The sequence below is a fragment of the Archocentrus centrarchus genome, chromosome 21, assembly GCF_007364275.1.
Source record: "Archocentrus centrarchus isolate MPI-CPG fArcCen1 chromosome 21, fArcCen1, whole genome shotgun sequence".
Classification (NCBI taxonomy): domain Eukaryota; kingdom Metazoa; phylum Chordata; class Actinopteri; order Cichliformes; family Cichlidae; genus Archocentrus; species Archocentrus centrarchus.
This window is the reverse complement of record NC_044366.1, coordinates 33,671,893-33,960,250: the sequence shown is the minus strand read 5'-3', so window position 1 is coordinate 33,960,250 and position 288,358 is coordinate 33,671,893. Positions and strand designations below refer to the sequence as shown.

The window sequence follows — 288,358 nt, the reverse complement described above, 5'->3', positions numbered from 1 at the left end:
GAAATGTGTATGGTGCCTCATCTGTGTATCTGGAACTGACTGAAAGAAACTGAAAGAAAACAGTAAGTGAAAATGTGTTGTGCCCATAAAAAGGGGAAAAGTCTGGGGAGATGTTCCAAGAAAACCAGTACACTGCTTTCCCGTCAGCTTGTCTTTATAAAGTCTTTTTAACAGTGCCCTGTAGGTAATTTCAGTAATGAAATAAGTACCTTATTCAGCTAATGCATCTGAGACTTTAATTTGCTTCAGTACAAACAGTAAGAAGATGGCAGTGGGTTCAAAGCATGATGACTAGCTTAGCATACCTATCAATAAGTATTCTATAGCTGTAAATGGTGGTACATCTTAGGTTTTGCAACAAAAAATTATTAACATGATCAATCAATCAATCTGTCAGTAATTTTTACACCTACATACATGATGAAGTGTTCAGTCTCTGAATGGTGTAAAAAAATGTCTGTTAGAATTATCTGGAGCCCAGGAAGACATCTTAGCATCCCATGTTTTGTCAGGATACAAAGAAATACAACTTATAATGGCTTGAAAGTAGAGTTACATGTTGGTGTTCCTTGAAAGTTACTTAAACAACAACAACTAGAGGTTATCAAGCCATTCGGTCTCTGTACAACCAGAGCAAGAGTGTTACCACTCGACCGGGACTTCCCTTTATTAGCAATTCTGTCCACAAAGGTTTTTGCTTCAAAAATCATCAACTGAAGACACAGAACAAATCAGTGGGTCAACAAGTCAGCCAACCAAAGAGCAAATTCATCATAGACGTGGGATGGAAAAAAATATGAGAGGATGGGAGAGGGATCAAATGAGGACCATATGAATGACATTCCAACTAGTCTTGATTCTGGGTGTGTTGCTTGTTGTTGCTGGTGGTTTGGGAAGTCTGAGAGCCTCCACAGATTTAGGTTTTGTTGACAGTGTGTTTGTCTGACTCATCGCCCTGTCATTACTACATTATAGATCAGACTCACTGACTGATTGACTGACTGACAGAAAGGACACAATCAAACACATGTTCTAAAGAATAGTATCTAAAGAATAGCCCATTTTCATAGCATGTTTATACTTCTAATACTTTGAGCTGATTTCATCAAGGGAGCTAAATCGCACTTGTCCTCATGAGGATTAGTGTGTTAGTCTGTGTTATTTATGACTGCCCAGGTGTCACCACATCTTAATGGAATCTAACTGAACCATCTGAGACATTTTATCCAGGGATTATTCCTGAGCATTGTTGATCCATGACTGGGATGGGGAGTCCCTTTGCGTGTGCATGTGTGTGTGTGTGTGTGTGTGTGTGTGTGTGTGTGTGTGTGTGTGAGTTATTGAGTGTGGTTGCATGGGTGCATGTATCTGTGAGCGTCTGGCCATGCCTGCATTGTCTGTGTGTATTAGTGTAAGTTCAACCACAGTCTTTCCTGTTTTTAACTTCACTGACATTCCCTCTTCCTCTGGGTGTATTTTGAAGTGCAGTGCTTAAATCTGTGGGATAACCAGCCATCAGAATCCTGAGTACTGCAGGGTTTTACTCCGAGCATTGGGAATTTGTGGGTCCACAATAAAAAATCGAAAAGAAAACACTGCATTAGGTAAAACTTCAATGATACCCATAAGGAAGGTTAAGAGAGGGAAAATAAGTAGATTTAGAAACTCTTGAGGGCTTGGGGGTACATTTAAGAAACTACGAAAATTATGTTAGAGGCAAGTTTAAAGCTCTTCTTCCTGGCAATATTAAAGTGGAAATGACCTGGTGTATATCACATTGTTTTTTCCCAGTCAATGCGAACTAAACAATAGTTCTGAATTATTGTATTGTATGAACAGATGACAGATATGTATAAAATAACTGCTTGCACACACTTGAAACAGGCTCCCTACCTTGTGGCACTCTTTTACTTTTCGTTGTGGTTTTTGTGACTTTAACCTTAGAACACTAACGTGAGGTTTACAACACTGTCACTTTCACATGGGTGAAAATGATCCGACAGAGGTGTTGGCATTTTATCAAAGTCGTTCTGCATTTCTTTGGGTCCCTTGGGGTCCAATGGTAAGCTTGCTGTAAAACTGAGGACAGTCCCACAGTAACGTAACCATTACTGCCATTCAAAACCAACATTACAAATCATATCAGCAATAGTTTCATGTCTTAATAACAAGCTTGTAATAAGCAAAATCCAATAGGCAGCCCACAAGACTACAGAACTAAGACATTCCCCCTAGACTCACATGTTAAAGTGCCCATCACTGTCTTCTAGGCCTCACAGCTGCTACATGAAATCACTGACATAGGCTGCTGTGATTGTGGTGCTGGACTCTTTCAAAGCACTTTTTAGAGCATTATCTGATAAATAAAGTGGCTTCCTGTGTGGTGCAGGCTGTCCAAGAAAGTTGTGTTTCAGTCTTCAGTCTCAGTGAGTGAAATCCTCATATTAGTCTGTTACTTGGTACTAATTAGCGAAAATGTGAGTCGGTTACAGTCATATGGTGCATCACTGTACAGTTTATGAATGTAACAGCATTGCCCAGAAATCAGTGAGCACTCACCGACACAGTGGCTGCATCCATGTTTGATAAAGGAAAAGGGATAAGACATGTTTTTCCTGTTAGTGTTTACAGCCAAATATTCACCATGATCAGTTTAGGTTCCCATGATAACCTGCTTGGCATTTTTCTTTGTATTCTATTTATTTAGTAATTCATTATTCATACTGTAATTTGATATTTTTATAACTCCTTTGTGTCATTTTGCATTTCCTTGCAGCTTGTGTTAATTTGTGATTACTTGTGAGTGTCTGCCTGTTAAGATTAAGGTTGCTTTGTGTTTCTTTGTAGTAATTAACAGAATTTCTAATACAACAAGATCATTTTTAGTGCGGTTGGGTTTCTTTGCAGCTCTTTGAGCTCAATGCTTTGGTTGGCAACAACAAACGTGAGTATTTTTCTCCAAAGGGTAACATAATCAAAAATGTTTCAGAGCCCCTAACTGAAAGCAAATTACAATATGATTAGTGAAATCTGTTCTATATAAATTCATCACAATCTTATTACAGTGGTGATATATTGGTGTATTTTATTAGTTCATTTTAACAAGGGAATGGATAGTATAAATGTCCTTCAAATATTCCCAAAAGCCTCCTGAAATCAGAGCTCAGATTGAGACATATTTGTTTTGGTTTCAGCACCAATGGTCAGCTGCTGGCTCAAGGCTTTTCAGGCTCAGCTTGCTTGCTGGCCTGTCAAGTGTGCCAACAGTAAAGCAACTGACTACTGGGTATTTCTTAACACAATGATGAGTTTGTTTATGACAAGCAATATAATAATAGGCCTTTTTTTCTCTACTTGGAGTTGATTAATGTTGGCTGCAAACTATGGCTCATATGGAAACTCATTATTTTGACTGACCCTTCCGGCCACAAATGTGCATATTCTAGGCACAAATACACACACACACACTGATACCTGGAAGCTGCCCAGTATAACCACAGTCTGGTCTCCTGGTCAGCTGGAGGTTAAGTTCTGTGCTATAAGAAGAACCTAAGTAGTAGTAACATGCACCTTTCAGTCAACATGCCAGTTGTTGCCAGTTATGTTGACAACTCCGACAATTTTGTTGGGAAAAAGCAACAAATATAGCTTTCTAAAGACATCTCTGGTCACATGCAGTAGTGTGCAAAAGTCTTGAGCCATCCCTCATCTCTTTATATCGTGCTAGGAAAAAGGAAATAAGTGTAGTGTTTTATAGCAATGTGCAAACATCCATAGAAATACAAAATATAAGGCAAAAAAAAAAAAGTCAATATTTGGTGTGACCACCTTTATTCTTCTACACAGCCTGAACTCTGAGGCAGCTTTCTTGTCATCGCTTTAAGCGGTCTTCAGGAACAGCTCTCCTGGCTTCTTGAAGGACATTCAAAGCTCTTCTTTGGATGTTTCTGCCTTTTGTTCTGTTCTCTGTCAAGATGATCCCACACTGCTTCAGTAATATTGAGGTCCAGGCTCTGGGAAGGCCAATCATTGACTGATAGGGTTTCATTTGTGTGCTACCCAGGTATGTGTTCACTGTAGTGGCAGTGTGTTTGGTATCATTGTCAAGCTGAAAAATGAAGTCAAAGCAAATTAGATGCTTTCTAGATAGTATTGCATGGTGGATCAAAACCCCTGAGACCTGTTGCCACTAATTTTAAATAATGGAATATAACTGATGTTCATGTTGAGAAAGGGAGAGAAAGAGATTTTTATTTGTCACATACATATAGATGCAGTGAGATTCATTCTCTGCATTTAACCCATCACACACATGGAGTATGTAGTACACACAGCACAGCATGGAGCAGGGGGCAGCCAAAGGGCGCCCGGGGAGCAACCTGGGGGGGTGGGCTTGCTCAGGGACCCACAGTGATGCCAGCCCAAGGATTTTGAACCAGGGTCCTCTCAGTGATGAACCCTCTTCTTCTCCCCTAGGCCACCACTCCAGGTTGTCACTCTGGACTTAATGAAGTTAATGAAGACGTAATGTTGTGAATCTATGTACATGCACTGTAGAACTATGACCAGCAGAGAATTGAATTATGTTGGAAAAAGCAAAACTTTCTCATGTTTTTTAAAATTTTTAACAGCTAATCTTTTACATGCAGCCTTGATGTCCCCATAGAACTGTAGGAATTAATAAGGCGCTCTCTCCTTTCATTTAGTTAGGGACTTTGAATATAACTGCCCAGATAATGAAACCAATGAGGCTGCCATGTGGCATGACCTGGTTCTTAACTTGACTTTGGCTGTATTACACATTTCCCTTATTCTGAGCTCATTAAGGCATTAAAGACTAGTTGTGGGGTTCAAATTTTGCTCTCCATGGTACTGAAACCAGGTCAAAATGGACATTAGCAAGGTCAGTGGGGTCACTGTGATAGCCAAAGTGGGATTACACCATATAAAATTACTTTATTCAGCATTTGGTACAGAGGAGAAAATAAGAGAAGGCCAGAGAAGAATTATGGCGTTCATCTCTTTGGTCTGACATCTTACCTGGACCAGCTGAGCCATTACAATGTCCTTTAGATCCCTTTTTAATTTATTATGGGGTGTTTCCTTTGATTGAATACCTCTCAATGGTCTGCTGACCTACGCACTTTCACAGAGACACACGCAGTCTGACACACACACATTGCCGACAGCTCAAGCAGGAGATGACAGGGCCTGGTTACAGTAATAACCCCTCCTGCTATCTCACGCCCATGCGTCTGCAGCATAGCCTGTAAATCTCACTCTGTTATTGTTTTAATAACACTAATGTTAGCATTAGCCAAGCGGTAAAAACGTCAGACATCAAAAGCCAGAAACATCTGAGCTATATTGGGGTGAAGACAAAGGGCGAGGGCCCAGCTTGTGAAAATAGTTGGCTGTGCTGACTCAGCAGAGGAGTGTGTGTGTGTGTGTGTGTGTGTGTGTGTGTGTGTGTGTGTGTGTGTGTGTGTGTGTGTGCGCGTGCGCATCAGGAAGGGGTGGGCAGGGGGGGGGCACAAATTTGTATATTGATAGTGCAATATGTAAGTGGGTGTATATTTCAATGCGTGTAAGAGTGCCAAGCGACCTGCACAGAACAAAGCCCTGCAGCTGCTCGGTAAAAACTGACTTCTCAGAGCTCCATTTCCTCCAAACCACAAAGCCTCATAAAGCTAAGCACCCATACTTAGCTAATGGCATTAACTTCAGTGCTGATGCCTCTGGTGCTGCTTATTGGGGGAAAACACCCTGATATATTTTCCAGCACACGATTTTGTTTTTCTGAATCAACAGCTCCACCTCTTCGCTGAGCCACAGGGAAATAATAACTCTGAAATCATGTCTGATGGAGATGCAGCATCATAAAATTGTAGAAGACGGAAATAACCTGTTAACAGTAGGGGTGTGGCTAAAGTGAGGGCCTGTACTGGCACCGCCACTGTCTGACCCCAGGAACCTCCACAAAATTTTGTTCACATCACTGCCAAAAATAACAGCGGGGTCAACGGGACCTGGATGCCCTTTTTCTGGGAAAAAGTGTTGTCATCTTCAGTGCATCATTGCAAATATAACTATATAATATTAAATGATATAACAGTTTGTATGTATGCTCTTGTAACTAATTATAAATGCAAGACAATACAATTTTAAGTCATCAAGTTGAAAAATTTACTCACCCTTATTTGACTCACAGTGGTTTGGTCCACTGTTTATCATTCCTTAAGCCTTTTACTGAAGTGAATTCAAAGGATGTGTAAGACATAGTTTTTTCACCTATTTACAGTTGGACCACACTGTATTTTGTTAGCTCCATGGAGCTTTTTGAGGCCGGAGGTCTAACATCTATGAAAATCATTGCAACGTGATGAATTTTCAACCAACACCCCCACCCTTATAATGGTTCTTGGCCCAGTGCTTCCCCATTTAAAAACATTGTGAAAATAGAACCCAGCAACGCAGCTCATGCCCTATAGTGTAAGTTAAAACCTATGGGACATTAAACGAGGTTTTAGGCCATTGTTTATCAATGCCAAGGCCCCTTGTGTTTTAAAATATACAAGTAATAAAATTAGTTGGCAAGCTCTCCACGTGTACCAAAAAGGAGCTATTTTATGAACTACTGAGTGAGACCTCTTTGTCATATATGGATGATGTGTGTGTGTGTGTGTGTGTGTGTGTGTGTGTGTGTGTGTGTGTGTGTGTGTGTGTGTGTGTGTGTGTGTGTGTGTGTGTGTGTGTGTTCAGGGTGGGGGTCCAGTGGATGCCAGGCTATCCATAATGTTTACTGACACAACACATTTTAATGGTTTTAGCTGAGCGCCAAGAATTGAGAAATCAAGTCACATCAAAAGGGTGGCACACAGCGGAAGTCCATTGTTTACACTTATGGCTTCAGCTATTTAAATCTGAGTAGTCCTATGGACACCACAGATGAATTGCTTTGTTGTTGCAAAACTCTGCACAAGTATTGTTTATTTGCATAAAACAGTGTTCTAAAAAAAAATCTATTTTTTTCCCTTTAAGATGTATTATTGTTTTTTTTAGTTTTTCTGAAGAAGTTTCATGAAGGGCAATTCTATATTATAACTTCTGCAGTTATCAAGTCAAAACTAAAAAAAACTAATTAGTTCCTCACCCACCTCTGCCAAGTATTTTCCACCCCCAGATTTCATTTCAAACTCGCCGTAATGTTTGAACAATGAGCTGAAAGTCGTGTGAGGTCCCGGCATGCAGAACAAATGTGTGAACCCCAGCCATTCTCTGGCCATATGCTGGTGAACACCCAAGATCAGACAATAGAGGAATTGTTTGGCTTTGGGTTTAACATTAAAAGTTTCTCTTTCTCGCACATGCCGCAGGGCTTCATGGGAGACCCATTACAGCAACGATCAAAACGGCTCACACATATGCAGTAACGACATTCTGGCTATCACTCCCACCCCATAGAGCCTGTTTCTTGTTTATTTTGCAGGTTGCACTGTGAGTTAGCAGCAGCAGTTGGTGCTTTCTCTATACAACCTATCTGTCCAGTGAGCTGGTAGGCTATTGTGACCTTGTCTGCAAAGGGGTAAAGGGATGGTGCGACATCACTCTTTGGAAACCATGGTGTTGAATTTTCTAAAGATTGTGCAGATTATCAAATTTCACATCCCAATCAGATCACAGGCAGGGTGGCCTGTTCATCATATTACAGCGTGAGACAGCTTATCCTGTGAAGTTCAGCCACCCCGAACAACAGCCTGAATCAGGTCATTTCCATACACTTGAAACGCTTTTACAAAAGTAGCTTTTCTTTATTAAAACATACACAGACATAAATTAAAAAAAAAAAAAAGAACACTGAATGGAAAAATCTAGCAGATAAAAATCAGATGAAGATCTTACAGGTATGCTACAATCTTGAAGAAGAAACAATATAACCATATTGCTTTTGGTTAGGCAAGTACACAGAATTGTCAAAATTTAAGATACATAAATATAGAATTTAAAATGAAGCCCCTGTGTTTTAATAACAATAAGCGTGCCTACTATTTCCTCTAAGTGCTGCTTAATGAATGTCATACAGAAATAAAATATAAATGATTTTTTTTTACAGCTGAAAGGTCACTTTAACAGTGGCCTGTCTCTGTACTTCTCTAGCTAATAAATAAATATTTAGTGCATATTCCCATTTACCTCACTGAAGAGCCAAATGAAAAAAAAAATGTTAAGTTAAAGACGAACCAAACTCAATTTGGTTCCTCTAGTAGAAGAAGACAAGAGTCTATTCCTGTCATTTATGGTCAGACAGTCCTGCTATCTGCTTCGCTTGCTGATCGTCATAAATGAAACACATCGTTTATGACGTTGTCATGTGATTGCCTTCAAATGACCACTTAGGGCAGAAAAACAAATAAATGTGTTTTAGGAGGCCAAATGTCAGACTCATGGGGAATCTAAATTTCAATTGTGCCTTTTGGGTGAAATAACCTCTCACTATCTGCTCAAGCTGCTGAGCTACTTACTCCGAGGACACCTCATTGCCTACCTTATTCAGACTTCCAAAACCTCCGAAAACACTTAAGCATCCACTGCTCCGGATCAGACCCAGGCCGAGGAGTCTTGTTGTTTTTATCCTGTGATAATCTGCTGAGTACAAGCAGATGCTCCATCAACTCCAACTCTCCCTTTGGACATTTTTCTCCAACAATCAGCACTGATAAATCTTTCCTTGCTGCACCTCCTGCCAACAAACTTACTTCCTTAGTTGCTCCCTTGTGGATTGTTTAATTAGTGCATAAACACATGTCAATCCTTAAGTCTAAATGTTGTAATCTGAACTGAATGTATTTAAATTTCCCAACACGAACCGCAAAAAAAGCCCAATAAAACTCAAGTGCTATTTTGGGTGAAGCGGAGAGGTCTGGTTCTGCTTTTTGGGAAAGGAAGAACGGAAAGTGGAAAGACAAGTTGTTTTTTGGGGTTTTTTTAAAGGTGTTTACCTTTTGCATAAGTTTTTCCTCATAAAATACTCAAAAAAAAAAAAAAAGGCTATTTGGTGAAGAACAATGTGACACAAAACAAAACACACATGTACAATTTTTAAAAAAAAAAAACAAACTTTTTTGACAAATCAACATTATAAATCACTAACAGTGGTTTTTTTTTTTGGCATATCAAATGTTCAGTAGCATGTCCGCTCCCCATGTATTTAAGTTTCAGTTGCCCAACTTTATGGCCCCAAAATACGTCCCTTCTCCCGCCTGGTCCAGCATGAAAGCGTTGGACACATTAACAAACAAAGTATCTCCCGCGTCCAGCTGAACCCCCCGGCCCTGCTGGGCACAGTACATGTTAAAGCTCGTCTCATTCCAGCGCATGGTGCTGCCCGTCTTGCTCAGTGTCACAGCCTTGCTGTTCTGTTTGATGCTCTCATAGCAGATGTACTGGAAGAGCTGGGTGTTTTTAACATCCACTTGGGGGGTCCTGGTCTGAGCCACGTCCTCCGTCTCGCTGATTCTGTAATAGCGAAAGCAGGTTTTGGCGTAAACATAGTAGAAACCAGATTCCGTCACCAGCAGTTTCCCCTTCTGGTAGCTCATTTTGTGGAGGTACCCATGCGCATCATCCCACTCAATGACGATGGTCGTCTGCTCACTCTCTGTGTGAAAACGAGAAAACGACAGAACATTTGATTTATTAATTTACTGCTGTTTTTTGGTTTGTAAAAAAAATATTTAAAATCCTTGTGGTACTGACCCTGTTTTGAGCTTAAGCTTTAATAAATCAGGTTGTAACATTAAAACTTCACTTGTCTATTAGAAACTATCAAAGGGCTATCAAAAGACTCAGCACCTAATGCAGGAAGTTATTTTTGCATCCCAATATAGAATATAATTTCCAAATAATGTGCTTTAACAAGGGCAAAAAAAAATTATTTCAGCCTTAGCTGCAGCGGCTGAGTAGGAAACCTGTCCACCTGAGATTTACACAATTTAACCTCATCAGCCATCTTGGTACCACCTCCGGACAGTTCACTGGGAAGCCTGCATCTAAATGATGGGGAAGCTAATATATAGTTATATATTAACAAGCTAATGTTAGTTTTAGTTTTGTTAATGGGTTCATTTGGCCACATGAGGATTAAAAAATGACCTAATCTCTATAAAAATTTTTATTTGGTTACACATAGAATCTGTTATATACAAACCTAATTCACAAGGAAGGGGTTCTGCCACCAACTTCGATATATCAGATATAATATCAAACGATGCTATAAGTTCCAAATTTATACTTTTACATGGGCAAATAATATATTCAAATTATTCATTCTTTGTAGCGATATTAAATTGTTGTTTTGTTTAGAAGTATGAACAGAAACTGCACAAAAGCCTGCAAAAATGACATTTACAGCTAGACTCACTCTTGGGGAACTCTTGATGCCTTCTCATTGGTAGGTGGGCTGAAGGCATGCCCTCTTTATTCTTGCACCGTCTGTTTTTCCTCGTATCTTTCAGTGCGTTCAGCACCGGCTCTGTCTGCAACTCCTGCAGAAAAAGTGGAAAAGCTCACGTAACAAACTCTCAGATTACAGATCAAATATAAAACATGTGCCTGTTCTTATTATTGGGCGGTTTTGAACAATTAAATTGCACCCAAAAATGTTTAATTCCAGCACAGTTTGAATTAAGGGGGACCTATTAGTTCATTCACAGCTCTACATGTTTAACTCTAACTGTAACTAAAATAGCTTTGCATGTTTTAAAGTGTGCAATAATCCTTTTTCATTATAGTTAACACAGCTTGTTTAAGACAGCTTAAACAAGCTGTGTTAACTCCCCCTCCCCAGCCCTCCCCCTTTCTTAGTCAATTTTCTTCTGATTTGCTGCCTCTTGCAAACAGAAGGTCTGTTAAAGTAGGTGGGGATTTGTGCCTGCGATGACCATATTAAGGACATCCCTTCTTGATGACATCACACAAAGCCAATAGCAGAAAAAGATTACCTAAGCATTGAGAGCAGTCTGAGCCTGAACTTTTGGCTAAGAGAGATTATTTGTACATACACTGTCTTCATTATATGAAACTTTAGCAAAGTTTACTATGAACATTCACCACTGGAACATTATACAGTATGTATATGACATATAATACAGATAGGATTATAGGCCCCTTATAAAGCTGAAATATTTTCAATACGATTTTGACATTTTTACCGCAGCTTTATTCTGCCGTCTGTTTGAATAACTGCTTCTTTCCATGGAGCTGAGCATGTGTGTACATATGAAGAAGTGTGTGACAGCGAGGCCTCCTGGTGAGTGTAAACTTTCAGAAAGATTGTTCTTCTCAGGGATTTGGCACCAGCGGCGTCTGGACTGTATTCAGTCGCTGACTGCTGATTCTATTCAAGGCTGCGATGACGCCGCCATCCACAGTCTGAGCTGGCCTGTCCTCAGGCAAGACAGAGCATATACACTCAAGGAAAACATGGTTTCCAAGCAAGTAAACAGTTACTGCAGAGAAGCTGCCAACTCTCCTACACATCTGGCATGAGATTAAAATATCAGGTGTGAGTGTTTTCTGCCTCTGCTTCTACCTCCATGACTGCTCTTACTCAAGACATCCCAGGGATAAGGGGGAATTACACTTTTTAAAGTTGTGCCACTATCAGTTGTTTATAAATTGTGTGTTTGTATATGAATGCTTGGGGAAAATGATGTTTAAAGAAGTTGTTAAAACTAATTTTTTTTTTTATAGTTTTTGAGCCATTTCCTGTGATTGGATGATCTCAGGTATATGCAGGTATAAGCAACAATAATGAAATGGAAAGAGTAGAAATTTTTTAACATACTTGTACCAATTGCAAAACCACACATGAACATTGTTGCGTATTCCAAATAAGCTCAGCTGCACAGCTGGTCTGGCAGCTCTGCACCTGTACTGCTCTAATATTACTTTTAAGTGTTTATTCACAGCCCGAGTCTAGACAAATTTGCGCGGATCTCGTGCTAAGACTGGCAGTGTCTGTCCCCCAAAAACAATTTGCTGCACAAACATGTTTATAGTGCAGCGCCTTGGAATGAGACGGGGTAAACAAGGCCTTGCCAAGGCTACAAAGCAATTGTGAATGCGCTCCCAATTGGCCCTGCACTGTGGGATCTATCTTGATTTGTGGTGAGACCGAGTCATACCTCTTTAACCATAGTCAAGATATTATTTAAACAAAGTTAGCAGCAGCTTGGCAGCTACCTGATCTACATGATGTAGTAAAGAAGTGTGCAGGATGGTAGCCACTCTGCACCAGGCTGAGCTGCTACAAGATGAAGAAATGTCAGCTTAGAAAATATGCATGCAGCTACGGCTGACTTGACTGCGCATGCTTGGTCCTGTAACACCACAGTGCATACAGGCTTCAGTTCAGCCTTTTAACTACACACCACATCCATCATTCAACATGTCTATTATGTTGATGAGTGGTTTCTATGATGCTACACTAGAACAAAAGTGCTCTCACTCAGAGCTTGGCCACCAAAGCAGATTGTCTCTTTGTATTTCATACTGCATGTGACTCCGTACACAGATCTCTAAACATTAAGATCATGAGCTCTGTCTGATTCATGGCACTGTGTTCTTACCACTCCCGAAATCTCACCACAGGCCCAGGCCTAGTGCAGGCCAGGCTTGCACATCCTGTCTCACATCAAAGAAGCCGAAAAAAATGAGCTGACAGCTGTCCACTGGGGCCCGAGACTAGCAAATCTCCCCTACAGTCTGCAGGGATCACTGACAGTCTCGGTGCTGACCCTGACACGCCATAGCATGGGCCGTGAGGACCTGTCACCCTGACACTCCATAAAAACTCCCAGCATGTCTCCCTGCGCTATGTGGGAAAAAGCCGCGGGCTAACGACACAATAAGCTCCTACAAAACAGGCTGGGTGGTTTGTGTAAGTAATCCACCCAGGGGTACGAAACACAAATGCATAATTTCAAAGGAAATTAAAACATTATGGGAACTACTTCCTTGATGGTTTTTTGTTTTTGCTCTATCAAAAAAAAAAAAAAAAAAAATGGGCGGCAACTTCTATAAAGGGATTAGAAAATATGACTTCAGTGATTAAGAATTTCTATTTTACAACTCCCTCATGCTTCTCCCGATCATCGAACAAACACTCTGCGACCACTGACGCCAATGGGTGACTCAGTAATAGCCAATGCTGTAAACTACATTCTGCATAGAAGATTAATCAAACTTGTGGGGGGAAAAAAAAAACCCAAGAAGCTATTCAACCCTATATCAAAGGCAGAGAGGTGTTTTTCCTGCTGTGGTCTGACCTCTCTCCAGCCCGTGTGACCACCTAGGGTTTTTGTGCTTGCTTTACAGAAGCTGTGGTGTGCACTGAAAAACATACCCATGGGAAAATCATAACTCCCGTCACTGCAAAAATTGCTGATGATTATCCTATTTGTTTTCCAAGTGCTTCCAGTTCTTCTCTGTTTAAAAAAACAAAACATGTACTTCCCCCTTTGCAGTGACAGTAGGAAACACCTGGTAACTTTCAAAGTTTTCTTAAAGCGGTTTACTTTTTGCCTCTGGGGCATTACTACTAGTTAGTAGCACTGTAACTACTTCTTCGCCAGCTTTTCTTTAATGGCATTTCAAACACTGATTGGAGAAAATGAAAGTGTACAGACACCAGGTATGATGATGTAAGTGCATGTGTGTAGGATGTGTATAATGTTGCAGCAGGAACGAGGCATATTAAAATGCAATATAGCCAAATGGGATGTGTCAGAGGGTGTGCTGCCTGGGGTCACCCAGGGGTCAGACTCACCTCCATGGGCCGATGTGGAGTTGTGGACAAATCTACCTGGAGAGAGAAACAAAGGCGGTTACAGAGATTGAAAGATGCGGTAGGAATGTCACCTTTAATGAGCCCTGTTTGTCTCACAAACGATTGTCTGACAGGTCAAGATAGATCGGAGGAGGAGGAGGAATACTCTTTCAGGATGTCTATCAACGCTTCAGTGTGTGTGTGTGTGTGTGTGTGTGTGAGAGAGAGAGAGAGAGTGGGAGGCTTTTTTCCGTGTGTCACTCTGCATTCCACCACAACAGGGGAAAAATGTCTGTTTTGTAACTCGAGCTTTGGTTCTCAGTTGCAGCTACTGTTATCTGCGTATAATATAAATGACAAAAAGTGGTCTTGCACACACAAAAACACACTTTAGCCTTCATACTCCACTCATAACAGTTTTTTAATAAAAAAAATAAAAAAAAAAAAACATTGTCGGATCAGCACATTCCTATCACTACATGGCGGTGTGCCAATCCCAGCTCTCCTCACCATCTCCAGGAAGTTCTACAGGTGTTGTGGTCAGATGATGGCCCAGCACCAAACTCCTGACTCACACTTAGACTGCTGCCATATGCATCCGTCATCGGAAAAAAGCTCTGACCAACCGCAGGGCCTCTTGTGCTGCTGGGTATTCGAGACAATCTCTGCCTCTTGTCACCTTCTCAGATAATCCCACACACTTTTATTATTACAGCAGTGGAACTGAACCCAGCCTCTCTTTAGTGCTTGTTCAGTGAGAAGCCAAAGAAAATTAACCAGCGACATCTCTGCAGAGTGGAGGCATGGGATGGCACCGGTCCACCCCTACCCCACACACATACACCCAACCCTACATCCCCCAGTATCAATGGATTTCATTAGATTTAAGCTTTACAGTGCCCTATGCTATAAAGTGGTGTTATGTAAATTAGTGCACTTACTCAAGTACTTGTACTTATATGCTACTTTATACTCCACTACAGTATATTCTGGATGTAAATATTGTACTTAGCATGCCACCTTATTTATTTTAAAGCTTTAATTATTTCTTATTTTACAGAATTTCAAATATAAAGTGTATTATTAGAGCTGAAGCTACCCATCAGTGCAGGTCATTTAAATCATCTCCAGCTGCAACCTTGAAGTGATATGCACATTGATGAATCATATGATTCTGCATAATGAGTACCTGCTAAAATGTTTGTACTATAACTTTGGTAGGATTATGATTTTATGACCCTCGAATTTCACATACAAACACGAGAGAGACGCAAAGAGAGAGAGAGAGAGAGAGAGAGATGCTCGCCAGGTGAACTTTGCGCATCCCGACAGAGCGCAGATGCGGTCTGCTCTCTTGGCTTGTTCGAACATGACAATTATTCAACTGTAAAACCGCCGTAAAGTAACAAAAACAATCCCGGAACAACGCAAATGTTATTTTACACCATCACATACACGCAGCTACAAGATGGCACACACGATGGAAAGCCACGCTGCTTCAAAGAACGCGAGCGATTTGATCATATCTCACCACGCTGTCACATGTTTGTACATCCACAGATTTCTGCTTGAACTTCGCCAGACTCCTCTGCCTCCAAAACGTCTCTGCTTACGCTCAAAGGTTTACAGCTTGTGACACATAAATTATAAATACAGCCCACGGATGGCATGTAAACACGCTCCTGAAAAACTGCAGCAGCAGCAGCCTCAAGTGAAAACATCTGTTGCAAACAAGACATCACGCACGACTGACATTTGGGTTTGCAGCGGAGCCTCTGATGCTGAGATGTTATCTCAAAAACAAGTAATCTCCGTGGAAAAAAAAAAATCATCAGGAGGTTCGTGAGATGCTATCTGTCAATCGTGGTGTTTCTGCAGCGCGGCAGCATTTTAACTGCCTACTGCCGACGCGCGCCACCTTCAAAGCAACGCCTAGAGTGCACCAAACCTTTGCGCGCAGAGCAGCAGAACAGGCTCGATGTTCACGCTTCTTTCTCCGTCTCTTTATCTTTGAAGGCTGCTATATTTCTAGGAGCACAAACCGCCCTAATCTAGAAAACGTATCTGTCATTTTATGGTATTATAAAATTGCGCAAATATCCCTGGATATTTGCGTCCTGCCTCGCTCGCAGCCGGAAACTGTAGACAAGAGTTTGTAGGTAAATATTTACCCACGGAACCAAAGTTTGAGTGAAGCTACATACACAATGAAAGCTGTACAGAACCGTGTTGTGCACCGGAGATAAAAATCCCAAATCACTGTCATGTCTAATCACTGTTAATCTGAGTTTCTTACCTCTTGCAGGTAACCTGTCAGGTGTAATAAGATCGCCACACTGGAGGCCACCTGAAGCAATCCCATAACAGCGAGGGTCCCGAATAGGAGCGGCCGGTAAGTGGGTTCCGAGTTCTGCACCGGGTGGAAACGGTGCTGCTGTCCCGCCTCGATGTCGACGGTGTTCCGCAGGTAGCCTCTGTACTCGTTGTGGGTAGCTGCCATGCTGTGCGCTTTGTGTGTGCCGTTCAGCCCCGGGGCCAGGTCCTAGACTCAATGCAAGAAAGGAAACCGAGTTTGCAAGAGTCCCTATAATCAGCAGTGGGTGGGCTGAAAGAGCGCGTTTCCTACTGTAGCCAATCAGAGGGCTCCTCCGCCAGCCGCAGAGAAAAGACCCAAACAGCACTGTCAACCGGATCGACCTGAGCGTATGACAGGTAAAGCGAGCCCTTTATGTCTGTCCCTTTGCACATGCGATCCTCCCCTTTCCCGATGACACACTATGATTTAGGAGCGCAGCAAGGATGCGAAAGAGGATGGGTTTAAAAAAATCCAACCCATCAATAATCACGCCTGCTTTTAAAGAAAACCAAGAAAAGAGCAAATTAAAATAAAATAATTACTTATGTTTTCATTAATTTTGACATAAATGAAAATGCTTAGAAAAATAAGCTGTCTAATATGAAATTCGCCGCAAAGTGATTTTTAAAAGTATTCTGTGGAAGTTGCGTAATTAAAAGCAAGCGCGTGGACACTTAAGCAGCTGGGCGTGAAAACAAACTGCACCCTTAAGCTCCAACATATCAGTGAAGTAAAACATGCAGACAACACATTCTGCTTTCATTTAGTCAGAAGTGAGATTCACACATTGTTATGGAGCAGCCATGTCCTCTAATGCACCTTTATGGAGGCAGCAGGACTGACCACTATTAAAATTATTATAACTTACTGAATTATCAGCAAACTTTAAAGAGGTTTGGTTTTTGTTTCCCATGGGCACACCGACTGATTTTCCTTGGTCCCCCCCATGCCATGAATGAACATGAATAAAATCCTGTAAATGCACCTGTCGGTGTATCCAATAAATCCTCGTGCTTGCAGGAACCGAGGGGCTGTTTGCACAGAGGCCTCAGGCTGTGTCAGCATAACTGATAAAATGATGTGGTTTTGTTTCTTGTAACAGGAAGGAGGTTGAATTTTAAAACTTTCCTATGTGCAACATACCTGGAAACTCTTAATCATGCATTTATCACACCTCGGGAATTTTGTTTGGTTTTTTTTTAAGTTCCATCTGGACAGCACACTTATGAAATCAGCAAACACATCCCATCGCTTCTTGAAAAAGAGCAGCTTAGTTTTTTTTTATACCTTTAGTCATGCATATTTCTTGCAATATTTCTTGGAAATGGATATTTGAAAAGTAATATATGATTTTATATGTTTTGTGAGACAGGAAAGGCTGAACTTCAGATGAAAGAGTGCACTTGAAGCAGGGCTCTTAGGCTTGTTTTCCAACATACATCATATTACATCACACTAGGGAGTTGTCTCAGCCCTCTGTCTCACTCCTTGTGCAGTAGGAGGTGGTAGTAAGTCTGGGCAGTAGTAATTTGGTGAGGCAGTGAGTTGGTATTTTTTATTGTAAGTTTCATCATGATGAATTGTGTGTGTGTGTGTGTGTGTGTGCAGGTTGGACAAACTCAAGCCTTGTAGGACACTGACTCCACAGCTTTCTTGACAATGGTCAGTCAGCCATTTTAATAATAATGGGAATTTGCCATAGTTCTCTCTCTCCTAACACCATAAATGCAGGTCACGCTTTATCACATGATGTCATATGAACAACAGCAGCTGAGCCTCACATTAGTTGGGGCTGCGCTTCTAGAGATGTATTACAAGACCTTTTTACAAAGCAGCTCTGATATGTCAACACACACACACACACACACACACACACACACACACACACACACACACACACACACACACACACACACCACAGGACATCCTATGGTGTCTGGAAGCAGAACACTGTCAGCAGCTTTCTTTGGGCCCCGTGGGTTTGAGCGGTGCAGACTTTGTGGATCAGGCTTGTTCCAGCGCATCCTGCTGATGCTCGGTCAGATTCATGTTCCTCCGGAAAAAACGTTCCTGTCCTGTCCTGTGCATTTTCCTGCTGGGGGAAGCTGTTGCCATTAGGGACTGGTCTGCAGTGATGGAATGTCTCAAAATAGCATCCACATGAATGTCCAGACTCAAGGTTTCCCTGCAGGATTTTGGCATGTGAGAATATAATCACCTCACCTGTCTGTGGTTGTGACATTCTGGCTGATTACTTGATGAATATATTAGTAAGTATTCACATTAATACACAATTTCTACTTTTTGTTATGCATTTTAAAGAGATGGTTTCATAGTAGCCCACTTTATTTCTTACACTATGCAATACAATATAATAAAGTATTTTGTGGGGCCTCTCTGCTGTTTTTCTTTCACAGGTGTGGAGTTATGCCTAAAAACATCCAACGCATGAAGGATAAAGGGGAATTTGACATAGTTCCGCAGCACTTAATCTGACTGCAAAATGGAATTTTTGATGCCAAAAAAGATGTCGCTGAGATAGATGGATAGGGGCAATTTGAATGCAAGCGTGACATCAGCTAAATTTATCAGCTTGATGGCAAATCGACTGAAACGTAATGGCGTAGGTGTGTATTTGCAAGTTTCTCAGTCAGTTGAGTTTGTGTGTATTAATCAGCATGGAGGAGACATGAAAGGACCTGCAAAAAAAACTTTTTCACATTTTTATTTGTTTCCTTGGGAACTGGGAGAACAGTTGTGTCTCTCTTAACCCTCCCTCTGTGGTCTAACTCAGCATTGGTAACCCCAGCCTTAGCCCGAACTCTAACCCTAGGTTTTGGAGACAAGCAGAAAGTATTTTTTTTTGGTAACATAAAGAGATTCCTGTCCTATTCCATTCTGATTCCTATGACTTTGGAGAGCATTTTTAAAAAGAAAATTACAATATTACATACTCTGATAGCATAGGGTTATAGTTAGGGTTAGGATCATCAGTGATAATGGCTTAGGCCTCAAAGGTTTAATAACAGAATCTAAGTTAATACATACAAATGACTTATGCAATTGCATAATAACACCTGAAATGAGCCAAAAAATGTAGGCTCATTGTGATACACCGGTTCATTTGCCATTGCATGAACACTGAATGGCATAAAAGGGAATTTACAAAATACTCCAAAAAGTTTTTGGATCCATTTGGATTCACCTTCTGCGCTCTGGGCTGAGGTGGAAGTCATGGCAGACTGATTTCGGATGTGCTTTGCTGCAAGCGCTGCATATCTGGAGGAAACTGCTGCAAACATTTTGGTTAAAATTGTTGCAGGTGCGTCTGTTGTTAAATACGAGTACCTGCTGCTCACTGCAATCAGCTTGAGCAGTTTAAGGGGAAAGCAGCAAAGGATCAGCCCGAGCGAGAGTTACTCGAATATTTGAAAGGCAATCTTGTTCTGGGTGCAGTGTGCAGACAATGTCCTGCTGAGGCAACCAAAGGCAACCAAAACCTCGACAATAAAAATGTCTTTGAACAGCCCAGGCTGAGAAGGTTGTAGAACTGCTGCTAGACTGGCATTAAATGTCACGTTGTCGTCATATTCTGTGGATGGCAGCAAGCAATGGGAATGAGTGGGAGGGATGGAGGCCAGAGAATGCTGAGGCAAGGACGTGAAGAGTGAAGCAGCAGCCGGAGGGACCAGGGTGGAGCAGGAACGGGGGATATCAGCGTTGCAGTTGGGTGCCCAGCGACTTGCAGGGATGCCATAGCGTTGCTGATGGGCAGGCAGGGAGAACCAGCATTGCAGGAAGCTGTCTGCTTTTTCTGAGGAGTTTCCACTGCAACAGACTTTTTTCTTCAACACTGAATAACGCTCTTTTCACGATGTCTAAATGTGGCTGAAAACTAGTTCCAAAGTGAAAGTTGAACCGCAGCATCAGCATCACTGAGATATATCATGAGTGGTCAAGAATTATTTTCTACTATCACAATATTGATTAAAATAATCAATCTAGTTTCTTGATAGGGATAATCAGAAGAAAAGCAACACTTTACTTCAAGTATGACACAAACCCAAAATCTCTTGCTTTTAAGGTCCCTTCTTATTGTCCTGAGCTAATCGGCTTCTGAGTCTATCATACTGACATGGGAGGGGATAGTTGAGGCTGAAGCGTTAAGTTCACCATGTCACAAATGAAACCCTAAATAGCTTAAAAGTGTTGTTTATGTTTTAAAAATGCCCTGATAATACTAGTCTGTCTACACGGAGAGGCTATTCTGTGGACGTCTGTTCGGTCTGCTAACCATATCAGTCGTCGTCTCTGAAATAATCTCACCTACATTTCTCACTTTCTAAGAGACTGTCTGACACAAGCTTTGTTCTGTGTGGAAGCAGCATCAACATGTGCCTGCCTGCAGTTCAGTTTTTGCAGTTTTGACCAGAGATGACGTCAGGGCTTCAACCATTTTTGCTGGGAAGTGACATAAAGAAATTAGTCACTACAGATCCCACTGACTGAACTTAAAGAAAAGCTTCATTAAATTACTGTTACAGATGAACACCCCCCACCTCCAAAAAAAAAAAAAAATAACCCAAAAAAGTTGGGACACTGTAAAATATAAATAAAAACAGATCTCATAAACACAAAATTTATTCACAACAGAACATAGAATACATATCAAATGTTTAGAAAGAGAAATTTTTATTTTCCATAAAAAATATTGGCTCATTTTAAAATTGTTTGCTGCAACATTCTCAAGAAAGTTGGAACAGCGCCACGTTTACCACATTTAACAGTCTGTAAACATCTGGGAACTGAGGAGAGCGGTATCTGGAATTTTGGAAGAGGAATGTTGTCCCATTCTTGTCTGATAGATGATTCCAGCTGCACAACCGTCCTGGGTCTTGTTTGTCGTATGTTTCATTTCATGATGCATCAGATGTTTTCAGATGATGAAGGCTCTGGATTCCTGCAGACCAGTTCAGGCAGTTCTTCTACTATGAAGCCATGATGTTGTAATAGATGCAGTATTTAGTTTAGCATCGTTTTGCTGAAATATGTAAGACCTTCCCTGTGAAAGATGTCATCTGCATGAAAGCATATTCCGCTAAACCCCGAAGATACCTTTCAGGACTAATGGTGCCTTTCCAGATGTGCAAGCTGCCAATTCCATTTATACTGATGCACCTCCAAACCATCAGAGATGCAGGCTTTTGAACTGACCTCTGGAGGCTCCCTCTTCTTTGGAGTCCAGAGGGTGTGAGGCATGTTTTCCAAAAGGAATTTCGCGTCTTGATTTGGCTGATCACAGAACAGTTTTCTACTTCACCTCAGTCCATTTTAGTTCCTCTAACTGTTTTATACCATTTACTTTTCTGCTTACTTTTCCAGCCTTTAGTTGTGCCTGTCCTCCTGTAGAACAGGTCATCTACTGATCAGAAGGTTGGTGGTTCGATCCCTGGCTTCTCCAGTCTGTATGCCAAAGCATCCTTGGGCGAGATGCTGAACCCCAAGTTGCTTTCCAATGCAACTGTCAGTGTGTGAATGTTAGAAACACTTTAGCCATAGCAAGAAGTGCTTGTGTGAATGAGGCATGTTATGTAAAGTTCTTTGAGTGTTTACCATTTAAAATTAGCTTAAACATTTGGTATGTTTTCTGTGTTCTATTGTGATTTGCAAATCATTACATTCTGTTTTTATTTACATTTTACACAGAATCTCAACTTTTTCAGAATCTGGGTCGTTTTAATGTTCTCATCAAACTGTCAGCCAGAAAAATGGCATATTTCCAAATGTTGAACTACTCTAGTTCTTTAATATCTTAAACAGCTTTTAAATTCATAAACATTTTTCTGTCACAGTAACCCATTAAGTCTTTATTCTCTATTTTTAATATTTACACTGAACTCAGCTTTGACTCATTCAGAGATTCAGAATAGACATTCTTCCTGGTTTTACCAAAACAGTAATTCCCCCCTTTTTTTCCAGATAAAACTTAGCAGACACCAACTCACTTCTGATTCAAATGGTTAGTCTTAACTAGAAAGCCTGAGAAAAATATTTTTTATTAATAAGACACAGATGACAGCAAGCCAGGATTTCCACTATTACAGCAGTGAGTAACTAATACAAAAACACAGCGTCACAGTCTGTGGCCACAAATATCCATAAATAGGCTTTCCTGCATGAACAAACAGACTTCAGATTTCCTCTCACCTTCATCCAGGTACTCTGAAGCTAACCACAGTTGTATGAAAGGAGTCTGTGTTCAGCCTTTTAGTTACTCCTACCACCCAAAACAATCCAGAGTTTTGAACAATAAACAAAAACTTATGCTATCAAGATGATAATGTGGCAATTTTGTTGCAACAAATTTGTCAAGTTTGTGAAATTACTTAAATGAGGCAACTGTTCTTAAGTTAGTAGTTGATGAGTGTGTATCTGTCATGAGTTCTGCCAAATTTCTGCTTCCTGATGGTGAAGCTCAACTTGAGCCCACCCACAGTGGTATACTGTATGTGTAATTTTTCTCCTCTTTTGTGTACCTATCTTGTTGAATCTGTAATAGATTTCCTTCCTTGGGGTCAGAGGATTGTTAGCACTCCTGTGTCTGTACCAAGCTGCAAAATGGAAGTTCCAGAAGAGTCCAGAGAAGTTCAAGGATACTCGGGTTATGCAGCAGGACAATGACCTGAAACACACCAGCATATCCACCTCTGGAATGACCTAGTCAAAGTCTGGACTTAATTCCAATTGGGACGCTCCAAAAACCTCCAGTGTGGCTGAATTAAAACAATTCTACAAAGAAGAGCGGAACAAAATTCCTCCACAGCGATATGAAAGACTCACTGCCAGTTATCACAAACCCTTGATTACAGTTCTTGCTGCCAAGGGTGTCACAACCAGTTATCAGGTTTAGGGGGCAATTACTTTTTCACTCAGAGCCAGGTAGGTTTGAAAGCCTTAATAATTTTTTCCCCTTGTGTCCTGCTCCTGTAGATGAAACAGGTAGCAAGCTGATATGTCATATGTTGCACCAGCTACAGGTTGAGACATCTGTCACCTGAGATTCCTCTGGCACAGCATTAGGACCCTTTTCTTTTTCTTTTTTTTTTGTGCGCATTTGTGAAGACATGCATGTGATGGTAAATGGACTAGTTCTTATATAGCGCTTTTCTACTCAGATATGAGCACTCAAAGCGCTTACACAACACGTTCACATTTACCCCATGCACACGCATTCATACAAGCACTTCCATTATTAATTAATTAAGCTAAGTGCTTTAATTATCTAACATTCACTCACATTCATACTCCGACGGAACGGTCGGAGAGCAACTTGGGGTTAAGTATCTTGCCCAAGGATACATTGGCATGCAGCCTGCAGTAGCCAGGAATTGAACCACTGACCTTCCGATCAGTAGGTGACCTGCTCTACCTACTGAGCTACAGCCACCCCGACTCAGCATTGGTAGCATTGGTATCTTCCCAAAGATCCCAATCCCTGATGCCAGAGATTGTACAGAGTGAAACCCAGCAATCAAACATTTAAATAAGGATAAAGAAACAAGCAGAAACAAACCCAGGCGATGTGGTGATTTATGTTGAGAGGACAACCCCCACTCTCATCAAAGTCTCCAGAATCACCAGGGGCCAAACATCACAAGACAGAGCGGTGATTAGAACCCACATAAGCCCAGAAACCTCAAGGGGCTGCAACCAACAGCAAAGACCAAGAAGCAGTGGACACCTGTATGTCAAGCCAGTAACATGCAGGAAGTTCTCCACCAGTGCCCGGGGGCCCTCACCAAGACCCAACAGAGGCCAGGCAGCACAGACAGAAGAGCTAACAGCGGCACATGAGCTGAGGGACAGCAAACAGAATGACCAGACCCACAGGATGCCCAGGATGCTCAGGGGCATCGGGCCCGCAAAGAGGACCCTGGGCTCGCACCACACAGGCCACCACAGCTCGGGGGGGGGGGCAGATTGAAAAAGAAGGGAAGGTGAAAGGGAGCACCACAAAGCCAAGTTGTCAGGACTTATCAGCCCCCACCCATCCTCCGGTCACACCAACCCCAACATTCAGCCCCAACAACACCAGCCCAGAGCCAGGAGACAACAGACACAAAAATGGAGCCCCCACATACCCCTCACCCATTCATATGAATCAATGGGTGAGGGGTTTGTGGGTGAGTGTGTCCAAACTTTTGATTGGTACTGTAGTTATTTGATATACTTCTAATGCTCGGTGTTGATTAATGCAGCTATTAGTGACTGAGGGAAGTGTGCAGTGATTCTCCAGTTTGTGCAACTATGGCGAATGTCTAACTGTAGAAATGGCAAGCAATGTCACTTCAGCTATGTATCTAAAAAAACACAAGGATACTATTAATTCCTTCTCGTGCTCTATTATAATCTGCTTACACCTACGTTCTCTAAAAACATGCACAATCAGATATGGTTGTATGGTACGGTTGGACCACCTCATTAAGGCTGTGTGTCCACAGACAGTCCAGTGGTCATACATCGTGGCTGTTGCAGCATCTAAACACGGCAGTGGCTCCTGTTAGCCCAGAGAGTGACCTCCCTAACCTCTCCTGTTTTCCCAGTGCCAGCACAACAACATTGTAGTATTTGAAAACCCAGCAGAAAAACAAGCCTCCTTTAAGAACACGAGTTATTTTAGGCACCAGTAGTGACAATGGAAGGGAAGGGTTGGTTGTAGTAGGTTGGGTGCGTTTGCGAAATCCAAGTGAATTTCTGGGTGCCAGAGGAGTTCATGGGAGAAAGCTGGCTTTTTCATATGTGCCCACACACCCCCGTGTTCCCTCCACCCCCCCCCCCCCCCCCCCCACCCCCCACCCCCCAATGCTGAAACCATCAAACCATGGTGCTACAATCATTTAATACTCCATCATTATAGGCTGTCTAACTTCATAAAACCACACACATGATTTTGGTTATGTTTTAGTGTAACCACATTCCCCCCTCTCTTACTATTACCCTTGATTTTACGACGCTTGTATAGAACTGCCTCTGTTGATGTTTTGCTTCTGAAACGCAGCACAAGAACTGTAGTTTCTCCTGACACTGTCAGAACAAACCCAGCAATAATTTAGACTTCACCTTGGAGACCTTTTTGAACCTATGTTAAGGCTCCGGTGACCTCCTGCACTTGGCTGGCCGTAAACTGCTCTTGGCATCGGTTCTGGATGCGGCGGTATAAAGTGCTCGTCTCTCAGTCAGGGGGTCATTAATGCACCGTGAGAACCTGTGTTTAACTGTGGGTTTCCTGTGCCCTCAGCAATTTCCTGCAGGAGTCAGGAGCTCACCGCTACTGCAGAGAAACAGCAGTGCTCAGGTTAATGTGTGTTTGTGTGGATTGTATATTCATGTTGGGCTGGTTCTCGAGTGCGCGTGTACATGCCTAGATGTGTGTTCAAATGTGTTTGGGTGGTATCCATACCCCTGTGTTTTTGCTATGGAGGCCTACAGCCACAGAGTGAATTTGGATGCTCTTTCAGATGATGACAGACAGCCAAAAGCCCCGTAGCTGCTAAGAGGTGAAGAAGAAGAAAAATGAGATGAAGCATGAATGAGAGAGAGAAAAGGAAGAATAGAGAGAAACACACAAGTTCCCAGATAGCTGCATGCAAACATCAAACTTGAGACAGGGTGTTTACCTTTGCCACTGGCCAACTCTTGCATTGTTATGAGTAACTCATTATCTCTGGTTTTTAACTGCATTCCTAGTAAGCCATGCCCTTACACTCACCGCGGCGGTGAACTCCCCAACCTCACACTTTCCTGTGAAATTGTGACGTCAGCAACTTTTCCCATCTGAGATGTGTGTGTGTGTGTGTGTGTGTGTGTGTGTGGGGGGGGGGGGGGGGGGGGGGGGGTCAAGGGTTAAGGTGCAGGGTTCAAAGACAGACTGTGGAGTCACTGTGAGCAGGGTCCGGTCAATATGGTTCTGCCCATGGCTATTTCAGCTTCAAAGCAACCAGCATGATTCCACTGGATTCAGCCTGTTTTTCAAACCAGAAGGGTAGAGATGCATAAACTAGAGAAGCCAAATATGAGGAAATGGTCGAGCTGCTGCCTGGCATAAATATTTGATGGCACGCGTCCTGAGCACAGCTGTTGTATTAGGATTTGATTAACAAAAACATCTTTTGTCGAGGTCATTCACACGCGAGAAAGACCCTGAACACCAAGGATATAACAAGCCTGGATTTTTCCACTGTTTATTTTTTTGACCTCTTTTATCTGATCGCGAGACGGCTGTGAAGACGCATGAAGAGCAAAGAATTGTCTCTTTCCCCTCACTCCCACATCCTCTGTGGTAACAAGGTCACTCCAAGTCTGCAATGAAACACACACACATGCACACACACAAACACAGACATGCACACACACTCAAACAAACACACACTGCCTTTCTGATTGCCTTGCTCCTAGCTCAAAAACTTCTTGGGCTGCCGCCTCCATAGCAACCCCAGTGTTTACACCCCACCCTCCCCTTCCCCCTCGCCCCTCACATCACACCAGGCTGCGGTTTTATCAAAACTACACATTTGAAAAGAAAATTGGAGTGATGATCAGCCCAAACAGGGATATTCCAGACCATTAGGCAGATCCTGTTTCAGCTGATGTGAGTGGGCTGGAGAGTGTGGGAGAGTTGGGGTAAAGACTATCAGAACAGGCACTTCTGGACTGTGCAGAGGGAAATGCATTTAAATGACAAGTGACACAAGCAGAGTTTGTAGCAGAGCTGAACACACAGCAAAGCATTATCTTACCATAAGTATATGCACATATGTCCTCTTTAACAGGTAGGCCAGTCTCTTTGCACGAATATCGTCACACATACAACCATTCCAGATCCAGTTCAGGAACTCCAAAAAGGAGCTGCAGCCTTAGGCACATTCATGTTGGCTTCATTTTTCAGTCCTCAATGTTTCCATATGCTTAATATTATAAATAAACACTGAGGAGCCATTAGTTCTTTAGATATGAGGCAGTGGTTGAAGATATAACATATTCAGAATTCATCCCGAGGAGAACATAAATGTCTTTATCAAATTTCATGCCAGTTGTGGAGGCATTGCACAGAAAATATGACAGTCTTTAGGGGTTATCCTCTGGGAACCACGAATATCTGGACAGAATTTAGTGTGGGTTCATGTTTTACATGCAGTGTTAACAGATCACTGTAATCATGTTACATTTTTCAGTAACACAGTAACGGGTTACTGTACTAAATTCAGTAATCAAATTACAGTTATAATTATGTCGTGACTTGCATTACAAAGGTTCTTCGGTCATGTTCAGGTTGGGCAGATGATAAGGAGTGGTGATATGGACTTTACATTTATTTTATTACATGAAAGGACAAAGGTGCAATGGTAAAGTGCAAACTGCATCCAGGACAGAAACAACTGCATTATAGCGCCAACGCAACATCGGCTGTTTGCAAATATCACTATTAACAAGTAGTGTTACAAATTACTTTCTCCAGGGAGTAATTAAGTAATGTACTGCATTACTTTTAAGAAGAGTTATGAACAATGAGTAACACATTACTTTTTTTGAGTAACGACCCCAACACTGCATATATGTGCAAATGTGTAACATCCATCCATCCATCCATCCATTCTCCTCCGCTTATCCGGGGCCGGGTTGCAGGGGCAGGAGCCTAACTGGCAGGAGTTCCGTGACCAGGACGAAAACCACATTGTTCCTCCTGAATCCGAGGTTCAACTAACAGACGGACCCTCCTTTCCAGCACCCTGGCATAGACCTTACCAGGGAGGCTGAGGAGTGTGATCCCCCAAAAGTTGGAGCACACCCTCCGGTCTCCCTTCTTAAAGATGGGGACCACCACCCCGGTCTGCCAATCCAATGGCACTGCCCCAGATCTCCACGCGATGTTGCAGAGGCATGTCAACCAGGACAGCCCTACAACATCCAGAGCCTTCAGGAACTCAGGGCAAATCTCGTCCACCCCAGGGGCCCTGCCACCAAGGAGTTGTTTAACTACCTCAGTGACCTCACCCCCAGTGATGTTCAAGTCATCTCCCTCGTCCCCAGACTCTGCTTCCACTACAGAAGGCGTGTCAGTGGGATTCAGGAGGTCCTCGAAGTATTCCTTCCACTGTCCGACTATAGCCTCAGTTGAAGTCAGCAGCACCCCACCCGCACTATAAACCGTGTGAGTGAAGCACTGCTTTCCCCTCCTGAGTCGCCTGACAGTTTGCCAGAATCGCTTCGATGCCGTCCGAAAGTCTTTTTCCATAGCCTCACCGAACTCCTCCCACACCCGAGTTTTTGCTTCGGCCACTGCCCGAGCTGCATTCCGCTTGGCCTGTCGATACCTGTCAGCTGCCTCCGGAGTCCCACAGGCTAACCAAGCCCGATAGGACTCTTTCTTCAGCTTGATGGCTCCCTTCACCTCCGGTGACCACCATCTGGTTCGGGGGTTACCACCACGACAGGCACCAACCACCTTGCAGCCACAGCTCTGAGCAGCAGCCTCAACAATAGAGGTGCGGAACATGTCCATTCAGACTCAATGTCCTCAGCCTCCCTCGGAATGCTGTCGAAGTTCTGCCGGAGGTGGGAGTTGAAGATCTCCCGGACTGGGGCTTCTGCCAGACGTTCCCAGCGCACCCTCACAATACGTTTAGGTGCACCAGGTCTGTCCAGCATCTTCCCCCGCCACCTGATCCAACTCACCACCAGGTGGTGATCAGTTCACAGCTCAGCTCCTCTCTTCACCCGAGTGTCCAGAACATACGGCCGCAGATCTGATGATACGATTACAAAATCGATCATCGACCTGCAACCTAAGGTGTCCTGGTGCCATGTGCACTTATGGACATCCTTATGTTCAAACATGGTGTTCGTTATGGACAAACTGTGGTTTGCACAGAAGTCCAACAACAAAACACCATTCGGGTTCAGATTGGGCAGGCCGTTCCTCCCAATCACGCCCCTCCAGGTCTCACTGTCATTGCCCACATGAGCGTTGAAGTCTCCCAGCAAGACTATGGAGTCACCAGATGGCGCACTCTCCAGCACCCCACCCAGCGACTCCAAAAAGGGTGGGTACTCTGAACTGTCATTCGGCGCATAAGCGCAAACAACAGTCAGGACCCGTTCCCCAGCCCGAAGGTGCAGGGTAACTACCCTCTCGTCCACCGGTGAAAACTCCAACGTACAGGCAGCAAGCCGGGGGGATACAAGAATACCCACCCCAGCTCGCCGCCTCTCACCGAGGGCAATTCCAGACTGGAACAGAGTCCAGCCCTTCTCCAGGAGACTGGTTCCAGAGCCCAGGCCATGCGTTGAGGTGAGCCCAACTATATCTAGCTGGTATCTCTCAACCTCATGCACTAGCTCAGGCTCCTTCCCCACCAGAGAGGTGACATTCCATGTCCCAATAGCCAGTCTCGATAGCCGGGGATCGGTCCGCCAGGGCCTCCGCCCTTGGCCACCGCCTGACACACATTGCACCCGACCCCTGCGACGCCTCCTGCGGGTGGTGGGCCTACAGGAGGGCGGGCCCATGTAACCTCTTCGGGCTGCACCCAGCCAAGCACCACGGGCTAATGCCCAGTCACCAGATGCTCTCCCTCGAGCTCCCTCCCCAGGCCTGGCTCCAGGGTGGGGCCCCGGTAACCCTATCCCAGGCAGGGTAAACTGTTCCCTTGCTGTTACAATCATATGGGTCTTCTGAACCGCTCTTTGTCTGGACCCTCACTCAGAACCAGTTTGCCATGGGAGACCCTACCAGGCGGACAAGCCCCCAGGCAACATAGCTCCTGGGATCACTGGGACACACAAACCCCTCCACCACGATAAGGTGGTGATTCACGGAGGAGCAAATGTGTAACAAAAGAGAAAAAAGTTAAACCTTTTTCTTGTATCTAAAAATTCATTATTAAAACAATTATTTAGAAAAATTTGAATTTCTGATTGAATGATCAATTTTACTGATAGAAACAAACTTTCTGTAGTATCCAAAAAGATTAATAACTAAGAAAACCAGAAAGAGGTCAAGCCAGATGGAGCCATTGTGATTTCTCTGAGGTGTTGTCTATTATGAAATAAAGCAGTCTTGTTGTACACTGTTAAGAAAAATCTGTGAAAAAAACTGAAATATTCTGGTAGCTGTGGCACCAGAAAAATACCATAAAAAAAGGGAAATTTTGTGTTCCATAAAAAAAATCCTGGTAGACTGAAGAATCCCAAGATCAAAGTAGTACCCTTCCAATTAGTAAGCAATTAACTCTGTCTCCCAAGGTATCGCCAGCCCAAGCAACACCTGATATTTGCAGGTGGTCCCCCATCCAAGAACTAACCAGGCCTGATCCAGCTTAGCTTCTGAGATCAAATGAGGTCAGGCATATTAATACAGATGTTATATCCACCTAAAAAATAATAACAATAAAAATAAAAAATTGCTGCCCCAAGTGGACGAGTATCTCGGGGTCTTTTTCACAAGTGAGTGGGAGATTGACAGATGGATTGGGGCTGCAGCTTCATGTTGATGCTGCTCCAGTTCATCATGGTAAAGAGAGATCTGAGCCTGAAAGCAAAGCTGTCGATTTACCACTCGATCTACTGTCGCCTATGGTCACAAGCTCTGGGTATTGACTGAAAGAACAAGATCATGGATACAAGCAACAGAAATGAGCTTCTCCCGAAAGTTGGCTGTTCCCTCCCTTAAAGATTGGGTGAAGAGTGCAGTCATTCAAGAAGGGCTCAGAATAGAGTCGCTACTCCTCCACACTGAAAAGAGACAGTTGAAGTGCTTCAGACATCTGACTAGGATGCCTCCTGGGCGCCTCTTGGTCAAGTGTTCCAGGCATAGTGGGAATGCCTCGATGTTCCCCCATATAAGCTGGAGGATGTGGCTGGGGAGGGGAGGTCTGGGTTTCATTGTTTGTGCTGCTGCTCCTACGATCCAGGCCTGGATAAGCGGAAGAAAACGATGGATGGATGGATGGATGGATATTTCACATATTTAAAAAAAAAAAAAAAAACTGGAAAATTCTGTAAAATTTATGGGAAAGATTCTTCTTACAGTGTAGATCACACAGTTACCAAATGAGGCTAAAATATGCAAGATTTCAGAGTGTCCAGACTTTACTAAATGTATCATCTACAATATATCCCTGATAAGTAATATACATTTGTCATTATACTTGGTGAACTAATGATATACATGGGTGTGATTTATTGAAAGTGTAAACATCAGTGTTTATTACAGGAATAGTTAGAAGATGATCAAAGTCATTAGGAGTCTTCCTTTAAGGACAAAAAAAATTGGAAGGAAGGAAGGAAGGAAGGAAGGAAGGAAGAGATTGATTGAACAATCAATCTTGGGGCCATCCTGCTGGCTGCAAAATCAGTGCAAAAAGACTCACACAAACACAAGCAGGCCAAAGTGTACACACCCATGAAGGCACACACAGCTTTTCTTGTTTAAAAAGTTTGTGAACACACATGTAGCGTGACCCCAACACACTCGCCAAAAGTTAAACAGTCTATTAGCACTCCCTCAGTGCTCCTACATGCTCTCATCCTGAGCTAGATCCCTTTTGCTGCCCTGCCCCCATCTTTCCTCCCAGCTCTCAATCTTACATCAACAAAGATACCCTAACACCAGGATATTTTCCAGTGAAAATATGAAAGTAACAACACTGAATACAATTTTTGATTGGCAAACACATCAGGCTGTACTCAGGTGTGGTCCCCTGGAGTGGGGTTTAGTGCACTCTTCAGTGAGGTGAAATTATATATGTCAACTCTCTGTCAAACCTCTGTGTTTGTCATGTGAATTTCATTAAACAATATATCCAGATTCTAATTAACAAAATGCAACAAGTTAGTAATAATTAAATATATATGTCAGATAAATGGATGGAACAATTAGTTAAAATTAATAAAAAACCCTCCACATCCACAGTGTGTGTCTCCTGTTTCTCCATGTCCCAACGTTGCTCTATTGGATTGAGATCTGGTGACTGTGGAGGCCATTTGAGTGCAGTGCACTCACTGTAATGTTCAAGAAACCAGTTTGAGATGATTTGAGTTTTGTGACATGGCACATAGGCATCAGAAGATGAGTACACTGTGGTCATAAAGGAATGGACATAGTCAGCAACAATACTCAGTTCATTTCAATTCAATTTTATTTATGTAGCAACAAATCACAACAGTCACCTCAAGACACTTTATAAGGTAAAGTCTCTACAATAGTTACAGAGAAAACCCAGCAATCAAAGCAGCCCCTCTATAAGCACACACTTGGTGACAGTGGGAAGGAAAAACTCCCTTTTAACAGGACAAAGCCTGAAACCAGAATCATCCTCAGGGAGGGGCAGTCATCTGCAGTGACTGATTGGGGGTAAGGTGAGGGAGATTGCTGTGGAAGAGAGCCAGAGATTAATAATAAATAATGATTAAATGCAGAGTGGGGTATAAGCAGAGTGAAAAGAGGTGAATGAAAAGAAACACTCAGTGCATCATGGGAACCCCCCCCCCTCCAGGACTCCAGGATTTCTCACAGTGTTACTGGAGGCCAAAGTAATGCCATCCAGAGTAAGTATCTGGTTAGTTTTATCTGAATTTAGAAGCAGGAATTTAGAGGTCATCCAGGCTTTTATGTCTTTAAGACATTCCTGCAGTTTAACTAATTGATGTGTGTCATCTGGCTTCATGGACAGATCATCATCATCTGCATAACAATGAAAATGTATGCAATGTTTTCTAATAATACTGCCCACTTGGGTAGGCTGTGGCATTTAAAAGATGCTCAATTAGTACTAAGGGAACAAAAGTGCTCCAAGAAAAATCTCCCACACCATCAGCCACCATCAGCCTGAACCAGTGACCTGAGATGATTATGTGGGACAATCCCAGTAAATTGTAAATGGGCTGGTACTTAGATAGTGATTTTCTACTCTGAGCACCAAAAGTGCTTTCTACTACAAGCCTCATTCACCCAATCACACACACATTCATACAAGTGCTTTTTTTTCAACATGCTCACACTCTAGTGGATACTTTGACATGCAGACTGGAGCAGCTGGGAAATCAGTCTTCCACCTTTCCTACTGGTAGATGACCCACTCTACCTCCTGAGCCACAGCTGGCCTGATCAGTAGATCAGCAGTTTTTGAAATACTCAGACCACCCTGTCAGATGGGCACATCACTTTTCTTCCCCATTCTGAAGCTCAGTTTGAGCTTCAGCAGTTCATCTTGACCATGTCTACATGCCTAAATGCACTGAGCTGCTGAACTGGTGTATCTAACAATGTGGCTGGTGACTGTACAACTTTGAAGGAAGGAGAACAGCTATATAATCCACTAATTAACATCAGGTAATGATAATACCATTATTCAAGTTTGCTCATAAGCTCAAGCTTTATCTCCATTGTTGCATAATCCTATAATTTTTAATTCTCTACATTAACCAGTGTTTTGGTAATGCCTTAAGGTGGCATCTTTGGTTAAATAGTGTTATTTTTATACCTAACTAATGCTAGCTAGAGAACTATCTAAAGTTAGGTGCTAAGCATTAGTATTACATGTACTATGTGTTGAGGTGATTAATGTAGGCTGATAAAATGCAATTTGGGGACCAGGAGGGACCCATCGGATCTGGTGCAGTCGTGCAGCAGGGAAAAATGTCTCAGTTCTAAATATCTCCCTTGATGGACAGGCCATATGAGGTTTTCTCTTTGAGGACTTGGGCCAGCTTAATCCTAAAACATGTAGCAGATGTTACATTAGTTATTATACTGCCATGGCTGCTTTCCAACCAAACCCAGCCATTTAGGAATTTGGCCAATGATGCTAAAGAATCTAAATGGATAACTGCTATCTTTGACCTAAACTGACAGTGAGCATGGACACCAGCCCACCCTGGACCAAGTCAAATGAGTCAATTACTGGAAACTTTTCCACAATACTGGAAACTTTACAGTTCAATAGCGTGCACTTGTTTATACTGTCCAATATTTTCACACAGCCTTTAAATCATCATCACCATTTGGTATGTAATTATCTCATAAATTAGTAACTTCAACAAGATATCATGCACATATCCACAGTCTGATTAAGGACATTACTCATTTTAAGCTTACTTCTACTTTATAAAATGTTGTTTGCTGCGCTGCCCTTAAACTTGAAAGTAGAGGGCAGGTTCTTCTTCTGCCCTTTATTTCTTCCATCTTTCTCCAGCTTTAGGTGTGGTCATGTGATTACACTTTAATGTTAAAATTGTACTTTCTAATTTGAAATTACAGCTACAATACTGCCAAGATCCACACTGGAAACAGCTTCTGTGTGCTCCGTCACACAAGTAAAAATAAGACGGCAACCTGTGGAAGCATCCGTGGCTGTCTCGGTGTTTGAAATTTTGTTTTTGCTGTTGGTGATCAATTGCTGCAGCAACCACTTTCAGTTTCAATTTAAAGATCTCCGCACAAACCAGACTCATACTGACTGCAATCACTCTCATGCAGATTTGCATAGACTTGTAAATAATTGCTGTCATGTTGGCAGATTGCCAACATGTTGCAATCAGTCTGAGCCAGTCTGTGCTGATTAGCGCAACTTGTCTGCAACACATCCCTTTGCAGTACGGGACAGAACTCACCTGGTTGCCAGCTTGTTGTATTCTGATTATACTGCTTAATAAAAGCAACGTTGCTGAGCATCTATGTCATTTTGCAAATAAATCACAATCCTGCAGAAATTACGTCACTCTTTGTGGAGGAATTTCTAAATGTGTGTTTCAGACCCATGTGGTTGTAGCTGGACTCTGAATATAAGTTGCTCACATGAATTTACTACATCTCATTGCCATTTTATCACTGCAATTGATTGCTAGTGGTTGCAGAACTGCAGAACTTTCTTCAAAGCAACCATTTCAAAGACAACAAGATCACAAGTTTATTGCATATGTTTGCAATAATTTTGGTCATGCCTCAATCTGTAACCACTGGTTTCACTGGTTGAAATGCTGCACTTGACATTACCCTCCACTTCTTAAAAAAGTAACTATTTAGCCTAGACCTCCCTCCATAACTAAAGGCAACCACAGATTTATTGATACAAAACTTTTTGATCCATTGAGTACTTTGGAATACCAGGCATGCAGAAAGACCTGCCAGTCAGATGTATGTGCTAATTAATTCCAGCCCACTTTGACTAATGAGTAACAGATATAATGCTAACAAGACTTGTAGGCTGACTGATTTTTCTAAGGATGTAATTTGAGTGAACATGGTTGAAACAGTGAGCTAAATGTAAAAAAAAAAATAAAAAATAGAAGGTTGAAGCAGTTACCATTGCTTGTAGCCAAGCTGCTGGCAGCTTTAAACAGTGAGTAAACAGCTGAAGGTGGCAAAAAGTAATGCATGAAGGACTGAAACAGTAAGTCCACTGGATGAAATGCACAAATAAATCAATAAAGCCTGCAGTAAATCTGGCATCTTGGATGATCTCTAGAGCTTTGTTAATCTCCAAACCACATGTCTCTTGCAAAGCAATCAATCCAGCACAATAGAAGATCCACTGCCAGTCTGGCTGCAGTCAAATTAAGTTCAGGAGAGGTGGAGGAAAACAATGGGAGACAAGGAAAAAGCATCAAGAGGCACCGACCATGACATCAGCGTGAGACAACTTTTATTCATTTGGCTGTTTTGTCGGGGTCTCCCAGACTTGGCCTTCACTTCATCTTTCTGGTGACATCAAAGTGGCTCCGCCTTGTTCAGAAGACCCAGACCGCACTGTTATCGCCAGGGTAGGTGTGTATGCAGAACTCCCTGAGGCCATCCAGAAGGAAGATATGATTTGTAATGATTCACGTGTTGCCTTTCAAAACTGAATTATGCTGATTGCTGAGTCAATACAGCAGTGGGTGTAAACTGACAGAAGATGAGGAGAGACACAACACTAGATGAAGCAACCCCTCTTAGATTAAACAACAAAAATCTGCCCCTGCTGTTTTCTTTTCCTCCTGGGTGGGAACAATGATGTGCAGTGTGCACCAGTTGTGGAGTATTTGTTGTTTTTGTGAGTCAGACAGACTTACTACTCGTGTTCAGAGATAATACCTTATACTATTTACCACGTTACCAGGTCCACACAGAGCTCCAACTGCTGTTTTCAATCTTCAAAGAGTCAAAACAGAGCTATTGGTTTGGGAAACACCAGCAGCCCCTCTTGACTATGATATTTCCTCTCCACCCAAGGCCTGCTCATTTTCAGATAAACACTCAATTTCAACATGATTCAGCTGTTCCCTCTGACATAAACGCTTATCTCTTGCTGTTCCCCCTTCTCGCTTTCATAATTGTCTCCGTCCTCTCGCTCCCACGCTGATTGTTTTCATTGTGCCAGGGTTTGAGGTGCTCTGGGAGTTGAAGCGCCTGAGTTATTGTCCAGCTTATATACACACACTCGTAGTTACAGCATCGCTGTGTGGTCAATCCTGGAAATAAGCAGACAATAGCAGGGAAATGTCACGGGTATTGTTGTACTCACGTTTTGAAAAATGACCGTTTCCAGCTCCCTGGCAATGACTGCATGAGCGCTTTCATTAGCTGTGACCTGCCACAATTCCTGTTACCATGACATCAGCAAAAACATCACAGGAGGATATCCAATATGTTTATGTATATGAGGGTTGCCAAGTTTCATTCATCAATAGGAGTCAGAGGGTGGGGGCTGGGAGTGGCGGGTGTTAAACCAGTTATCTCTGCTGCAAAAAAGTTTCTTTGAACATTTTATTTTATTTTAAACAGATCAAACAATAAGATTAAAATGTTCCAGCAGCTGTGATAACATGACATGACGTGTCTTAGCGTGATTTAGCTGTAAAACTGTGAGTCTGTCTGAGGTGCCAAAAATTAAAGACTGATTCACCAGTAGGATGCTGTCTCCGTGTTAGGAATAATTAACAGTAATGAATCGTTCAAAAGCTACCACGTGTCATGTTGTGTTGGTAATGGGTGTAACTCTGTTGCACAGGATCCTTTAGATCACCCTGTGAAGATGTAGGTATTTAATAAACTTAGACAGAGAATTGCCCCAACAGTTAGCTCCTATTTACATTTAGTAAAAAACTGGATGATCCTACATATTAATGGAGAGTCTTAATAATAACCTCTTTCCTAAGGGGTCACCACAGAACACAGATCCCTATGTTTGATTGTGTACAAATGTTATGCCTCAGCACATCTACAAAAACCCCCAGAACAATAGTTACAGGTCTCAGTTAGCATGGTAAGCATTAAATTTCATGACATTACAATTAGAAAAAGACTGAATAAGTATAGTACGGCTTGTCTGGAAGGGTTGCCAGGAGAAAGCCTCTTCTCTCTAAAAAGAACAGCTTCGGTTTGCTAAGTTGCATCTGAACAAATCACTAGACCTCTGGAACAGTGTCCTTTGGACAGATGACACCAAAGTGGAGATGTTTGACCATAATTTACAGCACCGCAGAAAGCCAAACACAGCATATCAGCACAAATACTTCATAACAACAGTGAAGCACAGTGGAGGAGGGGTCCAGATTTTGGCTTTTTTTGCAGCCACAGGGCCTGGGCACCTAGCAGTCACTGAGTCCACCATGAACTCCTCTGTATACTAAAGTATTCTACAGTCAAATGTGAATCCATCTGTCCCACAGCTAAAGCTGTCATGATCCTTGTAGGTTACCGTGGCTCTTTTCCTGAGTCCGGGTGGTTCTTGGCCACTCCACCTCCCAGGTAGAGTCTGGGTTCCCATGTGCGATGAAGCTCACCTGCTTTCCATCAGGTCTTATCAGCCTGCAGGATTTAAGGAGCCACTAAGCACCCAGTTTCCCACCACCCAGATTATCGGTTCTTATACTGTGGTAAGCAGAGATTCTGCTTTTCTTCCCTCTGAATTACACTTTTCTTTACCTGCTTCTCCATTTCCAGTGACCTCTACGAGCAGCTGCCACCCAACTTCAGCATCCACAGTAGCTGTTTCCTCCTCCTTGTGGTTCTTCTTCCACTTACCAATCCCTCCTTGGACCTACCTCTACCCCATGGAATCCTTAACCCACCCAGGTAAGCCTGTCTCAAAACCCACCACCTCAGTGTAATTTCAGATCTCACCGTCTCTGACCTCCCATGTCCAGCCGACTAATTCTTTCTCTTTCTTTTCCCCTAGCAGACCCTTCTTGAGCGCAGCTACCTGTTTCTCCAGGGGAAAAAACCAAGATAAATCAATTAGTTTTTCCTCTTGTGAATAAAGAATTCTAAGTTGTATTTGTTCTCGGGTGGTATCTGCATCAGAGTCCATTCTCAGCACAGTAGTCTAGGCTGCATTAACAAAAGCTTGGGCAAAACTGGGACATCCAACAGGACAGCGGTCCTAAGCACACCAGCAAATCTACAACCAAATGCCTGAAAAAAAAAATAATAATCAAGGTGTTGCAGAGGCACAGTCACAGTCCAGACCTCAACCTGATTGAAATGCTGTGATGGGACATTAAGATAACTGTGCATAAACAAATCCCCACAAACTTCAATGAACTGAAGCAACATTGTAAAAAGAGGCCAAAATTCCACCACAATGATGTGAGTGACTGATAAAGTCATTCAAGTTATTGCTGCTAAAAGTGGTTCTACAAGCCACTGAATCACGGGGTTGACCTTAGTTTTTCATCAGATTACACAAAGTCCTGTAAAAACTTCCTTTTTGATAGTTTGTTAGGGGTCATTCACAATTATCAACATTTTCCAAAGCGTACAAAGCGTACTCTTTTTCAGACCACCTTCGCAAAAGTGTACAAAGAAAATGTTGATCTTTTTTCATGACATTTAATTTAACCTGGTTCTTTGGTATTTTAATGTAGTAAGAAGTATTAAAAACACATCCTGGTGTTGAAAAATTCTGTAAATCTTGGTATCAAATATACTCTTTGCTATCTATTTGCTATCTATTAAAACATTGTATTGTTGCACTAATATATAATAAAATCCATACTTCCATTCTCTTTCGCTTATCCTTTTCAGGGTCGTGGGAGGGCTGGAGCCTATCCCAGCTGTCATAGGGCGAGAGGCAGGGTACACCCTGTAATTAACAGATAGGATTTGAATTTGAATTTGAATGTGAATGTGAATGTGAATGTGTTCTGCACTGCATATATGCAAAATGTACATGCCGCCACACTGTATACAGTGGCAGTGGAGCAATTTGTCATCTGTATAGCCAATCTTGTGCCAAAAAGTGATTTCTGGTATGTGCCAAAAAAATAATTACTGGTATTTATGTTGTTGTAAATGACTTGTGGATCTATAATCTGTCAAGCATATCTCAAACATTATCTCTTATGAATGATATCAATTTATTTTGAGTCATAAAGAACATTTCTGTCACATGGTGTATGCTACAATCAGTTTTTGGCAACACCAGCTGCCAGTGTTGCCAACTTAGTGACTTTGTCACTAGGTCTCTTCAGCCCCCCCCCCCCCCCCCCCCCCCCCAGCGCATTTTTTTTTTTTTTTTCCAAAGAGCGACTAGCAACCAATTTAATTTTTTATTAATTAATTTGTTTTCTGGTGACATCAGCAACTTTTGGAGAGTTTTGGAGATATGCCGGTGTTCTGCCTAAAAGTGATTTCTGGTATTTGAAGAGTTTCAGTCAAGTTTCAGAATTCATCACAGTACAGAAACAGCATTAGTGAAAGTTACAAATGATCTTCTCATGGCCTCTGACAGTGGACTCATCTCTGTGCTTGTCCTGTTGGACCTCAGTGCAGCTTTTAATACAGTTGACCATAACATTTTATTACAGAGATTAGAGCATGCCATAGGTATAAATGTACTGCATTGCACTGATTTGAATCATATTTATCTAATTTATCCAAATTGTTCATGTTAATGGGGAGTCTTCGTCACACACTAAGTTCCACAGGGTTCTGTGCTAGGACCAATTTTATTTACACCATACATGCTTCCCTTTTAGGTAGTACAGTAATCCCTTGCTGTTTCACCGGTTTTCAATCAATTTTAGTGTAAAATATTTATTGCGGTGTTTTCACTGTTTTGCAGATTTTTGCGGTACTCATTCTTCACATGCGTAGTACATGTTGTACAATAATGTATATATTTGGCGTATAAGCATGTGGGGGAGGGTTTATAAAGACTTAAAATAGTGTATAACTACTAAAATAATGTATAAGTATTAAAATAAATATAGCATCCCTACTTCACAGATTTTCACTTATCGCGGGTGGTCCTGGAATGTAACACCCGTAAGTGAGGGATTACTGTATTATTAGAAAACACTGCATCAATTTTCATTGTTATGCAGATGATACCCAGCTTTATGTATCCATGAAACCAGATGAAACACATCAATTAGTTAACCTGCAGGAATGTCTTAAAGACATAAAAGCCTTGATGACCTCTAATTTCCTGGTTCTTAATTCAGATAAAACTGAAGTTCTTGTGCTCAGCCCCATAGATCAAACCCAATACTTACTCTGGATGGCATTACTTTGGCCTCCAGTAACAGTGTGAGAAACCTTGGAATCACCAGGATATGTCCTTCAATGCACATATTATAAAAAATATGTAGAACTGCTTTCTTGCATTTGTGCAATATTTCTAACATCAGAAACATCCTGTCTCAGCATGATCATGAAAAGTTAATTCATGCATTTATTACTTCTAGGCTGGACTATTGTAATTCATTATTATCAGGTTGTCCTAAATGCTCCAAAATGCTGCAGCTAGAGTACTGGCAGGGACTAGAAAGAGAGAACAGATTTCTCCCATATTGGCTTCTCTTCATTGGCTCCCTGTTAAATCTAGAATATCTTAAAGACCTCATAGTACCCTGAGCCTGGTTCTGCCGGAGGTTTCTTCCTGTTAAAAGGGAGTTTTTCCATCCTTCTATCATTGACATTAAAAAATGTCTTTTTTCCTGAGAGATCTGGCCAAGTGGGCTGCAGAAATTGCAACAAATATAACATTACAGTTCTATACAGAGCAGCCAAAAAGGACTGGATTGATTATAATATACAAGATACAATAATCCAGAGTAAATATATTTGCAAAACAAGTCATTTCTTCTTTTTATATATAAGCCCTTCATAAATCCTGTGCACCGCAGTCATCTTACCGATATAAGCAAAAATAATGCATTAAAAAAATCGGAATCACTTTTTGGAACAACACCGGAAACCTTAAAAACTCCGTAGTCGCCATGTTTTGTGTACATACAGCACTCGTACTGCGTCCCTTCCTATGTTATGGCATTGCCCGGACCTCTCCTCAGCACACAGATGGACACCCCACCACCCTGGACCTTGATGGTAAATGGTAAATGGATTAGTTCTTATATAGTGCTTTTCTACTCTGTCTGAGCACTCAAAGCACTTATACAACGTGTTTACATTTACCCCATTCACACCCATTCATACAAGCACTTCCATGATTAACTAAGCTAAGTGCTTTTATTATCTAACATTCACTCACATTCACACTCCAACACTTGCATCAGAGAGCAACTTGGGGTAAGGTATCTTGCCCAAGGATACATTGGCATGCAGCCTGGAGCAAGCAGGAATTGAACCGCTGACCTTTCGACCTGCTCTACCTCCTGAGCTACAGCCACCCCATCCTTCAGCATCCTTAAGCAACTTGTAGTGACTTTTGAGACAGCCAACCGCGAGTTTTCTTACACAAAAGTTGGCAACAGTGCCAGCCACCAATCACCAGATTACACACAGATATACGGGCCAGCATAGATGAAAACACATCAGGAACATATAGAATTAATGCACATACCATCTAAATAAAATACATCATCGTTTTCTAAAGTACGTTTTCTACGGTACGGTTTCCATTTTTGATTCGGCTTTTTGGAACAATGCTTCCACTTCCTTGTTGAATTTATCGCCGGCGGCTTTGGCTGCTTTCCACACAAGCTGTGCCATACTCACAGCTTGTTCCTGTCTAATATCGTCAGTAGAGTCATTTAATGATCAATGATGGTCCATTATAGAGAATTCAAAGAGGCATTTGAACCGATCCACCAGACTGGAGGCCATATTGCTGCAGACCACACAATGGTGCAGTGGTGTACAACTGAGCGAAAGTAGATGCCTCGGGCCACGTTTACATGACGTTTCCAGTGGAAACAGTGTCATTTTGATGTGTTTCGGCCTCCCGTTTACATAAGAAGGGAGTGAAAACAATACTTTTTGGAAACAGGAGCACTTGCACACGTGCACTATGGTTGTGATCGCGACAGTTTTCCGTGCATGCGCTAATAGATCAATAATCTCAATGGCGAATTCACGAGTGCTTCTTGTGCTGCTCAGTCTTTTGAACTTAAACTTTAACTTAAATATCTGTATACTTTCAGTGGCACGATTCCCAGTCAATATGTTCCTGTGTTTTTGCAGTTTTATAATTTAGTGTTGTGTACAGCAGCAATCCAACCTCATCATCAGTTCACACAAAGGTTCTCACATTGGCCACTTTGTAAATAATGAACAGATCTTTGCTGCACATCCCACTGAGTTCCTCCATGTATGTTGCGTAAACAAGCTTTGCAAAAAAAAAAAAAAACAGCCTACTTGTGGCCTGGCAGTGGGAACTACATTGTTTTCACCGTTTCTAGTGTTTCCATGTAAACGGAGATCGTTTCTGGAATGTCTCCGTGTAAACAGGAGGCCAAAACGCATCAAAACCACACCGCTTCCACCAGAAACGTTGTCGTGTAAACGGGGCCTCGGGCATTGGCAGTCAGGCGGCAGTGCTCAAATAACATAGTTCCAACCAACATTTTCTAACTATTTGAAAAGCGTACGTTGGATGTTAACCCCTTCCCCCCGTCGTACGCTTTAGAAAATGTTGATAATTGTGAATGATCCCTTACAAACTTGAAGTCTGAGAGCTGGCAGCCCTGTTTTAGATGCAGGTGTACAACCCCAAGATTGAGAAGATTGAAATAATTAAAGAATTTGCCACTGTGTGTCAAAGTGAGAACTGAGAAGAAGCTCATAGCCGAGGACAAAGAAGGTTTAAAACTATAGGAAAATATTTTAAATCCCATACAGGTGCAAGAGGCCAGATGCAGGTGGTGGAACTGTGCGATGTAAATAGCTTGAACAACTCTCTTTCATACATCCAGTGGAAAAGCTGGAGTTTTCTCATTTGCAATAAGATCCACATGATTAAATTTTCCGATCCATAAACATTTTCAGTATTACATTTGGATTCTGAGGTTTTTGGATGGCAAGAGTGCAGCCTCCACCTAAAAACAATTGATCTGAGAAAATTAATTTCTGAATTATGACAGAAACTGCTAAAGTGCCTCATTGCTCTGCACGCTACAGCAGAATAGGTTAGCCAGCATGACCTCAGACCCACCTCAGTGATTCAGCCTCTCAGCCCATTAGGCCCTCACACCTATAAGTCCTTGGTGATGAAAGAAAGAGCAGATGCATCAATAAGAAAAAAGACCCGAGTAAACAAAAGACTAGATGATGTAGCTGGTTTTCCCCTTTCCAGCACAAAGCCTAGTACAGTATATCATGGATTCCATGCGTCTGAGTCAAACATACCCCCTCCTCCCCCCTCGTCCAGTGGACTCTCCCAACAACCCTGCCGTTTGTTGCTGTTGGGAGGGAAGTGATGTCAGTGAATTACATGTCGACACAGTGGGGGGAGGCCGAGAGGATGCACCCAGCCAGAACCCAGCCTATATGATGTCAGAGACTGTGTGTGTGTGTGTGTGTGTGTGTGTGTGTGTGTGTGTGTGTGTGTGTGTGTGTGTGTGTGTGTGTGTGTGTGTGTGAGTATGTGTGTGTGTCAGACATCAGACCACATTACTGTGGAACAGACTAAGGGTATTATGGTACTGGGCTCCTGTCTGTCTCCCTATATTGCTGAGTGATTATTTTCTGCACAATAACTGCTATACATACTGCAATGTTGATGACGTGTGCATGCGTGCGTGCATGTGTGTGTGTGTGTGTGTGTGTGGTGTGTGTGTGTGTGTGTGTGTGTGGTGAGTGTGTGTGTGTGTGGTGAGTGTGTGTGCATGCTTCTCAGAACTGATTAATAAACATGTCTGATTTCCACATCAACTGCTGTTGTGTTGGAGTGAAATTCCTGTGGCTTCACCTCTGTTGCAATCTTTTATTGGGGTTTCTGTGGTCATGTTTTGGCATGAGTCTTATCCCTAACCAGGTTTCATCCTGGCTGCATGTGGCCTAAAACTGACGCACTGTACGTAAGAATAGTGTGTGTCACTTAACCACTTAATTGTGGTGTTGCCTTCTCACATATCCAGTACATAAACTGATAACGTATCTACAGCTTCCACTGTCGAGAAGAGGAGAAAAGGGTTTGAAGTGTTGCAACTATAATAGTAGTATAACTGCTTCTGACTCGGACTCTGAAACCAAATTGGTGGTTTAGTACTGTTAAATTCATTCAAAAAAATGTAATGGATTCATTCATGTGGATTTATTCATAAAGAAAAATTATGAAGGAATTTACACCCATACTGATGGCATTAAAAACATGCTGCGTGGATCAATGGATAAATGACTGAAAGTGTTAATATAAAAATAGATTGCTAAAACTAGGCTAATGGTGAAATGATTAGAGTAGTTAGCAAGGTCACGATAAACAGCTGAAAGGTCTAATTAAATGTAATGAATGAACAGATCCTTAGATAGCTAAGGAGTAAGATAATGGCTACAAGATTAAAATATATAGTTAAATGTAATTATACTAGTACACTTGTGCATGAGGAATGGAGAAGTTTACAGGGGTTGATTTTCAAGAAGGATTATGATGTGCAGAGCTGCAGTAACTACAGAGGGATGAAGCTGGTGGGAAAGAGTTGCTGATGCTAGGCTGACAAGAGAGGTGACGATGAGTGAGCAGCAGCATGGCTTCATGCTGAGAGAGAGCTTTGAGAGTGTTGAACTATAGAGAAGGTCAGAAGCAGTTGCACTGTGTGTTTGTGGATTTAGAGAAAGTATCTGACTGAGTGCAAAGAGAGGAACTTCAGCACTGTATGAGAAAGTCAGGAGTGGCAGAGAAGAATGTGAGACTGGTGTAGGACATGTATGAGGACAACAAGACAGTGGTGAGGTGTGTAGTTGGAGTGACAGATGGGTTTAAGGTTGAGGTGGGATTACATCAGGGATCTGCTCTGGGCCCCTTCTTGTTTGCAATCGTGATGAACAGGCTGACAGATCAGGTCAGACAGGAGTCTCTGATGTTTGCAGATGACACTGTGATCTGTAGTGAGAGTAGAGAGCATGTGGAAAAGAATCTGGTGATGTGGATGAGAGAAAGGAGGAATAAATAAAAAATGTGGCTGAATGTGAGGGAGGCAGGTATAACAACATAAAGCACCTTGAGGTGATTTGGTGAATAAAATTGAATTGAATTGATCTAAATTAAGGTCTTGGCCGTAGGTGAGTTTAAATACTTGGGGACAATGGACAGTGCACGAGAGAGATGAAGAAAAGAGTGCAGGCAGGGTGGAGTGGGTGGACAGAAGGAGAGCAGCAAGAGTGAAAGGGAAGGTTTATAAGATGGTAGTGAGACCTGCTATGATGTATGATGTGGAGACTGTTGGCACTGACAGGTGGCAGAGCTGAAGAAGCTAGATTTTCATTGGGAGTAACCAGGACGGACATGATTAGAAATGAGTGTATCAGAGGGACGGCTCAGGCTGGGCGGTTTGGCTGAGGTGGTTTTAGTGCATGTAGTGAAGGAGGTCATGCAGGCAAGGGTGGCACAGCCAGTTATTAGGTTTAGGGGGCAATTACTTTCCCACACAGGACTGGCTAGGTTTGGATGCCTTTTTTCACCTTTAATAAATGGAATTATCATTCAAAAACTGCATTTACTCGTGTCATCTTTGTCTAGTATTATAATTTGTTTGTAGATCTGAAACATGCAAGTGTGACAAATACGCAAATAAATAAGAAATCAGGAAGGGAGCAAATACTTATTCACAGCACTGTATACATCATTAAGTCTGTTCTATTTTAGGTGATGTTTAACTTTGTGCCAATTTAGTTTGGCTATAGGACTACAACTCTGAATTCAGGAGAAAATACTACCAGTTTCCGTATGGGGGAAAAAGGATTTGTCATGCTGTTGAGGAACAGGAAGCATACTGTCTTTCTCAGTACGCCTACTCTTCTTTCTTTCCCTCCATACAGTTATCCCCTAATTCCAGGCCTCCTGGAAATGATATCACTCAGTCAGGTCACCCACAAGCTAAGCAGACCATGTCCTTGTATGGTTGGTCTAAGAGCCTCTTGTTGTCTGTCAGTAGGCTTTCCAACACTCAAGAGATCAAAGATGTGCTTGTCTGACACATTCCTCTCCTTCTCTATCATGATAAAGCCTGCAATTAGGTATTCCCACCTTCCCTCCTCCCTCTCCCTTTCGTCTTGTCTCTCCCTCTGTGTCAGACAGACACCTCCATTCATCCGCTGCTAAGAGAGCTGTATCCTGACAGGTTCTGGCCATTGTAGCAAACATTACCCAATTATTCATTTGTGTGTGGTACGATCTAATCACACAGCAACAATGGCTGTTTTGTGCTGCCGTATCCAGGCATCACCAAGAGCTGTAACACTGTTATTGAAGCCATCGTTCTATAGATACACAGCCCCTCTGTTTCCTCTGAGACCTGCAGCACAGATAAGTGAAGAGGAGAGCCGCCTCACTTAGTAAAGTGACACCATTTTATACGTCTGGAGGAATCTGCAATTTAACAGTATATCATTTAACAGCATCCAGTAATATGTGTCATCTAAGTGCTTGAAACAAATTGGTAAGGTAGGAGTGGCGGTAGGAGTGTTATTATATCTATTTTTTATATATGATTAGTGGTTAACGCATTCAGCGTACATGTAAACAATCCCTGGTTTGACACCAGGAGGAGACACAAACCCAGCCTCAGAGAGTCACACGTGGACTCCTGCTTGTACTCCTAGTGCTGGTCCTAGTGCTGGTCCTAGTGCTGGTCCTAGTGCTGGTCCCAAGCCTGGATAAATGAGAGGGTTGCATCATGAAGGGTATCTGGTCAACTTGTGTGTCCATGTGTTGTGGTGATGGGGAAGCAGCTGAAAGTATCTAGTTGCAGTAAATTGTGATTATAGGGCAATATTATATCAAAGTGGGCTTTCTTTTATTGCACCGGTGGTTTGTGAAGTTAACAAATGGACAGTGTGGAAATTACAGAGGAGACACCCCTCCAGATAGCATAAAATACAACAATACAGTATGTTTTTTACATTATTTCTCATAGATTTTTATGCAGCAGATGAAATTCACAAGCATCATGCCAAAAACATAAAACATCAGTTTAGACTTGAGAAAAAGGTTTGATGTTCACAAACCAGAACATGGATATACAAAGTTTCACAATGTTTCCAAGTGAAATTCAGCCACACAGTACAGAACAAGCCTGGCAGAGGCAGGGAGAGAACGATTTCAAAGACTCTGGAAAGAAAATGAGTGAGAGAACCGCTGCCAAGACACCAGAGAATGACTTGGCCAAGTTGGGGATTGTAGTATCAAAGAAGACAATCACTAGAACCCCACACAGGAATGTACGGAGCCTTGCTAGGGATACTGGAGGAAAAAAAGAGGAGAAAAAATTAGCTTTTGCAAGATCCTGCAAAAGTTTTAAATTTAAGGCCGTGCGCTTCCATGTCAATATTGATAAAGTCTGTCAGGACATTTAAAGACAGTCGTCTTTAACTGCTAAGTCAGCCGTTATTGTTGGCTGTAACCACGCCAAAACAGTACAGGCACGAAGGAACGAACCTGGCTCCTGTCTCACTGTCACACCCTCACTCCTTCACTCAATCGCCACACACACACACACACACACACACGCACACGCACACACACACACACACACACACCCTGCCTAGTTCAGCACACATTCAGGTAACAGTGGAAACACACCCGAGATTCATAGATTTTTATTTTGAGCTTGGTCTAAACTATAAACTCAAAATAAAAGCTGCTCTACTGTCACCCGAGAGATGTACAATCCAAAGAACACTGTCCCCACAGTGAAGCATGGTGGTGGGAGTATTATGCTGTAGAGATGCTTCAGTGTGTCTGGAACTGGGAATCTCATCGGAATCATAAGGAAAACCTCAAGCTGTCAGCAGTGGTGTCTTCCAACACAATGACCCATTTGTAGTGAAGAACTACATCCAGAAGACCAAAGTGAAGGTTACTGACTGGCCTGCACAAAGCCCGGACTTGAATCCCACTGAAAATCTGTGGGGTGAACTGGAGACCAAGGTCCATGCTGGAAGATCATCAAATCTGGAGGAGCTTGAGAGATTAGGCAAAGAAGAATGGTCAGGAGACGTGTGTGAGACTTGTTAAAAACTACAACAAACAACTGCAGGCTGTTATCCAGCAAGAAGGACACACAATTATTAGCACCAGGGGAGGTAATCATTTTGACCCTGGTAGTTTTTGGTGTTTGTGAAATAATTTCATTTCTCTATGCCAAGTAAAATAATGTAAGCATCCAAAGTAAAACTAGGATGTTTGGAAAAGCTGTTAAAATTCCCATTAGGGGATAATAACTGCATCCTCATCAAAGCAGAAAATGACAGGTAACTAGTCATAGGGGTGTCACAGTAATCATGTACTGACAACAGTTATATTTTTTTATTACGCACATTATATATATATATATATATATATATATATATATATATATATATATATATATATATATATATATATATATATATATATAATGTGCGTAATATATATATATATATATATATATATCTGTGCAAATGTTTTTGCATGCATTTGTATTTTGAGCTAATTTGCCGAGTTATGCACTTGACTGATTGCAGCCTTTCTTACAATTTTCACACTGTTAACACCGTGCATAAGCACAGCACTGTCGACCAACCCAAAGCCTGATGTGATGACTTTAAATCATGCAATCAGCAAAACTATTCAACTGCAACATGAGCAAATCTTCTCATTTTAATGACTAATTTCTCCATGATTCTTGATTTTGTTCCAAAAAATGTCAAATATGACAGATTCAAAAAAAAAAAAAAAAAAAAATCTTGCATTTCCTCTTTGGAAAACTGGCAGACTACCCATAACACAACGCCTCAGAAATGTGAAACGATACTCTACGTGTTGATACAAGGATGTGTTCTCTCCATTAAAAGATTAATAAAAACAAAAACAAAACTAGAGCACATGAAAAAGCTTTATTGTCACGCCAAGCTTTGACAAACAAATTTATAGTTTCTGACTTCAAGCTTAGAATTGTGCAAACTATTTAACAATGCCACTGGGAGAACAAATAGTGAACTCACTGTTATAACTTATTATAATTTATTAAATATCTTTATTTGGCAGGATTTTACAAGAAAGCGGGAAAATACGGGAGTGAGAGGAGGTGAAGTACATCTTTTTTCTTTTTTTTTTTTTAATGCTCCCAACTGAGGCTGGAGAGAGAGAGAGAGAGAGAGAGAGAGAGAGAGAGAGAGAGAGAGAAAGTAACACAACAGTAACAAAAACAGATTTTACAGCATCTGCTTCTAAATGGAGTCTTGTCGGGTTCACATTCAGCTTTCACAAACACAATGTAGCGCTACTGTAGGTCATCTGGGGTGAGCAGGAATGTAAAATAGATCAAGAATGAAAATAGAAGAGGGGCTGGGTGCTGGGAAAAACCTGGGAAAGTCCTACAGCTAGGCAGCCACACAGGGAGAGGATTCGAACACGGTGAAGCGCTCTCAAGTGTCCGTGACTCTTAATACATTCCTTTAATGTAAACCGGTATAGAAACACTCTCTCGCCTCTCAGGTTAATACTTCACTGTGTCATTTCTACTCCTATTTTTTTACAGATATCTTGGGTGTCACCTTCATCTTTTTTTTATATTAATATTTTAATGTGTAAACAATTCATACAGAACAAACACCTTTAAGATTATATTTCCATATGGCAGCCTAGAGATTGAAGCAGGAACAAACAAGGCATCTGCAGAGGCCTGTAGCATACTGTGAGGCAGTGTGGACACGTTTGAATCACTGCAGCTCTGCGTTAGTGTAGGCCAGCACGAGAAGAAGAGTAACAATGTTAAGCTGTAAAAGGTAGACTGAGCCATGCAGGCGAACGCCACCAACAACACGTAGTTTTATAATAATACATGTGAGATCATGGTATATTACAGTGTTTCAAACTCAAATGTGATAACCTTGCAGCATCACGTCATCCTTCAGTCCCTCATTAGGAAAAAGAAAACGACAATAAATAAATACAAACATCCAAATGTATCCCAAAGATTTGCTAATGGATTTTAGGTCCACAGAGGAGGCCGGGGGGAGGAAATGCCCAGTCTGTCCTCAGGCCGAATCAAAAATGTAAAAAAACAAAACAAAAAAAAGTGCTTCTCAGCAAGTAGCTGGGGTAGTGCTCTGTGTGTGTGTGTGTGTGTGTGTGTGCAGGGGGGTGGTGGTGAGTAATGAGTTTGTGTGTGTGTGCGTGTGAAACACACTGAGGTGGTGGTGGTGGGGGGGGTCACTGTACGGAAGTTGTGGTATTCATACTCGACGACTCTTCGAGGTGACTGTGTAGCGTGGGTGACAGAATGTGTGAGTCGAGGCCTGAGCTACGCAGATGTTGCTAGCCTGTGGTTTCAGGGTCGGCAGACAGAGCCGGTGTCTTTAATTACCAGAGGATCGGCTATCTGCGTCACTGGATCTTCCCCGAGACTGGACGAGGGCCACTGACATAGATGACCGGTGTATGCAATTACTACTGACTTGGAGAGGGTGAACAGTCACCTTATGAGCCAATGTGATGGTTTCTATCACAAGTAAGAGCAGCATTTCATGCTCGATTTGGTACTCTACTTTCCAAAATAGAAAAAAACCCAAAATATATTTAAAAAAAATAATCCTTGTATATACACAAGGATTATTTTTTTATTTCTTTATACATTCTCACTCTACTACTCATCATCCACTAATATTTTACTAAGTTTGATAACCAAGGAGACTGTTACTAGAAAAAGCAGGGTTACAGTATTAGATAAATCAGGAATACTCTCAATAAGTGGTTTTAATCATTCTGTGACCAAATGTATTGGCTCATGATCATCAGTGCAAAAATGACAGCACAGTTTACTGAAAGTACAGAGATGGGTTTAACAGGGTCTGGTCTCTCTCTGTACGGCAGCATAGTGAGTCATTCAGAGGAAAACTAAATACAACTCACTGTAACACAAGAGCGGATCGATACAATAAAGGAATTGTGTTCATGTATCTTGAATTGGTTCTGATAAAAAAAAGTGTGTGCTGTGTATATGTGCGTGTGCACAGTTGGTCTCTCGTTATGTGGAAACACCACCAGAGGTGAGCTGTGGGTGTGATGACATCATCCGCCTAGCAGCTGTGGGGATTCCCTAACAAAAAACACATTCTCCCTCTTCTCTCAACATACTGCAGCTCCATCTGGAAACACACCGGGTGGGTCCCTCGCTCTCACCCCGAAGCTTAAGCACAGCAAGGTGTGAGGCCTTCAATTCAGGACTGGAGGCAGCTCACTAAATCAACATGAGTTACATATGCAGCCCTGAAAAACAATAAAACTGCAGCAACAAAACCGAAGGTGAAAAAAGGGGAAAACGCGGCACAAGTACTCGTCGGTCTGAGCGTGCGATGGGACATGCCGCCACATTCATGAGAGGGATTTAGATCAGCTGATTCATGCGGTAGCCTCTACGGGCCTGTGAAGTTTGCAAAGCCCTGTCTTTGCAAACTTCACTGAGCTGGAATTGAGAACAGAAGAGCTGAGGGGGTGGGGGGGGCAGAGGCTCTAGGCGTGCTCCAGAAGCCACTGGAAGAGAGGGATGCAGTGAGGTTCTGTGCCCGCCTCAAGTGCCTCCTCTCTGGCCTCGGGCTGACTGTGGCTCTCATCATAGTAGCGCAGCAGCATGTGCAGCAGGTCTCCCACCTTCCACTTCCTCTCTCGAAGTTTTTGGACCACTGCCGGGAGCTGAAAGGAGACAGAGCCATCATTCAATGAATTCAGTTTTATTTCATAGCACCAGCACACAGCAGTCACCTCAAAGCACTTTATCTTGCAAGGAAAAGACCGCAGTATGAGAGAGAGCAAGCACTTGGCGACGGCAGGGAGGAAGAACTCCTTTTTACTGTGGCATGAGAGAAAGCCTTAAGAGAAAAGATGGAGAACAACAAACTGAACAAAACAACTTCCAGGAGAGAGTAGACTGCAGTTAATGACATGGAACAGTGGCATAAAACCAACAGAAAGTGAAATGTGGGGACTTAGTGCTGAGCACATGATGGGAAGTCCCCCATCAGTCTGAGCCAATACCAGCATAACTAAGGGGAGGGTTCAGTGTCACCTGAATTACTATAAGCCCCAACTACTATGAGCTTTATCAAAAAAGCAAAGTTTGATAGAGGGTGTCGGTCTCCTGAATCTAAACTGGGAGCTGGAGAGGGGCCTGAGAGCTGAAGGCTCTGCCTCCCATTCTACTTTTAGAAACTTCTTTAAAACATGGTGTGAAAAAGAGATCTGGGTAAATATTAATGGTTTCTAAGCAGCCATAAAAGGGTGTTAGGTAATACTGTTTCCTGGGGAAAAGAAAATCAATTAATCAATTCTCTGAGTTTAACATATAAGCAGATAGAAAATAATAAGACTGTTAAATTAAAATAGCTGAAAGTAAAGATTGTTAGAGCAGATACCTAAAAATATTGGTTAAAAAATGATTGTAAAAGGACAAACTGCTCAAAGACCAAGATTATGCATGCCAGTGCACCGGCTAAGGTGAAACACACTAAACACTGGAAGGTAAATGGTAGAGTAGCACTAATATTGTGTTCACAGATCCATATAATGGCTTATTTGGGCTGTATCAGCCAACAATTTTATTTGCTGTGCATGGCTTGTAAACTGTATAAAAGCATTTACTAGAAAGTTTTCTCAGTTAACAGTGATGACCATGATTTACGTTGAAATGGACACAACAGGAACAAACTAAATGGTGGCAACCCCCCCCCCCCCAAAAAAAAATAAAAAAATTCGACAGCTCAATCATCACAGTAGCTGGTGCTTCTCAGCTGTTTGTCTCCACAACAAAGCACAGGATGGTGGAAACCAGGACAGAACTTTACAGGATTACTAACCTTCAAAACCAAACATGGAAAGAATGACTTCTTTGACTGAAGTAACATGACGTGGTTTAAAAAGGGTTTTAGTGCTGACTGTACAAAGACCGCAGAGGAAACCCATTTGTGATAGTAACAATCACCTGCTGTAGCTCTCTGTCGGGGCTCAGCTGGATCTGAGGGACGTCAGCCACGGAGGCTGCCAGCCACTGCAGCATGCTCCTGAGCTGGGGGTCGAGGGTCACGTGCTGAGGGCCGCTTCCAGGTTCCCTGACATCTGAGTTCATTATGACCAGCGCAGTCCTGGGAATATGCATTTGAGTCCTGTCCACACAGAGTGTCCCTGCAGCACAGAGAAAAGTCAGGAGTCACCAGCTGTCACTCACATCGGTTCGTGACTGAGAATCTCAGTTTTCTAGCTCTGCTTCTTTAGAAGGTAGAGATAACTGTCCTGTTCTGCTCAGAGCTAGGTTCCTATGGTTTCCATAGAACAACAAACACAATAAGGAACCTCCTCTTAACTGGGGGCAATTGTAGCCTGAGACATACAGTACAGAGTGAGTGACTGTGGAGGGAGTGGAGTGCATGAATGAGCATTAGTGTGGCTGAATATGGGGGTGGGTAAATAACATACTCAGACAGGCGAACGCAGTAAGTTGGAATCCAACTGTTCAGAGTCGCTTGGAGAGCAAAGAGCTCAAAACATTTTCATCAGTTTCCCAAAGAGTGCCATGATGTGTTTTTAACCCTTCCCAAAGTATTAAAATAGCATTCCCACTGTGCTTAAAAAGGGAAAAAAAAAAAAAAGATGTTGCACACAATAAAACATGCTTACCACTGGATTCCTCTTTGACCTCAGCTTCCTTGTCCTCTGTATTGTCACTGTTGGATGAGAAATGCCACACAGGTTAGTAAGAAGGGAGAAATGGCCAGACAGGCAACGATGCATGCAAAGATATAGAAATGGCAATAAGCACACTTAAGCTAAGAGCCTTTGACAAAAAAAGCAAAGCAAACACGCACTGCAATCAAAGCAATTGTGATCAAAAGGCGTCTTAGACACAGTGATGCTGCATATCTTCCCTGTATTCCTGTAAATTGTCTTTGCTGCTCAGGCGTCTTTTGTCAGTTAATACGCAGTGACGAAGAGCACATCTTGATCAGTGTGAAAGTTGATTTTACCCTTCTGAAAAGCCACTTGATATCCATTCTGTCAATTGTGCAAATATTTGCTGTGTGACATGCCAGCAGGTAAACAGTCATTTCTCCACTTTATAAGGTTGTTAATCACAGGCCTGTTGACACAGCCCACGGCTACAGACACTCAGGCTCTGCTCGTTGGGATATAAGGATATCATTTTCTTTACAGAAAGGAAAAACGTCTAAGAAGCTGTTTCACTGTTTGAAGGAACGATGGCACTGTAAAAGCAGGCGAGACGAGGAGAACTAAGAAGCAGGAAGTGCCGGCGGTTAAAGCCATGCAGTCAAAGCACATGGGCGTCAATGGAGGTGCCTGAAGAGGACAAACCTAGCGCTACACTTAGAAAAGCTTTTTGTGTGTGTCCGACTACTTCAGCTCGCACTGGCACAATGCATGAGTCAACCCCCCCACCCCCACCCCACCCCACCCACTTTTAACATCTCTTGAATTCTTTAAAAAGAACTAAACCACAAACGTAAATCTGTGAGAAATCTGCCATCTGTTGGTGGCCGCTTCACTGCCAGTCACCAAACTCAACATCAAGAAGCTCCAGGAGTGAGCAGCATGGATAAAAATGGCTTATAATTTTTTTTTAAATGTATAATAACCAATGCTAATAAATTGCAAATTAAAAAAATACCCTTTTTAGTTATTTTATTATCAACAAGCCTTTAAATATTAATTTGATCAGTTAAAAAGAAATTATTAACCAATCAATCATCATCTTGGGATTTATCACCACTTCACTGTTAACAGTAAAAAAAATAAATAAATTAAAAAAAAGCTTATTTAACATTTTACTAATACTAGTTTTTATAGTGTTTCTGAAACATCTATATACATTGTTATTTTATAACTCACAATATATTCAAAATTTTCTGTTTATGGATTAAATAACTAGCCACAAAGGTCCCTTATTCCTTGATGGAAGAAAAATAAACATTTAGCATTGCCCAAATATTTTGTGTTTTTACAGCAATATAAAAACAGCAGAAGCAGTAGAAATGTGCCAAAAATATCTGACTGCTTGCAATTCATAATATTGTACTCTTGTATCTTGTATCTTATACATAATCTTGTAATTGTACTCTCCATCCTGCTGGGTTTCACTGGTTTTGGGTGAGACCGAAGAACAGAGCGAGGTTATTACAGGTAACGGAATGACAGGAAAACTGAACATAGATGAAAGTAGAAAAGTAAAAACAAGAACTAACAAACAATACTGTGTACTTTTACTAGGCCTTTAACTGCTTTTCCTGATGTATGCTGTTTGTACTGTGAGTTCTATTCTGAATTTGTCCACACTGAAATGATAAAAACTTTTAAACTACCATTTTAAACTAATAAAAACTACACTAACTAAAAACCAAAGTGGAATTACAATAAAAATTCAAAACTGAATAAAACTAAAAACTAAACACAAACCTATAAGTCTGGACTCCAGTCATCTGCTTTTAATCAGCAGATGTTACACAGATGTGGGCTCAGGTTAGGCTTAAGTCATCCTTTCTTCTGTTTTCTGTCCAGTAACGTTTTGTTTAAATAAAAAGACGACAGCAGTTTTGACTGCATTCACTTTGGGAAATCTGTTGCAGTTTCACTATAATCTTGGAACTGTCAGCTTCAGTTGATGTTGTGTGACTATCAACATGCACAAACCTGCCTGAAAAATTCATTACTGCGAATTTGTTTTGCCTGCACTGATCATGCACTAGTAAAGCGATGTTAAGCTTCAGGGAAGCTCTGACCTCTGAGTACAGGGTGTCACCTGCAAACAGAAAGAAAGAAGTCCCTGCAAGCATTAACCTCTGAACATCCACCATGTCTGCTGCCTGTTTAGGGTTAGCTTTACGCTCACATCCACACCTTTGTATGGAATTTCCAACAGTTTTTTATACCCATATGAAACTATAAGGGAGAAGGGGAAAAAAAAAAAAAGAAAGAAAAAAAGATTGCTACCTGAAGGCTGGGGCAGAGATCCTGCCCCACACTGAGGTTTGATATCTTGGGATTTTGTTCACCAGAGAAAAGAAGGTGGGGTATGAGACGAACAGGTACACTGGTACACCACCAACAAACCCTATGATCTACATTTCAGCCGTCACTTATAATCATAAGAATAAGGTCAGGATAGAAGCAGGAAAAATGAGTTTTCTCATAAGATGTGTGGGCTCAGCTAAGAGACAGGCTGAGGAGCCTGAACATCCACAGGGAGCTCAGAGTAGGGGCTCCGCTTGAGCCAGGTGTGGTGTTTCAGATATATGAGCAGGTTGCCTCGTGGAGGTCTACCTCAAAGGCTTTCCAGACACACAAATAGAAGGAAACCACAGGGTAGGTCCTGAACTCACTGGCTTGGGTCTGCCTCAGCATTTCCTCAAAGGAAGACTGCTGAGGAACAGGACATCTGGAAAACCCTGTTAGCACCGTGACCAGACGTCAGATAACTGAGGGGAAAGAATGGACAGATTGAACGCCACAATGCACGCAAGATTATAGTTTCTAAAACTATGCTTGTTTGGCATGTGGCTGTAATGAATTCTAACCCCCAAGTTGTTGTTTTAGTGGGTTTTTTTTTTTTTTAAATGAACTTGGATGTTAAGAGGTTAATACAAAAAAGGACAAAATAATAACACTACAGATTTCTCACAAAGACAAAAGATTGCATGCAAGCAAAACCAGCAGAACCAAAAAATACTTAGGCAACACATGGCATGCTGACAGTAGCATCAAAATCAAGCCTATCTATGTTTAGAACTTAAATATGGGCATGCAAGAGGACTGGTGGCTCCTTGTATGAGACAAAGTATAAATCAAAATGCCATTGTACAATGTTCTAAGTCATCTTCATCTGATGAAGAAACCCTCTGGTCCCAATATTGTGCTGAGAGATTTGTCTACTTGTGGACCTGCCACACACTTCCTCACCTAGTGTTGCTTTCTAGTAAATTCAGTTCATGCTTTGTCCCATTCTAGGTAAACTCCATGGTCTTGTGTGCATTTTCTTTTTTAAAGATTAGCCATGTCAACCGGGTGCCAACCAACCTGTCAGAGGGAGAGAAGGACAAGTGCTCCTCACACGCCTCCCCCTCCAGGCCCAGACTGCTCCAGCTACTGCTGTTCCCATTGCTGCTGGACAGAGAAGGCAGGTAAGACATCACTGGAACAATGACACAGTACGTGGCTACCACATGGGAGCTACAAATGCAACAAAAGATCAGGATGTAATAAGCGGTTTCATCGCATTTGCTAGAAGAGCTTAGTATCATGTACTGTCAATAAACAACAAGGAGGTGGATGACCATTTCTGGCATTTGCAATAATCCTTTAAATGTCAGGTGAGGTTGAAAAACAGAGGAGGATTCTCTAAATGATGCAGGTTTTTTTCCACTGTACATCCCCCTGAATCACCTTCAATGTTGATTGAGGCAATTTGTTGCTAAAGGCCTAAGATGTGAGATCATTACATTTTTGTTCTCGCATAATCTCGTTAATCATGTGGCTTCCAGCGGGACAACCAGCTGGCAACAGCAGCGCAACAACATGCACACTCGCTATAATTAGTCAATGATTAGTCTTGCTAGCTGGAACCTGCATACCGTGGCACGCCAAATCCTCAGTAAAAGGGAGAGACATTTCTGATATCTAAAAATACCTCTAATAATCTGCATTACCTCAGCTGCAGCTTTCTCCCTGTGGTCTGTATGACAGGCTGAGGTGTGCTTCATCTAGTCAGTCAGCCTGATCTGTCCCAGTAAGCTCATAAAGGTTTTTGTTTTGTTTTTTTTTTCCCCTGTTATTTCACCTGCTGAGCGGAAATAGTTGCAGCAGGCTTTTGAAGAGAGTCATGAATTACACATGCTGGACTTTGTTCCTGTAGAAACAGCACTTGAGGAGAGGAGAGCACTTAAAGACACACCTTTAGAAAATATTATGATACATTAACTTTGCCCCGATGGCCAAAATAACTTAATGCTAATACATTGTGCTCTTTCAGAACGTTGGGAAGAATCTCAGCGTTGCCAGGTTTGCTTCCATAGAGATATCAACCCTCGCCGAAACTATCAACAAGCTAATTTCCAGAGTCTTTATCACACCCGGTCCCTGGAAGGGCTGATGCTTGTTCCCTCACACCCTCCCTCTTTTTTAAATTCACACACACAAAACAGGGGTCATTGTCCTGCAGCATGTGCACAAATCAGAGAAAAGTGCGTTTTGGCAGCGAAGTCCAAATGATGTTCGAAAAACATACACTGTGGCCTTGGAAAAACCTTACATCAAGACTCAACCACAGAAGACTCCTTCTAAAACAGGTCCAACGCTAACAATGAAAAAAGGACAAACTGACGCAGCAAGACCAAAGTGATAACCTCAGTCTTTAGGTCCTGAATCTAAACCAATTCAAACAATGTCTGCAGATCCTTAACAGATTGTTCATTTTGACAAGTCTAAACACAGAAACATATACCAACCAGTTTATTGCATACCATCTGGGAAGGACCAAGAGAATAAAAATTATACGAAGTTCACAGCAGCATTTTCCAAACTCCTACTTCAAAATCTGCCCAAAACAGCTCCTAACATATCTGTAAATACATTTCCCCCTCAGTACTCCTGGATCAAATCACATTACGGCCTTTTGTACCAGAGAAACATTTTCATAATTCTAGTAACTCTTAGGGGAGGTCCTCTGTTTTTGGTGCATCTGCACTGAGCGTTTTGTAGCACCTACTTTAGAGTAGGTACCCTTCGGCAAAAGAGGAACCTTTGAGTGACTGAAGTGTGAAGTATCTGGGGACAGACACCCTCAGCTTTGGAAATTAGGCTTAAAAATTTCCTTTTAAATAAAATCAAGTGACCCTGAGCCATCCCTTAGTTATGCTGCTATAGGCTCAGGCTACCAAGGGACTTCCCACAATGCTATGAGCACACCCTATATGTTTATAAAGCACTACTACTACACTACTACAACAACTTTTGTCTACTCTCTACTATAGTTTGGTCTCTATGCTCTTCTTTTCTGTTTCTCTTTTCTTGCTTGGTTCTGCTGGCAGTCTCTTCCTGTTAAAAGGATCCACTGACACCGAGTGCTTTTGGTGCAAAAAAAATTCACCTTCTGCCTACATAACAGAGAGTGATGTACACAAACGTGTACACAGTAAATGGAGGGATGTATCATCTGTTGGTTGGGGTTCTCCCTCTAATATTCTAACATAAAGCATCTTGAGATGACTGAACCGGTGCTATGCACACAAAATTTAATTGAATTATTTGGTGCAATATCACCAGCTATCAGAGAAAAAAATACCTAAGGCTCATATGGCTAAGACTGGCATGTGGTGGCGATCATCAGTGTTACTGGGAGCTGCAGCGGTTTCTGTGCTGTTCCACACTGAATGTGTAACAGCATGCAAAGATAGTTACTGGTAATGTGACCTAAAAGAGCACAAACTGGGTGATTTCAAACGCACAGTCAAAATCTGCACGTCTGTATTACAACTAAGTTAATGAAACCCACAGCGCGAACACACACACACACACACACACACACACACACACACACACACACACGGAGCTACGATCACATTGTTCTGAAACTTGTTGTGGTTGCTGTAGTTGCGAGGCCAACCACCAGCTGGTTCTTATGTGACATTAGCCATTCTATTGTGGGTGTAAATGCAAACAGAAATAAAGCCCCGAAAGATAGTTTTCAAGGGGAGCGCCCCAGTGGGTAGTCTTTTTCCACTCAAGGATTCCTCAGAAGTTTTTGGTCCAAAAACACCTTATGTAAACTTTTTGAGTGCTTTGAGTGTTTAAGCACTTTAGAAAAAGCGCTGTTTAAGAACCAGTCCATCTGAGACGAATGCAATTGTTCTCAGACCCATACTAATAGAGGTCTTTAAGCGCTAAGCAAAATTCACATAGATATTTAATCTATTATTTATCACCGCAGCAAAATACTGACATTGAGGGAGATAAAAGCACTGTTCTCTACAGGTAATGGATATAATAAAGGTGTTTTTACCTGTCACTGAGGTGAAGGAAGCTGCTGTTATCATCTGGGTGCTCATCTTCAAAACTCAGGTTGGACCAGCTGCCCAGGCTGTCATCCCCGACACTCAGCTGCTGGGACACAGTGGACTCAGTGGTTTCCCTACCTGAAGCACTAAACACAGAAAGAAAAAAAGAAAAGCCTAAAAAATAATGCAAATATTCTTATTTAGAAATTCAAGAGAACAGATAAGTCAGTGCAGTAAAATAGGGCAAGAAGCAAAACATTTAAATATTTGATTTGTCAAAAGATGAGAAGTTCAACCTGTTCATTGCCCCCAGCCACTGAGTGTGTGTGTGTGTGTGTGTGTGTGTGTGTGTGTGTGTGTGTGTGTGTGTGTGTGTGTAATGACCATCAGAGCAAACACAAGCTCTTCTTGATGTGAACTGGGATGTGTGTACCTGGTATGGGCACCCTGGCATATGTTGGACAGGGCTGACGTCATGATCTCAGCGGTGAGGCTCTCGGCGTAGCTGGTGCCATCGTGGCCGATCCCGCTGTCGGCATTAAGGCTGGTGTTACTCAGCTCGCGCTTAGCTGTCTCCATTGCCATGGATACCATCTCCTCTGCAAATGCCACCCTATGGTCCAGGTCGATGTGGATTTTGGGAATCTCCAGACTAGAGAGTGCTCTTGGTTGACAGTCTCCCCCCCTTTTCCTCCTCTGTAACATAGGTTGGTAGTGGTGCCTGCTGTGTTTGGTGCAGTGCGGACACTCCTGGACCTGACAGTAACGGCACGCCCTCTCCCCCATTGCCCGGGCCAGTGCTGGGCCCTCAGACAACCTCTGTGTGTGAGTGTGTCTGTCGTGGCCTTGGTGCTCCCGGGATGAATGTCCAACCGAAGCCAGGCTCATCTTCAGCGTGTCATCCACTATTTTCCGGGCATAATGCTCAATGACCTGCATCACCTTGCTACTGTAGCCTCTGTCATACAGGCTCCCTGTGCTGTGGTAGTGTTTACTTTTACTCTCCTTGGATAACAGGGGGCAGGAGAAGGAGTTCCTAATGAGATTCTCTGCCATGTCTTCCAGTTTGGATTTTTTATAAAGACAGGAGTCAGTGAGAGACTTAGGCAGCCGTACAGAGGAGAGATGTAGCTTGCGTGTGACATCACAGGTGATGTTGTAAGCTAAAGATTCAGCAAAGTGGACTAGATCCATGTACTCCCTCTTACTCTGCCTTTCAGAGTCCCTGCAACAACACTGAGCATTTCCATCCATCTCTGTGCTATCCTTGGCTGATGAGGCTTCACTACCAGTAGCTTTCCACTCATCTGGCAGAGACTTAGAGGAGTGAAGACGTGCACTGGAAGATCTCTGCTTTATCTTGCGACTGGCGTGAGCCAAGCCTAGTTTTATAGAACGGTAAGCCAAACGAGTGGCATACTGGTCCAGGACTAACTCCCTACTGCCCCCTTCTTTTTTCAGTACTCTAATGAGGTAGCCAGCATACTCATCTGTCACGCTCTCACAGCTGGGATACTCAGAGGACAGACCAGAGCTGGAGCTAGACATGGTGCTTGAAGCAGAAGTGGAAGACTGGGAGGTCGAGGCTATCGCTTCATTGGACCACTGCTCAGCCAGCCTCCCTAACCTCCAGTCTCTGTTCTGGTCTGTGCTGGGTTGAGAGTGGTGTCTATGGGGGTAATGCAAACATTCAGAGCTAGATCTGTCCAAGCTTCTTCTTCTGACAGCTCTGTGATACGAACATTGCTGTCCAGAGCTCACCATCCTCTTCACGTCACTGATCACCTCTCCCGCCACCTCCCCTGCATACACCCACAACGAGTTAAGGGTCTGCTCTGAAAACTGAGCCACACTGTCTCTCCTCTTCTCACTGCCCTGGTTCATCTCTCCCTCCTCCTCCTCTGCACCTCCCAGGGTGTCCATCTCTGTTGCCATGGAGACTATGTGACACGCCAACCGCTCAGCATAGTGGAGAGCTTCTTTGTTGGACATCATGCGAGCAGACATCGGGTTGTGTGCCTGTCGGCCAACCCCCGTCTCTAAACATCTGTTACCGCCACCAACGCCGGCTTCTTCTGCTGCTTCTTCCTCTTCTTCCTCCTCATTTCCATCAGCCTCCTCAGAAAGAGATCTCATCAGTTTGAGCATAAACTCTGCCTTGTCCACCTCTGGGATGGTGTATTTTGGCCCTGGGCCCAGCTCAGGCTGATAGTGAGGGGTCGGAGGTGGCGTTGCAGGGGAAAATTCTTTAGCCAGCTTGCTCTTCAGCTTCTTGGAGAACTGCTTTATCTGTCTCTCCTTGGAGACCTCACTGGGCTGCTGAGGGGTGGAAGGAGGAGTACCAGGAGTCCCACCTGATTTCTGTCCAGAGTTTGGTGCTGAATCATCCACAGAAGCGGATATCCTCCTTTGTCCACCCATCTCAGTAACCGGCACTTCCAAAGTATTCATCATCACAGGATGTGTTTCAGACACACCTCTGGTCCTGGGGCCTCGCTCACATCGGTAACTCCCCTGGTTTAGAGCGCCTGTCTGAAAGGAAATGGGAGGATTGTTTGCTTGTTCAACAGGGCCACCCTGCCTAACATTCCCAGAATCTCTACAGTCATATCTAAAACTTTCCCTGACAGCTCCTTGCTTTGAAGGGGAATCCGAAGCATCATCAGAGTCCCTACGGCTTCTGATTGTCTTTGTGAGGAAGTCAGCACAGTCACCGAAACCTTTCTTCATTTTAGAGGCAGTTATTAGCTCACAAGCCTCAGTTACTATCATATCCACCATGTTGCCAGAGAAGTTTTGGAATGGAGACTTTTTTTGGGAAGGTTCTCCTGCTGGTACAGAGGTCTGAGTTCCATGACTGTAAAGATGCGTCTGTACAGATGTGGCATCGTCAGAGGATGACACGGTTAATCTTTTGGGGCTGGTCTGTGGGGTATGTGACAAGCTAGACCTTTGCTGAGCAGTCTCCTCAGAATCTTGGAGGTTGGAGAGGGCGTGCCCCGCCTGGGGTACAGGAATACAGCTGGCCATGCCTGATACAGTGAACAGGGCTTTCTTCACAGTGCACGAAGCATCCTCTGCTGGGACAGCCGAACTTAAAACCTGCTGGTTAGCAAAGGTGCTGCAGGTATGAGTGCTGGTGTTCTCTGCACTGACATAACAGATGTTGCCCACAGACACACTTATAGCTGCTTGGCTTGTGAAGGCAACATCTGCCTGAGAGAGCTCTATGAAGGCCTCCTGGATTACAGACTCAGACAGGTCTGACGCATAGGAGGACACCACCTCCTCTTCTTCTTCTTCTTCCTCCTCCTCTTGCCCGTGGCCAAAAGACCAATCACTTGGCGTGAGAGGGGTAGAGGGGTGAGAGAACTGACATACTTCCATTATACCTTCAAACACCAGCTCCTCAGCCAGATCAGCAGCAAAACGTGTCACCGTGCTGTGGAAAATCTGCTTTTTCACAGTCAGGAACTCTTTGAGCGCCGTGGACACGGCCTCTCCGACCAGGAAGCTGGCCAACCCATTGATTGCCCGCTCCTTCAGGACATATGCACGTCGCATGCCAATCTCATGGAAGGCCATTTGAAATACTGAAGAGGTAAGTCTAGCAGCTAGGTGGCACAAGGTGGTGGTGCAGGTCGACACCCCTTTTTGGAGGTCTCGCAAAGCACTGCCCAAGCTCATTTCCACTAGGTCACTGGCAAACCTCTGAATGCCATCTTTCAAAGACTGGGACTTCTTCTGCAGCTTGGCCACTGTTACAGTCTCCTGTATTTCTGAGAGCTTCATCAGGTATCCTGAAGGGTTCTTAAATTCTTTGTGGCAGACACAGCTGAGATTCTTGTTGTCACTGATGTCGACAGCAGACTGGTAGCCACACACAGATCCAAGAATTTCTTTGGACAGACTGCTAGCAAAGTCTGAGTAGGTCTTGTACAAAGAGCAGAGATCCTGGGGTTTACGTAGCTCAGAGCTGTTCTGTCCATCCTCTTCTGTATTCCAGAAGTATTCCAGTGGCTCAGTGGAGTCCACCAGGGGACTGAAGGCAGAGGAGCTGACAGGACTGAAGAGGGGGCCGCCGTTCTCCTCGGAAGGGGTCTGTACAGGCCGTGGGGAATCAGGCACCTCAGAGGGAAGTGAGTAAGGAGAGCCTGGTTTCAGGGGGGTGGGTTTTTTCACATTGGCTGGGAGAGTGGGCTGATCAAAGCGGTGAGGATTCATTCCCTTGGTTGAGCAGCCCCTAGAAACATATTTTGAAGATGGCACACTTGTGCCAGATTCAGTAGCCTTTTTCTGTGCTGCTGGGGCACTGATTGCATCCAGAGGCAGAGTAAGAGTGCAGCTCTCTGAGTTAAGCTCCTCCAAGTCATCAAACTGGTCAAAGCTGTCAAAGAACTCACTAACTTCAGAATCTGAGTCTTCAACTCGCTCTTTGGGGCCCCCTGGCACCTGAGGAATGTCCAGCTTGGCCAGCAGGCTCTTCTGGTAGCCCACTTCATCTAGGAAAATGATAGGACTGGGGCTGGAACAGTCTGATTCTTCTGATTCACTGACATGAATCAAAGGTGAGGGGAGACGCGCTCCAGGACTGCAGTAAGTCCACTGGGATTCCACGCCCGACGACCTCTGTACTGTGACAGATACATCAGGACCGGATCTGTGCTTGGCTGAATACTTCTTTGAAGATGAGCTTATGATAATGCGGGAGCCTGATAATTCCTTTTTTCTCTTGTGGGCTGGGACAGTCTGTGAAGCCACATCGCGCTTTTTAAAATGACTATATGGAGCTGCAGCTGTGGAGATGGACATGAAGGAGAAAGAGGAGAGAAGTGGTTAGATGCAGCCATTGCAGAGAGGGGATAAAAGATGAACATATTTTTTCCACTGCGCTATGTTTAAGCAAAATGATAGACGAGGATGCATCCAAACTAGTAAACGGCTAATTAGTGCCATCTAGCAGTGAACTGAAACAATTCCAGAGACATTTTTATTAAAAGATGCACAGATGATGACAGCATAGTGCAGAGCAGTCTGGAAGACAGGAGGGTGGGGGTGAAATTTGTATAGTTGTATCACATTATTATTTTGAATTCTGACAGTTTCACTGTATATCACTGTAATATTTTTGCATAATTGGGCCTTTCCACATGGCTAGGAATACTTAGAATAGGGAAAAAAATGTCAATGACAGTAGCTCATCTGGCTCACAGTTCAACACAAGTCACAGGTTATTGCTCATTAAATGACAAATATGACCTTGAGCACAATTTGGTTGAAGACCCATTAAGTTTGATTAAATTCTGATTAATGTTGTTAGGAGGAGTTGCGATTCTCGTGACATGTGGACAGACAACGCACACCTTTGTTATGGCAAAAGCTTTTCGGTCCTGTGGTGGATCAGCTAAAAATTAAAAATGTCATTTAATAAATATAAAAAAAAAAAAGACATCCAAAAATTTAAACCAATAAGCAAAATAATAAATAATCTACTCTTAGGCTGTTAAATGAAATATCTGGCATGGGACAATAGAGTCAGTTCTTAACAGGCTTTTGACATTTGGTCAAGTCTTTTTTTGTTTGTTTGTTTTTTTGGGCCTCTCTGTTGGCTTTTTTTCTCTGCCTTTCCCTACTCGATTATATTACTTGGCCAGCTAGCATTACCCAGTATGCTGCTTGGCAGTGTAACTTCGTAAATGTTTGTAAATGTTTCTTATTTTACTAGTTATTATGTGCTATGCTGTTTTCCTGTTGAAGAGAATGGGTGATTATTCATTTGGGTTACAATTAGAACAGTGAAAGATCCCCTCTCAGTAAATTCCTGCCAGTGATGAACAATATGATAAAAATAATAAAACCTCCTGAAAAGCATTTTGTCTTCTTATGTATGGTAGTACATGAAAATATACAAGTGTCCATATAATGCATGAAATTACAAGTGGTGTGCCAGCCAGTATGACAGAATTAAAAATAGAAAGGAGTGCCTTTCTGCAAGTGAATAAAAAAAAGACATGAGGCTGCTAAATGCCACTAAGCTTTAGCTGTTAAACCTACAGGGATTGTCTCCTGTGTCGTCCTCCTCCAGATGTTCTAGGGCTGTGACAAAGTCATCCTCGATCGAAGAGACCGACTGGTTGGTATCGTCTTCGTCTGGCTGGCTGGCTTCAGCTGTGCTCCTCTGAAGAGCCTGAAGCTCCAGCGTATAGCGGAGACCTGCCGTGTAGCACCCCAGCAGCCCCACCAAAGTCGGAACACTGGCTGGAGGGTAAACGTTGGTGCTGGGATTATGCCTCAGCACGCACACTGTCTTTAACCAACACTGGAGGAAGAGGAAGACAGCGTAAGAAAAAGAAATAAGGGGGAAATGAGAAGTGCTGACAATCAGGTCTGGCTGGTGATTTTTCAGCTCATTTGTAACCAACAAGCAGACTAAACAGTCAAAGCAATCGCTTTTGTAAATTAAATTCACATGGGCATCTTTTTAATCTTACAGGAGGGGAGAGATGACTAGAAGTGTATTGTTATGTCTGTGCTCTGATTGCATATTGTTGCATATGCAGAATGCAATAATCATTTAGTGCCAGCCCATTCGTTAATTCACAGAGCTGGGGAGAGAAAGCCACAGACTGAGCTGCAGGGTCTGTGTGAACCCAAACACACAGGAACAGGAAGGACAGGGCTGCAAACATAACATCTGTCTGCCTGTCCCACACCTGCATTTCTTCAGAAGCGTGAGAAAGACTCATATATCTCCTTACATGTGGGACATGGCCCTAATGTGGGAAAAGTTTCTAATCAACTGCTAGACCTGGACTGGTGAGAGTTAAAAGTGCATCTTCTTAAATTTGAACATTTACCATGTTTGGACATGTTTCTAGTGTCAATAACCTACACATATACGTTCAACAGGCAAATCCAAGTTCCATATAGATCCCAACATATCCCAAGGGCAGCGAATGGAATGCACCTGAACATGGGTCTGAATACTTCAATGAAAGATTGCTGTCTCTGTTTTTTAATAAATTTTAATGACTTTAAACCTACAACACCAAGATGTTCAGTGAAGGGTCTGTTGGTTTAGAGCTGGCAGCTCTGAACCAACACCACAGAGCTCCTTTCCCAATCCACCCTACTTACTGGGATAGACTGTGAGCGCTGTAAAGTTACACATTCCTATTTCCTGTTATTCTCTCCCGTCACTTCTGCTTTACTCAACATGCTGACTGAGCGAATTGATTCAACACAAAAATGGTCAGTCACATACCTGAGGTCCCTCATCCTTGTGCTCCGGCAGCCTGCGGGAGTCTTTGAGCAGCAGGACTTCGTCATTCTTGATGCTGTGGACGTGTAGGGACTTGAGAAGCTCACACAGCCCCCCTGGCAGGGAAGACAGAGCCTGGGGGTGGGGGGCAAGTAGGTCAAATTGCTAATTAACAGACTAGCATAGAAATCAATAGAGATTTTTTTGGCCTCCTCTACCATCAAATTGTCGCATACTAACATACAATTATTGGATTTTGAAGCTTTTCATTATTAATATTAATTAATAATAATAATAATTAATAATTAATTAATTAATTAATTAAATTAATTAATAATAATTAATATTAAAGTGTACCTGAGTGATGTCTTCTCCTTCACTTAAACCAGGCAGACACACAAAGTGAATCTGAAAGAGCACAGACATTCAGCATTGACGTGTCATGTGTCTGAATATGGCTGAGCTTCATTTGTGTGTCTGTGTCCCATACCTCTGTCAGTCTGGTGGCGTCTCTCGCTGGCAGCTCTAAACCAATGCCACAGAGCTCCTTTTTATTCCTGAAGAGGCTCTTCACATTCTGCGCCCCGCTGTCTCGCACAGTCTGCAAACACACATGCAGCTTTTTATAGAAGCGCAGTGGAGGAAATAATTATTTGAGCCACTGCTGAATTTGTAAGTTTGCTCAGTTACAGAGAAATGAATGCCCTCTAATTTTTATGGTGGTTATATTTTAACAGAGACAAAATATTAACATAATCCAGAAAAAAAAAACAAAAACATTACATAAAGGCTATAAATAGATTTGTGTGTCATTTGAGTGAAATAAATATTTGACACCCTACAACCCAGCTGGAATTCTGGCTCCCACAGATTGACTGTGTGTATGTGGCACACAGATTACAATCAATCAATTGCAGATACACCTGATCTCAACTTGTTATGTGTATAAGCCACACCTGTCCACAGAATCGATTTCTTCCATTCAGACCTTTCCACCATCGTGGGCAAAGAGCTGCCAAAGGACATCAGGACAAGATTTTAGACCTGCATTAGGCTGGATCGGCCACATGGGCTGTTTGTCTGCTAAGGGTACGGGATGACTTGACCGCATTGAGGGCCACTGGATGGGGCCATGTACTGTAAAATCCTGAATGAGAACCTCCTTCCTTCAACCAGAACACTGAAGATGGGTCATGAACGGGTCTTACAGCAAGACAATGACCCAAAAAAATATCACCAAGGCAACAAAGGAGTAGCTAAAGAAGAACCACATTAAGGCCATGGAGTGGCCTAGCCAGTCTCCAAACCACAATCCTACAGACAATCTGTGGAGGGAGCTGAAGCCTCAGGTTGTTAATCAGCAGCCAAAAAAACTTAAGGACTTCAGAGAGTTCCTGTAAAGAGGAGAGGGCCAAACGCCCTCCTGAGATGTGTGCAAACCTGGTGACCAACTACAAGAAACGTCCTACCACCATGCTGGCCGACAGGGGTTTCTCCAGCAGTTACTAAGTCATGTTTTGATTGAGGATCAAATATTTATTTCACTCAATGAGATGTAAATGAATTTATAACTTTTATGAATTTGTTTTTTTTTTCTGGATTCTACCATAAAAATTAGAGACTGATCATTTCTTCGTAAATGAGCAAACTTACAATTTCAACAGGGGATCAAATACCCCCCCACACACACACACACACACACTGTGCATGCTACCCTACAGCCCTAATGGCAAACCAATGTTTACACATTTGTTCACATCTGCAGCATGCATGACAGATGAATGCAAAATAAGAACTTTATTGTGTGCATCTGGCTCCTCTCACCCATGCCTTTAATATAGATCCTAAGCAATCACTTTATATTAAAATGCTAGATAAGACTCTATTGGACTATGCATTTTCAAATAAAACACATTAACTACATTAGAAACTACAATACAAATCTAGCAGAGATGAAAGATGGGAGTTGCTGAATAATGTTTAACTTATAGTTCTGCATTCAAATCCTGTGGAGTCTGTGCAACATTGTTGTTTGCAACAACAGCCATCATCAGCAGAATGTACTAATGTTGTAGGACTTGAAGCTAAGAAAATTTGAATAGTTACTCTTGTAGCCAACCTAGCAGAATAATCACACTTGCAACATAGTATCCAAGCTAACATCTTACTGGCAGTGACCCCCCCCCCCAAGGCTAGTAGGTAATACATTCACTAGTAACAATAAAGAAATTCATTTTTTCTTACTTAATAGACTACTAGGTAGAGGAATCTACTTAAAAAACTGTGTCATTGATTAGTAGATTTATATATTAATAATCTAAATCTGTTAAATAGTTAAGATCAATGCATGTCATTGAACTGTGGAAGGAAGCCACAATTTTTAAAGACAAATGTGAGTGAAATATCAAGCTGTGCACTGCCTTCCACATGTTCTTCCTTTAATGTGAAAGTGCTGACTGCAAGAAAAACAAGTTGACAGCGAGCGTTTGCATCAGCCGCTTTGGGTCACCGGTGACCTCACCACTGTGAAACTCCTAATGGGCCAGTGGCTGCCCCAGCAAGGCTCTTAACATACTCTTTTGCTAGCCCTGAGCCACCGAGTATTCATATATAGAACCCTAGGTGTACTACACATAGTTGCAGAATAAAATGCAAATGCTCCTGGGAGACAGACCTCTTTCCGCACTGAGGCCCTGGACCTGATTGGGACTCCTCTAATACGGGCGCAGGCATCCATCGCAACAGAGAGTTGCACGTGGCTGGCTGGCGGGCCGTTCACCTGCAGGGAGAAAGAAAGATGCCAGGAGAGAAGGAAAATGACAAGGTGAGTGAAAAAGAAGTCGAGGTTCAACTGCTATCGTCACTTTCAATCCCACAGTTGAGCCGTTTTTCTGCTTTGTTTTTTTTTTCCCCTTTCTTTCTTTAATCAACAATCCTCAGCAGGTTTAATAGCTCAGTGTGAGCTCTCTGGTGCTCTTATATTCTGCTCAGCTGTCCCACCCCCCTTACCACAGCAACAATCACATGACAAAGCAATGACAGTCTCTGTTATTAGTAAGCAAGACACCATGTCCCTAGTACTGTTGCACACAAACACAGATGCCAAAACAAGAAGCATGGTGCAACAAAGTGCTGGACCTAAGCTACCCAATGAAGTAATCCAGCACCAAGTACCAGTGCCTGTGAAGAAGATTTATTTCAACTAAATATCATGAATCAAGTTCCTCAAAGTAGGCCTAGACTTACCCTGGTGGTAATGATCAGCTATTGTATTTTATTGTATTGTAATGTACTGGCCATGCTTCTTTGCTATTCTTTAAACAGCCAGGCCTGCATCAAAGATCAAACAGCAAGGCAAAAGAACAGAGCGGCGTATGTGCTCAGAGCAGGACAACCACATTTGGTAAGCAGCATGAGAGCGCGAGTGATGGAGGCAAAATATTTACAGTGTACAAGAAGGAAAAGTTTCCCAAGAAATCCAAGCCTCTCCTTTGAGGTACGGGCCAAAGCGGCTAGTTGAGTCTAGACCCAGGCAGGCGGTCCCACTGATCAGCCCATCCTGCATCCTGAGAACCAGAGGGATAGAGTGCATGCCACAGGCTTCCTCTGGTGATCCAGGACCTAATGCCTTCTCACGGGTGCTTTGGTGGGCTGTACAAAAACAACAGGGCCAGCCACTGCAGCCTAAATTCAACTATGCTGTACACCCCACTTCACTCACAAGGAAAGCTGGCACAATGGCATATATTTTGGTGGTGACTAACTTGAACAAGTAGTTGGTTAATCTGTGTATTGTTTTTAAGCTTGGGATGTTTCATGTTTAGTTCACAGCTTTAGGATTCAGTTGTACAGTTTGTGAGAACCAACTCAGGAGGCCTACATCACCACCTTATGCAACCAGCATGGTCACATAATACGTTATGGATTCAGTATTAGTCATGTCATGGGGAAAAACTGCAATTAAGGGTAACTAAGTTTAGGCTTACACCAATCCTCCAGAGCTGATTCATAAAGTTAATTATAAATGTTTACACAAAATATATATATATATATATATATATATATATATATTACAAAGCTAAGGCGAGCCAGGCTGAGGATTGCTGGGGGAGGTGATGATCTTAGTAGAGAAACAGAAAAACAACCTGTCGAAGGCAATGCAGTCTGACATCTTGTTTGGTTAGGATCTGATGTGGGCCAAATTCTGAGGGTCAGTGTGGGTGGCTGGAAGGACAGATAAACAGAGGCAGAGAGAGGAAAACTCACAGCTCACTGTGAGAGCTGACACCAGCTTTTATTGAGGAACAGGTGACACTACGGTCAAATAAAGCAGAGGTTTTTTTTTTTTCCCTCCAATATATGAACTACTCTCATCTTTACTTCACAAACAAAAAGACGACAATGTGGCGCCAAATGCACTGGCTGCTGCAACCACAGGCGAGGGCCGGGGCAAACAGAACTGAAGACCTGCTTTTGTGTAACTCTGCCCACAGAAGGATAAAATAGGTAGAAAAAGAGGAGTTTTATTTTTAATTCCCCATTCCCAACATGAAAAGAAAGTAAGGTTTTTATATTGCTGTGGGAGAGTAGGGAATTAGAGTCCATCTCATTTACATAGAGCTAAGTGGACATAATTGGACTAAACAAGTCAAACTATTAAATTGTAACTTTGCCCATCTTCAGGCTCATCAGAACTCATTCATTCACCTGATAATCTTTCTCTCAACTCATCTAAGTGAAATGTAGTGATTTTCTTTTTTTGTGTCATGAAATACACTTGCGATTTCTATGTGGTCCAAAACAAATTGTCTTATTGAGATAAAAAGGGCAGGTTGGAAATACCATTAATTACAGTCCTGCTGTGCAGAAAATTATATAACAATGCAAAACTAGTTTATTTTTCAAGCTCCAGAGACTAGTTTATGGGGAGCATCAACTCAAAATAAATGTGCTAAATGCTCTAATCCTCACAACGTCAACTAATTATTTCAATCAAGGTTGTAAATGCGGATCTTGCGTTTTGGCTATGACTTGACTTTTTAAATTGGGAACAGCACAATTCACGCGTGGTCTTTCCCTTTAACTGCCGCCACCGTGGTGCTCTGAATATAGAAAAAAATGGAGATTACTGACACACTAACCATTTTCGATGCACAAATTTCTGTGCAGCAAAATGATAACTTCATATTCTCATCTGCATGTGAGCTGCTAGCCGAACCATTTACATGTAAACATTTTGCATAACATTACTTGTTGACATTACCAGCTCTCACTGAATATGCCATGCTTCGCGTCTTTATAGATGAATAAATACTCTCAAATCCTCCATGTCTTGAATAGAGGCATACAAGCACCGGGGTGTTTGGAGGAAGAACGCTGGCTAATTCAGAGCTTATGGAGCTGGTACCCACCGCAGCAGCAGGCCGCAGAGAAGCTACACACCGTGGATGCTGAGGTCGACTCACGACTACTCAGACTCTGTGGAGTCAAGCCCAGATCACACAAACACTTAACTAGCTGGCTAGCCACAGAACATTATACATACAGACATGTAGAGTACATAACAAACCTTAGGGGGCACACAAAACGACTGTCGACCACAGCAAAATAAACCTCTTTGCTAGCTGACAGGCTGTCAATCACTGGGCTAGCACCCGAACCAGGCCGCGGTCCGTTTGGTTTCTGTTGTCACCTTATCGCCGCTAGCTAGCCCCTAGCCACCAAGCTAACGTCAGCGCTAAGACAGATTCCAATAAGCCCACAGCAGTATGTGGTCATTTGTTTCTTAGTGTATACATATCTATCTATATCTATTAATAAGTCATTTTTACCTCTTCGCTCAGTGTCGGACTCCAGCAGCGCCGACGGTAGTCGCGGTGCTTGGTGTGCGATTCGTAAACGATTCACCCGTTTCGAACTCTTTCGACCAGAAAATGGAAACACGAACTTTCAAGTCACCCCGAGCACTGCAGCGGGTATAATCTCTGCGGTTAAATACCATAACTATGTAAATTTTCCCCAATCGACAAACACACTCCGAAAGTCACCTGGATGAGTGCAAGAAGATAGAGATTAATTTAGACAACTCCCAAACCGGAGTCGAACTCCCCATTCACAGCCACTGCCATTCTTCCCATGAAAACAAGAATAAGGCATAATCAATCGCACACCGAAAAGAAGATACCTGACACACTGGCACTGAAGACGGAGCAATGTGATTTTAAACACAAAAGAATGCATAGTCATTTCAAACACATTTCATAGACATTTCATAAACAGCACGCCTTCTTATTTGACTACCCAAACTTGATTGCTCTGGAAACCTTCGCTGACCATGTGAACACAACAGACAGCTGGACAGGGTCCCTGTGGGTTTTTACTTCTTGGGATAAAAATAATTATCAGGAGAAATTTAAAATAGAAAAGTAGAAGGGGCGAAGCTACAGCAAGACTAGAAAGAGAGATGATTTGAGTACAGGAAAGTCTAATCATAAGGGTAGCAGTGGAGGGAAATGCTCAGGGCTCTGGGTGTTCAAATAGATCTCCAAATGTCGCAAATGGCCCAAAGTCTGAAGTCACAATGTAGCTATTCTTTTTGTTTACCACAAGTAACTTATCTTACAGCACAACAGAGAAACTTTTAACAGATTTTTATTTTATTTCATTTGCTTGCTTGTGGGGCAGCACGCTGGAGCAGTGGTTAGCTCTGCTGCCTCACAGTTAGAATAACATCTGTTCGATTCCACCTTGGCCCAGGCCTCTCCCTCTCTCTGTGTGGAGTTTGCATGCTCTTCCCGTGCTTGCGCGGGTTTCCTCCGGGCACTCCGGTTTCCTCCCACATTCCAAAGACATGCACTTACTGGGGTTAGGTTAATTGGCTACACCAAATTGCCTATAGGTGTGAATGAGAGCGTGGGTGTGAAAGGTTGTCTGTCTCTCTGTGTTAGCCCTGCAACAGGCTGGCGACCTGGGATAGGCTCCAGACCCCGCCCCTGAACAGGATGAGCGGAAGCGGAAGCATGCTTGCTTGTTTGTTTGCTTGAGGGTGGTTACGTAAGACCACCACCTGTGTTGTGCTGAGGGAGTGTGGGGATATAGCAAACAGCTGCTAACCTGTTACTGCAGTCATCTATAGTACTGTATGGTGAGACCTGTTTGATTAAATAAACAGAAAACAGCTTTAACATGGACCCATCATACTTCTTTCTTGTTTTCTGTCATGTGAAATAGTTCAAGCCTTTCTGGTATTTTTTTCTTTTTATTTTATAGCATTTAGCTTATGAAAACAGAACTCCAGTATCTAAAATCTTGTTAGAATATTTTCAATTTTAAAAAAAGATTTACATACAGAAATGTTCAACTTCTGACAAGTAAGTTCATTTATACATTCAATGCTTGTTTGAGGCTCCTCTACCATGAATTATTGCATCAATGTGGCTACGGAGGCGATCAGCTTGTAGCACTGCTGAGGTGTTATTTAAGCTCAGGTTGGTTCTGTGTTTTTGGGACAGGTATTTGTCATCTTCCTCACGATATTTCCCCACAGAACCCAATCAAACACAGTCAGCAAACCCTTTGGTAGTAGTTTTGGCACTGTGCAGGTGCTCAGGCCCACTGGAAAAGGAACTCTCCATAAAGCCTGTCAGCAGTGGAACCATTAGGTGCTCTCCTGGGACACGGCTGCATACACTTTAGACTTGATCAAACACAGTGGCTGAACAGCAGCAACACCAGCCGATGGCACCCCAGATCATCACAGACTGCAGAAACTCTGTACTTCAAACACCTTCTGGGTCACTCCACTTTTAGGATGCTGATTTCTAAATGAAATGTAAAATTTACCTTCATCTGAAAAGAAGACTTTGGACCACTGAGCAAGTCGATGCTTCTGATGTTCCGGGTCAGGAGTTGCTTGATATTAGCAATGTAACAATTGTAGCTGCTTTCCTGCAGAAGTCTGTGCGGTGGCTCTTGATGCACTCGCTCCAGTCACAATCCACTCTTTGCCCATGTTCTTGAATTGACATTTCTTGACAATCCTCAGTCATCCCTGCTGCTTGTGCACCTTTTCCTACCACACTTTTCCCTTCCAGCCAACATTCCACTAATAAGCTTCAATACAGCTCTCTGCAAACAGCCGGCCTTTTCAGCAGTGACGTGCTGTGGTTTACCCTCCTTGTGGAGACTCTTGATGATCGTCATCTGGACGACCACAATCAATCTTCCCCATGACTGTGGTTGCATGTACTGAACTAGACCAATGGATAAACTGTATTTGTGTGGTTTGAAGAGCAATTTACTCAAACTCAGAATTAAATATTTTAATATTTTTAGATAATTTCATTTGTTTTGGAGTTTGTGTGTGTGTGTGTGTGTGTGTGTATGTTAGCTGTAGGCCATTGTAGTTTCCATGTATTGAGTCTGGGATATATTAAATTTTCACCTTTGTGAACAGCTAAATACTGACCCTTTTCATTTAAATTTTCTGTAATGCAGCTGTGTAATGTTCCTTTGGTGGATGCTCCTATTAAACCCAAATGTTCAAATAAGGTCAGCGTATGTGCCAGTAACCCCTCTGAGATGAAGGCTCAGACATCAGACCGCACTTCACTTCACTTCAGGTAACAGTGTTATGAGTGTTAATGATGCATAGTTTGTCCAGCAGAGGGCACCCTGCAACTTCCCTGTTGGCACCACACCTGTTTGTAATGCAACAGAAACCAGCTGATCCGAGCAGAGCATGAAAGAGTAAATAAAATAAATTACTCAATATATTAGAAAAACCTGCTTGTTTTGTTTGTCTGAAAGCAAGAACAACATATATGATTCTGAAAATACTAAATGCTTTTATTCCCTTTGCAAAACAACCATCCATCACAAGATTGTGATTAAATTCATTTGCAGCTCCACTTTTCACATAGTACATCTGCAATAGGAAGCAGGTCTGCATATGAGCTTGGAAATTGTAGTTTGAACACCAGTTTTCTATAGTTACTAAACATTTCTGACTAAATATTCTGATTTCCTGTGGTCCCTCCTGCTGCATTCCTGGTCCCCTCTGTGCCTGGAAATGCCCCTTCTTAAAGGGAGTGTCGCTGGAGTTAAATGGCCTGTTTCAGACTGTGGTGAACGGCTGCACAAAGCAAAGCAAAGCTTAGCTAATCTAGTTAGAACCCAAGAGCAAAAATATGGATCTGGAAAGGAGCAGGATAGGTGCACTTTAAGAATTCCACATAAAATTTCAGGAACACCTGCAAATCCTGCTCTGAAGCAGAAACACAAACATTATGCAACAACTCAACATGTTCCATTTTCTTGATATATTTCAAATTGTATGAGATCAGTTTTCTTAAAGGTGACAGTAGAAAGAGAAGAGACTGAAACAGACTGCATATGTATTTGATTTTATTGAAGAAGAGAGATATGAATAGGTAGCCTGTTTTAAGGCACCTTAAAAATGTACAACAAAAGCTGAACCATTTATTTATTCAGAATACAAAAATACACATCTCAGTGACTCCAATTTGTAATAAATAGTTAACCATGCATTCTAACCATAAAAAGGCACAGAAAACAGTCACTTAGTAGTCATAAAAATGATCAACTACTTTACCAAAATCATCATAATAATACAGGTGACAACTGTAACATTATATTCCAAATGTGAAAACACAATACACATCATATCATTTAACCTTAGGCAATAAATATGCAAATATTGTCTATACCTACATATATATTCTTAAAAAGGAAAACTGTGCCATTGTAAACGTAATGTAAACAAATGAAACTCACTTTTCTCCCAGCGCTTTAATAACCCGCGCCCTGTGTTAAATCCATCTTTTAGAGATCCTTGCATGGGTTTCATTGGTTTTTGAAAACCAGGAACATTGGTTTTGACAGCATTATTTACAGACCACTGGAAAACACAGCAAGGGAGAAAGGTGGCAACTTCCACTTTATATGGCAAGGTCAAGCCTGGAGCCTGGGGGGGCCAAAACATGAGCTTTATAGAACCCGGCAGACACTTTGGACATGCAGACACCACCGATGCAGACAAACACCGCTCATGAACTGAAGCAGCCTCGTTCACGACTTGGTTTGGTGACCGGCGTGATGAGATCAAATGGATGTGAGGCCAAACTTCATGAGCACCGCAGCACAGAGGCAGCGTAGAGCACTGCAGCACTCCACATAAAGCACATGCTAACACAAGGGCTTCTATCATGAAAGTTTCTGGTTTACAAAAAAAACATGTCATTAAACAGTCTGATTTATTTAATGGATTAATGGCATATGAGACTAGAGGTGGGAAAAGACGGGAATTTCTGGGAAATTTGCAGTTTTTAACACAAATTTTATCTTCGGCTATGATAAAAACTTGAATTAGATTAGAATTTGTTTTATGCCAATGAGCAACTGATTGACAGCAGCTGAAAGTCAATGCAGTTTAATACTGTAATGCAGGCTTGTACAGGCATGAGATGTGATAGATCGCCCTCTGGTGGGAAAATAGGAACATACAATTCCAAAGATTCACTCACATTCTGCAAGGACGCTTAGTCTAGTCTGGGGGGGGGGGGGGGGCAAAAGCAAAAAAGTTCAAATCATATTATATAATTAGTTGGCAATGAAAAGGTATACAATTGCTGATAAGGTACAATATACCACTGTTGTAGTACACACACCCGAATGCACACGTTACATTATGATACAAGTTAACACAACAGTCGTGTCTGCCCGTTCCTCCCATTCACTGACACAGTCCTACTTTAGTGTATCATCTTGGAAGCACAGAGGAGCAAAACTACAAACTACTGAAACACTGGAAGAAATCTGGAGTAAAAAGCTATCCGTCTGTCTCTGGGTCTAACTTTGAAAATCGAGTCCTCGAACCTTGAGGAGGAGTACAAAAGAACTTTTACAATGTGTGTGTGTGTGTGTGTGTGTGTTTTGTTTTTACCACTGAGAAACATCATGTTGGAAAGCTCCAGAGACAGTATCAAGAGATAAAATATTGCACCATCATTGGAATACAACAGCATTATCATGTACAAGAGATTAGAACAAAATCAACAACAACTGTTATGGTGTAATATACACAATCAAATGTGTGAGCTGTCGACAATGCATGCCATGTCAGCAATCTACCAATGCATCAGATTACACTTACAAACATTGTTTGCATACACTGGTATACTGTATATACAGTGCATAATTATATACAAACTTAGCATCACAAATAGAAATATACCCTGTAATGCCACCAGTCTTAAATGAAACTAACAAGTAGAAGTAGCGTTCTAGCAAAGTCTCACTTGGAATTTGGAGGAGAAAAAAAAAAAAAAAATGAGAAGCTGCATTTGAACAATGTTACGCAGGCTGCAGATCAACTGCTCTATTCAAAGCTAATATCTAACTCCTATTCTCAATAGTGTTAAATACTGTATTAAGTTGCCAAAAGGTAAAAAGTTGAGGTGAATTGTTAACTCTATGTAATGATATGAGGATTTGCACTTGCATAAAAGCAAGAAGTAGAAAGTGCCTTTTTAAGAATTCCTTTAAAAAACTCTACAACCCTACAGTATTGGTGGCTGGCGTCTCACCAACCATTTTACCTTCTTCCTGACTAATATGAAGCATTTTTTCCACCTTAAATGGAATTAAGACTTAAAACCTACAACTGGCTTATCAAATAAAGACAAACTCGTCTGATGACTTCTTCAACATTCACTTTGGTACTGATTTTCACATCCACAGAGAACGTGTCAACTTATTAATTTCATATAATCATAACTCACTGACAGCTTGTTTAAAAACCTCTTATGATGTCTACCAAGAAAGCACGTTTTACACAAAATGACCGAAAATATGGCACTTGACAGAAATTTTTTAACACGTCATTATCATGCAAACAAAATAAATTAAAGCTAGAATAAAAAGTTGGATTTAGACCAAAAAGGATGCTTTCAGTAGTAACAAATGGCATCGTAATACTTAAGTTATGTAAAACTTGTTCAAGTGTAATTTAGCGCTTGCTAGCACACCCACACGCACCCACACACACGAACCCACACACGCACGCACGCACACAAATAAAATCAAGACACTGATCATGCAATTAAACATATCTAAGGTTGAGCAAGCATAGCATGCAACAGTATCCCACTGTTTTCAGACACAGCTTCCAGACTACCACCTACATGGTAAAGATTATCTTTATGCATCTGCAGCTCTGTAATGTGAGGCAGAGATCCAGCAAATACTTTTTGCACACACTCAACTGAAGCTGAACCACACACCTATGGAAGTCCTAATTTTGCTACTAGTTTGTTATCACAACTCAGACAACAAGCTGTCAACAGTAAGGTTGGTTGCATACCTGATTATGTGCTATGAATGGTTATTAAATAAGAAATGGCTTTTGTGTGTGTGTGTGTGAAGATCCACGACTTCCTTCTGCGTTCTCGATTGTCATTTTGGCACTAAAGAACAAATAACAACACACAAATGTATCTTGATCACAACATCACACAGGCTTTCTCAGCTCTGCTTCAATACGTCTCTCTTCCGCCACTACAGTGCTCCCAAACGCTTCCACTAATGTCAAGGGAATGCACATTTTCCCCTTTCTGGTAGCTTTTGCTCCCGGGTTACAGGTCAATCATGGAAGCCTTGGCCAGGTCCTTAGTTCCCTGGAGAATTCTCTTCATATGACCCACTTTCGATATCCCCAGATCCTGAGGGCCAACAAAGACAGCAGCACATTAAAAACACATCGAGAAAGGTCAGTTCCACACCATGCATCATGAATAAACAATGACTCTTAGGGTGATATGAACAGTATCATTAATGGAACTTTTAAGGGCTACACCAGGTCTCCTCTATAATGTATAAATCAGCATTATTAATGTCAACAATGTAAAATCATAAATGTTAGATATTCATGATGTCCAGAGAAATGCATCTTTATGTCAGATTTTCTTTTGAAGCTATTAAAAGCTCTTAGGTGGGGCTGCGATTCATGTCACACTTGGGATTAATTATGATATCTGTGGTAACCATCTGTAGAAAAAGCTACATCGAATACAAATTTATTGTGATTTGGCGCTATACAAATAAACTTGAATTGAATTGAATTGAATGAGCAATGTATGAATAGATACTGATGTACAAAACTAAGACTGTCAGCAGGGTAAGATTAACCACCCACAGTTCTGCTTTAGGACGGAAATCCATAGACTGTATATAAAAGATGGACTTAACCCTCTCTGGCTGAAGGGAGAAGTCTGATTTTATAAAAGTTTATGATAAAATTGGCTTATTTTGAACTGATTTGTGACTTTCAGTTAACAAACTCATGGTCTCAATTGCGAGTATCTATTGGTAAGTACAACAGCTTCAATACAGCACGATGCTCACATTGTCTGTAATGATTCCATATGAAATAAAGAAAAAAGGTAGCTAGCTTTTAAAAAACAAGTTGCCTCTGTGTGGCCATGTAGATCCAACCCTCACCTGTTCTAAAAACACTCCAAGGGCTTGCATGTTCAGATTTTCCAGTAAATATGTTTTTTCTTAAAAAGCCTCAAGTCAACTAGTAAAAACCTAACATCCAAGTTAGCACTGGACTCTTGCATTAGCAGTTTATGTTTCCCACTCATCCATCCATACAGCTGCCCATCCATCCATTTTCTGCACTCATCTGGGTCTGGGTCACAGAGGCAGTAGTCTAAGCAGAAGAAGCCCAGAATTCCCTCTCCCCAGCCCATTCCACCAGCTCATCCACGGAGGCATTCCAAAGCCAGCTGAGAGATATAATCTCTAGAGGAGTGTCTTAGGTCTTCCCTGCGGCCTTTTCCCATTAGGACATGCCCACAAAACCTCCCCCTGGGGGAAGCATCCTAACGAGATGCCTGAACCACCTTAACTCGTCACTTTATTGCTAAGAGAGAGCCCTGCCAACCCCCCCAAAGGAAGCTCATTTCCTCCGCTTGTGCTGGCAATCTCATTCTTTCGATCACTACCCGGAGCTCGTGGTCACTGGTGAGGGTGGGAACGCAGATCGACCAGCAAATCGCCGCCTTTGCTTTCACGCTCGGCTCTCTTTTCATCACAACAAACCAGTACAGCGTCCACATTGATGCAGACGCGGCACCAATCCGTCCGTGAATCTCCCGCTCCACTCTCCCCTCACTTGTGAACAAGACCCTGAAATGTTTAAATTTCGCCACGTGGGGCCACAACGGCACTCCACCCTCCTGAGAACCATGGCCTCAGACTTGGAGGCTCAGAAAACAAAGATTCACATTGAAGAAGATGGAATCAGAGATATTTGGCCTTAAAATGACTCAAAACACTAAACCATCAAAAATCATTAGATTAATATAATCAGTCATTGCAGCTATACTTTCATCATTCTAATATGAACAATAAAGCAACACAGTCAGCTGGCCACAGTATGACTGAGTGATAATCTGTAAGACAATGAAATGAGGGGCACGGATATAGAACAAACACAAGTATAGTGTCATTGTACAAATGTGTATCAGTGGATTGATATTACTTGCCAATACCATCGGTGTAAATATCAGCCAGTAAAAGAAATCTAAGGATGCGTTGTTGTTCTTTTGCAATGTTTCAGCTTAACCATGTTTATAGAGATAGTTGAGAAATTAAAGAATAACCTTAAACAGTGACCTGTTGGGGGAGGGGCATTTTGCTGCCATAGTTTGGGTCCACCTCTCTGTTCAGAGGAAAGAGTCACTGAAGGCTCAAAGCAAAGTTATTCTGAGTGATGAAACATCTATTTTTACGGGAGTGGGCACATCCATAGGACACAGAGAGTTCACTGATTTTTGAGTACGAAAACAACATGAATCACACAATTCTGCCCAAAAAAAAAAAAAAAAAGCTAATACCTTACTTGATTTAAATTTGGCTGTCTTCTTGTGCACCTCTGCTCTGCTTCCAGTGTTCTGCTATTTTAAGTTTACCTGGAAGTCCTGCTCTGTCCAGTAGACAACTTGACTCACTCCAAGTTAAGCTGTCACTTGTCTGTATTATAGTGTATGTTGAAATTAGCCAGCGTCGGTTATGCTCTAACCTACGTTACACCGTAAAGAATGTGCTTTTGACTTTTTCTGACAGATTTTCTGAAGTTCTGATCTTCACACTGACATCGTAATCTGAAACTGGAAACTTTGGTTTGGCAAGTGTTTAATATGAACACTATGAAGAGAGTAGAGACAGCACAAACCTTCGAACAGTCCTTTGAAAGCACCTCTTTCTGTTCCCTTTACTGCAGGTATGGTCTCTCTATGTTCATGTTGTAACATGTAACATATAGTCCAGCACTATATTCCTACACTTTTGGAAAAAAACTTTTATTTTTTTTACAAGTTTGCACAATCTGATCTGAGCTAGTTTAAACAACACAAGTCGACTCATTTTTGCCCTAAGCCTAACTCAGTTTGGTCTGTTCACTCCTAGACCCTCCTTGACCTGTAGGCTTCCCCCCTTTTCTCAGGTATACAGTGTTAGTGGGTTACAGCAAGTCTTTATCACCAAGCCACAATCAGACAGTAAAAGCCAAGCAGAGCAATGCAGCGCAGCACGAGAGGTGGCAAAAACAGGGAAACATCTAAGAGAGCCAAAGAAACGCAGCACACCAAGAGGATACAGAGGGAAAGAGTTGATTGTGGGTTGAAGGAGAGGGTTCACACAGATTCACTGAGGTGTGTCAAGAGGTGCCGGTGTGTGTGTCTGCGAGTACCTTCAGGTCCCTCCTCTCCAGGTGCAGCAGCTCCGAGCCTCGGATGTCGTGTCGGATGAAGGTGTCTCTGTACTCCCCCAGACTCAGCTGTTCCAGCCAGATGCCCACCTCCTCTGTGCCCCATCTTTCCACTACACACACACACACACACACACACACACACACACACACACACACACACACACACACACACACACACACACACACACACACACACACACAATGCACATACAAAATGCACACACAGAGCAGAGCAGAGAGAGGCTCAGAGTGCCTCACAGGTATACACACACACTGCCACGTTCCACAAACTGTCACACTCGCACTTCTTTGAACCCCATATTCTCTGTGAATGTGTCATCAAACACACACACAACTTCACAAATGGGCACAAATTGTGGTAAATCATTGACGAGAGAGATGGAGGAGGAAGGGGAGAGGAAGAAGGAGGGAGGAGAAAGAGCAGTGACGGCAGCTGGTGGATGAGGAAGGAGTATGACAGAGGCCAAAGGTTGGTCAGAACAAGGCAGTGACCAATGGCGTTCAGGGCAGGCTGGGAGCATGCACATCGTCGACCAATCTCAGAGCACACAGAGAAAAAGTAGGAGGTAAAGGGAGGCGGAAGCCTGTGCGATCTGCAGGAAATACAGCTCAACTACCCAGAAACATGCCCCAGATGAGAGGAAGGGCTTCTTAATATTCTTATTAGTATCCAGCAAGGCCTGTCTGCTCGTCTAGAAATCTGATTCTGACTTTTCTACTCATTTTTTGTGTTCATATGAACTCCTCCATCCCTGCACATTTGTCCTTGGTGCACAGACTTGTTCTTCTCCTGACTTTGTACCTTCTGAAGACACGTTGACAGCTGGATGAGAACATGAAAGGAGGGGAGTAGGGGGTGCAAGATGATGGTTGGGTGTGGGATGTTAAGATCTCAAACACACACACATTCTTTGTGTTTCTACCAGGGGACAACAATGGAGTAACATGTTTATGCATGGATTGCAAAAATGACAGGAGTGAGGGGGAGGGTAACCGTGATGGCTCTGGGTAGAGCCATGCTGCTTTTGTGTGTGTGAAGTTGAAGAACAGTGGTTAGCTTTACAGGATTAATGAATAAAGGATGGTAGCACGTCCGTCCGGCTAATCATCCTGTTTCCCACTAGCATCTGCGCATTTGAAGCATTTGACCAGAAGAAATGATTCATGTAGCTGCTGAGCAGGAAGCGAAACAGCGTCTTCAATTCTAACTTCAAACTACGATTGACAAATCAAATTTTGCTTTGCCTTACCATCATTTTAATGCTACCACCCTTTCCAATAAGAGGCGGTAACAATTATATAGCGTAAACACAAATGAAGGCAGTTAAATCCCCATGGCAGATGGGACAGACTCTGGCTGAATCCCTATCCTGAGTCTGTCCAGTCTGCTCAGTACTGGGGAAAAGTGGGCGCAGCCCTACCTGACTGAGGGCTTGTCTTCTTGGCGGCCTTCTCCTTCTTGAACTTGGGCACAATGCGAAACATGCTGCTGCGACTGTTCCTCTTGCCGTAACCCAGAGAGTGGTCCTGGTACATAAGCACAGTCAACCTATAGCCTTTCATTTAGCTACTCAACTCTCCCGTTACCTGAAGCCATGCTACACTGACGACATACAACACAACCGCAAGACAGAGTATGTGAACACTTCGGAATTAGCTGGCTTTTGACAGTAATTGGTCAATCTTCATCTAAGCCGCAAGTACAGATATGCACCATATGCCTAAAATCTAAAAGCAAACAATATTATCTTTCAGTGCTGGTGGAAAAATTCAGTAAATCACTTAATAAGTGATCAAACCTCCTTATGCAGCAGTGACCTAAAATAAGTGTTTCTGGAATTTTGGACAATTGTTCCATAAAGAACTGCTCCAGCATCGTTACGTTCTTAAGCCGAATAAACATTGTGAGATTTTGTCTCTGAACCCAAACAATGATCTTTCCCTAAAACTTATAAAGTGGTTTTGAACCTCTGAGTCAGCCAAACTGAGCAGTGACTGATCTGAAACCAAACGTCTACGAAAGCAAAGAATGTTTTTCTACCTTCACTCTTTCAGGCCCTTTGTGAAAGTCTGGTGCTAGACTGGATCACCTGTGTTGAGGTCGGTCCACACCATCTGTGTGAAGGTCTGAGTGGCTAACAATGCCTGAAGTCATTCTATAGTAGAAGCACTTCAGTGTTTTGGGTAATTGTTCTGTTACATCACAAAACTTCCATACGGAGCTTCATCACACAGCTCCAATGATTTAAGCTGTTACTCTTGGCTTTCTTCCATTGACACAGTGATTGTGCCCAATCTAGAACATTTTCCACACATTTCCACCACAAAATTATTACAAAATTGTTGGGTCCAAAGTTGGAACGAGCTACATCAGTAACTACAGGAGTAGCTACTGCAAAAACAAAGATTCAGCCCACATATTCTGTCCACCATGATTTTCTCCCTTTGAGATTTGTTTGGCTGCCATTAGTCTAGGTTTCCACATACCTTTTCCCTGTCAGTATCTCAGTGATGGACAAGAACAACACAATGAGTTGTGTGTTAAAATAGTGGTTCATATTTGTACTTTAGATGTTGATGTGACTATACAGTATTTGAAAGCACTGTTAATGCAGCTAATTCCAGTGTTCACTTCTAGGTTTGGCAGATTTTATCTTTGAGTTGCAGGAGTACAACACAATGTAGATAAATGCATCTATTTTACAAAGATAACAAATACAATGGGGCATGTGCATGCAAGTGCATACTTGCTGAGGCTGCTTACCTCCTCATCATTGGGTTGCAGTATGTGGTAAAGCCAGGGGATTTCTCCCAGTTTGCCCAGCTCCAGCTCCACGGTCTGCAGAGCGCTGGACAGCTGCTCCTCCTCTGGTGGGTCCAGTTGCTGTAAGGGGGAGAAAGAACAGGGTCAATTTAACATGACAGACTGTAAATACAAGATGGATGCAGCCACCATGACATCACTCACTGGATGGCAAGGTCCTGCTATGAAGCTTCAAGCTAAGGATGCTTGCCTTCACCATTTACCAGAGAGGTGGAACTCTGTACTCTCAGAGGAACAGTGACTAGTCCATCGCACAAGACTATTCTGCCCTAAAGCATAGCCCACTTTAGCCTACATTATGACTCCAATGGAGACCATAATTTATAAAAACAGTATTATTATTAAGGACCAGGCTTCTCTCTGCAACCACAAAAGCTTTCTTTCAGCTTTAGAAAGATTCAAGCCCGTATTTTATTTACAACTTATGGATAAAAGAGAATGACTGAAAATGAAAGTATGGTTGAAACAACCTATGTCAGCCATGATAACTCACCAGAGAAACTCGGCCCAACAGAAGAGACTCGGTCTCATTGTGGAGTGCCTTCACAGTGCTGGCCACCTCAATGGCTGTGTTCCGAGTAAGGCTCTGCAGAAGGGACAAGAAGGTTCATCAGTTTAATGTCACACACTATGAAAAAGAGACTCACAAACAGAGCACACATATTTTACACAACAATTCTAGAGGCTATTTTAATGGATTTGCTTCTGTTTAGACTAGACTAGTCCTTTCAGGGGTTTAATATGGAGCATCAAAGTAAGTGCTTAACTACCCATAAAACATCCATTAACAATAGAGGAAATTCACACATTTTAAAAGATCTGCATGTAACAGAGTGCCAAGAGACAGAGATGAAAGTTTTTACAGATTCAAATATCTCAAGCAGAAGAAATTACACCTAGTGCTCACTAGTCTCCATGATCCTTGATTTCAGAGCAACAATATTATGAAACTGGTAAACTTACTCTTTGACTATAGTGACCTCTAATGGTAAGAAAGCAATTTTTATCTGACAAGATTCAACAATCTAAAACTGCAGCTTTCAAGGACACAGCAGTCAGTTGTAAAAGACTTAGTCTAAATTCATCCTAAAGCCCAGCTTACCTCTGGGAACTTCGGGTGTGTTTTGTTGATGGCATGAGACGCAGCGTTAACAGCGTGAGCCAGTTCCTGCTCTAACAGCCCGTTGGTCTTTGCAGCCTCACATATCCTGTGATTAGACAGAGCACAGTCAGTGGGCTTAGTTCATAGTAACAAAACACAGTCTGTAAAGCCATGGACATGGAGGCTGGTACCTGATATTCATGTCAGTTCATGTTTACCTTGTAATGAGCTCTTCTGCAGCTCGGGCACACATCTGCACCAGGGCAGCCTCCTCCTCTGTAGCCAGATCCACAGACTGCTGAGGGTAGAGGTGAGGTCGCAAAGGTGGCTTGTCATACTTCAACTTGTCCTCCCATGACTTCAGTGTGTTCTCAAATGCCTGCAGGGAAAATCAGAAGAGAAAAAGGATAAGTGTATATATCAAATAAAGTTATTCTGGTAAAGTCCAGTCAATCTAGCAGCATCACCCTCCCCCAAAGAATCTCCAGTCTCTCCACTCATGTTCCTGATACTTTCCAAACTTTCCACTTTTCACGCAACATCCCCACCCTTCCTCACCCGGTCTCTGGTGAGCATCTGTGCTCTGTTCTTGTGCTGGATCTTGATGACTCCAGGTGGTTGGATCCAGGCCTCACCATCCACCTGAATGGGGACCCCCTCATCACCCAGGATCGTAATCTTCACCGTTCGGCACTGATTGAGGCAGAAGCTTGGATTAGACTTACACAGAGTATACAGACATGTATTTTTACTTCATATGGTTTTAACTTGCTCACCTGTGCTATGCGATGGTGTTGCAATTTGATGACCCTGGACACAGCCATCTGCATACTCCCAAACACTGCCACCACTTCCAGGATCTTGTCATCAAAAGATGGAGCGCAGAATATCTACACAAAAATAGCACAACATTACGGAAACACGTGTAAACTATGTTGCATCACTAATGGCATGTAGCATATACGTTACTGAATAAGAGCTAAACTGGCCAACTTTTCTAAAGAAATCCGGGCAGACTGAGCAACCTGGGAGGAATTTGAGAAGTACTTGAAATATTTTATTAAATTCTTTGGTAACAGTTTAAGTCCCTCTAGTTAGCATTTATAAGCAGTACATAAGCAATCACCAAAAGGTTTATTAACACAAAGTAATGTACAAGGTAAGTGTTTGTATTTTATAAGCATTCATTGGAGCAATTAGGAGTAGAAAAAAGTACTTGTATGTTGTATAAAGTGCAATATCAGAACCAGCCCATTTACCAAGTTAGCAGCCCAGGCCCCTCATCCTTCCACAATAAATCAAACTTAACATTTAACTATGTAATATTTATTATGTTTATCTCTGTCTGTCAGTTGTGTGATGGACTGGTGACATGTAGAGGGTGCATCATTGCTTTCACCCTGTGTCTGGTAGGATAGACCCCTGTGACCCTAATTTGGAAGAGAGAGACACCGTCTAAGATTTTCCAGCAGTTTTTCATGTTGAATGTAAAATTTCTCCTTCTGTTGGAAGAGGGTGTCTAAATAAGCATGTCTTTCCGTTCCCATAGTTTGTGTTTTATCCTTCTCTCTCTTTGTTCTCCTTTTTTCTTTTCTCTTTCCCCTCATCGCTAACATGCTACAGTAAATGGTTGCCTCTTCCTGATCCTGCTTCTGCCAGGAGCCTCTTCCTGTTAAAAGTTAAGTTCTTCCTTCCCAGTATTGCCAACTGTTTGATTTGAAAAATAAAACAACTTTATTTGTATGGAACTTTTTAAAACGTAGTTACAAAGTGCTTCACAATTTGGATAAAAACGCATCTTGAAGTGTAAATGTCCAAACATATAAACACAGTCAAACATATGGTCTTACATTTGTTCCTGCATACACACTCACTTCCACGTAAACATCAGAAAAACAAGAGCCAAAAATAATGTGCTAGGAAAAACTAACCCAAAAAAAAAAAAAAGAGTTTTCAGCTGTTGTTTAAAACAAGCCGCAGATTCAGCCGACCGATAGGCCGAGGAAGGCTTCTCCAAAGTTTAGGAGCTACAAATACCATAAACGTGGTCACCTCTGGTTTTAAAATAAGAGTGTTAAAAGAACCTGATCAGATCCTCAGAGAGGGGAAACAGCAGGAAAACAGTCTCAGCAGGTCTGCTACACAGGCAGGAGCCTGGTCATGTAGGGCTTTATGTTATTAATAAAATTTTAAAATGAATTCTGTCAGTGAAGGGCAGCAACAATCGGGGTGATATGTAGGCACTGGCTAGTTTTTATTAGCAGTCTAGCTGCTGTATCCTGTGACCATTTGAAGGTGGGAGAGAATTAAAGTGAGTACGAAATGTTACACATTATTAGGAGTCAAAAAGTTTTGATTTTTGTGATGTTTCTTAAAATGAAGGACACAAGACTGGATGAGCTTTGAGATTCTAACTTCAAACTGTGGTCAAAAATGATACCAAGTTTCTCAGCAGATGATTTGATACTGCTGTAGAGGGAGCCAATATAATGACTTCTCTCCTTCGAAAAGTTGTTGGGGCTAAACACAAGAACCTCAGTTTTGCCACGATTGAGATGGAGGAAACTGGAAGACATCCAATTATTAATGACTGCCTAATTGTTGGGCTTTTCTCTCTGATACTGAAGCGTCTTTACCTGTAATATAAAGTGCTGAGAAGCAACTGTTGCTTAATTACATAAATAAAACTGAACTGAAGTGAATTTCATTTCATTTCATTCTTTCAGTCCAGTAGAAAGAAAATGTCCAAAATGTAGATTCTTGTGCCTATTGGACACAATGCCTCATTTGCATATTTAAACATGAAATATCTAGTTATTTTTTTTCCTGACAAATTGTATTTTACTGTAAAAATATACAAAATTTACCATATTGATCTATTTACTTAAAAAGAGAAAATGAAGTGGATTTCCCAAACCCCCTCTATGAAACCTTTGAATTTAAGATCAACAATATCAACAAAAGGAAACAAGAACCCGGAGCAGAAGGGCCCTGCCACCTGCTGTGAAGCTGCAGAGCCACATGCAAAGGGCAACATACTGCCATGGAGGCTCCTGTGGAACACTGTGTTACCTGCACATTTATCATGTTAAAAGACTAAATGATGATTAGAAAATACTTTTCCAATTATGTACAGATGAAAACTTTTCTGCTGATGAAAGAAGTAAAAAAAAAAAAAGTCGTGAACTGTCGTTTACATGAAATAAGAGTGTTTTCTGTTACAGGAAGAACTTGTGAACCCACATCTGTCATTCTTGTATTTGTTCAACAAACCTCCCATAACAAAGACATTTTGCACTGTCAGGTCAGTATGGCTCCAGCCTGAATGAGAAATTAGTTTGTATCTGAAAGATGAGGACCCGACAAGTCTGATATTGATGCCTGCTATGAAAAGGTCAAAGCAATGAGAATTCAGCAGCATCTGCCTGAGACTCAGCAAAAAACAGAACTGCTAAAACGCTATCAGATGACACTGAGTTGTCTTGTGGGGCACCAGCCACTAGATGGACATGTTTAGACAAAAATATTGCCAGAGGGAGGGCGCTGGATTGTCTCAGGGGCATCTCTGCACAGCCTGCATTTGGAGCGGTGTGGTAGACCCCAGCCACTTGTGTTAGAGCTTGTTTCTGTGCTGCCGTGATTAGTACATCTGTGCAGTCCAGCTTTGTCCAGCCATTGGTAGGATTTTTCAGCCACTTCTTCTATCTGCCAGTGGTACATGTCATGATCCTTTGTGGCCATCTTCCTGATGTACTCATGATCTTTGTTGTTTCATCTCGAGCAGCGCTTCTGACACTCGGCCTCGGCCTCCTTCCTTCCACTTAGCGTACAGTCTCAGGGTGCTGCATTTGGGGTGAAACCCCCCATGCATGCATTGTCTTGATGTCAGTGGCTTCTATCTCCTCCTTTGGTCAGCTTATTATCCCAGCAGGGTATCTGATGACCGGTAGAGTGTAGGTTTTGATTGCCCTGATCTTGTTCTTCCCATTCAGCTGACTCTTCAGGACTTGCCTTACTCTCTGCAGGTACCTGGCGACTTCAGCTTTCCTAGTGGCCTCTTCATGGTTGCCATTTGCCAAGGTACTTGTAGCTGCCCTCAATGTCTGCAGTGGTGCCTTCTGGTAGTGCAGTCCCCTCAGTTCTGACTACCTTTCCTCTCTTTGTTGCCATCCGACTACACTTCTCCAGTCCGAATGACATTCTGATGCCATTACTGTAGATCCTAGTGGTGTGAATCATTGAATCGATGTCTCGTTCACTCCTGGCATACAGCTTGATGTAGAGGAGGTGGCTGATGTTTGCTTCCTTCCACAGTTGGTATCTGTAGCCAGTGTTGTTGATGATCTGGCTGAGGGGGTTCAGGCATATGCACAGCAGCAGTTGGGGACAAAGCATCTCCTTGGTAAATTCGACACTTGATGGTCACTTGTACAATTGGCTTGAAGTTGGCCTCTAGTGTTGTTCTCCACATTTCCACTGAGTTCCTGATGAAGGCTCTTAGGGTCCTGTTGATCTTGTACAGTTCTTGGCATTCCAGGATCCATGTGTGAGACATTGAGTCATAGGCTTTCTTGTAATCAGGTTGGTCATTCTGGTCTTACCAATTCCTTTCTGGGTATCCTTGGGGATCAGGAGTGTCCGGCCTTCAGTCAGCCATTCCGGGTGCGCCTTATCCATTAGCAGCTGTTTCATTTGTGATGTCAGGCACTCATTGAGTGCAGTTAGCTTCTTTAGCCAGTAGGTGCGAATCATGTCATGTCAGGGCCTGGTGCTGTCCACGTCTACATATTTGAGACTACACACACACACACACTCATTTTTTTCTTTCATAGTGAAAACATAGATTTACTCCCATGTGTCAAAATGAATGATTTATTCCAGACAAAGAGAAAAGTTTGATGATAATCTGTGTCCGTGTTTGTGCAGTTGTGTATATACTCCATAAGCATAATGACAAAGTTTATCTAAGTGTCCTCTCCCTGTTTCTGCTTCCTCCTCTCCAGCAAAAACAGTTACATAACACCAAATGCACATTACTGTATGTGTGTGTATTCAAGGGTAACTTCTGCAGGGTCTCACTCAGGGGTGTGTGTGTGTGTGTGTGTGTATGCAAACTGACACGCTAATCCCTCAGGAGCAAGTGTGCTCTGAGCCTTAAACAAACAAGCAGAGATGTCTCTCCAGCCATCCCTCCCCCTGCACATCCAGGCTATCGGGGTCACGTCAAACGGACATCCACACTGTCATTCATTAGGTAACAACAGAGAAGACAAGCGAGGGGAAAAAAGCTCCAGGCAGAGTGGGAAACACACCCTTTTCATCCCCAAAGGTGATCTGAGTTTCCTACCAGGGCCATGCCAAGCAGGATGGAACATTACACAGAGAGCAGTTTTATTAGAGTCAACAGCTTGTGAACCGTAAATGTACTTACATCATCCTCCTTGGTGCCGCCCCAGAAGTTGGTCCCACCCGCGTAGCTAGGAATATTCAACACCGCGATTCCCTGAAGGCTGGGCAGGGGGATGTACTGGCCATCACACTGGGACAGACAAAAATAACCGAGCTAAGTTGGACCAGTAAGGCAAAAGAAAAGAGAATGTAAAGTCCATACATCTAAAGCCATGAACAATAAACCTGTTAAATTTTACCATCTTCTGGCTTCTGCCTTCAGTGAGCTGTCAGAACTATTTCACTGTAGAACTGACTGAATCAAAACCTGTTATTTGTTTACTGAACATTATCAGTTATCAGTTATCTATATAAATGAGCAAGGTATTTACGCTCTGCCTGCACACCAAAATTAGCAATGTCTAAGCAGCCTCGCCTTCCCAAAAATACACAAGTAATCATACTGTATACTCATGAAATGTTTAAAAGGCACATTATTTAGGAATGCTGTTCTCTAAATATATTTTTTTCAATACAAACACTATAATTTTTTTATGTTATTATAAAATAATTTATGATAAAAACTCATGAATAACAGGAGCAGTGCATTTATAATATTCCTTACTTCTACATGGGTAAATATTACTATGCAAACTCTTGATATCTTTTTTATTTAACAAAAGTGTCCTTTTAAACAGTGAAAATTATTTACAACATGGGAAAATTAAGCTACATTCTATGATATTTTGACCAATTTAAACCAGCAGATACCTTGTTTTTAGGACCCAGTGTGATTTCAAACCCTCACTAAATGGGAACATTATCTATGAGCTTTTTTATCATTTGATTTTTTTAAAACAGAAAAGCATGGCAAAATAAAGGAACACTTTAAACCACATCAGAGCTCAATGGAGAAAAAATCATGCTGGATATCTGCACTGATATGGGCTGGGTAATGTGTTAGTAATCGAAGGATGCCACATGGTTTGATGGAAATGAAAATTATCAACCTACAGAGGCTGAATTCAGACACCCCAAAATATCAAAGTGAAAAAAATGATGCAGCGTGTTAGTCCATTTTGCCGAAATTTCATTGCAGCAACTCAAAATGGTACTCAGTAGTTTGTGTGGCCCCCACCTGCTTGTATGCATGCTTGACAACGTCAGGCCATGCACCTAAAGAGACAACAGATGGTATCCTGGGGGACCTCTTCCCAGATCTGGACCAGGGCATCACTGAGCTCCTGGACAGTCTGAGGTGCCACCTGTGGTATCGATTCCTTCATCCTCAAGCAACTGCCTGCATAATCTCACCACATGAGGCCAGGGCATTGTCATGCAGCAGGAGGAACCCAGGACTCACTGCACCAGCGTAGGGTCTGACAGTCGGTCAAAGGATTTCATCCCAATACCTAATGGCAGTCAGGGTGCTGGTGCCTCGCCTGTAGAGGTCTGTGTGTCCCTCCATGTATATGCCTCCTCAGACCATCACTGACCCACCAGTCATGCTGAACAATGTTACAGGCAGCATAACGTTCTCCACGGCTTCTCCAGACCCTTTCACATCTGTCACGTGTGCACAGGGTGGACCTGCTCTCATCTGTGAAACAAACAGGGCACCAGTGGTGGACCTGCTGGTATTCTATGGCAAATGTCAATCAGGCTCCACGGTGCCAGGCAGTGAGCACAGGACCCACTAGAGGACGTTGGGCCCTCAGGCCACCCTCATGAAGTCTGTTTCTGATTGTTTGGTCAGAGATATTCACACCAGTGGCTGCTGAAAGTCATTTTGCAGCTCTGGCAGTGCTCATCCTGTTCCTCCTTGCACAAAGGAGCAGATACCGGTCCTACTGATGGGTTAAGGACCTTCTATGGCCCTGTCCAGCTCTCCTAGTGTACCTGCCTGTCTCCTGGAATCTCCTCCATGTTCTTGTTCTTGAGACTGCGCTGGGAGACACAGCAAACCGTCTGGCAATGGCACGTATTGATGTGCCATCCTGGAGGAGGTGGGCTACCTGTGCAACCTCTGTAGGGTTCAGGTATGACCTCATTCTACCAGCAGTGACACTGAGCCTAGCCAAATGCAAAACTAGTGAAAAACAGCCAGAAAAGACGAGGAGGGAAAAATGTGACTGACCTCCACCTGTAAAACATTCCTGTTTTGGGGGTTGTCTCATTGTTGCCACTCTAGTGCACCTGTTGTTAATTTCATGAACACCAAATCAGCTGAAACTGATTAACAACCCCCTCTGCTACTTAACTGACCAGATCAATATCCCAGAACTTGAATTCACTTTTTTTTTTTTTTTTGGGGTGGGGGGGTGGGTCTTTTTAATCCAAAGCCTTAAATGCCAGTTTCTCTCCCCGTCTCTCACCTCTAGCTGGACCTTCTGCTCCAGGTTCTTGTAGGTTCTTTGCAGAAGCTCCTTTGTGCCCAGAACACCATACCACATCATATTCTTGGTACGACTCCTGTTGGGGGAAGGTGCAGAGGCACGAGAGATCAGCGGTATGCAGGAAAAGGACTGTCGTGACAATTCAGCTTAAAGCACACAAATACGCTGAGTCTCACCTGCATTTCTCTGGATGCTCCTCTCGCTTGTTGTTGAACTCCAGCGAGATCTTGGCATCCAAGCCGATGCCAAAGTAGTTGTTCATGACACACTTCTCCATATAGCCCTCTCTGGGTGAGGAAACAGTCCCCAACACACACACACACACACACACACACACACACACACACACACACACACACACACACACACACACACACACACACACACACACACACAGGCACATACACAAAACAGGTAGTTAGATTGCACACAAATACATCAAGACGGTGAAAGAGAAAGACGAAGCAATAGTGTAGAATCAGACCAACAAAACAGCAACACAGTGACAAAGATGGAAGAAGGCATTAAAAAAAGACACGGCTCTTACAGTGAGTCCAGGTCAGGGTCGATGAAGGGTGTGGCCCCGAAGGGGTCAATGTTAGCCAGCAGCATCTTGCTAATTATGGAGCTGCCAGCAATAGAGGCGGCTAGACCTGCTCGCAAGCCTGCACACACACACACACACACACACACACATATCACGTGTCACACAATGCTGAGCTGTAATGTCTCACTGTGCCCTTGCTGATCCAATGTGATGAGTTTGGTGCCTGTTTTTGTGTGTTTACCCGGGCAGATGATGCGTGTGTTGAGTACAGGGAGGTTCTCCTTGCTGGTGGTGAAAGGTGTGATGGTGAAGGAGCCATAGGACTGGGTGCTGCGGCTCACTCTCCTCTCCGTTGGAGAACAGGGACTCTTAGCAGCTAGACCACGGAGAGAAAACTTCTTTTGAATTAAGGGACAGATATGATGGAAAGTATGAAGCCAAACAAAATTTACCACAGCTGCTGCCAGAGGGCACTTATTACCACACAGACACACATCCATATACAGAGTAGCTGTTCCAAAAGAAACAGTAAGACTTCAGGCTCGTACACGCTACCTGGAATCTGTATACCAACAAACCCCTGTTCCTCTATTTAAGGAAACAAAGAAGCAAACATACTGGTGAAACTGGGTAGTGAAAGGCCTGTCTGAACCTGACAACATCCTATATAATCCTATTTCAGTTAATATTTTGTCTTCTTCACATTTAATTGAATTCCATGGTGTTTGTTTTTTTAAATTTATGACTCTTTTTTGGTTGACATTGCTTTGGAAAACTGTAAATAATGAAAGAAACTGAGATACTACTCATCTGTTCGTGTGTGTGGTCTGACATAGACCTAAATTTGTCTGCAGAGTGCAACCTAATTATTGATGAATCACAGTTTATTGCTTGTGAATGAGACCCACCATCTAACAACAAAGATAAATAACACGTAACAGTAAAATGATAACATTTCACTTTGAAAGATTGGGTGCTTCGGGTTTATTCATGCAGACCATGGGCAGCGATCTCTCCTGCTCTACTTCCTCAGAGTTCTTCCAGGTCAGGAAGGGGAAAGGGAACGATATGAGGAAACAAGGAGAGGACACAAAGCAGAGGGTTTGATTGATACCTCCTTGTCTTCTAATGCTTGGAAAATGTGTGGAAGGAAGGAAGCAGCCCAATGATAAACAGGAAGAACTTCTGCCCTTAAGACAATAACACATCCTGCAGCCCATCCACACACACTCACAAAGAAGCACAGGGGACATTTCACAGTAACCTGCGTGCACAAACAGCCACACACAGACTTTACTGTGGCCCTGCCTGTGTACTTTCAACAGGTACACTGATTTATTATTAAAGAAGTTGCCACAGTCTGAATATTAGGACATAGACAGCTCAGCCTGGTGTAAGAGGTGGAATATCACAGGAGGAAAAGTTGCTCCAAGCACTTTTAGCACTAATCCCCGAGTTTATTTATGACAGGAAACTTGATTTGCGTCAGCAGCCTTTTTTTTTCCATTAGCTATGTCTCCGGTTCACTGTGGTGCAGTGATTGCAATACCCACAAGGTGGCAACATTTAAATTATGAGTACAAAAAGCACAAGGCTTCTCAGGCTACTGTTATCTTTGTTGTTCTTGCGCTTGACTAAATTACAGGGATAGCTGTGTTTTCCTCTCTATGGAGAGAAAAGAGAGAGGAAATCTGTTTTTACGCCAAACCCTGCTGAGTTATTTTCTTAAATCAAACCACAGCCCCTCAATTAAACAAATGTGTCAACTATGAGAACAATGTAAGCTGGAAGACATGCAAAGTGAGCAGGCAGAGCCGGGCAGGTTAAGTGCTTTGGAACTGGCCCAGGATGAGAATGCACTGGGGCCAAGCAGGTGAAAGGTTTGCAAGTAGCTCACAGATATGGAAGGGGAACCGGCCAGAGAGGTCAGAGATTTGAATTGTGGCTGAAACAGCAGCAGAAACGCTTACATGACACTGCTTCCAGTTCCTTAGTGTCCTCGTCTTTCTCACTGTCTCTGTTCTCCTCCTCGCTGTCCTTCCTGAACTCCAGAGGGGATGGAAGCTCAGGATCCTCCGTATGGGCATTTTGCTCATCAACCACTAAACAAAGCAGAAACAGGGGGATGGCGTTAACACGATAAGTTGCATATATCAAAAATTAACGCATCCTTTTTACTCTTTTTTCTTTCTGTGGTTTTATTCGATTGTGATAATTTAATGCAGCATCATGAGTCAGACTGTCTTCTGTATGAACAAAAACATTGATCTCTGGCCTTATACTGCAGCTCAGTATGTGTACCTCTCTCTGCCTGTTCTATGACCTGTCGAACAGCTTTCTTCAGACTGTTGGCCCTGAGCATCAGCTGCTCCCTGCTTTTGAACAGCTGGTGAGGCGAACCTCCTCCTACTCCTTTCTCCGTCTCCTCCTCCTCCAGTTTCTCCTTCAGCTCTGTCAGGCTCTCCTCGCTGGCCTCCTCCTCCTCCTCCTCTTCCTCCTCCTCGTGCTCCTCCTCTACAATAGGTGGAGTGGAGAGGGGGAGCGGAGGTAGAGCCTGGCACTCTGTGTTGAGTGTTTGGAGGAGGGAGTCCAGTTTCTCATTTAGGATGGCACACTGGAGGGCACAGAGAAGAAGAGACACATAAAGGCCAGATGGAGTGCTGCAGCAGCGGTCAGAGGACAGCGAATTAGCAGAAATTTAATATATAGGGAGTTGCCTTTCAGCACAGGCAGATAATGGATGTTTACTGCATTGTTTTTGAGGCTTACTTTGAGAGACATAGAGTCGCACTCCTCAGCGTTCTCTGTGGCTTTCTCGTACGCCTTCCCCACTTTGGCAACAAAATCCTTCACCGTTTCACACAGAATTCTAAGACACAGGGAGAAAACATCAGTGCTTCCTTTTTTCATAAAAATTGATTTTTTTACTTTATTCTCCACTTTGTTCTTTTCTCTTTCCCCTCCCCTCCCAACAGGATGTGGCACATGGCCCACTGTCGCCAAGTGCTGATCCTAGGGGTTCTTTATATTAGTCTTTATATTATATTATATTATGTTATATTATCGTGTCAGTGCTGGAAAAACTGTTGTTGGTTCCATCAATTAAAACACCGTTTATGTGAAGGGAGGGGGTACACTGATTATCTGTGACATGGAGAAAATGACTACAAAACAAATGCTGAAATGTACTTTTGAACAAATGAGTCGTGCACGTACTTGATTACATTGCTGTTTCTGTTGATTTTAGACTTGTTAGGGATTATTTTTTCTCAGTGAATAAAGGACATATGTTTAAGGTAAATGCCAGTAAATTAAATAATTAACAGTGGATCAACCAAATAGTAAACAATTAATAATACATTAGACAGAGAGCAACAGATCAGAAAGTAGTAAACTAACTTCTCTCTTTCAGTGCATCTTATCTCGAGGTCCGGCCACCGAATGTACAATTAGAACATCGCCAACGTCACCATGTTCTGTCATTAATCTGGACAAGATTTCACTGTATTGATTAAATTAGAACATCAGGAAGAAGATGTGCCTATGACTGAGAGGACTCTGGGTCATGAAAATCCAGCCAGAAGAAGACTGAATGATGAAGCTCAACTCATAGCGCCCAGAGATTGTTTATGTTTAGATAACAACGCGTATAAAAATTAAAGCAGCTCCTCCACATTAAATGTTTTACTTTTTTAATTAAAGTGTTTCAGGTGTCTTCCTTCACAAAAAAACCTGTTTACCTGACAGACTCCTTGTTCTGGGTCACGGCGGTGTTATAAACACTTACTTGGCAGAGGAGATGACCACAGAGTGCTGCTCGGAGTTGAGGATCTTCGTGAGGTGAGCAGCTACTGAGTCTTCGTAGGTTGAAATGTGAAACTGTGCAGAAAACAATTAAAGTATCACTAATATTTTAAGCACTACAGTTACAGCAGATTTTTTTTTATATATATTTGCAAGTAAAATAAGCTGCTATAATGCTTCTTTGCACTGTTTTGAATCCAAGCTGAGGTGAAGTTGAATTGAAAATGTTAGACACTATTCCCAGCAACTACCTCCTCCTCACGTCTGTCTGTCTGGAATCCCCGCTGGCTTTGATTGGGTCTAGTGATGCGTGTGAATATCTGTCAACTCCTGTGAGTACCTGGCAGTCGTCAGCTCCCTCAGGCGTGGTGGGGCAGCTGTGTTTGGATGGGATCTTAATCTCGTAGGTCATGATGCTCCAGCGGTCCAACATCTTGGTGCTGGCCCTCTCCAGCTTCTCCAGGATCTGGGGCAGCTGGGTGTCGTCATCACATGACGGGCCCCAGCCAAGCACTCGTGCCAGATCATTGCCGGTGCCCAGGGGCAGCACCCCCAGCTGGCACTGAAAGACATGCAGAGGGTTTATTTGGCATCAGTGCCTGCTACACTCAAAATGAGCTCTGTGTTTGTCTGTGCATTCCTGCCTGCGTGTGTGGAATGACTTTGTCTTTATGTAAGCTGGCTAAGAGCAAAGACAAAATGCTCAACTGGAACACTGGCCAAAGACAAATTATCATCTATGTACTTATTCTGGAAAGCTCTACATTTACAAAGACTTCCTATCTGACATGTTTGTGACAGTTTGCAATGATCATTTATTTTCAGTACAAGAGAAACAAATCATAATAGCGTTCTCATCTTTGTGCAAACACTCATGTTACTGTGCACTACTTGTTTGTGTAGATTGAGTTTGTCGATCTCTGAGAGGACCCATCCCACGCTGCCGTCACCTCCGCACACCAGGATCCGGAAATTGTCAAACTTCTGAAACAGGCGCAGACTGAAAAACACAACACAGCCACTTATTCTGCAGGATCAGGTTTCAACTAAAGCCCAATAACAAAATGCAGTGCACGTTCATATTTATGAAGGTTGTTTGCAGGTGTTTTCCTCACCCAAGGTGTGGCCCACCATTGACCAGGTCAAAGACTTGAGCCGGGTTCAGAAGCTGCTTGAAGCGTCGTAGGAACTTCACTCCCTGGTTGTCGCCACTTTTGGAGTTGACGAAGACCAGAAGGGGACTGGCACATGACGGAGGACAGGTGGCCTTCCAGAAGCCTGAGGAGTCATGGCAGCAGCAGGAACAACAAAATTCAACATGGCTTTATTTCACCAGACTGGAAGCAGTGAAATTCACATGGAAAAATGACCTGCATGGCTAGCTGCTGTGGATTTGATTGAAATTTCTTTCTGTGTGTGTGTGTGTGTGTGTGTGTGTGTGTGTAGTGTCCACAGTGAAGAAGGGGCCATATGACACACATAATCATATTTTGGTCAGTTCTATGTCAGGTCTATAAACTGCAGTTTCTCTAATGGCCACTTGAGTATGATTCCAAAAGTGAGTCAACCCCCATGTACATCCATGTTTAAATGCCCAACTTCACAGCACTAAAAAAAAAACAAAAACACCTTCACAGCCACGTAAGAAAACATTTTTGGTCTCTATGGATAGTTTTCCCTAGATATCAACTCCATATTTTAATAAAAATAAAATATCACCTGCCTGAATATTGTCAGGGTTTCAAAGTTAGAGGTGTTGCTGCTTTTAACTGGTGTGCCAACATAAGCTGATTGCTGCCTGCTCTGATAACTGGAATCACTGAAATGGAGCTCTTATCTGTGTTTTTGAGCAGTATAATGTTATTATCTGACAAATAACAGGTCCTGCTGTATGACTAGGCTGTTATTTAGTATTAATTACCATAGTAAAATTATGATTATTAAAATACTATTAATTATGGATGTCTATGAGCTGCATCCATATAGTTTAATAATGCAGTTTGATAACCAAGCTTGCTAGCATTAAGTGATAACTTAGCACTGCACCCTCTTGCTTAAATACGGCCACTTCTTATGCTAATACTGAGGATTCACACAGTCCACAAACAAATATTTGACCTCATCGTGGCTATGGCCATCTTTTATCTGCAGTCTATGTTCGGTACACACATTCTGTCTGTTGCTCCTCCTAATACTTCATCCATACACATTCAAGCTTTATTTGATTTTTAAGAGTTTTATTTGATCAAAGCTGAAGGGCTAAAAACTGAATAAAAGAAAACAAAGCTGTTGTCTTTAATATCTTTAACCTGTGATTTCTGCTAACAAAGCTGACTCAACTTGATGTTTTAATGTTCCAAAATGTGTTAACATGGTGTGACTTAAACTGGAGCAGCAGTGCTGGAGCAGGTGGTGTGAACCAGCTCTGTCGTCGCCAAACAACCTCATCAAAGTCGCGTGTGTGAGATCGAGCATAATAATGCATAGGATGAGCTAAGCACATGCCACGAGCACGTGTTTGCTGTGCAGTAGAGGACAAAACAAGCACACATACTGATCTAGGGGAGGTAATGCAACCACCAACTGTAATCTGAACACTGCCTCTGTGGTGAAAGCTTTGTGTGTATTAGGGCTCCCACCCTAAATGTATGGGAATGCACCCCCACCCCAGACCCCACCATGGCAACATTCATCCTGCTTCACATCTTCCTTGTGCTCTTTAATCTCTCCCCCTACAATCTTTGATTTATGGTCCTTTCTGGGTCACTCTCTCCATGATTGTTTCTGCAAAGGATGAACAGAGGGAGGGTGCATGGAAGTGGAGGAGAGAGGAAGAAAAAGCAGGGAGTCACGACACTCTGGCACGTGCTACAGTCTGCCCCCAGCCAATTACAACCAAACTCCCCCTCTTTTCAGCCTGTGTTTGAGCAGAGGAGATCCTGGCACGTGAGGAGATGATGAGAGAGTGAAGGACAGAGCGAGCAAGAGAGAGCGAGGGAGACAGAGAGAGAGAGAGAGAGAGAGAGAGAGAGAGAGAGAAGCAAAGCATATATCTTCCCGTTTATTAGCCCTCTCCCTTTCTCTGCTTGTATCTTGTCCTCGTCCTTGTTCATCTGGATTCTCCATCCTCCCATTCTCCATCTTTCCACCATCCATCTACCAATTAGCAGATGCCAGCTTTTCAAAGACTGAGTGGACTGTGTGTACTACATATAGGTGTGTGTGTGTGTGTGTGCGTGCGCGCGCGCGTGTGTGATTTGTGAAAGAGACAGAGAAAGAGCAATAGATCCAGCAACAGTAATCCAATCCCACATGCTTATCTGAGTCTGCCTCTCATGTGCTGATCTTCATCTAAAATGGGTTTAACGTGAACTCTGGGAAACAAACACACACACGCGCACGCGTGTGCACACACACACACACACACACACATATATAAAGTCTGTCTTTATGTTGAGATCATGAATAGAGTCTGATGGTAGTTTGCATCCTCTTGCAGAGAAGCATCATTATCACATTAGTGTTTTTTTTTTTAACACATGCACTCATCTTGTGAGACGAACTATTTGAAGAAAGGTGTGTGACTGTCACATGGGTCTACTTTCAACCATCACACTATACGAGAAACAGGCAGTTTCCTGGAACACATGCAGTACCTCGTCATGTCCCTGTATTAACACCTTATCCTGTATTCCATATGGAAAAGAAAACTGATAGTAACTGTTCTTTCATTTATTTTAATTCATGTTTTAGGCCTGTTCTTTTCCCCTTTATTTTCAGACAGCAGTTTATGTTTAACAAAGCAAATAAAAAAACCGCTACAGCGTCATATCCTCTGCTGTTCGTGGGTTTTTACAGAATATGAGAACGTTGCACATTTCTGGAGAGATAAAGTGCACACACAATAATAATGAAGAGTTTATCAGAGAGTTTGGAAACAACAAAGGGTTTAAATAAATTAATAAACACATAAATAAATAAATAATTTCACAGTGTGAGATCAGAGGGGAAAATAATTTTATTGTTATTTTCTCTATTCTCACGCTCCAGAGGAGGGAGTATTGAGAAAGGGGACGTGTCAGTAGCTGTGTCCCTGGGTGGACAACGGTGCCTTGACTGAACCAGAATGAATCATCCTCTCTGCCACTGTCGTTTCGTTTATGATAGAGCAAAAGGTCAAAGTTCAAAGAGAAGTCATCAGCTGACCAAGTAAGGGCAAAATCTCATTTATTCACCTCTGAAAACTAATGATTGCTCACAGGTGCCTCTGACCCTTGGAGTGAGTAGGCAAGATTGCACGGGTGATTGTGTGTGTGTGTCGCCTACCGTCTGAGTCGATGCTGTTGAGAGCAGTAGGGGGGATGATGGAGACTTTGCATTGACCTAGAGGACACTTGCGAGGATACAGGTCCATACAGGCTGTGTGCACCTAGAAGAACAACACCAAATACGGGGAATTCAAACTCTAAGCAGATTATAGATGCTAGACTACTTTTTTTCTCTCGTAAACAAAGAATGCAGCAACGGCATAAAATTCCCATTGGGTATTATGATTTCAATTAAACAGGCTGAATGATACATGTTGCCTGCCTTCTACATGTCTGTGCTTTTTTTTAAATTACTGATTTAATATCTGCTAATGGAGGGACAATGCTGGAAAATTGAGTCTTAATTTAAATTTTGTCAGTTAATAACTTCACTGGTATATTAATTGTAATGTTAGTGTGTGTGCCAGGACAAGCCCAAGCGCTACCATCATCCCAGTGAAAAAGAAAACCTCAAGACCCTGTGTGTCCATGCCTGGATCAGAGCTTTAGCACAACAGGAGACCTACATAAAATTAACCAGATGGTTTTATTGCTGTGTGTGATTGGTGCATGTGACAGATGCTTTACCATAGCTTTGCACCAGAGGCAGCGCCAGTCCTGCAGTCTCAGCACGCTGCCACACGTCTTATCACACACGGCACACTTGGCACTGACAGGCAGGTTGCCTTCCAACCACTGGTGAGGCATCGCAATCTGTAGGTTTCAGACACACACACACACACACACACACACACACACACACACACACACACACACACACACAAAAGAGAAATTGGTTACCACTGTCTGCTTCAATCAGTCATTTTTACTAGGATTTCCCAAAAGAACAGCATATTTCAGGCAGAAAAATGCTGTTCTTATGGGAAAACAATACAACTGAATGCTTCACTGTGTTCCCATAGTCTCCTTGGTTACTCAAGAGAAAGGCCTCCACATTATATTAAGCAGAAAATTATATTACAAGAACTTTCTTGCCTTTCAGTGAAGACCAGTTTTGAACAAACTTACCCCATCCTCATCCTCAATGATGTCTTTGCCTATGGAGGCCAGGGTCGTCCATTTACAGTTGTTAGTGGCTCTGACAGCACAGCGTTTGTGCGCTTTGAATTTGCACACTGCAAAACACAGATGCTGCATGTCAGTCTGACAGTGGTCACTGTTACAGTCGCTGTTCAGCAGCATCACATTAGAGGACCAAATTACAGAAGAATAACACTTCACTAATCAAACACTGATCCAGATAATCTCCCCATAAGACTTCAAGGAAATAAACCGTTTATTACTCACCAATTTAAGATGTCAGCTTGAAAGGTCTCTAGGCACATTTTGCACAAAATTTTATGAAGCTCCTAAAGTCTTTTCACAGACTGAAAAACACTGACGAATGATTCAGAAACAGACACACTCAGTGTTCTAATTAATTAAGCCTTAAAGAGCGGCCTAATGTGTGCGTAAACACTAATCTAATCTGCATTTATCTGACAGAAGCAAAGCCAGGTGACTTAGCGCCACATCACAGGTCTCAGTCTATTTATCGGTATTCAGCAAAGCGCAGTGTAAAGTCAGACCAACAAATAAATAACAGGCAGCTCCTGCACCATATTAAACCTATCTGCCAATTATGCCTGGATTACTGTGTTAAAATGGCACCTCTGTACAGCCTCTGGAGCGGACAGTGATTCACATACTGCATGTGCTTCTGTTGCTTCAGCCCAGTCACCAGGTGAAAAGAAATGCCCGGTACATGTATTCAACTGCACCATAACCCTCACATCAAAAGAGCAGGCACACAACACATACAAGTAATGTGAAAAAACGGATAACAAGCTAGATGAAAATGAAGGAAGCAGATTGAGGGCAAGAATTACCTGAATTGTTGGCCCAGTTTTATAGGACAAATAACCAAAAGTGGGATTTTGCCAAGAAATCTGGGTAAAAGTGGTGACATCCAACATGACTTTCATGTTTCTTTATATTTGGACAGTGCATTAGTAAATTTAGCCCCTACAGATTTAATATGTATTTAGTTCATTTCTAAGCCTGCCAAGCCTTATTATTTGTGTGAACACAAGGCCTTAGTTCTGAATTTTGACAAATCCAATTTCTGCGCACTGTTTGTGAATGAGGCCTATTAATTCCATAAAATTATTACTCATAATTGATCACTTTTATATTTTATATATTTTCTTGTACAGACATATAGGAAATGCAGTGCTACTTACACTCTATTGGCAAAAGTATTTACTCATCTGGCTTCACACACATATGAACTTGAGTGACATCCCATTCTTATGATGTCGGCCCTTTGAAGCTGCAACAGCTTCAACTCTTCTGGGAAGGCTTTCCACAAGGTTTAGGAGTGTTTATGGGAAGAGGTGTTCTATCAGGCTGAGGTCAGGACTCTGTGCAGGCCAGTCAAGTTGTTTCACACCAAACTCACTCATCCATGTCTTTATGGAGCTGCTTTGTGCACTGGTGTGCAGTCATGTTGGAACAGGAAGGGCCCATCCCCAAACTGTTCCCACAAAGTTGGGAGCTTGAAATTGTCCAAAATGTTTTGGTATGCTGAAGCATTAAGAGTTCCTCTCACTGGAACTAAGGGGCCGAGCCCAACTCCTGAAAAACACCCCCACACCATAATCCCCCCTCCACCAAACTTTACACTTGGCACAATGCAGTCAGACAAGTATCATTGTCCTGGCAACCACCAAACCCAGACTCATCCATCAGATTGCCAGATGGAGAAGTGTGATTCATCACTCCAGAGAACACAAATTCACTGCTCTAGAGTCCAGCAGCAGCGTGCTTTACACCACTGCATCCAACACTTGCCTTGCACGTGATGATGTAAGGTTTGGATGCAGCTGCTCGGCCATGGAAACCCATTCCATGAAGCTCTCTACAAACTGCAGGGCTTTCAAATTGTTTTGGAGTAACAGGGGGCCATGCCAAAGTAGCAGGCACCTTATGACAGAGACCGAAGCCATGACGGCAGCAGATGATATGAATAGTCACATGGCAGTTGTGAACCAATCAAATGGCTCAGATTGAAAGAATGTAAATATTGCCAGTGTGTCCACATGGTGCTGGAAATGGAGACGGCAGACGGCGCAAAAAATTTTATTTAGGAAAATTAAAAAGTAGATGGCACAGAGTGGTGAAGTGGGTGGAAAATGCGCCTGGCGCAGGCATAATTTGAAAGCCCTGCACTGTTCTTGAGCTGAAGGCCACATGACGTTTGGAGGGCTGTAGTGATTGACTGCAGAAACTTGGTGACCTCTGCACACTATGCGCCTCGGCACCTCGACCCCACTGATTTTATGTGGCCTACCACTTGGTGGCTGAGCTGCTGTTGTTCCCAATCACTTCCACTAACAGCTGACTGTGGAATATTTAGTAGTGAGGAAATTTCATGACTGGATGACTGAGCTCCTGAGAGTGACTCATTCTTTTAGAAATGTTTGTAGAAACAGTCTGCATGCCTAGGTGCTTGATTTATACACCTGTGGCCGTGGAAGTGACTGGAACACCTGAATTCAATGATTTGGATGGGTGAGTGAATAGTTTTGGCAATAAAGTGTATACAGCACTCAAAGCACTTTTTGCCACAAGCCAAATTAACCCACCGGAAAACCCGATGTACGAACTTCAACATGCAGATTAGAGGAGCCAGGGATTGACCCATCAACCTTCCTCCTGAGCTGCAGTACCCCATATGAGACCAAGCATTTTAACTTGGTTGGATGCATTTGGTAGGCAGTTTGTAACAGAATCATGGGAGGTGTTTGTCTCCTGTATCCAGTGTTTTTGCTAAATTAAGCTAAATGTCTCAAGAAATGGAAAATGGATGTTCTTCTTCAGCTTCTTACTGAATGGAAATATATGAGAGTATTATTAGTCTTCTTTTCAAATACCTGACTATTCAACTGAAATGACTGAAGTTTCTGACTTTATGGCATAAATGTCTATTGCATAATGTAGTGGCCACAGAACAATGATTTTATCAGTTTTTATTGGCAGCCTTACTTTCACTACCTATTTACTGTATGTCTTCCAGAAAATCTAGAAAACAATGGCTCAAATAAGTCAAATAAACCAAAAAAGGAAGAAGACAGCAATTTGGTTTTCTTTGGTTCCTGGGTAGATGCTAGTTCTCTCAGACAGATGAAAGGGTGCATGGTTCAACAATGGGAATAATTCTGGAAAGCTCTACCCAGCAATAGAAATATTCCCCCCATGCTGGAGGAGGTAAAGAGTGATGGAAACAGAAAGTACAACAAGAAGGAACCTTGAATGGACATTCACTCAACAAAGAGAACTATGAGGCTTCAGAGGGTTCGGGGCTGGTAGCATTTTTTCTACTTGATCAGTGTAAACACCAAGCTACAAGTAGGTGTCTCAGAGTGAAATGTCATCTGGGCTTTGTGACAATGACAAGGAGGTGAGGTGAAAGGGGCTAATGACAGACAGTCAGGATAATGACAAAGATCCTTCTCTACATGGCAACATCTTATCCAATCTATCAACGTTTGTTCCATATAAACAAGAAGCAGAAGAAGGGACTTAAATGTGCTTAATGCTGGCCGCTCTAAATAGGAATGAAGAGGGAAGTGTAAATATAGCATGAATGTTTCTTATGAAACAGCACAGACAGATGGAGACTGCTTTGGACTCTTTCTCCTGTAGAGATGAGGCACTTAGCGGACTTATGAATAATGTCTGTACTATGGGGAACTTTGCTTCCAGCTACCTCCACCACCACCACCCCCATACACACACACACACACACACACACACAAAACCTCATCATTAGGCATGCCACACACATACACTATAGACTGAGCCAAAGTCATATCCGGGAGCAACAATCAATGTTTCAATCTACCACTAAATGCTGTTAGAGAGCATTAGTAGAACGTTAAGAGAATTCTGAGGACATAATACCACCGCCTGTTAATGGCCATACACTGAGCCGTCACAAACCAGACTAGGAGAAAACAGTCTGTCTGTGTAAGGGTGAAATACAGACAGAATTTTGTCTGTTTGTGTGTGTGTGTGTTTATGGGTAGGTAGCGCAAATCAATCCCCACTGACTGCCCTGTACAGGAAATCGAAGGGAAATTTAAGCCGCGCTGATTGCTGTGAAACTGTTTGGCATTCTGCCCTGAAAGTTTAATAAAACTGTCTTCTGCGCTTGCCTCTCTATATTCTTGTCTCCCATTCTCACATACTGTTTCTCTCATTCTTATGAGTGATCCTCCCCTTCTCACTGCCTCTCACTTCATCGTACTCTGATTCAGCAAACACACAACATGTTAACGAAAGTATTTTGAATTAATTGTGCCAATCTTTTTTACAGAACGCAAATGAATTAGCCATCCTGCAAAAATTTGTAGAAATACATGTTTGGAACAGGTCTGGTTAAAACAATGTCCTTTTATATCTAAATGTCTCTTCAATCTTTTTAATCTTCATTGCTTATCAGACTACAGTTGTCAGGGTGGAGCCTATCCCTGCAGACGGTTCCTCACAGTAATATTCCCTCAGCAGGTGCTAACCACTGCAAAGAGCTAAAGAGGTGTGAACACCGAAACAACTGTAAAAATGGAACATACACACCTGAATGGTACGACTAGGTCTTTCAAAGTTTTTCTTTGGACACTGATTGCATTTTCATTCATTTTCAGTCCAGTCCTTGTACCTGACCATTTTCAGAGGAATGTTTTTTTTGACTGTTAAACCACTTAACACTGACCTATGAATCATTCAAGCATGAAAAAAAAACACTTGAACCATTGTTATGTCTACACAGACAACCAATTTTAAATTGTATCTTTCGGCACTTTGTTACTGCAGCCTGTCGCAAAAACAGATAATTTGTTGCCATTTCTTTGGTTGAATCTATTAAAAAAATGGCAAAGATAACACAGTTCGACAGGCATAAAATAGTATTTTTGTACCACAAAAGTGATTCTTGAAGACGTATTAGCCAAAAACTTGGCATATCTCAGCATGTTGTAAAGATTAAAATTGTGAGGAAACGGAACAAGTGGAGGACAAAAGAAGAAGAGATGAGCCTGAAAATCTATCTATGGCAGATGAACAGTATGTGACAGCCATGTCTTTAAGAAACAGGGAAAATAATCCAGCAAAGACCTGACACAGGACCTGAGAGATGCATCTGGCCCTTCACGATCCATCTGCTGTTCACTGAAGCCTCATCAGATATGGTCTCAGTGGAAGGGTGGCTGTCAAGAAGCCATTCTTAAGGAAGGGGAACAGTGATAAAAGGCTGAGGTGTGCCAAATTACACAAGAACTGGTCTTAAGCCCCAGTCAGACTAGAGGAAAAAACTGATTGGCAACCTCCGTGAGACCATGAAAACCTGGTGGTTGCCAACTGATTGCACTGAATTTTTTGCTGTTTTGGACCAACTACAAGTAGTTGTGCCAACCAGTTGGTTACCAGAGGTTGAATGTGCAATACCCTTAACCTCTGGATGATCAAATTTTCTCACAAGGTGAGTCCACGGGTCACATGGTAGGAGGCAACCTGTCTTTGTCCAGCTCAGACTGACTACAAGTAATCAGACTGGCAAAAGTCTGCAATTGCCACTGAATTTATAAACAGCAGACAGGTTGCCAACACACTGGAATCAGACAGAATCAGTCTGCGCTAATGAGCAACTCATCTGCTCCAAGTGAGGATACAATTTAATGAATCACACAACCACAAGTTACTAAGGTTTGTGGCAGGAAATTTATTTTAAACTGTGCTAAAGTCAGCACTGAAAAGCATGTATTTTGGGCCCAATGGGTGTGATAGTTGCCACTAGGAGTAACTCTTTACTCAGTGCTCACTCTGAGTGTTTAGAGCCAAACCCCACATATTCCTGCTCTGCAGTAATACTGGTATTTTACTGAAACAAGCCTTGGAAGGAGGGAGGAGGAGAATACTGATGTAAGATGGATTAGGATACATCGTTTTCCTTTTTACAGCGAGCAGAGTCGGTTCTAGTGTTTCAGGGTTTTAGTCACACTTCTACACATAAATCGGCACACAGGGAGAACACCTCTCCCTGTCTTTCTCATCAGTGTGCACACGCGCACAGTGACTTTCATGCTTCTTTGTTTTACTTCCCTTGTTAGGCACTATTACATGTGTCTTCCAAAATGCAGCTATTAATGGGACTGTGTTACTGCACTAGAATAATGTCTTTGAGACATGGTCACAAAGACTAGGGCACTTATTCAGTTCAGGGTTGCAGGAGGGCTGGAGCCTATTCCAGCTGTCACAGGGCCAGAGGCGGGGTACACCCTGGACAGGTCACCAGGCTAACACATAGAGACAGACAACCTTCACTCCTACAGCCAATTCAGAATCACCAGTTAACCTAATATGCATGCTTTTGGACTGTGGGCGGAAGCCAGAGTACCCAGAGGAAACCTATTCAGGCAAAAGGAGAAAAAAATCATGCTGGATATCTATACTGATATGGGCTGGGTAATGTATTTGGAATGAAAGGATTCCACATCATTTCATAGAAATGAAAATTATCAACCTACAAAAATTTGTTGCAGCAACTAAAAATGGTACTCAGTAGTATGTGTGGCTGCCATGTGTTTGTATGCATGCCTGAGAGCATCAGGGCATGCTCCAAATTAGACAACAGATGGTGTCCTGGGGGATCTCCTCCTAGTTCAGGTCTGAGAGGAGAAGCATCTGCACAAAGAAGACGATATCAGGCTTGCTGATGGGTTAAGGACCTTCTACGGCCCTGTCCAGCTCTCCTAGTGTAACTGCCTGTCTCCTGAAATCTCCTCCATGCTCTTGAGACTGTGCTGGGAGACACAGCAAACCTTCTGGCAATGGCACGTAATGATGTGCCATCCTGGAGGAGTTGGACTGCCTGTGCAGCCTCTGTTGGGTCCAGGTACCACCTCATGCTATAGTGACACTGAGCCTAGCCAAATGCAAAACTAGCGAAAAAACAGAAAAGATGAGGAGGGAAAAATGTCCTCGGCCTCCACCTGTAAAACATTCGTGTTTTGGGGGTTGTCTCACTGTTGCCCTTTTAGTGCACTTGTTGTTAATTTCATTAACACCAAAGCAGCTGAAACTGATTAACACTCGCCTCTGCTACTTAACTAAATTGGGATATATTTGGTCAACTAGATTCCAAAAAATAACATCCATGGATGCCTGGTTTGTTAGGTACCCTGTACCTGATGTAAGGCTTCTGTCAGTGATGTAATGAAGACCCCATAATCTCAACTGCACCTTCCTATTATTGCTTGTGTATGTGTGACACAAGATAAGCTGATTCAAATAACAAGAGTTAGATACTGCTCTAATGATTTGGTCTTTCTCTCTCTGTCTCTCTCTTTTGCCTTCTGCTCTGGATATGAGAGGATAATGAGCACTGAGTGGAGAGGCTCTCACTGCCTCCACACGTATACACCAAACCCAGCACACATGTAGGCGCACACACGGGACTGAGTTACACATGCACACGCTCACAGGGGAACATTAGCAAAATTAGAGTGAGAGGATATGCAGATGGTGCTCATTATGCTCGGCTGCCTGTCAATAACACTTTACAGCGGCTAGAAGAAAGTTAAAAAAAAAAAAGTGTCAGCCTCCCCACATCAACCCCCCCCCCCCCTCCACACACACACACACACACACACACTTCTCTGTTCCTTCACAGATGAGGTGAGGAGACAGGGTGTCATTCATGATCCTTTATCAGTTTTTTCCCTGTTAAGGGCAATTGGAGGCAAATGAAATGCAATTTTTTTAAAGTAGTCTGAGTCAACGCTTATCTAACACACAATATGGCATGAAAGCATATGAATACAGGGTGACAGTCATACATATGCTGGCTGTGAGTTTGATGGGCATCCCGCTCCACAACCCAGTGTATTTCAAAGACTCTTGTTGGCTCAGGTACATCCAATCTGCTGCACCTGGGCAGACACTCAAGAAAAGAATTTTCTCACTTCAGTGACTCACCGGTCCTTACGTAAAATAGCCATATAGGCCTCCCAAAGTACCTACAGACCTGCCAACTCACAGGCTTTGCTTCCAAAGCTAAATCATCTGCTACAATACTACACGGTGTCTGATCTCAAAAGCAGGAGCCAGGAAAGGGAGTTATGTAAGAAAACACTGTTTCTAAAAACAAACTCTTTACAGGACAATTCAGCTTCATTTCAACCTGCTAATTCTCATTAAAGAAGACTTATTGTGCCCATTTCCAGCTCTATAAATTTATGCTTAGACTCTACCAAATACCGCTGCGTGATTCACAGTTCAAAATAATTTTTATTTATCTTATACTGGGTCTTGGTGCAGCCCCTCAGTTCATCCTCTGCATTAAACAAGTGGTTTTAGCTTCCTTGCTTCTCCAGATGAGACGACCATATTAGGAGTAACCACTCTCACCAGCACGACACAGCCACGAGTTTAAAAAAAAAGAGCAATCTGAGGCTGAGTGTTTGAAGCAGCCTGAAGCCTGAGCTTTAGTTTCACAGGGATTACTTATACATATACTGACTTTATAATATGAAATTTGCCATCTTTATTATATATTTACTACTATTATAATAGTATATATACACAGACAGAAAATAAATGAGCTTCAAGTGAAGCAAATACTTGTACAAAACAACTCATATTAGGGCAACAACCATGAGCTAGAAAAAAAACTAAAAAAAAAAAATCATTACATTAGGATCAACAGAAATGAACTATCCACAGCAGCTACTAACTTCAACAGGGATCTCCACCTGGAGATACTTGCCAGCTGACCCTAATTCCACAGAAGTCCACGGTGACTCAAATGTGGACCCTCTACAGCACTTCAGAGAAATAGCATCATCAGCATTTGATCACATATTTGTTTACTGTGTGAGGCTGTGGTGAGCTTTCCATTCAGGGTGTGCTTGTGTTGGAGAGGTAGCACCGATCAAGATAAAATGGTTTGTGCAAGTTAAGAAGAGAAAGGATGTATAACGTTAAGTGTTCTTCTGCACAATAAAGACAGAATGCAGGAGAGAGACTCGAGTCGTGACTAGCTGCTCTGCAAATTGACCCTAACGTAATTATCAGGAACTGTGCTGGGCAGACTGGCATGCATGTAGTTAAACACTTTTCCTCAAAGCACAGCTGTTTCTTGAGTTGGGAGACAGAGTGCAGGAGCACAGGTAATGTTTTTGTATGACATTTATAAATATAACAACTCAAATTACAGTAGTTACTGTTTACCGCTTATTGTAATAGTTGCATATAATCACCTATCCAGATGAATGAGGCTAATTTTCTTTAAAAGCTGCAGTGAGTTCACATTTTGCTGCCTGACATTCACACAGAGGACTTTTTGTGAGTCCTTGGTTATACAAATTACTACAACCATAGCTACACTAGGTACATTAGAGCTACAGTAGGCAAAAAATATTTAAAAAGTTACAGAATTTGGGGGCGCCTGGGTGGCTTAGTGGTGAAGCCGGCGACCACATACATATGCCGTGTTGCAGTGCGGGCAGCGCAGGTCCCGGCCAGTCGCCAATTTGCCTGCGTGTCTTCCCCTGTATCTTTCCCCCATTTCCTGTCTCTCTCCACTGATGACAGCCAGGGCCATGCTTAAACCAACCAGTTATCATTCTCTGTGAGTCATGTTTCAACCTAACCTCCTAAAAACAACCCAATCAGAGGCACTTCATGCCTTGTTTCAGAGAAAAATTCCGAAGCTCCAGTGATCCAAAAGCTGACAGCCACGGCATTAGCAGCAGTGCATCGGTTGTCAGCAGAATAGCTAAGGTAGCACAGAGAAAGCTACCAGCAAAGGATCAGCAGTTTGGAAGGATTTCATGCCTCCTACACCAACGGCCTTCTTTCAGTGTTCACAGTAGTTTGTGGCCAAAAGTTGGCACGAGTGAAAAGCTCAGACGACAAATGCTTTTCCCTGTCGGCTCTCTCGTTCTCCCTCTCTCTTCCTTGCACTCTTTTCATCTTCTGAAGCTTTTACTGCACTCAGTGTAGCATTATGCTGTTGTCAACTCAGTGTTAACTTAATATTATTTCACTTCACCTTTCTCTTGTTAGCTCCACTCCATAGGTGTTTCACGTGTGTGTGAGGAAGTGCACTTGCAGAAAGATCACGGAAAGGAGAAACTAGCTGACTGCAACTGGCAGCATTATTGAGTAGCCTATAGATTCTTACAGCCACCGGAAATGAAGCTAGTGCCAAAAACTTAGGTGAATAATAACTGACAAGCAACAATTCAGTAAATATATATTAGTTGATGTATTTATTAGTTACACTTTGTCCTTTACAAAGTAAGGACAACAATGTTTAAGTGGAGCCTGATGACAGTGAGGAATACAGCTTATTAATTCAACACTGGGACTGGATCAGTACTCAGTCTCTGCAGCTAGTATTTGGAGCTAAGGTACTAGAACTGAATCGTATCTGAATTGTATCTGGAAGAATACTGGTGTAACCGTAGTCAAAGTCTCTCCTTTCACATCAGATTTTCTGATGTCCAAAAACAGAGCTTAGTGTAGGATAGGTGAAGCCTATCCCACCTGTCATAGGGCAAGAGGCAGGGTGCACTCTGGACAGGTGGCCAGGCTAACACAGAGAGACAGACAACCATTCACACCTATGGACAATTTAGAATCAGCCTAACCCCGTATCTTTGGAATGTGGGAGGAAGCCGGAGTACCAGGGAAAACCCACACAGCCTCAGGGAGAACATGCAAACTCCACACAGAAAGTCCCCGGCCAAGGTGGATTCAAACCAACCATCGTGCCACCGTGCTGCCCTCTAATTACCACCATGTTTGACAGTAAGCATGCCTGGCTCTGAGTGTGTTTGTGCTTACCTTCACAGGAGAGGCCGTGAGATGTGACCCCAGACAAACTGTCTTTACAGACGTTGCAAAACGTGGGCCGTGCATGGGAGCAGGCGTACCAGTTGTGCATCCCTGAGAAATGTTCCACATTAAACTGGGCTGTCTGGCAAAAGACATGATTAAAAACAGGTTGACGGCACTGGAATGGAAGGGACATCAACAAAGAAAAAAAATGCAGACAATTAATAATTCACTCATTTCTTGTGTACTAGCTTTCTTTTATAATAACAATAATTCACTTTCCCTTAATGGCTGTATAGCAGCTTTATGACAACATTACCCAGGAAAGTGGATAAGAAAAGATCCTCCACAGCAGAGAGCCTCTACTTCCTGAGAGCTGTTAGTGTGACTGCTGCTCAGCGGTTTTACAAAAAGCTACACACCCAGGTCAGGTAAACTGGATACCTCTGTTCTCATTAGCACATGGAGAGAGCCAACGGTGGAGCCACAGTGTAGTGTACCCATGTGGGCGTTGCGTCTGCAGTAGTTGGCGCAGCCCTGGATACAGTTGGTGCTTTGCAAGTACAACTGTAACAGGTGCTTGCAAACTGGGACACTTGTATTCTTACAGTGCCACGGCAATTAAATGCTGTTGTGCAGACATCTCGGCAGGAGTGTGTTTGTGTGTGTGTGTGTGTGTGAACACGCGTGTTCCCTGTTTTGTGTGAGCTCTGGGGTTGGTGCTGCACTGCAGTGCAGTAAGGGGGTGAGGGATGGGGTCTTATATAAGATTTTCCTCTCAAATCAAAGGCATTAAAATGCAGCACAGCTTTCTTCCTGTGCTCGCCACATCACCTCGCTGTCAGCACACAGCCCGGCTTTACAGTCCTCCTTACATCTTCTGTTGACAGTGGAATATGCTGAGCACTTCTGATCACTTTTAATACTGGTAAACTGTTTTATAGATCCTTCAAGAAACACTGTCCTGAATTTTTAAAAAATAAGCTTGCAAATAGGTGCTGATATCGAGTATTTTCATTGCTCAAAAGAATTAGCAGAATAAGACCTGTCAGTATACTTTTTTTACTGTTACTCTGACCTGTGACTACATGCGGATTACACATGTGCTTTGGAGCTCCACGTCTCAACATAAACTTCTTAGTTCCCCAGCTGCCTTAAATTTGAATTTTATTCCTATTCTTGCCATATTAACATGACCGTCAGGGCTTTTTTTTTTTTTTTTAAATCTAGATTTAGGTTTTCATAATATTCATATAACACTATCCCAGATATCCCACAGCTTTGGTGGGATAAAATCTCCAAAAGAACATGAGGTTTGTTGTTGCTGCAGCCCTATCTCCTAAGACTCCCTGTTTCTCTCTGTATCCCACCCCCATAACTGTCAAACACACACACACACACACACACAAACACACACACACACACTTGAATCTGTTGAATGGGACCTTACCTCATAATGCTCTCTGGACTGGACGGACTTGAGCGAGCTGATCCAGTCCTCCATCTCTTTCCTGTTCTCAGCACAGAGGATGAGCCTACGGAACGGAGTGATCACCTGGAGGCAAAGAGGGGGACACGAGGTAGTGAGACAGATACTGTAGCTAAACAGAGAGACAGAGTTTCCAGCTCTTTCCTCTTCAGCCTGCGGTACCTCTGAGTGGAGAGAGCAACTGGCTCTGTCTTTAAGAGAGAGCAAGGATGAGAAGCCCCCTCCCTCTTCTTTCGCTCTCTCTCTCTCTCCCTCTCTCACACACACACACACACACACACTCTTTGTCTCTCATTAACTCTAGCTCACTCACACCTTTTTCAGTTAGTCTCATCCCAGCTCTTCATGCTGCTTTGAGGCAGATATGTGCTGACAAGCGAAGCGCCTCAGTAAAGGCTAAGAGCTTATCTCTCTCTCCTGTTGCCTCCTCCTTTCTTGTCCTCTCCCTGAGTATGAGCATGTGTGTGTGTGTGTGTGTGTGTGTGTGTGTGTGTGTGTGTGTGTGTGTGTTTAAAGGATAGTCCCTGTAGATAACCCTACAGACAAACAGCACCCTTTCAACAGCCCATCACTTATTTATGCTCACTCATCTGTTCCTGCTCTTCATCTCTTTCCAACTCATTGTTTCCCTACAGTGTGTTATCTTGATTTACATTAGTGAGAGGAGTGAGCTTAAATGCAGGCACTGCTCACACACACATGTACAAGATAATCTCACAGGAGTACCACTACTACTCCTAGCAGCTTTATTACTGGTGCATCTTTCTGTCTGCAAGAAATGCTTGGTCTTGAACAGGTTACTAAATACATATATCTTTAAAGTGGATGGTATTATCAGACAACAGTACAGTACTGGGAAAAACCACAAACATTTAATTGATTTATTGAGCTATGCAGGTCTGTTTTGGGACAAGTCTGGAAAGCAAAGTGCAAAAATAAAGAGCTAAATTTGAACCACTTGTGAAGCCCATAGACTGTATATTAAAGATGGATGTAGCCAACATTGCATCAGCCACTGATTTGTGTAATACTGCCATATTGTTGTTTACACAAAACCAAAACAAATACAGATACCAACAGGTAACAAGGAGGAAAGCACACTAAAATACTAAAAAAACAAACAAAAAAACAACCCAAGTGACCCATGAGAAGATCAGCTGCACGGTACAATACAGAGAGGAGCTAGACATCAAGGTAAAGAAGTATTACAGTATTAGGAGGGGTTGATCCATATGAAAACAAAGAACAGTCACTTTTTTTTAGCTCACGTTCCCTGATATTTTCTCAAACCAGTGAGTGCCTACACATCAAACACGTTAAGAATTATAAATCATTTTAAGCTCCGATTCACATGTGTGGGACTCAGTCAGGTACTTCCAGCCACTGAGCCATGGCTCATGTAAAAATGTTTGCATCTTTTATCCTGCAAAGACACTTTGTACACAGTTTATTTTGATAAAGCATTTCAGTTTATATTTTTACATCTCATAGCTCAGTCAGGACCACACTGTTGCATTTCAGAAGCCGTTCTCCAAAAACAAAATCATAAAGATTTACTTTGATTCTTGCTATGCTGCCATGTAGCTACAGCCAAGATAACTGCCACATCAAAGGTGTGCAATGAAGCAAAAGCCATTCGACATTTTAAATGTCTTTCAATTACAACTTACTAGAATGACAATGCTGTAATCACACACGTATTTCCCAAAAGGATGTTGAAAGTGATGTTTTTCCATCTTCCAGCTGCTACCCAAGCCATGTGTTGTTGGCTCCATGACTTAGCTCCTTGTTGCTGCTTCCAGTCTGGAAAATGCAGAAATCCTTCTCCGTTCTCTTCACATGTACCATTGTGTCAATTTACAACATGTAGCTCGCCATTCTGATGAGTTTCTAATTTCTAAGCCAAAAGCAGCATCTACCTCTGCACATTACATTATCAACTCAGACTTGCGTGAACCATGACGTATTGCTTTGGTGACGTCACAGTCTTGAACTCTATACAGTTTGGGAGTTTAGTCCAGGAGATCTATATGTGAGGAAATACTAGCCGCTGAACAAAAGATCAATGCCAGAGACATTACATGAGGAGGAGACAGGGCACTTAAAAAATCATATACAGAAATCTATGGGAGACAATAATCACGTCCGCACTGGACTGAGCCAGTAAGCCCTGTTTTAGGCAGTTAGTCTTTTTTTGCTGTCCATATACAATTATACAATTCTATACATCCTTCATGCAATTACATGTATATGCAGAACAGGAAAATAGGGAGGTAAATAAAAGTCTGCTGTCTGGTATTCGGGTGCTTCTCTTTAAGGCGACCTCATATGCATATTTTAATTTACTGCGACATTCTTCATCGCTATCATGAAGTGTTTTCATTATTCATTGTACTGAGGAGAAACAACACTGTCTTATCACTCACTCCCCTCTCACGCTCTGACTCACTGTTTCAACTTGTGTCTAATAAAACAAAGCCTCGGATTCTACACCTGCTTTTATCCACGTTAAATTTTTAAGAGCAGTTGGCTGGCAAGGATGGTTCACAAGCAGTCAGTTTTTGTTTAAGTTTCTATTCCCTTCTTTGATAATTTAAGAAGAAGCACCTCATAATAAAAACTGCATGAAGACAAATACATAGTTTTGCAGTTTTTCCTTTAATTTATCAATGTCTGCAAATATGAACAGATTTTGGCTGATTAGCCTCTCACTCTCCCTGATTTTTGATGTCCCATTTCAGAGGCACGCTGTTTTTAAGCCATACACCGCTGCGGAGGTTCACTCCTTTCTTGAATTACATCATTTTTGGCAATAAGATGACAAATGCGTTACTGTGCAGTCCACACATCCTGTGGACTAAATGCATCCATCAAAGACAAATTGGGTGAAATTCTATCCCTCACTCCTCCTCTGTCTTTCTGATTGCAGGCCTGCTTGGACCTGCAGCACCCGTGGCTATTACAAGGTGTGGAAAACAGCAGGTGCACAACAAACCCGTGTCGCTATGGCTGCATGTGTGTATAGTGTGTAATGTGCATTAGTGTATGTGTATTTGGGGTTTTAATGATACATCTGCTGCAACAATGCCTTTCTTTTGGCAGAAAGGTTTCTGTTGCTCGCTGGCCATCTGGTTTGCATCCACATGCTGCAAACAGACAGAACAAAACAAAACTCAAGTATTTTACTACCTAGATAATGACAATATTTTCTTTGACCTGCAAAACTACATGTCCTAAACTGCTAAATCAAGACTTTTAACTTTTATGATATATATTTTACTGCTCTCTCTCTCTCTACACACACACACACACACACACACACACACACACACACACACACACACACACACACACACACACACACACACACACACACACACAATAAACATCACTGTGAAGAAGGCCAGACAGCGTCTCTACCTCCTCAGGCGGCTGAGAGACTTCAAGCTCCCACTCAAGGTGCTCAGGAACTTTTACACCTGCACCATCGAGAGCATCATGCGTGGGAGCATCACCACCTGGATGGGAAACTGCACCAAGCAGGACTTCATGGCCCTAAAAAGGGTGGTTCGTTCAGCTGAACGGACCATCAGAACCACCCTCCCCAACCTGCAGGACATTTACACCAAGCAGTGCAGGCTGAGGGCCATGAAGATCCTAAAACAGCCCAGCCACCCCGGACACTCTCTCTTCTCCCTGCTCCCATCAGGCCGGCGTTACCGCTGCCTGAGGGCTAAGACTGAAAGGTTGAAGAAGAGTTTTTACCCACAAGCCATCCGTCTGCTCAACTCTGAGCCCTAACTGGACCATTATTGCACAGTGTAAATATTATAATTTAAAAAGTGTGAATAGTGTATAGTATATAGAGTATAGTGTATAGTGTGAATTACTTTTTTTATTTTTATTCTTCTTATTTATATGTGTGTGTATATAAGGTTGCAGGTACAAAATACATTTCACTGTGCATTGTACTGTGTATAACTGTGCATGTGACAAATAAACACTATCTTATCTTATATATATATAAAATTTCTTAGGTTTTATGTATGAAGAAATAATAAAAAATAGTCTGGCCTTTCCCAGGTCTTAAAATGAGGTCAACTGAACCTCAGATGAGCTCCAAAACATGACCTATTACAGCATGCCACAATGTATTTAACAACAAGGCCAAAATGCAGAAGCACAGTGTGAAAAACTAAGTGCACTCTTACTGCTTCCATTAAGAGGCAGCCAGGTATTGCTACTCAGATTCATTTGATTAACTTGATCATCAGCAATGATCTAAAACATGTGTCAGACTCAAGGCCTGATATAATTTCATACGCGCCCCCGAGATGATTAGCTATTAATGGCCCGTGGGTAAATAGTGCTCCCACCACTTATACTACAAATCCCACAATGCACTGAAACAGCTGCCGTGAAGTTAAGATCTGTACGCAAACCCGTTTTCCATGTTGCCATTGACACACTGATCAGTGATCAGTGGATTAAAAACATCACTCAGCACTTTTTACACCAACATTAAAGCTAGTCTGACCCCCAAAAATGGCCAAATGAAAAGTGGAAAACAGGGATTTTTCCATACAGGTAGGAGGCAAAGGACCTGATCGCTGACATCGGAGGTAAACGATCTGTCTCTATTCCCCGCCTGCGGTGTGTGGGGAAAAGAGCGGATTGGTGGGACGGATACGGGAAAAGATGCAGAGGGAGACCTGCACAGGTGAACTGACATCACTGCGTCACACAGCAGGAAACGCAGCGCAGCAAAGTCCTGAAGACAGAATTTGCACTGAAACACAGGCAGTGAACTATTTAAGAAGCAAAAGTTTAAATCACAGGCAGTTTCGGAGGAAATAGCTTCTGAATTTGGTGACGTGCTGTATCATGCAGGTGCGCTGAGCTACCTGAGGAAATCTGTCAAGTTCATGAAAAGTAAAGGAAAAGACTCAGCAGGGCTGAAAGGTGGCTGTGTGAGTTGGCCTTTCTCTGATATAATGAAGCATCTTAATTATCTTAAGCTTCGACTCAGACTGTGGCTTCAATTTTGGCCTGTCCTGTGATTGAGTTTGACACTCCGATCTAAAAAAACCTCTATAAACAGAAATTCGGGCAGTTTGCTCGATTCCATTGTGTGTTAACACAATGGCAGAGAGGAAGGACATCAGCAATGATCTAAAAGAAGCAACTGTTCCTGCCCATCAAGACCATTTCCAAACTATTTGAAGCCAGTGAGAAACATTATTCACAAAAACTTTCAGGACAGTTGCCAATCTTCCCAGGAGTGGCCATCTCAGCAATTTCACACCAAGATCAGACCGTGCACTCAGAGAAACTGCAGAAAAACCCCAATAACTACATCTCAGGCTTTACAGGCCTCAGGTAGCATGTCAAATGTTAAAGTTCAGAAGGGTTACTAGGAGAAAGCCTCAAACTGCAAGACTTGAACGATGTCTTTTGGACAATCAAGACCAAAGTGAAGGTGTTTGATGCCACATCCATCCATCCATCCATCCATCCATCCATCCATCCATCCATTCTCTTCCGCTTATCCGGGGCCGGGTCGTGGGGGCAGGAGTCTAAGCAGAGAAGCCCAGGCTTCCCTCTCCCCAGCCACCTCCTCCAGCTCATCTGGGAGGGACCCCAAGGTGTTCCCAGGCCAGCCGAGAGATATAATCTCCCCAGCGTGTCCTGGGTCTACCACGCACGGAACACCTCACCCAAGAGGCGGCCAAGAGGCATCCTAATCAGATGCCACTTCAACTGGCTCCTTTCGATGTGGAGGAGCAGCGGCTCTACTCTGAGCCCCTCCCGGATGGCCACAGTCCTCATCTTATCTCTAAGAGAGAGGCCAGCCACCCTTCGAAGGAAACTCATTTCTGCCGCTTGTATTCGTGCTCTTATTCTCCTCCGTGAATCGCCACCTTATCGTGCTGGAGGGGTTTGTGTGTCCGAGTGATTGCAGGAGCTATGTTGCCTGGGGGCTTGTCCCCCTGGTAGGGTCTCCCATGGCAAACTGGTCCTGGGTGAGGGTCCAGACAAAGAGCGGTTCAGAAGACCCCTATGTCTGTAACAGCAAGGGAACAGTTTACCCACCCTGGAGCCAGGCCTGGGGCGGGAGCTCAAGGGAGAGCGTCTGGTGGCCGGGCATTAGCCCGTGGTGCTCGGCCGGGCGCAGTCCGAAGAGGTTACATGGGCCCGCCCTCCTGTAGGCCCACCACCCGCAGGAGGTGTCGTAGGGGTCGGGTGCAGTGTGTGTCGGGCGGTGGCCAAGGGCGGAGGCCCTGGGAGACCGATTCCCGGCTATCGAGACTGGCTATTGGGAATGTTTGATGCCACAGTTAATGAAAACCAAGCATATTAGTACAAACACCTCACACCAACTGTCAAGCACAGGGGTGAAGGGTTGATGATTTTGGTTGTTGTCATTTGTTATTTGTCCTGACAAGACCCATTTTAATATACTTGAATACATTTTGAGTAGAAATTTTTTTTCATAGCTTTGTATTCACGTAGATTCATTCTCTTTCTCATTTCTTTAAAGATATAACACATTTTGGGGTCAACTTGAAAGAAAGGCAGAATCTTCTGATCTCCTGGTTGTAAAACCTTAACCAACTAACAGAGGGTGTACTTTGTTTTTGTCATGGCTGTATGCATGACTGTGTCTTACACCTGGCCAAATCTCCATGCAAGTTACAATTTACAAACAAACTGCCCAGCAGATTTGTTAAATGCTCGACTGGAGCAAAATTTTCACACTGAATGTAGTTATTTTCAAGTTAAAAAAGTGATGTGTAAAAGCTTATGCACATAATGTAATCTTCACTCTCTGACTGAGTATTGTGTGTTTATTATAATCTTGGTGTAAGAGGGCAGGGCTATGTTTGGGGTGGGATTTGGGAAAGTTACAATTTGTATCTCAAAGTAATTTCATGTGCGTTTAAAAAAACAAAAACAATTAAAGAAACTTTGAACAAAAAAAAAAAGTGATGTGTTACTAACTGGACTGGGACATCAGCAAATGTTTGTTTTTTTTTTTTTTTTTAGCCTGTCATGTCTGGTAGATCTTGCAAGCAGAACTGTGATCTGAATGCGTTGTTGTGCCAAACATATTTGCTATTTCAAGATGAGCTCTATAGGTTCTCAATAGGCTCTTCTTGTTGATGTTTTAACCCTTTATTTTATTTATCTGAGTTATTTTTCCACATACAATGTAACAGCCAGAGCTGACAGGCTGAAGAAGAGGAAAATAAAGAGAAGAAAAAGGGAGAGAGAAAGGGAGCAAAAAAAAGGGGAAAGAGCACAAGTCTATTAATCAGATACTTCATCACTTTAACATATAAAAAAATACTATCAATACTTGCAAAAATAAATTTGTGTGTGAAAAACAAAACTAACAAAGCATGTTACGCACACCAACAATTTTGTTGAGTTGTGATTGAGTGGGCGTTTGTGTCTGTGTCATGTTTGTGTCTGTGTCATGGAACGTACTTACCAATGAGGGCAAAACGCTGCAGCTCCACCCATCAGAAGCCAGAGGCAGGTACGGAAAGCCCCCGGAACCCCAGGCCACCAGCAGCCCACCAAGAGCCAGGAAGACCCCCGGCCACTCAGTCCAAAGACAACCGCACACCTACCCCAGCAGACGGGAGCGGGGGGTCTCAGACGGAGCCCCCCCAGTCGAGGAGCGAGGGCTCCAGGGAACCCAAGGCGATGATAAGCCAGCCCCCCCCCAGCGGCCAGCCCCCTGCACTGGCCGGCGGCAGGGCTCCCGGGCCCACGGCACCCAAGGACCGCCCCACCCTCCCCAGCGCCCCCCCCCACGCCGAAGAAGCCAACGCAGCCCCGCACCGCACCCCCAAGGGGGGCAGGCCAGCACCCACGCCAGAACACCCAGCCCCACCCAGGAACCCCGAGGCACCCCCATCCCAGGGGGGTAGGGGGGAGGAGGCAACCAGCAAGGAGCGGCCAGGAGGCAAGGCACAAGGCCCAGACCCAGGTCCAGCCATACATACAAACACACCCAGACACCCGTGTACACATTTATACACAGATACTCATACATGCCCATACATACTTACCCACACACAGATATGCCATACATACACATTCACTCACCCACCCATACTCACGGAGACGGTGACAAATACACAAAGACACACATTCATCCATAGCTACCCACCCTCTGAAGGCGGGGCAAGTGGAAACCACCCCAGGGCCAACAGCGACCCCAGGACGCCACCAGCCCGGTCCCCAAGGAACCACCCGACCCCTACCCCGGGCGAGACGCAAGAAATCGGGGTGTAAGATGACCCATCCACCCCTCCTCCTCCCCAACTTGTAGGTCTATGTGTTAATGTTTGTGAGTGAATGAGGTGTATAGGGTGCAGTTAAAATTGAGGGGACAGTTATGCCACAAGCGCCAACTGTTGGTCGTAAGTGCTTGCCCACACTGCCCCCCCAAAACCCTCCATGTCTAAAGTGCAAATAAAATTTGGAGACAGACAGTGACGAGGATCCGAGTGGGGCCACCTCAGCGGCCCATCTCATCAACCTCTGAGTAACATGCCTGCCCCAAAGGTCCTATGTGTATCAGGGTGTAAGTGTGTATGTGTTGTGAGTTATAATGACTAAAGTGCAATTAAAACGGAGAGGCAAGTGGTGGTGCAGCTCTCCACGTGGCCTCTCCATCCTACATCTGTGAGTGATGTGTATTCTGTGTGTGTGTGTGTGTGTGTGTGTGTTTGTGTATGGGGAGGGGGAGGGGGGGGGGCATATGACCAGGAAGAATCCTGGAAGAAGAGAGCCAGCTGTCCGCTGGCTCAAAGCAAATGTTTGTTTTAATAAAATGATGATGATGGAAATAATTACATTTATATGTTGTGTGTCCTTCTTCGGGTTATTTTAACTTTATTTACTATTTGTTATTATTTTTACAGTCTGGACATTTTATAGATTCAACAATTAGTAAAGTGAAAAATAACTGTAAGCTCCTAATTGATCAAAGTGTGGAGTAAAAGCTCCCTGACTCTAATGTAATCACTCATGTAATCAATCTGTCACAAGACCTTTAATCAATATCTGGTTGTTCCTGAGAACTGAACAGCGTGTTCTGAAAAATAAAGGCATAATCAAAAATCATGCTGTCTCTGTCAAACATGCTTTTCCGCATGAACAGTGCAGTTGTGTTTTTTTGCATGTGTTGATTATTGTCCCCTCCTTGCCCTCACTCAGTAATAAAGCAAATCACATTAGCATTCTTCCTCCCCTCCTAAATGGAGAAAACACCCAAATTACTGAAAGCATTTGGTGTGTATTCACATGGTTGCATGTTTGTCTGCAGTACATGTTTAACTCTGAATCAATCGCCCGTTTACAAATTATCCTGCATGTACAACAAAAGTAAATCTGTTCTTCTCGTTCGCTCTCTCTTCGCTCAATCATCAGTGTATTGTATGTTTTTAATCACTATACTGTACGTCTTCATTACCCACCAGGAACTGCAAAGATTAGCATGTGTGTGGGTGTCCATTTGTGCACTGGAGAGTGCACTCACATGCACGTGGGCAAATTGATTTCTTTGGTCTTAGATCATCTTCTCTCTGCTGGTGTACTATGTGTGTGTGTGTGTGTGTGTGTGTGTGTGTGTGTGTGTGTGTGTGTGTGTGTGTGTGTGTGTGTTTGAGCTTGTGATAAGATTTGTTGCCAGGGGAAACGGGAAAGGCTGTTTCCAAAAATGGTTCCTGGCATCCCTCTGACTGACTGACTGACCATCATGTGACAAAAAGAAGTGGCTCTATAAAGGGAACCTGCATGATTCACTGTTCAAAATAATCCTCATTTATCTTATACTGGGTCTTGGTGCAGCCCTTCTATTCGGTCATTCTTTGTCTGAAACACGGTGCTTTAGCGTCCTTCCACCTTCTCAGCAAGCCAACTTCCTTCTGACTGGCTGTTCCTCTTAAACAAAATACCTGAACAGCAGATGGGTGGGTGGGGCTTCTATGGTCTGTGGCTAAGATGACTATATAAGGCACATCCACTTTCACTGACATCACATAGAGCCAAGTACACTCATCCATTCATATGAATGAGTGAGTGTTAAAATTGTTGCATTGGCTTTATTTTTCAGAGGTTGCCACTCATGATGTCCTCTTTGTATGGCACGTACAGACCCAAGACTAGAAAAATGTCTTAAAGAAAGTATGTAGAGTTTTTGGCTCATAAGGATTACTTGCTCATAGTCAGACCTCATTATTTAATAGCATCTACCACTGTAACAGTGTATATATGAGAGAAAATAAGGAAAAATTTAAGTCCACAATTATGCAAATTATGGAATCATGTAGCTATAGATCTTGTTAGTAAGTTATATTTTTTTTTAACAAATTCAGTCCCGATTTTAGAAGCTACAGCATTACAGGAATAAATCTTTCAGCTTTTACCATCCATCTGCACCGGGAAATGCACTCTCTACTAAGCTGTTTTTATTTGGTAGAGAGGCAATCACCAAAGATGAACTAATAGTCACCCTTTACACACTTATATACACACACATACACAACAGAGTAGAAAATTAGGCTGCTCACTCCCTACAACACATACACACACACACACAGAGATGCACAAATTAATTAAAACACTTAAGAAAATTTGACTACACAACTAAATTAGACCCATGATGCCAACACCTAATTCTAAGCTGATGTGAATTTCCTTGAGATTCCTCGCATGGATTCAAAGCAAATATTAATAAGAGAGGCAATCCAATAAGCACGAGTAAGACAGCGTGAGAGGCGGCTGTTCCTGCGGAGGCTGGAACGAGTTTTTGGGTTCGGGTTGGGCTGAGCTCTCGCTCACGTGGACTTCAAGGTGCTCCTCGTCTGTGCTACAACAGCAGCCTCGTCGTACATTCACACGGGCTCTTATTCACCGCAGAGATGTAAACGTATACACACAAACACATGCATTTTCACAATGATGTATCTAGTCATAAAAATTCACAGAATACACATCAACATGCATTCTTGTCTTTTTTTTGCTTGTCTACCCTTCACATATTAATCTTTTTTGTTCAAATAAAGCCAATTTGTAAAATAGCTGAAGCTGAAGAATTTATAAGAATGCAGGTGAAAATATTCCTTTTTCTTTATGCTGCTGGTAGTTTTCTAAGAGGTCCACTCTGAGAATATTTAAAATACAAGCATGCACATTAAGCACACCGAGGAGTCATCTGCAGAGAGCCTACATGAACATGCATGATGAAGCGAATCAATTATGTGTCTCAAGCCATTCAACCAATTAGCACCAACCTGCACAGAGGGCGCCAGCAACATCATTCATCCTCAGAGGACCAACTGACAGACAGAAAACAACAGGAGGCCACACGGACAGACAGACCGATGGACACAGAGACTGCACAGTCAGAGTCCTGCAGCGTGTCCTCTGCAGCAGCGCTCTCTCTCTCTCTCTCTCTCTAAGTCGTGCTCACACAGCCTGCCTGATGAATCCTGGTCTCCCCCTGTTGGTGTGTGTGACTGTGTCTGGGTTGACACACGTTACAAGAGTCATGCGTGTAACCCCTACAGGTGAACTACCTTTATGTTTATGTTTCCCTGCTCCTCTACTGTCTTTATTTCTTCTCCCTTCTTGCCCTCTCTTCCGTCGTCCTCCTCTCAGTGCTCGCTCCTGCCTCGCTCTCACTCTTTTTTCCCTCTCTTCCCCAGGGAGAATGTGTGCGGATGCAGTCAGCAATGGTGTGACATCACTCCAGGATTTCCTTCTGCCTTTCCATCTTGAGTCAGGCATCCTCCATCAATAATAAATTTAAAGCATTCCTTTTTTTTTTTTTTTTGTCAAGCCCTCTTTTACCTCTCTGCACATCTCCACAGTATTTAATCCTTTTGACATATTTTCCTCCAATCTCTCCTTCCTCTCTTCTTCTCCTTCTTCCCCCTTGCACTCACCTTCTTAATAATGCTGATACTCATAATGCAGCATTTCATATCATATCACAACTGCACACACATAATCTTATTTATGAATATGGCAGACATTTAGCTGTGCCAGGCACTCGGTGCAGCATTTCAAGGCGTTGCTAAAAATAGCTCGGTATTCTCCTCCGGGCACTGTTCTCCTGCCTACCCCCTCCTCCTCCTCGTTTCTTAATATAGCAACAACCAGTGAGAGGAGGGACATTTATAGAAAGGACAAGCTCTTTCATTTTCTGTTTTATCCTTGCTGTTCGTAATAAAGGCTTGTGACAAAAACATAGGATGCAATTAACAATCTATGCTAATGTTTTCTATTTATAACTAGGACTAACCTTTTCAGCTGTAAAGCTTGTCAAGTGAATCACTTCCCTTAAAGGGCATATCCTGTGTTCTTGTTAACCCTGATAGATCTCCAGTTGAATCCATAATATCTGTGAGTCTCGGTGAAGAAACAATCATCGTCTTACTAAAATGACTGGACACACATGTACAAACAATCCGTGTTTGTTTCCTGTTTCGACGACCGCTTACAGAATCTTCATAAAAGCTTGCTGGTGCGTTGTTCTGGACCACAGTCTAACTTGCCAACATTTAAGTTTCAAAATTGGGAGTTTTGCCAAGTGAGAGGGGTTGGAAAAGTAGGGAGGCTGGGGTTGCAAAAGCCTTTCTTTCTTTCCCTGTAGAGCCAAAAGCATGCCAGTGATGTTTAAAGTGACACTACATTGTTTACACTGAACATTTTCATAGTATTTCCATTTTTTTCAGTGTGCACTTGCATCACAGAGAGATGGGAAGTCCCTGGATGATGGTTTTAAAATATAGGAAAAACCCAGGAGAAATGGGCATTGGCAGGTATGCAGAGTGAGAGCAGTTCAAGTTCAAGGTCATTTGGACGAGCAGTTCTCATATTTCGACTAAAAGTTGTTTTCTATTGCAAGTGTTTCCCCAACAGAGACTCCTGCCTGCTCCACTCCCTGTGTAGAGGGAGGAGCATGCACGCAAACATGAGGATTTTGTGTCCTTTGAAAGGACTTTGATTGACATTAATGCATCCTCTTAAAGCTAAGTTTAACATTCTCAACTAAATGCCAAACCAAAACCCTAAAATAACTAATTCTTATTTTAACTCTAAATCCAAGTCTTAACCCACAAACAGGACTCTGAAGGGCTGTGAAAAATGTGGGGTGGCCAAAAAGTTATAATTTTCTACATTTTTTGAGACGTTTCTCACAAAGATAGCTGGACGTGTTTTTTTAAAGTTATTTTTGTCTTTAGTTTCTTGTTCAGTCATTTTCTTGTGTTGCTTAGATGAGCAGTTTTAATCTCTCTGTACTGTACAGCCATGTTTTCAACGGACATAACCACACTCTGAACATAGACTGTACGTAAAAGATGGATGTAGTCACAGGGACAACATCCCTTATTAAGGAAAGTCCTTTTGTGAACCCTCAAGCTGAGTGTCTGCTGTGTCTCCATCTTGGTGCTTTGAAACCTGATGCGATGAATGAGTGATGGATTTGAACAAGGCGTACTCTATGCTCATAGGTGGTTCCCGTGGTAAGTCAGACCCTGCTTCATCCTTCCCTTTGACTCTAATGAGCACCATCACTTACAAAATGAATATCATGCTGTATTCAATAAGAGCTGAAGCTGAGATCATAGACCAAGGGGCATGATGGCAGTTTTCCCGTAGACTTCTCTACTACTGGAATTCTATTGCAATCAGAAGAGTCGCCTCCTGATGGCCATCAGAAAGAACGCAAGTTTAAAGCACTTATGCATTAGCTTATGCAGAAGTCAGCCTATGGATTTGAACAGGCACAGTCACACACACGTATATATAATCAGTATACACTGAGTGTATACCTAACAGTTCAACATTATCACTGCCTGCACGTGACACTTATAGGTGACGTCTGTAAGTTGGGGTTACAAAAACATGGGTTACACTCTCCCCAAACGGGCACTACACTAGTTTCATTTGGTTCAGAAATGGCACCACCTGACACCACTGAAACAAGTAGTACACAGATGACAAGATGGCACGTCTCCCCTTCCTGATGGAGGCTCTAGACTGCAGAACTGAAGTCAGTGTGGTTTTAATCAGTGTGAAACTCAGTCTCACTGTAACCCAGAGTGTCAGTGTGTGAGGAGTGTTAAGTGTCAAGACTTACTGTGAAGCTGTTGTTGACATTCTTGGTGCTTGACTCTGCGACGCTGGCATCCGATAGGTCCACCTCATCAAAGATAAGGGACTGAAGAAGAGAAGGTGTGATGGAGAAGGGAAGGATCCAAGGAGCAGGAGGGGGAGACAGAGGGCACAGAAGAGAACGAGAGAATGAGTTTTTGGACACACACACACACACAAAGCTGAACTTAGCTTATTGTTACTTGTATAGTACATCATGAAGACAGCGGTGACTAGCTGTGAGGGAAATGTCTGTTCATGGCCACAGCAAAGCAGACCTAAAATGAATAAGTGAGACTTTTTAGTGTAAAATGGAAGCAACTGCAGAAGTCATGGCAAACATAAAAGGACAAACTTGCTTTCTAATAATGAAAGTTAAATTCTAATGTCTTATTCTGCATTCTATTTTTGGCATGTCATGAGAAGCTACGAGCCTAACTTGATGCTAAACTTCCAAAATACGCCAAAGCTGACAAATACACACGTATTTACTTTAAGTGTAAAGGTGAAGCTCAGGGCATTGCAGAGTTTAGCAAAAATAAAGGAAACAGCAGATGAGCAATCCCATCAATTTTTGGTGTCCTATATGACACGTGAGTTATTGTGTTATGGCTAAATAAACACAATAGACCATTTGATGAGCTGTTTTTATGACAGGGATTTAGGATCTGACTTCCTGGAAGATACTGTCCTTAACACCCACCTAAACAGCCAACCTAAATACCTTCCACTCAAGAAAAGCTGTTTCTATCCATCTCATGTTGAAATTACACTACATTTAAATGTCGGTTAATGCCTGTAATATTTTTCAGGTCCACTATAATAGAAATAACAATTGGGAGCATGTAAAATTTCTTACTCATTGGTTTAGCAAACTTCCTTGAAAACTGCACAGTGCAATGATCAGATTGAACTGAGATTTCTTTATATTTCACTTATCAATATCCCAATGGTCAGAGATGAGGGTATCAGTGCAGATTCAATATGCACATCCTAACCTTAGCTGTTACACTGCACTTGAAACTAATGTATTATATTACAGTTTGTGTCTACTGCAGGAAAATATCTTTCTCTGATAGAATTCGCTTCCCTAAACTAGTCTTGGGATAAACTAGTCAACTGTTTGGCTGATATTTTCTCAGCAAACTAATTCTCATTTATTGAACTACTAACAAGGTGCAAAGCACTACATCAACAGCCTGTCAGGACTGGTCCATTATTTTTTGGCCGACTACCTGTGAAAAACACTCTTAGGGCGAAAGCTTACATTTACAGGATGTTTACTCGGAGTAAAGTCAACTGTGTACTAACTGAAAGCATGACAAAGAGATCACCGGTGTGGCTGTATTTGTTACTAGGACGGCTCCTGCAGGATCCTGTAAACTAATAAGTTCTTAAGTTGGTTCATCTTGGTTATTGTGCAGTTATTTTATTGCATTTTATTACAGTGGGTGAGCCGGAACAGGAAAAGCGATGGCGCAGAAACCTTATAGTCAGACAATGAGCCCAATTTTTCTGGGACTCATGAAGATAACTCAGTTTGCACCAGGAAAGGTGCATCCCCACAGCACAGCTCCACTATACACCTACAGGGTAGTGAGGCTTTCCCTCCAGTGTTTCCCTCTCTCTACCTAAATGAAAATAGTATGAATGACATGACGGTGGATGTTAATATGCTTTATTGAATTACTATGTGGTAGAGGAGCTGGAGCCAGACGAGAGGAGAGCCAGAGTCTGCAAACAGGAACATGATAGCCTAACAGAGTCATGATGTGTAAGGCATGCAGCTGAGCTCTCTAAGAGCCACAGGCCAAAAACTAGTGGCGTTAAAGGAATGCCCTCTTGACTGTGTGTGTGTGTGTGTGTGTGTGTGTGTGTGTGTGTGTGTGTGTGTGTGTGTGTGTGTGTGTGTGTGTGTGTGTGTGTGTGTGTGTGTGTGTGTGTGTGTGGGAGGAGCGACTTGCTGCAGCTGTCAGAGGGAATACCCAGCTAACAACACTCTCCACAGGCCTGGGTGGAGAGGCCAGCAAGCCAAGTCTTACTGTGTGGGTGCCTGTGTGACAGCATTTCCACATATGCCTACAAATGCATGTGCGTGTCTGGAGTGGCTACCATGAGGGCCTAAGTATGAATGGCATGCCAACACAAATACTGTCCCCCTGTCACAGCACTGTTGGCTGCTCTCCCTTTTCATCACGTGTGTGTGCCTTATGTGTGCAGAAGTGTGTGATAACTTTCGGCAGTTTTGTTGACACACTCTTTCCTTCCTCTCACATTCACCACACCATCCTAATACACATGCTAACACACACACACACTCACACACAACCTTGTGTACTTAACTATCTTTAGGGAAGCTGTAATGAAAGCTGACAGCGAATGGTGACAAAGGCGAGCATCCAGACCCTCTGTTACCCATAGATCCAGAGCTCAGCTCAGTGGCAGCATCTCAGCAGCTTCAACAAGCCTCCTTTTCCTTCCACCTACAATCCCTGTACCCTGTCCTTCTCATGGAAGGCCATGTGATGACTACACATTGTTTAACTGTTTCACAGCTGCTTGCTTAAACTGGCACACAATCCATAAATCTACCTACGACTTGGTTAACTTTAACTCTGTTTTCTGTCTTCAAATCAGGACTACGAGACAATGCACCACTTTTCTAACAGACAAAGCAAAAATTTATGACTAGCATTTTGCCTCTTTGTGGCCATTCTGCATCTTTGAGGTTGCTTTGTTTTTATGTCTTTTTGGGATAATTTTGTTTGTGCTTGGTATTCTTTCCCTATCTTGGTGGCCATTCTCTGTGTGAGTTCACTTCGTAGAGAGGCTCTGGTGCCCTCTTGGCCCCATTCACTAAGCCATCCAAGGACAGGAGCATAGCTTGTTTGACAAACTGGTGCTGAGATGTAGCCTCCCGGATGGATCAATGAGGAGGTCAGGCTTCTTAAGCACAGGGCAGCACAGCCAGCCAGGCCACCTTGGAAACACCAGAGTGTAGTGATGGACATGTAGGGAACAATGAGCACTTATTTATAGATAAGAACATCTCTGTCTGGCCATGACACAAATAACTTGCTCACTTTTAACATTTTGGTTAATTAAAGGAAACCTGTTATGCTTACTTCTAACTCCATATTCATATTCTCAGACTCTTCAAGAGTAGCCTTGGATGATTCATGCAGACTGCTTCTACAAACATTTGTGAAAGATTGGGTCGCACTCAGGAGCGCAGAGAGTTCCAGAGTGGTACCGTGATAGCATGATACCTGTGCAACAAGTCTAGTCTTTAAATTCCCTTGCTAAAATATTCCACAGTCAGCTGTTAGTGGTATTATAACAAAGTGGAAGAGATAGGGAATGACAACAACTCAGCCACTAAGTGGTAGGCCACATAAAATCACAGCGGATGCTGAGGTGCATAGTGCACAGAGGTTGCCAATCAACTTCTACAGACCTCCAAACTTTATGTGGCCTTCAGATTAGCTCAACAACAGTGCACAATGCAAAGCCTCGGATGCAGTGGTGTAAAGCACGCCGCCACTGGACTCTAGAGCAGTGGAGACGTGTTCTCTGGAGTGATCAATCACACTTCTCCATCTGGCAATCTGATGGGTGGGTTTGGTGGTTGCCAGGAGAATAGTACCTGTCTGACTGCATTGTGCCAAGTGTAAAGTTTGGTGGAGTGGGGATTATGGTGTGGGGGTGTTTTTCAGGAGTTGGGCTCAGCCCCTTAGTTCCAGTGAAAGGAACTCTTAATGCTTCAGCATACCAAGATATTTTGGACAGTTTTGTTTGGGGATGTCTGCTTCCTGTTCCAACGTGACTGCACACCAGTGCACAAAGCAGATCCATAAAGACATGGATGAGGGAGTTTGGTGTGGAAGAACTTGACTGGCCTGCACAGAGTCCTGACCTCAACCCAACAGAACCCCTTTGCGATAAATTAGAGTGGAGACTGTGAGCCAGGCCTTCTCTCCAACATCAGTGTCTGACCTCACAAATGTGCTTCTGGAAGAATGGTCAAAAATTCCCATAAATACTCCTAAACCTGTGGAAAGCCTTCCCAGAAGAGTTGAAGCTGTTGGGTGGGCCAACATCACATTAAACCCTATGGATTAAGAATGGGATCCTACTCAAGTTCATCTGTGTGTGAAGGCAGACGAGCGAATACTTCTGGCAATATAGTGCATTAAGGACATCTTATAGAATCCATATAAAAGATGGAAGTAGCCACTGTGACGTCACCCACTGGTTTTGGACTCTGCATCTGAAATCTCAGCATAAAGCACTTTTGTTGCTGCCATCTTGGTGCTTTTGCAGCCAGAAGTGATCATATTTAGACGAGAGGGTGGAGTGCTGAGGTATCAGCTAATGCTAATAGACTTGCATTTAGGGGTTGGGGGACAACACTCAGACAATTCCATTAAAATGCATCAAAATGCACAAACACTGCATTTCAGTAACTCATAGCAGTGGAAGTGAGGCCTAAAAGACAAATATCAGCTACAGCTGCCTGTATCAGCACTCGTGTCATTTAAAGCAGTCATCTGGCATCCTTAGCTGTGCTCTCTTGGGTTTGTGCAGACCACAGAGGAGGACAGGGAGAAGAGCAGGAGTCCGGGTGAAGCTCAGATGGTTGCGGGAGCGTGGAGTGCCTCATAAACAATGTTGAGCGTTTCTGATTGGCTGTGCTCATGCGCGCTCTGTGGCGGTTATTGCTTTCCCCTACCCTGCTTGGATACACAGGGCCTGGATTTATGAGGTCTTCTTGCCTCAGGAGTGTTCTTGCAGACATTCCGGATGCTTTGCCGTCTTTCCCCTTCGTGAGTGAAATTTACGAGCATAATGATCAAACCCTCAGTTCTTATGCCCTCCAACTCGGGTGGTTTCTGCTCAAAATCAGTCTACTACTTCGCTGAGCATGGCTCTATTTGATGCCCAGTCTTTGACTAATACAACCATCTTGTTAAATAATTTTATACTCTTCAAGAATTTGGATATTCTTATTTCTTAGCAAAACCAAGCAGCATGACTTAGATTATACTTTCATCAGCAGTTTGTTCTTAAAGCAATTCTATGAAGTAGTCCAGACTGGTTAGAGTTGGTGATTTTAACATGAATATTTGATGGTGACTCTGACCTCTTTATCAGTAGTTCCATCAGTTTCTTATCATCTTACTCAGCATGCATTTAGCCCTACACAAACCAAGGACCCTGAGGCTGAGAACTAAAGGTGACAGAGCTTTAAGAGAAAAAGCTCCCAGACTGGAACGTCTAAGTTATGTTAAAGTCTCTTAAAAAACAGCTAAAAATCATCACTTTAAACTTGCTTTTGAGTAACGTTTTGTCATCATGTTTTTAGTATTTTGATTGTGAAGCACATTGTCATATTTATTTTGAAAGGAGCCATATGAATAAAATGTTTTGTGTAATTTTTACTTTCCATAAGGAAATGCATAACAGGTCACCTTTAAGTTACTGGGTTTTTTTTTCTTCTTCTAGCACAGCCATCAAGAGATTCAAGGCATGACAAACAACACACACTGTGAAGCAATGAAAGCCACACTCCTCACTGAAGATGACTTAGTTTAACAGGCTACACTGATCTCGGTGTGGCTTTACAGTCTCTGCACATGTGTTTTGCAGCACAACCTGCACCTCTATAAAGCACATTCATGTCATATAGTAGTGAGTTCTGGCATTGCATTGCAAGAATTTTTTCATCTCACTTATCCATACCCCCACCCACCCCCAAATTATTTTGCATCACTAAAAATTTCAAGTGACTCAAAAAAAAAAAAAAAATTGGATATTAGAGGATATTCAACCCATCTCAAGCCAGTAAACCCATATGGCATGAATGCAGCACTGTTTGGTACTGCTGAGTGGTTAAGCTGTCCTGGTGGTCTGGCCCCTGGCTGTGCTGTGCTGACCCGAATTCTCACTAGGCCTTCCTCAGATCCGCTGGCACCCAGAGGTGGGGGGGAGCGCCGTGCGCCCGTCCAGCACACGGACAGAACTCGCCAGCACACGCGACTCCTGGACACTCTGCGTAGCGCCCGCTCCTGCCAGCGTGCCAAGGCACTGCCAGACTAGTGCGAGTGCAGACAAACGCATACACACAGAGGTGCACACACACACACACACACAGACACACACACACAAACCCACATGTTATAGACCGGGGAGGTTAGATTAGAAGCAAAATGGGGAAAAAAATGTCAACAAGAGTCAGAATATCAGAAGTTAAAAAATAAAAGATGTCCTTAAAACCAAATAAAGGTAAAGAGGAAAATTAAACACAGTAATGGTAAATTGATTTAAGTGGTTCAAGGTAGAGAAATAATGGAATAAACAAATAAGAGGGGGGATGGAAAAAAAAGGAATACTTCAACAGAGAGTTAGAGTATCACTCTCTATGACAGGGGTGGCCAAACTTGCGGCCCGCGGACCGCTTCTGGCCCCGCCCACGTCCGGCCCACGAATTTCACCTTCCTCTCCAATTAAGAGGGTTAAGCGAAATGTCAAAAAAGTAACTTAAAGGGCCAAACTGTATGTTATTTTTGACATCAATTCACGGACCGGAAGTGGGCGGGTCCGGTTTGGACACCCCTGCTCTATGAAGTAACAGCTAGCTTAGCTTAGCATAAAGCCTGAGAACAGATGGAAAGCTGCTATCCTGGCTCCATCCAAAGGTAATAAAATACACCTCATAAAGCTCAGTAATTAACACACTGTATCACCAAGCTAGGACTGCCTGCTAAGCAAACAGCAGAGTCAGAGTGCTTAGATGATCCAGATGATACATTATATCCATTTGAAATCCTGCCTGCCTGTCAGCTTCATTTTAAAATCTCTTTATTGTTTTTAAAACACTTCATTGTCTTTCTTCAGTATGTGCGTCGCGCACACCCCTCAGGTCCTCCAGCATGAATTTGCTAACGTGCAAGACAAAGACTGTTTCTGGAGATAGCTTTTAGCTTTAATGCTCCAAGCCGCTGGCACATTAAAACATTTGATACTTTTTGGCTTTTTAAGTCTTTTAATTTTTGCCCCATATTGCACCATTTTATTAATTAACTATGACCTAGTGATTGTATATTTTATTATAATTTATGATACTTTGTCCCTTTAATGTACTTTTTCCACTATTATCGAATTTATTAATATTTGAGGTGTTAGTAATTTTACCCTTACTTTAGCTTTAGGCTAATATAAACGTAGTTTTATTTTAGCATTTTGCTCTGCCTTGTTATCGGCTTGTCAGTTATCTGTGAGGTGCTTTGAACTGCACTAACCTGCATGAAAGTTGCTATAGGAAAAAGGCTTGGATGATTGATTGATTGGTCCAAGCCAAAAGACAAAATGGTCCGTAAGCTCCTGGAAAACAGCAACATGACTTTTTTATCCTTTGATTTTTCTACAGGCTAAACAAATGAGGTATGAGGACAGAGCCAGCTGTTTCCCGTATGCAGCTTTTATGCTAAGCTAAGTTAATCGGGTGCAAGCTCGAGATACATATTTACCGTACAGACGTGAGAGGTGTCTTAATCGTCCTATCTGTGGTTCCTTAAGAAAATGAATAAGCACACTGCTTTCTCATTAATAGTCTGTTTTCATGCATCACCTGTGGCTTTTACTGTATGTGTGCCACATGAGGAAACACTAAGTGAACCTACCTTGGCATCTTTGGCGTAGTAGAGAGTTCGTCCTCTCAGTTTGAAGTAGCGCTTTTTCCACCGCTGGAATGAGCTAGTTTGTTTCAACAGCAATCCCTCCTTTATACTCGTCTGCAGAGAGACAGGAAGACACCATGGAAATTAATAACTGTTATACAGCTCAGCGAACCCTTCCATCAAAAAGTCACAGGGAGCTTCTCTCCCTCTCTGACACATCGCTTCCCTCTCACAAATCCAGAATGCCCTCTTGGATTTATCTACAGGAAACTGTTGAGATAAAACAAGCCTACTGTTTATGTGTGTGGGCGTATGTGTGTAAGCGTGAGCAGCAATTTTATGCATGGGAGACAAGGAATAGGGCAAACGTGGAGAAGAAAGGAAACCCATTACACACACCACCCCTCATTTCTCTAAAGAGCTATAAACACAAATCACTGACTGAGCCGTGGGGCCAGAGGGGAAAAAAGAGGTAAGAAAGGAAAGATAAAAGGGAAAAGAAAGAAGGAAAAGAGGAAAAAAGTGGGAAAGATGGCAAGAGCAGCATCCTATTGACTGCTTGTGCTGCACTGGACAATAAAACGCCGTAACCCTTCCAGCTTGACAGCACAGGAGGGACCGAGTCTTCTTAAACCTGAAGTCTCAAGTAAATCCCAAGCCAGTGTTTCAAGCCAGTCAAACTGTGTGAAATTTTGATCATCTGCCTCAATTTCTACATTATAATAATAGTAATGACAATAATATAAAACAGTACTTGTGAAAAGCTCAGTAATTTCAATATTACCAGTTTGATTAACATGGTTACAAACATGAATTGAAAAAGAAAATCTGGAACTTAAGTTTTGAAAGCGAAGGCTGGGCTAATCTAAATACTGAACCAGGATTTTTCTTTTTATTTGAATATGGAGGCTGTTTTAAGATGACTAACGACCTAATTATAGCTAATGTCACGGGAATACCATGTACTGAAACATTTGCAAACCTCCTATCATTATTAATTGTGCATTGGTAGACTTTAAACTAACCCTTAGCTATAAAACAACAAAACTGTTGGCTTTGTTTGGATTGCAGCCTCTAAAAACACGCAAATATGTATTTACAAGAAAAAAGTTACGTTATTTTTGGGTCATGTGTTGTCGGAGGTCAAGTCATGAATCAAAGTCAACTTGAGTCTTTTGTTAAATACTTAAAAGAAATTAACAATAAGACTTTTTTTTTGAAAGCTGCCAAGTGGTTCTAATTTTAACCACATTTAAACTCTAAAAAATTATTTTTAAGCTTAACTGCACTTTATTTTTAATTGTTCATATTTAAAGATTCTGGGTTCTGCAGTATCTACATTTTCTTTGCCAGGCATCTGTCCAACATCACTAAAGGCAAAATATGTATTTAAATAACAGATTTAGGAGTAGCTTTATGCTAAACACTTCACTGAGTCATTCATTCCACATGACAGAACATTTCCTGAGCTACCAGAATATTTTGTTTTGTCTTCAGCACTTTTATGTTTTATAGATTTTATAGTATTGACCCTGAATTTATAAGGATCGTATTATAGTATTCCAATTAGATTTATGCTGCAAGGTAATGTAAAAAGTGTGTGTGTGATTTCAAATCTGTGTTCAACACAGTATCCACAGTCATAATCATTACACTGATCAAAAAATAAAAAAATAAAGGAACACTTTGAAAACATGTCAGATCTAAATGGAGGTAAAATCCCGCTGAGCTCCTGGACAGTCTGAGGTGCAACCTGGGAGCATCAGATGGATCAAAACATGGTGTCCCAGAGGAGTTGTGTTGGATTTAGGTCAGGTGAGCATGAAGGGCAGGTAAATGGTATCAATTCCTTCATCCTCTAGGAACTACCTGCATACTCTCGCTACATGAGGCCGGGAATCATCGCGCAAAAGGAGGAACTCAGGACCCACTGCTCCAGTGTAAGTCTGACAGTGGGTCCAAGGATTTCATCCTGATACCTAATGGCAGTCAGGGTGCTGTTGTCGAGCCCGCAGACGTCTGTGCCTCCTCAGACCATCACTGACCCACCAACAAACTGTTCATGCTGAACGATGTTACAGACAGCATAACGTTCTCCACGGCTTCTCCAGACCCTTTCATATCTGTCACATGTGCTCAGGGTGAACCTGCTCTCATCTGTGGGGCCAGTGGTGGAGCTGCCAATTCTGGTATTCTATGGCAAATGCTAATCGGGCTCCACGGTGCCAGGCAGTGAGCACAGGGCCCACTAGAAGATGAAGTCATGAAGTCTGTTTCTGATTGTTTGGTCAGAGACATTCACACCAGTTGCTGCTGGAGGTCATTTTGGCAGTGCTCATCCTGTTCCTCCTTGCACCAAGCAGCAGATACCGGTCCAGCTGATGGGTTAAGGACCTTCTACGTCCCTGTCCAGCTCTCCTAGAGTAGCTGTCTGAAACATGTCAGTGTGACAAATATGTAAAAAACTGAAAAATCAGGAAGGGGGCAAATTTTCATAGCACTGCATGCACACAGATAGAAATGCTGCATGGAAGGACATTATTCTCTCTGGGCACACAGAGGAGAGGTGGGCCCCCCACACACGTGTGCACACGCACATACAAAACACACACACACACACACACACACACATTGGGCTATTTATAGCAAAGGAAAGCTGCTCTCTTAGGAGAGAATTACAAACAGACATGGGGGCCTGAAGCTGACATCCTGCCCACCAGCTGTGTCAACTTAAACAGAAAAACACTGGTGTAGAATAAAGGCTCACTGTGGCTGCACATCACACACACTGGTTATGTCACTCTGGAAGAAGTAGGCATGTTGGAAAATCATGTAGATTAGAAATTATGAAATAGAATTTTGATAAATTTTGATTTTGAAAGGGCTGATTCAACCATTCATAAAAAATATTAGTTTTATGTGTCAAGGTTATGGAGGTATCTATTTCTGATTTCAGAGACACAGTTATGAAAAATGAGGTTTTCACAAGACTCTATGCAGTCCCTGAAAAACTAAGTACACCCCACTACTCAACAGCCTGAAGAACCACTTTTAGCAGCGATGACTGGAAGTAATCCTTTTCGATATGACTTCAGTCTCTCACACTGCAGCGTGTCTGGGGTCCATAATTAGTATTATGAAATCTGTCAGGCCCTGTGGCTCTGTAGCACTTGAACAACTTTCTGTTACTACCTCCCTAAACCAGAGCTGAGATTAGCTAAGTGACACTGTAATTTTCTTTGACTAAAAAGAAGATATTCTGTGACTGCTTTTCCCAGTCTGACTTTAAAAAATGAAGAGTAGCCCTTTAAAAGGACACACACAGTGGCTCTTTGCAGAGATACAATTTGAGGGGGTCCACTGAAAAGCATGAGAACTAGTTTAGATTCACTAAAACTGATGTAATTACACCTCAACATCAGTCCACTTCTCATGTGTCTGGCATGGTCTCTTTTGGCATAAGTGGTGACTGAAGGGGGAAAACACAACAGCAAAGAGACACGCTGTGAGTTTTCTGCATGTCCACCTACATAATTCCCTGCTTCCTTTTGCATAAGTTATGGCATGAAGACTAAATTCCTGCAGCAGATTAAAGTGCAGTACCTCAAAGCTGACTTCCCTATAAGGCCTTAGCAGCTTGTTGTATAATTACAGTCAAAGTGGGACTGTAACACAAACACAGCAGATGAAGTCATCTCTTCATTTAGACCTGTTGGGGTACTGGCAAATACCAAGGTTTGGGGATTGTTTCCCCAGTTTGTCATTTGAACAGAACTGGTATTAATGCATCACAGACAGTACAGCACTGTTAACGTCTCCTTCTTGCAGGACCACTCTTGACATGAGCGTGTGCACATAGTGTGGGATGTATAATTAGTCCAGACAGAAAAGGGAGAACCAAGTGATGATTGGGGAGCAGAATGAACACCTCATGACTGATAGAGACAAACACACACAGACTGAGTACCTGTACGGCGCACTTACATGGGGGAGTTGAGTCATTACACAGCAGAGATAAGCCGCACTAGTATTTATTTTAGCAAGTAGACTCAATATATGTGTATTGTATCTACCAGTGTGTTTCACAAGTGAGAGAAAATCCTTACAAACTAGTTTGGAATGACCTTAAGGTCCAGAGAAAACTTTTAGATTGTCTACAGAGTGGATCTTAAAGTTCAGCCACAGCAACAGAAGTGACTTTGCTCTACTTGGACGTTCTAGTTTCTATTTTGTTCCTCCTTGGCCTCCATAGTTCCTTTCCTTGTCTTCATCTCCTTCCTGTTGCCAAGTAGGCCAGAAGTGATCTATAAATAGTCCTCCTGCTTGCCTCTGTGCACGGCTTCTCTCTTTGGCTAAACTGTGAGACAGGGAGCATGTCCTGTGCCAGAGAGAAATGAGTAACCTGAGCACCATGTACCTTACACCCACACTCTGCCTGGCCACTGACAGCGGGACACACAGGCTCTAAACAACACACACACACACACACACACACACACACACACACACACACACACACACACACACACACACACACACACAAGCGTGCTGATACAATGGACAAAGGCACAGGCAGTTCAAATGAATCCAGCAGCTGTGCTTGGTGGATAAGCGCAGAGCAGGAGTTCCCTGGGAGGCTAAACGAAGAGAGCAGAGCAGACCTACGTCCTGTCTTTGACAATACCCAGACAAACAGTCAGAGTGCTAACTCACATAGAGGTAGTTCATGTAAGACCTCGTGAACTTAAGCTGAGGCCAGCTGCAGTCAACTGTCTTTTATATTTCTTACCTCAAAGCCAAGAGCAGTGTGTTTTAAACCAGCTATTTCCCTTCTCAGCCTCACTGAGGTTTCTATCAAAGTAATCTGCTAAAAATGTCTGAGCTTCCACTTCATTCTCAGGTTACCGTAATTCTGTTTTAATACAAGGCGTAACTGATAAAGGCTGATTAATATTGATAGCAGTGCTGCTGACTGTGATTGTGAATAAATGACTGTGGACAATGTCTACCGATGCTTTGACCGAAGCTGATATCAGTTAGTTTTTTTCCCTGAATGCCAAATATTGGCCATTGTTTTAGATGTTTCAAATCACTTTATTCCATAGTGCTGTGACAGAGTACTGTCATCACAATATGTCTGTCAGTGAACTCCAAGACTACACCGTGCTTCTCCTGCAAGTTCCTGTGAAACAACAATCTTTTACACTTTTATATTTTTTTGTCCAAACAAAATGTAAATTTACCAGCTTTCATACTTCTGTCCAAACTCAGCAAGAAAACAAATAGCTGTATTTACTATCACATGTAATTATGCTTTTAAGAAACATAAGAGTCGGTGAAGCAAATCTAGAAAAGGATCAGAGCCTGTAAACCACTGCACACTGTCTTGCTGAGGAAGCGTGTGCCAGCAATTCATCCCCATTGGTTGCTTATCTTTCTTTGTCCGCCTAATATTGCCACTCCTTTTTAATAACAGAGCCTGAACTTTGCAGGAGCGTGTATGCTCCTGCCACAAGTTAAAAAAAAAAGCAATCGCTGTTTTACAATTTCACCTCCTGATACAGTAAGACGCTGCTTGCTTATCAGTCTTATTGGATACTGGCCGACAGCTGAGAGAAGCCCACTGTTTCAGCAGTCATTCCATGCAGTTAGGCTCCGCTCTGCAGCCATTATCAAATTATTTGGGGAAGCAAGTATTTTAGGGACCAGCGCTGAATCTCTTCACTTCTTCCTACACATCCGCCACTCTCCTGCAACTGTCTTGGCATATTGTCCTCTTTTGTGGGTGTAATTGTAACTCTGTATTCTTCCTCTTCCAACTCCCACCACATGCTAAAATTTCACTGTAGTGAAGGGAAAATTACAATCCAACATGTAGTTGGGACAGGGTAATTCCCTTGTGATCTCCTTTGTGTATCTGGACCATATATATGGGTAGTTATACATGTGTCAAGTGGGCACAGGGGATGTTGTTGAGGCCGGTAATTTACACACAGTCACTTCAGTAGATTTAGCTACAGCTCTGAACAGAAGAAACCTCAACTTAGCAACTTCAGAGTACATAATTATGTACATTTACTATTTCTGTAAGTGGGAGTGTGTACGATACAAGTTAGCTCAAAGTGGTGTAGAAGTATTCTGTCGCTTATCTTTAGCAATTATTATTTCAATTCTAGTGCAAATTTTACACATGAAAGGATGTGTCGAACTTCCTGCTTAAAAACAACCTCAAATTTTCCAAAGACAAAAAGTGTTTCCTCTCACTTTTTTAATAAGTAGACCAAGTTTTAAATACACTCTTATTCTTATTACTATATGAGTGTCTTACATTTGCACATAACCACATACACCCAAATGTTCAAAGGTAGACTAAGTTAACTTAATAAAATTCTACTAAGTTGAATATTTCTCTAACATTTTTTACTCTTTGAGATGAATAAATTTTTTTTTTTTTGGTTGAGTAAGCTCCATTAGTGTGCACGTTTGAGGCCAGTTAAACTAACATGAATGCATGTGAACCAGTTTATGTGAGCAGCAGCAGCAGCAAAATGAAGACACAATTACACACATTACATATTATGCAAAGTCTGATGAAGAAAGACCAGATGGGCAACTGCTTGTCTGCTACCTCAGCAGCTGCCAATCAATAAGAACTGCAGCTGTGCTTTATTTCTCTTCACGTTAAAGTAATGAAGCTGTGATCTCACGAGTGCAGTGGGTTGCTGACTTGATGACATGCAAAACCCAAGCTGTCTCGCTGAAGCGTGGGACATCTCAAAAACTGCAATTTCCCATTTAAATCAAATTAAATGTATCAAAAGAAACTTAGTTATCCTGATAGAGTGTGTTTGTATATTTATGTTCTAAGGGTGAAAATTAAACTAAAAATGTTTGAGTTGACTCAAAAAAGCACTCTGATTTACTTCATTCAGAAGATAATTGGGATCCAAATATTTAAACACTGTTACACTTCACTTTACATTAACATTAAAAAATAAAAAAATAAAAAGTCTTTTTTGTGGTCCTGTTAACTTATTCAGGTTTGCACTGTTATCAAAAAGAAGTATTTAAAAAAAAAATTAATCAGGATGTGACTGTTGTGCAATCTAGGCTTTGCTGCCATATTGAGTAACCCCTCCTTGCAAAGAGAGACAATGCATCCAAACTGACTTCCTAATAAAGGCCAGTTAAATAAAACCAACTCATATATCTCATATCCAAAAACACTATGGTTTTCTTTTCCCATAAAAGAAAACCGTAGTGTGTCACATCTTCCTACAATATCTCCGCGCCGCTCCCCCCTAACTCAGCATATCTGCTCTGGATTATTTTCTGTCAGGCTCACGGAGCTGTCCCGATTCCCTGGACAGCAGTAACGGCAGCACAACAGCAGCAGCACAGCAGCAGCAGCAGGCTCCGGCATGCCATCAGCTCTGCTTTCAATCACACGGCTACAGCATTAGTCACACGTTTATAAGCGCTCTTCAACTGCAACAGCACACCCTCAAAAAACACAGAAGGGGCTGAGAGTGGAGATGACAGCAGAGAGGAGGCTATGAAAAGACTATTATTCATCCTTACATTTTGGATATAATAATAAATATGTAGCCCAACTCTACTGAATACTTTGTGTGTAATTAACTCACTTAATGGCTGAAATGCATCACACAACGATGAATGTTACTTTATCACTATGGAAAGAAATGTTCATATGACAGTGTTTCTTGTTCAGTCCAGTCGCATTAGTGTCTGCATGAGAGAAGTGATTCCAGAAGATCAGGCCAACAACTGCTCAGCAATACATGAATTTGCCACGGTGGGGTTTTTTTTTAACAATAATAGTTGATATTAGTCAGAAAAACAGCTATAATGACCTCAGCTGCATCATTCACTGTTCTTCTGTCAGGAGTCAAGGCTCTCACTGCAATCGATATCAATGTTACCCAATGAGTGTCCATTCTTTCCTTAAATTCACTTTGTTGCCCACAGTAGATTCTATGAGATGTCGTTATATGAGCTTAATAGCATATCTAATTTTGCCCAAACAACCCCCCTGTTGGCTGTTTTATTTCAATCCTCCTACTCTAAAAGCTTTTGAGAGCTTTCAGGTTACATTAAATGAGTTGTTAAGTTGGACATTTCCAATTCGAGTCAGCTGCCTTTCCCTCTATGTTTTGATTTACTGACAAGACTTTTCAGAGATTTTCTGAAAATTTCAAACCTCCACAGACAGGGCATATCAGAGACAATAATAAGATGAGATTTACTGCACAGCATACGTGCGCCTTCAGCCAGACCTGTCTTACAGGCAGGCATTACCATGGACGTGACCAATAAAGGACAGAAGATGTGGTTGTCTGTGGTAACCAAAGAACCAGAGATAGTGGACGGAGAGAGGGATGGACACAGACAATGTGACGGGTGAGCGTACGCACACACATGCATGCACACACAGATCCAGAGCTGTGCAAACAACCCAGTGGAACAACACTCAGTGAGTCAGTGCCTGCATGATCCATTAGGAACTCTCAGCACAGACACACACACACACTGAGAGAAAACTCACTGACCCACACGACAACAAGTCTGAGACCTCTGTTAGCACTAAGTCAACATGCTAGGCAAACTGATGCAATTACAGCAGAAGTGCTTTATACCACTGATAATTCTACAGTGACATGGAGCCTGCTGAATATAGTTTGGCAGAACAGATTAGGGCTATCTGGGCTGTCTGCCAACCAATGCAATTAGCATCCCCTTCGGTATATACATTGGTGCAGTCAAGAGTGTACATCATATCAACCTGGCTTTTATTCACTTTTAAAACTCCTGCCATGACTTCAGAGGTGACAGGTGAATAAAGAATGACTGATGGAGAAAAAAAATCAGCCTGCGGTAAACAGCCCTTCAGGAAAGTTCAACAAACATTAGCTGATGAGACAGACAGTCATTCAGCTCTGTTTACACTCACGCTATATATTATATCAGCCTTTAGCTCGGCCGGTGGCTGACATGTTAATGCTGTAACTGCAAACATTTATGGCTTTTAGCGTCTCAAATCTTTTCTGTAACATCTCACCAAACCAAATAAGCTTTTTTCTCCTAACTATTTCAATTTAGGTTGTTTTGGCATTATTTATCACTTTTTTAAGTGATAACTTTTTTGAATAACTTCTTGATTAAATAAGCACAAATATCTCTTTCTTGCAGCATTTTCTCTAGGTAGCATTTATTTGCAAAAAAAAAAAAAATGCATGTCCAGTCACTTCTGAGCCCCGAGTCTCTAAATATATCTCCATGTTGAATAATGAAGATGGGGCAGAGCGCAGCAGTCAGGAATTAAGTCCCTTGATGTGGGAGGATGGCCCTCGTTAACATCACAGGCCAAGAAAACTTGGGTGTCAGAGGGAAAGAATCAGCACAGCATCCTCTCACTTAGTCCTACAGGTCAAACACGGACATGCAACAGATCATTGTGGAACAAAATGTATTTTTTAACCTCATTATTATAGTAAAGGCTCAAATTGATACTTTATTTTCTGTCAGGTCAAATTGATAATTATAATTATGGTGATTAAGGATGGCCAGAATGAAATTCAGGGCTGTGGAATGCAGACCGTGGATAACAATTTAATTCAAAAAATGATTTTATGATAATGAACACTTTCACAGAAAAGAGTTTCCCTTCTTTTGCTTGAATTTACATTGTTGTCAACAACATATTTTATGAGCTACGGTTAAATAATTGTAATAGTCACTGAATCATTACATGTTTAATTTTGTCCAAATAACCCCCTATTAGCGATTTTTATTTCACACCTTCCATAGAAAAAGCTTCCGAGGGCTTCTATGTTGCATGTTTAAATATGTGCCTCTGGGATCCTTACTTCTTACTTCTCCTGCACAAACCGCCAACACTAAGTAGCCAGAGTGCTTCACTGGTATCTCGGGCATGCCTGAGACTTAAAGGCAATAAAGACCTGCGCACAAATGAAACTGTTGAATGTCCAAAGCAGCAGGTAGATCTGATAGCAACTCAGACAGAGCACCCTGATGCTGCTGTGGCAAACCTGTGCGTTGCTTGGGGATAACCCAGCAGCCACAGATCAGCTAATCCCAGCAAACACATACCCGATATCAGATATCCATATCAGCAGAGAAGAGACAGAGTTGCCTTACCTTGCTCCTGATCTGCCCCGAGGTGGACACTTTCCGGATGAGTTTCTGGGGGCCTTCCTGCTCTGCCTCGCTATCGGAGGACTCCTCAGCAGCGCCGGAGCCGGCGACAGCGCCCACCACATGGGCATGGATCCCCGCCGCGGATGGCGGCCCTTTCTCCGGCTCCTGTCGAGGGGAGGGATAAAACCAATCGGGGTTAGCCTTCGCCTCCGCCGCTCCCTTCCTCTCCTGGAGGCGAGAGCTGCTCAGCGGCTGGGAAGCGTCTCTCCTCGCTGTCATCTCTCACTGCCTCTACGACAATAAAGACGGCTGTGTTTGCTGGAGTGTGTGTGGGCCGGGGAACGCATAAGGGACGTAGCATGTCGCGGCACAGCGGGGATGGGCTACACGGCGTTTACACATAGATATAAAAAGACCCGAGTCTCTTTTTTGCTGCTGGTTGTGCCTCCAGTCTGCCCGGCCAGTCTGGACTGAGGCAAGAGACCGCCTCATCCACCCCGTAAAGCGGGGGACTCGTCCGCGGCACGGCAGACCCTAGTGGCTGTTTGACACAAACACTGCGCCCGAGCGGCGGCACATTAGTAATAATTAAACTACTTTTAATCTGTTGTGTGTGCCTGATGTCATGCTCAGTGACTAATGTGTAAATGTAGGCGATTACAAGTAGCTTTTTAAATTGCACTCAGAGTGATACTGTAACTCACAAAATATACTCCTTTTTTTTTCCTGCGGTCATCTTCAGACGTTATAGAGGAGTTATGAACATATAGGCCACATTAATCTATATTCTACTGTAGGTTCGATATGTTTCAGGAATATAACCAAAGTCCTAATAATTCACACTTGTATGCATCTAAACGACAAGACAGCGTTAAATTTAATTTCCATGAAGCAGCCGAGAGTTTTACTTGGATTTTAAAAGGAAATGGACAGACTGTGCGTACAAAAAAGATGATAACTATCGTTTATCTGAGCTTTAGCCTACTTACAAACTTATAAACTTAAGAACGTCCTTTAAACGGGTTACTTATTTATTTAGGATGACAACCCATTGTAATAACGGCGATGGTAAAGAGGCCTCAGAGGACCAAACACCGCCAAAGTGAGTAAACTCACAATTAGACCAGGCGAGATATCTCGCTGTTTTCCTTCTTTGGGGGGAAAAACTCGAAGTAAAACGAGGAGCCGAGCGATTAAAAACAAAGTCTCCGCCAGTTTTGAACGTTACTAACCAGTTCCTCCCAGGCTGGGCTGCGGCTGTAATGGTAGACATCCTCCATAGTCCCAGACCTCGGCGTCCTCTCCGGGGGAGAAAAGAAACGAAATTAGGCAAAGGTGGAGGAATTCACAACCTGCCCCGCGCTCGCTGCCCTCGCTGCGCCGCTCATGTGCGCACCTCAGAGCCGGGACTGCACACTCGCGTCGTCCTCATGCCCGCTCCGCTCTGTCCTCCCCCAGCCCCCCCGTCCCCCTCCGCCTCCGCGAAGTTTCTCCCTCTTCTTTCAGGAGTCGAGCCTCTCGGCGCAGCACGTGATAAACGTCAAACCGATTCAAACGGGCGCGGCTCGCTCGGCGCTGCTCGCGGGGTTACACGCGCGAGAGTGTGTATAATCCAAGTATGCGCACGTGTAAGTGCAATTGTGAGTGTATTTTAATGACGTCATCTATAATCAGTGCCGGTCCAGATTTAGATAGCATAGATTTTTCTCACATTTTCCTTCACTCATCAAATTTCAGTCCACATAAAACCGCACTGTCTCACTGAGCACTTCATTTCACATTATTTGGAAATATTCGTTCGTTCGTTTCATTTCGTGATAATATTTGAGTTGCTGTGTTTTTCTGTAAAGTTTGGTTTATTGTCTACTTGTATAGGAATAAATATGTAACATGGACCGTGCCTTACACCACAGCATTTACAGCTGAATATGCAACGCCAATCCCTGCGTGCAGGGGCACTTCCAGAATTATTTCAATGGTGTGGCAGAGGGAGGACCAAGAACAAGTCCCAGAGGAATTCCAAATATTTCATTGGGGAAAAATTCAGTATGGAGTTTGCATGTCCTTCCCGTGTTTACGTGGGTTTTCTCCGGCTTTCCTCCCACCATCCAAAGACATGCAAGTGTGTGGAGTTAAGTTAACTGCGGATTATGGGTGTGGATGTGAGTGTGAGTGTGAATGGCTTTCTATCTGTGTTAACCCCGCGACAGACTGACGGCCTGTCTAGAGTGCACCCGGCCTCTTGCCCCATGACAGCTGGGATAGGCTCCCCCACCCCCATCACCCTCCCCCTCACGACCCTGAAAAGGGTAAGCAGAAGAAAGTGGATGGATGGATTATTTAGAATATTTAGACACTTCAGACACTTAAGCAAAACTCTTACTTGCCGAAGTAATAGCGCAGTTGTGCAAGATAAGGCAATCATATTTCATAAAGAGCTGGTGCCATCTATTGCCCCCATCTAGACACACCCCTGATGCCAGTGCCTTACTTTGCAAATATTAATAGGTACGTTGGCTGCTCTTTTATCTCCCAACGTTTGATACACAGATTTTGCACCAGATCCTCGTCCTGGTGCAACCCTCTGATTTCTCAGTGCTTGGGACTGGTACCAACTGAATTGTACTAGCTTGTGCCTAGTCTGGCAGAGCTTCTGTGGAATCTCCCTCACCTGATTTCACACAGTCTGTCCATCATCCACTTAACCACACATTTGAAGCGGGTGGCTTGAGTCTGCGGCTTGGGTCCTGCCGGGACCTCATTACGACATGAGCAGAGTATAAGCCAAATGGTCATTTATAGAAGTAACAGGTAAAAAAGACCATTCTTTCCTTCCTTTCTTTCTTTCTTTCTTTCTTTAGAATTGCACCATATAAAAATAAGATTTAATTAAAAAAAATCCGATGCAGACAGTTTAAAAGAAAAAATAAATAAATAAATAAGATAAAATTTTAAAAAAATCTACGTCATTCTTCATTAAATGATTCAATGATGCAAGATTTATCACTTAACATTAGCTATATTTGCTTGTGGATGCTTTAGCTTGTGTTTATCTGTTGTTTCACATCAATTCAGTTTCTTAAATTTGTGAATGAATCTTGTTTGATGAGAGGGTGGCAGACTTTAAAAGAATGAATAAAAACAAAATAAACAACAAAAATCGATATCATAGACTACGGGACAGATTTATTAATTATTTTGAAATCTGTATTGACATCTCCCCAGAATTTTACAACTGGTACATTACAATAAAATATAAATACAGATTAATTTAAGTAATAAAGTTAGAATATATCCTAAGGAATTATTCGGGCACAACATATTCTGAAATACTTTGAAAAATATTGTCTTTTTAATATAATGTCAGTATTTGTAGCCTTATTTATTAGTCCAATCTTGCAGCTGGGTTATATTTAAATAAATCACATGCCAAATGAATAAAGAATGCAGGCTTAATCATGTAAAATTGTAATAAACAAATTTTAAGTCACAGCAAACGCTAAACGAACGGAACTATTATCAACTAAAATGGTATTCACACGGAAGACTTTATTTTCGGACCACGTGATCCTCCCGTTATTTTTTTCCGACTCCGACAATATGAGTTGACGGGAATTAGGCCTAGGGTCAGAGCATACCTTGGTTGAAAAAAATAAAGAGAGAGAGTGTGGTAGTTTTTTCACACAAGGTTTTGTATGGTAACGTAAACGTTGGAGTATGCATTCCCAGATTTTCTGTAGCGGCACAGCAGCGGCTGTGGCTGCGAGAAGGCTGCGGAATGTTTTGGGTTCCGTTTTGGGAAGAGACGGCTGGATGTTCAAGACTCATGAGGTTAAACTTGTAAACACAGCCTCAGGTAACTGGCCTCTTTGTTCAAGCTGTAAAGTTACGTGTGCAGCCAATGAACGGGATAGTGTTAGTTAATTTTCAGTTGGAAACAGGAAAGGTTACTACATATGTGTCTGGTAAAAGCTAACTGGCTAAATAAATAAATAGCTTGCTGTTGACTAACTGGCAGCGGTGAAACTGGGAAAATAGTGCTGAGTATATAGTTTGTTCCATGTAGATAAAAACAGCAGCTAAAGTGAGAAGTGACTTGGACCTGGGAAGGTTGTCGCCCGTTTAAGTGGTTAATAGGTGAAAGGTTGAACCCTGGTACGTTGCACGTGTTGTAAATTGAAGCTGAACTTAACGACAATATTTGGTCACATTTAGCTCCCATCATCATTTTAAACTTGAGTTTTTCCAGACGCCGTTTTAACCGTGATTTATAGCAATGTTACAACTATTTTACATCAAAATCTTAGTGTTGGTGATAAATGTTACATTAAACCTGAATGCTAAATCTTACATCTTAATGTCAAGCTTATTTAATATTTAAATCTAATTTTTATAGTTACATTACTGTGCAAAAGTTTTGACCCACTGCTCATTCCTTTATAATTCTGCTAGGAAAATGAGAGTAGAAACTGGCAAATAGGTGGAACAGTTTATTGAAACATGTGCAAACCTACATGGAAATACAGAGTTTGTATAACTGCTTTTATTCTTCAGCTTTCTTGTAATTTCTTTAAACAGACTTTGGGAATAGTTCTCCAGGCTTCTTGAAGGACGTTCAAAGAGCTTTGGATCTTGGCTGCCTTTTGTTCCGTTCTCTGTCAAGCTGATCCCACGCTGTTTCAATAATGTTGAGGTCCGGGCTCTGGGGAGGCCAGTCCATGATGATAGTGTCCGATTGTGTGCTTTCCCCCTCCAGTTATGCTTTTACTGCATTGCCAGTGTGTTTGGGATCCTGAAAAACACTTCCCAGATGTTACAGCATGGAGGATCAAAACCTGACTGTACTTTTCTGCATTTGTAATTCCATCAATTTGGACAAGATCTCTAACACCACTGGCTGAAATACAGCCCCAAACCATGACAGAGCCTCCACCATGTTTTACAGATGGCTATAGACACTCATTGTTGTACGTCTCTTCTGACCTCCTCCTTACATACTGACGATGACTTGAGCCAAAAATTTCAGATTTGAATTCATTCTCCATCAGAGCTGTTGCCACAGATTTTTTTTCAGTCCAGTTCTTGTGTAATTTGGCATATCTCAGCCTTTTCTCCCTGTTTTCCTTCCTTAAGAATGGCTTCTTGACAGCCACGCTTCCACTCAGACCATTTCTGAAGAGCCTTTGGTGAACAGCATATAGATCAACTGAAGATTCAGATGCATCTCTCAGGTCTTGTGTCAGAGATACTGTTCATCTGCTGTGGATAGTAGATAGGTCTGCCACTTCTTGTTTCATCCTCCACTTGGCCAGCTTGCTCAAATCTTTTAAGGAAACACTGCACACACTATGATGAGAGATGCCAAATTTTAGGCTCTTTGGCACAAACATTTTTATGCCTGTCAGACTGTGTTATCTTTGGGATTTTTTTAGCTTCAACTAAAGAAATAAGAACGTGTTTTTTCCCAGACTGTAGTAACAAAGTGCCTAAAGATACAATTTAAAATTGTAGCTGCCATCTTTGGCTAAGACAGCATGCCCTCCCCAAAAAAACAAACAAACAAACAAACAAAAAAACCCTTGATATCACAGTCATCTGCCATGCACAAAACGCAGAACTGAAGCAACCCAAATGTAATGCAGCCATCATTAACTGTGTATTTTTTTTGCCATTCATGTAGTGGCATCTCAAATGAGCATCTGTGCAGCAGAGCGACGAGTTGTAATAGCTGGATAAGAAGGCTATGTTAGGAATTTAGACACTTATACAAATTAAAATTAAGTGCTGGCTTGTATTTCAAGCACAAAATATTTCAATTGTATATAGATGAAAATCTAAAATTGAAGGGCAGCACGGTGTCGTGGTGGTTAGGACTGTTGCCTCACAGCAAGAAGGTCCTGGGTTCAAATCCACTATTTAGATGAGACTGTGTGAAGTTTGCATGTTCTCCTCTGTGTCTGCGGCTTCCTCCCACAGTTCAAATACATGTTGGTGATTCTAGATTGATCATAGTAGTTGTCTGTGTTAGACAGGGGGCTAGGCTGCAGCGCCCTGCAACCCTGAATTGGATAAGTGGAAGAAAATGGATGGATGAAAGACCCAAACAAGAGGAGTGTAGTATGAAGCAAGTTCTGGCTCAACAGCACTTGAAACCTCAGTCAGAGATGAGTTATTAGGATAGTGGTTATCAACTATAGACAGATACTTTATTGATCCTGAACGAAATTAGTCAGTGTCCAGCTTCACTCCGACCACTGACCCAGCCCACCTGACCAACTTATCTAGCCTCAGCTCTCTCTTCCTGATGCCTCCCCAGCACACCACTGCATAGAAGAGAATGCTGGCAACTACAGATTGGTGGAACATCTGCAGTAGTTTTCTGCAGATGTTGAAGGACCCCAATCTCCTCAAGAAATAAAGCTAAAGCTAAATGTCTGCGCCTTCCTGTACAGTGTGTCTCTGCACACTGACCAGTCCAGTTTGTCATCCAGCTGCAGACCAACTTACGTGTAGGTCCTCGCCATCTCCATATCAATCCCCCCAATACAGACAGGCTGTGGGGGTGGTCCAGACCTACAGAAGTCCACTACCATCTCCTTAGTCCTGGACATGTTCAGCAGCTGTTGGTTCACTTGGTGCCATTCCAGAAAGTTATCCACCAGACTCCTGTACTCATCCTCCTGTCCACACCTTACGTACCCGACGACAGCCCATGTCATCTGAGACTGTCTGCATGTGACACATCTCAGAGTTGTACTGGAAATCAGATGTGTACAGTGTGAACACGAAAGGAGAGAGGACAGTCCCCTGTGGTGCACCAGTACTGCTGATCACAGACTCAGATGTACAGTCCCTCAGCCTCACATACTGCGGTCAGGGCAGACAGCAGTTATAGCAGAGACAGGGCAATCAAACCGCTTATAGAAGAGATTGAATTTATTCGCTCTCTTCGGCTTTCTTTGTTACCCCATGCTTTCTGCTTTTGTGTTTGATGCGTCATTTCCCTCTTCTTCCTCAAAAACTAATAAGTTGAGTTCCACTCAACATACACATTATTCAAGGTACAGGAGATAAAAATCTGTGAAGACTAGAAAAAGCAGCAAAAGCCAACACTAGTGCTGCAAAGAAAATGAGAGCTGTGCTGCAGTCATTGTATTTATTTTACCACTTTGTGCGCCCTCAGTGCTGCAACATGACAAGTGCACATTAGAGCTCCGAAACTTTCAACTTAATGTCTTTAAACAATATATGCAACAATATACTGTGTTTAGGTCTGACACTGTCCCATAGCCTAATGAAGGGAATGTGGAAATCATTTCAGTTTGCAGCCAGATCAAAGTGAAATTACAACCTCTATTCCAAAAATGGGCCGCTGTGTACAATGTAAATAAAAACAGAATGCAGTGATTTGCAAATCTCGTAAACTCATATTCTCAAACACATAATGTCTGAAAAGTTTTATTTTTTAATTTTGTATTTTTATTGTAACTGCCTCAGAGACTAACACCAGCATAATATGAATATAATATAAACTCTATTGTTCTGATTCTCACTTGATTTGTCTGTGAAAAAAACCTTCTGATGCATTGATCATCCTGTTCATTTACAGGTGACACAGTGAAGATTGGCGAGATCATTTACAAACTCAAGCTACCCCAGAATCCAGAGCTTGTTCCTGTAAAATACAGTATGTAATTCTTTGTGTGTTTGTGTGTGTGTGTTTCAGAACAAAGTCTATAGGTATGCCAGCATGAAAAGCTGACTTTTTTTTTTGTGGCTCTGCTAGTTTCAGACTCCCTGCCCCAGACAGTGGCTCAGCACCTACGATGGATTATGCAGAAAGACCTTTTGGGTCAGGATGTGTTCCTCATTGGTCCCCCAGGACCCCTGAGACGATCCATTGCTATGCAGTACCTTGTGAGTGCTCACATTACACACAGACACTCACAATTCAAAGCTGTGAAGTACAAAGCGTTTGTGAAACTAGAATCCTCCCACCCCATTAAAACCATTTATTGAAATGAGTGAAACATTGCTTACAGTCTGTATATTGGTAGACTATCACTGTTTGTCTTGTGGTCATCTTCAGAGCCATCAGATATGGGTGTAGCTGTAAAGTTGATCTATGTAGTATAGGTGTTGTTGGACTTTGTCCCTTCATAGTGAGCCTTGAAGGTAGGTGAAGTAGTGTCCCGGTCGGCTGCTACAGTTGCCTTTACAGTGCCCCAAGGATTAAAGTAAAATAGTTAATTTTTATTCCCAACAGGTTTAAAATACTTAATCAATCAATCAAGAAAAATGTAATATTGTGTAAGTAGTCTCCAAAAAACACAGTTCAGTTCACACCCCAGTTTTATTGTAGGGGTGATGAATGTGAAGGAAAGATATTTTTACCACTGTTTAAATCTCCATTATTCTGATGTTTTTCCAGTTCACTTGTTGCCTGAACAATCACTAAACATTACGCAAGATGGAACTGGGATACGATGCCGTAGACGTCATGCTTTTGGTCTTGTTTCAGAATGCTTTCAGAAAGCTTGCAGATGTGGAGTAACTAAGCATTTGTGGATTGGCATTAAAATCAGCCGATCTGCTGGGATTGTGGCCGAGCTTGACTTTGTAGCCTGAAGTCCAGCTATTCTTGAATTTACTGACCTTTGGGGAAATTTATATTTGGCTCACAGTTACTGCCACATGGGTCATACATAGCAGCATCCTTGCAGCGATTATTCATCAAAATGCCAAAGTTCAGAAAGTGCAGAAGTCCAAACAGTCAATGAATAAAAAAGCTCTGAAATGTACAGTACCAGTCAAGTTTGGAGTTGTAAAACATTGCATAGCTATAACAACTTTAAAGTTGTACCATTGTAAAAGTTCAATGGAAACTCCTAAAAATAATAATCTGTGCAGGATCTAGATCATTTTTATTTTATTTATTTTTCTTTACAATTCTCTGATATTATTTGGCAGCAGATAAACCAGATAATCAGCTTTTAAAGCATGTGAAGCCAAGCCTGTTCCCTTGTTCTTGAGTAGGAGTTGACTAAACGGGAAGTCGAGTACGTCGCTTTGTCCAGAGACACCACAGAGACTGACCTGAAACAGAGGCGGGAGATTCGATCAGGGACGGCCTTCTACATAGATCAGGTAAGTCTTTATTTAATGGACGATACGCTGTGTAACAGGCAGGCTTTGGCATGAATCCACTCTGGTGCAAAATCCACTTTACATCAACATTTGAATCAGTGTCATGTGTGTTAACTGTATTTGTACCCATTATGTAACCTCACTTATGCTGAGGAGACTCTGTCACTTTGTAAATTCTCATGTTTCGTCTGCGCGGAGCCGCTGATGTGGTTCCTCGAAGCATATTTTTAAAAAAAACAGACTCATTTCCATAATTAGTCATGCATTGCAGCATAAGTGGAACATGAATTGTGCATTATGTTTGCATGAGGCGTTATAGTAACATACAAAGTCGCATCACCACAGTGTTGTCCACATTTTCATTCCGTTGCCTTCCTTGCTCCTTTTTGATCGATCAAGCTTTCGGCAAACGTGTGCTCCCACTCTCTGTTGACTTTGTAAGTTGGGTAACCATAGAAACCAGCAGTTCCTCATTATCCAGGCAGGTTTCTCTAAGGAGAACTTTGTGTTCTCCATCCACCTCCATTTATTGTCTCTCAGCTACAGAAAAACGTAGCCCGGTCCAGATAATGCTAATCATTAAACCCTGGTATCGGGCTTCAAGGAGCCAGCAACAGTCACAGCTGATAATAATGTCATGTCATTATCCACAACTAATTAGCGCATGGTTTCATCTGCGTAAAAAAAATAAATCTGTTGTGTAACAGTTCAGACATCAACTCCATGGAAACAGGGTGAAGTTTTTCATGTTTTATTTTCAGCATATTTGTTGCTTAAACTTTACTCAGAAGCCTGGAACAAGCAGACTCACTGCTAATGAGGCTTCCTTATAATTAGACTGCAGCTGGAAGGGAGTCCACTAACTGTAGTGCCACTCCACTGTCTTTACTGCTGTTAGTGCTTTGAGAATGTGGTTTTATGAATATGTATGTGCATTGATTTCCTTGTTAATGCGTCATCAGGGCTTGAGGAGTAAATGCAGGAAAGAAGCAGCATCTGCATTTCACGCACACATACCGAGCAGTTTTGTAGTTTCATAAAGTAAGGCGGGCTGTTGGTGTTCCAGTCAAAAACAGGCAATAGTGCCTTCACGCTGCTGATGTGGCAGTTTTGTTCAGCTCCAGCAAATTTGATTGAGTTTATCATTTTCACGCTACTCCTTTTACTAAATTGAATGGCAGGGTTCCATGTACAGTATGTGACACAATGCAATTTCATTATAAAATCTTCTCAGACCTATAGGTTTAGACCTGCTGAGATGGATGATACATTCAAAAGATGGAGAGGGGAGAGGAAAAGTTATAAGACATTCGATCAACTTGAATTTGAATTAGAGAATGAGGACTTGTTCACATACCTGCAGTTAAGGCGTTTTATCAACACAGAAATGAAAAAAAAGATATTCTTTATTACACCTCACATAAAAATTAAACTATTAGATACACCCCAACAGTGTTGGTGACAGTGCAAGCAAGCAAATGGCAATCACGCTCACATTTTTTGTTCATCTACAACCGCTTCTTTGAATTTTTGTGGATATATTCAATTCAATTCAATTTTATTTATATAGCGCCAAATCACAACAAACAGTCGCCTCAAGGTGCTTTGTATTGTGGGTAAAGACCCTACAATAATACAGAGAAAACCCAACAGTCAAAACGACCCCCTATGAGCAGCATTTGGTGACAGTGGGAAGGAAAAACTCCCTTTTAACAGGAAGAAACCTCCAGCAGAACCAGGCTCAGGGAGGGGGGGTCATCTGCTGTGAGGGGAGAGAGACAGGACAAGAGACAAGCTGTAGCATGTCTCTTGTCCTGTCTGCTATCATATCTGGATATGATATCCCTAAGGACCCCAGATTAATGTTTTTGGGACTGATACCTAATGACATGTGCCTTGAGGCGACTGTTTGTCACTTGTTGTTTAAATAAAATTGAACTGAATTGAACAAGGATGTAAAATGGCCATAGCAAAATGTGATCCCCCAAGGACAGGTCAGAGGGTGAGGAAATGTGCTCAATGGAAAAAATGACTTATTTCTTGAGGCCTAAAGCAAACACCCACAGAAAACTGTGGACCAAATGTTATATCTGAGTCAAAGCATGTGTCAAATCCCTGAACTAAAAGTCTGAACATCGTAGCTTATAGAAAGTGTTTTTGTGATTCTCAGTTTTCCTCTCTTTGTTGTATGTTCCCTTCTCAAATGAAAAATGGGTAAATAATTTTAAAAAAAAGTAACCTTTTTTTACTCACGGGACTGGTAGATGGAAGGAAAGTTGACAATTTTGACGCATATACACAACATTTAAAGCTAAATGATTTTATAAATCAAAGGTTGATCTATTCAAACCAAATCCAAAATTTACTGAACGTATTAGCCCTGCCCCTACTCTGCCTCTGCTTTGCTGCTTGGTTATGATTACAGTTAAACGGTTAATTAGACATAACTTATAGTCAGGTCTGATTAAAGTAGAGGTGTGTCTGTGCACTATTTTTTTTTTTAGACACTTTTGCTGCAAACGTTTACCTTCCAGTGTTGCAGGTAATTTTCACTCCAGATTGAAAATCTACCCACATTTGGTGCTCTGCAGGTTCAGACTCTGTGTATGCGCATAGTTAGATACTTAAAACATCATTTAGTTGTAAGTATTATGTGTTTGTGCTGTTTAGTGTTTTTGCTTGTTCAAATATTTTATAACGTTCATATATGGATTTAAAAAAAAAAAAAAAAAAGAAATATTCCTGTCAAATAGGCCTATTTGAGACTGAGTAATCTACTGAAAAACTAGGACAAGCACACACACTCTCTGCTCAGTCAGCAGGCTGTCTTGGGGTACATGGTTTTTCTTGGCACTTCAAAGTAGACAAAATTGTGCCTCAACTTGGATAGTTTCTTATTAGACATGTATTATGTAGTACATTAGGCATACTATGCACTTACCTGTAACTGTAGTGTGCAAATTGTGACAGAAATGTTGTCTTAAGTTGAATATGGCAAGTTGTGCTCATATGCCATATATAACAGATGGACATGTCCACAACCATCATGTTGCTTTTTGTTTGTGACTCTAATGGGGACCATGATTTACAGAAGGAAAGTCATGTTGTAATCAGTATGACGTGAAACTAGTGACAGAGACCAAAGTTATCAGTAAAGGGTTTACTGGGTTTATAGGTCATGAGAGCCAAAGGATTGTTCTTCCGTAGACTACAGCCAGACCTCTCTTTAAAAGTCACCCCTCGATGGTCATTAGAAAGTGCAGGTTTAAAGAACTTCTGTACAGCTTCAAATGTCAGGCCTGGAAGCTACATCAATATTTATGATTGTGCACTTGCAGTTACAGGATATCATGTTAAATGGTGCATTTAGACAATTTATCAAATCTCTGCATTAAGTTATGTATCTCATACTATACATCAAAGATGACAATTTAACATAAATAAACCCCAAATAACACCACATATAATATTAATGCCTGAGAAACGGAGGCGCTTCTGCAAAGCTAGCTGGTGCTGGCATTGGCAGTGTCAGTGACGAGGTATCCTCCTATAAACTAGTCAGAAAGTTGGTGACCACTGATGGTGAGAAATATACAGCATTCCACACATTATTTTGACCATTATGAGACATATACTATCCGGGTAGTCATTGTGCATCACACATGTAGATGTACATAATAGAGTGAAGACAATACACTTGCAGTTCCATGTGGAAGTACAGAAATATGTGATTTGAGACATAGCCACTATCTCTAAAGCTGTACTTTAATTATATCTTATATGTTCATTAGCATATGTTTTTAGAAATTAAATTCAGTATCAAATGGCTTCCAATCCTCTATGTTCAGAAAGTCAGTATATACATTAAATATGTAAAACAATTTGTGTAAAATAATAAGTGTAGAGCAAAATCTCTCAAATTCCAGAAAATATTTAAGCCATTAACCTCGCTGTCCAAACTGCAAACTGTTTTTTCTCTTTCTTTTTTTTTTTGATCTGTTAGTGGCGCAGACTACTTTAAATGTCGCACACAGCTGCAGGTAAATTTAAGAGAGGAAAGCGTGATTTGGTGTGTCACACAAAACAAACACTGGCAGCAATATTGGCTGTTATTGGTAGTGTTTTCTGCATGAACTAAACCTTTATTTGAGACTGTTAGTAGAGAGATGGCAGGAAATTAGGAGATTAAGACAGGTGTGACCTACAATAAAGATGTTTGGCTGGAATCAAGACAGGACCGTTATGGGAACCCTAATGTACCAGGCTCCAGGTTGCCCATGTTATCAGCTGCAGCTGGTTATTAGCATGACCTTAGACTAATACAGTTAAAATGTTTATTGAACAACTATGGATATGGATATTGAGTGTATCAGTCCACTCCTCTATATTTTACCAGTGCAGCTATGAGTTCCCTTTCCCAACCTTCAATATTTGTCCAATTCAGAAATAATTATCACAAATTCATAAAATTTGTGATAAGATCCATCCATCCATCCATCCATCCATCCATCCATCCATCCATCCATCCATCCATCCATCCATCCATCCATCCATCCATCCATCCATCCATCCATCCAACACATACCCATTAACAGCACTGAATTCACACTTTTTTTTAATTTGTCCTCTTCAGAGAATCGACTTCCAGCATTGGTGCTTTGTTATGATTGGGTCTGGAAGGGTTGCTGAAATCATTCATTTTTAATTGTCATCCATATGTTCATCCATTTTCTTAGGGTTGCCATGAGGGTTCTTTTCTGTGAAGCAACAGTACAATGATTAGCAGACACAGCAAAAGGACTCTTGGTTCGAGCCCACGGGCTGGCTAGCTGGAACCCTTCTGGGTGTGTTCTCCCTGTGCCTGCTTGGGTTTCCTTTAACTCCAATCCACAGTCCAAAGACATGCATGCTAGGTGTGGATGCACTGTAAATAAATGGTTAGGTCCATAGAAAAAAAGTGCTATATATCTGAATACCAGTCCATAGGGCAAAAGGTGAGGTACACCTTGGACAGGTCACCAGTCCATCACAGGCCCAACAGAGACAGACAAAATATTCTTATTTAATTGTTGATAAAGCTCAGAAGGTAATTTTGATGAGTGGTTGTGCTGTTAAAATGTGTCTATATGTGAACAACAGCTTCAAATATTTCCAGCAGAAAAAGATTAGTTGCTTGTAAATCAGGTTTTATGAATATCTGAGTTGCCATTTTTAACACTCGTTCAGTAGGATGTCCAAACCTTGGCTCAACCTCTGGGTTAGTGCTGCATCATTTTTCTGAGTGAGGAAGTGCTCTGGAGTCAGACCATCTCCTCTGTTAGAAAGCTGGGGGGGAAAAAATCAGTGTTGAGAGTTTCTATACACGTGGAAAGTCACTTATCCTTAGACCCAAATTGGAAACAGAAACTGGGTGTATTTTGTGATAAATATACACCATAATATTCTGATTGATTAAACAGTCTTCATCCATTAATGGCAAAGTTTTGTTTCCATCAGGATACGTCTTTCCAGCAACAAGAAAAGCTAGCCAACCATCAAACTCCCTAAGGCTCATCTGCCGCCCACCTTCTCATCCAAATCAAAACATTATCCATTGTTTCCATGGAAACAGTGTTATTGATGTTAGCAAATGGGGTGAAAGACTGCTTATATCTGGGCTTTCTCAGAACCAGCCGTGCAGTGGAAAAGATACATGCGGTTGGCATGTCCTGGATTAAGAGTTTTGTGCCATGTGTCTGGTGCAATAACTGAGTATTCAGTATGTACACATATTTTCTAACATTTGTTTTCTGGACTGGAGATGTGTGGGTGCAAATTAGAGAGCTTTTCTCTTTGAGAATAGTTTTGTAGGAGGTGCACATTTGTGTGTTAACTAGAGCATCCAAGTATTCCTCAGGGTTCTGTGCTGATTTGGAGCCCTATATTCAGGCTTAACGTGTCAGTCCCTGAGCTTAAGCTGTCCCTATCCTCCCATCCTTCCACTTCATTTTCTATCTCTAGTTCTTGCTTTTTTTTTTTTTTTTTACCCTTCCTCCTTCAGTCCAAGCATCACCCCACCCCCAAAGTATGTATGAAGGATGGAGTCACATGGATGTAATCGCATGCTTGTTATATTTTTGACATTTCCAGTCACCCCTCTTCATTTAGCAGCCTCTTATGTAAGGCAGCTTACCTCAAACCCACTCTGCAAATAAGTCTGTGTTACAGTAATAAAAAGCCTAGCATCTCCACTAGAGCTGAATCTGAACCAAACCATATAGCTGCTCTGAAATGATTTGACTGATTCTAAACATTTTTATTGATTGCAAAACTCTTAAGTGCCCTGTAAAAAAACAAAAAAACAAAACAAAAGTGATTGCAACAGAACATGAAATGCAATCAAGTACAAAGCCAAGCAAAAAAGAAAAGAAAATAGAATTAAAAAAATGACAATAATGGCATCCAAACCAAAACAGGATTCTATAATGCCCCAGTGTCATTGGTATGATTATGGCTGAACCCTCTTGCTGTGTGTGCTGATTTTTATATTTATTTAGACTCTCTGTCTCCAATTGATGTTTTTGAGGGGACTTCAGTAGTTACTTCCTCCAAATCATCAGCATGTCTGTTAGGCTTCATTCCTACAAGACTGCTCACAGAAGCCCTGCCCTTAATTAATGCTTCAATCTTAAATCTGTCTCTATTAATGGACTATATACCACAGACCTTTAAGGTGGCAGTAAATAAACTATTACTTAAAAAGCCATCACTTAACCCAGCTGTCTTAGCTAATTATAGGCCAATCTGCAACATTTTATCTCAAATTCTTGAAAGAGTAGTTCACAAAACACATGGAGGAAGGTGAAAAGAGGAACAGTTTGTTGTCAAATTGTTAACCGGAGTCTTGATTCCTCTGTTTTGTGGACTCTCATTTTGAAAGTCTTGAGTTAAGTTTTTTTTTTTTTAAAGTTTTTATTTCATTTTTTGGAAACCCAGTGATGTGATGAGTAAGGGGTGGGTCTGTAAAAGCTGAGCAGACTGCACACTCATACGGTAGTGACTTTTCAGTCATAATCTAGCCAAGTTCTAAAGCATACCCTATTTTTCTGTCTTTTCCTATTCAAATATGCACCATAATATAAAAAATGAGCATCATATTGTATTCATTAAGACTGGAAACTACTAATTGAGACTATAAACCCATCAGTAAAATGCTTACTGAGGTCAGGAGTCATGAGAGAAGTAGGATAATTTCCCCACAGACTTTTACTTTTGCTTTGCTTTTTTTTGTTTTGTTGCCGCCGGGCAGTTAGCCTTTGCTGATCATTTAAAAAAAAAATAATGCAGATTTAAGGAACTTGGGCATACCTGAAGCTGCATCTATCTTTTGTTTACAGTCTATGGTCTTACTTGCAAACAGTTTGGAGGAAAACATGCTTCTGTATGCTCATGAAGCAGGTAAATTAGGCTTATACAAATAGCATTATGAAAAAACAAATCAAACATCACGTATAGCACAAAAAGATAGTGTAGGAACTGATATGTAAATGATCTTTGCAGACCTTAAACTCTTTACATACTTCTGGTTATGTCAGTATTCTATGCATTCACTGTTGTGTAACATTTCTAACTGGCTAAAAGTATTTGGTGGGATAGTTTTCTTTTTTCTGCATGGCTGGTGTCAGACATAGCACAAGGCCCCTCTGTGCTTCCCCGTCTCTCTCTCTCTCCATCCTGCGTCATTTACATTTCTAACAATTATCTGATTACAGCGCTTGTGCCGAAAATGGACCAAGAGTTAAATATAGAGCATCTGGTCCTCACTATAGTTTTATGGCTCTGCTTCCCACACAACCTGCCACGCATTTACATGTTAACCTAATTACATAGCCGCTCGCTCTGCGGTCCACCCAGACAGCTAAAGTTTCCTGCCTCTTGACGTCAGATGCGCTTTTTGAGTTCTTCAGAAATGTGTGCAGACACAGATTTGCACACACATGCTGTATAAACTAACCCGAGACATTTTACCCCACATTTAGTGGAAGAAAATAGAACTTCCTAAAACAGCAGAGACTGGTTTGAAAAATTTGGAATATCTTGGAGGACGTTCCGAGCACAAAAAGCTGAGGACAACCTCAGGAAAGGCGTTACTGGAAGCTTATATTGTTGTCAGAGTATACATAATGAGGAGTGATGGAAGGTCAGATTCCCCGTTTGTATGAAAGCTTTTAGCCCATGTTAACGTTTATAGAGGATCAGAGGTCATCTTGTACAATGCAGCAACAGATTTGACCTGAGGCACAAGTCACTGCAATGGGTCGGAAGAGTTTACAACACCCTTCCCTTTCATCTCCTATTATTTCCAAAGTATTGATTGAGTTCACCACTTTATTTTGACTTTCCTCTAGTGTGCCGTAAGGGCAGCAACACAAGGCCGAGTCCTGGTCCTGGAGGGGCTGGAGAAAGCTGAGAGGAACGTCCTGCCTGTTCTTAACAATCTACTGGAGAATCGAGAGATGCAGCTGGAGGATGGACGCTTCCTCATGTCAGCGGAGCGTTATGACAAGCTGCTGCAGGTCAGAGCAACACACACACACACACTTCCCATGCCTAATTTCCAAACTAGAATTTAGGCATGGGAATAATCTTTCTGAAGGTAGCAACAGCTGCGGGTGACAGAAGGAGCTCCTCTGTGTCTGGGTATTTTATCCACACTTTACATTTACTTTTTTTAAATAGCAGTGGCTGTTGTTTATGGAGTCGTGTCTATATGTAACTTCACACTCAAGCAGTGAATTTTCACACTACTCCTACAATGCTCTTGTTGTGTTTTGAGGAAAAAAAAATGCTGTTGCCATAAATCCTGCTGCTGTGTAACATTCCCAGTCTGTGCTTGTCACATGGAGCTTTGCACCTGAAGCCTTTTAGATAAAAATAGCATTTAATATAAAATGTGTGAAATGAAAGGAAGTTATAGGCCCTTTTCTATCTTGCTGCATTTCAGGAGCACACCAAAGAGGAGCTGGACAGCTGGAAGATTGTCCGTGTAAGCGAGGACTTTCGGGTCATCGCTCTTGGACTTCCTGTACCCAAGTACAAGGGCAATCCGCTGGATCCTCCTCTCCGCTCTCGCTTCCAGGCCAGAGACATCTATTACCTACCATTCAAGGTCAATCCAGGAATTTGCAGATTACCTTATACCAAAATATCTCAGTAAGACAGGAAAAAGAGTGGGGGCGTGCCAAATTTTCTTCTTTTGCTCTCAGATAATCAACATAACACACTTTGCACAACACATTAAAACTTTGTTACACTGAAGAAAATTGGTGACAATGCTGGAAGGCTGCTTTATTTTTGGATTTTGTCTGGAATTTACATATTCAACCATTTTTGACAAATTTCTGGCTTCTCAACCAACAAATTTCTACAGTAAATCTTTGAGACTTTGAAGATATTTTTAGTGTTTTGGTCCTTCAACAATTTTCTTGTGTGTATTTTCAGGACCAGTTGGAGTTGCTGTACTCAGCAGGAGCAAATGTTGCCGCAGAAAGGTAATTTTAAAGTAGATACATTAAGCTTTTATCTAATGTGTGAGTATTCTTTGGTAGTCTTTGTCTTCATGCAGTATTGTTTCCTGCGTGTCAGGGTTTCCCAGCTGCTGTCACTAGCTACTACGCTATGCTCCCAGGAATCGTCCAGCCTAGGTCTTCCTGACTTCCCTGTGGACAACCTGCTTCCTGCCATTCATGTCCTGGTGAGACAGGAGGGAGAAAGGAAAATGAAAGCCGAGGATTAAAAATAAAATAAAATGAAATAAAAATTTTACAGATACTAATGTCTGCCTGACTTTTCTGTGTTGTTCCAGAACTCTTTCCCCATGCTGTCCTCCCAGCAGCTTCTTCATAGGCTTTACCCTTACAACAGTATGTTGGGCAAAGATGGGTGCACTGCTGTCGAGGGTGTTCTCAGTGTAAGTGAAGATGTGATGTGAAAGCATCTTGTTTCTATGGTTTTATTGAATGTACATGTTTGAAAGCATCATATGGCTTCTTTCACAGAGATTTGAGCTTTTGGATGGTCGTCGTCAGCCAGCACCCACTGCCATTTTGAGTGTGTCCACGGCAAAAGATGTAGAAGGCCACGCAGACGTCACTTTACGTGTAGCGGACAAGGACATCACTTTTCAGGTACCGGGAGACTGGGTGTACACTATAGACTACAAATAAAAGATGGAGATGGCCACCATGATGTTACCCATTATTTTGTGAACTCTTAAGGCCTTTACACGCCAGATGCGTTGTGAAAAAACGACACGAAGTTATACACACTGAATGCGTTGCGTTTTTTGCAAATAATTCGTCCTCATAAAACACACTGTGAAAAAAATGAAGTTGACGTCAAGCGATGATGAGCTGGTCCTGATGTTTCTAAACAAGAGAAGGAAGAAACAGATTCTGGGTTCATCCAGTTCTCATGAGAAAGCAGCAGCAGGGAGAATTTCACGGTTTGATCCCGGAGTTGAAGCTGCATCATGGCCACTTTCATACATATTTCAGGTGTCAGTGAAGCAGTTTGAGCTCTTGAGTTTGATTATTGCAGTTGATTTTGCAGGAAATACATCCTGCATCCTTCACATAGAAGTCACTGTATTACAATCAGTGGCAATAAAAAGCATTAATCGATCTTTGTGAGTGCAAGCATTAGGCCTCATTATAAATCAAAAAGCATGCAGAGTGATTAAGTCATGTTTTTTTATAGAGATATTTTTTATGTCACATGGCAGACCACACAGGGACCGACGGGCAGACACCATATTAATGACTTAACCATCTTATCTTTCACTGGTACTCTGTAGCTGACTTTAAATTCTGTTAAGGCAACGTCTTTATCAGTTAACAATTCTTCATGTTGGACAAAAAAGCAGCAGTGTGTGAGAATGTGTCACTGTATAGAGTTTGGAAAAACACACATCCTTCCAGACTACTAAAAATAGTGGTGCAGATCTTGTAGCCAAACAAATGATATCACTCTTATTAACTCTTTGAAGCTTCTCCATGTGTGGCAGTTATCCTGTTGGCTCCTAATATGCAGTGCTTTTTGTGCTGTTGATAAAACACTTATTGTAAAATAAAGTGAATTTTGTTCCCAGTTGTGCGTCATTGATTCTGTGATTCTGTCAATCACAGTTTATTTAAAGCAGCGGTTCTTAAACTGTGGGGCATATAGCCATTACAGTTGAAGTCTGGATGATCACTGGGAAAAAATATGGAGCCAAATTGAATGAAGAGGATTCTTAAGAAAAAAATAAGCAAGAATTTGCTGTTATTGTGTTAGTGTTTATTTCAGCAAATGTGTGTGTGTATGTGTGTCATATATATGAGAAACACACACACACACATATCCGTTTTCTTCCGCTTATCCTTTTCACGGTCGTGGGGGGCTGAAACCTATCCCAGCTGTCATAGGGCGAGAAGCAGGGTAAATCATAAACAGGTTACCAACCTGTTGCAGGGCTAACACAGAGAAACAGACAGCCATTCACACTCACATTCATACCTACGGCCAATTTGCCAATGAAATCTGCTGGAGCCACTATCCCAGTTTGGGGGTCACTGCCCTGAGTGTTCCAGTTACCACAGGGTAATCAGAATATAGATATAGGTCCGTGTAAGGTGTTGAGGGACCAGGGCATACTGACGATAAGTGGGCTACTGGAACAAGGATACGGCACAAGTGGATGTGAGATGAGAATAGGGAACTGTTGGAATGCTATTAGACATGTAATCCCAGTGAAAGTGGTTACATGAAGAGGATGTAGGACGTATGGATTCTTTGACATCCAACATCTAGACTAACACTGAGACAACTAGTAGCTCAGTGTTCCAAGATCTGCAAGAGGTAACTTCTATCGCAACTAGAGATTGACGAGGTCCAACACAAATGCTACCACAAGGGGGAGCCAGGACGTCAGGTTGGCGGGGGGATATCATCATCCCCACTCTCCAAGATTGGGTAACAAACCCCAAGAACAACTGGTACGTTGACAGCCATGCTGATCTGAAAGAGAAGATCATGGCTAAGCTGGAAACCTGGACCCCCTGAGGCTGATTACCGAGACTACGTGAAGTACCCTCTGAAAGTCTACTAGAAGATGTAAATGGACTACTATGGACAATCCCAACTGCGACTATAACTGAAACTAACCAGCTGATCTATACCACGGCAACAATGATCCTTAAGATGCTTGGATATAAGATGAACAGTCACAAGGAGCAATACCCTCTATGGAAAAGAAAACTATAGGCAAGCTTAAGGCAGCACAGATGGAAGTTAGCTACTGTAGCTATCAGAGCTGCAGAAAGGTGTGATGAAGAAAGGGGTTTCTAAGAAGTACAACAAGCGGTCTATAGCTGAGGCCTTAGAAACTGCCAAGCAAAGACTCACAGCCTTGACTAAATACTTGAAGAGGTGTACCAGAGGCACAGAAACCAGGAGAATCAACCAGACCATCCAAGTGGCAGGGGAACAATATAAGAACAACCCCACCACCACCACCAAGGCTGGAGAGGGAGCAATACTGGAAGAGCATATGGGAGAAACATGCAACACACAGCAACAATGCTCAGTGGCTAGTGGATCTGAGAGCAGACCGGTAACCATAACAGTGGCAGACATCCAAGAAAGTCTCAAATGTGAAGAGTTGGACTGCACTAGGCCCTGACATGATTCACACCGGCTACTTGAAGAAGCTACAAGTCCCATCCAGCTTTTGGTGAAAAACTTGCCTCAGTACAGGTTATGTCAGGCATCATAGTGGCTAAAATGAACAGGCACGTAGCTCAATACATGAGCAGGGCCCAGAAAGGATTTGGCCGAGATACCAGAGGAGCAAAATAGCAGCTACTAGTAGATAGAGCACTCACTCGAGACTGTAAGACCAGACTGACCAACCTGTGCACCCCCTGGATTGATTACAAGAAAGCCTATGGCTCAATGCCTCGCAGATGGATCCTGGAATGCCTAGAACTGTACAAAATCAACAGGAACCTAAAAGCCTTCATCAGGAACTCAATGGGGATGTGGGAAAACAACACTAGAGGCCAACTTCAAGCCAATTGCACAAGTCACCATCCACTGTGGGTTTTACCAAGGAGATGGTCTGTCCCCACTGCTATTCGGCATAGGCAAGACTGGCTGCGAATACCGGCTATGGAATGGAGCAAACATCAGCCACCTCCTCTACATGGATAACATCATGCTGTATGCCAGGAATGAATGAGACATCGATTTACTGATCCATACCACTGAGATCTAAAGCAACGACATCAGAAGGTCATTTGGACTGGAGGAGTGTGGTTGGCGAGGAAAGGTAGTCAGAACTGAGGGATTGCACTAACACAAGGCAACATTACAGACACTGAGGACAAATACAAGTGCCTTGAAATCCCACAGGCAAATTGGAACCATGAAGATGGCACTAGGAAAGCTGCAACTACCAAGTACCTGCAGAGAGTAAGACTAGTCCTGAAGAGTCAGCTGAATGGGAAGAACAAGATCCGGGCATTCAACACCTACACCCTGCCTGTCATCAGATACCCTGCGGGGTTAGTAAGCTGGCCAAAGGAGGAGATAGAAGCCACTGACATCAAGACAAGAAAGCTCCTTAACATGCATAGAGTTTCACTCCAAGTCTAGCACCCTGAGACTGTACGCCAAGTGGAACCAAGGAGGTGGAGGAGTAGTTCACTATCCAGGATGAAACAACAAAGATCCATGAGTACCTCAGAAAGATGGCCACATCTGATCATGTGTTTAGAATACCTCAGGCAGGAAAAATCCAAGAAAGAAGAGGAGCAAGAACAGGAACCATCATGGAAGGGCAGGCTTCTGCATTACATGTACCACCAAAAATGGCTGATATTGAAAAATCCTACCAGTGGCTGGGCTGAAGGATAGCACAGGAACAAGCTCTAAGCACAAGATCTATAGAGGCTGGGGTCTTCAGACTACACTAAATGCTTAGTTTCTTATAGCTTTTTTTTTCTACTCTTGGCACTGCATGATGTCAATGAGGCCATCTTAGGTACACAACACTGGCTGTGAGCACAAAAGTTCTGTCCATCTGCCATGCAAATCTGTTTGTGAGGGGCAGCCAGTCATTAAAAAAAAGTTAGCTTAAGGGGAAGGGAGCTAAAACAGGGTAAAATGAGGGGTTTCACCAAGATAATTAGAAGATTTAAAAAAAAAAAAAAAAGATTTTGAACTGTGAATCATGCAGCTCCTCTTGTAGACTCCAAAAATAAAAACCTGGAGCTGGATATGAACAAAACTTAAAAACTAGGTGTGGGTAGTGTAAAAATGTATCATCTGAAATGGGCCAAGTCAGAAAAATTTGATTTTAAAGCACTGGTTCTGAAACTTTTTTTTTGTCATGCTCTTTTTCAGAAGTTGAAAAAGTTGAGACGGATTTAACTTGAATTTTACTTAGAGACTGATGCAGTAGCATCCACAAATTCTGGTTTGCTAATTTTACCTTAAAAAAAACATCCTATTAATTCAACTTAAGTTCACTTCATATTTTTCATCTCATTGTCTGTGTTGCTCTGCACCCCACAGTTTGAGAACCACTTGCTAAAGTAACATTTCCCTGCAACTTTAATAAGATGATGTTGCTGTTGTTTTCCTTTCTTGTACTTATCTCTTGTCTTTATGAATCTTCAGGTTCCAGCAGGCATTAAGGAGTTGCGTCCACCCAAGAGCAGTCCCACCTACATTTATACACCAAGCCACTCCCAGTTGTTGGCGGAGATGTTACAGTCTCACATGGTTAAGGACATATGTCTGATAGGACCTAAGGTAGCTAACATATGGTGCACACCATACTGTACACACATACAATGCACGTGAATGTGATTTTAATAACTGTTATGTTTTATTGCTAGGGTTGTGGCAAGTCAGTGATTGCCAGAGAGTTTGCTCAGATGCTGGGTTACAGCGTGGAGCCTGTCATGCTCTATCAGGTAAATAAAGTCTGATTCAAAATGTAATTTTTTTCTTAAGTTTTGATTTGTCAGCATTTATTATATGTGAAAACACTAAAGAAATGTGAGGAAATGGAGTGTAACCACCAGACATTTGTGTCACAGACCCCAAAATAATTCATGACAGAGCCATGTCTTTCACCGTCTGGCATTTGTCCTACATTGTAAAACATGCTGCAGTATTTATTTGTAGTATTTGTAAAAAACAAATACTTCTTATTGTGCTTTATGTATGCATCTGTCTTAGCTTTCAAAGTTAATGCAGTATCCAGTATCCTGCGGTATCCAGTAAATATATCTATTTAATCGTGTATTTATAATGTCAGGGGAAAATTATCACTGTCAGAGGCTCAGATAACTCAGATATGTCATGAAAAGGGTGGAGCACTGCCTTGTCTACATGGGTTCCTGACACTACATGCGGACAAAGCTTTCACATTTGCTTGTTTGTAGTTCTATTTATAACAATTCAGACTCTGGTGCTGATGTACAGACGCAAAAGCGTCAGGGGCATCCATGTGGTAATCCCTGCTCAGCCCCAAGAACCACCTCACCTCTTTTTTGGTCTTGGGTCGTAGACAGAATGCAAAAGATGCTATTTTCTTCATCTGAGGACACAACTGGCCAGATGCTGTACCTCCCTTCATCCAAACATGAACATCTTCACTTGTGCCTCACCTGCCTCAGGGACTCAAGGACCGTGGTCACCCACTGCACATGGTCCTCCTAGGTGTCACTGTGGATGATGATGTCATCCAAATAGGTGGGAGAATAGGCACCGTGTGGATGCAGCACCTACCCCTTCAGGCACCGGAAATGGCAGGGCCACTGAACAACCTGAAAAGAAGTGTGACAAGTGTGAAGTATAACTCGAGTGGAGACGGCCTATTTTTTTTTTTTTTATTGGGTTCTGGAGACAAAGGAATCTCGCAGTAGCCCTTGGTTAAGTCCACTGTCCCAAATAAACGAGCAGTGCCCAACTGGTCCAGGAATTCGGTGACTCAGTGCATGGGATAAGCATCGAACTGTGACAATCCTTTCACCCTAAGATTTACCAACTCCTTCTGACCTTATCAACACTCTCAAAGCAAACATCACATCTCTTGTGCTCTTTCTCAGAATGAATCCACACTGCTGTTTACTGATCATCACCTGTTTCTTAACTTGACTTCAACAATTCTTTCCCATATCTTCATGGTATGGCTCATCAGCTTTATCCTTCTGTAGTTAACAACATGATCTCCCAAAGCAGTGAGCCTATGCAACATCGCTGCAGAGAAAGTGGCACGAGTGTTGTTTTGGGTCATCTTCCAAGTTAGAATTCCAAAAGAGATACTGACTGACTAGGGCAACTTATTCATGTCTAACATTAAAAAAGCTGTACAAATCAGTATCAGTGTGCACACTTAATATCCACCCAAGTTGCCTGCAACAATACCTTGGGATGAACCAGGTTCTGGTGTATCAGGGACTGCATTCCACCTGAATCCATATAGAATCCTTGGGGAGAGAGAAGCAGATAATCTCCACTCAAGGAACAAGGTGCTATATCATCCTGCGTGGATGTGAGTTTATTTCCTTGGCACTGGTAACTGAGGGCTTCCTGAGGGTTCCCAGGAGCCAGGCCACGGCCCTACTGGATGTGGCCTGGCTCCACTGTCCCTGCTGGAAGCCATTTATGAATTGCTCCAACACCACAAGCTGCAGGTTGCAGCTATCAGGTTGCTGTATATTTTAGACGCTGGACAAAGATGATGCACCAGTAGCTCCTAGCCTGGAGCTGCAGAAGTGGTGGCAGCAGTCTTTGGGGGAACAACCCATTTGGTCTAGATCAGCCTTCCGAATGTCCTTGTAGTTTCCCTGTGATGTGATGGTAGGCTGAGTACCACTGTTTGAGCTTTCCCAGTCAGCAGGGGAAGCAGGCATACCACTCATTCCTCTGCTGACCACTTACATGCTACCACCTCAAGCATGTCCAAAAAGGACTGTCAAACATCTGCCTCTGTCTCCCAACTAGGCTAGCAGATACTCTAACATTGTGTATACTGCTCTGCCTGGAGCTGAAGTGCCTCTAGCTGTTGCCTGTTTGGTGCTGCTTGCTCCCGATACATGGTGGCCAGTTTTGCCACCATTTGCACCAGAGCCTGCACAAGTTGTATGGTTTGTGTGCTCATCATGCTTTTTTGTGTGTGTTGGGTGATGCTGGGTGCCAGTGTAGCTCTGCTCTGTTTACTGTGTGTGCCCAACACTACATGCAGACACAGCTTTCATGTTTGCTCCCCTGTAAACAGAAGATTCGAATAGTAGGTGGGTGGGTTCTGTGCGCGCTTCCGATGATCTTATTAGGATTTTCCACACTCAGCGATGTCTGATTATCATTGTCCTGTTCGAGCACCTAATTGTATCAACTTCAATCAAGTTTCAACTTGTTGATTGATGAAGGTGAAGAAATTGGAGCTAGTCCTCCTTCCTTTATTATTCCATCCACTTTGTGCCATATACCAGGGTGACAGTTTGGACTTCTTCCAGATCTTGGCAAAGTGGTGACACATCTGAATAACAGTACTTACATACAATTGTTTGCGCGACTGATGCGCAAATGGAATCCGCAGTTATTAAAAAATGGCTCTAAGAGACCTTCATAACTTGTGTAAATCTATAATTCTCCTTCTTATATCTTCAGTGAGTTCCTTGGACTTTCCCGTTGTTCTGAGAGTTGGTCATAGTGAGGGCTGTCAAACAAATCCTTTTTATGCTGGCAACGAGAAACTACCAGTTGTAGTCAATCGTGATCACTAGAGAATACACCTTAGTCTTGTAGAACCTTCAACCTCCTAGAATCTTCAGCACCACTTATTAAAAGATATGTGACTGTATGTATGTTATATGTTTGAGCCTCTATGTATACTTTAAACCCCATGTGGATTTGAGAAAATCCAAAATAAATTCAAACTTGTGCACTCAATTCCTTTTTTATGTTATTAAATGGTAATGGTAAATGGACTAGTTCTTATATAGCGCTTTTCTACTCAATCAGAGCACTCAAAGCGCTTATACAACCTGTTTGCATTCACCCATGCACTCCCATTCATACAAGCACTTCCATCATTAATTAAGCTAAGTGCTTTTTTAATTAACTAGCATTCACACGCATTCATACTCCGACAGAACGGTCGGAGAGCAACTTAGGGTTAAGTATCTTGCCCAAGGATACATTGGCATGTAGCCTGGAGTAGCCAGGATTCGAACCGCTGACCTTCCGATCAGTAGGTGACCTGCTCTACCTACTGAGCTACAGCCACCCGATGTAGATGTATGCTCTGCAATTATTCTACCCTCGAAAAAGAACATCATTAAAAGCCCAAAATTATCATGACATTCCTGCCCATGTTTAGTGTATGTAAACTTCGGACCAAAACTGGATATTTGAGAGAAAACAGGGAAAGCACAAGTTTACTTTAAGCCGGTGCTCAGTTGGTTAATTGTTCTCACTCAGTTAAAAAGGATTTCTTCTAGATAGTAATTGTTGTGTTTTAAAACTCTGTACACAATCCAGATTCATCTAAACTGTTTTTTATGCTTTTCAAGTTTTGGAGGTGTGTACAGCACACAGATGTAAGGCTGAAGTCTGCTACATGATGCTAGAAGACTATTAGCTTGTCTTTGTAAAGTCTCCCCCAGTTTGTTTGCATGTGACTGTGTGATTGTGTGGAATATAGTCAGCTCGGTGATGATTGTGCAGGAAGCGGGTGTGCTGAAGCTTTATGTATGAATGCATCATGCCGCTGCTGTTTTTAGCTAGTTGAGGTCAGGGGTGACTTGTGCTGCGGGAATTGTGGAATCCTTCACCAGGCAATTCATTTAGTCAACTCTGAAAACCCCATTTTTGGAAAAACAAAGTGACTGGAGCTGAATATAAATATACTGTTCACTGGTGTGTGTCCTTCAATGGAAAGAAGAAAAAAAAAAACACAACTCTGGGGGGGGGGGGCTAGACGTGAAGCCTAAAAATGTAATATATTTTTAACATTACATGTTAAAAATTCACATTCGTTTGCAAAAATGTACAACCTGGGTATACTATCACAACCATAGCCATTCAGTGATCACACTGTGTCTTGTGCACCAGTTTTGAAAAGCTTGAATGCAGTAGGTGAGTAAGCTCAGTTACCATATGCTTATTATAATACAAACAAGAACTCTGAGTGCTCAAACCTCCACTGAGGCAGCTCACTCTCTGGGCAGTATTTACCTTAAAGGGAATTGTATTGTATTGTATTGTATTTTGTTCATATTCGATTTTCTTTGTTCTTTTTAAATCTATTTTAAGAAGTTTGTAGTGGAGTAAAAGTAAGTAGAAAGTCCAGGCTTTAGTTATTTCCCTTGTTGAAACCCATTTTAATATACTTGACATAATTTAGAGTATAATTACCGTATTTTCCGGACTATAGAGCGCACCATACTATAAGCCGCACCTACAAATTTTTTGGAAAAAACTGGAAACGTACATATATAAGCCGCACCGGGCTATAAGCCGCTGGTATCTCCGCCGCTCTCGGTTTTCCACAATTACTCGGCACTCAGCAGAGGGGGACAGACAACCCCAAATTTGAGTTATAACAAGTCAATTCACCATTGATTCGTTCACGCCGAGCTTACGTGCAGCGGCTCTATTTCCCTCCTGTAGTGCCAGGTCGATAGCCCTCAACTTAAAAGCGGCATCATAGGAAGTTCTTTTTGTGGTTTCCATGATGAGGGAGTTTGAAAAAAATCTCTTTTGTGCCTGCTGCTAGCACTTGTTGGCGCTTTCTTCTTTGATTTCCAACTTTGACGTCCCATGATTCATATCCTGCTAAAGAGCCCCCTGGTGGTTAAAGAAAAATCCACAGAAACGCCGCACCGGGCTATAAGCCGCATGGTTCAAAACGTGGGAAAAAAGTAGCGGCTTATAGTCCGAAAAATACGGTATGTGGATTCATTCTCTTTCTCTTGACAATACTTTCTTTAAGGATATAACTTATTTTCGGGTCAACTTGAAAGAAAGGCAGACGTAAAATGTTAAAGTGAGGTCAGAGGTCAAATATGACACATTTGGATGCAGACTATCATGTGATATTTAGAATCCCCACATACAGAATCATTTCATAAATGTTGCTAGTACAAACAAAGGAATCAGAATTTTAAGCATAGTTTTAAAAAATAAAATTCAAACACTTTAAAAAAATACCTTTACATAGTATTATTATCACTTTGACCTTAAGGTCAATCTTTTGACCTTGAAGGAGCGGTCAGAGGTCAAATGTGACATTGTAAATCTTGATGCAGTGCTTTCTATATGCTGACAATACACATCACATTCATGAGAATCATATATTATGGCTTTTATAAGGCTTTTTGTCAATTTGGACCAATAAATCATGAAGTTGACCTTGAAGACTTTGGTGGATGTGAGACAGATTTTAATGGACTGTTAATATGACCCCACTCTGCACCCCTACAAAGTTTCATCAGAATTCATTCAAAATGTTTCAAGCTGTTGTGTTTACAGACACACAAACACTACCAAAAGCATAACCTCTGTGGCGGAGGTAATTATTTGGGATATCAGGCACAATCAAAGATGACGAAGGAACACTCTAGTCAAACTTTAAGCTCAGACACCTATCATACAGTTAGGTCCACAATTTATTGGGCAGAGACCCAGTTTTTGTAGTTTTGCCTCTATACACCACCACAGTGGATTTAAACTCAAACAGGCGATATGTGATTAAAGGCTTTTAACTTTAATTCAGTGAGTTTAACTAAAGTAAAACTGTTTAGGAATTACAGCCATTTTTATACACAGTAGCCTGTTTTCATTATTATTTGGATAATTGACTGGCAGTTTCATGGCCAGGTGAGACCTGTTCCCTTGTTATTTCATGACAGCTGAAGCAGACACAATATCTGAATTTGATTCAAAGTGTTGAACGCCATCATTGTGCTGAAAAACTCAAAACCAGCCTTTATCCCTGGAAATGGGGAGTTCCCTACAGAAAGTGGCATCTTATTTGGTACTTAAATTGGAAAAGTGTAACTTACAGGTGGTGTCTGGAAGGCAGTCATGATTAGGTATTAGGGAAAGAATCTATCAGTTCAGTGTATCTTATCGTATTACTTCCATAATATTGATGCGCTGCCACAGAGTACTGACATTTTCAGTAAAGCATGCAGCCCCTCTAAATGTAGTCCCCCACCAATGACTCCATGAACTGGCATTTATCAAATGAAAGAGGGTTTAGTGAACAGAAGCTGGCAAACACTGACTCCACGAGCATGGGCTGGGAGCTAATTTGAACTGAAATGTAATAAAATTAAATGATGACAATACACCCATAGACTCCATAATGACGCTCTTAAATATGCAACAACTGTTTCCTTTTGCTACATTTATTTTTTTTCTTCATCAGCTAAACAGATATGATGTAGAGTGGACAATTGCCTAGCAATGTATAGACTATCACAGATTCGATGTATCACAGTACCATCGTTATCATGGGCAAGGTAAAGTTCATGATTTCCACTAACTCATTCCTGAGGTTTGCAGAAACACAGAGAACCGGATGTTGTTTTGCCCCTTTGGTTGAGAGGACCAGGCTCTTTTCCTAAAATCTTTCTATTAACTCTTTCAATTCAGTTCAGTTCAGTTCAATTTATATAGCGATAATCAGAACAAACATTCGTCTCAAGGCACTTTATATTGTAAAGTAAAAACCCTACAATAATTACAGAGAAAACCCAACAGTCAGAATGACCCCCTATGAGCAAGCAGTTGGTGACAGTGGGAAGGAAAAACTTCCTTTTAACAGGAAGAAACCTCCAGCAGAACCAGGCTCAGGGAGGGGGGGGTCATCCGCGGTGAGGGGAGAGAGACAGGACAAAAGACATGCTGTGGAAGACAGACAGAGATTAATAATAACTAATGATTAAATGCAGAGTGGGGTAGAAACAGAGTGAAAGTGGTGAATGGAAAAGAAACACCCAGTGCATCATGGGAACCCCCAGCAGCCTAGGTCTTGCAGCATAACTAAGGGGTGGTTCAGGGTCACCTGATCCAACCCTAACTATGAGGTTGATCATAAAGGAACGTTTTAAGCCTAATCTTAAAAATAGAGAGGGTGTCTGTCTCCTGAATCCAAACTGGGAGCTGGTTCCACGGAAGAGGGGCCACAGGTACCACATGTAAGCAGCAGTCTGAGCACAAAGTGCTCTGTTGGGGTGATACGGTACTTTGCACTGTGCTTTCCTTATAGCAGGACCAGGGCGTAACTTTTATTAAAATGCAGCCTTTTACCATTTTGAGAAGGGGATTCAGTGTTCTGCACCCATTAAAGATTCCACCTAGTGCTACAATGATTAGCACGGAGGATTGATGTGCTTAATTGAAGTTGCGTAAAATTTGTTAGTTTCAATTGAAACATTTAGGTTCAATAGTGTCAGTCTCACCCATCGATGACACCCTAGTGATGGGGACAGATAGTGTTATTGTGTGTCCCAGGTTTGTCAGTTTGGCCTACATGTTGGAGCTGTTACTGACTGCGTCACTGTATGTTTTCTCAGATGGAAATGTCAAAATAATAGACAGAACTTAAGGGGCTTATGATGCTTAGAAATGATAAATGTCATGGGAACTAGGACAACTGACATTTCCTCTGAATGTTTGAACTCAGTATTGTGACTTTTATCCCTCACATGTACTGACTCATGCCTGCTGCTGTTGTAGTTGTACCTGAGTCTCCTTAATTCATCCAAGCACCACATGAAGAGTCGATTGCTGTGGAGCACTTAGCACTGCAGTAATCACTGCCTGGGACAAATTTTGCAACTGCACTTGACCTCCCTCCTCTACTCGCTGTCTTTACTATGACACGGCAGCGTGATAATGAATATGACAGTCTTGCTTAACAGACACCTACAGAAATGTGCTCTAAAGTGTTATCTGTAAAGCAGAGACATCACATTTAGCAGCTGGGCCAAACCATCTGGAGACAGACTTAAAGCAGGGAAAAATGGAAAGCTGGTGTGTGATTGGAAGAAAATCCAAGTTTTCATCATCTTGCTTCACTGTTACAAAATGCAAGAACAAATGTAATGACTTTTGATGATTTTTATAATCTTTTCTCTCTCCTCTGACCTGCTTTACACATCATTTTCTTTCACTTTTTTTCTTCCTTCCCTTGCGTCTCTTTTGTTCATTTTGCCACCCCCCCCCCCGGTTCTGTCCTTCTTGCCTTCATCACACTCCTCCCTCCCTCCATGACTTTGATTCCCAGGACATGACAGCCAGAGATCTTCTCCAGCAGAGGTACACTCTCCCAAATGGAGACACTGCATGGAGGCCATCTCCACTGGTCACTGCTGCCATGGAGGGCAAGCTTCTGCTTCTCGACGGTATACACAGAGTCAACCTGGGAACTTTGGCTGTGCTATCCAGGTACTTCAGCTCGTTTCCTGGATGCACCTGCTGTGATATTTTCCACATGCTCTGTTGATGTTGTTGTTTTTGTTATCTGTACACTGCGTTCTCTTTTCTGAGCTCTTTACTGCTGATCAGGTTCTACTTTCTTATTGTTTCTGTTGAAACAGGAAGCTGCTGTCATAAGTGACAAAGACTAGCAAACACACACCACTCAGCTCATTTCCCTGTTTTTTTTGGCCACAGGTTACTCCATGACAGGGAGATGGATCTGTATGATGGGACTAGGCTGCTGAGGTGGGACAGATATCAGACACTTAAAGAACAACTACAATTTAGTGACCAGCAACTGCAAGAGAGGTACACACAAGCACACACTTTTGGGTTAATTGTTACAAAGGTCACTCACATTTTTTTTTTTTTTTTGGGAAATTTGTCAGATGTGTTCCCTGCTTTGTCAGCGACAGGTCTGGGTGTCGTTCAAATTTTTAAAGCCAGTAAAGCCATGCCGGTGTTTTCACCTCTTCTGTCACTGCACTCTGTCTTGTGAATCCTCATCTTTACTGTCCTTCTTCTCTTCAAGCTTTCAGGCTCACTCTCAAAGTTCTTCTGCAGGATGGAGACAGAGCAGCACTGGTCAAACAAAAAATCATATATTCATGTGTGAAGGCAAGGTTAAAGCTCAAAGCTTACCTTCAGTTAAACTTGAGCTTCAAAGACCTTCAGGAGACCATTGTGTGTGGCAGCAGTCGACAAGGATCAGAAAGAATAAGCCAGGAAAATACTTTATGTGCTGTATTTTTAACAAAAGCACAAGAAACAGAAAGCAGCTCTAGTGTTTTGTGAGGGGGAAAATTATTTATTTTTATATATATATATATATATATATATATATATATATATATATATATATATATATATATCTCAAATGTTTAAACTGAGAAAGTTTAAACATTTGATATGGGAGAGAGGTGCACTCACTGTGGCACCTCTCTCCCTTTTTCTTCCGTACTGATGATGATTTCAATCAGAAATTTCAAATTTGAATTCATTACTTAATAAGACCTGCTGCCACTGATTTTCTGTCCAGTTCTTGTGTAATCTAGAATATACTTTTCATCCATCTGTTTTAATAAAAGTACTTATTGCATCTCACATGTTGCTTTCTTAGAAAATACTCAGGTAGATAGATCACTTTATTGACATTGACATATTGCAGTAGCTTGAGGTACATATTGTGTACCACTAAAGCTGCTTTGGGGTGTGGTAGGTGCAAGAAAATTCATGAAACAGCAAAAACCCTGTGTTTAATATTTTGCACATGAATGATTATTATTGGTTTTGACATTAAAAGTGCCCTGTGTGCATGTGTGTGTGTGTGTATTTGTGGGTGTGCATGTGTGTGTATTTGTGGGTGCGCGTGCGTGCATGTGCACACTTTTTAAAAACCCACCTAAGCTGGCAGGAAGGATGTTTGTGGTGGAGCATCTGGGCTTAAATAGACCCACTTCCTCTTCTACCGCTCCTGTGGCTCAGATGAAGCGTGTCTGTCCACCAGGATTTTATTGCGCACTATGTTGCCAACAGTATTCGCTCATCTGCCTTCACACACACATGAACTTGAGTGACATCCCATTCTTATGATGTCGGCCCACCCTTTGCAGCTATAACAGCTTCAACTCTTCTGGGAAGGCTTTCCACGGGTTTAGGAGTGTTTATGGGAATTTTTGACCATTCATCCAGAAGCACATTTGTGAGGTCACACACTGATGTTGGAGAGAAGACCTGGCTCACAGTCTCCACTCTAATTCATCCCAAAGGTGTTCTATCAGGTTGAGGTCAGGACTCTGTGCAGGCCAGTCAAGTTCTTCCACACCAAACTCGCTCATCCATGTCTTTATGGAGCTGCTTTGTGCACTGGTGTGCAGTCACGTTGGAACAGGAAGGGGCCATCCCCAAACTGCTTCCACATAGTTGGGAACATGAAATTGTCCAAAATGTCTTGGTATGGTGAAACATTAAGAATTCCTTTCACTAGAACTAAGGGCTGAGCCCAACTCCTGAAAAACACCCCCACACCATAATCCCCCCCCCACCAAACTTTACACTTGGCACAATGCAGTCAGACAAAACCCAGACTTCTCCATCAGATTGCCAGATGGAGAAGTGTGAGTCATTAACTGCCCATTCCATGAAGCTCTCTATGCACTGTTCTTGAGCTAATCTGAAGGCCACATGAAATTTGGAGCCACTGACTCTGCAAAAAGTTGGTGCCTCAGCATCCACTGACCCCACACTATGATTTTATGTGGCCTACCACTTCATGGCTGAGTTGCTGTCATTCCCAATCACTTCCAGTTTGTTATAATACCACTAACAGTTGACTGTGGAATATTTAGTAGTGAGGAAATTTCATGACTGGACTTGTTGCACAGGTGGCATCCTGTCACAGTACCACGCTGGAATTCACTGAGCTCCTCAGAGCGGCCCATTCTTTCACAGATGTTTGTAGAAGCAGTCTGCATGGCTAGGTGCTTAGTTTATACACCTGTGGCCATGGAAGTGGCTGGAACACCTGAATTCAGTGATTTGGATCAGTAATTTTTTTAGCAATATAGTGTATCATGCAGGTTCCACTTTTTTCTCTCCAATATTCAGTAGGAAACATAGATTTGACAAAGTAACTAGAGAGAACCGTCTGTTGTGTTCTTCTTCGTCTGTCTCTTGTTTATCATTTTTATAGCAGCCATGCTTGAAAAGCTCAGCTGAGATCGATATGTTGTGGAAAATGGGTTCAGTGTCAAAATAGTTCTGTTTGCCAGAATGGGTAACTCCTTGGCAGCAGTCAGCTAAATACTGTCTAAAGGTAAATTAGCAAAGTGTACCTTTAAACTACAGTCTTGTCCCAGTTCAGTTAGTTCCCCCTGCTTTTACCAAGTTATATCCTTTCCAAAAACTGCTGCTCATCTATATGGGCCTCTAATGCAGTCAAGGGATTTAGTAAAGGTTGAGAAGAAATAAAATGACAACTTCTCTCCAAGAGTTTTCAAATGTTTAGCTATTATGTCACACGGCCCAGCAGTGTTGATGTCTCCTGTATGCCAGCCTTACACATCAGTCATCACTGTTTTTCTCATCAGTCAAAACCAGTTTTAGTTGCTTCTGCAGCTTATATGCACAACCCCACACTTAGTTTGCTTGACAGCCATTGAACCTCCGTATGCATATTAGAGCTTTTATGCTCAGCTCCCATTTCATCACATAGATACAAATATGTGGCTTTTTAGAGGTCTTGTCATGACCTCGTTCAACACCGGGGCTAGGTCTGCTGGTAAAGTCTTGGCAACAAGCACTTTTGGTGCAGGAAAAAGTGTGTTACAGTAACATCTGAGCATATCTCTTTCACTCTGCTAATGAAGCATTTGGTGCGCGCTACTGCGGCTGCTGCTCCATCAGTGCAGACACTCTTACAGTTTTCCCACTGAAGTCCTTTTTGTTAAAGAAATTCTTATGTGAACCGAACTTCCTCGATTGTTTATTTTTTTTTCTGGTAGTGCCATGCAAATTAGGAAGTTTTCTCTAATCATCAACAAAACGCACAATAGCCAAGAGTTGAGCGTGTCCACTAATGACTGTAGACTCATCAAATTGCAATGCAGATTTCCCACTGATGCCTAGCGTTTCCATTAAAGAAGACATAGTGTAATAAGTCCTCTGTAAATTAAATATTTGCTACTCACTACGTTACACAACCAAATGGAAAGTACAGCGGATAGTGGAAAACAGTGTGTGGAGTGTGTTTTTATGCATGAAATGTCTTCCCACACATTCATCCAGGGACTTGGATGATGGTTAGCGCCCACTTTTGCCCACAGTAGTGTAAATATATCCTGCTGCAGCATGGGTGTCTCTGTGGTTTGATAGAAATGGACGTTGCTGTCCTCTTGAATCAGATGATTTCATGGGCAGCTGTCAAAAGGCATGCTCTTAACCCTGAGATAGATCGGTTAGGACACACGCACACTCACACATCCGCGAGGAATACTGTGTGCACCTGCATTCCACATCGACTTGTACAGATGTTCAGCTTGTGTGCACCTGTGATCCAGAATGTGTGTATATTTGTGTGTATTTTTAGATCAATTTTCCCCATCCATCCATCGTTCAGAGTGCTGGCCCTGGCAGAGCCCCCTGTAGTGGGGGCCAGCACAGGCAGCAGCAGAGGTCAGCAATGGTTGGGCCCTGAGCTGCTCACTATGTTCCTTTACCACACTGTCAGACCGCTGGCCAAAGCAGAGGAGATGGACCTCATACAGGGACTGGTGAGACATACAGATACTGAGACCACACATTCATCTGTCCTGACTAAGAGCTTGTTTTTTAAATATTAATGTATCTCCAGTTTTTCTAATTGAAAGGCCATTATCATAAGCCCTTCTTGGTTTCTTTTTCTCTTTTTTTCAGACTCCTAATGTACCGATGGAAGCAGCAGAGCAGCTGCTGCACTTCACACACAGTCTCCGCAAGATGAATGACCCTACTGTAAGCATGTGTGCTTTTGCATGTGTCATCTAAGTATTATGTATGGCAGGAATTACCAATTGGTAGGCCTTAAGTTTTGGTGACAGGGATACACATTAGTGTCGTAAAATACAACTGCACAAAATGTTATGACTGAATTGTTGATTTACTTCACCAGTCCTTCAATCAAAGAGAACCTCAGCCTGTTCATCCAGGTGCCAGATGGTGGGAATTATGAGAGTGTGGTATGTTGAGGGTCCTAGCTTACAGCAAGAGGGACAATGGATTGAGTTCAGTTTTATTTGATCAAAACAACAGTCCTCTTAAGATACTTTATATTGGAAGATAAAGACAATAGCATCTGTCGTGACCATTTGGGAGGGGTAGATGAAAAAACTTTATTTTTTGGAGACAATGACAAACTAGCTAGTAACCCAGAACATCCGCTACATAAAGAAAAGCGAGGGAAGGAATTGTTGGTAGAAGTATTGTAAAAGCGTTGAGAGAAACTGCACAAAAAAACGTTCTTTCAGAAAATGTCCAGATCCAGGTGGTGCAAATGGGTGCCAAAAGTGTACAATCCAACAAAGTGACCTCATGTTGGATAGCACAGAGCCTTTTTTTCATGCACATATTGTAAAAACGTTTGAAAACTACTCTTGTATGGTTTGTGTCACTAGGCACAGTCTCTGGCCTCGTCTCTCTCCACAAGACAGCTGCTGAGGATCTGTCGCCGTCTCTCTCAGTACCCCGAGGAGAGCATCACTCATGCTGTTAATAAGGCTTGTCTCTCTAGGTACACACAAAAGCACACACTCACACTCTTAACTTGCTCCTTTTGATATTTGTGTTTACTTGGCTTTTAATACACTTTGTTAATTTTGGGGAGTTCATATGTTTTCCCTCTGCCTGTGTGGCCTCCCCCAACAGTCCAATGGCATTCTTGTTAGGTTAACTGGTGAGTCAAAATTGGACGTAGGTGTGAATATGAGTTTTTTGTGCGTTTTGTGTGTTTCAGATTCCTGCCCAGCCTGGCCCGTGCCTCTCTTCAAAAAAGCCTCGCCAACTGCTCGATACAGGACACAGCAGACCCTGCTGATCACTCTCTCGATTATCCCTGTGAGTTCCAGTCACTCAGATAAATTAGATTCAGTAAACTGCTCAGTATTTCCAAATACATCAGGAAATAGGAGCAGTGATTTATTGAAATGTCTGCAGACATCAGCGGAAATACGAATATATTAGGCAAAAACAGAGTTTCTACACTTCTAATGAACTTGAAAATTAACATTTGGTAAGACCACCTTTATGCTCAGCAGCAAAGCAGCTAATGATGCTAAGTAAGACCACCTTTATACTCAGCAGCAAAGCAGCTAATGATGCTAAGTAAGACCACCTTTATGCTTCAACACAGCCTGAGCTCTCTTCTACAAGCTTTCTTTAAGTCGTCTTCAGGAACAGTTCTTCAGGCTTCTTCAAGGACTTCTTTGGATGCCGGTGCCTTTTGTTCTATTATCTGTCAAAATGATCCTGCACTGCTTTAATAAGGTTGAGGTCCGGGCTCTGGGGAGGTCAATCCATGACTGATAGTGTTCCACTGTGTGGTTTTCTATCCAGGTATGGTTTTATTGCACTGGCAGTGTGTTTCAGATTGTTGTCCTGCTGAAAAATGAAGCTGTTGCCAGTCAGGCACGTTCAGATAGTATTGGCATGGTGGATCAAAATTTGACCATACTTCAGTTCATAATTCCACCAAGATCCCCAACACCACTGGCCCTGTGTCAGGGCTTTGCTGTAATTAACTTCTTTTTTGTCCTCCACTTGTCTACTTTCCTCAAATTTTTTAAGGACAGACTGCACACCATGCTGAGATATTCCAAGCCTTTGGCCAATAGCGCTTTGGGAATCAACTTCTTGGTGCAAGAATGCTATTTTATGCCTGTCAGCCTGTGTTATCTTTGGCATTTTTCATAGATTCAACTAAAGAAATGGGAACAATGTGTTTTTTTTTGTCAGTTTAGGTCATGTATAGATCAGTATTAAGTGGCTTAAACAAAAAAAATATATATACTGAAGGTACAAGGATTGGACTAAAAATGAATGACACGCATCAATAAACTAGTCTACTATAATCACAGAGCATAAGTGAATAGATAACAGCTTCATAACTGAAGATAGAACGGTACAATTTTTTTTTTTAACATTTTGCCTGCTTCTGTACTCTTTATTACTTCTGCATCATGTGATCAAAACACTGGTGCGTTGGCCCTGGGAAACCCCAAAGATAATAGTGAAGGACAAAAGATTTAGATATCCAGCAGGCTCATTATTCTACAGAAATGGTGAAATGCGTGATAAATAATGAATAACTCTTCAAACTGGTAGCTGGAAAGGCTTAATAATTTAACTGTGCTGTATGTTGAAGGTGGGATATTGTTTATCATATTTAGCTCTTCTTTTGCTAAACAGTTTCTTTCAGCATTCATTTTGAACTCACAATATGTTTACTTGCAAAGAATAAATGTTCACTTTTAACGTGTAGGCATACTGGCAGCATGGGCACATGTATTATTTAAAAGATGGAAAGCAGGATTCAGCTGGCCTCAAAGAAAACAAACAGTTCAACCCAAAATAATCTCTCATCTTCTGACTCACAAGCACATCTCAGCCTTCTCAAAAATCAGGTCTGACTCTCTCATCTGACTCATGCATGCAATTATTCTGATTACAGGCAAAGTGGATATTTTCCAGGGCACTAATAATTTGAACAGTTGATCACTTGAGTGTGTGATTAGTGTTCTATTGTGAGTTTACAGGTGGTGTGTGAGAGCTAGGAGCACCACTCAAATTGGCTGGATGTTCATGTAAATCTGTTAGTGGGATTATTGTGAATAAAAGGCTCAGTGGCAAAGCAGCTAATGATGCTGGATAAGATTAAAAAGATTTTAAAAAAATAAATAAATACAGTGGAACCTTCATGATACTCCAGTGAATACAAACTGATCTGGATTATTTTTCTTTGTCTCAGTCCTGAACCTGACAGCTAGAAATGTTCCAATACCAGAAAATTAGTAGTGGGTACCAGGGTTATTATAGTTAACGAAAACGAACGAAATAACGAAAACTGAAATTGAAAAAACATTGTCGTTAACTGAAATAAATAAAAACTATAATTAAAAGGAAAAAACGATAACTAATTAAAACTGAATTGCGAGTTTACAAAACTAACTAAAACTAACTGAAATTATCGATAAGCTGACTTTCATTTACTTGTTTTTTTTTTTTTTTAAGCCTTGTGGATTGATATGAAGTCATTTTTTCCGCTCTCCGAGTTTAAGCTGGGAGCGCCACAGGACAACTGTGTGTGTGAGTGCGCATGTGCGTGCGCTCACCGCGCTGGTCCGCAAAGTAATAGCTGCGGTCTGCCGAGAAAGCGGCAGAGTCCCGTATGGAGGTTCTTTGAGTACAAACACCTGCACACGACCACAAGGTAATTAACACTCACAATCCAGCTACACAAGCATAAATGTGTACAGAGGCCGCAAAGACCCTGCAGGTTTAATTAGCAGCATCTAACCAAGCTAGCTCCAAAACAGAAGCAGCTTCAGGTGGTGAGAACATCAGGATGCAGCTGGATTTGAGCTTTGGCTCCTTCAAAGAGTTTGTTTTTGTCACCACATGTAGCTGTTGTTAATCTACTGCACTGATGCTGAACTTTGTGGAGTTTATTGTAGAATTTATTGAGTTTGGGAGTTCATGTTTTTCTTTGTTTCTCCCTGTTGATGTTCATGTGTGTCCTTAATATTACACAAATTTAGCATGTCTTGTGAACAGTTGGTTGTTGAATATATTTCTTTAAACTGTATCTTTTGTCAAGTTTTCATTACACAATAGTCACTTTTGCGCCTTGAATCTTGCACCTGATTAGGTATGAAAATACTAAAACTAATACTGAAACTAACTGAAACTAACTAAAACTAAGCATGAAACCAAAAATAAAAACTAATAAAAACGAGCAAAACCACTCTGAAAACTAATTAAAACTAACTGAATTAAAGAAAAAAAAGTAAAAACTAACTAAAACTAAACTATAATGTAAAATCCAAAACTATTATAACCCTGGTGGGTACTAATACTGGTAGAATTACATGATTCTCAATACCAATTTCATCTAAAGGTATCATTAGTGTTGGTTCTGTGACATCCCTTTTGCTTACATTGATCTGAAACATCTTCTAGACATTTTCACACATGAATTTAGGGCAATTTAAGTTTGCTAACATGCACCATCTCTAATCTTGATAGTTTGGGGGGAAAAGTTGCTTTTCCACCTGAAAAATAGTTCCTATTAGCTTTCCTCTTTGCACATCAGCACAGTCAGAAATCACACTGACTTTGTGCCAGGCGGCTGGCAGGTTAAAGGCTGACTAATGTCCAATCCGACTTTGCTGCGTTCGCAGTCTCACCAAAGCCATTTTGACATTATAAATTTCTGATGCTTCAGCCTTAGTGTTTTGGCTGCTGCCGTTTTATTTCCTTTTTGAGTCAGAAGTAATCATATTTGTACAAGAGGGTGGAGTGCTTAGCCATCAGCTAATGCAGGCAAGCTCAACCACATCCATAAACAGTACAGGTGCAATCAAGCGCGTAATTTGCAGGGGATAGGGGGGTTCTGACCCCCCCCAATAATCTGATCCAATCACTATAACCCCCCCCCCCCCCCCCACCCCAAAATAAAGCCACATCATTTCGATTTACAAAAAACATCTTACATGAATAACATGTTAATTTTCTTAATCATTATCAATTTTGGGTAAAATACTAGCATGTTTAATCATTTGGTAATGTAAACCCCCCCCCCTCCCCACAAAAACTTGGTATCACCCAACCCGCTTTCTCTACCTTTGCTTGTTGAAGCAGCTGCTGGGAGTGGGTGTAGTGCGGGAAAAATGAAAAGAGCGCCAGAAAGCGGACAACCAATAATTTTTCATTGTTGGTCGACAACACCCCCTTGTAAAAAAGCGGAAAAATCAAAATGAGGTAAATGTATATGTATTGTTAGCTGATGATTTAATAACTATGCCGCTGTGTATCAGACACATTATGAATACCGGTTCAGGTATTTTAGCTAGCTCCGTTAGACCTGCTACTCCCTGCTCCTCCTAATCTGACAATGAGTCAAAAAAAAGATAAAAGTGGTTATTTGCGCACACGCGGCACAGTACAATACCTGTAATATGTAATAAACTAAACTCAACAAGTAAATAGTTTTACTCAAGTGAATACTCATATAATATTTTATGTATTTAGTTCTTAATAACTAATATTAGTACTAATAACAGGACTGAAGATGAGAGTCCCAGAAAGGTCCAGGATGAGATTCGTTAAATTTTAAACACATCGAGTTAAAACCTTTTTCTCTAAAGAAAGTGCAGAGTAAATACAAAGAAAGTTAAATAAATACATAGTAAAAAAATTACAATGTATTTCTAATATGGTTAACCCAAAATCTCAAAAATAAATAAATAAATACAAAGTTATGTCCTTGGGTACAATGCTGCTTATTATTAACAGATTAATAAAATTATACTCACCACACAGCAGGACATATTATTAGTCAGTTAATTCAATTAAATTGCTCCAAAAGGCACCAATACCACAAACACAGTTGAGAGGTCCAGTTCGGTGCCTCCGGTTAGCGTAGGTGAAACTTGGCACACACTGATCGGCCACAGCTGCCACTGACCGTGCCCCCAAACTCCAGTGTCGGGTTGCATGAGTTTAAAAAAGAAAAAAATCTCCCCCCTGGAGATTGACACTCTCTTGGAGCTGACTTCAAGTTGACAGTAGAGGAAATGCAGATTTTAGCACTTCCATGTTGACTTTGTTTTTCTTTAGCCCCAGAGGTTAGCACTTGGATCTCACATGCATCTCGGTCAGGTAATGTTTAGTAAAGTGTGGGGGATGCGGTGCATGTGAGAAAATAGATGTTATTTTAAAAACATCCCTGCTGTTTGCAGTTTAATTGGAATTGATGGTGTCAAATCTTCACACTGCAACTCAAAAGCTGGGTTGGGGTAGGAGGAACCATTCTCTGCATCAATCAGCCTAATTGAAGAAGACCATGTTTATGACACACATTGCTGTTTCTACAGGTGTGGTAAAAGACGGTGTGTTGACCATTGGCAGTGTATCCGTTCCCATCTACAACCCCGATCAGAAAATGAAGGTTCCTGACGTGCTCTTCTATGATAATCCCCAGGTAAATATGCGTTTCACAACCAGTCAAACAGCATGTCTCGTTCTAAAGCTAATGTGTAACGGTGAGAGGGCTGGAAAAGACTTTTAGTTCTAGGACATGACCCAGATTTGATCACATAAGAACTAAGGCAGATTACAACCAGTAAAGCATAATCTCAATTGTGCTTTTTTTCCCCTCTCACACTGAGAAAGCTTTGCTCGGTGGATCCACCACCTCCCGGATTTGAAGATCACACACCAATGAAAACACAGCTCTGACCCTGGTGTTCCTTGTTATCATTATTATCAATCAGCCTTTGTTGGATTAAAGAACAGTATTTCATTGTGTAAGGATTTTGCTTTTAGTTCCCGTATTAGCTGATATTTCCTCAGGCCGGGCGCTTTCTTGTCCCTGCTGGGCTGTTATCAGATATATGAGAGATACTAATGTGAGTGTTGGCCTGGCAGTGACATCAGCCCCACTACCCTGTTGGTGACCTCTGATTGCTTGTTATTGGTGGGATTTATGGGATAAGAAAACTCTTCTCTGTGTTTGTGGTGTGTGCACCAGGCGTGACTGTGCTTGAATGGATGGTTGGGGTTAGCTCGGTGCTGTGTTGCAGATTCAGTTTGGGTGTTTCGATAGGATAAAAGCGGAGTGGGGGGGGGGGGGGGGGGGGGCTCCTCCTGTTGGACTTTGTTGTTCAGTTTTTAAGATGTTCAGACACCAAAAATACAAGTCACACCCACTTTAGGGTACATGCTGTGAGTGTGAAAATGGGTAGAACTCCAAGTGCTTAACAGATATTCTTTTCACATTCCTCACAGTCCTACTTTTGTCGCTCTGTGCTGACTGATGCTGAGTTGTAAAAAATATCACAACTCAAGTAACTGAATCTGAATCAGATTTTAAATGCAGCACTTTCTTCAAGAATTAAATACAGATCGAGGCGTGCAGAAATCTGTAGGACCAAATTTTTACCTTAAGTATCCTTTTCACTGATGTCTTTTCTCTCTGGATGAATCAGTGGGGCTTTTGTTTGCTTTAATGCTCGTGTCTTGTGCCTGGTGCTCGCCTTATTGGTGACTTACCTGCAGTATATCCATGGAAGAACCAGCCATGGTAATGATATTGTGGCATCCTCTGGCAACGCTGATGAAGCTGTGCGACCCAGATACCTCCTTCTTCCCTGTTGTCTTTCTCCATGTCTCCATTCTGCCCTTTTTCCTCTGCCTGCTTGTGTTTTGGTCCGAAATAAAAAAGGTGGAAGAGGTTGAGATAGGATGGAAGCAAGGAGGATGCCCTACTTTATGAATGACCTGTTTTCTGTGCAAACTTTTTATTTATTTATTTTTTTAACATTTTAAGCTGATTTATCCTCAAACGCATGCAATTTTATTGCTTTTCCTTTCGTAACAGTTCACCAGAACATCCATCTGGGTTAAATTAAAATCTGAGTTACTTGTCACCTGAATATGTGTTTGCTTAAATGTCTCTGCAGCACATGATGGTGATGGAGGACATGCTGAAAGACTTTCTGTTAGGAGAGCACCTCCTCTTGGTGGGAAACCAGGTGAGTGACATTTCAAAGCTTGTTAATTGCTCCATATTGTAATTTCCTCTGCCCACAGAAAGGAACCCCGGGCAGCCTTTGTCCAAAAAGGTCCAATTATGATCAAGATTACGAACCCACTTTTTGTCGTGTTAAACAGGCCGAGCTCAGATCTGTGTTTGCAGAGGTGGTTCGGTCTTGTTTTTGCAGTAGTGGATTTCAGTGAAGTAGGCCACCCATGTCAGCTCTGTTTGAGTGTGGAGGGAAAAGTTATGAAACAGACTCCCTGCATCCTGATGTCACCCTCCAACTCTGCCCAGTCGCTGTTAGCATAAGGACACATGTAGCAACTCCTTGGGGGACAATCTGGGCCCCCAGCGTTGTCCAATTGGGCAGGGTTAAAGGAAGGATAGATGAGGATGGATGAGTGGACATGGTGTACTACGAGCCCAGAGGAGGGTTTCTGTGTGTGCACGTTTTTTGCGTTCATGTTTATTTGTGCGCTGGCATGTGAGAGAGACTGAGTGGGAGAAGGCATTTGCAAATCTGAGTGCAAGACCATGCACGGTTAAAGCTGAGACATTACGAGCTGTCAGAGTGGCTTACTGGACGTCTGACAGACTGGCCGAGAGATCCGGCAGGCTCTGTGGGAAGCCAGTGGGAGTCCCGAAGAACAGCCCCTGTCACAGCGAAGCACCATCAAAACTCAGGGATGCACTTGGCTCTCCCTCTCAGTGCTGCCTCTCTGAAGATGAAATGAATGCCTCTTTCTATTTTTGTAGTCTGTGTTACTGAAACACAGGCCACATATAAAGACTGATGTTATTTAATGGTGAAATGGGCTTTTATTCTGTGTCCCTCCACAGGGTGTGGGTAAAAACAAAATTGTGGACCGGTTCCTGCACCTTCTCAACAGGCCCAGAGAATACATACAGCTCCACAGGTGAGGAGAATCACGATAGCATCATTTTTCTGTCACTGTCTTTGCCTTTTGGAAATCAGACTTCATGAACCAACTAAAAACCGAGGTACTCTGCACCCTTTATCATAATGTAGCTCTGCCACAAAACATACCCTACATGCTACCAAGTATTTGATAACATTTAACATTGTAATTCTGATAGTAAAACCAAATAGTTGAAATTGTTATTTAAACATTATGGATACTATTGAAATGGGTGGCTAAAATTAAGAATAAAAATTATGAAATTGAACTAAAAATATAGCTGGAAGTAGCTATAAAAAAGAACCAAAATAGTGAGGTGTAATTGTGGACAGAGGTACTGAAATTGTTAGCCAACACTATAACATATGCTTGATAGCATCATTTCCTAAGTAATATTTTGGCCAAACTGAGATATCTGCCTAAATGAATCTACAGTGTTAGCAAAGTATAGTTAGTCAGATATCTCAGTTTGGCCAAAATATGATTAGGCAAGTATGCTATGAGGCTAATGATATGTAACAAGGAATATCAGTTTGAATTCGTCATTAAATGTTGTGGATGTCTGATAAATGGAGTAGTAGCTGAAAGTAGTGAATGAATGGATGAAACTGTAAGTTATTATTAATTCATTTTTTAAAAATGATTTAAACCTAGAGTGGGGAGTGTTCAGGGTGGGAGTGAGGGGGTTAGGGAGAAACTAGCTTACGTTTTCTTCTTGTTTTTCCTCTTTGTGACTCCTGCTTTTTCAGTGTTATACTGATTAATACTGTATGTCAAGCTGTAAAACTTCAATAAAGAAAGTTGAAATAAAAATGATTAAAAAAAAAAGGTCTCTATTAAGGGCAGCACGGTGGTGTGGTGGTGCCTCACAGCGAGAGTGAGTATAGAAAGCCTGAATAAAGCATCTAGAAAAGGCCTGGGTTCGATTCCACCTTGGCCCGGGCCTCTCTGTGTGGAGTTTGCACGTTCTCCCCGTGTCTGCGTGGGTTTCCTCCCACAGTCCAAAGACATGCACTTACTGGGGTTAATTGGTGACTCTAAATTGTCCATAGGTGTGAATGTGAGAGTGAATGGTTGTCTGTCTCTCTGTGTTAGCCCTGCGACAGGCTGGCGACCTGTACAGGGTGTACCCTGCCTCTCGCCCTATGTCAGCTGGGATAGGCTCCAGCCCCCCCGCGACCCTGAATAGGATAAGCGGAAGAGGATGGATGGATGTCTGGATGGTCCCTATTAAAGTGGAAAAGGAGATAAAGCAGGATATAATTTAGGACTGGCCCAACGTGTTCTTGACATGTGTCTCCACTGTGAGTGTGCAGTGTTCTTCAGGGGTTTTTTTTTTTGCCCGGATCCACTCCTCGCTCAAAATACGTGGTATCAAAAAGTTGAGGTTGTGATGGGTAAAACTCAGCTCGGGGCTTCACCGCAAGACTGCTGTCTTTGACGTTACAGTGGCAATCTACAGTTTAACATGAGTTCAAATGAGTACATTTCACCACGAGCGGTGTGGATAAAGGGCTTCTTTATTACATCTGATACGACTGCTGGAATAAATTGGAATGAAAAAGGAATTACTCGCCTGCTCAGTTTGTTTCATGTAACTTAAAAAATGGCAAACTGTCATTCACTGAGTCTCTGTGCTCTATCTTATAATGCTGTTTTAATATCTTGAGCTTTTGCAGGCACTTTTCAAGAGAATCTAATACATACCTGGTTCTGCTTTACATAAAATCTTTTATCTATTCTGGGTTCAGCTTATTTCACACAGCTCGTGTGAATATTAAACCGTCCTGTTATTTATTTGGATTCTTGAGCAGCTTCGTAACAGATTATCAGTGCCTAAAATGGTTGCCTGTATTTACTCTGGCAGGCAAATTCTGCGGCTTTCAGAAGTAATAACATGTGTTGCTTTGTAGTTGCCAAACAGTTGTACATGTGTGACAGAAGGAACAAAGCAACTCTATTTAAGGGACATGTGAGCAGCCAGTGTTTTCTCTTACTACCCTGCCAGCCTTGACCTTCTCATCTACACGTATCAAAATCTATTTTCTTTCCTCTGTAAATTAGGCCGTTCTTTCCCAGAACAAGGACCTGACATGCACAAACTAAAGAAAAGCCATTTTGATCTTCATTAACGAGGGGCCTCTGCTTCTATAAATACTCACATGGTGACACCTTAGCAAATTTAGGTCAGACTTGTGCATCGACTGACTGATGGTTAGCTTTATTCACATGGGCATTTTTTTTTTTTTTTTAGCTCAGCTGTTTCGAAGAAACAGTCGAGCTATTGTCAGAGCCTCAGCGGCGGCATCTGTTCCACAAAAACGTCATCGTGGGCCATAACTCGGACCTAGAATGTTCAAATTCACACTAGCTGCTGTTCAAGCTAGACTCATCAAACTTCACACAGTTGTTCACTGACTTTACTATAACAGACCCCCCCCCCCCCCCCAAAAAAAGAAAAAAAAAATATGAATGCAAAACTGCCGAGTGTTGGCACCCGCTCAGCACTGCTCTTGTTTGATTTTGGCACTAATAAGAAATCAGGGACTCTGATGGAAGCCAAGCAGTTTACTTGAGAAAAGTTCAATCCTGATGCAGGTCAGCTCTACATCAGTGACATATTCAGTATTATTGTTGTGGCCGATTTCCCCTCTGCCTGCGCGTGTGTAGTTGCTCAAAGTCTTGTGAAAGTCAAAGTGGAGCTAAGCATGGATGTGGCCTGGTTTGCTACTGTAGCAGCAGCTAATATTAGACCGGGGCAGAGGCAGGAATATCTGCATGTGGCTTTTGGGAGCCTGTGTGACTGGAAGCCTACAGAGATGTGGCTCAGAAAAAGCAAGACACATGCAGCCAGCCAGGAAGGAAACTAGGACAGCTCTGGGGTCAGATATTGTGAGATATCGAAGAGAAAGAGAGAGGAGATGTTCAGAGAAAGAGAACATTTTGGACACCACCAGGGAGTCACAGTTGTCAGGGAGATGTTTAGTGTTATGATTGTGTTGCCAGCCTGGTACAGTGTTATTGAGACCTTTGCAGCTGGACTACAGTTATCAAATCCAGTTATTGAATGATGTTCAAGTAAAGAAGCACAGCACACAAACACACTGTGAATAACTAGAAATACATGTGCAAGAAGTCATCACCAAAGTTTCCCTTGCAGTTCACCAAAGTTGCTTAGTCAGAAGAATTACTTGAACCTCTTTTGCCTTTACTTACGTTTTTAATCTTATTAGAAAGTTTTTCTGGGCGCGTGTGTAGCTCATGGGATGAGCAGGCGACTCGCAAGGCCCGGGTTCGAGTCCGACCTCAGGCACTTTGCTCCGTGTCGTTCTTTCCTGTCTACTCTGCACTATTACACTATCTAATGAAGGCAAGAGGACTTAAAGGTTTAAAAATCTAAGGGTGCACTCTTTTATCTAGCACTGTATAAATAAATGAAAAAGTACAATGTTATTGTCTAATAAATGTAGGCTGTACTTTTCCCTGCTGTGCATGTGCAACTAAAGTCCTTCTAAAAGCCAGTCTTACCACTCACAGCCATCTTTGAATCATTCTTAGGCAGTTTTTTTTAAAACCTTTATCTAAATGAATGAGGAGGGAGCATAAACATTAATTTTGGTGCTCACAAGGACATAAAAAACACATGTAGATTCCCCAGTCAAGTCAGAGTGTGACTTTCTGTCTAGTCGCACCAAAGCACTGAACAAATAGCATTGTAATTCACGTTAAGAGGTTACAGTAAACCAAGAAAAAGTCAAAACTTACCCACATCTTTACTGCCATATTTGGTAGAGTGAGATGCCTACCCGCCGTGATTAGCACTGTTGCCTTGCAGCATTTGAATCCATCTGGCCGGAGTTTTTCTGTGTGGAGTTTGCATGTTCTTCCCGTGTCTGTGTGGGTTCTCTCCCCGTACTCTGGTTTCCTGCCACAGTCCAAATACATGCAGTTAGTGGGGTTAGGTTAGTTGGTGATTCTAAATTGCTCATAGGTGTGAGCGTGAATGATTGTCTGACTCTCTGTGCTAGCCCTGCGACAGGCTGGTAGCCTGTCCAGGGTGTACCCTGCCTCTTGCACTGTGGTAGCTAGATCTCTATTCTGAGTGCCAGATTTACTCCTTATATATTGGCTCTAATGGAACCTTATGTTTTGTTTGTTTTTTTTGCCTCCTCAGGGATACAACAGTCCAGACGCTGACCCTGCAGCCCTCAGTGCGCGATGGCATCATTACATACGAGGACTCACCTCTGGTCAGTTAGTAGCAGAGACACTTCCTTTGTAACCACTTTATTATAAGTCAAGTCAAATGTATTTGTATAAATAATTCAGAGTGCTTTACAGAAGGATAGAAAGAGGAATACAAAGAGATTTTTAAAACATGTTTATGTTTATACTAGGGGTGGGACTCGATTAAAAAATTTAATCTAATTAATTAGGAGCTTTGTAATTAATTAATCGAAATTAATCGCATTTTAATCACATTTAAATATTTGACATGAGAAATATTAATTTAAGTTTGGTTGATGAATAAATCAATATACATAAGCTTAAACTTCAAAATTTTATTTTCCCACCAGTCTACTACACAGACCAACGAAGGGTGGAAGTGCTCCTGTCATAAGCAAACTCCTGAAATTAAAGTTAAGCATCATAACTGGATAGTTTTATTCAACATTAATGTCTCACTTAATATAGTTGGAAGTTAATCATTAGCTCAGCTGTATTCCTTGATGTTGAAATGTGTCATGCTTGTTTTAACAGCTTATTTTGAATTAAAGACTTAAAATTAAACCACAAAAAGGAGAAAAAGTTCATTCTTCGTTTAACAGCTGCTTTTACACAGCTGTGCTTCCCACTCACGGTTGCTAGGCGACATGAGCTACGCAGAGGTGAGGGCAGGCGACGCTGATATGAAGGCTAGCCGCTCACTTCCGGCCTTTGCGGTCTTCGTGGGCTGCGAAGGACGTGAGCCAGGTCCTTCGAACGATGCGGCCGCTCAATTTTTGACATCGTGCGTCGATATAATCTGTATGCCTGGAACTCGTGCACTGAGAAACGTTCCGGTGCAAAGCGAGATTAAAATGCGTTAAAATTTTTAATTCGTTAATTTCCCTGTAATTAATTAATCGAAATTAACGCGTTAAAGTCCCACCCCTAGTTTATACATGTCATGATATAAATCATGCATAATCAATCATGATAGAAATATAACTACAACAATTAGAAGTGAAATGCAAACAAGACTAGAGTTGCTTATATATAGTTATATATATCTGGCATGCTAATGTCTACTATTGATGGCGTCACTGCAAATCCAGGTTGTTTCGCCCACAACCTTGGCCAAAGCAATGTCAAAACAGCAGTAAAACTATTGGAGGATCCAGTCCTCTACAGACAGCTGTTTTACTCTGCCCTGTAATGACTAATCTTTAGACCATATGTGGACACAGGGAACAGCCCATTAAAGGACTAGAGTCCCCCCCTTCCCTTGTTCACAGATGTCTGTGTATATCTGGTGGGCTAATGCCTACTGGAGATGCATTCATGACCACAAATTCAGGTTGTTTCTGGTACAACCTTTGTGAAAGCAATATAAAAACTAGGAAAACCCAATCCTCTATCGTATGTTGCTGGGACAGCTGTCAACTCTGCCCTGTAATCACTAATCTTTAGACCATATGTGAACACAGGGAAACACTGACTAGAAAATAAAACCAATAAAAGGTTAAAAGGAGGTCACAGACATGGTTTATTGATATGTCACTTCAAAAAAATAAAGTTTTAAGCCCTGATTTAAATGGGATCTCAGGTGTTCAGGAAGTTTTCCCCTACAGGTGAGTACCATAAAAACTAAAAATTAATTCAGATTTTTTCGTTCTAATTCTTGGAACACGTAGAAAGCCTGTTCCTACTGACCTGAGTTTTGGTGCAAGGCACAGGTAGATTTGAAATGGAGCTAGGTCTAAGTCTATTTAGCACATTGTAAACTACTGGGATTATATTATCTTTTTAGACACAGAAAGTCACTGCAGAGATTTGAGAGCAGGAGTAATGTGCTCAATACTGCTATATTTTTAAGTTGGTAATAGGCTGGTTTTATAGTTGTCTTTATGTGTCTGTTACAATTTAGGTCAGAGTCTGTAATTATTCCAGGATTTGTTGATTGGTTTGAGGATTCATGCTTTCTATAGAGGCAGAGACTTTAATTCTTTTCTCTTTAGGGGCTGAAAACAACTACTTCAGTCTTTACTGAGTTCAGTTGCAGGAAGTTTTGGTGCATCCACTCACTGATTTGTTCAGTACAATTTTTGAGTGAGTGTAATCCCGAGGTGACACCGAATTGTATGGTTGTGTGTCATCTGTACAACGATGGTACAAAATATAATATTCTATAATCTGAGCAAGAGAGATCCCATGTATATGGTAAATGGAAAAAGTCCCAGAATGGACCCTTGAGGAACTCCACATGTAGGCTTTGTTCATTCAGATTTAGAGTTTAACGTAGTGCCCACTTTTCTAGTGTAACTGTGCTAAATGTAGCACTGAGATCCAGTAATACCAGAACAGTTTATCTGAAGCACATCTGGTGCTACGCAGGTGAAAACCTCTTTCAAAAAGTTTGTATGCAAGGTATGGAAGCAGTGAGTTGTAGGTCTCATATTCTGACCAATTTCTGTTCAAGTTGTCTAGTGGTTGAATATGTGTCAGACTGACAACAGTATATGAATGCTCAGGGCCTTTCATTATATTCCACTTATGATTAGCAATAGTTTGCCTTATTTTCTGGACTTTTTGGTGAAAGAAAGATGCAAAATCATTGCATGACTTAGTGGATAGCAGTTCTGGTGGTACTGGTGTAGGGGGATATGTCAGTCTGTTGATGACAGAAACTAGTGTGTAATCATTATTGCTTTTTTTATTAATAATCTCAGAGAAAAAAAAAACCCTCTCTTGCCCATTTTAGCTCAAGATTAAAAATAAGTATTATTTTGCTTGGCTGGATAGCAGCTGTTTTCATGCCTACCTGTCTACCCCAGCTGTCAGCAGTCTACCCCATTAAATACAGAAAAATAGAAATAATAGTAGCTCTGTTGTTATAATCACCTAAAGAGAAGAAACCTTGCTATCTATGTCTTCTGTATGCCTAAGAATTTTTTCAGCTTATTTGTCCAATAAGCAGATTTCATATCTGATGACTTCTCAGAACACACTGTCCAGTCCTTTTAGCACAGTATGATGCACACCTACACAATCCCAAAAATAGGACTACTCAAAGTAAGTGAAAAAACCTTGTGAGGGTGGACTGTGAATGTGTAGGGCCTTTGAAGGGAAGGTCCGTTTTGATATCAAATTGTTTTTTAAAAAAGTATATAGATTTTACAGTGTTGTGTTTTTGTTGTTGTTGTTGTTGTAATGACAAGAGTCAAAGTATTCACCAAAGGAAATGATTAAGCTGTTAGAATAACATGTTTTAGTGCCTTTTATTAGTCAAGTAACGTGTGTGTGTGTGTGTGTGTGTGTGTGTGTGTGTGTGTGTGTCTCTTCAGGTAAAGGCTGTGAAGCTTGGCCACATATTAGTAATAGATGAGGCTGACAAAGCTCCTACAAATGTCACCTGCATCCTCAAAACCCTGGTGGAGAGTGGAGAGATGATCCTGGCTGATGGGCGCAGAATCATCTCAGGTGCACCCATATGAACATTCACACACACACACACACACACTTTGACAGTAGACATGTCCCAGATATTGTATACGGACAGAATGAGGACCATTTTTAGGATGAGTTAAGGATTGCATGTCCTGGAAGACAAACACGAGTCTTCCATCAGATGCAGGCCACTGAGGGAGGCTTAGGGTAAAAGCCTTTATGGACAGGTACCAGCAGATTTTGGATCATGCTGCACTGTAAACATTTAGTTTTTCCATGTATTCCCATGTAATCACATGGGTTGCTGTCAGCTACTCCATTCCTGGGAGGCTCATCCTCCCAGTGAAGTGTAAATACAATCCTGAGACTTCATAAACATGAACTTCAGAGTATTAGGGTGCTTGTTTTGGTCACGTGTTGACAGCAACTGTCCGTTCCACAGGTCCACGTGAAGCCAAGGGGGGGCCAAACACCATAACCATGCACCCAGACTTCAGGATGATCATCCTCGCTAACCGACCTGGTTTTCCTTTCCTGGGCAATGACTTTTTCGGAGCTCTAGGTATGCACAACCCCCACCAACTGCAGCAGTTTTCTGTTACAGTATTTAATAGTGTGCACATTTTAAACAAGCATTAGGAAAAGAAACTGAGACTCACATTATTCTACTGTGATTGTTTAGTAAATCTGACTGTTAGATATCCAGGGAAAACCAAGCCCTGTTTAAGGAAAATGTAGAGAGAAAAGACAGATTGTACACTTCACAACTTACAGTGTGAACCTACCACCAAGACACCCCAAGGTGCATTCTTTTTGAAGTTAGAGTCAACATTCCTGTAGGTGCAGCACAGCAGATCTACATGTGCAGCTTTAAGCTTCTGCTGTTACGGTTTTGACTGGTGGCACAGGTTGAGCTGGAACTGGAGATCTGCAGCTGGATGTATTAGCACAGTCTGATATCCATCCATCCATCCAGACTTAGAGGTGCTGATTCTCATTCGTGCTGTTTCACACTTGGCTGCGAAGTGCTCCAGTGCGAGCTAGAGGCCACCTCCTGATGAAGCCAACAGAACTACACCAAAAAGCAAAGATGAGATTCTGAGGCCACCAAGTGGAAACTTTACGCCACTTGGCTACACCCAGAAATTCTGTCCATAAAAATTCTTTGCAGTACCAGTCAAAGGTGTATTCAAACCTTTGACCCCTGCAACACCTCCTGGAGGGGGTGGGCCTACAGGAGGGTGCCCATGTTTCCTCTTCTGGCTGGGCCCCACGGACTAAGGCTCAGCCACCACACGCTCTCCCTCGAGCACCCTCCCCAGGCCTGGCTCAAGGCCATAAGGGTGGTTCGATCTTGTCTGATCTCATAAGCTAAGCAGGATTGGGTCTGGTTAGTACTTGGATGGGAGACCACCTGGGAATACCAGGTGCTGTAAGCAAGGATTATGGCCACGACCACAATAAAGTAAATGACTACATATAGTATACAAGCAACTTATCTTCTGAGTATTTGTCATTATGTAAACTGTAACATTAGAGAAATACTGTTTTTGCCCTGTGTATTGAATACTGTATATGGAGAGAATTGTGATAAATTCTGTTCTGTATCAGGTGATATTTTTAGCTGCCATGCTGTGGACAACCCGAAGCCCAAAGCGGAGCTGGCCATGCTAAAACAGTACGGCCCCGATGTTCCTGATGCTACGTTGCAGAAGCTGGTGGCTGCCTTTGGAGAGCTCAGGACCATGGCTGACCAGGGTACCATCACCTACCCCTATTCTACTAGAGAGGTGGTCAACATTGTCAAACACCTCCAGGTAGAAGTACACACTGAAATGCAGTACATACCCTATTAACAGTAGGAAACTTTATTGCCTATGGCTGTCTTTTATTAATAATTCATAACACTGATGTGACCTTAATCCTGCACTGCTAGGTGCTTTAATAATGTAAGAGAGGCTCCTCAAAATATAGTTGTCTCCAAGAAGGGAGCGGATGTCCCTGCCTTGGTCCAGTTTCAGAAACTTACAGCTAAACTTACAGCTAATTGTCAATTAAAGAGGATCATTCACTGCTCCATATTTTTAAGCTCTACAAAAGTAGCTTTGCTTGATTCAGAGTTCAAAGTAATCTCATCTATCTTATACTGAGCCTTGGTGAAGGCACTTAGTTCGTCCTCTGTCTGTTTCTGTATTATTGTAGGCTCTTTACCTTATAATATGCCTTGAGGTAACCGATTTTGTGATTTGGTGCTATACAAATTGTATTGAATTGAACTGACTTGAAACAAGCTGTTTTACACCCCCCCTTGGCCATCCGTCTCAAATGTATTTCCATACCTGACTTGCTTATGTATATGTGTATAGTTTTTTGCTATTTTATTCTATTTTATTTTATTCTATTGAATTTTAGTTTTTAGTTTAGTTATTTGTTCTTACTCATCCTTTTCATTTTTTCTCTGTATTGAGCTGCTGTAATGCACAAATTTCCCCGTCGTGGGATTATTAAAGTTTTATCTTATCTTATCTTATCTTATCTTATCTTATGAGGTGTGGAGCCACAGAGCACACCATCTCCACCCCCCGCCTTCTCTCTCATCATCAATAGCTATAAGCTGCTGTTTACCATCGCCCTCCCAGATCAATGGTCTGGATAAAGAACAGTGAATGGCTGCATGCAGAGTTGTCATGTTCCCCTGTCTCTGTGCGATTGTGTTCTTCACAAATCTGCACACTCTTTAACACAAAAAGAAAGGGCTCCAGAAGAGCCATGCTTAGAGAAGGTAGATGGGATTTAGCATTAAAGATCGCACCATAAGATCAATAATTTAGTGCACAGAGATAAGCACTTATATTTGACTGACCACCCAGTTCTTTCATCCATTATTGATATCTACATGACAAGGTGTGAGAGGACAGAGAATAATTTGGATGTAGTTGAAGTCTAAATAGCTTGTTTTGAGGGTGTAGCTGGTGTATGCCTTCATTTCCAATTCACCTTAATTTATAACAACACCTTTGTGGTAAATCCTGATCAATGATCTATATTCAGCTGTAACCTATTGGGCGAGGCTGCTATTGATCGTGCTGCAATAGATTGTACAACAATTCACTGGACCATTTAAATACTATAGGCTTAAAAGGGCACTTATGGTCCTAATAATGCCCCACTATCTACGGCTCTGAAGTCAATATAAGTCGTGTGCTCACATCAATTACTCACGTCAAAACTGAAGATAGTACAGTTAGGGTTGCACTGATAATTTAAATGAAAGGCCGTGGGATGAATTCATGATGATTGCAACTATTATGTTAATTTCCAGCTTATCATTTTATCTAAGATTCTTTGCAGTCAGTCAGTCCTACGGCTGGAAATATGGCCTGAAAGTTTTCAGCAATATTCAGTAACTGTCAAGTACTGAAAGCTGCTATTAAATTAGATTTGTAATGGCTGTCTTTACCTCTTCCTCTCACCTCTTACATTTATTTTTTTAACCTCTGTGTTTTTTGCTTGAAAAATGTGAAATAAAGACATTTGTAAAGGTAACAACAAACAAAGTCGGGCGTCACAGGCGCACAAACGGTTCCTAACCTCTGTTGTTTAACTTGCTTTTAGTGTTGTCAAAAATAATTAAGCCTGTCACCAAAATCTAGTGTAGCATCTTCATAATGCCTTTTTTGTCTCGGTTCAGTAATGTGAAAAGACAAATGTGTTCAGTTTATGGTGTAGTGGAAAAACACAGCACATTCTCACATTTGAGAGGATTTTTTTTAGAGGTTTGTTTATGTAAAAGAAAGTATAAGAAAGCTGGTTTGGATGATTTAAAAGGAACCTACATACTGCCCCAGTGGTGGATGTTTGATTAAACATGGCCATAGTTTTAAATACTGAGGTCAACTTACATGCAAGTAATCCTTCTGAGCCAAACGCTCAGGATTCTGACTGCTCTGAGCCCTCAGGAAACATCACTTGGGTGTTCAGAGTTTAGAGATGAGTAATATTTTGATGTCGTCTTATGTCTTATCCCAAACTGTCCCTGCATTGACCCCTTTTAAGGAACTGTAAATCATATTAATTTTCCTTTTCTCCATCCCCTCTTGTGTTCTTTTCCTTGACTCCTGCCTCCCACCTATCATTTTTGTCTTCCCTACCCCCCTCTCTCTGTGTCCTTGCTTCCTCTTCCTTTTCTTTTTCCAATGAACTTTTCTCTCCTACTTCCTCTTCTCTGCTATTTCCTTTCCCCCTTCTTCTCACTCCTCTTTACCTCCCTCTAGAAATTTCCCAACGAGGGCTTGGCCAGCGTGGTGAAGAACGTCTTCGATTTTGACTCGTACAACAAGGACATGCGGGAGGTTCTAATCGAAGCGCTGCACAAGCACGGGATTCCGATTGGAGCCAAGCCCAGCTCTGTCACTCTGGCTAAGGAGTAAGGCATCAGGAGCAAAAGATGTTTGACAAGACGCACACACATTAAAGGCACATGGATTACGTGACACACAGAGACAGAATCAGATTGTTGCGCTCTTAGAACAACCAGCCGGTCATTTTCTGCTATAAAAGAAAATGGACTTGGCTCGATACCGTACTGTGTTATGAATCTGGTTACAATGAAAGTGTCACAGAGCTGCACCAGTGGAGTAATAACAGCTGGATGGACAAAAATACACAAAGAACAGTGAGTGATGGAGCAGGTCGGGATTCAGGGTTTGTGGTACCACAAGAGATGCTAGCTGAAGTGTGGCACTACTTGCAGTGATTGCAGAATAGAACCTTCTCTGGGGTCTTTAATGAATTCCATAGAGGAGCCATTTTCCTTGTTAATCCAACCGATTATCCTCCGATAAAATTAGAAGTCTGTCTGAAGCAGTTTTAAATAATGGAGCCTTAAGCTGTCATTACCTGATTTGTTAAGCTTTTATCATAGCCTGTCAGCTATTTTAAATAAATCAGAAGCCATAGATGCTTAAACCACAGTGGAAATATAACCTACTGTTTGCCCTTTTCAGACACGGAATATGTAACATTCAGTCTGTTAAACTGATGACAGATATGCACTGTATAGAGAGCCACAGTGCGCACACAGTATTTGCCGTACATGCAAGATATTTTCCACCATTAATGTTTCAGTATGCACGCTGCACAGCACTGCTGAGAAAGCTGTACCCTGCCCCTCCCACACGGGCCCCGAGACACAAATCTGCCTTCTGGTTTGGAATTGGCTCAGTGACTATGCATCGCAGAGGAATGCCTCTCTTATTACAGATTAGTGAAAGAAATGACTAAATAGGGCAGCACGGTGGTGCGGTTGTTAGCACTGTTGCCTCTCAGCAAAAAAGATCCGGGTTTGATTCCACCATCTGGCCAGGGCCTTTCTGTGTGGGGTTTGCATGTTCCTCCCCGTGTCTGTGCGGGTTCTCTGTGAGCGCTCCCACTTCCTCCCACAGCCCAAAGACATGCAGTTAGTGGAGTGTGTGTGTGCGCGTCTGTGTGTCCCATGACAATGGATCGATGGATGGATGTTATTGCTGTATTCTCTAGTGAGCTAAGCGACTCAAAGGCTCAAAGGCTTGTACTGTATTTAAAGTTACATGTAAATGTTAGACTCTTGTTGAGATTTTCACAGATTAATGGAAGTGCTCGTCTGAAAGGGACTAATGACAAACCAAATTTAACATCACTAAAACAGAAGGAAGTCTGCAGTGTTTTTGTTTTGATAATTCAGTAGTAATTTAACCCAAGCAAGGTACAGTTTTAGAAGTTAAAGCTTACACAACCCTTTTTTTTGTTGTTTTTTTTTTACACTTTTTCTCTTAATGTGAAAGTTTTTGTTGGTAGGTGCCTCTAAAAGAACCTTTTCTGAAGCTGGTCAGCTGAAAGTGTCTCCTGACAGGCCAGCGTTTCCGAACTCAGGTGTCGTCTTCTAATTTTAAAATATTGTTGACTGTTGGCATTGAATTCCTGAAAGGCTTGAACTCAGTTGATGCTGCTTTTAACTGTATGACTGGTTTCAGTTAAAACCTTGAGGCTTCCAGTCTCTCCACTGCTTCCTGAGGTGTTAAATAAACAAAGGACTATTGGTAAAACTCACCCGTTCATAAGAAAAATCTATTCTGAAATTAACCGCATTGCCTCACAATGTACAGCTCTGTCTTTGAAATAAAGGAAAATATTTGTTTCTTCTGTCTCCTGTGGTTTTATTTTCAAGTTTCATATTTATAAATTTGTTTTCTTATCTCTCTAACAAGTAAAGACTTGAGAACCAAGCAGGGCAGAAGCAAGTATTTTCCTATTATGGCTGTAGTGACAGCTGAGCTCAGTCACTGTTTTGTCATCCATGTTCATTAAAATCCCATCTTAAACAGCTCATCGGACTAGTTTCTCTACGCACATCTTGGGCACATAAAAGCACATATTTTATCCCTCGGTTTCCAGTTTTGGAAATGGAAAACAAGGCGCAGATTCTCTTATTGCTTTTCCATTCTTAAAAATATTTATGGTTAGAGGATTGCCCATCCTCTGGTCTCTGGAATTTTTTCTGTTTTTGTTGTTAGGCTGCATCTTTCACTCCACCTGCAGCCAATAAGATCATGGCCCCAGTCCAGCTGTGATTCATGGGAAAACCAGTAAACAGACACAACAAGCTGGGACACAAACACGCAAACACTTTCAAAGTCTTTGTTTTTAAAAATCCAGCTCAGAACAGGATAAAACTCACATCTGAAATCAATTTGTGGCAGCCATGTTGAGCCCTTTAAATAGGATGAGTTCACTTTAATTTATGTGATTACATCCATGATTTTCCAAAAATGAAAAAACCATAACATCAATATTTGCACCCAGAAAAACGAACAAACATACCATTAATTTATGCCAGTACTCACATGCTATTGTTTTTAAATCAGAAATTTGCAGGCCTGCTAACAGTGCTGTTCTCATCATGTGACCTTCAATCTTTAGGTTGCCCCTGCCGGAGGTCAAGTTGACAGGATACTGGACCGTAAACCAAGGCGGCAACGCTCGCCGCAAACTGCTCTGTCCCACGGAGACACACCCCGTAGATATCAAGGTATGCACATGAAGACTCTGCATTAAGTTACAGACTAAGTTAAGTTACAGTGTGCTACCCCACATCTTAAAGAGTCTGACTCAACCTCAGCCCCTTACCCCTTATTGCTTAATTGATCCCAAAGGAAATTCAGTTACCCAGGAAATAATAATAATAATGATTGTATGTTCCTAAATCTGTCAGTTGAGCAGTTCTGTGAGAGCAACCTTCCACTGAACACACTCCTCTGTTTCAAAAGGCAACGAGTTTTTCAGTTTTTACAAGAGGTACTCTGCTTATTTGATACACTGTGTTAATGCTTTTGCACATAAGCTGTGATTGTGTGTGTATGTGCTGTGTGTCCAGGGCCCAGCGTTTCTGCGTGTCCAGAGTTACCCCTGCAACAGACAGGAAAGCAGAGCTTTGAGTTTCAGTGAAGAGAAAGCCCACTGGCAGATTCCCATGAATGAAGTTAACATTGTCTGTGATGTCACCACCAAAGACGGTATTACACACACACACACACACACACACACACAGATACCTAAAACCAAAATTTTTACTTCAGGCCTCCATGTATGTATGTACAGTACGGGATGAAGACAGGAGTGTGTACTGGAAACAGTGTGCAGCTGTAGAGCGCGGTAAAGCACAACAAATTCAATGATAGTGATCACAAAATGGAAAAAGACAGGATACAATTAACATGAGTTAGTACACAACAATGAATTCACATATTTAAAGAGTAATTGGACCAATAAGAAAATATCTCTAGTGAAAGAACAACATTAAGGCAGCACTGGAAATTTAACGTGGTTATTAACAATTCATAACTATTGAACTGAGAATCACAAGACAAAAATTTAAAAAGACTAATATGTTAGAAGAGCTTGGATGTTTGGGGCTGATACTAATTAAAAAAATGTTTTTGGAGTAAATTATTCTGATATTAATAACATGTGACGCAGCAGGGGAAAACATCAAGAAATCCATCAAGAATTCTGGCTGTGCACAAAAACAGCCGAGCAATGATGCAATCAAGAACAATTAGACCTTCCAGTATTTTTTGTTAATAATTTGTGATCTTTGCTTCGCTGTCTGCAAGTATTTCTCAAAATTATGCCTGAAAAATTGAGTTTATCAAACAGTTTCTGATGCGTAAACTGCAAACAGCGCAATATGTTTTCCCAAATCCTCATTCAGCAAACCTCTGGGCTGTGAGGGGGAAAACTCCTGCTCAGCGCAGTCACACACGCACAGGTGCGCTTGGTTTTTGCATATTGTGTCACATATATACCCACATGCTTGAGTTATTTTAAAAAGGGAATGTAATGATGTTCTTGTTAAACAACTTTCCAGAAATGGATTTTACAAAGTAGCTGGAAACTTACCATGAAGACACCGAGAGGACAGTAAAGGGCTGAGTAAGAGCTTCTCTGCTGAACAAACTATGATGACACCATTTATAAATTACCCCAGGTGTCTTGTTCTGCACCGTGTTCTGTCACCTAACCAGTGTATCAGTAAACATAAAAGTTACTAGCGCTTCTGAAAGAGACCTGTCAGAATTTTAATGTATGGAAAAAAACAAACTCTAAAGCCAATCTCACAGTATGCCAGCCATCTTGAGAGTCTCACCTTAGGGTGAGGAGTGCAGCCATTCGGGAGGGGCTCAGAGTAGAGCTGCCGCTTCTCCACATCGAGAGGAACCTGTCGAGGTGGTTCGGACATCTGATTAGGATGCCTCCTGGGCGTCTCTTGGGTGAGATGTTCCGGGCATGTCCTACCGGGAGGAGGCCCCGGGGCAGACCCAGGACACGCTGGGAAGATTATATCTCGCGGCTGGCCTGGGAACGCCTTGGGGTTCCTCCCGGATGAGCTGGAGGAGGGGGCTGGGGACAGGGAGGTCTTCTCTGCTTAGGCTGCTGCCCCCGTGCCCCGGCCGCGGTTAAGTGGAAGAAAATGGATGGATGGATCTTGAACTACATTATCTAAATTTACTTTATGTGACTCAGTTTATTTCAGTGGTCATCAGGACATAAAATCTGCATCAGTCACCAATGACTTTGCCCCCAAATAATTTTGAAGTTACACTCCTGTCACTGTCTGTCTTTGCTTTTACAGAATTCATCCATAGACTCAATTCATCTACACTGACAGCTGCAGAGTAGCACACCAGTCAATTTTAATTGGCACACTGCATTGTGGGCTTGTTAACAGACATTTTTTTTCTTTCCCACTGTGGAGAGTATATTTGCATTCCCCTCATAATTCATACTGTCAATTAAAATGGCTTTCAAGAATTCGTCATGATACCAGAGACATTATAAGATATCTTCTTACTGCAGTCTCTGTTTTGACAGATGTGCTGTATGTGGCCACTTGTAACCCAGTGTCCCTGTACTCCATGAAGGAGCGCGGGGAGACTATTCAGTGCATGGAGCTTTACGATGTCTTCCCCCGGACCATCAGTGGTGTCTGGCAGCCCTTTGTTACGGTCGCTCCACTTGGGAGTCCTCTGGAGGGGCAGGTGGTGCTGCACGAGGAGCAGGTTGGCACACACACATCCACACATTTGCACACAAAGACAAGCTTGTATGAGTGACTCAACCCTGATTAGATTACATTCGATTCAGTGAATCTGAGGCGGCGTTGCAGTAGATGTTCATCATATGAAAGTGCCCCATGTTTCATTGTTAATGTTACATATTTTCACCTTATGGCAGTTTAATCAAACTGCTCTAAATTACCTGTTTAATGAGAAGTGGGGATTGGGAAATCCCTCGGGGAGCATGGCTCTGTGCCGGCATTTTTCAGTTGTTCTCTGGAGGGCTTGTAACACCATGGATGGTCAGATGTAGCCTTGGACAGCCTTGGCTCCAGTCATTTCACTTTCAACCACAGACTGTATACAAAAGATGGACATTTCCATCGTGATGCCACCTAGTGGTGCAAAGTCCCATTTTAAACCCTGCACATAAGAGTTTTTGTTGTTTTTTTTAAGCCAGAAGTGACTGGATTTGGATGACGCTGAAGTGCTACACAAATGTAGATATGTGCTAACATACACTGCTCAGAAAAGAGGACACTTGATCATCAGTTAAACTTTAGGGATATCATTCTGTCCATTTAGGAAGTATAAACTATTGCAAATCCATTTCAGCCGCTTTACAGTTCTCCTCTCCTCATCCCTCCTGACTATTTTATCTCTGATTTTGTTTGTTTGCGCTTGTGTTTTTGTCACTGCTGGTAGCATAAAACTGTATCTGAAGCTCATTCAAGTTGCACAGGTAGTCTAGCTCCTCCAATGTGGTGCATACATCAACACAACAATGTTTCAAGAGTGTGGAGGAGATAACAGGAGACAGGGCATTTCATGAGCAGAGCTGGACAGGACTGTAGAAGGGTATCAGAGGACCAGTATCTGCTCCTTTGAGCAGGGAGGAACAGAAGTAGCTCTGCCAGAAACCTACAAAATGACCTCCAGCATGTGCATGTTTCTGACCATGACTCCACGAGCGTGACGTGAAGTCCCAGCAGCCCAGCACCGTGCAGCTGGATTGGCATTTTACCTGAGAACACCAGAAATGGCAGGTCTGCCACTATAGTGCCCTGCCACTCACTACTGAGAGAATTCTCTATTTATCATTCATATGAATCGGTTAACATCTGTCAGGTTATTGGTGACCCATCATGGATTAGGGTTTGGTTAACGGACACCTGTTGTGGAGGATTTTTAGATGTTTGACACTCAAATGAAAACCTTTTAGAAAAAACCTGCAGTGTGACAGTGTATGAGGCTTCATTTGAAAGGTAACATCCTCTCATTTCTGAAAATGAATCACTTTAGCAAAAAAAAAAAAAATCATCTTTGCCAGCATCAAGCTTGACTGGCCTTTGTAACTGATATAAATGTCTAAGTTGCAAAAGGTGATTTATTAATCAATTAATCAGTGGTCAAAACTACTGCAGCGTACCTTTAAGATAGTAGAGGGAAAACAAGAAATCACAGAAAACACTGAAAAGAATCATTGTTTACTTTGTTTTGTAGTCTCAGTGCTATAAAAATGGTTCACTCACGTCTGTCGGCCTTCACAAAAGAACCCTCGTCCAACCATTTTTGTCAGACGTCCTTGTTTACGATCCAGTAACTGGACACTTACACAACACTGGTATTTAAACTTTTTTTTTAATTTCTTGAGGACAACCACAGATTCCTCACAGATTTAAAATAGCAGTGCAGAAGTCCACTTCTCAAAATGGTTGAAGGTTAGCGGTTGTTGAATCGGGCGTTGAATCCCACTTACCCCATAAGACCCTGTCCTATGACAGCAGAGTGTCAGATAAGAACAATGTGTGTAGGCTGTTTCTCCGACCAGAACACTTGCACAGCTGGTGCATATTAGGCAAGAGGAGGACTTCTAAAAATACTGTGGCGATGGATCATGTTACGTCTGTCTAAAAATGAAGAGGTCCAGACAACACGAAGTTCATTCGCAGGTCGTTGGCCTTCCAGAGGGATCAGGGAAACCATCACACGTGCGCACACACATGCATTATATAAAGGTTGGCAGGTTGTGGTAGGCATACACACACATAAATGCATGCATGCACGCACGCTCCTGTGAAAGCATTTAAAGACATCAAAATGCTGCATTTCACTCAGATACACAAAATCTGAGCGCAGGCACATCCACATGCAGGATGCACATGTGCGTTCTCAGATGTACACACTTCCTCTAATGGCAGTGTATGTTTAGAATCAGGAAATGGGGTTTGCCCTCTCCAAAAAGCTCGACCAGTCTTCAGTATCACTGAGTGTCAGGAATGGGAGGCCATAAGGAAACCATTAGTGTGAAGCAGGGTAGCCGGGCCCGAGGCCAGCTCCCCTGTGGCTCCTTCTCATAAAACTCAATTGAAGATGAATCCTTGTGCGTCACAAATGAAAGCCTTTTGCACAGTTCATCCAAAACACACACACACACACACACACACACACACACACACACACACACACACAGAACTATTCTGCAAACAAACGCAGGAGCCCGTACGGACAGTCGGTCTATCTTTGAATTGAATTAGCTCAAAGTGCAGCAGGAACATTTATTGAATGTAGCAGAACATCAGCGCCCAATCCAGAGGGTTCCACTGGGAGAAGAGCACCCTCTGTTGGCTGCAGTAGGGGAAAAATTCAGCTTAAATTACACCAGTATACTGTGTATGTATGCAGCTATGTTTTTTTTTTTCTTTTTCCTTTTTAGTATTGAATGAAAAAGGAACCGGCTCACAGTTCAGGAAAAAGAAAGGAGACCACACAGGGAGTTAGGAGCTGAAATCAACAAATATTTAGTTAATTAAATTTAACTCATAGTTAAGAAAATGTCAGACAGGTATGTGGGTAGTGTAAAGAGAGCATAGATGCAGGTAAGTGGAATTGTTTGCAAGAAATAAAGTTAAAACAAGGCAACAAAATCTTGCTTACAGATGAGATCAGGGAACGTTAGACCCACATTTACCACTCTACACAAAACCAGGAAAAACACAGAAGGAACAACCTGCAGGAGGCCACACACCCCTGCACGAGAGCAGAGACCTGCCAAATACTGCCAAAAAAAACAAACTAATAATAATATAAAAAATACATTATTATAACACTTGTATTTAACTAGTTCAAAACCTTTTGCATCAGTCCTTGAGGTACTCTTGCTTATACTGTATGTAATTGTTACCTGTGGGAGCATTTTAGGACACAACATAGAGGAAGAGGGCACAGCTGTATTCAGCTATACAGTTAAACAGCATTAGAAGGGGCATTTGTAATTTCATCTTTGGCACCTTTTATGTGTCAGATCTTTAAGTGATGAGGCTGTAAAAATGTTGCCCACCTCACTAGGGGATTGTTAGGGTTTGGGAAAGAATATTACAAAGTGAGGGGAAACTACTGGCTTTTTTTTTCTTCCCCAAATAAAAGAACATTTCATATGAAATGCATTTAACGTTTTGGAGAAGATCCCAAACATTGAAAACACAGCTGTATGGGTCATTTTTAGTAGAATCATTTTGATAGGCTGGACCTTAGCCTTAGCTGGACAAACCTCCCCCCCTGACCCACCACCTTACCTAAGCAGGTAGCAGCAGCTCTGACACTTAATCACTTAATAATTAGAAGTCAATAGAAGACTAATTACATCAAGAATGTCAGAGCCAGTCACTCACAGAGATTTATGATGAAATCGGTGCACAGTAGTAAACTAGATGCTGAATCCTATGATTGAAAGAGATTAAAGGAAGTGACAGAAGAATGATATCCATGACATGACGGCACTTCTAAAATTATACCCACTCTTACTGTATACAGAGAAAACAAATCTTTAATCTTATGCTGGCACAATTAAAAGAGCTTCACTGACTAAAACACAAATAGAGTCAAAAGAAATAAAGATAAAATATTTACATAAAAAGTACAGACAAATGAAACAAGTTACAATGCTAACAAAATAATGAGCTGAGTGACCAGTAGAACTGGAGCAGTGTGGTTGGATCATCTGCCAGGAAGCCTTCTTTCAAAGCTCTGTAGATGGACCACTGTTGGACGGTCCTGCAGTGGTGCCTTGTGGTAAAGAAGTGAATGCCATCCAAATGGGAAGCTGCCTGCTTAGACACAGCAGCGCTAATGACAGGGAGATAAGCAGGCTGCAGTGGGGGTCATTAATCACACACCACATATTCCCACTGTGCACTTCTGAACCAAGTGTGAAGTGTTTTACTTGTTAAACTCTTCTTTATGCTTGAAGAAGAGGTTAGAGGTCAGATGTGACCTGATATCATAAATCTTGTGCATTGTTGACAATACACGCCACACTTGTAAGAATCATAGTTTCTAAGTTATAAAGCTTTTTGTCAATTTTCCACCAAAAAGTCCTGAAGTTGACCTTGAAGACCTTGGCGGATGTGAGCCAGATTTGAATATATTGCTAACATGACCCCACTCTGCACCCCTACAGTTTAATCAGAATTCTTTCAAACTTTTTGAGCTGTTGTGATTTGGTAACAGTAACAGTTAAGAGGTAACAGTTTTACCTGAGCAGACAGGATCATGATCATTAGATAACAGTGTCCAACTGGAACAAAGCAGTGATGACGACAGAAAATCAAGTAAATATCAGCATAAGTCCACTAAATTCACAAATATACTACTGTACATACAATATGTATGTATGTACATGTAATATAATACAATAGAAACACACGTTTTTCTGATAGGCATATCTTAATGGTCATCTTGCTCTAAATCCAGTTGTATTCTCCTGTTTTAATTCTTCTTTTTTGCTTTTTGCTAGAGTAACACGGTGCTCCATTTGGACTTGGTGACAGGTGCCGTGCGGAGGTTGGTGATGTCCCCGGACAGCGATGGGTCTTCCAGCAGAGCGTCGAGCTGGTGGAACAGTAAGGAACAACAGGTCAGAGGATTCAGCGTCTCCAGAGACGAATCCAAACCGGCTCGTGCCTCATAAATGCTTCGCTGTTCATACATAAGACTTGTTTTTTTTCACACAGTTTACAGAAAGGACGGTAAACGTTTGATAATGAACTAGACTGCATTATGAAAAAACTTTTCAATGACTCGAGTTATTCCATGAAAATATTTGAACTTAATGTGATTGTTGTCTGCAGGCGGGGCATAAAATGTGTCGTGACTTCGCCCACAAAAACTGGCTTCTGTTCTATAAGGAGGATGGGTAAGCTACAGCTCTGACAGTGTTACACAACAAGTGTCCTGTGGTATCAGTGGCTGATGGCTGCGTTTGCATGTGCAGCAACCAGCTGGAGGTCCTGGATGTGCTGGAGGGACAGGTTCACTCCATCTCCCTTCCCATCAACCTGAAGTCTGTCTTCCTGGTGGCAGAGGACCGCTGGCTGCTACTGGAAAGCAACACTAATAAGTAAGTAATTGATCTCAAATATCTGTCAAGGTCTTTAAATTGAATTATAATATGATACTGCATATGTGACTACATAGGCGGTTCCTGCTGACCAAGCCCATGCACATGGCAGCTGAAGACTCTGGAGTGTGTCAGCTCCACAGCATCAGCGAGGACTCAGTCAGCTCAGACCATGGAGCTACCTCAGGTATATATATAACGAAGACATTTCCAAGCATGTCACATGCAAAGTACATTGCATGAAAATGACTTCTTTTTCAATTTGGTGAGCAAACATTTTCAAAAGACCGTGCATATTAATAAAAGTGCTGTACTATTCTGGTTTTTGTAGTTTATTTACAGTTTCAGGGAGCAGCGTTCATTGTTTCAGTTATAAATTATGCATCGTGTTAAAGGGTGAAGATGATGAGAGGCCATCTGTTTGGACGTTGAAGTGAAAAATTGAGTTAAACACAATCAAAAATCCACAGAGGAATGAAAATTACAATGAGTGATTATGGGACTGCCTGTCCGAAGCTCAGATCTCAGTTAGATTAGAGTTAGATGCCACAACAGCATCATTGTTTGACAAACCTGTATTAGGCAGTGCCCTTTAGCAATGATGACCCCAAGCTGATACGTGTTGATCTTCAGGGTTATCACAGTCATCATGACCCTGATGACCCTCCCTGATGAAGGCCTCGAGCCTGAACACGTCAGTCAAGCATTAAGTTGTTTTGTTTACTACAAGTGTTGCTACAGTTTTGACTTCTTGTGGTCATAAATTTTAGAAAGCTGACGTCAGTACCTGGTGGGTAATTATGTAAAAAAGTACTAGCATCTGGAGGCCAAATATGTGCTTACTTTTTCCACTCAAGAATATTAACTGATATTTTTTTCAGTAAATAATTGAAAAGCTAGTATCTTGGGCTGTTGCTCAAGTATACCACCTTTAATTTGTAAGCTCTGTTTCAAAGTGTCTGCTTAAATAAGTGAAATATCCCTGTGATATACTTGTTTTTTTTTCTCCAACAATATATTTATTACATTTTAAAGTGGATTAAAGGACAAAAAAAAGCACCAAGAAACTAACAAAAATGTCTCCTCTTTGTTTTCATTAAAGTTTGCACATTTTGAATCTGGTTAGGTCACGGGGACAGTGAGCTTTAAATATTTCCTCATTTCATACCAAATTTTATTCATATGATGACCAGAATGCTACACTTCCATCAGATATACTTTTATTTCACATGACTGCAGGGTGGCCATCCCACAGTTCTAAACAAGGCTTAACAGGTACTCATGGTCTATCCTGATGCTGTGTAGCACTCAACATGCAGACTGACGCAGAGAAAAATAAACTGATAATAGCCTGGCCTCTCTGAGCTTGCAGTTTATCTATCAAATGGCTGTAAATAAATACATTTTAAAAGGTCAAAGTTGGTGAGAATGAGTCGAGTTACGTTTAGCTCATAGGTGTAATGGCAGCGGATTGTATTCTAAGAGGAAATACACGAGCTCCTTGTCGGGGTTCGGAATGATGTCGCTGATATAGTAGACAAACTTTCCGCATCATTCACATGAGGTACAAAGATGCAGTAGCATTTTAGTACAGGGGTGGGCAATTCATTTTTCCCAGTGAGAGACTGGGACTGTTGTATAGGTGTGGCCCCATGGGAAAATTAAGGACCCACCCCTTGTAGTAAATTCCACCAAACTCACTCTGGTCCATCTTTCCAGCCGAGCTGTCGGCACCCCAGATGGTGTCATGTGAGCAACTACCCAACGAGAACCTGAGTGCCGCTCTGAACCAGAAGATTGTTTCCCCGAACCGTGTGCTGGCTGACACAGATTCCTACGCACGGCTCGTAGTTGGATTCCCAGACCTCATGGTGAGAGGATGAGGAATGTGGTGAAAGACGTAGGCTCATTTTTAGTGTGTTGCCAAATTTGAACTCAGCACATTAATAAATCTGTTTCCAGTTTCTTGTTCATCTTTTCTGGTTACAGAGAGTATTAGACATTAATATTCGAGATGTTTTCAGTCTTCAGTAAGTTTTCAGTGCGTTGAATTTCTTTTCCCGTCAAGTCCCCCAATGAAGTGTACAGCTTTAAAAGGCCCGTCGACCTGTCAGCGATGAAGAGCGGTGACGGTGGGGCTCACACGTTCTTCAGAGGAGGGTTTCAGACCAGCACGGCCAAACGGGAGAACTGTGTCAGTCTGCTGTCAGCCAATCAAGTGGTTCGGGCTCTTCCACCCAACAAAGTGCCCCTAAAAGAAGTGTACCCCAAAGGTCAGAGTTCACTTTATTTGAAGGTTTTTGGAAATCACAAGTTTTTTTCTACAACATAAAGAATGGTTTTAACTGTTTTTCTTTATCACTCAGATGTCACTCCTCCTTTGACAGCGGCATACCTGGAGGTGACTGACCTGAACTCCAAGAAGCTCAAATATATTCCTGTTCCAAGGTAAACAGAGGACAGCTGTTTTTTTGCTGCACCTCATTCTGCAATACTTTCAGAATAAGAACATAACTTTACTTCCTCTGGCACCAGCTAGAGGTCAGTGACAGTACTGCACCGAGAAAAGCAAAAAAAAAAAAAAAAAAAATGCTAATATAGGGTCTCTGCATGTTCTCAAACTTTTTTAAAGAGGACATATGATGCTTTTCCCCCCTCATTTCTTTCATATGTCCTCTGAAAATGGTAGATGTTAAACATGGCCAAGGTTCCAAAAAAAATTGAAGTCAGCATATATGAATATTGTCATCTCAGTACACTGCTCTGGATGTGGGCACAGAAGCCCCTCCCACTTGCTGATCAAATCATCTGTTTACGAGGGGCTGCCAATCCAAAGAAAGCTGATTTAAAAGGATGAAAGAGCCGAAACAGCTGGTTTCAGACAGAGGATGATCTGACACCCTGCAGGCCTAGCATACGATACATAAGGACTGTGAATAGTACAGTTCCATAGGAGCTGGAAAGGAAAAGAGCTGGGAAAAAAACATGGATGGATAATGGATCCTGTCTATCTAAATCAGTTATAAAACTCCACATCCAGCTCTTCTCTAAGTTTCTGTGTTGTGACCTTTCCCTATTGGCAGGGCAATGACTGTGTCCCCCTACACCACCTGGCTGTCCAAGGTGTCGGACTGTGATGTGCTGATAGCGGCTCTTGGTTCTGGAGGTGTGGTCACAGTGGATATGGGCGGGTACATCCGTCTCTGGGAGACAGGATTAGACACTTTGCAGCGCTCGCTGATGGAATGGAGGAATATGATTGGGTCAGAGGATGGCAGACCCATGCAGGTAATACCACAGATTTCTTTGAAGACCTTCCATGGGTTTGCAGCCTGCAGTTTTTCTCCACACCACAGAGGGGCAGCACTAGTTTAAAAATACTATTGTAAACAATCCCAAAGGCTTGTCTCACCCTGGCAGAATATATTATCTGAAAGAGTACTGATTTTGTGTTAAAGGAAGTATTTTCAGCTCCGTAATTCATGACCCAGCTGTACCCAGGGTGGGTGTGTATGAATGGCTGGCCATTGTGCTGATGATGCAATAGGTTTGACCCTGAGTGTAGGTCAGAACATTCAGACCAGAGCACTGAGACAGCATTGTTTAGTTGCCCACATGTGCGCACAGACACAAAAATTCTCCTCATAATGTAGTCGTCCACATGCAGAGCGCATAATCTGCAGATCTGTGTTTGTTGCACAGAGCGCGCAGGAAGAAGACGTAACATGGACTGAAAAAACGGTATCAAGGAGACCAATCATAAAGTCCTGACTGTTTTCTGCAGTGGCTGCTGTAAAGGACTGTCACAACTGCCTTTCACTGAGATTATAGTCATTAAGAGACTCGCATACACCTGCACACCTGCAGTGCACACACGGCCTGTTTCTGGCCTAGATTCGTCAGTAGTCATGCCCTCTATAGCGGGGCACCTTGAGTCCACTGTAGATCAGACTTGGACAGACTCTCCCTGTGCTCGGTCTTTGCAAACAACACAGGCTCTACTGAGTTTGTTCTAGAAGGCTCTCTATATCTGCTGCTTTGCCCAACTGTGTACGTGCGTCAGCTCTATACGAGCGTACCTGTCTGCATATGGCACATATTCAGTACATGCCAAGTACCTTGTTTTTATGACACGGTTAAAGAGCGTAACAGTGAGGCTTTTGACTAAAATGTGAAGTGAAAAAGACGGAAATCTGCCTGTTCAGTGTGTGTTGGAGGTGGTTTAAAGATCCTGTCATGACAGCTCATACCTCTACTGTATAATTCTGGAAAATCACACAATGAGCTGTGTGTGTGTGTATGCAGGTGAGCGTGGCATGTTCTCTCATCAGTCTGACATCGCTCCATTACAGTACGGTTGGCATCATCCGAGCATACAGAGATCAACAGGAGACATCAGTTATTATCTTTCCGTGCGCGTGGTGCTAGATTGGTGTCTGTGGGTATCCTGCATAATGCAATCACAATTAGAGTCATTCAGCCTTCCACTTATTTCTACAATATTGTTTTTATATCTATGTGTCAGGCCTACCTGGCCTTGGCTTACTGAAACAAGCTCTCCAGCTTCACTCATATACATGCGTAGACGTGCTCGCTCCCTTAAAGTTTAAAGCGTCTGTAGAAGTGTCTTGCAGATGTGTAGCATAATGTACATCTTTGCTTGTTGTAACAGTTGTAAAGTCTATTCTGGCAAATATGTAAATAAAGCTGATTTGTCATGACTAAAAAAAATGGCATCTAAAATACTGAGCACTAAGACAGCTTTTTAACCATGTTGCTCACTTTATTTTGTAATTCAAGTCCATCTTAGTAGTTATTAAAGAAACCTCTCTATGTCCAACCATATATGTTCATCTAACTGGACAACCACTCATGGTGGGTGCTGTCTTTCCCACATGTAGATGTTGAATGTGTTTTTGGAGGGGGAAATGGTGGCACAAGAATGCGTATGCACATGTGTACAGACACATGTATGTATGCTTTTCTGCTCTTATTGAGCACTCTTACACTGCGAGCCAGTTCGGAGGCAATTTGGGTTCCGAATCTTGCCCAAGTACACTTTGACATGCAGGGATCGAGCCACCAACCTTCCTAGATGACCCACTCTACCTCCTGAGTCACAGACACCCTTGTTATGATTACAAAAAAATATTGCAAGTGCATCTTGAATGAAGAAGCACATGCTTTCTTAAATTGATATATAATTGCTTCTGTATGTTTCTCCTCTGCAAAGATTTTTTATTTTTGCCAAGTATTGAGCAATAAATCAACTGCTCGCCAGCACGTCTCTTGCAGCTGCCTACAGCCGTCCCCGTTCTGCTCTGCAGCCTCGGTGAGCTCAGCGTAGCAGCACATGAACCAGTTCCCCTCCTGCTGCAGGTTGGTGCGGTGGTTAGCACTGCTGCCTCACAGTTAGAATACCATCTGCAAGGCCTGGGTTCGATTCCACCTTGGCCCGGGCCTCTCTCTCTCTCTCTGTGTGGAGTTTGCATGTTCTTCCCGGGTTTTCTCCGGGTACCACAGTCCAAAGACATGCACTCACTGGGGTTAGGTTAATTGGCCACTCTAAATTGCTCATAGGTGTGAATGAAAGCCTGAATGTGAGTGTGGATGGTTGTGTGTCCTTCTGTGTTAGCCCTGCGACAGGCTGGTGACCTGTACAGGGTGTACCCTGCCTCTCGCCCTATGTCAGCTGCGATAGGCTCCAGCCCCCCCCATGACCTTGAACAGGATAAGTGAATGGATAATGCTATAATTATTCAGAGATGGTGGAGATGGAACATTTTTAACCACGGGACTGATGAAGGGGCTGAATGATATTTGGGACACCCATCACAGTAACCTGGGCAGTGAAACTAAGGAAACACAAGCCGGGAAACTCTGGGCCAGCTGGTTGGCACTTGCTGGGCTTGAAAAAAAATCAAACTCAGATGACATTGTTCTCACACACAGATTTTAAAAAAAAACAAATCGTCAGCCAGCAAATCCAGATCAAGTCTTTGTGTGTGTGTTGCTGGAGATGTGAGTAATTTAATCGCTGAGTTTCAGGTTGTTGGGCTGAGTGGTTCTCATACTTTGGTTAAAAGTTGTTTCCCTTGCTGCTCCACTCTGTGTGTCGGGGGAGGGAGTGCACACACTACTTTTTAAAAATATTTTTACTTATATTTCATGTTTGGTTTGCTGTAACAAATCACTTCAGCCACTCGCTTGTGTTTGGATGAAAGCAGCGACCCAGAATCTGTCTGTTCCTCACAGCCACGTTTTGAACTCAAACGCAAAATCATGCACAGATTCACACAGTTTCATTTTTTTAAAAGAGTAACTTTATGATTGCCTCCATGTGAGAGCGTCTGTACAAAAAAACAAGAGTGAAACGTGGTTTCCACACACACTTCATTTTAGTTTATTCAGAACCTGCACGCACACACATTTAGAAGAAGAAGAAGAAGTTTATTTGTCATATACATTATACACGCAGTGAAATTCAACACACATAACACAGATTTATCCCTCATACTGAATTGCTTACACGCTCATATAACACACAGAATATGCTTGAACGTTGTGTACGGGCACGCATTCATGCTGACACCCACACACTTAGCGTGCACCCGAGTTCGCACTGGGACATGAATTTACTCAAGGAAAGGACTGAAAAGTGGACTCATGCACTATGCATACACACATGCACAAGTGTGTATTCACACTCACACCATCGCTCCTATATCACTGTCTGTCTTTAGGAGAGTAAGAAATTTATGAGGCTATTAATCCTACAAGACAAGGCGTGGACCACAGATAAGAGGCAGACTGAGACATACTCGTAGAAGGAGAGAAAGAAAGAAGGAAGGGAGGGAGGGGTAAAAACGTTGATTCCCACAGTCATAAAAAATGAAGTTTTTTCTCTTAATTCCTTCTTTTGCTTTGTGTCTGTCTCTCAGGGCTAAGGTGCCATCATTAGCTTACTGTTTATGACGGGGGACCTGCAGCAACAGCAACACGTTTATCCGAGGTTTATGCAGTAATTTCACATTGTCTGTGACATCAACCATCAGGTTCCGTAGTGCTCCTTTAAGCCCCAAATTGTGTTTACAGAGCGCAATGATCTGTCTTTTGTTTGGAGCAGGAAAATCAAAATCACAATAAACCGAGACAACCACCAATCAAGCACACTGCCCAAACACATCCAGAGTCTGTGCAGGAAAAAAAGGAGATATTTGCTGTTCAGCATGTTCTAAAAAGGTGTTTTCCTACTTTTAAAAAGCTGCTTAAACTGCATAAAAGCTTTGCTGAAGTGTCATATAATCTTGGAAACATCTCTGTGCATTAAGCATCATGCACTGGCATGTGTGGTCTTATCATTTTCAGCTGATCTGCTGGATTCTACTACAGCTGAGTGAGGAGATATTTTACGTAGTGTTACATGACTGGTAAGAATCATCCAGCTTAAAATATTTATACTAAAGGTAGTATAAAAAAAAAAAAATCACTTGTGTGTCATTATTTGAACATTTAGTCACTGTGGGCAGTGCTCCTTTGATTACTGTATAAGAAAGATGGATGTAGCCACTGTGACATCACCCATTGGTTTCTGGACTCTGCGTTTTAAAGCCTGAACCTGCCACCTGCCCGACCGGTCACAGCAGATGACTGCCCCTCCCTGAGCCTGGTTCTGCTGGAGGTTTCTTCCTGTTAAAGGGAGTTTTTCCTTCCCACTGTCACCAAGTGCTTGTTCACAGGGGGTCATCTGATTGTCGGGGTTTTCTCTGTATTACTGTAGGGTCTGTACCTTACGGTATAAAGTGTCTTGAGGAGACTCTTGGAGCTGCTGTATATCCATTTTTGTATTTATAGAAATAAATAAAAAAGTTGAATTGAATTTAAATAGTTTTTTGTTCTGTTCCAATTTTAAGGGTAATATATAGTGGATAGATTGAAAATCGACTGTAGCACACCAAGTAGCTAACATGGAGTGATTTCAGGCACATCCTTTGTTACAAACAGCCGAAGTTGATGCATATAGTTCTGTGTACAAATATATTTTATGGAATTAAAGTTTTGCATTAGATGCAGCATAAATGTTCAGTTTGTAGTCTAATCAGTGGGATGACAGAGTGACTAGGTGATTAAATCTGTAATAAAATGAGTTTTGTCCTCTTATTGTGCTAATGTGAAACTCAAAGTGCTGCTGTCAGGATGTCTACTGGGACATCAGTGGGTGCAGTGTCCCAGTGACTCATCCCTCTTTCACAACTAGAGCAGGAACCTGAACCGAGTGTGTCAGGTCTTAAATTCCTTTCGATCCTAAAGTGGACACATGTCGTAAAGCAGCTCTCATCATATTTTTCTTCACCCAAAACGAGAGCATTAGTCACACTTTTACTGGTTTTGACAGAGTCAGAATAGAGTCCATTACCGGCACTGAGACACATTCATGAGTTATGGTGTCACACAGCGGGAGGGTTTTATCTATATACAGTGTGATGACAAGGGTGGATTACTGAAACGAGCTGGCCCTGAGAAAATCCCACATCTCAGCTTCCTCTCTGATTGACAGACACAAAATGAGCATCGGGGACCAGGTGATGTGCGTCCTGATGGAGATGGTGCTATGTTGGTGGCACTAGTGTGATCATAATCTCATTCGTGAACACGTGTGTAAGCCTTTGAAGTCTCATTCCTGTGCATCAGGTGTACACACTCACTCCCCAGCATGGCACAGGCATGTGTGCAGCAAAGCTCATGTTCTGCAGCTGTTATTGCTGCGTGTGGTTTATGAGACATGCACAGGCACATATGCATTAGCACGTAATCAGAGAGCAGTTACATGGTGGAGGTGAGCTTTGGTTACTGACCCTTTACCTCACCCCAGAGCTGTTTTGTCAATCTCTCTCTGGTTACTGGGGTTAACACTGGTTTTTGCCACCACACACAGTCACATAATGTACACTTCCTGTGGATCTTCACCAATACCTGAGTTTTTTTTTTTTTGGTTTTGTTTTTTTTCTTTTTAAATTCGTACCCAGCTGACTGAGTTATGGGTAAACCTCACATGGAATGGCTATTGTTTAAAAAAAAACAAACAAACATACACATTTGTCCAGATGTGGCAGGGGTGGGATAATGATGTCAAACTGTAATCAAGCAGTGTCAAGCTAAGTACTATGACATGGCCCCTCCATTGTTTTCTGCAACCGTTGAGGCTGCTCTTGGCAAGGCTGCACACGTCAGCATTTTAGGAAGATTTTCTCACAGGTTTGTTCCTTTGTTAATAAATGAAATTACAACTCAAATCTAAATTAAAATGTTAATAAGAAATATTTCAACCAGACAGACTCACATTTCAAAACATTCATTTATTACAGCAGCAGAGTACCATTACCCTGTGAGGTCATCACTTCACAGTATGCTGCGTATAAAAATAGGCACATACCCCTGGAGCCTATGGGTGGATGGTGGCATGATGGAGGGTTTGAAACAGCAGGTGGATAGACACGTCACAGAGATGGGAAGTTTGGAACTTCAATAAGCTCCTAATTTGGAGGGTGTGTTTGGGAAAAATACGGGAAGAGAGTGTCATGTTATGTGTGCATGACGCAGAGCAGCTCGTGTCATCCGCCTGAAGTAGCGCACAGGATTCCCTCCATCTGTGCCGTCGTGTCATAATGGTGACACACTCTACATTACCTCATAATTCTCTCTGTCTTTTTCTGCTTGTTATTCTGAGTTAAACCTGCATTCTTTCTAATGGCCAGCAGGAGGTGACTCGTCTGGTTCCGAATATAAGTCCATTTGTTTAGACATCTGTGGAAAAAATGACCTGACTTGATCTGTGAGCAGACACTTTACTGGTGCATTTATGGTCTTAAGCATTAGTTTGAGCTCTTATTGAAAGCAGCTTGAAGTTCATTTTGTGAATTATCGTTCCCATTGGTGTCTAGCAGAGTGACAACACAGGATACGATCTAGGGCGGCCTGACCTTGTCATTGACAGGGTGCTGCTGGATGAGCAGCATTGAGAGGTACAGTTTACTTTGTAACTTTAGTGTGAATGTGTTTAAGTATCACAACACCTGGTAAGTCCTGACATCAGTAGCAGATCCTCTGCCTGAGCTCAGTCCCACAGTGAGCATTATCTTGTCCGTATAATCGGACATGCTGTATATCAGACTGACACTCCTAATCTGAACTAAATATAGAGAGCGCTGCTGACCCAGCAGCTTTATGCAGGTGTGGGAACAGAGCCTGAGCTCTGAGCTCCTCTGTGTGTCAGTGACTCTGGGTCAGTACGGGGAGGGGTGGGGTCCTTCTGCTTTCTCCAGATAAGTCTAACCGCTCAGACCACAAGAAACCACTGAAAAACACCAACAGCAGCAAAGATAATAACTTGAACACACACACAGACCTTTCCGCAGTTTACAAGAAACGTTCTTCCCCCCACAGATACCATTCAAATTCCTGCAGTATGTAAGAATGCAGCTGGACCACAGGGGACACACTTAGTCTGCCACTGAACTACCCATTTCTCTCTCAGTCCTTCAAGCGTGCCAGACTCTGGCCGGCTGCCCTGCCTCAAAGCGAGAGCCAGCATGCTGATTTTGGCTCTGATGGTGCCATTGAGGTGGACCTAAAAAAACCAAAGCTTTAACCTCTGTGTCTCCTTCCCTCCCTCTATCACCCCCCCCCCCCCCCCCCACACACACACACACACACACACACACACACACAGAGAAAGACAGATTATTTTGTCCATCCTGCTAAGAACTCACAACTCAAGGACAGACACTCCTTTAATCCTGATCATGCTTTAACCGTGTGCTACATCGCTTGATGCCCTCACATACATAGTTCAGTATATTAGGACATTATCACAGAGAAGGTTTTTAAAGAAATGATCTGACCCTGTATTTTGCTGGATGTTTAAAACTGACCCACATCTCTTGATCCTCTCTCTTCAGATCACCATCCAGAGGGACAGTGGCCTGAATGTCACCGCCCCGAAACACGGCAAGATCGACCCCCACAATGCTCCTCATGTAGGTGGTAACCAGTGGGCAGGAGGCACAGGTAATGATTGTTTCTGACCGTGTTGTCCAAATGCTGGTTGTAAACTGTGATGCGATTGCGTGTAAAAAGCTGTGGATTTGATTTGAGGGCAGAGATGTGCTGCCTTTTCTTAGTATTGATTAGATGGCCATAGGCAAGGAACTCCTCCTACTTAGCTTTTTCTTTTTTAATCTTATACGTAGATGCACTATTACAATGTTGGCCAAGATTTCAGATAAGGTCAGTGTCTATTCAGCTATCCTGTAAGCCAAAAGCTGAGGCTCTGGACTGCTCTAAACACTCTGGTTTCAAACAGTCTTTCTCCTGTCCTGTATGATGGGTCATTATGATTAAAGTGAGAGTGGATGTCCCTTAAGTGGGATTTATACTTGTGCATTAAATCACAGAAGTATAAATCTGCAGACCCTTCTAAAAGCCTTCGCTATAACTTACACTGTAACTTGACCTCCCTGGAAAATGTAACTACATGTCGTCTCACTGCACCCTGTAACAACTGTGATTGGCCCGTTTGGTACCGTTGTTTCCTCCTACACATTTTCTGGCCGCTTCTTCTTCTGCTAACATTTTTCAACATGACTGGAAGAGAATTGATCACCTTGAAGAGAGAAACAGAGGATGAGCTGAGGGGTTGTATCAAGGCCCAGTATATGATAAACAGACATGGACAACTCTAAGAGTAGAAGGTTGGAAATAAGTACATTAGGTCCTTTTTACAGTGCAGACGGTGGTAATAAAAATACAGAAGGCAGCTGCCAAAATGATCAGTTGTAGTGGTGAAACAGTCAGTTAATATATAGTCAGTCAATGGTAAAATTGACAACTTTTATATAGTCATTTATAATGATAAAAAATAAGTGATCTGTTCTACATTTGTGAGATGTGGTCGTGCTTTTGTGCCAACATTTATTGCTAATCAGGAAACTCTGGGTGAAATGAATGTTTTTATATCATGATGGGTAAATTAAAGTGCCTTTGTAACGCTTCAGTCGCTTTCTCTGCAGGTGGCAGAGACACCGCAGGGCTGGGTGGCAAAGGGGGCCCCTATCGCCTGGATGCAGGGCACAAGGTCTACCAGGTTTCACAGGCGGAGAAGGATGCAGTTCCAGAAGAGGTCCGCAAGGCAGCTCGAGAAATGGCTGAAAAGGCCTTCAAAGAAAGGTAATGTGTTTGAAATATGTTTGATACTAGCTGTGCAGTGTTGGAAAGTGTTTGCACGTGTGGGCCGTCTGCCACTGCAGGTACAGTGCTCCAAACAACTGCAGGGTGCACCGACCCAGCTGGATGTTAAAACGCAGTGGTAGATCTCACTGGGCAGCCTGTGTGTGTGCGTGTTGAGCATATATTCACTTCAGAGGAGATTAGGTTGAGAGGCCATCCCTTTCACCAGCTCATCCATGAAAGGCGTCTCTGTTCGCTTTAGCTTCAAACAGTACCCCCCCTCTCCATCCCCCTTTCCTGCATGGCCCTTCTCATACACTGGCTGCTTTCACCCCAAGAGGATAACCCCTCAGACTCTCCTCTTTTTCTCTTCTCTTCTTCCCTCTGTCTTTACCCTTTTCACTGCTCTTCTCCCCCTCCCTGTCTTCAGCCTGTCTATCACTGTACCACTAAACTCAGAGAATATCTTGTAGCTACATGCTGAAGTTCTGTTATTCACTCAAATGTCACTCTAACAGGTGAGCATTGACAGAGAAAATAAAGGGCTGCTTGATTTTTTTTTTTCCATGCCACAAGCTTTTTCCTATACTTTCCCGATGTATGTCCACAGTCATGTTTACTTAGCTTTAGGTTAAGCATCACTCACACTATGATCTTTCCAGAAACCCTTGAGTACATGTGACACACACACACACATGCGCGCAAGCAAGCAAAAACAAATGTAGGTAGGGGAAAAGTGCAGTATTATGTGGGCACAGAGTTCACCAATTTAATACCAATTTAGGGATTTTCTCATCTACAGTGCATAATATAATTCAATGATTCAAAGAATTCAGATACATCTCTGTACACAGGGACATATTCAAAAGCAGGAGTGTTGAATGTCTGATTTTTCTGGCCGTCAGGCTGCGCTGCATTCAAAGCAGACACGATTCTGTAGTGAAAACCACCGTCTGTAAGCACAGTTCATAGCTGCCTCCTCAAATGCAAGAAAAGCTAAAACCTCCACCGAGGCAGCTCACTCTCTGGGCAGTATTTATTTTTAAGGAAATAGTGTTTTATATATTCACATATATTTATTTATTTTTTTAGACGTTTGTAGTGCAGACGTTAACTTTTATTACACCAACATTATGTAGGAGCAGGTCGTGGATAATGGGTACTGATTTGTAAATTAGTGGACATGAAGAACTTGAGCTTATTATATAATATTATACTTCAGTATGTTTCTAACTAACTATGCAGCTCTTTCTCTCTATGTCGACAATCATTTCTGTGAAGATGGAACCCCATGGGGATCAACTTGAAAGAAAGGCAGATGTAAAAGTGAGGTCAGAGGTCAAACGTGACATGATATTTGGATGCAAACTATGTGATATTTAGGATCCCCATATTCATTTCCTAAATGCTGCCAAAGCAAACAAAGGCAGCAGAATTTTAAGCTGAGTTTTAAAGATCAATCTTATTTGATCAGGTCAGAGGTCAAATGTGACATGATATTTCAAATCTTTATATGGTACTTTCTGTATGTTGGCAATACACGCCACACTTGTAAGAATCATAGTTTCTAAGTTAGAAGACCTTTTTTGTCCATTTTGGACCGATAAAGTTGACCTTGAGGAGCCAGATTTGAATGGATTGTTATCATGACCCCACTCTGCACCCCTACAAAGTTTTATCAGGATTCATCCAAAACATTTCGAGCCATCGTGTCAAAATCTGAGTTTCCTTTTGCAAATCATGGAAGAAGAATCCTTTGGCTTAAATAGGTGTGGGATTGTACCGCTTGCTGTCCAAAGCCAGCATACATGAAGGTGTTGGTGGGATTTTGTGCACCTGGCATGACAAACTTGCATGTTTGTGAATGCACCATTGATGATGAAACAGATGTTGCCATCCAGATGTCTTTTTGGCAATCCTTTTTTTAAATTTCAGCAAGACTGTGCCACATCACATTCTGCATGTATTACAACAGCACTGATATCAGACTGCAGCATGTCAGGTCTGGCCTGCAGACAGGTCTGAGCCATACACTCAAAATGTTTGCTGCATTATGAAACAAAAAATATAATAAAGGAAGCTCCAAACTGGCCCTTTCTCAGTTATTCTCTGTGTTGGCTTTACATCGGCTTCAATGAGACTGATTTGCAAATAGTTACATTGTAGTTAAATTTAGTTAAAGCAAATACACAAGAATGAGGTTTCCTAAATATTAGAGTCCACAAAAAAAGGTCACTCAAGATTTAAACAAGTTGTTATTGTTTCATAAGGACTATATTTCATACTTTTTTTTTTTTAATCACAAAATGTGCCAGTTGTTAGCCAGGCAGCCATAAAAAGCTGTGCTGTTGAACACTAGTGTAACCTTGTTCTGTTTCTCTAATTAAAATAAATCAAAAATAAAGTGGATATACATATGGAAATAAAGCTCTTGGTCTTTGGAACAGGAGGTGTTGTGAATGGAGGCCTCCTGTTTGTCCAGCTTGTGTAGCTGCAGGGAGTGTCAGCCTTAAGTCTTTGTTTCCACGGTCGTTGTTGTTGTTGTGTGTGAACTCTGAGTGTGCCGTCTCCACCTTATTTAGTAAAAACGCTCCCTTACTCTCTCCTGTATAAGTCAAGGTTCAGGAATTTGCAGGAAATAGCTACGGCCACTGGCCAGAGTGTCTGCTCACCACATCCACTTTCATGCTCCCTCACACTGATGCACGTATACACACACACACACACACACACACACACACAGGAATGTGTGGAGGAAGGCGCTGTGCCTGTTTTGGGGCTGGCTCGATGTCCTGTGAATACACAGAGACAAACAAATAGGCTGTGTGTGTAAATGAAGTGTAACTTAATGTGACAAGAATACACTGAAGCATATTCAAAAGAGCAACTTATTGACATTATCATCAGCTGCCAGTTTAATGGCAGCTAAATGAATTGTTTCTAGGATGATCTTCCCTTGGGTGCAAATAATGCACATCACATTCGTTTTAGTATATTTACTTTTATTTGCATAGTTAAGAGTGGTAGACTAGACTGGAGTGAAGGATCTGAGTTTAAGTATCATTTCTCTATATAACTGGAGGAAGGCTGATTACTGTTTCATTGGGACCTTATTCACAAACAGCGCAGGCGTGCATACCTGTGCATAAACCGAGCTTTCTTTAAAAAATTCCAGGATTTATCCAGTTTTTGTCTTACCTGCTTTAATTTGTACTCTCCAAAGAGGTTTAGGATGGCCTCAGATCAGGTGTGTACCAGGGTTATAATAGTTTTGGATTTTACATTATAGTTTAGTTTTAGTTAGTTTTTACTTTTTTTTCTTTAATTCAGTTAGTTTTAATTAGTTTTCAGAGTGTTTTTTCTCGTTTTTATTAGTTTTTATTTTTGGTTTCATGCTTAGTTTTAGTTAGTTTCAGTTAGTTTCAGTATTAGTTTTAGTATTTTCATACCTAATCAGGTGCAAGATTCAAGGCGCAAAAGTGACTATTGTGTAATGAAAACTTGACAAAAGATACAGTTTAAAGAAATATATTCAACAACCAGCTGTTCACAAGACATGCTAAATGTGTGTAATATTAAGGACACACATGAACATCAACAGGGAGAAACAAAGAAAAACATGAACTCCCAAACTCAATAAATTCTACAATAAACTCCACAATAAAGTTCAGCATCAGTGCAGTAGATTAACAACAGCTACATGTGGTGTTTGACAAAAACAAACTCTTTGAAGGAGCCAAAGCTCAAATCCAGCTGCATCCTGATGTTCTCACCACCTGAAGCTGCTTCTGTTTTGGAGCTAGTTTGGTTAGATGCTCGCTAATTAAACTTGCAGGGTCTTTGCGGCCTCTGTACACAACCTACGGAAGTTGCCGACCTCATGTCCACATTTATGCTTGTGTAGCTGGATTGTGTGTGTTAATTACCTTGTGGTCGTGTGCAGGTGTTTTATATGCAGCGCAGACTGGGACTTCTTTTTTGGTCCTCGCTCTTTGTGCTCAGTTTTTTAGGTGCAAACATATTTGTCCCTGTTTTTTTTTCACTTTCTTCATTCCTTCACGTCCATCCTGATAGTTTCAGCAGTCTCCTACCAGGAATTTGCTGACAGTTGTGAGTCCTTATATTGATGCTTTGATTATTATTCCTGATTGTTATTCTCTCACTGATAAAAGGCACAAAGACTAAACAGTTTAGTCACAACTTTCTGGGCTGCGTGGACCCAACAAGTAGTCCCGTTTCTCAGAGGCGCAGGCCAGGTTACCTGGTAGGATCAGAGCGGTTTCTGTAGCCGTTGTGCGCTTCTCAGGTGGACTTTGATGTTGCTGGTTTTTCCTGACTGAGAAATGTTCCGCACATTTTTCATCATCCACAACAAGACTTTCGATTCTATCTGTGCTCTTGTACTCAAAGAGCCTCCATACGGGACTCTGCCGCTTTCTCGGCAGACCGCAGCCATTACTTTGCGGACCAGCGCGGTGAGCGCACGCACATGCGCACGCACTCACCCAGTTGTCCTGTGGTGCTCCCAGCTTAAACTCGGAGAGTGGAAAAAATGATTTCATATCAATCCACAAGGCTTAAAAAAAAAAACAAAAAAAAAAAAAACAAGTAAATGAAAGTCAGTTTATCGATAATTTCAGTTAGTTTTAGTTAGTTTTGTAAACTCACAATTCAGTTTTAGTTAGTTATCGTTTTTTCCTTTTAATTATAGTTTTTATTTATTTCAGTTAACGACAATGTTTTTTCAATTTCAGTTTTCGTTATTTCGTTCGTTTTCGTTAACTATAATAACCCTGGTGTGTACACACGTGATGAAGGCCTTTAAACTAAATAATCATAATTTCTGTCATTATTTACAGTTTTTCAAAAGAGTATAAAGAGCCTCATAGAGTCAATTAAAGGAAAATTAAAGGATTCAGTTACATGTTAAGGCTAAGCTTTCGCATACCTGTTTATTTAAATATATTCTAATAAGCAACCCTTTCATTACTAGGTTTCACCAAACAACATGAGTTGATCATTTATAAATGCTGAACATGTTAAAACTGCGTTCATTAAAAGAATAAATGTCTTCTGAGTGTGTGTGTGTGTGTGTGTGTGTGTGTGTGTGTGTGTGTGTGTGTGTGTGTGTGTGTGTGTGTGTGCGTGTGCGTGTGCGTGCACGTGCATGAACTCAGGATGTGTTTCGATTGCATGGCTGATGCCACTACAGTCTAAACAGTATTTTTCTGAATCTGCTCACGCACAACAGACGCACACAGATTTGTTGCAACTTGTGATACTTAAGTTAAGGGCGTACCACCATCCATGCCGTGGTTTTCAAGTCCCTGCTTTGAATCTCTGCGGCGTTCACGGTCTAATTGCCACCAAAAGTTTCAAACGCGTGGCAGAGGATTTCACCCACATCCCTACCTTTTCTCTCCTACGTGCGCACACATACACACACACCAGCTTTGCAGATGTGGTGGATGCAGGACCCTCACCACACTTCTCTGTCTGTGTGTGTCAGCGATGCTTAAGTACCTGCACACTGCATTATACTGATAAGCATGGCTTGGGGGGGGGGGGGGGCAAAGACGGGGGGGGGGGGGGGGGGGGGGGGGCAAAGACCACCTGTCTTTTTATGTCCACAGGTGTGTTTTGGAGAACACACACAGGTTCATATTTAAAAACACTGACCCTTTGTCAGTTTGCTCACAGGTGTCCCGAGCTAATGAAAAAATGTCTCTATTTTCACTCTTTCTTTATCTCGCTGGCTTCTTGCAGTATATTAAACAGTTAATTTGTTAAGAGATAATAGCATTATTCTGCTACATTATGCAAGTAGTGCCTTTCATGTATATACCTTCTTTTTAATGGCATTTGCTTAAAAAACAAAACAAAAACAGCACTTGATCAGTTTCTTCTGCAAAGATGTCACAGAGGATCCTGAAGGTTACATTTTACTACATTTTATCAGTGATTCTGAACATTTTGACACACACCCACACAGGCTGTCAGAGGAACCCCTGTACCGCTTCACTAACAACTCCCACCATGTTTTGAATGATTTGAACAAAATAAATTGCATAAATATATAGTTTGAAATTCATAAAATTCAACAAGTCTTTACCAAATAGAGAATGAGCCCACCTGGACTGGTAGTTACAACCTGAGGCAGGGGGTTTGTGCTTGGGAGACTTTGTTGGGAAACACCTTGAAGGACTGACAACCTGAACAGAATTTAGACAACAACAGATGAGGGGATGCTGCGTCTCCCTGCCGTTGGAGCCCCTCCCTACTCAGTCCCACAGATAGGAGGACTGAGGCTTCTTCCTCCTGTTTGTTGGGCCCGCAGTTGGAGTTGACTGGCGTGGAACTTGGCCTGGAAGCTGTGCTCTCGTAGCAGAGCACCTGCAGCAGCAGTGGGCACCACTCTCTTGGTGGAGGGCAGAGGAGCCGCAGGCCTGCAAGAGCTAGCTGCAAGCTTGGGTTTCATATCACAGCCGGGGAGTTCAAATTTAGCCTCAATGGCTTTAAGAGATTGCCCAAATAGCCTGTCAGCAGACACTGATTCATCCAAATAAATGGCCCTGTCCCTGTCTGGACACCAGAGAGGGTCAGCCAGAGATGCCGCCTCAACACTACTGTTAAAGCCATCACTCTACCCAGGGAGAGCAGGACAGCAGGATGCACAGAGAGTGTAATCCTTAGTGAATCCGACCTCATTAAGTCAGTGGGCTGTCTCGGGGAACCAGTGACCTGAGCTCCTACAGGCACATCACCTGGTACGTCTGGAGCATAGTAACAGAGCTCTCGGCAGTGTCCACCTGAACCCGATAAATCTCGTCCAGCTGTAATGCAGAGAATCTGCAGCACTTGGATGGAAGAGTTGAGGGGGCATCTACGTCGTAGTAGTGGGACAGGTTCCAGACAGCTCCATAGGAGGTGGGTTGACTAAGCCGGTCTCCTCCCCACCATCCAGCTCCAGATACTGTTGATAGCTGGTCACAGTGCCTCAGGGAGACAGTGGTTTGCTCCATGAAGCTGTTAGCTTGGAGACAAAATATTTGAACATGGGTTTTTGACCATCGTGGGCTCGGGGGGAAGGAAAACCCCATGAACGGTGACAGTTGGCAGAGGAGAGGGCCACTCCACCTGCAGCTTCTCTGCTGTGTGGCAAAACAGAGAACAAAAAGAGACATGTCATCTTGGCCGGCTGGTGCAGCAACACTGGGCTGACGGCAGACCCTCCTGCTCATACTTTGACAAACCATGAACATCCAAGGCTGATGTCCAGCACATCATCGTCATTCTGGTGAGCAACTAGCTCAGGCTAAACCTGGCTAAACTTGTTCTCATGAAAAGAGAAGCCACATCTCAGAGCATGGGGGTGAACAGAACACTTCTACTTTACTTGCTTTGGTTTGGTACTCATACTGAAACACACAGCCAAAATCACTGCACAAGAAAACCCGAAGTCCACACACCAGCTGAGGGGTGGTGGCTGACAGAGATGTTCTTAGTGAGGTGAAGCGTGTAAGAACTATCACAAATAAACTTATGTCCTCTGTGCTTATGTGCACCATTATGAAACAAAGGACACATCTGTACACATCTGTTAACGACCTATGAAACAGAAATACAAAACATATCCAGCATGTTGTGGACTTAAATAGCTTTGTCTAAAACATATCAGGTGAAGTCGTAGTTAAAACGTTTTCCCCCTTCTGTGTTTGTCTGACCTTTTATTTCAGGTTGAAGGAGATTGATATGAGCGAATACGACGCCGCTACATACGAGCGCTTCTCCAGCGCCGTGAGGAGACAAGTTCAGTCACTGCGCATCATCCTGGACAGTTTACAGGTCAGCAGCACACCTAACACTGTGTTTTACACAAGGTTCCTTTTTGGATGCATCAATATTTTGCAGCTTTCTGGTTAATCACAGATTTGGCCTCCTGTAGCTTTTTTAAATTTTATCATTAAACAGTTTATTGCCCAGTCCCAATATCATTAAATGACTAAAACATTTAAAGCCAAGAGTGTCCATTTTCTGGTTTAAACAGTTGTTTGTAATGGCAGGCCCTCCTTGGTCAGGTCAGTTTACCAACTCAGACTTCAGGAGTTTCTGTTGGGCACTGAAAAAAGTCATGGGGTCGTGAAGTCGGTGGATGACAATTGGTTGACCTCATATATCCTCACATGTGTTGTTGTGCACGGAAAGAGGGGGCGCTGTCCCCCAGGAGCCCGCTGATTTGTTAAAGAGAATGTGGACTAAGATCACAGGGAGTGGTGGTTAAAAAAAAATCCAGGACATGGTATTGTCTGCATTTCATTATTTTGGTTTCCACTTTCCGCCCTTTGTTTGGGCGTCTTGGGCTGAGCGTCACTGGTGTGCTTGTTTGTGTGCATTCGTGGGCACGTGACGAGAGGGGAATCATGCAGCAATGATGATTACAGAGCGGTGACGCTGAGCCATGCTCCATTATTCTTCTATCCAGGTGTGAAGCTCTCTTTGTATGTGTTGTGGTGTTTGTGTGTGTGTGTGTTTTCCATCCAGGTGGGCTTTGAGCATGAGTTTGGCTGTTGTTTGTGTTTGTCCTTGTTGCCCTGGATTTGTTTCTCGCTGGAAAGATGATGGAGATTACATCAAAGCCCAGCAGGCGAGATGCTGTGAAGTCATCTAATTTTTCTTTTTTGCGATTCCTGAAGAGTCATTTAAGGACACACACACACACACACACACACACACACACACACACACACACACACACACACACACACACATCTGTAGATGGCAAGCGTTCAATAAACTGATAGTGTATTGTTTCCATCTGCTGGAGCTTTCCTCAGGGAAACCCTCTCCATTTACCTCTGAACAATAGACTGGCTTGCCTGATACAAACGCCTCAGCCAGTATTGTGAAACTTCTCAAAGTAGGAAATCAGTCCTACCTCACCACAAATTCTCTGACTGATTCAGTGTCTTAGGAATCAAATCATTTTTTAAGTTATCAATGAGGCAAATGGATCCTGGCCTTTTTTGGAGGACCAATAATGAGACATATTTAAGTGCCAAATCTCACACAGCAGGTCTCAGTTAACATACAAAAAAACTGAAACTGACACTTTGTCATGTCCAATATTGTATTTCAAATTAGGTGCACTGAAGCAAAGACCCTAAAGCACCAAAAAGTAGTAACAGCAGTCTACTGTATTTCTGGAGAGACCATTTTTGTGACTGCTTTTGGGAAAAACTCAGTTTCTGCATGAATAAAATGAGTGCTTGTTGTCTAATCCTCGCTTTGTGGTAATGGGGGAAAATTGGATTTGAAAAAGTCCTGACTTGGATCAGTAATAACAGTCCGTTTCAGGCCTATTCAATTACGTTTTCTTCTGGGCCAGATTTGAAAATTTTGAGATGCCACTGGGCCAAAGACCCCTACTTATATTATTTCTTGAGACTTAACTCTTAATATGCTACACCTACACTAAATGTGGCCAGGATGAGGAGGAGACATAATCTTTCTCACTGTAGCGTGATGGACTGCAGGCCGCAGAGCAGCAAATTGCCAATAAAGGTCTACTTTCATAGGTGTGCTCACAATTTGTGGTGAGCAGTTAATCAAGTGCATTTGACTATCAGCTCCTGGCTGTCACTTTTCCACTTAATTGCCATGGAAATGATAAGGATATACTTATTATGACCCTGCATTTTAGTGTAGTTTAATAAATAACGACACAGTGTAATGTCATGCTGTTAATTTGAACTTGGATTTAAAGAAGTTTTCAACCTAAAAAAGATCAGAGGATTTTTTACATAATATCCTGACATGTAAAACCTTTGAACTGAAAGCAGATGTTTTTCCTTTTTTCATGAGTTTGTATTTTTTACAGTACATATGAAAACATTTACACAGACACTTTAATTTTTTTTTTTTTTTTTTATTATTATTATTAAAATCATATTCATATACAAACAAAGGTGATTCAACAAATATGAGGAATCATCCGTTTACATATTTGCTGAGTCTGAAATTTAATGCCAGTGAACTGATCAGTGGTTGGTTTAAAGAGTCCCCCCAACAATCAGAAGATCCTCTCTGAGCAAGCCCTTGGCGACAGTGGGGAGGAAAAACTCCCTTTAATAGGAAGAAACCTCCAGCAGAACCAGGCTCAGGAAGGGGCAGCCATCTGCTGCGGCCGGTTGGGGGGTGCGTGATGGAAAAGAGGAATGATTTCTTACCGTACCTCTGAGGAGTTCACTGACATATTTAGCTGTATATAAATGTGATTTTTAGGACAATAAATCAGATTATTGTGAAGCGTTTCTAGTGAATAGCCGAAGGAACCAATTGCGCTTCTTTTTCTTCTTTTTGGGTCTCTCTGCCTCGATCGTAGGATGTGCCTCAAGCTCATCCAGCTTGGTGGTAAGGATCGTCTCTTTTTCCTGCTTTGTTTTTAAAGACTCCTGCAAAGATTTCACAGAATCCAGCAGTGTGTCTCCTTTTTCTTCCTTGCCTTTCTCTGTGCCGTGTTTTTCTTGGGCAGACTCTTGCAGACGCTCCACAGTCTCCTGCAGCAGTTTCTTCTCTGCCTTTGCTTTTTCCAGTTGAGTTGCCATGCGGCTCTTTTCTTCCTTCTCTTTCTTCGTGATTTGGAGGTAGGAAGCATAAAGGTCCTTGTAGCTAACGAGCTGGAACTTTAACTCTTCCATCTCAGACTGGAATTGCTGCTGCTGGATCTGCTCTTGTTGTTTGCTTTTCTCTGAATTTTCTTTGTTGTTTTGGAGCTGCATTTCTAGCATTTGCAGCTGGTTTTTCAAGCCACAAATGGTTTTGTCCGAATTTGTTTGGCTGTTTTGGAACTCCTTTTGAAGCTGATCCAACTGAAACTTGTGTTGTGCAGCTTCGTCAGAGGCAGCCTCCCATTTCTCATGAAGTTCCTTACCTTTATTTTCAGAGTACTGGAGTTGGGTTTTCATCTCATCAATTGTTTCCTCTGAGGTTTTTTTGTTGTCGTAGAAAGACTGCTGAAGTTCTTTCAGTTTATTTTCGGACACCTCCAGTTGGGTTTTCAGGTTTTCAATTGTCTTCTCTGAATTCTCTTTGTTGTTTTGGAGCTGATTTTGTAGCACTTGCAGCTGGTTTTTCAAGCCACAAATGGTTTTGTCCGAATTTGTTTGGCTGTTTTGGAACTCCTTTTGAAGCTGATCCAACTGAAACTTGTGTCGTGCAGCTTCGTCAGAGGCAGCCTCACATTTCTCATCAAGTTCTTTACCTTCATTTTCAGTCGTCTTTTCTGAATTTGTTTTGAGGTTCTTGAAATCCTTTTGAATTTGCTTTAATTCCTGCTGTTGGTCTCTCACATCAGTTTGATCCTCTAAATTACTGTTTCCAAAGAAACGCTTCTGAAGATCCTTGACTTTATTGTCAGATTTTTTAAGTTTGTTTTTAAGACGAACAATTTTTTCGCGTGGAGCTATTACATAGTTTTTGTATGTGTCAATGGTCACCCAAAAACTATGCACAGTAGGTAGGCCTAACTTCTTCTGGTTATCCGTCTCTCTATTAAGGGCAGCTACCCATTTCTTCTGAAAAAGTTCCAGCTGTATCTGAGAGTGCAGGAGCTGTCGTTTCAGATCTGCGATCTCCTCACTTGGACTTTCATACAGGGGCCTGCCCTGTTCGGGGTCAGAATCATCTACCCAGTTTCCAGGGATGGGACTTTTCCATCCATCATCACTTTCATGCATCTGCATGTTTATTGTCTCAGGTCTGACAGCTGTTTGCTCTTGTTTGTCTGACATACTTGAAGCTTCAGAGTAATAACCTTCTCGAGTTTACTTCAGTGTTTTTAAGCGTCTGTTTTGCTCTGAGTTTCTGCCTTCAAAGATCACTTATTCTGGCTGCTGAACCTCTTTATACCCTCTCAGATCAAACACTGTGACATCACAGATTCTACTTCGGAATGAATCTCTTTGATGTGATTCTTCATTCCTCTTACTGTCATATCCAGTGCAGTATAGAATAGAATAGAATGTGCCAGATTCTATGGTGCCACAATCACCATAGAGAAGCATAGCATGTTATTATTCAAACAAATAACCCAAGCAGGGTTCTAGGCAGAAATGCTAATGCTAATTAGCAAGCTAATGCTAACCGCTAAAAGCTGCTCCCATTGTTAATTGAGTGACGGGGCCTACATATGTAACCAGGAAGCACCTCTGAAGCCTAATCAAAGTCTTTGTGAACCTGTAGTTACATTTCTCGAGGTGCATGTCAGATTAGGTTCAGAGAGGATTTTTGGTTATGTATGTAGGACCAACACAGAACGCTAAACCAGGCCTTATTAGATCGATAGAGTGATAATTTTTGCATATAATCCAGAAAAGTTACACTTCTATATCATGCATTTAATGAGTATAGAGGGCCATTTACTTTCACTAATGGGTTTGCAGAAATCACGTAAAAAGCATACACAGCAAAAACATAATCCAACAAAAACATAAACGTAAAAAGCATAATCCATAATCCTGCTAAAAGCATATGTTCAAATATCAGTAGGGTTGCCCACCCAATCAAAATCTCCCATACCGCCTGCGGGCAGCGAATGGTACTCCCATCAAGCTACGCCTACAATAGTTTTTATTTTCCACACTTTGACTTTCTCACACGCTTTCGCCACGCGTTCGTGGTTCGAGACCAGCTAGTTTGCGGGGCCGGAATTGAACCCGTTTTTCGGCCGAGCACCGAGTGTTTCGGCGGTGGAAAACCCGCCTCATGGTTCAAATTACGGCACGTGCTCCGGAACCCTGTTGGTGGGAAAGAGGCCTGATTCAGGCTGCACCCCCTCGTTTCGTGCTTTTCCTTAATCTGGGTCACACTCTAATTTCCATGTTGATATTTTTACTTCTTTTTACCATGAGCATGTATCGCGTCTATCAGTAAATCTAGCACTGGGGTATCCCCAACAGCTCCCGTCCCGCTGCTGCCCGTGCTGAAATATCTCCCCCTGAGCGGGTTACCTGCTCCGTCTCCTCCTCTGTCCGATCAGCAGACAATCTGCTGACTAGTTTCTCTGCATGTAATAACACAAGCACCCCTGATGCTAGTCCTACTCTAGCCACATCCCCAGACCCAAAGCAGGTCCTTCCTCTGGCCGTTTCAGCGCCAGGTCCTACCGTTTCAGACCTGAATAGCACTGTGCCCACACCAGGGTTATTATAGTTAACGAAAACGAACGAATTAACGAAAACTAAAATTGAAAAAACACTGTCGTTAACTGAAATAAATAAAGGCTACAATTAAAAGGAAAAAACGATAACTAACTAAAACTGCATTGTGAGTTTAAAAAACTAACTAAAACTAACTGAAATTATTGTGGATTGATCATTTTTCCGCTCTCCGAGTTTAAGCTGGGAGCGCCGTCGGGCAGCTGTGTGCATGCGTGTGCAAGAGAAAGCGGCCGAGTCGCTCTGAACCGACCGGGTTCAGAGCGGGTCCACGCTGCCTTAACCTGTTCAGTCCTTGTGCGTTTCCGTCTACTTTATCAGTGAGAGAATAACAATCAGGAATAATAATCAAAGCATCAGTATAAGGACTCACAACTGTCAGCAAATTCCTGGAGGGAGACTGCTGTCGGAATGGAAATGGAAATGAAGGAAGTGGAAAAACAGGGACAAATATGTTTGCAGCCAAAAAACTGAACACAAAGAGCGAGGACCAAAAAAAAAAGTCACCGCAGCACATGACCACAAGGTAATTAACACACACAACACACACAGCTACACAAGCATAAATGCGGACATGATCGAGGTCGGACACTTCCGTAGGTTGTGTACAGAGGCCGCAAAGACCCTGCAAGTCTAATCAGCGAGCATCTAACCAAGCTAACAGAAGCAGCTTCGGGTGGTGAGAACATCATGATGCAGCTGGATTTGACCTTTGACTCCTTCAAAGAGTTTGTTTTTATCAAACACCACATGTAGCTGTTGTTAATCTACTGCACTGACACTGGAGTTTATTGGGAGTTTATTGTAGAAGTTATTGAGTTTGGGAGTTCATATTTTTCTTTGTTTCTCCCTGTTGATGTTCAGGTGTGTCCTAATTATTACACATTTAGCATGTAGTGCTGCTGTCTTGTGAACTGTTGGTTGTTGAATATATTTCTTTATGGTATCTTTTGTTGAGTTTTTATTACACAATAGTCACTTTTGTGCATTGAATCTTGCACCTGACAAAGTGTGAAAATACTAAAACTAATACTGAAACTAACGAACTAAACTAAAACTAAGCATTAAACCAAAAATAAAAACTAATAAAAAACAAGCAAAACACTCTGAAAACTAATTAAAACTAACTGAATTAGAGAAACAAAAGTAAAAACTAACTAAAACTAAACAATAATGTAAAAATCCAAAACTATTATAACCCTGGCCCACACAGCCAGTACTAGCTAACCATCGTGCCTTCGCCAACACATTCCGCTCATTCAACCCGGCGTGGTACCGCACTAGACCTCGGCTGCAATACTCTGTGGCTCAGGACACATGTTTCTGCTTCCCGAATGAATTTGTCACAAAGTTGCCCAAAAAAACCCAGAAGAATGATTCTGTAGTTTTTCACATTTTGCATTTTTTGCAGTTGCTGTTCTCTTTCTGTTGTACTGTTGTATAATAAAAAAAAAAAGAATTAAAAAAAAAATGTATATTCCAGCCACAGAAGGTCACAAATCTGTGTACTTTTTGTGATGTCCGAAACCCAGATAAAGGGAGAGGGTATACAGTATGTATATCTTTGTGCCTACTAGGGCTGTATTCAATTCCCAAAAAACAAACAAATATAGCCTAATATTTTGTGTCATATTATATACCGTATTTTCCGGAGTATAAGTCGCACTTTTTTTCATAGTTTGGCTGGGGGTGCGACCTATACTCCGGAGCGACGTATATGTGACATTTATAACACATGAACCAAAATACTCCAGCCACTTGACATCTCCGTGAACTGCAGCTTTAAGGCAGTCTTGCGTAACCTGTGGGCGCAGTGGATGATGGATGGAGAGCACAGCTTAACGGCAACTGGGAGAATGCGCCACCCAACTTTCCTGGAAGTCATTGGATGGATCAAGAAAACTTGGGCTTCAGTGACAACCAAACCATCCTGTTGGGATTCAGAAAGGCTGGAATAATTGGAACTGCAGCTGACGACGAGTCTGACTAACGCGACACAGAAGAGGAAGCGGCGCTTCGTCTATGGAGTGTACGGAATTGTTTAGAAGTGACACCGAGGATGAAGAATTCAATGGATTGCTGGTTTGGTTAACTTGTTAGTATGTTCTTTATGCTATGGTTATCTGAATAACTTAATGTTACGTTAACATACCGAACACGTGTTCGTTGTGCGTCATGTAGCTGAATGTGTTACGTTAGCATAACGTAGGCGTAACCGTGTTCGTCCTGTTCTTTAATCCATTATTATTTTAAATTGCCGTTCAAGATGGAATTTCTGCTCTGGGTCTCAGATTATATCAACCCCCCCCCCCCCCCCCAAAAAAAGTGCGACTTATAGTCCAGTGCGACCTATATATGTTTTTTTCTTCTTTATTATGCATTTTTTGGCTGGTGCGACCTATACACCGGAGCGACGTATAGTCCGAAAAATACGGTAGTTTAATAAATAACGACACAGTGTAATGTCATGCTGTTAATTTGAACTTGGATTTAAAGAAGTTTTCAACCTAAAAAAGATAAGAGGATTTTTTAAATAATATCCTGACATGTAAAACCTTTGAACTGAAAGCAGATGTTTTTCCTTTTTTCACGAGTTTGTATTTTTTACAGTACATATGAAAACATTTACACAGACACTTTTTTTTTTTTTTTTTTTTTTATTATTATTATTTTGAATTTGGTCTCAGTGGCCTAAAAATCATATTCATATACAAACAAAGGTGATTCAGCAAATATGAGGAATCATCCGTTTACATATTTGCTGAGTCTGAAATTTAATGCCAGTGAACTGATCAGTGGTTGGTTTAAAGAGTCCCCCCAACAATCAGAAGATCCCCTCTGAGCAAGCCCTTGGCGACAGTGGGGAGGAAAAACTCCCTTTAATAGGAAGAAACCTCCAGCAGAACCAGGCTCAGGAAGGGGCAGCCATCTGCTGCGGCCGGTTGGGGGGTGCGTGATGGAAAAGAGGAATGATTTCTTACTGTACCTCTGAGGAGTTCACTGACATATTTAGCTGTATATAAATGTGATTTTTAGGACAATAAATCAGATTATTGTGAAGCGTTTCTAGTGAATAGCCGAAGGAACCAATTGCGCTTCTTTTTCTTCTTTTTGGGTCTCTCTGCCTCGATCGTAGGATGTGCCTCAAGCTCATCCAGCTTGGTGGTAAGGATCGTCTCTTTTTCCTGCTTTGTTTTTAAAGACTCCTGCAAAGATTTCACAGAATCCAGCAGTGTGTCTCCTTTTTCTTCCTTGCCTTTCTCTGTGCCGTGTTTTTCTTGGGCAGACTCTTGCAGACGCTCCACAGTCTCCTGCAGCAGTTTCTTCTCTGCCTTTGCTTTTTCCAGTTGAGTTGCCATGCGGCTCTTTTCTTCCTTCTCTTTCTTCGTGATTTGGAGGTAGGAAGCATAAAGGTCCTTGTAGCTAACGAGCTGGAACTTTAACTCTTCCATCTCAGACTGGAATTGCTGCTGCTGGATCTGCTCTTGTTGTTTGCTTTTCTCTGAATTTTCTTTGTTGTTTTGGAGCTGCATTTCTAGCATTTGCAGCTGGTTTTTCAAGCCACAAATGGTTTTGTCCGAATTTGTTTGGATGTTTTTGAACTCCTTTTGAAGCTGATCCAGCTGAAACTTGTGTTGTGCAGCTTCGTCAGAGGCAGCCTCCCATTTCTCATGAAGTTCCTTACCTTTATTTTCAGAGTACTGGAGTTGGGTTTTCATCTCATCAATTGTTTCCTCTGAGGTTTTTTTGTTGTCGTAGAAAGACTGCTGAAGTTCTTTCAGTTTATTTTCGGACACCTCCAGTTGGGTTTTCAGGTTTTCAATTGTCTTCTCTGAATTCTCTTTGTTGTTTTGGAGCTGATTTTCTAGCATTTGCAGCTGGTTTTTCAAGCCACAAATGGTTTTGTCCGAATTTGTTTGGCTGTTTTGGAACTCCTTTTGAAGCTGATCCAACTGAAACTTGTGTCGTGCAGCTTCGTCAGAGGCAGCCTCACATTTCTCATCAAGTTCTTTACCTTCATTTTCAGTCGTCTTTTCTGAATTTGTTTTGAGGTTCTTGAAATCCTTTTGAATTTGCTTTAATTCCTGCTGTTGGTCTCTCACATCAGTTTGATCCTCTAAATTACTGTTTCCAAAGAAACGCTTCTGAAGATCCTTGACTTTATTGTCAGATTTTTTAAGTTTGTTTTTAAGACGAACAATTTTTTCGCGTGGAGCTATTACATAGTTTTTGTATGTGTCAATGGTCACCCAAAAACTATGCACAGTAGGTAGGCCTAACTTCTTCTGGTTATCCGTCTCTCTATTAAGGGCAGCTACCCATTTCTTCTGAAAAAGTTCCAGCTGTATCTGAGAGTGCAGGAGCTGTCGTTTCAGATCTGCGATCTCCTCACTTGGACTTTCATACAGGGGCCTGCCCTGTTCGGGGTCAGAATCATCTACCCAGTTTCCAGGGATGGGACTTTTCCATCCATCATCACTTTCATGCATCTGCATGTTTATTGTCTCAGGTCTGACAGCTGTTTGCTCTTGTTTGTCTGACATACTTGAAGCTTCAGAGTAATAACCTTCTCGAGTTTACTTCAGTGTTTTTAAGCGTCTGTTTTGCTCTGAGTTTCTGCCTTCAAAGATCACTTATTCTGGCTGCTGAACCTCTTTATACCCTCTCAGATCAAACACTGTGACATCACAGATTCTACTTTGGAATGAATCTCTTTGATGTGATTCTTCATTCCTCTTACTGTCATATCCAGTGCAGTATAGAATAGAATAGAATGTGCCAGATTCTATGGTGCCACAATCACCATAGAGAAGCATAGCATGTTATTATTCAAACAAATAACCCAAGCAGGGTTCTAGGCAGAAATGCTAATGCTAATTAGCAAGCTAATGCTAACCGCTAAAAGCTGCTCCCATTGTTAATTGAGTGACGGGGCCTACATATGTAACCAGGAAGCACCTCTGAAGCCTAATCAAAGTCTTTGTGAACCTGTAGTTACATTTCTCGAGGTGCATGTCAGATTAGGTTCAGAGAGGATTTTTGGTTATGTATGTAGGACCAACACAGAACGCTAAACCAGGCCTTATTAGATCGATAGAGTGATAATTTTTGCATATAATCCAGAAAAGTTACACTTCTATATCATGCATTTAATGAGTATAGAGGGCCATTTACTTTCACTAATGGGTTTGCAGAAATCACGTAAAAAGCATACACAGCAAAAACATAATCCAACAAAAACATAAACGTAAAAAGCATAATCCATAATCCTGCTAAAAGCATATGTTCAAATATCAGTAGGGTTGCCCACCCAATCAAAATCTCCCATACCGCCTGCGGGCAGCGAATGGTACTCCCATCAAGCTACGCCTACAATAGTTTTTATTTTCCACACTTTGACTTTCTCACACGCTTTCGCCACGCGTTCGTGGTTCGAGACCAGCTAGTTTGCGGGGCCGGAATTGAACCCGTTTTTCGGCCGAGCACCGAGTGTTTCGGCGGTGGAAAACCCGCCTCATGGTTCAAATTACGGCACGTGCTCCGGAACCCTGTTGGTGGGAAAGAGGCCTGATTCAGGCTGCACCCCCTCGTTTCGTGCTTTTCCTTAATCTGGGTCACACTCTAATTTCCATGTTGATATTTTTACTTCTTTTTACCATGAGCATGTATCGCGTCTATCAGTAAATCTAGCACTGGGGTATCCCCAACAGCTCCCGTCCCGCTGCTGCCCGTGCTGAAATATCTCCCCCTGAGCGGGTTACCTGCTCCGTCTCCTCCTCTGTCCGATCAGCAGACAATCTGCTGACTAGTTTCTCTGCATATAATAACACAAGCACCCCTGATGCTAGTCCTACTCTAGCCACATCCCCAGACCCAAAGCAGGTCCTTCCTCTGGCCGTTTCAGCGCCAGGTCCTACCGTTTCAGACCTGAATAGCACTGTGCCCACACCAGGGTTATTATAGTTAACGAAAACGAACGAATTAACGAAAACTAAAATTGAAAAAACACTGTCGTTAACTGAAATAAATAAAGGCTACAATTAAAAGGAAAAAACGATAACTAACTAAAACTGCATTGTGAGTTTAAAAAACTAACTAAAACTAACTGAAATTATTGTGGATTGATCATTTTTCCGCTCTCCGAGTTTAAGCTGGGAGCGCCGTCGGGCAGCTGTGTGCATGCGTGTGCAAGAGAAAGCGGCCGAGTCGCTCTGAACCGACCGGGTTCAGAGCGGGTCCACGCTGCCTTAACCTGTTCAGTCCTTGTGCGTTTCCGTCTACTTTATCAGTGAGAGAATAACAATCAGGAATAATAATCAAAGCATCAGTATAAGGACTCACAACTGTCAGCAAATTCCTGGAGGGAGACTGCTGTCGGAATGGAAATGGAAATGAAGGAAGTGGAAAAACAGGGACAAATATGTTTGCAGCCAAAAAACTGAACACAAAGAGCGAGGACCAAAAAAAAAAAGTCACCGCAGCACATGACCACAAGGTAATTAACACACACAACACACACAGCTACACAAGCATAAATGCGGACATGATCGAGGTCGGACACTTCCGTAGGTTGTGTACAGAGGCCGCAAAGACCCTGCAAGTCTAATCAGCGAGCATCTAACCAAGCTAACAGAAGCAGCTTCGGGTGGTGAGAACATCAGGATGCAGCTGGATTTGACCTTTGACTCCTTCAAAGAGTTTGTTTTTATCAAACACCACATGTAGCTGTTGTTAATCTACTGCACTGACACTGGAGTTTATTGGGAGTTTATTGTAGAAGTTATTGAGTTTGGGAGTTCATATTTTTCTTTGTTTCTCCCTGTTGATGTTCAGGTGTGTCCTAATTATTACACATTTAGCATGTAGTGCTGCTGTCTTGTGAACTGTTGGTTGTTGAATATATTTCTTTATGGTATCTTTTGTTGAGTTTTTATTACACAATAGTCACTTTTGTGCATTGAATCTTGCACCTGACAAAGTGTGAAAATACTAAAACTAATACTGAAACTAACGAAACTAAACTAAAACTAAGCATTAAACCAAAAATAAAAACTAATAAAAAACAAGCAAAACACTCTGAAAACTAATTAAAACTAACTGAATTAGAGAAACAAAAGTAAAAACTAACTAAAACTAAACAATAATGTAAAAATCCAAAACTATTATAACCCTGGCCCACACAGCCAGTACTAGCTAACCATCGTGCCTTCGCCAATACATTCCGCTCATTCAACCCGGCGTGGTACCGCACTAGACCTCGGCTGCAATACTCTGTGGCTCAGGACACATGTTTCTGCTTCCCGAATGAATTTGTCACAAAGTTGCCCAAAAAACCCAGAAGAATGATTCTGTAGTTTTTCACATTTTGCATTTTTTGCAGTTGCTGTTCTCTTTCTGTTGTACTGTTGTATAATAAAAAAAAAAGAATAAAAAAAAAAAATGTATATTCCAGCCACAGAAGGTCACAAATCTGTGTACTTTTTGTGATGTCCGAAACCCAGATAAAGGGAGAGGGTATACAGTATGTATATCTTTGTGCCTACTAGGGCTGTATTCAATTCCCAAAAAACAAACAAATATAGCCTAATATTTTGTGTCATATTATATATATACTTGCCCACCTACATTTTCAGTCTGCCCACCCAACTACAGTGGGCTAGAACCGGGCCTGGTTGCCACCCTTCCCATAAAATATGGAATCGTCCTTTATTTGACAATTAAATGTTACGTCCTGTATTGAACCAATACAGGATGCGATTTGTTCCGTATTTTCAAAAATGTCCAATACTCATGTCTGTCACACACACATATCAACACTAAATGTAACAATTAAGCACAGAATAAAATACAGGAAATACTAAGGCCAGCAAACTTGTCGTGAATAGCGCTGCTGTTACCGTTTCCTAGCGACAGACATCACACACTCGCGCCTTTAAAAATGTCCTAATGTTTCTGTTAGTTTACCTGTCGGAAACGAGCTCTCATGGATAATGTTTGCTAAGCACCGCCATTTCAGTGATGTTAGCTAACGAGTGAAGGACAATAGGAGCAAATACACTGGCTACTATTTTTTCCTCATATTAATATCAGCGTTCATTCTGAATAGAAAACCTCTGTATGAACTGAATCATCTGTAAACTTTTCAGCCGTTTTGGACGGAAAAATCTTTTTGATTTAATTTGAAGCCTTATTTGAACTTTTGGACAGAGGCCATTTTTATTTATTTGCACATTATATTTTCATTTAAAAATAAAAATTGCATTTACTTTAATATGCGTTTTTTAATTGGTATTTATTGTAATGGTCACATTCATGTTAAAAATACATTTGATTAGTTTCAAACTTGTATTTTTGTGGGTCATTATTTTAATTGTGAGAAGAGAACAAGGTGATAACAGGTGGGCAGGCTTGAACAGGTGAGTTAAGATTGAAATAATCGTTGACTAATCGACTAATTTTTAACAAAACTGACAGATTATTCGACTGCCAGAATAATCTGTCAGTTGCAGCCCTTGCGCTATATAAATAAAATTGAATTGAACTGAATACATGAACATCCTCAGATCTTCATTGTCCTATTAGAGGTTATTATGTTTGAAACCTAGAAAAGACACACTCTTATATGTGTCTACACACTGTTCAAAAGCACTTAAGACTTTCTTCTGGGCCAGATTTGAAAATTTTGAGATGCCACTGGGCCAAAGACCCCTACTTATATTATTTCTTGAGACTTAACTCTTAATATGCTACACCTACACTAAATGTGGCCAGGATGAGGAGGAGACATAATCTTTCTCACTGTAGCGTGATGGACTGCAGGCCGCAGAGCAGCAAATTGCCAATAAAGGTCTACTTTCATAGGTGTGCTCACAATTTGTGGTGAGCAGTTAATCAAGTGCATTTGACTATCAGCTCCTGGCTGTCACTTTTCCACTTAATTGCCATGGAAATGATAAGGATATACTTATTATGACCCTGCATTTTAGTGTAGTTTAATAAATAACGACACAGTGTAATGTCATGCTGTTAATTTGAACTTGGATTTAAAGAAGTTTTCAACCTAAAAAAGATAAGAGGATTTTTTAAATAATATCCTGACATGTAAAACCTTTGAACTGAAAGCAGATGTTTTTCCTTTTTTCACATGAGTTTGTATTTTTTACAGTACATATGAAAACATTTACACAGACACTTTAATTTTTTTTTTTTTTTTTTATTATTATTATTTTGAATTTGGTCTCAGTGGCCTAAAAATCATATTCATATACAAACAAAGGTGATTCAGCAAATATGAGGAATCATCCGTTTACATATTTGCTGAGTCTGAAATTTAATGCCAGTGAACTGATCAGTGGTTGGTTTAAAGAGTCCCCCCAACAATCAGAAGATCCCCTCTGAGCAAGCCCTTGGCGACAGTGGGGAGGAAAAACTCCCTTTAATAGGAAGAAACCTCCAGCAGAACCAGGCTCAGGAAGGGGCAGCCATCTGCTGCGGCCGGTTGGGGGGTGCGTGATGGAAAAGAGGAATGATTTCTTACCGTACCTCTGAGGAGTTCACTGACATATTTAGCTGTATATGAATGTGATTTTTAGGACAATAAATCAGATTATTGTGAAGCGTTTCTAGTGAATAGCCGAAGGAACCAATTGCGCTTCTTTTTCTTCTTTTTGGGTCTCTCTGCCTCGATCGTAGGATGTGCCTCAAGCTCATCCAGCTTGGTGGTAAGGATCGTCTCTTTTTCCTGCTTTGTTTTTAAAGACTCCTGCAAAGATTTCACAGAATCCAGCAGTGTGTCTCCTTTTTCTTCCTTGCCTTTCTCTGTGCCGTGTTTTTCTTGGGCAGACTCTTGCAGACGCTCCACAGTCTCCTGCAGCAGTTTCTTCTCTGCCTTTGCTTTTTCCAGTTGAGTTGCCATGCGGCTCTTTTCTTCCTTCTCTTTCTTCGTGATTTGGAGGTAGGAAGCATAAAGGTCCTTGTAGCTAACGAGCTGGAACTTTAACTCTTCCATCTCAGACTGGAATTGCTGCTGCTGGATCTGCTCTTGTTGTTTGCTTTTCTCTGAATTTTCTTTGTTGTTTTGGAGCTGCATTTCTAGCATTTGCAGCTGGTTTTTCAAGCCACAAATGGTTTTGTCCGAATTTGTTTGGTTGTTTTTGAACTCCTTTTGAAGCTGATCCAGCTGAAACTTGTGTTGTGCAGCTTCGTCAGAGGCAGCCTCCCATTTCTCATGAAGTTCCTTACCTTTATTTTCAGAGTACTGGAGTTGGGTTTTCATCTCATCAATTGTTTCCTCTGAGGTTTTTTTGTTGTCGTAGAAAGACTGCTGAAGTTCTTTCAGTTTATTTTCGGACACCTCCAGTTGGGTTTTCAGGTTTTCAATTGTCTTCTCTGAATTCTCTTTGTTGTTTTGGAGCTGATTTTGTAGCACTTGCAGCTGGTTTTTCAAGGCACAAATGGTTTTGTCCGAATTTGTTTGGCTGTTTTGGAACTCCTTTTGAAGCTGATCCAACTGAAACTTGTGTCGTGCAGCTTCGTCAGAGGCAGCCTCACATTTCTCATCAAGTTCTTTACCTTCATTTTCAGTCGTCTTTTCTGAATTTGTTTTGAGGTTCTTGAAATCCTTTTGAATTTGCTTTAATTCCTGCTGTTGGTCTCTCACATCAGTTTGATCCTCTAAATTACTGTTTCCAAAGAAACGCTTCTGAAGATCCTTGACTTTATTGTCAGATTTTTTAAGTTTGTTTTTAAGACGAACAATTTTTTCGCGTGGAGCTATTACATAGTTTTTGTATGTGTCAATGGTCACCCAAAAACTATGCACAGTAGGTAGGCCTAACTTCTTCTGGTTATCCGTCTCTCTATTAAGGGCAGCTACCCATTTCTTCTGAAAAAGTTCCAGCTGTATCTGAGAGTGCAGGAGCTGTCGTTTCAGATCTGCGATCTCCTCACTTGGACTTTCATACAGGGGCCTGCCCTGTTCGGGGTCAGAATCATCTACCCAGTTTCCAGGGATGGGACTTTTCCATCCATCATCACTTTCATGCATCTGCATGTTTATTGTCTCAGGTCTGACAGCTGTTTGCTCTTGTTTGTCTGACATACTTGAAGCTTCAGAGTAATAACCTTCTCGAGTTTACTTCAGTGTTTTTAAGCGTCTGTTTTGCTCTGAGTTTCTGCCTTCAAAGATCACTTATTCTGGCTGCTGAACCTCTTTATACCCTCTCAGATCAAACACTGTGACATCACAGATTCTACTTTGGAATGAATCTCTTTGATGTGATTCTTCATTCCTCTTACTGTCATATCCAGTGCAGTATAGAATAGAATAGAATGTGCCAGATTCTATGGTGCCACAATCACCATAGAGAAGCATAGCATGTTATTATTCAAACAAATAACCCAAGCAGGGTTCTAGGCAGAAATGCTAATGCTAATTAGCAAGCTAATGCTAACCGCTAAAAGCTGCTCCCATTGTTAATTGAGTGACGGGGCCTACATATGTAACCAGGAAGCACCTCTGAAGCCTAATCAAAGTCTTTGTGAACCTGTAGTTACATTTCTCGAGGTGTGTGATATATTCCAGCGAGCACGCAGTGTTCCTGTTGTTATGGTTACGTGGGTTTGGAACGGTTGATTAAAAAGACGGACTGGTACTGTATTCCTCGCCTCCGTGAATACTTATAATAATTATAAGAATAAGGAACCCGCGGCAAATATAGCTCGGTAATCCCGACTAGGGCCACAACATGGTGTCAGAAGTGGGAGTTACGGAGTAAGATGAGGACGGTACTGTGAAATTTGGTAAAATTTATCAAACGCGAAGACAGTATTATCGTTAGGCTGTTCAACGGTCCAAAATGGAACAGTTCATACCACCATCGCCGTTGACACTTACAGGCAGTTTGGCTGAGAACTGGCGCAGATGGGAACAACGGTTTCGGTTGTACATGGTCGCTTCAGGTGCGTTAAACAAGGAGGAGGAGGTTAAAAAAGCCATCCTACTTCATACTGTCGGCGAAGAAGCGTTAGAAGTGTATAACACGCTCACCATTACCCCGACCGGAGAAAATGGAGCAGTAACGATGGAGGACATTATAAAAGCTTTCAAAGATTACTGCAGCCCGCAAAAGAACGTTGTTTTTGAACGTCACCAGTTTTGGTCACACACGATGTCAGCAGGTATATCAGTGGACAGATTTATCACAGAGCTACGCCAGAAAAGCAAAGACTGTGAATTTGCAGGAACAGAAGATGACATGATTAGAGACAAGTTAGTATTCAGCATAAGTGACACTCGTTTGAAAGAGAGACTGCTAAGAGACACTGATTTAACTCTTCGCAAAGCCATAGAGATCTGTAGATCTTCAGAGCTGGCCAAAACACAAATTCAGGCAATGCAGTCATCACCTGCTGTTCATGACACATCTGTGGATGCAGTGAGCAAAGATAGTGTACAAAGACGAACAGGATGGAATAAAGGCAAAACAAACTGTAAGAAGCAAGCAGCAAATGTCTGTCACAAATGTGGGAAAAAGCATGACCCCCGACAATGCCCAGCATATGGTGCAGTGTGCCACAAATGCGGAAAGAGTAACCACTTTTCCAAGGTATGTAGGGCTGGCACTGATAAAAGCAGCAGTAAAACAAAGACTGTGAATAACATAGAAAGTGAAGTGGACTCTTTATACATAGGCATGGTACGTTATGATGGGAAGAAAATGACTAAACAGATGAAAACCACTGTGTGGTATGAAACTGCCACAATCAGAGGCACAAGGATAAACTTCAAGCTTGATACAGGAGCGGACGCAAATGTGCTTCCCATGCATTTGTATCAGCAGTTACCCGGTCCATGTCAGTTACGACTCACAAAGACGATGTTAATTGCTTTTGGTGGTACCCGCCTGCCTGTAGATGGTGTTGTGTCCCTAGAATGCAGGACAACCAAACACAAGGCCCTGCTTGACTTCCATGTAACAAGTCATGCAGACAAACCGATTCTCGGCGGAGACGCATGTGAGGAGCTGCAGCTGTTAAAAAGGGTTGAAGCGCTCACAGACAAATCTCCACAATCAGCACCACCTCCAGCCACCAAAGAGGAGCTACTGCAGAGATACGCAGAGGTCTTCACAGGTCAGGGTGAGTTTCATGGAGTTCACCATATATACATTGACTCAGAAGTCACACCGGTGATCCATGCATGCAGAAATGTGCCGCTCTCCATTACAGACTCATTAAAAAAGACTCTGAAAGAACTACAGGAAAGGAAAGTGATAACACCTGTTAATGAGCCAACAGAATGGGTTAACAGTCTTGTTGCCACAAAGAAGAAAAATGGTTCGCTCAGGGTGTGTTTGGACCCTTGCGATCTGAATCAAGCAGTTAAACGCCAACACTACTCCATTCCTACTCCTGAAGATATACGCAGCAAATTAGCTGGAAAATCCATCTTCTCCATTCTGGATGAAAAGGACGGATACTGGCAAATCAAGCTGGATGAGCCATCATCAAAACTCTGCACCTTTAACACACCATGGGGTCGTTTTCGCTTCCTCAGACTCCCATTTGGGATCAAGTCTGCCAGCGAAGTATTTCAACAAAAGAACTGTGAGACTTTTGGTGACATCCCAGGTGTACACATCATAGCTGATGACATGATCATTGCAGCCTCGTCAGAGAGTGAGCATGACAAAATCCTGCAAAAGGTAATGGAAAGAGCAAAAACAGCAAATGTGAAGTTCAACAAAGACAAAATCCAGTTCAAAGTGGACACAGTAAAATACATGGGACATATCATCACAGCGGCTGGTCAGAGAGCAGATGATGCCAAAATCAAAGCAATTGTTGACATGCCAACCCCACAGGACAAACAAAGCCTACAACGTCTGTTAGGAATGACAAAATTCCTGGCACAATACATCCCAAATGAAGCTTCACTCACGGCTCCTCTCAGACAGCTACTGAAGAAAGACACAGTATGGCAGTGGTGTCCCCACCACAGTGCAGCGTTAAAAACACTAAAGGACAAGCTCACACAAGCCCCAGTGCTTAGGTACTACGATCATAGGAAGCCACTCACACTACAAGCAGATTCCTCAAAAGATGGACTGGGAGCCTGTCTGCTACAGGAAGGGCATCCGGTATGCTATGCTTCTCGTGCGCTCACAGATACTGAGAAGCGGTGCGCACAAATAGAAAAAGAGTTGCTCTCCATTGTGTTTGCCGCCAAGAGATTCCACCAATATGTATACGGTAGGCCAGTGCGTGTGCAATCTGATCACAAGCCACTTGAAGTCATCATGCGCAAGCCGCTGAACAAAGCCCCAGCAAGATTGCAAGGAATGCTGCTACAGTTGCAAAGATATGACCTACATGTTACATACACGCCAGGCAAAGACATGCACATTGCCGACACTCTGTCACGTGCCACAGTGGGAAGAGATAATGAACATGTTGATGAGAACCCCTGTGATGAGAGAGTTGTGTATGCCATACAGCCTACAGATGCTCTGAGTGAAGAAACACTGAGGGGATTGAAAGAAGCAACTGCCACAGATAGCGAGTTACAGGCTGTGTGTGAAAGACATATGAAAGGCTGGCCTATGAAGAAGCGTAGTCTTGACCGGTCACTACACTGCTACTGGCCAATGCGAAACATCATCAGCATCCAGAATGACATTGTCATGATGGGAGAGAAAATTGTCATACCCCAGAGCTTCAGGAAAGTGATTTTAGAAAAGCTACATCTTGCACACCAAGGGGTGCAGCGCACAAAAGCCAGAGCAAGAAAAGTCCTTTATTGGCCTGGTATGGCACGAGATATAGAGACAATGATTGAGAAGTGTGCACAGTGTCAGCAGTTACAACCCAAACATCAGCGAGAACCACTCATCCCTCATGAGATTCCAGAACTACCGTGGATGAAAGTTGGAGCAGACATTTTTCAGCTAAATGGTCAATCATATCTCCTGCTAGTTGATTATCTGACCAAATATCCAGAAGTGCTCAATTTGCCTGATACAACTGCTTACACAGTGATTCAGAAAATGAAGTCTGTTTTTGCAAGGCATGGGATTCCCAGAGAGCTAGTGAGCGATCATGTCCCGTTTGCCAGCTATGAAATGAAATCATTTGCAGCTTCATGGGAGATCAAGCTCATACACTCCAGCCCAGGTCTTCCCTCTTCAAATGGAATGGCTGAAAGGTCAATAAAGACTGTAAAACACGCCCTGAAAAAGGCAATACAGACCGGCAATGACCCACACCTAGTTTTGTTGTCTTTAAGAAACACGCCGGTGACAGGATTGAACATGTCACCTGCACAAATGTTGATGGGAAGGGTCCTGCGAAGCACACTTCCTTGCTCCAGTGACGTGCTGAAACAGTCTACACCACAGCATGTGTACGACAAAGTACGGGATCTGCAGTGTCGCCAAAAGCAGCACTATGACCAACATGCAAAGCCACTTCCTGTGCTGACCTCAGGAGACACTGTACACATGCAGACACGTCGAGGTTGGGAGCCTGCGGTTGTCATCCAACAAAGAGATGAACCACGCTCCTACACCGTGCAGACGCCGGCAGGTAGGACACTCAGGAGGAACAGACGACATCTGAGGAAGATACACCCGAGTCTGTTCAAAGACACTCACCTTGATGAAGAGATCAATTTAGAGGCAACACCTTCTGATACTCCCAAGTCAGACACACCACCAACTGACACGCCACACAATCCACCTCCTGTGAGCAAGAACAATGATCCTACATACTACACCAGATCTGGTAGGGCCGTCAAGCAACCTGCCAAGTACAGGGACTGATCCTGTGAACGTTACAATGTTCAATATGTTTGTTGTTTTTTTAAAAAAAAAAAAAAAAAAAGGCATGAAAGAAATGTTTAAGTTGAAATGTTGAAATGCTGAAATGTTCAAGTTTTACTGTGATTGTTTGCCTAATAGAAAAAAAAGAAAAGAAAAGAAAAAAAAAAAAGCTTGGTATTTATTCTTAGAAAGTTGTTTGTGTACAAAGAAAATGATTCAGTGTTTACACACATAGAAATGAGAGTGATTTTGAATTAACGCCCTGTAATTGATACTATTTATTCAGATGACTGTATTTGTAGACTACGTCTCAGTTTTGAAAAAAGAGGGATGTGATATATTCCAGCGAGCACGCAGTGTTCCTGTTGTTATGGTTACGTGGGTTTGGAACGGTTGATTAAAAAGACGGACTGGTACTGTATTCCTCGCCTCCGTGAATACTTATAATAATTATAAGAATAAGGAACCCGCGGCAAATATAGCTCGGTAATCCCGACTAGGGCCACAACAAGGTGCATGTCAGATTAGGTTCAGAGAGGATTTTTGGTTATGTATGTAAGACCAACACAGAACGCTAAACCAGGCCTTATTAGATCGATAGAGTGATAATTTTTGCATATAATCCAGAAAAGTTACACTTCTATATCATGCATTTAATGAGTATAGAGGGCCATTTACTTTCACTAATGGGTTTGCAGAAATCACGTAAAAAGCATACACAGCAAAAACATAATCCAACAAAAACATAAACGTAAAAAGCATAATCCATAATCCTGCTAAAAGCATATGTTCAAATATCAGTAGGGTTGCCCACCCAATCAAAATCTCCCATACCGCCTGCGGGCAGCGAATGGTACTCCCATCAAGCTACGCCTACAATAGTTTTTATTTTCCACACTTTGACTTTCTCACACGCTTTCGCCACGCGTTCGTGGTTCGAGACCAGCTAGTTTGCGGGGCCGGAATTGAACCCGTTTTTCGGCCGAGCACCGAGTGTTTCGGCGGTGGAAAACCCGCCTCATGGTTCAAATTACGGCACGTGCTCCGGAACCCTGTTGGTGGGAAAGAGGCCTGATTCAGGCTGTACCCCCTCGTTTCGTGCTTTTCCTTAATCTGGGTCACACTCTAATTTCCATGTTGATATTTTTACTTCTTTTTACCATGAGCATGTATCGCGTCTATCAGTAAATCTAGCACTGGGGTATCCCCAACAGCTCCCGTCCCGCTGCTGCCCGTGCTGAAATATCTCCCCCTGAGCGGGTTACCTGCTCCGTCTCCTCCTCTGTCCGATCAGCAGACAATCTGCTGACTAGTTTCTCTGCATATAATAACACAAGCACCCCTGATGCTAGTCCTACTCTAGCCACATCCCCAGACCCAAAGCAGGTCCTTCCTCTGGCCGTTTCAGCGCCAGGTCCTACCGTTTCAGACCTGAATAGCACTGTGCCCACACCAGGGTTATTATAGTTAACGAAAACGAACGAATTAACGAAAACTAAAATTGAAAAAACATTGTCGTTAACTGAAATAAATAAAGGCTACAATTAAAAGGAAAAAACGATAACTAACTAAAACTGCATTGTGAGTTTAAAAAACTAACTAAAACTAACTGAAATTATTGTGGATTGATCATTTTTCCGCTCTCCGAGTTTAAGCTGGGAGCGCCGTCGGGCAGCTGTGTGCATGCGTGTGCAAGAGAAAGCGGCAGAGTCGCTCTGAACCGACCGGGTTCAGAGCGGGTCCACGCTGCCTTAACCTGTTCAGTCCTTGTGCGTTTCCGTCTACTTTATCAGTGAGAGAATAACAATCAGGAATAATAATCAAAGCATCAGTATAAGGACTCACAACTGTCAGCAAATTCCTGGAGGGAGACTGCTGTCGGAATGGAAATGGAAATGAAGGAAGTGGAAAAACAGGGACAAATATGTTTGCAGCCAAAAAACTGAACACAAAGAGCGAGGACCAAAAAAAAAAGTCACCGCAGCACATGACCACAAGGTAATTAACACACACAACACACACAGCTACACAAGCATAAATGCGGACATGATCGAGGTCGGACACTTCCGTAGGTTGTGTACAGAGGCCGCAAAGACCCTGCAAGTCTAATCAGCGAGCATCTAACCAAGCTAACAGAAGCAGCTTCGGGTGGTGAGAACATCAGGATGCAGCTGGATTTGACCTTTGACTCCTTCAAAGAGTTTGTTTTTATCAAACACCACATGTAGCTGTTGTTAATCTACTGCACTGACACTGGAGTTTATTGGGAGTTTATTGTAGAAGTTATTGAGTTTGGGAGTTCATATTTTTCTTTGTTTCTCCCTGTTGATGTTCAGGTGTGTCCTAATTATTACACATTTAGCATGTAGTGCTGCTGTCTTGTGAACTGTTGGTTGTTGAATATATTTCTTTATGGTATCTTTTGTTGAGTTTTTATTACACAATAGTCACTTTTGTGCATTGAATCTTGCACCTGACAAAGTGTGAAAATACTAAAACTAATACTGAAACTAATGAAACTAAACTAAAACTAAGCATTAAACCAAAAATAAAAACTAATAAAAAACAAGCAAAACACTCTGAAAACTAATTAAAACTAACTGAATTAGAGAAACAAAAGTAAAAACTAACTAAAACTAAACAATAATGTAAAAATCCAAAACTATTATAACCCTGGCCCACACAGCCAGTACTAGCTAACCATCGTGCCTTCGCCAATACATTCCGCTCATTCAACCCGGCGTGGTACCGCACTAGACCTCGGCTGCAATACTCTGTGGCTCAGGACACATGTTTCTGCTTCCCGAATGAATTTGTCACAAAGTTGCCCAAAAAAACCCAGAAGAATGATTCTGTAGTTTTTCACATTTTGCATTTTTTGCAGTTGCTGTTCTCTTTCTGTTGTACTGTTGTATAATAAAAAAAAAGAATTAAAAAAAAAATGTATATTCCAGCCACAGAAGGTCACAAATCTGTGTACTTTTTGTGATGTCCGAAACCCAGGTAAAGGGAGAGGGTATACAGTATGTATATCTTTGTGCCTACTAGGGCTGTATTCAATTCCCAAAAAACAAACAAATATAGCCTAATATTTTGTGTCATATTATATATATACTTGCCCACCTACATTTTCAGTCTGCCCACCCAACTACAGTGGGCTAGAACCGGGCCTGGTTGCCACCCTTCCCATAAAATATGGAATCGTCCTTTATTTGACAATTAAATGTTACGTCCTGTATTGAACCAATACAGGATGCGATTTGTTCCGTATTTTCAAAAATGTCCAATACTCATGTCTGTCACACACACATATCAACACTAAATGTAACAATTAAGCACAGAATAAAATACAGGAAATACTAAGGCCAGCAAACTTGTCGTGAATAGCGCTGCTGTTACCGTTTCCTAGCGACAGACATCACACACTCGCGCCTTTAAAAATGTCCTAATGTTTCTGTTAGTTTACCTGTCGGAAACGAGCTCTCATGGATAATGTTTGCTAAGCACCGCCATTTCAGTGATGTTAGCTAACGAGTGAAGGACAATAGGAGCAAATACACTGGCTACTATTTTTTCCTCATATTAATATCAGCGTTCATTCTGAATAGAAAACCTCTGTATGAACTGAATCATCTGTAAACTTTTCAGCCGTTTTGGACGGAAAAATCTTTTTGATTTAATTTGAAGCCTTATTTGAACTTTTGGACAGAGGCCATTTTTATTTATTTGCACATTATATTTTCATTTAAAAATAAAAATTGCATTTACTTTAATATGCGTTTTTATTTGATATTTATTGTAATGGTCACATTAGTTTCAAACTTGTATTTTTGTGGGTCATTATTTTAATTGTGAGAAGAGAACAAGGTGATAACAGGTGGGCAGGCTTGAACAGGTGAGTTAAGATTGAAATAATCGTTGACTAATCGACTAATTTTTAACAAAACTGACAGATTATTCGACTGCCAGAATAATCTGTCAGTTGCAGCCCTCGCGCTATATAAATAAAATTGAATTGAACTGAATACATGAACATCCTCAGATCTTCATTGTCCTATTAGAGGTTATTATGTTTGTAACCTAGCAAAGACACACTCTTATATGTGTCTACACACTGTTCAAAAGCACTTAAGACTTTCTTTTGTTTTTGCACATCATCATAAAAGCCCCAAACCACAAAGGCCTAATAAGATCTTAAAAAACAGACAGAGACATCATAGGAGAGAGGCAGATATGTGGCCGAATTCTACCGCACACAAAGATGAGGATGAAGTATAATGTTCAGCCGGTAAAATGAAACAAACTAAAATGTTATTTTGGGACAAAGACAAACTTTTAAAGCATTTTTTTTTTAACCAGATTGAAATGGTGATTCTATACATGCAGTCTTATGTCTCGTTGAGCTTTACAATGAAAATGAAATTAGATAATGCTACAAAATAACTACCCAAATAAGTGGCAGGAGGCTTTTGAAGATTCTGAGTGTGTAGGCTCGCCTCTAGAAGGACTGTAAAAAACTGTCCTCAGAGACAAGATGGTGTGGCTGGTATAAGTAAAACCTTTTAATGGTATTTTTTTATGGAAGCATCCTCATGAGTACTGCCTTAAACTTATGTACAGCTCTAAGCTGTGTATGTTGCCAGATTTGGGGGGAAAAGCTTTTAACTGGCTGCCACAATACTACATATATAGGACATGCATTTCTTCTCACTTGGCTCACGTTGCCTTTGTTTGTGCTGTACACAGTAAGTTATGTGTACATTGGGTTTACTAGCACACAACTGATTATCTACAGAAAGGTGACAGCTGTTGTTACATTTGTCACTGCTTATCAATGATGTGAAGTCATAAGACCTGTGTCATGTGTTGGCAAATCTTTGTTCCTTTGTGTGCTCGCACGTCATTCGCTAGGTAAAGAAAATCTCAAGACGTGAAACCAAATATCCTCACACACTACTGCCTGTGTGAGTGACCTAAAGAGAGTGGGGAGAGGCACGGTGGCTTCCTTCTTTTGTTAGACGTCTTCTCCCTAAAGGAGCTCTCCTTCCTCAGAGGGAAAGATGAGGACAGGACAGGGAGTGAGGTTGTTCTTCCTCGCACCTTCCTCCATCCACAGTGACCACGGTAAAAAGTGGAGTGCCATCCCAAGAAATGGGGCCAGAGGTTCAAAGCAAACCTTAGCCTCTTTTGTTCGGTGGGTGTGAGGAAAGGTGCTAGCTGTTGGTATTTGTGAGACTTTGAGCCCCTTTTAGTGTGATCACTCTGTATCTACTAGAAGATCTTCTTGTAATCACAGGGTCCATGGTCTGTCATCTTTAAAAACCTCCATTAAGACAAAATCATCTTCCACAGACATATTTTGTTTATTCTAATTTTGTGCATGTGTGTTTTCAGGCTAAAGGGAAGGAGCGGCAGTGGTTAAAGAACCAGGCTCTGGGAGAACTGGACGACACTAAAATCATTGATGGACTAACTGGAGAGAAGGCTATCTATAAACGCAGGGGAGAGCTGGACCCAGAGGTGTGTGTGTGTGTGTGTTTTCCTTAAACTTGCTTCTTTTTTTAATCTACCACACCTCGAAAGACTCACACACACTCCCGTAATTTGGACCTTTATCTGTCAGCCGGTACATTCCAGTGGTGTGTGTGAGATTATTATTACACCCTGTGTTTCTGCTCGAGCTCACACAGTTTCGAGTTACTTCTTGTGCCGTCATGTATGCTCACATACACACAGCACAGAGGTGGTTCCCACACTAATCATGCAAACACGCACTAACCATAATTTGCATACCGTGTTTTTCTAACATATTTAGCTCCGAGTCCTGTATAGTTTTTGGTCTGACCTGAAGGTCTGCATTGAAATAATTGCACTCAGTTTTGAAATCCCGGCCCTGTGTTGATTAATATTATTTTTAAGAAAGCTGCACCAAAATCAACAAAACACCACCTTGATTTAATCATTAGTTGCTGAATTATTTCTATATTTATTGTGTGAATTTTGCATCTAAGTCACGTGTGTGCTTATAGCCGGGCAGTCCTCAGCAGAAGCCCAAGCGGTTCCGGGTGCTAGCCGACGTGTCGGGCAGCATGTACCGCTTCAACGGCGTGGACGGCAGGCTGGAGCGCTCCATGGAGGCTGTGTGTATGGTCATGGAGGCTCTTGAGAACTATGAGCACAAGTTCAAGGTGAGAATGGCACAGCGAGCGTCATGTTCCAGAAGATTCTGTGTGACTCTTTCTAACTGCATCAGCTGCATATGCAGTTTATGCAATCTGTTTCACATAAACAATCGCTGTGCCTCATTTCAGACACTTCCTGTTAGTACACTTTACATAGTATTCTTCATACCCTACGTATTTAGTTGTGTAGTGCATGAAATATGACTGTTAGTGCTGTCTCATACCACACATGATGAGTTATGCACTTTCTGGAAATGATACCTGCGGCATTTGGCCATGATGGTGCCATTCGTGCCACATTTTGCTACATTTATAGTTACATATTTGCAAATTGTGTAGCCTCTGATCTATAGACTGTGTATAAAACGGGACATCACAAACCAATCGGTGTCATCACAGTGGCTGTCAAGCTTTGCAGTAAAGTCCATGCTCTGTCCACATGTTGTACTACATTCTTCTACAATTAGAAATTAACACACAGGAGCCAGAAAACAATTCCTGTACCAACTGCATTTAGCCATGCTTTTTAATGTGTGTACTATTGCAGTATAAGCCAGTAAACTATTTCTGTTCTGCATTATTGTGGTTCGCATTAGGGCAAAAACACAGTCTGATATTCTCTGGGTTATAGCCGAGCTTTCTGTCTCTCATCCATCCATCCATCCATCCACCTGTCACCCTATAGTTCTGGTAAGCTTGTGATATGCTCAGTTTACTTGATGGTTTGCAGTCAATCTTACCTTTGGTTTTGTTTTTTTTTTAAGGTTTTTGCTGTGATTGAGTTGTAAAAATACATTTTTTTTATTACATGTAATTTTATGACTAATCAAAGAATGAAAAATCATGACTAACCTTCGTTTATATGTAAATTAGAATGTGTGCTCAGGCTACAGCACCACTGTGAACTAGTTATAATCACATTTCACTGTAGCGAGTGTCAGGCTGTCATAGACTAAATAATAATTACTAGCCAAGCCTTTCTTTCTGGTGTGAAATTAATTTCACGTTGAGACTTCATTTACATAATTCCTGAGTCAATAAACTTTTCCAGCCTGATAGGCTCAAAAATTAAAGCACGTAATGTGCCTTTATGTAGCCTTTCTTCTGCCACACTGTTCTGATTTGCTAAAGCTTCATTGGGGAGGAGTTGTTAATACAGCTGACATATTTCATGGACGATCAGGAGTCCGTCTCAGCCACGAGAAGCAGAATCAGTCCAAAGATGGAGGAAAAAAAAGGGGGGGGGGGGGGGGGGGGGGGGGGGGGTACATGCAAAAACAGTTTTGGAGGGAGACAGACTTCTTGGCCCCTTAGTGACACTCAAGACAACCTAATGCTGATCACATATCACACAAACACGCATACACACATGTTTCAGTGTTCCACATTTCAGTCTTACTGCTCTCTTTGCATAACACTCCTTACATAAAAGGGCACATACGACATATACACTGTCACCGTGTATCCATGCTGCCTGCAGTTTTGTGTATGTGTGTGTGTGTCATAGTCGTCCACCATCAATAGTCAAACAGGGAGTAGAAATGAAGGTGGCATGTTGCAGCATGCTGCAGCACCAGCCTTAAGAATGTGTCATTTCATGCTTTCATGTCTTTTTAGTACACTTCACATGCCTGAAGTGGAGAAACAAACTGTGGGCTGGTGACATTAAATCTGGTTAGATTTGGAGTTATATGTAAGATACTGAGTCTTGTTATGAATCCTGCAATATTAAAAAGTACTTCAGAACAATATAAAATTGACAGTACCAAAAGGTTTTACCCAGCAACAGCGATATGGATGGATGAGACACACAGTCGCATACCTTTGACCACCACAGTCATAACTGCCCTTATTAGAAGTGGCTCATATACATAATACCTGAGTCTTGAAATAGATCCCTGGGGGCTCACAGTGTCAGGCTGACTGTCAGCTGCCTTATGTAAGTCAGTTATGATGGATGGTCTGTGGCAGGCATGTGCACCACTGACAGGGTTAACATGCTGCAATGGGTGCATTTGCATATGTCTGCACCATCACATCTGTCCGTACTCTTCATTCAGACTACTATGCTAGATGCTCAATGAGGTTGTTACATTTTAGGGTTACATAAAAGTCAGAGTTATGTAACAGGTAAAGTCATTATAGGAATTACTTAAATCACACACTTCAACTTGTTTGTTACTTTTTTGGTTACGTGAACTCTTTTCTGTCCACAGTACGACATAGTGGGCCACTCAGGCGACGGCTACGACATCGAGCTGGTCACCGCAGACCAAGTCCCCAAGAATAACAAACAGAGACTTAAAGTCCTCAAGGTACAGAGTCACAAAAAGTCCACTCGTGCTTTGTTTTGCTCACCCAAACGGATTGAAAAAAAGTGGTTTATGTTCCTTTCTTTCTGTTTAAAAATCTGTGTTCACATTAAAGTTGTAATGAGTCAAAGTGGCTGCAAAAATTGAGAAAAATCCTCAAAGTTACTGGATTCAGTGTCATTTGGGGGTGCAAGTATTAAGATGAATAAAATCTGAGGCTTGCTATTTATTAATAAGCCTCTTCCTCCATTCCCTGCAGGTCATGCATGCCCACGCTCAGTTCTGCATGAGTGGTGACTACACTCTAGAGGGCACGGAGGCCAGCATCAAGGAGCTGGCAAGAGAAGAGGCGGATGAGCACTTTGTGGTGGTGCTGAGCGACGCTAATCTGGAGCGCTATGGCATTCGGCCCGAGCGCTTTGCTCAGGTCTTGACCTCTGACCCGCAGGTCAACGCCTTTGCCATTTTCATTGGCTCCCTTGGTGATCAGGCTGAAAGGTAAGGAGATGGAGATGACGGTAACTTGGCGGAGTTGAGAGAGAGTGAAGAAAGTGGGAAATTTGAAGAAAAGTAAGGAAAGAGGAGAAGATGAAGGAGCATGAAGATGCAAAGAACCCAACATGAGACACAATTGTGAGGTTTTGGGGCTCCATGCATTTAAATTTGGTCCCCTTCAAGGTCATCTTTTCATGCACCTCTGCATTGCTTCCAACGCTGCTTTAGTTTTTTCTGATTGTTGTATCAAGTCTTGTTCTGTCTGCTTGTATTTGTGTGGTTGAGATTTCAAAATGTACAGTGAGTAAAAACATCTATTTCTGGGTCAGTCTGACCTGCTTTTAAATCAAGGACCATCACTAATAATGTTGAAGTTCAATACCAGGTACTGTAGTACGTGCTATTGTGCCATCATGGGATGGCACACAGGCCAACACAATCTTGGCTCATCACCTTCCCTACTTGCCAGATTCACTTTGCTGAGGTCCACTTCCTCAAAATGAAAACCAAGTTGCAGGGTCACTGTTTTGGCGCACCAGAGAAGATCTAGCTAGCACAGCAGGGGGACAGAAGGAGACCTCCACTGCTTTCAGCTTTCAGAGTCAATTTCAAGGGTCCTGCAAAACATACTCTACTCAAAGCTAATCTTAGCTGTAGCCAGTCATCCAGAACCTATAAAGAATAACTAGACTGCAAAGTCAATAACGGTCCAGTTTAGTCTAGCTACTTGTGTTCCTACCTGCTGCTTATCCTGTTCACCTTTGTTGTCGTGTCTCAGATTGAGTTTAAAAATTTCCGGGCTGGACCAAAGAGCAGCAAGTGCACTCTTAAGTCTGCTCCTCCTCCTTATTGCCATTCTACTCCAGGCTTCTACTGTAGCTCCTCACCAGACATGCATCCTCTCTGCTGAGGCTCGCAGGCCTTCAAAGCCTTTGAAGAGCTGCCTGGCTCAATGGTTAAAATGCAGTCTTTAGCTGAAGGGACTTCAGAATGACAATAACCTGTTTGACACTTTGCTCACGAAGAGCAGGAACAGCAAGAAGAAAAAAAGAGAGCAAAGGAAAAACACGAGAAGTCTTTAACTCCAGAGGTTAAGGGCAAGTTAAAGTCAGCTCAGAAATAAAAGACAGTCCCTGTCAGAATTTGAAGATGGGAACAAGAACAATATCCTGTCATGCTCTGGAAGCATGCAGTTAGTTACGGATAGCCTTAGAGTTATGTAATCTTCCCTCCTCTGAGACACTTTGGGAATACTAATTTTATATCCCCGTTGACCGCCCATGTTTGCGGGTCCTCAGAGGAGAAATGCACGAGCACATGGTCGAATGAAGGAACAAAGAAGCTCATTAGAGTAAATGGGTTTTTACAAATGATTCAAAGGCATTGGAGGTGGCTGTGCTGTCTTGTTGCTGAGCTCCACCACTTGAATGGCATCTCTTTTATTCACACACACTCACACACTGTACTCTTCCAATGGAAATATCTAGTGCCAGCTCACACAGCAAACACAATCCTAATGCTAAAGCTCAGTTCCTTTGCTTGACCCCGATCTTCTCTCTCTGCTTTTTCCTTTCAGACTCCAAAAGACCCTTCCAGCAGGGAGATCCTTTGTCGCCATGGACACCAAGCAGATCCCCCAAATACTGCAGCAGATCTTCACTTCCACAATGCTGTCCAGTGCCTGATGCAAGAACATACTGTACACTCACTTGTTATCACACACACACACCCAAAACCTCAAAGTTTGTTGTGAAAGCTCTGAAAATCTTCACACTCTGTATCAGATCAGAAAACTTTATCAGAGCTGCAGCAGGTCCGGAGGGGCGCCTTAGCAGGGGGCTGAGGGGGAAGGACGGTGGTTCTTGTTATTGTACAGAAGCCTGTGAGCATGACAGAGGAACTAATGTTTAGATATTTTGTAGTGTTCCTCTGGGAAGAACTACTGTGCAGTGCATAAAGCCTGTGATCTCTTTCAGTATGACTGTAATCTGCTGTGAAATGACACGCAGCGCAGTGGTGACATGAATGCCTGGAGCCTGTCTCAGAACCCATGTAGGGATCAAACACACAGCCTAACCTGCTGTTCTTTTTAATTGTGTTTTTGGCCCCACACACACACACGCACACACACACAGAGTCTATTTTGGGCTGTCATGGAACTGGCACAGCACTCATTTATTTCAGAGCTCATCATTTCTTGTCTGTTACACAGAAAATGCGCAGACACACGCAAGAAGGCCGACACTGACGCACCACCTCACTGACACGAGCAGCAATAACTTGGCGTCTTTGGAATGCTGGGACTGCCACCAGGGAATTTCCCACCTGGCTGCATGCAGACTTTAAAGTTTGCCGCTGTTACACAATCCCCCCCTCCTTGCTGTTTGTGTGTTCTCCTACATCATCTATGTCACCATGAAACAGACCCTTTCCTTCCTGACTGGTGGACCCTGTGATGCCTCAAGTGTGTTCTCAAAGCTACAAAGAATCTCTCTTCATAGCCAGAGCTCCCACTCCTCCTCCTTCTCCTGCAAACACACACACACACACACACACACACACACACACACACACACACTGGGCACTGCAAGACAAATCAATAGAAAAATCTAGGACTTGATAGTGGGTCAGTGTGGACACAGATCTTTGCTACATGCATCAAACATCATATCAGTCTCTTCCCTGGTTGTCAAAGTTATTGTTCATGTCTATGTTGGACTGGCAGGATCAATAGAAGCCTGTCCAGCTGTCAGTCTCTATTGATCTCTGAGTGAGGCACATGCCTGTTTTTATTAACCTACTTTAATCTGCCTTTGGTCATCTCTTGTTTTTCTCTCACTCTGCTGATTATTGGAGAGGTTTCCCTTCATTGTATGTTTGCTGGGTGGAAGGCATTAAAATGTGCATAAGAGCATGTTAAAGTGTGTAAATGATTGTAGGCTAATTTTACGTTGTTAAAAAAATAAAGTTAATGTAAAGCATTTTAATAAATGTTAACATCACTGATTTGATTCAGTTTCTACCTGTCATTTTCTTTCTGCTGCTTGATTGTCTCAATCATTTCTGACTCGTGCTCCTGTCCTTCCTGCTGTTGCAAAATAAAACCATTCATCTGCAGATTTGGAGATTTTAAAAGAAATGTAGATAAAATATGAAGTATTTGTAAATGAGTGGAGACTAATGTTGGGACAAAAACTTAAAGAGTTGGTGGGCTATTCTAGTGTTCACAGGAAAACCCTTGAAGTCACAAATTTACAAGAAAACTTAAATATTCTTAGAAAAAATTAGTAAAACTGCCAGTTGTAAAGTGTCCACTGTACAGGCTTTGCAAAAATACAAAAACTGGGACTGTCTGGTACTGGATGAGTTCAGCCCAGGTTTAAGTCTGACCCGCGGCCCTGTGCTGCATGTCTTCCCTCTTTCTCTCTTCTTTCCTGTCTGCTCTTCACTGAAGTTACTTCAGGTTGCTCCATTATTCCTGTGGGTTGCCACAGTAGATTGATTCGGTACAGACAGAGATACCTGCTGCTCCACTCCATTAAAATGCTCCAAAAGGTACAACCTCGGTCGGGAGGTTCAGTTTAGCTAGGATGAGCAGATGAGTGTAAAGGTGAAAAGTAGCTATAGAAAATTAGGCTGTTTCATGCCTGTTGTTGGGCATTTGAACATCGATGTCTCACTTTAGGAGGCAGCCTCAAGTGGCCACTAGAGGATTTGAAATTTTTGCCAAGTTGGTTTTATTTTTCAGCCCCTGAGGTTACAATTCAATAAAAAATAATTTACAGACTTTTTTTTTTTTTAAAACATTTCCTGCAGTCATTTTCCAGCATGTATAATGTGGTAAAGAATACATCTGATTTTCTTTTACACAGACTGTAATTAGATAAAAGGGCATTTTGTAAGTGTTTTTATAATTTCATATTCGCTGTCACCAACATATTTAGTATGATTGGTAAAACCAAGAATTATGTGTGGCTCCTAATGTGTTACTGTGTTGTGTATTATTCTGCAAGAGACCAAAAGAAGTTAATTCTTAGAAACCGAGGCATTTCTTTGGATCGCAGACTGCTCGGCCTCCCTCTCATTTCCTGCTGGTCACTTTTTCCATGTGCTGCAATGATCCGTTCACTGGACCACAACCGCCCGGCCCACCCTCCCTGTTCTGACTGTAGCCAAAACAACTCGCTGCATACTGTGAGCTGTTGTTCACATAGGGACAACATACTGATAGCTCTGGTGTTGCATTGATTTTGTCCTTTGGGTTTACGTGCTTCACCACCAGAAATAATTTGCCAGTCTGTTTTCACTGCTTTGAAGTCGTCTTCCTTCAGTGCTCAGATAATGACAGTTTAGAAGATTATTTATGTTCTCAGTCGCTGACTGTCACGACTTTCTCTAACGACACTGCTTCCTCTGTTTATTCTTAACAAGCCTGTGAGGAAAAAGAAGAGCCCCTCCTACAGGGTAGAGGCTTTTACTTCAGCATATCTGACTTTGTGAAGCTCAGAAAACTCACAGTAACGTCAGCTGCAAAATAAGATGCGTTTACATAAGAATATTACTGACTGACAGTGAGTATGTTTACAGCACCCTCTGCTCTGGGCCTGTGTGCCCCATGTAAAGGACTCTCTGTGCTGCTAATTGCAGACTGCTGTTTCCCTCCTGTGCTACGCTGCTTTATTGACTCACTATTTATCACCCTGGATTTGCAATGACAAATAGGCTTGGGATAACTTTAAGTGTCCACACACCCACCCACAGACACACATCAAATAATGTATACCTCTTCCACCTATCTTAAAAAGTCCCTGTTTGATTACAAAAGAGCGATAAGATATCTGGACTGGTGGGGCATTACGTTCATTAGTCACAGTTAGATGTGTGTTTATCTTGTGTTTGTTACACGCTTGGATACTCTCTGAGTCACGCTCTCCTTTTCTGCAGTTGGGAAATTAAAAAAAAAAAAGGTTGTAATTCAAAATGGGCAAGCTGTTTTCAGCTACTTTTAGATGATGTCATCACATTTCATGTCTGGACGCACAAATACACACGTTCACTACATGCTGTAGTAAGCGTGAGCAGCTGATGTTAGGTTGGGGTTAGACTACGGTGTGATTGATCACAGAGGGACACCACAGGGGGAGATTGACTGATGGCTGTGGCTGACTGCTGATCTTGTGGCAGCCCAGCAGGAGACACGAGGCAGGGTGATTGCTGTGGTGTTTCCCCATAAACATTAGAAGCAGGAGCATACAGTATGTATTCATTGTAGCTGTGTGACTGAGGCCAGCCTTCCAGTTTATTTGCAGTCCTGTATGTTAGGAATGTGCCCACAGGAATGTTACCTGCTCAGGAGATGGAAAAATTCCTCAGAAACATTTGTAGGCTGTCTCGTGTTTTTGTCAATGCACACGTTGCTGTAAAGGCAGCTTTTGTTTGCCTTTTCGGGGGACCCTAAGCAGAGTCCACATGCCAGAAAGCTACTTCATCCATCTCTTCTTGGGGGACACCGAGGCTTTGGCAAGCCAGCCGAGAGACATAATCTCTGCGGCGTCCAGACATGCCTTCAAAACCCCTCACCTAGGAGGTGTCCCTGAGGCATCCTAACCTGAACCACCTCAGCTGGGTCCTTTAAATGTGGAGGAGTGGCTCTATGAGGTTGTCAATCTATCTACAAGGACGAGCCCAGACACCCTGTGGAGAAAGCTCATTTCTGCTGCTTGAATCCATGATCTCATTCTTTTGGTCCCATCTCAAAGCTTGTGGCCATAGATGAAGTTCAGAAACGTTGATAAACTGACAGCTTTGCTTTCATGCTCAGCTCTCTTCTCCACACCAGACTGGGATGTCATTACAGCAGTTCAGATTAATGCAGACGCTACACTAATCCATCTCTCAGTCTCCTGCTTCCCTCTTCCCTCACTCATGAACACGACTGAGGGATACTCGACCAACTTGTCCCCTTGGGGCAGCACCTTATTTCTAACCCAGAGTGGGCACTCCAGCCTTTATTGACTGGGAACCATGGCCTTAGAATAATGCTAATCAGTGCTAATTCTCATCCCAGCTACTCCACACTCAAATACAAACCACCCCAGTGTGAGCTGGAGGTTGTCTGTTGGTAAAACCATCTGCTAAAAGCAGAGATGGGATCCTGAGGGAACCAACCCTGATACCCTCCATCTCTTGGCTGCACCTAAAATTCTGTCCAGAAAAATGAGCAGAATCGGTGACAAAGGGCAGCCCTCATGAAGTCCAACACCCACCGCACCAGGAATGAGTGAATCCGAGCCAAGCTCTGACTGCAGTTGTACGGGGACTGAATAGCCATCAACAATGAGCCAGGCAGCATTTTGTTACACCTGTTACTTTGCAGGTGAGTGTCGTGCTTCAGCGCGGCTGCAGTATTCTTACAGGGAAGCCACAATTATTACTGCCTGTTTACGGAAGCAGGAGGCCTTCCTCATTTGAACGAGGTGAAGTCGCAGCACATCTTCTTGTCCTTGCCTCCCCTGTGCCACCCCATTAAAAAAAAACAAACAAAAAAAAAACCCCACACTGTGGTTAGTGAGTGTGTGTCTGAGTCACAAAAATAAGAAAAGGAGAGAGACTGGCCTCATCAGGCTAAAGAGATCTCTGGGTCGGGCAGACTCCTGTACCTTCCACACACAGGATGCTGTATGAAGCGCTTTGAGTGCTCGTGTAGAGGAGAAAGCACCATATAAGAACCAGTCCATTTGCCATTCACACACACACACACACACACACCCCAACGAGTGACCACCTGATACCTACACCTACCCCCGTCAAGTCCTAATTGAGTTGGACACGAACTCTCAGTAGGGGCCTTATGAGCTGTGCTGCTGACAGACCCAAAGACAGAGTGGCGGAGCACCTGACACACAGAAATGCTGATACGCAGACATATGGGCAGCCTGTCAGGCTGTTGGAGCAGTGATGAAAAACAAACTGCAGTACAGGGAGGATTACAAGGCTACATTTCATCACATCATTCAAGTTGTCCTGACACAGTTTTGCAGTTCCAAACATGAGCTTATGTTGATGAAATGATTAAAGGCAAACCTATTAATCATACAGTTTGGGCAACATGTTTTTTTTTTAGCATGTCAGTGTTATATGCTGATATGAATACCACAGTTTTACCTATCCTGAAAAATCATTTTCGGGATAGTTTTTCAACATAAATATGTTCTTTTTACTGTGACTTATTCTGTGCTGAAACTTGACTCCAGAAATGAAAACTCGGTCCCATCTGTAGTGGTGAGGGAAACAAACTTAGTGCAGTACTGTAGTTAAAATGTAGAACTGAGGCTAGTCTCTGCTTTTCCAGAGTTAACCAACGGGGAGTCGCTGCAGTAGTGCACGAATATCCAGCAGAGAGGAATTTTGCCTCAGACAATGAGAGCGAATGACTAGATGAGCGAGGCAGGAAGAGACTGCTTCTTGTTTGTGTCCATGTACTGAACAGCTGCTTGGGTCTCTGCTCTGGAACTGCTCATTTTCTGTGTCATTAATTAGTTTGCTTTTTTTTTTTAAAACTCAGATTGTGATGGACCATCCACTTATGGTACCATGTAGCAGAATGCAGGTCTTCATAGTTACATGTGCGTACCTAATCCTCAAACACCTTTGATTTTGTAGTTTGACCATCTGATCTGCAGCCACATGGCTTCTGGAGAAGACAGTCATCAACTGGTCACCACCTAAAAGCGAGGCATATCAGGCTGCAGAAGTATCTGTCAAACAGACCCGATTCATCCAAAAGTGCCCCCCCCCCTCCACAGTCACAGCGTCATCTCCCACTTTAAGGGTTTCTGCTGAGTCTGAGCGCAGAAATCCTTTAAAGACAGTTGCAGCCAAAATGAACTGCATGAAAAAATATTTTAAAAAGGGAATAAAGAACCAGGTGAGTGATATTCATCCGCCTGTGTCCACTGATAAAGGTTTGCTAAATCTTCCCTTGCTGACTGTAATTCCGTCCATGCACATTCTTTCTCTCCTTGCTGGAAGTGAGTAGAAAGCTCCTCGCTGTGCTGCTCTCTCTCCTCTCTCCACCTGTGTGCAGAGCTGTTTCTATGTGACTCGGCTGTTTTGTGCTTTACTGACTGAGTGCAAAATGAAATTGCACTGATTAACCTTTATTTAGTAAAGACCACACCTCGATATGAAAGTGAATGAGCTGTATTTAAAAGATGTAAAGCATGCACTTAAGCTGGCTGTCTGTGTTTTCTCTGTCTTTGCCTGGTAGTTAAAGTTCCAGCAGATCCGTGGATAGTCTCTCTGGAAAAGCCATTTGTTTCTACTGAAACCATGTGGGTAGTTGATGAATAACTCAGGTAAGTCTGACCAAGCCAAAGTGGAACATTTATAATGATAACAGCCGATTCAGATACAATTAGCAGGGGTCTGTGCATGGGCGTGCATGTAATATCGAGCCACTGAAGCATAAAGAGAGCAAGTTTTTCCGCTCGTAAAACGGGCCTCGTTTTCTAGTTTTCTTGCTACCATAGAATCCAAATCTGCATCCACACATCCTCCATTCAGATCACGTTCATACATTTGACTGCTGATATCCTATTATAATTAACACACTTTAAAAATGATGCATAAATTACATTGTCAGTGAAATCAGACACCAGAGACGGTGAATCCTCCATCACTATTCAGTTCAGTTCAATATTATTTATATAGCGTTAAATCACAACAACAGTCACCTCAAGGCACTTTATATTGTAGGTAAAGATCCTACAATAATACAGAGAAAACCCAACAGTCAAAACGACCTCCTATGAGCAGCACTTGGAGACAGTGGGAAGGAAAAACTCCCTTTAACAGGAAGAAACCTCCAGCAGAACCAGGCTCAGGGAGGGGGGGTCATCTGCTGTGAGGGGAGAGAGACAGAGATTAATAATAACTAATGATTAAATACAGAGTGGGGTATAAACAGTGTGAAAAGAGGTGAATGAGAAGAAACAGTGCATCATGGGAACCCCCAGCAGCCTAGACCTATAGCAGCATAACTAAGGGAGGGTTCAGGGTCACCTGATCCAGCCCTAACTATAAGCTTGATCATAAAGGAACGTTTTAAGCCTAATCTTAAAAATAGAGAGGGTGTCTGTCTCCCAAATCCAAGCTGGGAGCTGGTTCCACAGAAGAGGGGCCTGAAAGCTGAAGGCTCTGCCTCCCATTCTACTCTTAAGTATCCGAGGAACCACAAGTAAGCCAGCAGTCTGAGAGCAAAGTGCTCTATTGGAGTGCTATGGTACTATGAGGGCTTTCAGATAAGGTTGGACCTGAATATTCAAGACCTTGTATGTGAGGAGAAGGATTTTAAATTCTATTCTAGATTTAACAGGGAGCCAATGAAGAGAAGCCAATATGGGAGAAATCTGCTCTCTCTTTCTAGTCCCTGTCAGTACTCTAGCTGCAGCATTTTGGATCAGCTGAAGGCTTTTCAGGGAGCTTTTAGGACAGCCTGATAATAATGAATGACAATAGTCCAGCCTAGCAGTAATAAATGCATGAATTAGCTTTTCAGCATCACTCTGAGACAAGATGTTTCTAATTTTAGAGAAACTGTATTACTAATGCTTCCCATTTCATATGGTCCTATGAGTCTTACATCATGCAGAGGATGTGGTTTTGGTGGAGCGTTACTGTGGTCAGCACTCCAAACAGATCTGATAAGGCTGTCGTCCTTGACTACTGCTGAACAGTGTTTGTCTATGTGCTGTTCTTGTGTTGAGCTGTTGTCGTGCTAGATACTTACAACAAACACCCATGTCGAGTTTAACAAATTTTCGGTGTGACCCCAAAATTTTATTTCTCGAGTTTGATTGAGTGGTCGACTTAAATGGATTGGATAAATGTGAAGAACATTATTTATTATAAATGCACTCACACTTGAATGACAGCCTTTCGCTCAGTGACACTAAAAATGCGTCTAGCTTACTGGATTTAAGGGTTTGGTGCATTTTTTGTAGGTTTCTCACTATTTTTGACACTGTGTGTGTGTGTGTGTGTGTGTGTGTGTGTGTGTGTGTGTATCTGTGTCTTTTCACACATGTTGATTTATGGGGCATGCAGAGGGACTTCCCCTTTGGCAGGGTCTGTCTAGGAGGCACACAGAGAAGACTCGCTGCAGGGAAAACAGCACAGCTCCAGCATTCTGAGAGCTTCGCTGCACTGCTGACTGCGCTGTCTTTTTCCTTTGTCTTAGACAACATGGTATTGGATGGCTTCTGTCCTCATGTGTTTGATTCATAAGGAAATATTTCACAATTCTTGGCTAGAATAAATTGAACTTCGATGCTGTATATTACAACAGACAGTATTAGCTCAGCAGCAGCTGCAACTAAAGCGGCACCAGGGCTCCAATCAGTCACTGCAGCACCTGTGCTCGCTGAATATTTCTGTGATTAAATCCTGCCTGCTTCATGATATGCCTGAAAAAGTAACATAATAATATAAAACAGCTCCAAATGTAGAAGTGTTTACTAAGGTGTAACTAAGTACACCTTGTGAGTCATTAGCTTGTGGAACCATGGTTAGCAGAACTGTCTGGAAGTGATCATTTTCTGTGTGACTATCAGTCTCTCACAGTGCTGAGGAGGAATTTTGGAATTTCTTACAGCATTGCTTCAGTTCATTAAGGTTTCCACATGTTTAGATTTAAGGTCCCACCACAGCAATTCAGTCAGGTTAACTGGACAATGATTCTTTTCTTTTTCAGCCATTCTGCTGTAGATTTGTTGGTGTGCTTGTGATCTGTGAGTTATGGCCAAACACCTCCACTTTGGTCTGAGCTCTCCAAGGACATTGTTCCTGAAGTCTTGTGGTTTGAGAGATGTTCTTTTTAGAGAGAGGAGGCTTTCTCCCGGAAACCTTTCCAAACAAGCCGTACTTGTTCAGTCTTTTTTTAATTGTGCCATCATCAAAGTTAACATTTAACATGCTAACTGAGGCCTGTAGAGTCTGACATTTATCTCTTGGGGTTTTTTGCATTTTCTCTGAGCACTGCACGGTCTGACCTTGGGGTGTATTTGAACTCCTGGGAGTTATCTTGAATGTTTTCCACTTGTGAATAATCTTTTCCACTGTAGGATCAAGTTGTTTGTAAATGGCCTTATGACCAGGTGCTCACACTTGCTGATGATCAGCTAATATTGTGCATTTGATTAGCAGCACCTGTTTCCTACTTATCCTCTTAATTTATATGGAGACTGTGAGGACATACTTAGTTTTTTCACATGACTGCACAGAGTCCTGTGAAAAAGCTTTCTTTCTCACATGACTGTATAAGCATCAGAAGACTTCATCTATTATTAGCAACTATTGTCAGATTCCTGAGCTGGGTTTGGAAATGTAGGGAGAATCTTGACATTTATTCCAGTTTAGTTGTGTTTATTCCTGGAATTCCCTCCACGTGTTTCCTCCTTGCTTTCTGAAAGTTTACTCTGTGGTTAAATCAGCCCACTGTGGAGTCAGCTCCAGGCTACGCTTCGCTTGTCAGCGGCTCGAAATGTTGAGACCAGCGGAGTCATCCGCAGGACAGCTCATAGTCATGTGAGAACAATTGCATACTTGCTGACTCTGCACATGGTGGTGGATGCACATCTGGCTGGTGACTTGTTGCCTCGGCTACAAGCTGTGACTGACTGTTTTGTTGTTGCTGTTGTTTGTTAACCGTTCCGCTTCCTGCGCGGTGATTTGACTGTGTTGGACGGTGTGTGTGTGTGTGTGTACCCTGATTTGTTTTGCAGATTGCTCCCTTCTCTCCGTCAGCCTTCCACTCTCTCATTCTTTCCCTTCTGCTTCTCTTGCACCACCATGTCAAACCCAAGTTGCTCTGGCAGGACCTTTAACCACCCCCACCTCTCTCTGTCTCTCTCTGTCCCTCAGTGTTCGGGCTCTGTCACTTTCTCCTTCAGCTGCATTCCAGTGTGTGTGTGTGTGTGTGTGTGTGTGTGTGTGTGTGTGTGTGTGTGTGTGTCAGAGATCAGATGTGATAATTCTGCTGGTTCACACCCGCTGCATTAGATGCTTAATAAATAACAAAGAAAGGACTGATGTCACTAAGAGCTTCACTCGGTCGTTCCTCTGTCTTTAGCTGTTGTTTTTGTGCGTCATCTGTCTTTCTCTTCTCTTTCTACACACAAACACAAAACAAGGGTGGAGCTGTCACAGCTGACCTCAGAGCCTTAGCGTCCTGCAGACAGTGTCTGAGCCGGCTTTTATCACAGCAAGAGCACTCAGTAATGACCATAATGATGATGGACGATGCTCTGAAACTGTGACAGGTAGGAACAGATTTGTGGAGAGAGCCAATCACCTGTTGTATCATAAAAACCCCGACAGTTTACCCCACGCATGCATTCCTTCCAAGACTCTGCCTTTCCAAGACAGAGCAGCTACAGTGGTGGATTGTGTGTGTGTGTGTGTGTGTGTGTGTGTGTGTGTGTGTGTGTGTGTGTGTGTGTGTGTGTGTGTGTGTGTGTGTGTGTGTGTGTGTGTGCGTGTGTGTGTGTGTGCGTGTGTGTGTGTGCGTGTGCGTGTGTGTGTGTGTGTGTGTGTTTCCTGACCATTACTCCACTGGGGACAGGAAGCTCACTAAAGGCCAGCAGTCAGACCTGTTCTGGAATAACAAAGGAAGATATTTTTCACCTTCCCTTCTTAAATGTCATCACCCATGTGATTGCTACTGAGGATTTTTTTTAAATATATATATTTTTAATCTAATAACAGTCAGCAACATTATTTTGCTGTGTAATGGGCCGGGAAATTACAAAGTTTGGAGTAGCAGTAATAGGGCTTTCCTGTTCACTCCTGTGAACAGAGGAACACTAATGAGTGTATCCGCAGTTAGATTTGGTTGTTCTTGAGTGTTAGAGCCTTGATGGGCCTAATTAGCTCAACAGGAAATGCCTCTCTGAGCGAGTTTCTGTCCAAGCGTATGTTTGTCTATAGATTTTTGCCTCCCGGATGCCACTCACCACCTCAACTTATTTGCTGATGCTGCGCTTTGTTAGGAAGTTGTACATGGAATGCAATAATATGCGGAATTCATGTTTTTCCGAGTGAAGATTTCATGACTCTGCAATATTTAAGCCTCTAAAAATGGTGTAACAGCAGTTGTTAACTGTGTATTGAATGTTCGTGTGCTGTAGAAACATGTTAACAGGTTAGCACATCTTTATTATTAAAGACTTGTTGATGCTACCAGAAAATAAACCCAGTCAGGATCAAACCAAGAACTCAGTTACTGCCTAAGGTGCCGTTTACACGAGACCGTTTTCATTTTGAAACGGTGTCGTTTTGATGCGTTTCGGCCTTGCGTTTACACGACAACGGTGTCGTTTTGATGCGTTTCGCCCTTCTGTTTACACGACAACAGAGTGAAAACGATGTGTTTCAGAAACGGGGTCCAGAGTGGAGCGTTTCAGAAACGCACCGGCTTGCGTTTTCGTGTAAACACTTGAAACCGGGGTGATTTGAAAACGCTCGACTCGCACATGCGCACTATGGTTGCGACGGCCAGTTTTTCGCGCACGCGCAAACTGATAAACAGTACTCGCGGATTCACGAGTGTTTCTTATGCTTTTCCTGTGTTTTTACCGTTTTGTAAAAACTGCTGGTAATATAGATTTTCTGTGATGATGTAAGCATCATTATGATTCTCTTGGAGTCACTTCTGTATGCATGCCCAACCAACTCTTTCTAAACTAAATGTTGTGCCACTCTTTGTCTTCGCTCTTTGTCAGGCTGACAGTAAACAGCGGGTTCATCAGAATGCAAAGACAGCTGTCTGCAGCTGGATACGATATCAGTCACAGCAGTGATGGTCAACCAAAACAGGCAATTTGCCTTTAAATGAAAGAGATTAGAGTTGCAGATTTTGGTGATTATTGATGCACATAACACAGTAGCTTACAACTCTGTGCCGATGGCTTAAGTAATGTGAGTAACAATCCCCTGCTGGTTTCCAACTGGCCACCTCTACATGAAGCCTAATATTCTGATTCTAATTAGTTTAAAAGCCCAAACTGAATAAAAATACAACCCCTTCATTTGAATAAAAAGGGCTCTTAGCTCTTTATGTTCTGCCTGCATTCTTCTCTTCTCACACTGATAAATGTGCAGGGAAATATGGTCCTGTTCTTAAAAACAAACTTCAGACTCATGAATAAAACTTACAGTAGGTATGCATGAGTAAATCCTAAATGTTCATGGATCCAAAGCTTTCAAATTTGGTGTTTCCTCAAAACTTCGTCAACAACGTCATCAAAATGGCAAATGAAAAACATTAATTGGCGAATATGAATGTCTGCAAGTCAAGATTAGTTAAAAAGAAATAAAATTGGTTATGAGGGGATATTTTTTCCAATTATTTCAAATATTCCTGCAAATATACTTTTGTACAGTTTGTAGTGTGTAGATGCAGACTGTATATAAAAGATGGACGTCACCACTGTGATGTCACCCCTGTGATTTGTGAAATACTTTAGCGTAGAGTTTTCTCCACCATATTGGACCTGAAAGTTATGATATTTGGGTGAGAAAAAGTACTCAGTTATATACTTATATAATGCTAGCAAGCATCATTAGCATCCTCTCTCTATAAACTGTGCACCTCACAGACACACATACCTGCTAATTAGTGCTAAATAACATAATAATAAAATACTAGGATTACCAAAAGTAGAACACAAAGTTTTTGGATGATCTGCTCCACACAGAAGGACAAATTATCAGATAATTCAAGCTACAGCTGTGCCTGCCATTAAGCCAAATGGACGAGTCAAATGAACGCATAAACAAAACTCGTTCATCGCACGGCTGTTATGAATGGGGGAGCGATCCATAGAGTCCAAAACCATTCTTTGTCCCAGTTTGTAAACATGCTCTTTGTGCTGTTGTGTGTCTGTGTTAGAGTCAACCCCAAGCAGCCACTTGAGGAACTGCACTTTTTGGCAACTCCACACTGGCTTCATTTTTCAGCTGCTTGGTTTTACGATGCTGTCCAATGAATCTCTGACTTTCACTTAAATAGTATCTGCTTAGACTTGAGCAATATTTTCATATCAGAGATCTGTAACCTCCCTTCAGCCACTGACTGTACTCAGTTAAACTCTCCAGGATTTACTGCTCGTGACAAATGTTCCATACAGTTCAAAGACATGCGGCGTCTTGTTAAGGTATCTGCTGTTTATTTGTGCTGTGAGCACGAACCAGGGGTAGAAATCTCAGCTTTTAGTGGAGGTGTGATTAAATGTTTTGATTTAGTATCCTTCTAGCTTATACCAACTTAATTTAAAAAAAACACTTGAGAAAGGATGCCTAATGGATTGGAGACATATCCTGGCTACTCCATCTCTCATTTGGTTTATGAATGATGAGATTCATTCAGAAGCTAGAGTTGCAGTTTTAAACACAGGTTCAGACACATTTAAAGAGCCTGTTCCACTCTGATTTATTGTCTGAGAATATGAAAACAATACTTCATCAACTGTGAGCAGAAAAGGAATCAGAGAGCGAAGAACGAAAGCGTAAAACGAGCACACGCAGCAGGTAGAAGGCTACAGCCAAGGACTTCGAATAGGTGTCTTTTTGTAAGAGTGCAAACAGTGTTCTGCTTATTTTCAGTACCTGTTTAGAGCGATGATTGTGTGAGGTGATTCCCCTGCTGCCCTAAAGATGAACGAAACTCCTTCAGCTACAGTCTAGGAAAAAAATGGAAGAGTTTGCCCTGTTGGTATCAGCGCTTTGGAGAAACTGCTCACCCCTCTGATGTAACTGTATGCAACACATTGCTTAATGAAGTGCTCGGTATTATTGAAACTCTGCTCATGAGTGTTTTGATAGGATCGAGCGGTCAAACGCAGAGTGACAGCAGCGATCACCAGTGATGATCTGAAGTTAGCATGCAGTGTTTTAGCATCTATTTTCACACTGTGCCAGGAAGGAGGTTTTGTAGGACACATTTGGCTTGTGTTTCTAGTTTTTTGGAGTCTTTTTGTGTTTCCTCATGTTTATTCCTTTGATTCCTTGTTTATGAACTTTTGCTTATTTTGGAGTTTGTCTCTTTCATGCCCCACACTGGATTTATTTGCCTTTTTGGCTACTGGTTCATAACCTCTGATTGCCTGGAATTCTTTCTTACTTACCTACCTACCTACCAGGTGTAGCAGGCCCAGGTAGGTTTGGGTCACTTAATAAATCAAGTTGTCATTAAAAACTGCATTTTGTATTTTCTCAGATTATCATTGTCAAATATTAAAATGTGTTTGATGATCTCAAACATATCAGTGTGACAGATAAGCTAAAAAAAAGCAAAAGAAATCAGGAAGTGGTAAATATTTTGGTATGTTACTCTGCCTCTGGGTGTCCTGGATCGCAGTCCTGTTCTTCTGTTGTTTTGTTACAGAGTGAAGATGGCTCTGGTCAACACACTCGTGGAGTTTGCCCTCATTTGCAAAACAAACATATTCATTATTCTGCATTTGAATACTCAAATATGTTGAAAAACAGTGAATCAGAGTATTTCAGGGAGAAATGTACAAACAGCACCGCAAATAATTTGGTGCATTTACTGTTAATGAGTGGACATTAATTCCAAGCAGCTCCTCGTTTGAATTCATGGAGTATTTCCCGTGGCTTTAGTCTGTTTCCTGCTGTGTGCAGGAAAGGACAATAATCCCAACTGGATTCTCCCGAAAAAGTACTAATCTCTTCCTACGCAGTCCAAAGACTTGCAGATTAGGTTAGTGATTGCAAATTGGCTGTAGTGTAGATGTAGGATAAAGTGCTTTAGAGTAAGGTGCTGCATGAATATGTATTATATTTGGATGTGGCTAATAATGTAGAGCACTTTGAGTGGTCAGTAAGACAAGAAAGGCGCTGCTTAAATGACAGTTGAGTTCATTCAATATTAAACATAAAACTGTTGTTGCAACCTTTGCTTAAATAACTTTTATCGAAGTGTAACGACTGGGTTAAAATATGGGCTTTGAGAGCCCTTCAGATCATATTGTAAAGATGATTGCTGAGACAGTTTCTGCTGCGCTGTGCTTTAAAAAAGAAAAAAGGACTGCAGCACTGTAGAAGGAGGTTAGGTGAGCTAATAGGTTACGTTTTCCCCCTCAGGGTCCAGTTCCCATGGAAAGCGTGGTCACATGTAAACTCAGTTTTACTGGCAGGGTGCTGGTGAAGGCCCTAAGCTAAACACTAACCCACATTTCTAACCTTGCCAAGGGGCAGGCTCGTATAAAAGAACAGGGACAGAGATACTGACAGGACTCTTCTAAGAAATCCCAGAGGCCAGGAGCTGTGGGTGACAGGCAAGAGCGACAAGAAGAAAGAAAGAAAGAGACACGTTTGCAGCGGCTGTGAAAAGGAAGCAGATGGAGGATAGACAGAGAAAGATGGGAGGGGGAGTGAAAGCAGGAGGAGGGATTAGAGGAGTCGGCATCTGTTTGGTGCTTAATTATTAACAGTGGCCTTTGTCTGCTATAATAATGTTTACTTGCCTCAGATTCATTAGAACTCACAATGTCTGCTGATGAATATTTAGTGTAAGGCAATTAGACCTCTGCACAGTGAAACATGTTTCACTACAACATGCGCACAGTTGAAATATGGCGTAAAAAATGCCTCTATTGAAGCATTTTCCCTGCTTCACACTGGGTTATTGCATTGGGAGGGTGTTTATCAGTTTAAATGCATGAACTAATTATAGTGTATTAATCTGTGTGCATTCATTCTGAGTCACAGCACATGCTGATTTCCAGTTAAGATACCTTTTCTTAAACAGCTATTTGCCGTCATTATTTCAGCAGATGTTTGTGAAATACACCAATAAGTCATAACATTATGACCACTTGCCTAATATTGTGTTGGTTCCCCTTTCGCTGCTAAAACTGCCGTGACCCATCAAAGCATGGACTCCTGAAGGTGTGCTGTGGTATCTGCACCATTGTTAGCAACAGATCCTTTAAGTCCTGTACGTTGGAGGTGGGGCCTCCACAGATGCTCCATTGGATTGAGTTTTGGGGAATTTGGAGGCCAAGGCAAACACCTCAAACTCGCTGTGGTGCTCCTTAAACCGTTCCTGAACCATTCAGTTTATTCCTCAGATTGTCAAAAGACATGATAACATCAGAGTATAGATGATACATATCTTGAGTCTTGGGGCATTTGGCTCTGCTCTGGGATCTCTATGTCCTTCCATGGAACGATGGAGCAAGTGGGGAACAGCAGCGGGAAGACTGCCAACACAAACAAGAAAAGTGAAACATGGAAATAAGGAGCTGGGATGGAGGTGCAGGTGTGCTGCAACAATGGGTAGGCAGAATCAGCGTGCATAGCATGCCTTATTTGAGATATGTCCATTGAACGCATGGAAAGGTGTCAGCTGAGCCATCAGTGGATGCGGGTTGCAGCTGGTCTCGATTTCAAGGGCCGCCTGAAGTGATGCTAAATGCTAAAACCTGAAAACACTAAAACACACAAGCAAAATCAGGTGAAACAAGAAACAGCACGTTTGACAGACAAACTACTGCAGGTATATCAGGAAAGAAATGTTTACAACTGCATACTCCAGCAGTCAGCTGGGTAATGACTTACTCGTCACCTTTGGTTTTGCGCTTGCTAACTCTGACGGTCTGTGCATTTTTTTTTCTTGCCCCTTTTTCTTCTTCTTCTTTTTCAGAAATCACTCTGATTCTGCTCATCAGATCACACCTATCAGACCGCGCCGTCCTGAGGTGACGGCTCGATCTTCACAAAAGCAGGGAAGTGACAAATGAGAGGAAGTGGGACGGAAAGGACACAAATGGAGGTTTTGTTACATGTATTATGGATCTTGTTATGGGGGCACAGATAGACAGATGGATAAATGGGAGGAAATGGAGAGTGGGACAGATGGGAACCAGACAGCGTAAACTGACAATAGGAAGGGCTGTTTGGCCTCACAGGGCCAGCTGGGATCTGTCTTTGTGTATCTCTTGTGTTTTCTATCGTTCCCTTGTTAAAGACTTTTTCTGTTTTTCACGTGTGAGAAAGGAGATCTCTAACATGTTAATAGCAAACTTCTGATTAATGTTTGCAGAATGCTGTCATCACGTTGCCTCTTTTGGGTTAGCACAGCCATCATATGTGCAACACTGCAGTGACTCATCAGATGGAAATACAGGGTCACACTCCATGCTAAAGGACTGTGCACTCTGACTCAGAGTCTGTCTGCGAGCTGGTCCACCGGCCACGTAGACATCCGGCGTGATTCATGAGCAATATCTGGTTTTTATTTACCAAAACTAATAGTGGATTTCCACATTCGATTCTTTGGAGAGTAGGAAAGTTGAACAGCTTAACATGATTTTTTTAATGTGACAAAATATTTTTTGATATGGTGCATTGTAGTTTACATGTTTTCTCTCTTTCTTTTTGAGGCGTTTTCCACATCTACCATCAATATTTAGGTAAAGCACAAATGCCCCAAATCAGTTTTCTTCAATATTACATTAAAAGACACCAGCGATGTGTCCGTGCATTAAACCTCTCCGGTTTGACTGAGGCTCAGAGGAAGCGCAGGCTACGTTCAGAGTAGCCAAGGAAGGCAGCTGTGTCTGAAAGTTGGCTCTGGATCCAGCAGGCTCAAGTCCCAGTGATATCACTGCTTCCCCTCGGAGTGTGCCAACATTTTCCCACTTTATAACCCATCAGATGTGCTCTGCTGCAGCCACATGTGCAACCTGCAGTGACAAGCAATTTAATAATGTTTATGTTAAAGTTAATGTTAATGTAATCATTTAACCTCAATTATTCATATGCAACAAAAGTGAGAAGCTGACGTCCAGCTTTTTTATTTTTTTATTTTTTTTACAGTATGGTTCATTCAACTATGAGAGGGCTTCTTTGACTACCTTCAGGCTGAGCCAGCAGTAATGACCACACAACATCTTTATAGACCTTTTTAGCATTCAGCAACTACAGGCTCCATGTGGGTTTATATGTGCTTTATATGATAGGGTAATAGG

The 288,358-nt window shown here is 42.2% G+C and overlaps 4 protein-coding genes across 8 annotated transcripts; 1 reads left to right on the top strand and 3 right to left on the bottom strand.

Moving 5' to 3' along the window:
- Nucleotides 1-7,830: 7,830 nt before the first annotated feature.
- tnfsf11 (TNF superfamily member 11) lies at nucleotides 7,831-16,511 on the bottom strand. Its single transcript, XM_030758464.1, has 4 exons — nucleotides 16,125-16,511; nucleotides 13,829-13,864; nucleotides 10,421-10,544; nucleotides 7,831-9,658 (listed from the first exon to the last, which is right to left on the bottom strand). Exons 1-4 carry the CDS (start codon nucleotides 16,326-16,328, stop codon nucleotides 9,216-9,218), a joined length of 807 nt encoding a protein of 268 aa, XP_030614324.1. The 5' UTR covers nucleotides 16,329-16,511; the 3' UTR covers nucleotides 7,831-9,215.
- A 33,000-nt stretch (nucleotides 16,512-49,511) lies between these two features.
- akap11 (A kinase (PRKA) anchor protein 11) lies at nucleotides 49,512-73,853 on the bottom strand. Of its 2 annotated transcripts, none has more exons than XM_030757791.1 (12): nucleotides 73,750-73,853; nucleotides 70,593-70,697; nucleotides 68,409-68,519; nucleotides 68,276-68,326; nucleotides 67,922-68,053; nucleotides 66,712-66,976; nucleotides 61,091-65,453; nucleotides 60,663-60,803; nucleotides 57,683-57,766; nucleotides 54,275-54,321; nucleotides 53,583-53,782; nucleotides 49,512-52,297 (listed from the first exon to the last, which is right to left on the bottom strand). In XM_030757791.1, exons 2-12 carry the CDS (start codon nucleotides 70,653-70,655, stop codon nucleotides 52,118-52,120), a joined length of 5,637 nt encoding a protein of 1,878 aa, XP_030613651.1. In that variant the 5' UTR covers nucleotides 70,656-70,697; nucleotides 73,750-73,853; the 3' UTR covers nucleotides 49,512-52,117. The 2 variants fall into 2 exon arrangements, with proteins under 2 accessions (XP_030613651.1, XP_030613652.1); XM_030757792.1 differs by lacking the exon at nucleotides 73,750-73,853 and adding an exon at nucleotides 73,488-73,504.
- A 3,532-nt stretch (nucleotides 73,854-77,385) lies between these two features.
- On the bottom strand, nucleotides 77,386-150,934 carry dgkh (diacylglycerol kinase, eta). Of its 4 annotated transcripts, XM_030757711.1 has the most exons (30): nucleotides 150,765-150,934; nucleotides 149,533-149,697; nucleotides 139,357-139,467; nucleotides 131,661-131,741; nucleotides 117,455-117,559; nucleotides 116,014-116,146; nucleotides 105,133-105,239; nucleotides 104,692-104,817; nucleotides 104,123-104,225; nucleotides 100,912-101,074; nucleotides 100,688-100,796; nucleotides 100,137-100,358; nucleotides 99,780-99,871; nucleotides 98,762-98,861; nucleotides 98,294-98,606; nucleotides 97,963-98,094; nucleotides 96,234-96,368; nucleotides 95,993-96,110; nucleotides 95,622-95,732; nucleotides 95,425-95,521; nucleotides 93,093-93,200; nucleotides 88,438-88,551; nucleotides 88,220-88,354; nucleotides 87,880-88,040; nucleotides 87,662-87,767; nucleotides 87,053-87,145; nucleotides 86,500-86,619; nucleotides 85,157-85,262; nucleotides 83,694-83,824; nucleotides 77,386-80,658 (listed from the first exon to the last, which is right to left on the bottom strand). In XM_030757711.1, exons 1-30 carry the CDS (start codon nucleotides 150,810-150,812, stop codon nucleotides 80,572-80,574), a joined length of 3,732 nt encoding a protein of 1,243 aa, XP_030613571.1. In that variant the 5' UTR covers nucleotides 150,813-150,934; the 3' UTR covers nucleotides 77,386-80,571. The 4 variants fall into 4 exon arrangements, with proteins under 4 accessions (XP_030613571.1, XP_030613570.1, XP_030613572.1 ...); XM_030757710.1 differs by lacking the exon at nucleotides 150,765-150,934 and having other exon boundaries at nucleotides 149,533-149,885; XM_030757712.1 differs by lacking the exons at nucleotides 83,694-83,824; nucleotides 150,765-150,934 and having other exon boundaries at nucleotides 149,533-149,885.
- Nucleotides 150,935-153,249: 2,315 nt separating this feature from the next.
- Nucleotides 153,250-271,315, top strand: vwa8 (von Willebrand factor A domain containing 8). The gene is made up of 46 exons (XM_030757502.1): nucleotides 153,250-153,388; nucleotides 157,142-157,219; nucleotides 157,319-157,449; nucleotides 158,569-158,679; nucleotides 167,067-167,234; nucleotides 167,663-167,827; nucleotides 168,160-168,209; nucleotides 168,304-168,412; nucleotides 168,524-168,628; nucleotides 168,717-168,845; nucleotides 173,380-173,514; nucleotides 173,601-173,678; nucleotides 182,012-182,172; nucleotides 182,401-182,514; nucleotides 186,293-186,476; nucleotides 186,619-186,696; nucleotides 187,356-187,471; nucleotides 187,694-187,794; nucleotides 192,831-192,937; nucleotides 194,418-194,489; nucleotides 195,335-195,411; nucleotides 199,589-199,664; nucleotides 202,962-203,097; nucleotides 203,507-203,626; nucleotides 204,676-204,881; nucleotides 207,339-207,490; nucleotides 210,022-210,130; nucleotides 210,476-210,614; nucleotides 212,473-212,660; nucleotides 217,453-217,572; nucleotides 217,787-217,851; nucleotides 217,930-218,055; nucleotides 218,133-218,242; nucleotides 219,775-219,926; nucleotides 220,124-220,328; nucleotides 220,422-220,503; nucleotides 221,139-221,343; nucleotides 229,014-229,122; nucleotides 230,124-230,280; nucleotides 238,017-238,125; nucleotides 264,710-264,835; nucleotides 265,345-265,503; nucleotides 267,714-267,812; nucleotides 268,069-268,307; nucleotides 269,881-270,001; nucleotides 270,660-271,315. The coding sequence occupies exons 1-45, from the start codon at nucleotides 153,250-153,252 to the stop codon at nucleotides 269,987-269,989; spliced, it is 5,706 nt and encodes a 1,901-aa protein (XP_030613362.1). The 3' UTR covers nucleotides 269,990-270,001; nucleotides 270,660-271,315.
- The last annotated feature ends 17,043 nt before the right edge of the window (nucleotides 271,316-288,358 follow it).

What these genes read in the sequence shown, in the direction of transcription:
- tnfsf11 (XM_030758464.1), bottom strand. Translation starts at nt 16,328, where the DNA reads ATGGCAGCTACCCACAACGAGTACAGAGGCTACCTGCGGAACACCGTC. An exon ending in TGACAGGTTACCTGCAAGAG is followed by an intron (nt 13,865 to 16,124) that starts GTAAGAAACTCA and finishes TTCTCTCTCCAG; the next exon opens with GTAGATTTGTCCACAACTCC. An exon ending in GCATCAAGAGTTCCCCAAGA is followed by an intron (nt 9,659 to 10,420) that starts GTGAGTCTAGCT and finishes GTTTTCACACAG; the next exon opens with AGAGTGAGCAGACGACCATC.
- vwa8 (XM_030757502.1), top strand. Translation starts at nt 153,250, where the DNA reads ATGCATTCCCAGATTTTCTGTAGCGGCACAGCAGCGGCTGTGGCTGCG. An exon ending in GCTTGTTCCTGTAAAATACA is followed by an intron (nt 157,220 to 157,318) that starts GTATGTAATTCT and finishes TGGCTCTGCTAG; the next exon opens with TTTCAGACTCCCTGCCCCAG. An exon ending in TTCCTGCCATTCATGTCCTG is followed by an intron (nt 168,413 to 168,523) that starts GTGAGACAGGAG and finishes GTGTTGTTCCAG; the next exon opens with AACTCTTTCCCCATGCTGTC.
- dgkh (XM_030757710.1), bottom strand. Translation starts at nt 149,811, where the DNA reads ATGACAGCGAGGAGAGACGCTTCCCAGCCGCTGAGCAGCTCTCGCCTC. An exon ending in GCCTCTGGTGCAAAGCTATG is followed by an intron (nt 104,226 to 104,691) that starts GTAAAGCATCTG and finishes TTGTTCTTCTAG; the next exon opens with GTGCACACAGCCTGTATGGA. An exon ending in AACACCATCGCATAGCACAG is followed by an intron (nt 88,355 to 88,437) that starts GTGAGCAAGTTA and finishes TGCCTCAATCAG; the next exon opens with TGCCGAACGGTGAAGATTAC.
- akap11 (XM_030757791.1), bottom strand. Translation starts at nt 70,655, where the DNA reads ATGGATGCCTGCGCCCGTATTAGAGGAGTCCCAATCAGGTCCAGGGCC. An exon ending in ACAAGGATGAGGGACCTCAG is followed by an intron (nt 66,977 to 67,921) that starts GTATGTGACTGA and finishes CTCTTCCTCCAG; the next exon opens with TGTTGGTTAAAGACAGTGTG. An exon ending in TTCCTTCACCTCAGTGACAG is followed by an intron (nt 57,767 to 60,662) that starts GTAAAAACACCT and finishes TCTGTCCAGCAG; the next exon opens with CAATGGGAACAGCAGTAGCT.